The sequence below is a fragment of the Hirundo rustica genome, chromosome 4 (assembly GCF_015227805.2).
Source record: "Hirundo rustica isolate bHirRus1 chromosome 4, bHirRus1.pri.v3, whole genome shotgun sequence".
Taxonomy (NCBI): domain Eukaryota; kingdom Metazoa; phylum Chordata; class Aves; order Passeriformes; family Hirundinidae; genus Hirundo; species Hirundo rustica.
The window spans coordinates 1-269053 of NC_053453.1; the positions used below are offsets into that span (position 1 = coordinate 1).

The 269053-nt window shown below is 54.9% G+C and overlaps 13 protein-coding genes, 2 long non-coding RNA genes and 1 pseudogene across 39 annotated transcripts; 6 read left to right on the plus strand and 10 right to left on the minus strand.

Annotated features, from left to right (window-relative positions):
• Positions 1-21040: 21040 nt before the first annotated feature.
• LOC120752360 (uncharacterized) lies at positions 21041-29706 on the minus strand. Of its 8 annotated transcripts, XR_009207781.1 has the most exons (10): positions 28691-28743; positions 25319-27880; positions 25199-25240; positions 24973-25108; positions 24779-24858; positions 23679-24701; positions 23536-23577; positions 23310-23445; positions 23116-23195; positions 21041-23038 (listed from the first exon to the last, which is right to left on the minus strand). It is a non-coding gene; the product is annotated as an uncharacterized LOC120752360 (long non-coding RNA). The 8 variants fall into 8 exon arrangements; XR_009207780.1 differs by lacking the exon at positions 28691-28743 and adding an exon at positions 29669-29706 and having other exon boundaries at positions 23536-24701; XR_009207783.1 differs by lacking the exon at positions 23536-23577 and having other exon boundaries at positions 23310-23442; positions 23618-24701.
• Positions 29707-36463: 6757 nt separating this feature from the next.
• LOC120752447 (membrane-anchored junction protein-like) lies at positions 36464-45178 on the plus strand. Of its 6 annotated transcripts, none has more exons than XM_040063485.2 (9): positions 36464-36522; positions 37152-37278; positions 37569-37614; positions 38890-38965; positions 40357-40482; positions 41796-41827; positions 43783-43855; positions 43961-44105; positions 44891-45178. In XM_040063485.2, exons 2-9 carry the CDS (start codon positions 37178-37180, stop codon positions 44934-44936), a joined length of 645 nt encoding a protein of 214 aa, XP_039919419.1. In that variant the 5' UTR covers positions 36464-36522; positions 37152-37177; the 3' UTR covers positions 44937-45178. The 6 variants fall into 6 exon arrangements, with proteins under 6 accessions (XP_039919419.1, XP_039919417.1, XP_039919418.1 ...); XM_040063483.2 differs by having other exon boundaries at positions 36474-36565; XM_040063484.2 differs by lacking the exon at positions 36464-36522 and adding an exon at positions 36761-36885.
• Positions 45179-59769: 14591 nt separating this feature from the next.
• Positions 59770-72620, minus strand: LOC120752420 (guanylyl cyclase-activating protein 1-like). Of its 8 annotated transcripts, XM_058420456.1 has the most exons (9): positions 72113-72172; positions 71717-71858; positions 70980-71071; positions 70234-70376; positions 68553-68756; positions 64761-64910; positions 63016-63106; positions 61887-62052; positions 59770-61635 (listed from the first exon to the last, which is right to left on the minus strand). In XM_058420456.1, exons 4-8 carry the CDS (start codon positions 70306-70308, stop codon positions 61925-61927), a joined length of 648 nt encoding a protein of 215 aa, XP_058276439.1. In that variant the 5' UTR covers positions 70309-70376; positions 70980-71071; positions 71717-71858; positions 72113-72172; the 3' UTR covers positions 59770-61635; positions 61887-61924. The 8 variants fall into 8 exon arrangements, with proteins under 8 accessions (XP_058276439.1, XP_039919353.1, XP_058276440.1 ...); XM_040063419.1 differs by lacking the exon at positions 72113-72172 and adding an exon at positions 72505-72620 and having other exon boundaries at positions 70980-71858; XM_058420457.1 differs by lacking the exon at positions 70980-71071.
• Positions 72621-72735: 115 nt separating this feature from the next.
• On the plus strand, positions 72736-113593 carry GOLGB1 (golgin B1). Of its 3 annotated transcripts, none has more exons than XM_040061091.2 (24): positions 72736-72879; positions 75859-75991; positions 78000-78096; positions 78723-78875; positions 79609-79761; positions 83774-83926; positions 84867-84989; positions 85414-85527; positions 87358-87769; positions 88428-88516; positions 88821-88917; positions 92089-92162; positions 93812-93899; positions 94737-94804; positions 95720-100671; positions 101475-103425; positions 104864-105042; positions 106280-106445; positions 107547-107678; positions 108801-108959; positions 109092-109189; positions 109841-109975; positions 111490-111595; positions 111962-113593. In XM_040061091.2, exons 3-24 carry the CDS (start codon positions 78007-78009, stop codon positions 112094-112096), a joined length of 9627 nt encoding a protein of 3208 aa, XP_039917025.1. In that variant the 5' UTR covers positions 72736-72879; positions 75859-75991; positions 78000-78006; the 3' UTR covers positions 112097-113593. The 3 variants fall into 3 exon arrangements, with proteins under 3 accessions (XP_039917025.1, XP_039917028.1, XP_058276096.1); XM_058420113.1 differs by having other exon boundaries at positions 72751-72837; XM_040061094.1 differs by lacking the exon at positions 78000-78096 and having other exon boundaries at positions 72745-72879.
• A 1879-nt stretch (positions 113594-115472) lies between these two features.
• On the plus strand, positions 115473-130843 carry LOC120752311 (hematopoietic lineage cell-specific protein-like). Its single transcript, XM_040063187.2, has 15 exons — positions 115473-115544; positions 117724-117807; positions 118909-118982; positions 119834-119963; positions 121157-121267; positions 121654-121708; positions 123610-123720; positions 124309-124419; positions 125098-125153; positions 127194-127263; positions 127501-127637; positions 128200-128310; positions 128784-129093; positions 129808-129879; positions 130660-130843. Exons 2-15 carry the CDS (start codon positions 117724-117726, stop codon positions 130794-130796), a joined length of 1569 nt encoding a protein of 522 aa, XP_039919121.1. The 5' UTR covers positions 115473-115544; the 3' UTR covers positions 130797-130843.
• A 5259-nt stretch (positions 130844-136102) lies between these two features.
• Positions 136103-137050, minus strand: LOC120752310 (olfactory receptor 5V1-like; annotated as a pseudogene).
• A 13055-nt stretch (positions 137051-150105) lies between these two features.
• NME6 (NME/NM23 nucleoside diphosphate kinase 6) lies at positions 150106-152742 on the minus strand. Of its 3 annotated transcripts, none has more exons than XM_040063449.1 (6): positions 152644-152742; positions 152433-152535; positions 152314-152353; positions 151806-151966; positions 151437-151594; positions 150106-150334 (listed from the first exon to the last, which is right to left on the minus strand). In XM_040063449.1, exons 1-6 carry the CDS (start codon positions 152719-152721, stop codon positions 150209-150211), a joined length of 666 nt encoding a protein of 221 aa, XP_039919383.1. In that variant the 5' UTR covers positions 152722-152742; the 3' UTR covers positions 150106-150208. The 3 variants fall into 3 exon arrangements, with proteins under 3 accessions (XP_039919383.1, XP_039919384.1, XP_039919385.1); XM_040063450.2 differs by having other exon boundaries at positions 151531-151594; positions 152644-152721; XM_040063451.2 differs by having other exon boundaries at positions 150210-150334; positions 151418-151594; positions 152644-152721.
• A 185-nt stretch (positions 152743-152927) lies between these two features.
• Positions 152928-157276, plus strand: LOC120752062 (rab-like protein 2A). The gene is made up of 8 exons (XM_040062716.1): positions 152928-153073; positions 153158-153187; positions 153295-153374; positions 154607-154686; positions 155426-155537; positions 156146-156243; positions 156479-156562; positions 156842-157276. The coding sequence occupies exons 1-8, from the start codon at positions 152934-152936 to the stop codon at positions 156920-156922; spliced, it is 705 nt and encodes a 234-aa protein (XP_039918650.1). The 5' UTR covers positions 152928-152933; the 3' UTR covers positions 156923-157276.
• A 797-nt stretch (positions 157277-158073) lies between these two features.
• On the minus strand, positions 158074-165544 carry LOC120752061 (acrosin-like). The gene is made up of 4 exons (XM_040062715.2): positions 160099-165544; positions 159678-159937; positions 159098-159243; positions 158074-158605 (listed from the first exon to the last, which is right to left on the minus strand). The coding sequence occupies exons 1-4, from the start codon at positions 160164-160166 to the stop codon at positions 158198-158200; spliced, it is 882 nt and encodes a 293-aa protein (XP_039918649.1). The 5' UTR covers positions 160167-165544; the 3' UTR covers positions 158074-158197.
• A 254-nt stretch (positions 165545-165798) lies between these two features.
• On the minus strand, positions 165799-167154 carry ATP6V1F (ATPase H+ transporting V1 subunit F). Its single transcript, XM_040063185.2, has 2 exons — positions 166807-167154; positions 165799-166455 (listed from the first exon to the last, which is right to left on the minus strand). The coding sequence occupies exons 1-2, from the start codon at positions 166962-166964 to the stop codon at positions 166254-166256; spliced, it is 360 nt and encodes a 119-aa protein (XP_039919119.1). The 5' UTR covers positions 166965-167154; the 3' UTR covers positions 165799-166253.
• A 640-nt stretch (positions 167155-167794) lies between these two features.
• FLNC (filamin C) lies at positions 167795-197407 on the minus strand. 2 transcript variants are annotated; one of them, XM_040061314.2, is made up of 47 exons: positions 196282-197407; positions 194426-194674; positions 194098-194195; positions 193114-193264; positions 192388-192506; positions 192185-192262; positions 191468-191630; positions 190664-190864; positions 190139-190276; positions 189683-189809; positions 189023-189159; positions 188303-188496; positions 188039-188152; positions 187511-187654; positions 187020-187143; positions 186518-186678; positions 186285-186375; positions 185449-185618; positions 184809-184926; positions 184042-184304; positions 183141-183738; positions 182309-182482; positions 181690-181852; positions 180852-181012; positions 180016-180183; positions 179393-179516; positions 179143-179299; positions 178740-178929; positions 178220-178243; positions 177876-178123; positions 177510-177597; positions 177284-177424; positions 176952-177080; positions 176649-176822; positions 175945-176106; positions 175417-175620; positions 174663-174815; positions 174437-174559; positions 173448-173708; positions 171894-172163; positions 171340-171477; positions 170817-170932; positions 170096-170225; positions 169496-169672; positions 169017-169235; positions 168370-168579; positions 167795-168040 (listed from the first exon to the last, which is right to left on the minus strand). In XM_040061314.2, exons 1-47 carry the CDS (start codon positions 196616-196618, stop codon positions 167853-167855), a joined length of 8067 nt encoding a protein of 2688 aa, XP_039917248.1. In that variant the 5' UTR covers positions 196619-197407; the 3' UTR covers positions 167795-167852. The 2 variants fall into 2 exon arrangements, with proteins under 2 accessions (XP_039917248.1, XP_039917249.1); XM_040061315.2 differs by lacking the exon at positions 178220-178243.
• A 4759-nt stretch (positions 197408-202166) lies between these two features.
• OPN1SW (opsin 1, short wave sensitive) lies at positions 202167-205231 on the plus strand. Its single transcript, XM_040061407.1, has 5 exons — positions 202167-202510; positions 203147-203315; positions 203509-203674; positions 204262-204501; positions 205013-205231. Exons 1-5 carry the CDS (start codon positions 202168-202170, stop codon positions 205133-205135), a joined length of 1041 nt encoding a protein of 346 aa, XP_039917341.1. The 5' UTR covers position 202167; the 3' UTR covers positions 205136-205231.
• A 1165-nt stretch (positions 205232-206396) lies between these two features.
• On the minus strand, positions 206397-220929 carry CALU (calumenin). Its single transcript, XM_040063044.1, has 7 exons — positions 220899-220929; positions 217065-217295; positions 212567-212760; positions 208510-208676; positions 208348-208408; positions 207876-208075; positions 206397-207781 (listed from the first exon to the last, which is right to left on the minus strand). The coding sequence occupies exons 2-7, from the start codon at positions 217283-217285 to the stop codon at positions 207677-207679; spliced, it is 948 nt and encodes a 315-aa protein (XP_039918978.1). The 5' UTR covers positions 217286-217295; positions 220899-220929; the 3' UTR covers positions 206397-207676.
• Positions 220930-229923: 8994 nt separating this feature from the next.
• On the minus strand, positions 229924-232138 carry LOC120752026 (uncharacterized). The gene is made up of 3 exons (XR_005700576.1): positions 232087-232138; positions 230581-230701; positions 229924-230389 (listed from the first exon to the last, which is right to left on the minus strand). It is a non-coding gene; the product is annotated as an uncharacterized LOC120752026 (long non-coding RNA).
• Positions 232139-232978: 840 nt separating this feature from the next.
• On the plus strand, positions 232979-237626 carry IRF5 (interferon regulatory factor 5). The gene is made up of 8 exons (XM_040061419.2): positions 232979-233798; positions 234130-234316; positions 234603-234655; positions 234749-234779; positions 234861-235136; positions 235775-236164; positions 236412-236530; positions 237016-237626. The coding sequence occupies exons 1-8, from the start codon at positions 233628-233630 to the stop codon at positions 237247-237249; spliced, it is 1461 nt and encodes a 486-aa protein (XP_039917353.1). The 5' UTR covers positions 232979-233627; the 3' UTR covers positions 237250-237626.
• On the minus strand, positions 237616-265607 carry TNPO3 (transportin 3). Its single transcript, XM_040062639.1, has 23 exons — positions 265450-265607; positions 259422-259622; positions 258769-258842; positions 255988-256144; positions 253689-253832; positions 250824-250999; positions 250224-250362; positions 249166-249312; positions 248152-248259; positions 247261-247352; positions 245495-245634; positions 245224-245415; positions 243192-243283; positions 242483-242559; positions 242219-242279; positions 241677-241817; positions 240675-240791; positions 240159-240253; positions 239883-240039; positions 239317-239484; positions 238940-239052; positions 238356-238446; positions 237616-238282 (listed from the first exon to the last, which is right to left on the minus strand). Exons 1-22 carry the CDS (start codon positions 265573-265575, stop codon positions 238386-238388), a joined length of 2778 nt encoding a protein of 925 aa, XP_039918573.1. The 5' UTR covers positions 265576-265607; the 3' UTR covers positions 237616-238282; positions 238356-238385.
• Between the last annotated feature and the right edge of the window lie 3446 nt (positions 265608-269053).

The window sequence follows — 269053 nt, forward strand, 5'->3', positions numbered from 1 at the left end:
AAGAGAAAAAGATCAGAGGCCACATAGCAGTCCTCATTTCAGCTACAAGGAGAGCTGAAAAGGCAGCACTGCCCACTTCTGAGCTGCTCCCTGCATCCACTGGGAAGAGCATGCAGCACCTGCAGACAATCTCCTCCCTTCGCAAGTAGCACAGACGCACGAGCCGCTCGGACGAGCAAACCTGGACAGGAGCGCTGTGGCCTGCAGGATTATCTCCCCTCAAAACCACACCGGGGACTTTTTCACCAAGCTGCTGAAAGTTACAATTTGGAACCGTGCAAAAGAGACCGCTCCTTTGCACTGAAATGGGAACAAAGCCTAAATGCTAACCTAAGATGTTTCTCCTTGGCTTCTTGAGGAACACAGACACCTGGACGTTAGCAACATGAAGGACTTGTGGATCTCGCACTAGGTCCTCTTAAAAATCACCAAATCGCTTCCACGTAGGAAGAAGGTCCTGCGGCTCCCCCCTCCTCTCAGCACAGCATTTCTGTTCAGTGGAGTGCACTCAGGTGCCCATTTGCCTGAATAGAATGCTTCTCCAGCACTCGTTTGTACGCTCTTTCTTAGGTGTACAGCCACCACACCGAGCTGCTTTCCTAAGATAGACAGCAGACACGGCAAGCTACAGACTCCTCCCTTTGCATTTCTCCCAGCAGCAATTCATCTGCTACTGAAGGGACCCCCCCCAAGTGTGGCAGGCGAGGTCTCGCCAGCACTGGCAGCGCTTCCTTCTACCAGCAGACGCCGGGCTGCTGAAGCAGCAAGTGGAATGCATCTGCGGCGGTAGCCGTACCTTTCCAGAACAGGCAAAACAACCTGTAAACATTCAGCCTTCTACTGTCTTCTGCTAAGCTGAATCGCAGCATTGAAGACTGTGACTCTCTCACTCTCCAAACGTTCTCCTTGAACAGGGATGCTCCCCGCAGCACCCTATCTCTTTCACACATCCCTAGGCTCCAGGTTGCTAAGCAGGCCTGCAGCAGAAGGCACTGCTTCATGCCTAGCCTCTGCTTTGGTCCACCGGGGTTCCCAAATGAAACCCGATCCCCTCCGCAACAGAGGCATTTCCTAGAATGCTACGTGGCGGAAAAGATCGCTTGGAACCGCCAAATCCCTTCTTTTCCTATTCAAAGGATAGGTGGTATGGTAAGTAAGTGATGATCAAGTCTTAGAAATGGACAATCCACAAGGCAAGGGGTTACCTATCTGCCTCGTTCAATCCACACTGCCTCTTCTCTTACTTGCAGGCACCTCCGGTTGCCTCCAGAGATGTTGTCACAAAGGCAGAAGTCCATCGGACACCTGCTTTAGCCCCGCCGATCACGCTGTCATGCATCGGCTACGCTTAGGATGCTCTGTGCGTGCGTTAGGAACGCATCCGGTCTAAGCCTCATTGAAGACACGACTGAAAATTCTGAAATGATTTCAAAGTTTATCAAAAAAGACCAAACTCTCCTGCCTCGCTCAGCCCTGAGGAAGCCATAGAGATGAAAGGAAAAAGTCACATGGACCACTGAGATTTCTTTCTTGGAATGCCACGGAGGCATCACGGACGAAATGGAGGGATATGCGGCAGGCTATTGCTTTGAACGGATAAGCCTTTGGGAACAGGGGTCCTTGCTCATGGCTTTGGGCTCAGTAAGGCACCCAGACATGTGTGCCCCTGGTTTTAGAGTCTCCTATTCTCCTAACCCTAAATGTTCCATTTTAGATGCCTGTCATTCTTTTCTTAGAACCATAGTATGAACTATTAAACTATCAACATTTTTAAAGAACGGGCTGGCCTTTTTCACAGGGATCACGAGGGGGCACAGCATTTTAGGGAAGAAACAAGATGCCTGACTCCTCTTTGCTATCAAAAGCAGTAAGAACCGACAGGGCAAAGTCAAACATAAACGGACCACCCCCCCGCCACCGTGCCGAGGCACCCGTCGGTCCCAGCCGTCCGAGTTGCAATGGGTTTCCCGGCTGCCTTACCCGACCCGGCTGCGCTTGGCCGCCGCCGCCGCCGCGCCGAAGACGCCGCCCAGCCGCCGCCGCAGCGCCAGACGAACGAGACGACGCAAAGCGCACGCCGAAGAGCGCCGCGCAGCAGCCGCCGCACGCGCCGCAGCCCAACACCCCGACGCCGCCGCCGCCGCACGCCGACGCCGCGCACCCAACCCGCACGACGCCGCCACCCGCGCCGCCGCTATGCCGCCGCCGCCGCCGCCCCGCCGCCGCCGCCCGCCGCCGCCGCCGCCCCCCCCGCCGCCGCCGCCGACCGCCCCCGCCGCACCGCCCGCCGCCGCTCTGCCCGTGCCGGGACCGGCGGACTCAGCCGCCCATGAGCCGCGTGCGGGCTGGCCGCGCTGCCGGGGAGGATCCCGCGGAACGGCTCACCCCGTCCCGGGACAGGGAGCAAAGGCCGCCTCAGCGGCGCCATTTCAGAAGCGTGCCCCGGCCCATGCCCCGCCCTCCCCCGCCTCCCTGCGCTCAGCTCCGTTCCCTCGGCAACCACGGAAAGGGCAGGGACAAAGCGTTTCTCCCTACAGACACCTGATGGAAACACGACAAATTCCGTTCAAAGACAGCCCTGTGCTGATTCTGCCTCCAAATAGCAGAAAAAGACGATGGAAGATAAAAACCACAAAGGCTAGAAGGAAGCCCGCTTTCCCCCCCGCCCGGCCATTTTGCCGCCCTGGCGTCTTCCCGCCGAAAGTTGGGGCGATTGTCTCCCTCCTCCTGCCCGCTCATGTCCGCTATGTGGAAGTCAAGTAGCCTCTAAGAGCAGCATTCTGTTGCCTAGGAACGAATAGGGGGAAAAACGTCCCAGCCCAAAAGGAACAAAGACCATCGTCCAGAGCACTATAGAAAGCAGGCAGAGGGGCACAGAAGCCTTTTGCTACTTTTGCTTCTCCTCGCCCAGCAGCCCACTAAGTCTGGAAAATCACACAATGACAGCTCCGACAAGCTGCAAAAGTAGTGGATGCCTTGATCACTAGGCAGGGAAAACATGCACCCGAAGAGATGCCTTGTGCTTCCCCAAACAAACAGGACACACTTAGAAAAGCCGAGGCTCTCCTTACAGATAAAACTAGCACTGACACAGAATAGAAACAATGGGAAAGATTCTACAGACTGAGGAATGGAAAAGAGGAGACTGGCCTGTCACTCAAAGTCAGGCTGACGCCGCCTGCTCTTCACATGCCGATGGCCTGCTCCTCGAAGGCGTGACCCCGCCCAATATGCAAATGAGCAGGCTCCCTCCCATGAGCACTAGCGCCAAGAAGACCCCAAATGAGCACGAAAAAGCCCCCCAAAAAACAAAGACAAGATCTCCAAGACAAGATCTCCACTTGGAAATGACAGTATTCATAAGGCACTACACCTGAAGCTACGTTTCAGCATTTTTATTTTCTCACCATAACCTCAGAGGAGTGCAGAGAGGGGAACATCCCAGCAGGCTCCCACAGACTCCATTGTGCTGGAGGCGCGCGCGTGAGGGGGAGCTCCTGGCTGTGCAGCGGCGGCAGCAGCAGCTTCGGCAGAGGGAGCAGCGGCGGCGTGAGCTGCCCCCCGAGATCCCCCCTCCCAAAAAGAGCTGAAAATAAAGGCGATTGAAAAGGAGAAGCTGCACACGCTCTCCTTGCCCATTTTCATGGAGCTGGGGACTCGTGAGAGGTGAGCCGCCCCCAGAAGAGGAACCACGAGGGACGCAGAGGCGGCGGCAGCAGTGAGTCCCCCGAGTCCCCCCCTCACAAAAAGAGCTGATATTAAAGGCGATCCCAAAGGAGATTCTCTCCTTGCCCACCTGGTCCAGCTGGGGACTCGGGGGCAGAAGACACGCCCGGAGCAGAGGACAGCACACCGGAGGAGCACTGGTGAGTGTGCAGTGGCAGGCGTGGAGACGAGCGAATGTGTGTGTGTCTGAGACCGGGACCAGCACAGCTGGATGCCAGAAGCGAGAGGGGACTCTGTAGTACTGCGGTTCCGTGCTCCCGCGGGTGTGGCGGCCGGGAATCAGGGGCAGCAGAAGGTGACTGTGTGCGTGAGGCGTCTCCAGAGGTTGGGGGGCGAGCTGTGAGGGGGAGGCAGCAAAAGGGGGGGGGGGGGGTGGTCAGAAAAAGGCGGGAACAGGGACGACTGTGAGTGAGGCATTTGCGTGAGGGGGGGGGGGCGTGGGTGGCACGTGACGCCGGCCAGCGGCAGGGACCAGTGAAGGAGGGGGGGGTGCGGCAGGGGAGAGGCGTCTGCGGGGGGAGGGGGAGCCAGGTGGCAGTGGCGGGAAACAAAAGGGGGTGGAGTTTGAGCCGTCTCCGGGGGTAGGGTTCGGTGACATTGAAAGGGGGTGGGGGGGGGGGGGTGGCGCGGCTGTGGGAGAGGCACATCCGGGGGTAGGGTGAGCCGGCCGGCGGGGGGGGGAGCGGGGGGAGAAAGGCCTCACTCTAAGTGAGGTGTCTTCAGGCGTACGGTGAGGGGTCCAGGGCCGAGGGGCGAAAGCTGTGTGTGAGACATATCCGGGAGCATGCGCAGGGCGGGGGGAACCTGTGAGGCGGCGAACTGGCAGCTGCAGCAGAACCAGTGGCACTATGGGCTACCATCCAAGATTCCCCCTCCCAAAAAGAGCTGATAATAAAGGCGATTAAAAAGGAGAAGCCGTGCTCTCCTTGCCCATTTCTTGGAGCTGGGGACTTGGAGAGGTGAGCTGTGCCCGTGAGATGACCGTGGACAGGAAGGAAGAACCGTGAGGAGCCAGCAGAACCGGTGGCAGCAAAAGTGGCAGCGGTGTGGGCCACCCTCCGAGATCCCCCCTCCCAAAAAGAGCTGAAAATAAAGGCGATTGAAAAGGAGAAGCCGCGCTCTCCTTGCCCATTTTCATGGAGCTGGGGACTCGTGAGAGGTGAGCTGCGCCCAGAAGACGACCCCCGACGGAAAGGCACCAACCCCGAGGGAGCGGCGGTGGCGGCAGCGCTGAGTCCCCCGAGTCCCCGCCTCACAAAAAGAGCTGCTATTACAGGCAATTCCAAAGGAGATTGTCTCTCCTTGCCCACCTGGTCCAGCTGGGGACTCGGGGGCAGAAGACACGCCCGGAGCAGAGGACAGCACACAGGAGGAGCACTGGCGAGTGTGCGGTGGCAGGCGTGGAGACGAGCGAATGTGTGTGTGCCTGAGACCGGGACCAGCAGAGCTGGATGCCGGAAGCGAGAGCGGACTCTGTAGTACTGCGGTTCCGTGCTCCTGCGAGGGTGGTGGCCGGGAATCAGGGGCAGCAGAAGGTGACTGTGTGCGTGAGCCGTCTCCGGGAATAGGGTTAGGTGACAGTGAAGGGGGGCAGGGGGGGCCCGGCTGTGGGAGAGGCACATCCGGGGGTAGGGCGAGCCGGCCGGCAGGGGGAAAACGGGAAATGCCTCACTGTGAGTGAGGCGTCTTCAGGCGTACGGTGAGGGGTCCGGGGCCGAGGGGGGGGAAGCTGTGTGTGAGACATATCCGTGAGCATGCGCAGGGCGGGGGGAACCTGTGAGGTGGCAAACTGGCAGCTGCAGCAGAATCGGTGGCAGAATGGCCACCCTCCAAGATTCCCCCCTCCCAAAAAGAGCTGATAATAAAGGCGATTAAAAAGGAGAAGCCGTGCTCTCCTTGCCCATTTCTTGGAGCTGGGGACTTGGAGAAGGGAGCTGTGCCCGTGAGATGACCGTGGACAGGAAGGAAGAACCGTGAGGAGCCAGCAGAACCGGTGGCAGCAAAAGTGGCAGCGGTGTGGGCCACCCTCCGAGATCCCCCCTCCCAAAAAGAGCTGAAAATAAAGGCGATTGAAAAGGAGAAGCCGCGCTCTCCTTGCCCATTTTCATGGAGCTGGGGACTCGTGAGAGGTGAGCTGCGCCCAGAAGACGACCCCCGACGGAAAGGCACCAACCCCGAGGGAGCGGCGGTGGCGGCAGCGGTCAGTCCCCCGAGTCCCCGCCTCACAAAAAGAGCTGCTATTACAGGCAATTCCAAAGGAGATTGTCTCTCCTTGCCCACCTGGTCCAGCTGGGGACTCGGGGGCAGAAGACACGCCCGGAGCAGAGGACAGCACACAGGAGGAGCGCTGGCGAGTGTGCGGTGGCAGGCGTGGAGACGAGCGAATGTGTGTGTGTCTGAGACCGGGACCAGCAGAGCTGGATGCCGGAAGCGAGAGCGGACTCTGTAGTACTGCGGTTCCGTGCTCCTGCAAGGGTGGTGGCCGGGAATCAGGGGCAGCAGAAGGTGACTGTGTGCGTGAGCCGTCTCCGGGAATAGGGTTAGGTGACAGTGAAGGGGGGCAGGGGGGGCCCGGCTGTGGGAGAGGCGCCTCCGGGGGTAGGGCGAGCCGGCCGGCAGGGGGGAAACGGGAAATGCCTCACTGTGAGTGAGGCGTCTTCAGGCGTACGGTGAGGGGTCCGGGGCCGAGGGGGGAAAGCTGTGTGTGAGACATATCCGTGAGCATGCGCAGGGCGGGGGGAACCTGTGAGGTGGCAAACTGGCAGCTGCAGCAGAATCGGTGGCAGAATGGCCACCCTCCAAGATTCCCCCCTCCCAAAAAGAGCTGATAATAAAGGCGATTAAAAAGGAGAAGCCGTGCTCTCCTTGCCCATTTCTTGGAGCTGGGGACTTGGAGAAGGGAGCTGTGCCCGTGAGATGACCGTGGACAGGAAGGAAGAACCGTGAGGAGCCAGCAGAACCGGTGGCAGCAAAAGTGGCAGCGGTGTGGGCCACCCTCCGAGATCCCCCCTCCCAAAAAGAGCTGAAAATAAAGGCGATTGAAAAGGAGAAGCCGCGCTCTCCTTGCCCATTTTCATGGAGCTGGGGACTCGTGAGAGGTGAGCTGCGCCCAGAAGACGACCCCCGACGGAAAGGCACCAACCCCGAGGGAGCGGCGGTGGCGGCAGCGCTGAGTCCCCCAAGTCCCCGCCTCACAAAAAGAGCTGCTATTACAGGCAATTCCAAAGGAGATTGTCTCTCCTTGCCCACCTGGTCCAGCTGGGGACTCGGGGGCAGAAGACACGCCCGGAGCAGAGGACAGCACACAGGAGGAGCACTGGCGAGTGTGCGGTGGCAGGCGTGGAGACGAGCGAATGTGTGTGTGTCTGAGACTGGGACCAGCAGAGCTGGATGCCGGAAGCGTGAGCGGACTCTGTAGTACTGCGGTTCCGTGCTCCTGCGAGGGTGGTGGCCGGGAATCAGGGGCAGCAGAAGGTGACTGTGTGCGTGAGCCGTCTCCGGGAATAGGGTTAGGTGACAGTGAAGGGGGGCAGGGGGGGCCCGGCTGTGGGAGAGGCACATCCGGGGGTAGGGCGAGCCGGCCGGCAGGGGGGAAACGGGAAATGCCTCACTGTGAGTGAGGCGTCTTCAGGCGTACGGTGAGGGGTCCGGGGCCGAGGGTGGGAAGCTGTGTGTGAGACATATCCGGGAGCATGTGCAGGGCGGGGGGAACCTGTGAGGTGGCAAACTGGCAGCTGCAGCAGAATCGGTGGCAGAATGGCCACCCTCCAAGATTCCCCCCTCCCAAAAAGAGCTGATAATAAAGGCGATTAAAAAGGAGAAGCCGTGCTCTCCTTGCCCATTTCTTGGAGCTGGGGACTTGGAGAAGGGAGCTGTGCCCGTGAGATGACCGTGAACAGGAAGGAAGAACCGTGAGGAGCCAGCAGAACCGGTGGCAGCGGTGTGGGCCACCCTCCGAGATCCCCCCTCCCAAAAAGAGCTGAAAATAAAGGCGATTGAAAAGGAGAAGCCGCGCTCTCCTTGCCCATTTTCATGGAGCTGGGGACTCGTGAGAGGTGAGCTGCGCCCAGAAGACGACCCCCGACGGAAAGGCACCAACCCCGAGGGAGCGGCGGTGGCGGCAGCGCTGAGTCCCCCGAGTCCCCGCCTCACAAAAAGAGCTGCTATTACAGGCAATTCCAAAGGAGATTGTCTCTCCTTGCCCACCTGGTCCAGCTGGGGACTCGGGGGCAGAAGACACGCCCGGAGCAGAGGACAGCATACAGGAGGAGCACTGGCTAGTGTGCGGTGGCAGGCGTGGAGACGAGCGAATGTGTGTGTGCCTGAGAGCGGGACCAGCAGAGCTGGATGCCGGAAGCAAGAGGGGACTCTGTAGTACCGTGGTTCCGTGCTCCCGCGAGGGTGGTGGCCAGGAATCGGGGGAAGCGAAAGGTGACCGCGTGAGGCATCTCCGGGGATTGGGGGGCCAGCCGTGAGGGGGAGGCAGCAAAACAGGGATGTGGGGGACTGTGTGTGAGGCATCTTCAGTAGTGGGGGGCAACGAAAGGTGGGGACGGAGATGACTCTGAGTGAGGCATTTGCATGGGGGGGGGGGGGGTGTGGCACGTGATGCCAGCAGGCAGCAGGGACCAGTGAAGGGGGGTGTGGGGGTGCCCAGCTGTGGGAAAGGCGCCTCCGGGGGTAGGGCGAGCTGGCCGGCAGTGGGGGGAGCGGGGGGGGGGGGAAATGCCTCACTCTAAGTGAGGCATCTTCAGGCGTACGGTCAGGGGTCCGGGCCCGAGGGGGGAAAGCTGTGTGTGAGACATTTCCGGGAGCAGGCGCGGGGAACCTGTGAGGCGGCAAACTGGCGGCTGCAGCAAAAGTGGTGGCAGAATGGCCACCCTCCAAGATTCCCCCCTCCCAAAAAGAGCTGATAATAAAGGCGATTAAAAAGGAGAAGCCGTGCTCTCCTTGCCCATTTCTTGGAGCTGGGGACTTGGAGAAAGGAGCTGTGCCGAGACAACCGTGGACAGGAAGGAAGGACCGTGAGGAGTCAGCAGAACCGGTGGCAGCAAAAGTGGCAGCGGTGTGGGCCACCCTCCGAGATCCCCCCTCCCAAAAAGAGCTGAAAATAAAGGCGATTGAAAAGGAGAAGCTGTGCTCTCCTTGCCCATTTTCTTGGAGCTGGGGACTCGTGAGAGGTGAGCCGCGCCCAGAAGACGACTAGACAGGAAGGCACCAACCCCGTGGCAGCAGCAGGAGCGAAGCCCCGAGTCCCCCCCGCCGCCTCACAAAAAGAGCTGCATTTTATAAAGGCATTTCCAAAGGAGATTGTCTCTCCTTGCCCACCTGGACCAGCTGGGGACACGGGGGCAGAAGATACACCCAGAGCAGAGGACAGCGCAGAACAGCACAGAGGAACACAGGCAAGTGTGCGGTGGCGCGCATGGAGGCGAGCGAATGTGCGTGTCTGAGACCGGGACCAGCAGCTGGATGCCGGAAGCGAGAGAGGACTCTCTAGTACTGCGTTTCCGGACTTCCGCGAGGGGGCCGGCCAGGACCGAGAGGAAGCGAAAGCTGACTGTGTACATGAGGCGTCTCCAGGGTTCAGGGGCTAGCCGTGAGCCAGGGGGAAGCCAAAGGGGGGGGACACCTTCAGGGCTGCTAGACCAGGGAGGCCAGCCAGGAGCGGTGAAAATCAGAAGGGGGGGGGAGGGCAGCAGGGTAACTATGTGAGCAAGGCATCTGTGGGAGTGACATAGGTTACATACTAGCATAAGCCCCATCAAAGTGGCCACAGTCTGAGAGAGCAGGTTGTAGAAATACTTTGGGGAGTTTGTGGAGAGCAGCTGGGGAAGTGGCAAGGTGCAGGCAAGTGTTGGAGAAGTGAGTGCAGTAGGTGGCCAAACCCTAAGGGTGGGGGGCCAGGCTATCTTCAGGGTGCCCCAAATACAAACGGGGGTCGTGCCTAGAAGCCTAGGGACAGGTGGCCCAGGCTACTTTCAGGATCCTGTGGGTGACAGAGCTGTACTGGCTGATGGGGGTGCAGGCAGTGCAACTTAGGGAGATGGGACAGCACATGAGGCTTTAAAGTAAGGAGGACAGAGACTTCACTGTAGCTGAGGACGGACTGCAGTTGTAGCTGGAATGCTAGGGGGCAGGTGGCCCAGGGCACCCGGAGAATAGAGCGGGCCCCAGAGGTGCAGTGGCTGAGGCGACACACACCAGAGTAACTCACGGGGTGCAGGGGGTGACATTTGGGAAGGTGTGAGAGCACAGGAGGCCTGTAGGGCAGACAGACAAGGATGCGCTGTGGACCCAGACACTGGCTGGGGCAGCGGCCAAAGCTTTAAGAGCGTGCTGATGGGCTGCTTGGAGGCTGCTTGGGGACAGAGGAGCAAGCAAGATTTCACAGACACACCTTTCAAGTTGGAGTAGGACCACATGTAAGACTGGAATTGACAAGGGGCACTTTTGCAGTAGTGTTGCCCTCAGTTAAAAATAGCCTCGAGAAAGGCTCTTTGACACTCAGTAAGAAAGGCAACACGAAGGAGTAAGGAAAATGAAGGGAGAAAGGAAGAGGACAAGGTCAAAAATAGCCCCCACACAATCCACTAGAGCAAATGCTACAAGCACGAGTCACCAAGGAGGCTGCTAGGGAACTAAGCCAAATGGGAAGGATGCAGAACTGGGAAAAGGTTGGGCCCGCTCTACGTGCATATGCACAGTGGCCCTGCTGTGGCACCCAAGACCCCTGGAGGTGCTGAGCATGAAACCACAGTAGTGAAGAAGCCAGGGGGACTGAGACGAGCCGATCCTTTCTGCTGCCTCCTGGCAGGGACGCTAAACAACGGGCAGGGGAACAGCAAAAGCTGGGAAGCTCCAGGACAGAGGAGGAGGAGGGTAGGCACACGTGGGATGCTCTCATCGTGTAGTCCTTCACCTGGTAGAACCGCAACTGGCCACGAAAGGAAGTCCATATGGGGGGGCAGCAGGAGGCTTAGCTTTTGGAAAGGCACCCCTAAGAACATCACAAGTCCACAGTTGTAAGAAAAAGGGAGGGGATCCAGTGCAAGGCCCTGGGGGTGTTGCCAAGCCAATAGATGCATTTCTTGGGGGGGGCCCAAATAGGCAGACAAGAGGGAAATAGAACTGCAGTTGAAATAGACTGTGTCATGCTAAAGAGGGTCAGCTCATCACAGGAGCTGCAAGGTGCCATGGGGAAAGGGAGGAAATGGCATGGGTCCCCCAGGGCACCAGAAGCTACTCGTCACACACCCAGATAGGAACACGGGGGGATGACACTATTATAGTGACAAGGGGGATCCAAGAATAAGTTCCCCACAGGAAGAGCGTACAAGTAGGTGGGGATGGAAGCCAAGGGAATGAAGGAATCCCTGGCACCTTGGTGCAATAGCCTCTGGAGGCATTTCCAGCAGCAATCTCATTTGGATCCAGAGAGCCCAGAAAGCCAGGCATTTTGAAAGGCACTGGGGGGGACCAAATCCTGGCCACAGAAATGGAAGCAATAAGCTGAAATAGCGGATGGGCAGGCAAAGGAGAAAGGACTACTTGCTAAGGGAAGCCCTAGGAGTCTCTTGGAGGGGGCAAGAGGGAAAAACAAAGACAAATGCAAGGAGGATGGTAGCCGTGGGCACAGAAAGCGGAAGGGCCAGGAAGGAGCCACAAAAGGGAGCGAGGGACAAAGCCACCTGTGGGGACAGGGAAAAGGAAAGGCCGTAACACCTTGGCTTACCCCGCCCGAACCAGGAAAGACTGGAACACTGCACTATTAGGGGGAAGTAGGACGTTGGAGGTGAGATGGCCCAAAAATGACTTTGCAGGAGGGAATGACAAGGGATCAGGAAGCTGTAGGAAAACTGAAAAGGAGAGAGCAAGGAACACCAGGGCTTTCATGAGCTCCACACATCAGGGGACCTGACTAAAAAGCTGACAGGAGCCCATCTTAAAAGTCGGAGCTCGGTCTGCATGTTGAACAAGTTGAAATTGTAGTAGACACAGCTGCAGAGAATCAAGTAGAAAGCAACTCCCTGTGGGAGTGGCACATGCAAAAGGAACGGCAGAGTGGCAGAGCACGTAGGGCCATAAGAGAAACCTTGCAAAGCTCCTCGCTTAAGAAAATGAGGAGGTGAAGTCACAGAAGGGTTTGACAGATATCCTAGACAGACCAAAATGAGAGTCTTGGTTGTGACCTTGGGAGGGACATAGAGGTTCAAGAGGGGGTAGGAATTCCTCCTAAAGAGGATAAGGTAAGGGGACAGAGGAGAACGACCACACAGGATGGAAAGGAACTCAAACCACACAGGAGGGCTGAACAGGGGAAATTCAGAAACACAAAGGCCAGGAGGAACATTCCCTAGAAGAGGGAGGCAAGATCCTAGCTCCACACAAAGCAGGAAAGGGATAGCCACCATCGCAACACACCTACTGAAGCAGTGAGGAGGACAACCGTGGAGGTGGCCCTACAAGGTCCCCATGGTGGCAGGAAAGAAAACAATAAATAAATTCAGGCTAGTACAAGACTATAAAACATAGGAGCATCATGGTGCAGGAGACAGTGGGGACCATACCCATACACCCTGTCTGTGAAAAGCCTAGCTAACATGCTTGCTGGGCTGGGATACACCTATAAGATGCATTTTAAGGACAACACGGATGGGTCTGCCTTTGGCACGGAGGGCCCCTAAGAGCAGAGCAAACGGCAGAGAAGAGGGACACCCCATTCTCAAGGCTTTACAGAGCCTCCAAATGAATGGACACAAGCTTGGGAGGAATGATTAGAAGGATTCACCCCTAAAAGGAGTGCACAAATCCTGCAGGAGGTGGAGAACCGTTTTAGATCAAGGCAGGAGCAGGAGGGGAGAGAAGCTGGCATCCATCTCCATTTCTTGGGAGAGAAAAAGGCCTTAAAGCATCTGAAAACCAGTTGCCATTAGGGGAAAAGAGGGACCTGTCTTGGAAACCTCACTGGGGAAGGGGAGAAGAAAATAAGTCCTGAGCAAATGTCAGGCAAACTCCCCATCCCAGCTCCAAGAAGTCAAAGAGAGAAAACAGCTGGGTTTATTTCGATAGGCTAAAGGATGACTAGAAAAAGAGTCACCGTGTGAACTTCCTGTAGAAAAAGGAGCCTTCCCTGAACCCACAAGAGGCACGCTTCAGGGTGAAAAACAAGGGAAAGAGTGAAAAGGCAAAGAATCCTCAGCCCAAGTGTTCAACCTGCCAAATCTCAGAAGCAGGGTTGACTTACGAATACAGAATGGGGAATGGCCTAGGGGGCATGAAGTCAAGAATGGGGAGGACACAGGCGGCCTGGTACTCAATGTGAAAGCTTTTAGAGGCAGTCCAAATGGGATTGACAGCACGTCTCTGAGACGCTGGCCACAGCACTCCTAGACCAGGTACAAAGGGTGACACGAGAAGGAGAAAGGACTGCACACACACCTCATCACCTTAGGGCCACGGGAAGCCAAAAGGCTCAAGAATGCTTAAGGGATTCTGGGATCTTAAAACACTACATGGTACTAGCAAATGGTACCGATCTTGAGTGACCAACATGCAAGAGCTTCAAGCCTGCACGATCCCTCTCGGGAGCCCATCCCAAAGGGATGGAAAGACTCCTTAGAATCCTAGACAAACAAGAAACGAGGGAAGAGCTACAAGGTACCCCTTTGCCATACAGGAGAGTTCTTCACACAGGGATCCTCCAAAGTAGGGGAAGGAAAAAGAAGACAGGGAGATAGTAGAGGGGAAGACATGACATGTATTTGGATCAATTTAGATTTTAAAACAAGACCAAGGTACAACACCCACAGATTCACGGTATGCCTTGGGCATAGGACACACCTTTGGAAAAATGGGGGAGAAAAGGGGGGACCTAAATGCAAAAGGAAAAGCTTTCACACACAAGGAAGGAATCGAGATGCTAGTAAAATCCCTCGTGACACTCCAAGAGATGGCACTAGTGCCTATTGGGGGGCATCCAAAAGGAGACACCTTGCAAAGAAAGGGGAACAAAGAAGCAGATCGTGCTGCCCGATCGGCAGCCCAAACCTCAGGGAAGACGAGAAACATGTCTCAGGAAAGGAATACATGGCCAAAAGGAAAAGAAGCAAGAGAGCAGGAGAAGGAGCAGACAGAAAGGAGGACAGCAAGGAAAGCAAAGGGAATGGGGAACCCCAGAGGCAAGGAAAAGGTTGCAACAAGGACCTACCTGGGAAAAAGAGCAACAGAAATACACCACTTTAATCCCTGGGCCACCTGAGGGTTACGGGATCATTTGCTAAGGCAATAGCTAGGCATTGCACAACACAGTGGGAACACTTCATTTCAATAACGGGGTACAAACAACAGTGAATGCAGTGGTTCTATAGGAAATAAAGGACAGTCTGAGTACTTACTGTGAAACGAGGGAAGGTCCATGTGGAAAAAGAATAATTTTATTAACACCTCCTAAAGGAATGGGAAAAAAAGCTTGGGAAACAAAACAGAAGGAAACTCTCAAAACACACTTGGCTCCTCTTGCATCCTCTGTTCACTCTCCTAGAAAACAGAACAGAAAGACAAAAGTTAGGTTGTTCTTTTCAGTCCATTTCACTATTGCACAATAGTCTCAGATCCATTCTGGAGAACGAGACTTTCTCTTAGAGTCACACATCTTACAGATCACTTAGAACCATTCTTGGGTGGATTTATTTAAAGGTCACAAAAACAGCCACCCAGGGAAACTCTGCCTTGGGTCACCCTCTCCTGAGAAGTTTCCCAAGCGGCTTGTCAATCAGGAGTCATAGACCAGCATACAAGAGGCTCACCTTGTAAACAGGAAGAGCTGCAAAATAAAGGGTTGTTCCTCTCAAGGAACAGAGATTTTTTTCACTTCCTCATGGGCACAGAGGGTTTCTCCTCTGCATCTCTGTTCAAACATCTCATAAGACAAATAGCACATAGTCAACCACAAATAGCCTCCCTCAAAGGCACCCAGAAATGTAAACCAATCCTATCCCCAAATGCACATCTGGCCCGTGACAGAAAGGAATCATGCAAATAGGGCATTTGGAGAAACAAATAAGAATGGAACAACCCACTCATTAACAAATCCTCTGTCTTTATGAATAGTCTCTTGACTCCATAGTGTTTCTTCTGCATGTTCACCCTTTTCTGTCTCAGAGAAAGACTAAGGTGGAAAACCTTCATAAGACCAACAACATGGGAAAGCTGCCTAAAGGTTTTTTCCTCTCCCACAGTAGCTCGTGGCATGAGAGGTTCAAAGCAACACTGAAGGAAAAAAAGTCATGCAGAAATAGCACACATCACACCAACCAAGCAGTCAAAACTCACAAAAACAAGATCATCGAGGCCTCTTTGGCCTACCCCTCCATGTCAAACACGGCAGCTCAGCATGAATAGTACCCTGAGCTGTTAACAGGGGCCAAGCAGAAAAATCTCAATCTCTTTGGAGCAGGGTGAGAAAATAGGTGCTGCAAAGCAGCCACCACTCCTTACCCACCCACCCAAGAGCAGATAGAATCCAGCCCGGCCTCAGGCCAGCATCCCCCCGAGAAGGGGAGGCAGAGACCAGCAGGCCCAACTCAATGTACCTATGTTTCTCTCTGGCCAAAGGAAAAAAAAAAGGCCACCTACAACAAAGGAAAAATCCTTAGAGGGAGACATTACATTGGAACAAATGCGATTTTTAGAAAAGTGAACAGAATAAGTGCTTGAAATAGCTGAAAGTAGATAGGGAAGCTTTGTGCACGCTCAACACAAGCCACGTACGAGATAGCTCAGATTCACTAACTCCTTGCTTGTCAGCTTTATGTTGATGGAGCTAGGCCTGTCACGAAAACCAAAATGGGATCAAGAGCACAGAACATAGATGCAGACTTCCTGCTCAAAGGACCCCCTCAATACACAAAACTCTTAAGTGCTGACATGGGTCACAAATGCATTGAAAAGGCAGAAAGGTCAGGACAAGGAAGATTCATCTTCCTCATTTTGGGGGACACCTTCCCCAAAGAGACCCACTACTCATTTTAGGAAACAAAGTACACATGCTTCGGAACCTTTTTTTCAAAGGAAAATACAAAATGAATAATGGAAGGGACGGGGAGGAAGATGCATTTGCATCTGGGGTGTTCAACAGGTCTGTAAGTACAAGGCTTTGATATAACCTGTGAATGTCAATGTGCATAGGATGGGAATAGTCTGTGTACTGCCTGCCTGGCCATCATAAACGTACACTTGCTAACTTTTCTATAAGGAAAAACTAAAGGAGAGTAACCCCTAACAACTGTCTTGCAAAGCCAGTTAGGGATGGAGGCTTCATAGCCCAAAAACAAAACCAAAAAGCAGTGACAAAAACCCCACACCAGGAGGGAGACAGAGAGTGTGGAGGCCTTTTCAAAACAAAAGAGTGGATTGCACAGAAATGCCTCCGGTGCAAAAGTACAGGCACCTACTGGTGAAAAGTGGATCACTGCACCCATGGGCTACAAACTTTCCCTACAACAAAAGGAACAGCACAAGTAGTAATAAGGATAGGATGACAACACATCACCCCCCAGTACAGGTTCGTAAAAAAGAGGGGTTCACACTGTGGCCCCCATGGCATCACAGAACGACAGCATCTTAGCATAAAAGCTTTAGGGATCCCCTGGCAGTGACGTGCACCCTGGCACACTTAAAGTTCAGGGGGACAGCAGAGGATGAATAAAAACACTCAAATGTGAAAAAAAGGAAGGACAAAAAGAGCAAGGAATGGGCTTCAGGGTCTGCCCCCCCAACCCTATTGACAATCAAGGTGTGACAGAGGTCCAACATAGAGGGCTTCACCATAGGAAATGATGTTGGGACTCCCCTCTTTCCGAAACCCACACAGCACTGGGAATGGAGTGCAAGCACAGGCAGGGACACAACATCAGTACACAAATGCAAAAACAAGAGCAGACCTTAAGACGTTCTCTGACTCAAACCTCACCCTTAGATACACACATCCACCTCAGCCAACCAGGAGACAGCGTTGGACTTCAGGCTTGACGGGTTACCCTATCAACATCTACATTCACAAGTCCGTCCAAGGTCTTGCAAACAACTCACACCACAGTGCGAACTCCACAACAGGGCTGGAGACACAGGACCACACTCAGAGGGCCATGACCACCCCCAGGTCACCTGTCAGGCTCACACACTGCCGCACCCACACACACTTACTCCAAACACATGACCACTCAGGATACAGACACCCTTCAAGGAACTGTCAAAAAGCAACCAAACACACCTCAAGGACACGGAAAAAAAAATACAAAGGGAGGACCACTTTGCTGCTGGGAGGTGAAATACAGATTCATAACAAGTTAAAACCATTTTCAGGAGTTGGACTAGAAGGAAAAGGCACATGGATTGGGTAAAAAGAACGGTCAAGTCGTTGGCACACTTTTGGAATGGGGGGGTTCACTGTATACAAGTGGAGGGAACACAAGGGAGTTGACAAGGACCATGACCTAAAGCAAGAAAGGAGTTGCAGCACTTGTTTGGGCTGGGTGGGTGGGGTACTATACAAAATGGACGGAATATTTTTGATGACAAGACAGTCATGTCGTGGTAGGGACAGCAGGGGGCGGCAAAGCTTTAAAAAAGGAAAGGACAAATGCGGGAATGGCCCATGCTTACCCCTTCTGGACACAGAAAACGAATTTCAACTCCATGCACGTGTTAATCAGAGTCCTTGCCAAGGAATTTTAGTACAACAGCAGGAGGGGAACAAAAAAGGCCTGCTGCTTGTTTTTACAAAGCCTTAGACCCCCATGGGCAGGGGTTGGACCCATGCTCTGCAAAACTCCAGCTGCACCTCTGAAGGAGGCTGAGGCTCAAAAGCCGACAACACAGGGTGATCTGACAAACTTTCATGACACCTGAATACGTTCTGAATAGAAAGAGCCTCTCAATGCCTGACCGGCGCTCCGTTCTTACAAAAGGAACACGGGAACAGGAGCATTTAGAATTAAAAATTTGAAATGGGGAGAGAGTTCAACCTGTTCAAAGTGCCCTGACGAGGAAGGGGGGCAGGCAGGGAGAAACCCAGGCCTGCATTCAGCAACTGCATCTCCACACCTGGGCTGGAAAAGAGGCAACACATACGCCAAGGCCTGAGGGAGAAAAAGGGGTGCATGCACGGGTCTTCAAAGGTGCAGTGGACAGCATCCTGTATCATATAACTCAATTCAAAAACCAAGGGCAGGCAAAGACACAATGCATTGGTAACGCCCAACTGGGCACCGGCAACAGCAATGACCGCATTTGCAACACAAAACAGACAAAAGACTGCCTTCCAACCGACTGGGGCTGGGTGCCCACCGGGGACCGCTCCGGCACCGCCCCGACCACCAGCATCCGATAAGCACTCCAGGACAAAGGGACACGACAAAGCCATATTTTATCTCTGACCACAAACTCTTTCCTCAAGTCCACAGAAATCAAAACTGGCTGCGTCAAAAGCCCCAGGGAGCGAAAAACGAGCCTGACAAGGCACAAAAAAAACCCTACTGCTCCATCCGTCACACCAAGCACAAGAAAATACCACAAAAGCCAAGCGCACGGCTTGCTGCAGCCCGCCCTGGGAAAAACCTGCCTACCCCTACATCTGAAAGACAACAGGGTGCAACAGCCAACACACAAGGGAATAGGGTCTAAAGAAATCTCATAGCTAAAAATATATATATATATATATATATATATATATATATATATATATATATACACACACACACACACACATAAATAAATTCAACACCAAAACTCAATTCAAAACCGAAAACATCGACCTGGAACTTAAGGAACGCAGGATTAAGAAAGAAATAAACCCGATCCCTTAGCACACAACATCGACAAACAAAGCAAAACCACACGTTTCTTCAAAACCACCTGAAAACCGCTCGACACAAAAAAAATTTGGAAAAATTTAAAAAAAAAAAAGGCAGCGAACAAACACCTCAGCCTCCATGACACAGCCAGGCTGCTTCCCGTGAAATCCTAAAGCTCCCCAAAAGATTCCACAACCAGAAAATACACATTGCAATCCAATAAAACGAACAAAGAAACCCCTAGCCTACGAGAAACAAGGATACAATTCCAAAGATCACAAAATCCGAACAAATCAACGACATCGCGCCACCTCAAACCCACAAAAAACAAATGCCACAGACTCACCACCATCACAGCCGCTACTGAATAAAGAAAAACTTCTCCACGTACCTCAAGCGACAGGCACTTACACGGCGGCCAACCTGACAAAACCACCTTGCCGAAACGGCGCCTTTTTCAAAAAATTCAGAACGCCGCTCCTCCACCACCACAGGAGGGACGGGGAGCCCAGGACCTTGCACCCTCGGCCACGACTCGCTCGGCGCTGCCCTTTCAGTCCCGGGGACACCACGCCACCGAACACACGGGCGCTGCCCGGCCGGCCCCGGCTCCCCTGCCCCCCGCAAAGGGACCGCGACTCCCGGGGGCAGAGCCGCCCCGCCTCCCTCCTCCACACAGCGCCGGGGAACCGACGAGCCATGAGTACATACTGAGCATTCAGCGCCGGCTTGCCGCTCTTCCTACGCACCGCGGCAACAGGAAAACCATCCCCCCCCCACACACACACCCTTCCCAGCGCCGGGAAACCCACCCGAAACGAGCCATGGGCACCATGTACCTACGGCGCCAGGCTACCGCACTTCCTTCTCGCCAACACCACACAAACACGAGCCGCCGCACGCACGCCGCTGCCAGTCCCCAAAGGCATCCTCACTGCCGCCGTCAGCCCCGCCCCCCCCTTCCCCGCCCGTGTGCCATGTGGCCGGGGCAACCCGTAGCTCCTGCCGCATATTCACCCCCGCGGCGCCGCGCTTTAGCGCTAGAATGGCAACTGGAAAACCACCCCCCCCCCCCCCCCCTTCCCAGCGCGCGAAAAGCCGCCCGACGCCATGCGGTATGGCCAACCCGTACCTTCACCTTCACCTCTACCGCGGCACCGCCAGCACCGCGGCACCGCCAGCACCGGGCCACCGCAAACACCTACGCTCTCCAGGGCCGAGCTCGCCTCCCGCCGATGAACCCGCTCCTTCCCCAACACCCGCCCCCCCCGCCCCGCGCCTCCACGCTCGGGGAGCCCCGCCGCTGCCCGGCCTCTGTCCCCGGAACGCACACAGCTGCCAGGACACGCACGGACCGCCCCACCTCCGGAAAAACGAAACGAACACACGCCCTCCCCACGAACCCACGCTCACTCACCCGATGCTGCTGCTGCCTCACACGAAGTTCTGGCCCTACGGGCCGCGCCCGCTCCCCGCTCCAGCCCAGCTGCGGAGCCTCTTCGGGTGCTGCGACCATCCGGCAGCGGTCGCCTTGAAAAAGGCGCCCTCTGCTCCGGAGAGACACCGATCACCCTAGTGATGGCTCTTTTAGGAGAGCTGCCGCGGCAACTCAGCCACGAGGCTGTCCGAGCGCCTACAGGCACGGCTGCTCCATCGGCTCGGCTCGGCTGCTTCCTCACGGCGAGGTCTCTTCAGGCGGCGCACGCTCTGGAACCCACGCCCAACTGACCTCCCACAATCACAGGGAACGAGGTGGCTTTGACACTCACACCAATGGGGTGAATGAATTTCAAAACGACCAATCGTAGCAAGGATCCAAAAGGGACCAATGGGGAAACGGGAAAACGACCGACTACACAAAGAACCCACGGTGCCGCACGTTTCCCTTGGCCTCGTGCTTTCCCGTGCCTCATCTCAAAATCACAGGGATGCTGGCCCTTGCTGCTTTTGCAGGGCCCAGGGACACAGGCGCTCTCACGGAAGGTACCAAGGCTTTCCTGCCCTCTCTTCTTACCCCTTCAGCTCTTCTCCAGGGGCCTGGGAAGGCTCTCTGTTTGGGACATCGTTTCAGGGGTGCTGCTGCCCCTGCATCCCTGCCTAGGGGGGAGACGGAGGCACCAGGGGGTTTTTACTTATTTTAGACACCTGCTCAGGGCTGCAACAGACAAACTAAAACTGTGCAGGGAAACTTGGCCCAGCTTTTACACGTGCTTACTTCAAGGACTGTAGGACGGGCCAAAGGAGCTGCACGGCAGAGAGTACTGGAGATTAGACTTCACCTACACCTTAAAAAAAACAGGACGGGCAGAAACACCTCTTGCCCTTTGTGTTCTTCGCTCATGGGTGAACAGATTTCAATCGTAAAATGTCTGGGAGAGTCCCCATCGAGTGGTGAAGAGTTCATGTCTGAAAGAAGACACAGACACAATTGCTCAGCAATGCCCATGATCAATGCTAAATGAAACATTCCTTTTCAAAGCATGCACAAATCCTAAGACCAGGACAGACACATGCTGCAGAAAGGGAAGGGAAGCAGGCTTACAGGGCTGGCAAAGGCTGGCAGAAACAACACTTACATGTCTAACTTGGAGTGCCAAATGCCTCCTACAAAATCACATCAGGAACAGGGGAGGGGGAATTGGCATGCCCATGGAGAAGGGACACTGTTTCTGTCAAAGGCTATGGGCCAGCAAAGGGATGGCAGCCAGCTAAAATTGTCGGAAAACAACGGGAGACAAGCCACATCCGATGATGATCAACAAGTCTCAGCTTTATTTAGATTAATAGCAAATATATAGTGTCAATAATTAGTTCATACATATTACAAAACTATAGCTCATGATTAGCTTATGCTATTTTGACGCATGTTCTTTCTGTAATCAGCCTTGCGGCTACAATTTTCTTTATCTAGCATTTTCAGTTCCTTAGCCTAGCATTTTTCAGCATTTTTGTACTAACAACACCTTTGTTGTTGTATCATTCTAGTGCTCAAGGATATTGTATCCTTGTTAATCATCACGTACACCACACAGACATAGTTACATTCCAACCGACTTAAGAGTATCGTGGCCCTTGCTGGCAGCCATGCATCAGAAAAATTCTCCACAGAAAGATTCTCCACACTAAATTCCAAACAGATACCAGCACCTAGTTCGTGACAGAATGGCGTCATGCAAGCAGACCCCATAAAACACAAAAGGGGATGCTTAGACATGCATGATCAAGTAAGACTTCAGCAATAGCAACTGCTTCTCTCCAACAATCACGGTTCACCTGCTCCACTTCACCTTGAGAGCTGACATCGACCATCACTTCCTGAAAGTAAAGAGAAAAAAAAAAGCTCTTACACAGTCACTATTTGCACTACCCCAGCAAAGACAGTGACTTACACCTTCACAGAGGAACCCCCTCACCCAGGATGAGGCGCTCTACCATGGATTGAATCCATCTGCATCTGAAACAAAGTCAGGAAAATAGTCACACTGCAACAAGGGAATTTGGCAGTGACAGACACGTGCTGCCAACCGAGAATGCCCTCCACACCACAACTCCACCTGACATCACCCACTTCAGGCCCTAGGGGCTTCTTCTATTACCCCTACACCCACCCATGCGGCAGGGCAGAGCAGCTCGGGGACAAAGACACACCAACACCCTTCACATCGGACACCACAAACCAGGGGACACCACAACAACAAAAAGCTCACCGCAAGAAGAACGACCGGGAGGACCGAGAGAACTCAGAATGAGATGACAAACGGAAGAAACAAGGTGAGCTGGCCAGGCTCACAGAACCCTACAAGAAGAGGACGCTAACAAGATGATGCCTTCCGAGAATCACAAAGATGGATGCCTGACACTCCTCCGCTCACAAGCCCAGACCTAGCTTGGACTTTAACAAGTCCTAACCTGCCAAAATGGATCGTGGCGGGGCCCAGCTGTCCGTACAGCTCAGAACAAGACCTCAAAAGACATTGCACTGGATGACTCTGAACAGAGATGAGGTTCAGATCTAAGTCCCAGCTCTCCAGTCAAAGCCACTGGAGCCAGGAAGGCAGACATCAGAAATGCTAACAGTGATCCCAGGGTTCCCCACAGGCGCCTTGAGGGGCTATGGGAAAAGACGTGAAAGATGAGATGCCTGACACACACAGAGTGGACAACAGACACCGTGTGCCCGGGACTGCTCTGCCCTGCCTGTCTCAGCATTACAATCAGAAATGACACTTGCCTTTCATGTGCCCTAAGCACTCACATCCTGCACATCTCCAGATCCATACTGAACTCAATCCCCCCAGCAACTCCCAACCCAGCACCCTGCTCTCATCCCCTCTGTGCCTCGAGCCCTCCACTTAGCTCTGGGAGGTCCGGTGATCACCGTCCACATCAGTGCCAAGGAACGCCGCCTCGCCCTCTGGGAATGTCCTGCCACCACCGGGCTGGTGTCTCTTCCTCAGCTACAACAAACAAAACCAAACATCAAAGCATGCACGTGGCAGCACATGGACCAAAACCTCACCGTTAGGATACTCACCGTCTCCTAAGAATACCCACGTCCTCGCCCCGCACGCCTCGGCCGCGCTCCGAGCCCCCTGCCGTCGTCACGGGGTGGACCTGGCTTAAGAGGACGGCAGGTGATGTGGCACAGCTCAATCCTGACTGCACCCTTGCTCCTCCCCCCTGCCTCCCCGACTCACCTCAGCTCCCAGGCTCTTAACCAAAGCCTACCTGGATGGCACCTTCAAATGGAAAATATCAAGGCTTCATCACACACTCCTCTTCTGCTCCCCACAGGACTCAGGAGACAGGCAAACTGCATCCATCCTCTGCTTGCTGAGGGCAGCTCCGTGGAAAGTGACATCTCCTAAAAAATACAGTAATGGAGGATTAGAGTCACACCAGCAACTGACACTTCAGCAATACCAACTGCTTCTCTCCAACAATCACAGCTCACCTGCTCCGCTTCACCTTGACAGATGACATCCCGCTTCAGTTCCTGAAAGGAAACACAAACAAAAATGCTGTCACATACTCACCATGCACGTGACCCCTGCAAAGCCAAACGGTGACGCAGCTCTTCTGGGGACACCCCCTCACCCGGGATGGGGCTCTCTGCCATCAAGTGAATCCATCCGCATCTGAAACACACACAGGAACAAAGTCACACTGCGGCACGGGAACTTGACAGCGACAGACACGTGCTGCCAACCTCCGCACCACAACTCCACCTGACATCACCCACTTCAGGCCCCAGGGGCTTCTTCTATTACCCCTACACCCACCCATGCAGCAGGGCAGAGCAGCTCCGGGACAAAGACACCACAACATCCATCACACAGGACACCACAAACCAGGGGACACCACAACAACAAAAAGCTCTCCGCAAGAAGAATGACCGGGAGGACCGAGAGAACTCGGAATGAGATGACGAACGGAAGAAACAAGGTGAGCTGGCCAGGCTCACAGAACCCTACAAGAAGAGGACGCTAACAAGATGATGCCTTCCGAGAATCACAAAGATGGATGCCCGACGCTCCTCCGCTCACAAGCCCAGACCTAGCTTGGACTTCTAACAAGTCCTAACCCGCCAAAATGGATCGTGGCGGGGCACAGCTCAGAACAAGACCTCAAAAGACATCGCACTGGATGACTCTGAACAGAGATGAGGTTCAGATCTAAGTCCCAGCTCTCCAGTCAAAGCCACTGGAGCCAGGAAGGCAGACATCAGAAATGCTAACAGTGATCCCAGGGTTCCCCACAGGCACCTTGAGGGGCTATGGGAAAAGACGTGAAAGATGAGATGCCTGACACACACAGAGTGGACAACAGACACCGTGTGCCCGGGACTGCTCTGCCCTGCCTGTCTCAGCATTACAATCAGAAATGACACTTGCCTTTCATGTGCCCTAAGCACTCACATCCTGCACATCTCCAGATCCATACTGAACTCAATCCCCCCAGCAACTCCCAACCCAGCACCCTGCTCTCATCCCCTCTGTGCCTCGAGCCCTCCACTTAGCTCTGGGAGGTCCGGTGATCACCGTCCACATCAGTGCCAAGGAACGCCGCCTCGCCCTCTGGGAATGTCCTGCCACCACCGGGCTGGTGTCTCTTCCTCAGCTACAACAAACAAAACCAAACATCAAAGCATGCACGTGGCAGCACATGGACCAAAACCTCACCGTTAGGATACTCACCGTCTCCTAAGAATACCCACGTCCTCGCCCCGCACGCCTCGGCCGCGCTCCGAGCCCCCTGCCGTCGTCACGGGGTGGACCTGGCTTAAGAGGACGGCAGGTGATGTGGCACAGCTCAATCCTGACTGCACCCTCGCTCCTCCTCCCTGCCTCCTCGACTCACCTCAGCTCCCAGGCTCTTAACCAAAGCCTACCTGGATGGCACCTTCAAATGGAAAATATCAAGGCTTCATCACACACTCCTCTTCTGCTCCCCACAGGACTCAGGAGACAGGCAAACTGCATCCATCCTCTGCTTGCTGAGGGCAGCTCCGTGGAAAGTGACATCTCCTAAAAAACACAGTAATGGAGGATTAGAGTCACACCAGCAACTGACACTTCAGCAATACCAACTGCTTCTCTCCAACAATCACAGCTCACCTGCTCCGCTTCACCTTGACAGATGACATCCCGCTTCAGTTCCTGAAAGGAAACACAAACAAAAATGCTGTCACATACTCATCATGCACATGACCCCTGCAAAGCCAAACGGTGACGCACCTCTTCTGGGGACACCCCCTCACCCGGGATGGGGCTCTCTGCCATCAAGTGAATCCATCCGCATCTGAAACACACACAGGAACAAAGTCACACTGCGGCACGGGAACTTGACAGCGACAGACACGTGCTGCCAACCGACCAATGCCCTCCGCACCACAACTCCACCTGACATCACCCACTTCAGGCCCCAGGGGCTCCTTCTATTACCCCTACACCCACCCATGCGGCAGGGCAGAGCAGCTCCGGGACAAAGACACCACAACATCCATCACACAGGACACCACAAACCAGGGGACACCACAACAACAAAAAGCTCTCCGCAAGAAGAACGACCGGGAGGACCGAGAGAACTCAGAATGAGATGACAAACGGAAGAAATAAGGTGAGCTGGCCAGGCTCACAGAACCCTGCAGGAAGATGATGCTAACAAGATGAATCATTTCAAGAATCACAAAGATGGATGCCTGACACTCCTCCGCTCACAAGCCCAGACCTAGCTTGGACTTCTAACAAGTCCTAACCTGCCAAAATGGATCGTGGCGGGGCACGGCTCTCTGTACAGCTCAGAACAAGACCTCAAAAGACATCGCACTGGATGAGTCTAAAGGGACACAAGATTCAGATCCAAGTCCCAGCTCTCCCGTCAAAGCTGCTGGGGCCACAAAGGCAGACATCAGAAATGCTAACCGTGATGCCGGGGTTCCCCATAGGACCCCTGGGGGACCATGGGAAAAAACATGAAAGATGAGATGCCCGACACACACAGAGTGCGCGACACACAACAGACACCACGTGCCCGGGACTGCTCTGCCCTCCACAGCTCAGCATGGCCAGCAAAAATGACACTTGCCCTTCAGGTGCCCTAAGCGCTCACATGATGCGCATCTCCCTAGCCAAACCAGACTCAATAATCCCCCCCCAGCAACTCCCAACCCAGCACCCTGCTCTCATGCCCTCTGCAGCTTGAGCCCTCCACTTAGCTCTGGGAGGTCCAGGGATCGCCATCCGCATCCGGTGCCAAGGAATGCCGTCTCGCCCTCTGGGAAAGTCCTGCTGTCACCAGCCTGGTGTCTCTTCCTCAGCTATAAAAAAGAAAACCAAACATTAAAGCATGAACTTTGCAGCACATCCGCCAAAAAACACCGATCCTGGGGCTCCCCGTCTCTTAACAATGCCCAGAGTCTTGGGCAGCTTGCTTTGGCTTCGCTCACAGCCTGACACCTGCACGGACAACGTCTTGGTGGCACGATGGATGCTAAGCCCACTCACCCACCCTGGCCTCCACTAGGGCTGTGACATCCCTGATTGCAGCAGGACAGAGATACCAGGGTGGGCATCCCACGCTCAACCCCAACCCAGTCGACTCTGCCCCCCCTCCTCATTTCCTGCCTAGCCCTAGCGCCTGCCCCCTCAGCGCTTCTGCCACTGCCCTGACACAGCCTGGCTGCCTGCACCTGCTCTCAGGGAAACAGGACCCTTCTCAGGGCTCATGCACCTGCACTCAAACTTGCATCCTAGCCTCTACACCTTACATTCATGGTCTGCTCTCTGGCCTGACGCTCCTTCACCTCTCAAGCCCTCCCTCAGCCTCGCTGGGTCTCTCTCAAGTGCCCTGCTTCACCCTACTTCTCTAAGGCCCTATGCTAGCAGTCGAGGATGCTCCTGATCCAGGGTCCCAAGGGTTGTCCTGCGGGCAGGACGAGTCATCCACAGTTTCTCCCTAGCCTAACTAACTTTGGCCCTGAGACAGGGCAGAGGCTGACAGAGCCGCGCTCTTGGCGGTGGCAAAGGCACGAAGCCTTACCAACCGCCGCCTCGAGGAATGGGAGGAGACATCCTCGACTGCGGGGAGACAGGAGATCCCAGGGTGGGCCGGGGCGGGAAACCCCCGGTTAGACCCGGCCCTGCGGACCCTGCTCCCCACTAACGCTTCCTGCCTGCCCCTCTCGGCTCTTCTGCCGCTGGCCTGCCACAGCCTGGCTGCCTGCACCTGCTCTCAGGGAAACAGGACGCTTCTCAGGGCTCATACACCTGTGCTCAAATTTGCACCCTAGCCTCTACGCCTTACTTTCACCTCCTGCTCTCTGGCCTGACACTCCCTCACCTCTCAAGCCCTCCCTCAGCCTCACTGGGTCTCTCTCAAGTGCTCCTGCTCCACCCTACACCTCAAAACTGCAGACGCTCCTGGCACGGGGATCCCGGCGTGGGCTGCCCATCCCCTGCTGCACCCTAACCCTGTGGACTCCAACCGGGCGGATGACGCCCGGCTCCCTAAAAGGCGGACGGGGGATGCCACTGCCCTGCCCGGCAAAAGCTCTGCTGATGCCTGGGACGAACCCTCTACCCTTACTTACCGGGCCTCTGGCCCTCTGCCCTAAGCTAGCTTTGAATTGCCCCCTGCCACTGAAAACCTTTTTCCTCTTCTCCTCACCCCCATCCCTGACACTTAGCTTTCGGAAGATGAGCCCACAAACTCCGGCCTGGACGGAAAACGACGCCTCGGTGCCGTGGGCGTCCCAATGTTCTCTGCCTGTGGCTGCTTCCAGGCTGCCGGATCCAAACCTGAAAGGGAGACCTAAGCGATAACCGCCGCTTCGGTCGGCCGCTCGCCTCCCTCCGTTGACTTTTACTGCAGATACTCGGCTTTACTCCCTCTCGGAACAAACGTACTGCCGCTAAGAAATACAACCTTAAGTCAATAGACCGTATCCCTTACCGTAGGCCGTGGACATACAAAATAAAACGGCACCATCAATTGTTAAAGATCATTAAACAGAAAATAAATCTAAAAAATTGAATTTAAAAAATCACCCCAGTCTCTGCCAGCCAAGTTGCCCTTCTCTTAAAATAACTCAATGGCAAATAAATGGATTCTCCCCTTCCATTTCACCCCCAACAACAACAGAAAAGGAGGGGTTTTTCTCAAATAAAATCCCTCCAAGGAGGGGAAACAAGAAGTTTTTCACCTCTCTGCAAACCCTTTAAAAGGAACAAAAACAGGGCTTCCCTCCCACTTTAAACCTTAGCACAATGAAAATGGGACCTTACCCTCCATTCAAACCCCTAATACAACCCTATTTTCCCCCTTCCATTTAAAATACAACCCAGGGATTCCCTCTCAACACTATACCCTTCACATTCTGGAAAACCCAAGTTTTCCTTCAGTCCAGACCCTAAAAATCCCACCAGAAGGGGAACTTCCCCCACTTGAAACACAGACAAGAACAGAAAAGAAGGTTCTTCCCTCCATTTCAATTTTCTTTTCCCTGACAACCCCCATTTTTTGGATGGGGGGATCAGGGAGGGATGGAGAAGACAAAATGGAAAAGGAAAACGACACAAGTCTCCCCAGACAAACCCACACAGACTCACCTGCTGCTGCTGCCTGGCACAAAGCTCTGTCCCTTAGCACCTCCTTGAACCTGTGCTCTGCATCCAAGTGCATTCAGGAGCTCCCCCAGACTCCATGAGACACCCCACAGAAACCCACCAGCAACCCCCCCCATCTCCACAAGCTCCACACCAGAGTCACCTGACGTTGCCCTCTTAAACCAGCCCTGGCAGGAGCCACCCCCTCCTTGTCCTAACACCTCACACCTGCTTCTGCTCTCACCGAGGCACTCAGCCCTCATCATGAGAACGCCTTACACCTGCTAGCACCTGCCGCCGTTCCCTGGGTGACGGCAGGGGCGCGGGGGACTTGCCGCTCCTTCCCTGGACACATCCTTGCCTGCACCTCACAGCAAGGGCCACCAGCCTTTCCTTCCTAGCCACAAGGACCCCTCCTCTCCTGCCCCAGCCTCAAATCGGGATGCCACGGGCCTCAGGTTCATCACTCCCAAGCAAATCGCACAGCCAGCCTCACCCCTCAGTTACAATGCTTCCTTGGCCATCTTGACTAACTTGTCTTTCTCTGCAACTCTTTCAAACGGGCCTTGACGCTTCACCACCTGGGGGGCCCTCTTTACCGTTTCTCTCACAATCCCAGGCAAAAGGAAAACCCCCGCAATGACAGGGAAAGACAGACACGCTTTACAAACGAGCGGCCCCGCCGGCACCAGCCTCACCACGCGCCCGAGGTCGCCCGGGGCAGCCGCTCCGCCCACCAACCACCGCCCAGCTCCGGCCCCACGCCCCCACACCGACCGCAGCAACACGCAACAGGGGCCCGGCGCCCGCCCCACACCCACCACGGGGGACCGCCCGCCCGCTGGCCCCCGCCCGCCCCACTGACGGGCCCCTCCTCGCTCCCTCCTCTGCGCTGGGGGGGGATGTGGCCACGGCGCCCACAAAACATCCCCAGGCCCGCGCCCACTCGCTGACTTCCTCGGGACCTAGGCGTGCACCCACCAGCCGGGACGCAACCGGCAGCGCGCAGCGGAGGCGCCTCGGACGTGACCGCGCCAGCGCAACGCCGGGCCCCGCTGCTCGTCCCGCCCCGCGCTCGTCTCTTGCCCTCCTGCCGACGCTCGGGGCCGGACAAGGGCGGCTCATGCTCGCCGGGGAGCGCACAACACGAAAAATAGCACCTTTAGTACCAGCCAAGATGCCACCTGCAAAAAATACATCATGTTGCAGCTTGCCGTTTCCAGGGCTGACCTAGCTTTCTCTGACTCTCAAACCCCAAACAAATCACCAACCTAAAAAAAAAAAAAAAAAACCACCCAAAAAAACCAAAAACCCTCCCCAAGAGTCAAGCGCATTTGAAAATGCCAACGAGCTACCTTTCACAGCCATCTCACGGCCTCAAAGACCACGATGGTCCCCCCCTTTTCAAACGATTCAACGCTGGAATGGACACAATCAGGGAGAGGGGGTTTTTCCCCACCATTTACGATCGGCATCTTCTTCACATGCCCTGTCAAAGAAGGGGCTTACCGCTCCCTTGACAGGGAAAACAGTGTTCTCTGCCTCTTACAAATACATCCACAGAACCCTCCCTTTTCTCTTGCCTTCAGGCGCCTACGAAAGACAATGGGCCCACAAAAAGAGCTTGCAAAACCTCTCCCTGACGACCCTTTCATGCTTTTGCCCTCTTCTCGCCTCACCGCTTTCAAGGCCTGACTACGCTTTGGAAATGCCAAAGCTCACACAGCAGGCCTGCACTCACCAACACTCACCCCTAGCAACACAGCTTCAAGGCCTCACACTGCCTACTCAGACATAAGCCTGAACGCACACTTAGTGGCTTTCATTCGCTTTCATGGGGCGCCCTGACCTGCTGCAAGGCCACGCTTTTCAACCTGCCTCCAGGAAAAACAACAGCAGACCCAAAGGTTCCAACTGAATCCCTGCCATAGACGAGATCAAATCGCTCCTGCAAAAACCCCACGCTGCGGCACAGAAAGTCCCACGCCACACCGACTGTGATAACCTCCGTCACTGTACTGACACGGCAATGAAAAAATGGGGACCCAAAGGTGTCATGGGAGAGTGCCAAATGTACAGAGCAGCAGGGCCCATGATGAGAGAGAAGAAAGAGGGAGAGGGAGAGGGAGAGGGAGAGGGAGAGGGAGAGGGAGAGGGAGAGGGAGAGGGAGAGGGAGAGGGAGAGGGAGAGAGGACCAGCTTGGTAATGGGAGTGTACAGGGAAAGCACAAGGCTAGGTAATGGGACAGAGAACCACAGAAAAGAGGGACAAGAAAAAGAAGAAAAGAACAGCAAGGGAGGGGTGGGGGCAGGGGGGGAAGGGAGCAGAACAGAGATAAAGAACCCTAGAATAATTTAGGTTGGGAAAGAACTTTGAGATGATCACAGTCCAAGCATTAACTCAGCATTGCCAAGTCCACCACTAAACCGTGTCGCTTGAAGGCAGCACCACCTGCCCCTTGGGGAATCCCACCTGGAAACACAGGGAAGAGAAAAGAGGCAGAAAGAGGGAGTTGGAGCAGAACAAAAGAAAATAAGGACAGGGGGAGGATGGAGATAAAGAAAATAAAATGGGACGGGCAGCACGGCGGTGCTATTAAAGAGCAATAGGGGCAGGGAACAGGACAGAAAGATACAGTGACAAACAATGGTCCACAGAGCAGGAAAGAGCAACAGAATAAAAAAAGGAAGAGCGATCCTGAGAGAGGCATGGAGGACAGATAGAAGGACAGAAAATAAGAAGCACAAACAGATAAAAGGACAGAGTAACACGGAAGGAATATCAGGGAGGACGCTGGGCCAGAATGAGAAATTGAGGGGCATTGAGCAGGACTGAGCGGTAAACACACATTATTTTTATTTCTTTCATATATATCCTATTTTCTTACATTTTCAAGCCTTTTATTTTTTAATTTATATATAGAAAAGTTACATTTGTTGTTACATCCACCGAGGCGTAGCGACCTGGTTCCAGGAACGACACGGCGGCCACACCCAGGCTGCTCGGACCACCAGCTCACAGACACCAGTGTGGTGGACGGCTAATGGCGTTTATTAACTGGTTACGTGGAGTTATAAAACCTCTGTTTGCTACATCACTTCCGTCTGCTTACCTTACAAGTTAGGTGTTGTTTACCTTATCAAGGACACTAACCAACTAAGAATTGAGGGAGGGGTTCTGTCTGCCCGTACAACGCGATATCTTCCGACCGCCTGTCCCTAATCTCCCACACATTTGTATTTGCAAATCCTGTAAAATTTCTTATATTCTAAAATATTGTCTATAATAGATACATTTTTATTTGAAAATCAAGTTATATACAAATCAATATTATATATACAAAAATGAGAAACTTTACAGTTTTTAATACATAAATGAGCATGAGCAGAAATTATGTATTTATTGTAGGTCTGATGATGTCCACAGTTGCACAAGCATAGTGTGACAGTAATAACATTACTATCTATATTTAATACTAGGATATCTTCAATGACAATATATAACAAACCAAGTATGTCTCATAATCGGCTGTTCAAAGTAAACTAATAATAAGCTGGTAACATGCAGCTTGGGATCTATCTGTAACCACCACACTTCTGGTTAAATTACAGCTCTTGACAATAAAACTCCTGATAAATCACAGTTTTAATCAATTACTCCTCAAAATAAAGAAATTGTCACACATAATGGCATTAACATTAAAAATTATATTCTTGCCTATATAACACAGACCTTTATCAAATACCAAAATGGATTGAAAATTTATTTGGTAATCGCTTTTATGTGTTCTGTGAATACAGCAAATTACAATACCGCACTGTTGCTAAAACAGAACTTTAATGTATCCGGTTTCTAGAGCGTACATAGTACGAGAACAAATATTTGCAAAGGTCCCGTTTCACTTATAACTTCTTCTGAATAGTTGTCTCCTGTCCACTGCATATATTATAGTATTTTGATTGTGGATTAAGACAACAACATAAATCTTGGTCTTTTCAGCTTGTCATGGGTTAGTACAGTTTAGTTTTTTAGTTATAAAAGAATGTAAAATAATTCTCCAGGTCAGGACCTGGGAATTGCTTTGGAAGAGACAGAGACCTATCAGAGAATTAGTTAGAATAGCGACATCTATTCTGACCACTGAAATTGTTGGCTGCAACTTTGGGAAGTACCATATAAAACCCTTTGATTTCCTGTAGGTGGGCCCTTTTCCTTCTTCCTTTGGCCAGAGAGAGAGACAGGTAACATCGAGCTGGGCCTGCTGCTCCCCCCTTTTTGGGGGGGGAAGCTGGCCTGAGGCCTGGCCGGATTCTATCGTGTAGAAATATCATCCTTCCCAACACTATCGGCTCCCGGGTGAAGTGGGGGGAAGGAGAGGTTGTTGTTTTGCATTTGCACCGAGGGGTGAGCTGAGAAGGCATTTGTGATCTCGCCTGGTTTTTTTTTGTGATTCTGGACTGCCTGAGTGCTCCGATCTCTAATGTTTCTGCGTGAGTTTTTCCTCTTTTATCAGCTCGGCCTTGAACATCTAATACCACGAGCTACAGAGAGAGAGAGAGACAAAGACTCCGAGCAGATTTAACTCTTTCCTAGCAACATGAAGCTTCTAGAGCTTAGCCCTTCTCTGAGAGAGTAAGGAAAGACAGAGTAAACATAAAGGACAACAGCATGAAGTCAGTAGCAAGAGTGAAAAGAGTGTTAAGACAGAGGGTTGAAAAGTTGGTTGTTCTATTCTTACTTGAGCCATGGAAATGAACTCTATATTTAGGTCATTCCTGTAAATCATGGGAAAGATATACATTTGGGGAGATGATTGTTTTGCGTGTAGATTTAAGCAAAGGTGTTTGTGATGAACTAAGTAATATCCTATAAGATACTTAAACAAAGATAAAGATGAGAAGCCCCCTGCACCAGTGAAGAGGTAAGACGATATCTCTGTACCTTGAAGTGAAGAATCCTTTGTTTGGAGTTATTCATCTTTAAAAAGTGACACCCCAGGATGCAAAAGTCTAAGACCCATGACCCATAAACAGCTTAAGAAACTGCTCCTGGGAGGGTCACAAAAGCAGGTTTCTCCGGGCGGTTGTTTTTGTGACAGTTTAAAACCCACAAGAGAACTGTTCTAAGTTGTCAGTGGGATCCACGACTCAAAAGGATACTCTTCTCCTAATGAATTGATGAAAGACTATTATCAGATAGTGAAACTGACTGAAAATTACAGGTTTTGTCTCTTTATGTTGTTTTGTAAGAAAGTAAACAGTTTGTAAGGGGAGGGAAAAGTTTTTTGAAGTTTCATTCCATTTCAGGTTTTTTTCAACTTTCTGTTTTTCTATTCTTTTAGTGTATGTTAATAAACTATTTGTTAATTTTAAGGTTAAGCCTGCTTTGTTTTTCTCCTAGTCTCTCTCTCACAAAAAGAGTAAGTACCAAGACCAAAATTTAGTGAACATAAAACCACTACATTAAGTGGTGTTTCTGCCTAGTTTAAAATTAAAACTATGACACAGCTACATACTGAAAAATTACATACACGAGAAATGAAAAGCCTTACCTGAAAGAATTTACCTCTCAGACAGAAATTATAGTAATCATCTGCCTGCCTTTGATACGACAGTACTTTCTGTCTGAGCATTTCTGCCCAGTGTTGAAAGGTTTCTGGTAGATCTTCAAGCATTCCACATCTGAGGCTTTTTTCCTCCATAGAAATCCTGCAGAAAGGAAAGATAAACCAGAAAAAATGTTGGTAACACATTCAAACAAGTCACATCTAGATATATAACAGCAGGAGAAGGAAGCAAAAATTTTGGCTGCTCTGAAAAATATAGAAAAGAAACAAACTCTTTTTCTAATACAGTAGGCCCATGAAAGCAAAACTGACTGAAGAACACAGGGTTTTCTCACCAAGGCAGAGCAAAGTGTTACTACCTGTCTAGAGAAAATTCATAATGATCCCCTAAAAAGTACAAAAAACTAACGATTTTTAAAAATTAAAGATACGATCATGCAATTAGATTATCACATTGGCAATATTCACTGTTTTTCAAGTATTACGTTCAAGATGATGTGATACATTTTTCAGAGCATACAGAAACAAATATTCAGAATGCCTAAGTACCCTCCCCTGCCTTGGCACAGATTCTCCTCAGAAGCAGCCAGGACTCAGAGATATTGTAATGGCTCACCAGAGAGCACTGCCATGTCACTGGCACAAAAAAGCAATCTCAGCCAACCTCCTGTGCCCAAAACTCACCTTAAGAGCTTACTGTGTGTAGTACATAAAACAAAAATATTTGAAATTGTTTACTGGAATTGTTTTGAAACACAACATGGAATAAAATTCCTAAGTGCTTAAACATCTTAGGCATCCATTTGAATAGTTTTGCATGGCACATATGAAATATCTCAGTTCTATATAGTACAGCTGGAAGAAACCATATGATAATTTTCTTAGAGGAGGGGAATGGAACCCATTTTTTTCCTCATTTATTCCTATCAATGGAATACTGAGCACAAGAACATAGTGTATAAAACATATTGGTCTTCTTGGACATGAAAATGTTGGAAACTGGCATACACCATTAAAGGTGGCTATGGATTAGACTTGATGAACTGCGTCTGCCAGCCTTGGCCCTCAGCATTTTCTCTAGTATGGTTAAGAGGGGGAGGTACATACAGCGATCCAGGTATGAACAGAGAATATCAGGAAGCACGGTAGTGCTATGACACTTAATTAAAAAAAAAAAAAAAAATTCCTGTTTTTGAGGTCACTTTATCTGGCAGTAGTGCAGCAGGATTCCTGAGGGTACTGTTCTACTGTAGAACCAACTTTGAGCCTCCCATTTGCTATTGAAGAGCAGCTCAAACATGATATAGCCCTTCTTGGTGAGATGCACCCAGAGTGCTGAGCTCAGCATTGTTAATGAAGGTTAGCGTTGTTAATGAAGCTGTGTTTTCCGCTGTGTTATCTGCTTGCTTGAACATGATTTCCCCGTAGTTACCAATTTCCTGATTGTGCATGAAATCAATGCATCAATTTACTTCCTGACACCCTAATTCTACAGTAATTTAACATTACTGTAAAGTAATGCTATATTTTTTTGCTTTTTATTTAAACCAAAAGAGAGTGAAAATAAATTCAGAATTGTTCTGCAGCTGCTGAATTATTCTCTACATCATGTCTTTACCAATGCTGAGGGGCACCATCATGCAGCTGCTTACAGGAACCGGACTTCCTCACTGACTGGATGGAGAGGGATGCTGGATATTAACGCTGTGAGAAAAGGAAAGATCTTTCAACTCCAGTATTTCTTAGAGAGATGTAGTATATAAAATGTTCCAGTTATATAAAAGACGGACAACAGGGGTTGCAGCAAAAGTGGAGCAGGGAGCCGTGTGGGTCAGAAAGGGAAAAGAAAGAGGTGCCGTAGTGGCTAAGGATCGACCGCTAGTCCCTCCGCGGCAGGTCTAGTGCCTCCTAGAGCCTCTGCCTCATCTGAGATGCCACCTCAGCAGCCCAGCCCCGGCCAACTCGAGCACCTGCCACCCTCAGAGGAAAGTGGCTGCAGAGCTGCGGACCTGCTCTGGGCCATGTCCCCCCCCCCCCCCCCACTTGCAGCTGGGTTCACCTGGGCTCTGCGGGATTAGGCTGGGCTCGGCTGGGCTCGGCTAGGCTCGGCTGGGCTCGGCTAGGCTCGGCTGGGCTCGGCTGGGCTCGGCTGGGCTCGGCTGGGCTCGCCTCGCTCCATTCGGCTCGGTTCGGCTGTGCTCGGCCGAGCGCCACTCGGCTCCTCTCGGTCCGCAGCCCCGGCCCGGCCACGCCGGAGGCGAGGGCTTGGTGGGCGCGGCGGGAGCGGTGGGCGTGGAGCGGAGGGTGGCCGGTAGGCGCCGGAGCTGTCCGGAGGCTTTTCAGGCCGCCCCCGACTCTGGGAAGGCGGCGGCATGTCGCGTTTGGCAGGCCAGACGCTGCGCCGGCGTCCGCAGCGGGGCCCGGCCTGGCTTCACTGGGCCTGGGCTCTCCGCCTCACCCCGGGGTCACCGGGGACGTGCGGTGGGGCTGAGGAGCAGCGAGCTCTGCGCGCCCAGCTCCCGGGGGTTGCCGGGATCCGCCGCGGACGGGGTCTCCCCTCACATGCGGTGCCGGTCGCGGGCCCCACAGGGCTCTGCGGAGGGGAGCTGCCAGACCCGGGACACGAGGCCGGTAAAGCTCCAGGGACCTCGGTAGAGAGTTGTGGGGCAGGGCAGCTGAAGGCGAGGTGGCCGTCTGCTGCGGGTTTGTCCTCGCACCCTGCTCAAAAACACGGCGCCATTGAAACGGACGCTCAGATTAGCCGTTTGCTGACTGGTAGGAGAGTTCTCTCTGCAGATGTCCCCTGGAAGAAAAACGGCATATAATCTTTTCATATGATAGAACGAGATGTGGTGAGGGGTTTTAGGAATTAACCTTTGACTCTCGTGCTTTCCTAGTCTGGCCTTCAGGGAGAGAGAGACAGATGTCGTTGAAACCATTCACTTATCCATTGCCTGAAACAAGATTTCTTCATGCTGGCAGACATGTGTACAAATTTAAAATCCGGTATGGCAACCTCAACAGGTACGTGTGTTAAAGCCAAGAAGTCAGCCTGCTGTTTGTTGACTGCGTGTGGCAGTGAATTAACATATAACATTAAAACACAAAACACAAGTGGACAGAAAGTTCACATGGAACAATCCTTGTGAATTAGGGACACTTTTTAAGAGTAATAGATTAGAAATTAATCTGCCTGCTCAGTATCTCTTCCTGTTCAGTGGGATTTATATTTTGTTGCTGTTTAAGCTCTTACATGAAATGCAGCTTCATTGCATTTTGACTGGCATGATTCCAACTCTCTCTTCATTTCACAGTTCTCCCAGTCTCAGTCTCACTGAAGATGCTGCCAAGGAATCAGAGGTAGGAGCTGAAGCAGGTCCATAGGACCTCTGAAGGGTGCTGGCTGAACTAATCATACGCTTGTTTACGGGATTGAGAATATTTTGTCAAATGCAGTATTTCAAGTGTAAGTAGTGGGGAACTTCCCTGGAGAGTCTGGGAAAAAAAATGCGTAAATGAAAGATGTTCCTCAAGAGGCAAAATTTAGTGCGGAAGAGTAATGCTTTTGTTTGAAATATTCGAAAGAAGCTACTGACTGTTAAAATTGGACAAATGGAAACTCCTGTTTGTTGAGCTAGTTGCCCCCAGTTTCTGTTTGATTCCTCTTCAGAGTCATTCTTGCAGGAGCTCTTTCCCAGGATTTCAGTCTCAACCTCAAAACTGACCACAACTTTCAAGTTGTCAGGCTTGACTAGCTGTTACTCCCTCTGGCTTTTTCAGGAGCTGTGGCAGTACTGGTGAGCTGGCTTGATGGAGGCTAATCTAATGCTAAATTGCACGTGCTTTCCTTGCAACTGTGGAACCAGTGGGTGTTCTTTTAATGGTGCCATTGCTTTGGGTCCAAGCACAAATTGATGGTCACAGTTGATGAGTTGTGTTGTCATCTTCCTGAGACAGAAGAGGGCCCCTGCCGTTACTAAGAAATTGAGACAAATATACTACCTGCTTAAAAATGCTCCTTCCTATTACTTAATTTCTAAAAATCTTCAGAGTACAGTAATAGCATTAAAAACCTTACTGAAGAAAATGTCCTGATTTTAATTGAGATGAAAAATTTCTTTTTTTTTCTTATTTTTTTCTTGTTTTTTCCCCCCACTTTTGAAACTATTGAAAGGTATTACTGGAAAAAAGTTTTGTGTTTGTAGAGGAGGAGTTTGTTGGGGCTTAACTGCAGTTCCCTTGTAACTGATTTGGGTCACTGTTCAGGGAAGAGGAGCAGGTAAATGCTATGTGTGTTTTCCTGGAAAAATAAAATGACCCTCCTTAAATTTAAAACTTCAGAAATTTAAAACTGCGTCTCCATTTTCCATAGTACTTCTTCTCTGTTAATTCAAGATTAAGATACTCATTCCCCTAAATTTCTATGAGTCTGTCAGTGCAGTGCACTCTAAAATGGCAGGAGGGAGTGGGGAGAAGAAGGGAAGGAGGAAAAGCAGAATATGTAGAACCTGGTCTTCTCTGATTCATGCAAACTGTAATGTTAAATTTTCCCTAAGCCTTGAAAGTGCACTTGATGGTGGAATTGTGACTACGTTTTTAATATTTTTCCTTTGTTTATTTTTTTGGTCTCTCCAGGAAGTGATTCGAGTAATCCTTGGAAATCTTGATGATTTACATCCATTTTCTACAGACCACTTCACTGTCTTTCCATGTATCCTTTCTTTCCTGCTCATAAAAGAGAAGATTCAATGACTTGAATCTGTTGGGCATTGCATAAGCCAACATTTATATGTAGGAGTGTGCAGATCTTTAGCTGGAGTAGTACTGCTTTGATCTTTGCCCTTTGACATTGGCTGAAGTTATTGTGGACACCTCAGATGTTGCCTTCACCAAAGAGCTGATGTGACAAGTGTTTTGGAGTGTTTTCATCCAAATGGCCCTGCATTCCAAATTCGGTTTAGCCAGAGCAGTTGAAGGTGTATATAAAGTGCCAGGAAGCTCACCTCATGTGCTTGCAAGTGCAGCTGGTGCATTGTTCCCAAGGTTTGTAGAACATAAAGCACTCCTTATGGGCCCAGCAGTGCCGTCCCACAGGCAGGGATACTCACAGTGCTGTTCTTGTAAGGTCCCTCAAGGTTAAACCACCACGAGCCTTTCGGGATGGAGGATGGGAGCAAGTGTGAGTCTGTGCTCGTGTCTCCGCAGAGATGGCTGAGGGAAGCAAAAAAGCACCTCAGAGTGAGCTTTACAAGGAGCGGTAGTTGAGCTAAGATAATTGGAAGTCCAGACAGGCTTTTGAACTGTGAGCTCAGAGGCCTGGTATGAGGAACTGTCTTACCGTTGGTGTGTCAGGCTCCTCTCTCTAGAGTGACTCTTTGTTTATCACCAGCTATGAGTCCTTCAAGCCAAAACCCAGGCAATTTAAGTCCTTAAAAGAACTGATTGTATCAATATTTCACCATCTTCTGTCCCCGGGATGTTAGTTTCTGCTAGCAAATGTGGACTAACAGTATTCGTTTCATGTGTTTCTCCCTGAGATCAGAGATGTGTGAGGAGACTTGTGTCCAGCACCATTTGTTCTTCCAAGCAGAAGCTCCTGGATGTCAGAACTGCACTCAGATGAAAGAATGGCAGTAACTGGGATGGTTGTCATGTCAGTTACCTTTTTTTACCTCATTTTGAACTGTGAAGTAAATTTAACAATGCTGCTTCTATGAATCCAAATCCTTTTCAATTTTTAAATGATTTTTTTTTTTAATAATTCTTTTTTAATTAGGGTGACTGCTGAGGGGTTTTTCTATTCATAGGTTTGGAAGAGCCTGGCATGTTTTTTTGCAGGAGGGTGTCAGTACTGAAGCCAAACACAGTTAAGGGAACAGAACACTATTAATACAGGTGACTGATGGGGCAGTGTGGATAAGTAAACCTGGATAAGTGTTTCCTGGTGCAGTTTCACAAGTTCATCGTAACGGTTTGTATTTTCTCCCTGGTGCACATGTGCAGCGTGCTGTGACTTTTGAAGGTTTAGAAGACATGGTCTTCAGGACTCACGCTCCTTTGAAATGTTACTGTTGTGTTTTTAAGTCTTACCATTCTTCTCAGATTTGAGTAAATGGGAGCGAGTATCAAAGATGAAATTCAAACATGAAAATGTCCATCTTGTGCCTTATCCCTACATGTGTACGTTGTATCTAGAATTGAACTCGTTTCAGCAAAACGTATCTTGTGGTAAGTCACTGTGATTATGTTTGGGTAATTTCTGGAAACATCTATGATCTGTGTCTTGCTTTTCTCTTTTCCTTTGCCTACTGTATCTGAATCGGCGAGAGGAAATCTGCGTGTGGGGTGATAACCGTGAGTTTGAAATAGTGCATAACAGGATGTTCTTTATTGTCTCATATCGCTTTTCTAAAATTCCCTGGATTTCCCTTTGTCTTTCCAACCACTGCTGACTCTTCAGCTGGTGTTTTTATGTAGCAATGCCTGCTGGCTCCCAACCTTCATTTTTTGTCAGTCATCGGACTGGAGCTAGCACACACATGTATATGAGACACGTGTTTTTCTTCTTTATGCTCGACTACAGTTGTTGACATAGAACATTACACTCTTTGTTGCTATTTTCCTAAAGATACAAGGGATTTTTGTAGAAAAAATGATGATAGTAATCACGGTAATAATGTCTTTTGTATAATAAACAAACATTTTCACCTCAATAGTGTCTCTTTCCAGGTTTTCTGTGAATTCTCTGAACAACCTCAGGCCACAGCTAAGGCTTCTGTGGGACTCTATGTTTAAACTCCCTTGTTTTGAAAATTGAACATTCTTACTATTTCCTGTTCTGATTATCAGGCTCTGAAAAAAAGTTTGGTTTTTTTTATGACTGCTTAGCAGATAATGGGATCTTTGTAAAATGGCCAGTTTGTAATTTTTTAGTCTCGCCTATTTGCATTCCCTGTCAAACATCCCATGTTTGGATGTAAAAACTTCTAACCGTGGAGAGTTCACTCACTTCCTTGTACACCTGCTCCAGTATTTAATTGTCCTATCCAGATAGTTGTACAGCATTGGTGTTCTAAAATTCTAACTGTGTAAGGCAGTTACTTTCAGACTTGATGTCTCAAATTTCTCTTGGTGAAGATTTTTTCCCCAGGGAGATATGTGTGAATCCCATACATCCTACAGCTGGCCAGAGTTCTCTAGAGACTGTGTTCCAGATGTCCTTGCATCGTCCGTCTGGTGCCCAAAGCGCAGCGAGATGCTAACTGTTCTTCAGGCCCGTCTCTTCTGAAGACACCTTTGACTTCTTTAAGACAAGCAATTGTCCCATCCCATTGATATCTGGTGTTCATAACCAGGAATTCTGGTTCAGAAAGAGCTGTATTTGAATGTTTTCTATTTCAGTGTATCATATGCAGGTCCAGACTGTTTCACAGCAGTTTATCTTGCTCCTGGAAGAGGAAGTGTAATACAAAAATATACTTTTCAGTTGGTTAAAGAAACTCCAGTCTAAATATTCACCAAGTTTTATACCTCTGTTGCAGGTAAAGAAGTAAAGAAGGGCAGCGATGAGCGTGTAAGTTGTGCATTTGGTTTTGTTTTGTTGATTAATTTGTGTTCTTGAGAAGCAGAATATATGCCTTTAGGCAATGCTAGAGTTCTCCTACCGCTGGGAGTTAGTCAGTCAGTGTAAAGTGTCACTGAATTCTCCCGCAGAACCATCCAAGGGGGGAGAAGTTCTTCTGGCAGTTCCGCTGAGCTTGGAAAGCAGTCCTGTATCAGGACCTGAGAGCCTGCTGCCTTCTGTTCCCTGGATTTTCTGCAAGCCTGAGTGAGCTGTCCAGTGTTTTCTTCACTGGAAGAGTCTGTGAGGTTGATACTGCTGAGTAATTAAGTAGCTCCCTAGGTATTGTGTCATAAACAGCAAAGTTATGCTTGTAATGAGAGCTCAGGATAGGTTTATTTTCAATATAGGTAAGTGTCTGAAGTGAATTAATGAAGAATAATTCAAATCCAAATTCCCTCAAGGAAGTGTCCAGATTCCCCTAAGGAATTTTTTCTTTATGCATTCCTGCTACTTACATTCCTTGGCAGTCCTCTGAAAATGGCGGAATTAGGATGTCCTAGAAGGAAATAACTTTGTTTAAAACTGTTGAGCATAATGCTCTGGCTGACCTCCCAGTGCTTGTTTTAGTCTTGAATCCTTTTTTGGTGTTCAGTGTTTAAGCAGGAACAACTTTTGCAAAATACAAACGTACATTAACTAGGAATTTTGTTCTAAAATAGAAAAGTACAAATAAATTGTTATCAATACCAAATTTGCAATGTTTTGAAGGTCAGAAGAAGAAATGAAATGTTTAGGTTTCGGATCAAAACATGTCAGTAGCTCCTGTACTTTAACAGAGTTTTTCTAGTCATTCTTCCAAGGCTCTTTCTCAGTTGATCAACACTGCTTGGCTTTGGTTTCAAATCCACCCAGTATTTTATAATGCTTCTCAAGAAGGGAAGGGTCTTGTTAAATAGGAAGGAAATCTGTCTACTTAGTATGTGTGGGATTGACTTTGGGATGTTTGATTCGGAATGAGGAGCAAAGAAGTGCCACAGGCATGACTGTTCAATGGATTGCATTTTCAGCTGTCATCCAAATGACTCCCGGGCCTGTGACATCTGGTCAGGATGAATGGGGTCAAACGTGCATGTCTTTCCACCTACACAGTGCACTAGTGGAAGTCAAAGGAAGAAAGACGTTCAGCCTGTCACTCCAGGGAATTTTCCTAATTTAGTTAATGCTCTCAGACTAAACTGCAAAGATCTCAGGCCATCAGAGGTTTGGAATTTTGTGTTAACCTGAGCTTAGATGTGGCATTTGGGGACATGGTTTAGTGATGGCCTTGGCAGTGCTGGGTTAGCAGTTAGACTCAATCTTACAGGGCTTTTCCAGTCTAAATGGTACTGAGATTAGTACAAGGGAAACACCGTCAGGACCTGGCATTGTTTTAGGGTTTACTCTCTTAGAAGCTTACCCGCTGATTTTGTTGTGCTTTTGTGTGCTTATTTTGTTTTTTGTGGTACTTTGTGTTGCTGATCACCTTCCTAATGGGTATTCCTGGCCCGCCGCTTGCTTATGGCACTTTTCATTTTTGTCCCTTATGAGTTAAGTCTGTGTCGCAGGACTATGTCTTAAGAAGGGCTAATGCCCAAGGGCCTGCACTGTACAGCGGCTGTCGATTCCCATAGCTGTCCTGTTCATGTTTTTTGAAATCTCTGCCTATTCCATAGCTACTATTAGTTTACGGTCTGGTATGCTAAAGTCTTCTAAATGAAGCTTTATGTTATGTCTTGAATGAGGGAGGTGTAAAAATACCTTGGTGAAGAAAGTCCTCATCTTAGCAGAAAAAAATCCCCTAAAGAAACCACACAACAAAGAGTGTAGACCTTGCTTTTTAATACTTTCAGGAAGCAAGTAATAAAAATCTCTGTGCAATAGAATTTAGCATTATGTAACAGTTCTGGGGTTCCTTTTCCTTTTAGAATTCCTCCAAAGCAAACGAGCTTGAGTTTTGTGCAGCATCCCTTACTAAAGACTGTGACCAACTGAGTTTTTGTGAGTAAGGAATTTCTGGATTCCACTGAGTTTCTTTCCCCTGGGTACGCAGGGACCGTGTAGAGAGCGAGGTTCTGGTTTTGTTCTTGCTGCTGTTTCTTACAGGGGAACCTGTGGAATTTGCCCTTGAACAAAAAAGAGCAGTCAGTCAGGCTGAGGGTGCAGTGCAGCTGCTGCAGCAAATGGACCAAACAGGAAAGAAAGGAGACATGAAGTCAGGAGGAGGAGGTCTTTCACAGTTCTGGAGAAGGTACTAATCCTGCACTGATGAGTAGAGGCAGTCCTGGCTCTGTCCAAGCCTGTGTCAGAGGCTGATTCTGGCAGTGGCAGGTTGTTCTCCATCATTTTGAAGAATGGAGACATCTTTTCTGTGGTTAAACCAAAGTCTCCCAAGGCAAAAAGAAGGGATGTCATTTTATTTCATGCTAAGGGGCAGCATTCCCACTAAATGTTCCTCTTCTGAGCTGTCTTTGGGAAAAACTCCTGATGAGAGAGGGTCACTGAACCTCCATCACAGCCCTTATCCAAAGTGGCTTTTCTCAGCTGAGAGGTGCCAGCTGAAAGAGTCTTCCTGGATGGACCTTCAGCCCCATTAAGGTGCATGTGACCTTTATCTGGCCACTGAACAAATCTGGATTTTGTAACTCTTGACTCCCAAAGGCAGCATTCTAAATGGAAATCAGTGTCACCGTGCAGACACCTGCTGGCTGCCCGAAGGAGTTCTCCATGCTGCCGGGGCTGGATCGTGTGAGTTCCGTCCATCACTGCACAGCACCAGCTGGATATTGGCAGCTGCTGTTTTTTGTTAGTTTTTAAAAAAATAAAACTCCTTGTAATGTGTCCCATTCCTTTAATGACTGAGACCAGACCATTAGTGCACAAGTTGTTCATTGTTTCCTCTATATTTTCAGCTTCCCTCTGTACTGTTTTGTACTGGAATTGTGTCTTTCTGTTGGATAGAAATTAACTTTTTCCTAATTTTCGGAGAAGTATTTAAAGTCTAATGTGCTCTTCTTGTTGTTATTGTTTCCCCAGCATCATCTTTTCACCACTACAACATCTTTTTGGTGGAAAAAAATGACCTGGAAGTACTAATTGTTGTGGAAAGGTAGATTTGTAGTATGAATATTGGGTTGCACCGTTTCTTCTGGAATTCAGCTTTTCGCATTGCTTGTCTCAGCTGTTAAATGCTTTAAATTAAATCCTACTTGGCTAGCATTTTCAAAGTAATATTCTGAAGATGTTGGGGTAGAACAACATGTTGGGATTTTCTTCACATCTTAGAAGTTTTGGGATAGAACAATAAACTTTAAGATTTTGATCCTTAAGTGTCATAAATTGTCAATTTCACATTATGTAGTATTCTAATAAAACAAGCATCAACTTGGAACTCTGTGGTTTTTTAATTAGACTTACCCATGCAGAAGACACTCTTTCTCTTCAAGACGAAGCAGCGATTTCTAGTATTAGATGGACTCCAGTACTATGCCTCACAGCATTAAAAAGGTCAAAATGATGGATAAATATTTTGCAGTAGATATTGCTGCTACACTACAACTTCAGCAATTATTTATGCATTCAGTATGTAATGGGATGAGGTTGGAATTGAAGATTTCACATACCAAGGCCACACTCAGGCAGCTTTTTGCTGCCATGCTTATCCTTATTAAATTATCATTCTTGAACCACCCCCTGAGCTGGGCAGCTGGCTGTAGGTGATTCTGCCTGGGCAAGGGCTTGGGCCCAATGGCCTCCAGAGTTCCCTGCCAGCCTTGGCCACAGTGTCATGTGATGAAGTGTTTCCTGAGAGAGTTTCTTTCCCTTGTTAAACTCTGTATCTTGACCCATGAATGTCTTCTCACATTTGCCTTTGTGACTTTCTCCCCTGTCCCCCCGAGGGAGTGGGTGTGGGCAGCAGGATGCGGGGTCACCTGCCAGCCAGGGCCACCCCCTCCTACCCCAGAAGGGGCTGCAATCTGCCGAGAAATCGGGTGGGAGCACAGGCAGAGCAAGAGGCCACACTGTGCACAGAGCCTGTACCCTGCGCTTGGCTAGTGGCATCGAGTGTGACTTGTGGCTGTAATGACCAGGAGGAGAAAAGTCTGAGGGGAAGCTGTGATGTGCGGAGAGAAGACTCTATAACTCACAGAGTGGTTATGAGAGTAGGTATGAATTTATTCAGCGCTGAGGTGCATGGGGATAACTCCTCAAAGACATGCACACCTGGGAGCTTTGTTTCTCCCTTTTTATCTCTACAAATTAGGGTTATATGATACGCCTAATACATATTTATTTCCTAACCCCGCCTGTCCCCGCTTCGTATTAAAATTAGTTCCACGCCTATTTGAGGCTGCGCACTGCTCCTTATTGATCACTCCGGTGGTCGTCGGGGGTCTTTGGGGATGAAGCACATCGTCATCCTCTGAGTTGAACTTTTCAACTTGTCTCCTTGCGCATGCTCTGTTGTTCCTTTGGCCATCTCCTATATCATGTTTCCGTTTTGGGGCCCAAAGAATGCGTAGATAATCGGTACCAGGTGGGCATAACGGTGACCCGAGCCCTAAAGGAGGAATTTAGAGGTCCACTGGGGCCAGAGAGAAGATTGATCTGCTGGGGGACTTGAAACTAATATGTGACAGACTGGTGCTTTTAAAGAAGAGTTCTCTGTTAATATCGTGTGCTCTTGCCAGGCACCCTTGCTTTATTTTCTCTGTCTCAGTCCCCCCTTTTCTAGAAAATCAGTAAATTCTTTTACTTAGCAATACTGATGCTTTTTCCTTTCCCAATCCACTTCCGCAGCCCGCCCGTCTCGATACGTATCCCTCATTGCGTTACCATAGGCTGCTGCTAGGGAAGTCAGTGCCGCTATCCGTTTTAACATTCTCCAATTCCAAACAAGCATTGCAATTGATAGCACCAGGCTTGCACCTACTAATGTCAGTATGACAATGATGGGGTGGCAAAGTGTGTTCAAAATCCCAGTTGCAGTCGGCGACCATCCAAAGAGTGCATCCCACCAGTGGTGATTTGTATCTTGGTTTACCCTTTGTAATACTTTGCTTATCTCTTTTACATCATGATAGACAGTAACCAGAGTCTTTTGCCCCTTTTCTTGAATCTCTTTCAGGATTTCTGTCAGGTCTTGGTGGTTCATTAGTTGTCTTACTAATGTAAGGTTCATTCCAGTGGGTGCTGGTGATAACTGATGGTACATTGTGTAATTGGATCTTATCAACTGGTGGGATGTAACCGGTGCTAAATATGAAAAATCACACCCTACAATCCTAACAAAATTACAAATACAAAAATTGGAATAGTTCCTAGTAGTCAAGGTTACATTGTTATCATCTATTTCTACAGAAACACATGCGGTTCTTAAACATACACAGCCTAGGCCAATATATACAGGCATAGTCTTTTGACTAGTATCTGGATGAATCTCAAAGTGGCAAATGTTTTGCTCAGTGTCTAGGCATATATCTTGTGCATCGATCATGTTAGTGTCACAGATGAACCCCTGTTGTTCCCGGGTAACACACGATTCCAAATTCACAGTTTGCCACTTTTCATTCATTATCCGGGCCCATGCTCTATGTTCTGAGGGGTAGAGCACTGTTTTTTCATGATTTAATCCTAATGCAATAATAGGGTGGATATTATAAATTGTGGCATTGCGTATAGTCAGTACAAAAGTAGTAGCTATTTCGGTGGTAGGGTCATAGGTAAAATTTACCAGAGTCCACCAAGACTGAAGTTTTCTTTCTAGGTTGCTTGCATTGTCCCAGACAATTTTCCGAATTTCAATTGGAAAAGTACCTTCATTTCCCTCTCTTACTACTAGAGCAACAATTGATTGTATCCATAATTGTGCCTGTATGCAGCTGAGGGCTAACGACACATTGTTTTGGGCTATATTTAGTGCGTTTATTATTAGCTTATGGTCCTGGTCCTCAGCTTCTTTCCATTTTGGTAGTATTTTGGAAATTTCCCATTGGCTAGTTCCTAGTGCTAATAAAGAGGATTGCAGGGGTTGTCTTAGTTTTACCAAATCATTTGTGGCAGTGGCTAATTTGTTCATTAATATTTCTGAATCGATTCCATTTAAGACCCCCAATCCTGTTCCTAATATTCCAGTTAAATCTCTTCTCATTCTGCCTCTGAAGTGCACTTGCTTTTGTAACCATGTTGTCCAGCCCTCGGATGATGTTCTTAGAAAAGAGGAACAGGCTGGCTGAATCTCAGAAATGTTTGTTTGCATTAGTACTTCAATACGCTTAAGAGACCACTCTGGATTAAATAACAGTTGTTGTTGCCCCGTATTCCTTATTACATATGGGCCAATTTCATAAATTTTGTGTTCAATTTTAGGTGGTGTGGTCTGAGCTTGGGTTATAGCTGATTTGGTTGTTGCAATAGGCGTAGTTGTTATTTTAAATTTAAATGTGAGCCCTTTGTTACCACGACCCCAAAGGCAGATCACATTCACCGTCTGTACTAACGTAAAATTATACCAACAGTCCGATTTACTTAGACGATCACAAATTTCCCGGTGATAATCTGCAGGAGAAGTCGAGACACTAATTTGAATTGCCTTTTCACAGTTAGTCCCGTTAATCATTCGGCATCCTATTCTGACTACCTCCCCTATAGTCCCTTGAAGGGTCCACAGCTTTTGTTTCTGCCATTCTCGCCTTTCATATATCTGGTTTTCATGCATAACCACGGTTGATAGGTTTAAATCCTTTATGTCGGAATAATTTCCCATGGATCCAGTATACTGAATGAAAGCCTGGGACCAAGGCCATTCAGCATTTTTCTGGTTAGAGACGCTTTCCAATTCTTGGGTTACACTTATAACTACAGGCAAAACAAACAAAACAATTCTACTGATTGGATTCCTGTATGCTAAATTATGGAATATTCTCAACCACAATGTATTCATTATGCCCGAGTAAGTTTTAATTTCAGTTCATTGTCACCCGGGGTTACTTTCCAAGGAGTTTCTGGAGCCTTCTTCACTCGAGAATGGTGAATCCAGGCGCTCTGTTCCTTGATTTTAACTGCAGTGAAGGTGGTGAGAAGCACCTGGAACGGTCCTTCCCACTGTGGCTCCAAAGTTTTTTCTGCAAGAGACTTAACATACACATAATCTCCAGGCTGTATGTCATGCACTGGCCCATCCAGCCCTCTGCTCCGAGTTCCAGCCACATGTTTCTCAATTGCTTTGAGCTGTTTGCTCAAGGCTATCATATAGGCAGTCAGCCTCTCCTCCCCTACCTGGGTGGACAATCCCTTTTGCACGCCATATGGTCTCCCGTAAAGCATTTCAAAGGGACTTAATTTTTCTTTAGCTCTAGGCTTGGTTCGGATCCGCAGCAATGCCAGTGGGAGAGATTGTGGCCGGGGTAAATTAGCTTCTTGTCCCAGCCTAACAATTTGCTGTTTTATTAAATGGTTCATTTTTTCCACTTGGCCACTTGATTGGGGGCGATAAGGGGTATGGAGCTCCCAGTCTATGCCCAGGTGACGACTGATTTGTTGTACTATTTTTGAAATAAAGTGTGGCCCCCTATCTGAAGATATTGTGGCTGGAACTCCAAAGCGTGGTATTACCGCTTGTAGTAATACTTTGGTTACCTCCCGGGCTTTGGCAGTTCTGGTGGGAAAAGCCTCTGGCCACCCTGAAAATGTATCTGTTAAAACCAGCAAGTATCGATACCCCCCTTTTCTTGGGAGTTCTGAAAAGTCAATTTGCCACTGTTGTCCAGGCCCGTGGCCTTTTCCAATTTGACCTAGTTTTGGTTTGGGAGTATTTTTGGGTTTGGTCTGGAGGCAAATATCACACTGCCGGGTTACCTGAATGACAGTAGAATATAAATTCCTGGCAGTAATCTTTTCAATTAGATAGTTATACAGGGCTTCTATTCCCCAGTGTGTTTTCTGATGTTCCTCCCTTACTAGAGACCATAACAAATGAGAAGGGATGACTATTATCCCACCTGCAGTAATAGCCCATCCCTCTTGGTTATACTTTCCTCCTTGATCCTGAATTAATTTTCTATCTTTTCTGGTATATACTGGCTTACCTTCCAGGGAGACCTGTCCATCAGGAATTAAGGCTCCCTCGATCGTTATCTCACCTTTTGCTGCTTCTTTTGCCTCTCTGTCCGCCAGCTCGTTTCCTTCCTCCAATTCAGAGCTCACCTTCTGGTGTGCCTTGATGTGCATAATTGCTACCTGCTCAGGTAGCTGGACTGCTTCCAGTAGCCGCAGTATTTCCTGAGAATGCTTGATGTTTTTCCCTTGTGAGTTTAACAGTCCCCTTTCTTTCCAAATGGCTCCATGTGCGTGTACAACCCCAAATGCATATCTTGAGTCTGTATAAATGTTTACTTTCTTTCCTTTCGCGATCTCTAGAGCACGGGTTAGAGCGATTATCTCAGCCTTTTGTGCAGAGGTATCTGTTGGCAAGGGTCCAGATTCTATTACCTCTCTGCAGGTGGTTACTGCATACCCAGCATGTCGCTTTCCACTGATGACGTAGCTGCTCCCCTCAGTGAACCAGGTTTCTGCATCATCCAAAGGGGCGTCCTTCAGATCCGGGCGGCTGGAGTAGGAGGCTTCGATGGTCTTCAGGCAGTCGTGGTGTACTGGCTCCCCTTGATTCCCACTGAGGAAAGAAGCTGGGTTGATAATGTTAGTTACAACTATCTCTACATCGTCTTGTTCTACCATGATGGCTTGATATTTCAGGAACCTGTGTGGGGAAAGCCAGTGCCCGCCCTTTACTTCCAAGACTGCAGACACTGTGTGAGACACAAATACGGTCATTTTCTGGCCCAGAGTGAATTTGCGTGCCTCTTGAATATTCAGCACCACAGCTGCAACAGCTCTGAGGCATCCCGGCCATCCCTTGGCTGTTGTGTCTAATTGCTTGGAGAAGTAAGCAACTGCTCTCCGGTATGGACCCAGGTCCTGGGCCAGTATCCCCAGGGCAATTCCCTGCTTTTCATGGGAGAACAGAAAAAACGGTTTACTTACATTCGGGAGTCCAAGAGCCGGGGCTGACATTAGAGCATTCTTCAGCTGATGAAAGGCTTGCGTGGCCTCTTTTGTCCACTGGAGGTTTCTGTTCCCATTTGTAATGAGTGCATACAGAGGTTTCACGAGCAACCCATAGCTGTGTATCCAGAGCCTACACCATCCCGTCATTCCTAAGAATGTTCGCAGTTCCTTTACCGTTTGAGGCCTCGGGGTTTGGCATATCGCTTCTTTGCGATCTTGCCCTAGGGTCCGCTGTCCCGCACTGATTTCATAACCCAGGTAGATTACCTTTTGCTTCACAACCTGGGCCTTTTTCTTTGATACCCTGTACCCCTGTAGTCCCAGGAAATTTAGAAGACTTACTGTCCAGGCTACACATGCCTCTTTGTTCCGGGTAGCTATGAGGATGTCGTCCACGTACTGCAGTAACTTTCCCTCTTCCGGGGGAGCTTCCTAGGATTCCAGATCTTTGGCAAGTTGCTCCCCAAACAGGGTGGGAGAGTTCTTGAAACCTTGAGGTAGAACTGACCATGTGAGCTGGGATTTGCGCCCGCTTTTGGGGTTTTCCCATTCAAATGCAAAAATTTTCTGGCTGTCCTCATGGATAGGGAGGCAAAAGAAGGCATCTTTCAAGTCTAAACAGTGAACCAAGTTAACTCAGGTGTCAGGTATGTTAACAGAGTGTATGGATTTGCTACCACAGGATAGAGGTCCTCAGTTATTTTGTTAACAGCCCTTAAATCCTGTACTATCCGGTATGATCCATCATGTTTCCGGACTGGCAAAATGGGAGTGTTGAACTCAGACTGGCACTCCTTTAACAGCCCTAATTGCAAAAAGTTTTCAATTACGGGACTAATTCCTTCCCTATCTTCCTTTTTCAGGGGGTACTGTTTAATTCTAACGGGTTGTTTCCCTTCCTTAAGTTTGATTAATATAGGAAGTGCATTTTTCGCTCTCCCTGGTACATTGGAGGCCCATACTCCAGGAAACACTTGATTTATTATTTCTTCACTAATTTCCCCCTCTGTCTGAACGGTTGTCAACATTAAACTTAATGCCTCTATATATTGTTCATCATTTACCTCCAGAGTGACCTCCCCATTTTTAAATTTAATGGCTACTTGTAATTGTTCTAGCAAGTCTCTCCCCAAAAGGTGTCTTGGGGAGCTGGGCAGATATAGGAATTTATGAATGCCCCATTGCTTTCCAAGCTTATACTTTAATGGTTTACAAAAATATGCTTTTTCGGGTTGGCCAGTTGCTCCTATCACTGTAACATAATTCTTCCCCACAGGTGCCAAAGTCTTATTTAAGGCTGAATATGTTGCTCCTGTGTCAACCAGGAATTCTACTTCTTTCCCTTTTTCCCCCAGTTCCAATTTTATAACCAGTGGATCTTCTGGGGTGAGATCTACCGGTCCTCTTCAGTCTTCTTCCACATATGCAGTCACCTTTCCTTTCTCTCGGTTTCCCTTGTCCCGAAAGCCACTCCGCCTTTGTTCTGGGCATTGATTTTTCCAGTGACCATATTTCTTACAGATCGCACACTGGTCTCTGCCCAGCCGGGACGGGCCTTGTCTAGGTGGTCTCTGCCCACATTTTCCCTTCTCTCTCTCACTTACAACAGCTACAAGCTTCCTCATTCCTTGTTTATATCCTTCTTCCCGGTTACTAAAGACTCTCCACGCCTCATCTAACAAAGTCTCTAAGTTCCTCCCATCTGTTCCTCGAAGCTTTTGAAGTTTACGCCTTACGTCACCTGTAGACTGTCCTAGGAATAGATTAACTAGCTGCTGTATCCCTACTTCAGACCCAGGGTCCAGTGATGTGTGACGACGCATAGCATCTCTTAATTTCTCAAGGAATTCAGATGGCGACTCAGAGGGCCCCTGTTTGATTGCATATAAGGCTGACCAATTTATCGTTTTGGGAATGGCTCTTTCCATCCCTTTTGCGATCCACTCCTGATAGCTTTCCAATTTTTTCAATTCTGCTGTTCTGTTTGGATCCCACTGTGGGTTTTGGAGTGGGAAATAATCTTTCACATCCAGCTGTTGGGTTTTGTAATAATCCTCTGCCAGATCCCCTGCCGTTTTTATGATTAATTGTTTTTCTGTTTCAGTCAGTGCATCCAATAATAATTGCATATCGCTCCAATCTGGATTGTGTTGTTTTATTATGTATCGCAGACGTTTGGCTGTGTTAACTGGATCACTGCGATAGTTTTTAGCAATCTTTTCCCATGCTTCTAAATCAATTGTGGAGAAGGGAACTTTAACTAATACCACTCCTCCCTCTGATCCCACTGCCTCACGCAGAGGTGCCTATAATATGTGTGTCTGTTGTCTAGTCCGGTGTGCAATCGGCAAAGTGTCTGCACCCTCTGAGTCTGCATCCTCCTCCTCATCCCTTTCTTGTCTTATGTGGGGAGGCTTAAGCAAATCATCTACCAGGTCTTGTTCCTGGGCCACAGTTTGGTAAACCTTGTCTGATTTTGTACATCTTTGCCCTATGCTACATGCTGAACAACACCGTTTAAGCCCTCTTCTCTTAGTCTTATTCTCTTTCTCCAGGGCTAACACCAGAGGGTCAGATGGAGCCCTGATCCCACAATCCCTCTGCCACTCGGGGTGATTTCGGAGAGAGAAAAACATATCGGCATAGGACACCTCTGTCCGCTTGCCTTCTCTCCTGAGAAATAGCATAAGTTGCAATAGCGTGTTATAATCCAAACTTCCGCTAGGTGGCCACCTCGCTCCATCATCCAATTTATAGAGTGGCCACCAATCTCTGCAAAATCTGATAAGGTCTCTCTTGTTCTCAGTTCCCCCACGGCCAGCAATATTTTTCCAATGTGCAATAATACAACCTAGCGGACTCGCTTTGGGGATCTCTTTGCTTTGTTCAATACCCATTATCTCCTCCTCCTTGTTCCGTCCCGTTTTCGCCCAAACTTTTCCTCGCACAATTTCAGAGTCACTTCCCAATTATCTTCCCACACACAGCCCCAATTTGCAGGCACACAATGTGATTTTGTATATACAACTTTCAGAGTTTTAGGTTCAACATTAACCTGATTAAGATAATATTTCAGTTTACACAGGGGGCATATGCCCTACTGGTTATTAGAGTAACAATACCAACGTTTTTCACAATCTCTACACTGCAATAATATCCATGCCAGATGCCAATGTCCTGATTCTCTGACAGCTTTAAGTCTCCCACAAGAACAGGCTATCCCATTCACCTCCCCTGGAATACTTAGGGTCTGTACTCCAGGTTATTCCCAGTCCAAGGCCACCAATCTCCCTGCAGAAGTTCTGTATATTCTTCCTAGATAGACCCGTTCATTCCCTCTTTTCTAGCCAATGATTCACTGGATCAATCGATTCCCAGGGATCAAGCCCAAACCACTGCTGAGGAGAGACTCCGTCAATTTGTCTGTCCACGGTTGGAACAAATGTTAACCACTTCACACTCAAACATGACGCCCCTCGTTCACACTCGGGTTTGCCCCACACTGACTCCAGTCGCTTCGCCTTTCTCCGGCCGCCTCAGTCGCCCGAGGTCGGAAACGCGGATAGAGCGCCACAATCGCTCCGCACCTCTGGTGCGTCTCACTCACTCACTCACTCACTCACTCACTGATCATGCTCAATGACTCAACGTGTCCGGACTTAGCATTCACACAAAATAGCAGCAAAACAAGGGTTCACTCGACTCACCCCCAGAGTCGCTAGCGGGCTGCTCTATCAGCTCAGTGAGACCCCTTCTCATCGGCCGCTCTATCGCCCGGGGATCGATCCCTCCCCCTCTGTGTCCGGCTTCTCCCTGGCCGGCTGCTTGCAAGCCCACCGGGACTGTGCTGCGCGTCAGACGTCTCTGCACGACTTATCAGCTGCCCCTTCCCCGATATTTAATTCATACCTTTATCCGCAAGGCCAGCAGGTCGTTGTCTGTCCCCGCGGTGAGCGAGCCGAGGTCCGGGGTCCCTCCCGGGAAGGTCCTGGGGGCGCGCCAGGGAATCCGCTCCTCGGCCGCTCCCACAGCCGGACAGAGATCCTCCTGGCTGGCTCGCCAAAATGATGTGCGGAGAGAAGACTCTATAACTCACAGAGTGGTTATGAGAGTAGGTATGAATTTATTCAGCGCTGAGGTGCATGTCTTTGAGGAGTTATCCCCATGCACCTCAGCGCTGAATAAATTCATACCTACTCTCATAACCACTCTGTGAGTTATAGAGTCTTCTCTCCGCACATCAGCTGAGCCTGGGAAAGGGCAGGAAGGAGGCCAAATTGTTCTACTTCAAATGAGCATGTGTCCTGGTTAAACAGAGATGTTACTGTAGTCCATATCTATCTGTACCCAAAACTGTTACTTGTCTCTTTAAGATCCAGCGCCATGGCTGGAAGTTGACACTAAGGGACAGGGGTTGCTGGGGTTCCTTTTCGAAATCAGGGGTCTCTCAGGCAAGACCCCTCTTGCCTTGTGGTCTTTGATCGAGGCAGCATCCTTGCCTTGGGTTTTTCTGTTGATTTTTCTTTTCCCCCCTCCCTTTTGTTCCTCTTTTGCATCTTGGACTGCCTCGATGCAAGTTCTGGGAGTGCCTGTCAGCAGCGCTGTGCCAGAAAGAAGAGTGGTCTTGCTCCAGTCTGAGTTGCCCATAGCTTGCCAGCAGTGCCCAGCTGAGGCAAGAAGGCACCAAGTCATCCCAGCCCGGCTGCTTTGCTTTGCTTTGCTTTGCTTTGCTTTGCTTTGCCTTGCCTTGCCTTGCCGTTCTCTGCCACAACAAAGGCAAAATCTCTCAATGAGTTCTAGCTGTTGCTGAGTATCACCTGCCGGAATGTGCCAGCTGCCTTTGCTGATGGACGGATAAGCAGGGAGGAAGGCTGACTCTATTTTCCCCTTTATCTCCCTAAACATGGTTGTCCTGTGGCAGATGCCGTCTTGAAAGGGGGGAGTACCCCTCCACTTTGAGTTTGTCTTTGTTCCTGTGGAGCTTGTGGGATTTAGCAATTCTGTATCTAGTGATTATTTCCACCAGTAAGGAGAAAAGAAGTATTAGTAGATACTAAGTTGATTAGGTACACTGGACCTCATCTTGACCTACAGGGGACTGCATGTTGAGTTTTGTCACTTGCACCTTCACAGGACAGAGGACTGCAAATGGCATCTCAGCTGCTCAGCAAGAAGTGACCAGCAGTCATCTCAGGGGAGACCATGGGGATAAGTGATCACCACACAGGATTGCAGAGGCAAAAGCCACCTTGTCTCTTCCCTCCCTGGCTGCCCCATGGCTGCACTTTGTCATCCTGACAGCCAAACACTCTCCTCTGGGTCTAGGACTAGTGGGAGGGATGAAGACCTTGTGGTGGCATAGCTGGACATCCCCTGCGTCATGCTGCTGGGGAAGCTGGTGTCATTTCTAGGCCTACCAGGCCACCACAGCACCCCTACTTCTCTCTGGGACAGCTCCATGGAAAGGAAGGGGTTTGGTGTCCCTTTGTCCCTATGTCTGACTCAGTGTCATGGGATGCTGGAGCTCAGCCTGCAGCAGCCCCATATGGCCCTTCCCCTTGTCCCTATAGCTGGAGACACCAAAAATAGTGACATGGAATGGTGACACCTGGTCCCAGTTGTGCTTGGAAGGGTCACATACCAACATGGATACCTCTGCCCCTGTTGGGTTTGGTTGTTATCAGGGCACCCCACCTCAGACTTGCCCACAGCTGTGGTTTCAGCTCTGCCTTTGCCCTCAACATGGGCACCCCCAGAAAAGGGGGAGAGAAACTGCAGGTGAGGGAGGAGCAGCGGATATGGGATATTGTGCAGCTCTGGTCACCACATTGTCCCTCCAGCACTGGACACTGCTGCCAATTTGAACAGAGCAGGGGGATGGCTCCCACCATTTCTGTTCCCGTGCACAATCGCCATTCCGGCCCCAGTGATTTCACCTTCAGTCCCACAAGCTTTATTTCACTGCCAGCTCTTCTGTTTCACTTCTGTCTCCACATCTTCTCAGCAGTCACACGTAATGCTGCTTCTGGTTGACAGGGTACAATTTTTGTTTTAGCTCTAGCTCTGTGTTGTTTCAGCTTAGCTCTTGAACCCATATTCCAGCACCAACCTGATAATTCTTACTGCAGCAACAGCTCTCCAGTCCCTATCCCAGCCCTGACAGTGATTTCAGATCCAGCCACGCAGTTCACTTCCTTGCTCCAGATTCCCTATCCCAGCCCCACAGGGGTTTTACCCCAAACCCTACCATCCTTGTGTCTCCTCCAGCTCTGCTGTCTCAGCTCCAGCTTCTCAGCTTTCCACTGCCTGCAGCTAAAGGCTGCTACTGCTTCCCACTGCAGCCTGGGGCTGTTGATAAGGCTACAAGTCAGTTATTGTCATCACTTCAATGTCTTTAGGAGCTATAACACCCACCCTGCCGGGTTCCCACCTTTGGGGGCACTTGAAGCCTGAAGCCCAACATCTTACCTTCCCCCCTCCCCCTGGGTATCAGCCCAGCACTTGCCCAAAGGCCCCCTCACCTTCCCCTGGCAGCACCAGGGGCTGAGAAGAACCAGTGGGCCCCTGCTTCCCCATCCCAAAAGGTGCCCTTGGGTTGGTTTTTCAGGCCCTGGAGCCCTCTGAGCCCCCACACCCCCGCCCTCTGCTTGCTACCACAGGGCTGGGGCTGGTAACCCCCTAGGCATTGCCTTCAGACCCTGAGCTGCAGCTCCATCCCCTTCTCCCATGGCATTTATCCAGCTCCAGCCCCAGCATTTCCATTGCTCGGCATTGGCTTGGGTCTGACTCTAGTGCCGAGGTCCTTATTCCACACCCTGGGGCTTTATGTCTCCACTGGCCTCACAACTGGTGTTTCAGCCCCAGCCCTACAACCTTTACTGCATTAACATCAGATATCTAGCAAGAAAACAAAACCAAACCAAAACAATATAATAAAACGAGCAAAATAATGAAGAGGTGTACTAAAGATGAAAATCATAGTTATTTCTAATAAAAGCAAAATAAAATACTGAAACTGCAAAATGCGCAGCTTTATTCCCGGTATTTCAAACGTTACTTTAAACCCGGAAACCACAGAAGCGCTTCTCTCCCACCCCTGGTAGCGGCAGCCGGTCCCACTGCGCCGCCCCAGACCCCGCACCAGCCTTCGGCCACCCGAACCAAAAGAAACTTGGGAAAAGACCTGTCTTCCTCAGTCGAAAGGGACAGCACAGCTCACATCTGCTCAGAGTAATCCTCCGGAGAGTAGAGCAATGTTTGTGTGGAAAGATGACTGGGGGTAAAATCAGAGGAAACTGAGAACTTATATTTATATCCCAACAGGAGTCATAATGGGACAGAAATTTTAGGGTAGAATACGGGTGCTGTTCCCAGAATGGAACTTGGTTGGCGTGCTCCATGATGATTCCCCATACAACCATAAGCACCTGCTAGAGGGTGTGGAGCAGAGTGGAGTCACCAGAACTAGGCTCGGCTGGAAATCCTTGCAGGAGCAGCAACTTGATGGTACTTTGAAGCTGATTAAGTGCATAGCAGCTGTGAGGGATGAGATGTCTTGCTGCCAAGCCAGCAATTGTGGCAAAATTGCTTTCCTCAGATGAACATGGTTCGTTATAGTCTATTTGTAATATTAATGCACACCTCCATCCCAAAGTTATCTGCTTCCAAGGTACGACCCCCTCTCACTGGGCACAAACTTCATACTTTTTTTTCCCTGTTATCTTTAAAAGTGAAGTGAGAGAATTTTACATCAATCAGTAGCAAATACACGCATGACTAGAGTCACTCAAGCTTCACCAAAATGTAAAGAAATAGTATAAAAGTAAGCCAAGAACGGAGAAGAAGTTAGAGAAGGCTCCATCATAACTGCTGGGATCAGTCAATGGGCTGAACCTGTCTTCTCTCCCATAGGAACACCTGTTGGGTTAGAAATGCGCTCTGCCTGCTGAATATTTTTATCGGGGACTACAGCTTGTCTGTATATTGCTTTGAATGAGTTTTTGCAGTCAAATGCTATCGCTGACAGATACCATCATCAACAATCCCTGAACGTTAACCTGTCACAATTTTATATTTGTAAAGAGTGTAATTCCATAAACTGTTAGCATTACTCCCTCATAGGTGCTACCAGTTGCCAGCAGCAGGTAACATACCCAAACTGGAAGCCCCTCTGATGGGTCACGAAGTGGGAAGAACCTTACGGTGGGTCCCCTTATGCTGTTGGCCTGTTTTCCTGAATGTCACTCAAACTTCCCTCCAATCCAGCCGGACTGCTCAGCGAAGGGTCCCTGTAACAATATGCTGACGAACTGGTCAGGCACAAGGGTCTCAGCTTTCCTGCGGCGCTGACAGACGGATCAAATACTAAGGGTCAAGGAAGTCCTCCCTTTTCACGTGACAGTTCTTCAACCACCAGGTTGTGATTCCTTGCAGAAGTTCTAAGACTGCAGACATGCACATGCCAGTAGGGTCTGGAGCATGAGCCCGCCTAGAAGACTGCCGGTGGCTACTCTAAACGTGATCACTCACTCACGCTCCAATGACAGTACTTACTAAATCTCCCTTACTAAATCTTCTCTTCAGTAAAAGCCCAGACATTTTGTTCAGAATACTGCTGCGGTGGGTGGACCCTGGCTGGATGGCAGGTGCCCACCAAAGCCTCTCTATCCATCACTTCCCTCCTCAGCTGGATAAAAGAGAAAAAAAGCTCATGAGAGATAAGGACAGGGAAACATCACTCACTGATTACCATCACAGAGAAAGAAGGGAGAAATTAATTGAATTTATTACCAGTCAAAATCAGAATAGGATAATGAGAAGTAAAACAAATCTTTAAAGCACTTTCCCCCCATCCCTTTCTCCTTCCCAGGATTAACTTTATTCCTGATTCTCTCCCTCCTCCCCACCAGCAGTGCAAGATGAGAACGGAGGTTACGGTCAGCTCATGCCACTGCTTCCCCCCCTCTTGTCCTGCTGCAGCATGAAACCCCTCCTACAGGAGACAGTTCTTCATTAATTTCTCCAATATGGGTCCATCTCATGGGCTGTGTTTCTTCACAAGCTGCTCCAGTGTGAGCTGCCGTCCCCGGGGAGAGCCTTTCAGGAACTGCTCCAGTGTGGGTCCTTCTCTGGGGTCAGGCCTTCAGGAACTGTTCTAAAGTGGGTACCCTGTGGGGTCACAAGTCATACCAGGAAACCTGCTCTTCTCTCCACAGGCCCACAGGTCCTTCCAGGACCTGCTCCAACGTGGGGCTCTTCCACAGCCTGCAGGTGGATTCCTGCTTCCCTCCTGCAGACCTCCGTGCACTCCAGGACAACCTGCTCTGCTATGGGTTGCATCATGGGCTGCAGGAAAATCTCAGCTCCAGTACCAGAAACACCTCCCCTCCTTAGCTGACTTTGGTGTCTGCAGAGCTGTTTCTCACAAATTCTCAATCCTCACTTCTCTGGCTGCAATTGCTTCTGCCCAAAACCTTTTCCTTCTTAAATATGTTATCCCAGATGTGTTACCACCTCAGCTGAAGGTCTCAGGCTTGGCCAGTGTCATCCTGGAGGCAGCTGGCATTGTCTCTGCCAGACAAGGGGGAAGCTCCCAGCAGCTTCTTAAAGAAGCCACTCCTGTAGCCTCCCTGCTACCAAAACCTTGCCATGCAAACCATGAACATCACAGAAGCCTAAATATAAGCAAGAATAAGTCCAATCTAAAGTTTTGTTACAGGTCTGCAAGTTCTTCCTCCTGCACAGGAAAAACATGCCAACTATGGCATAGGCACTCCATGGAACATTTCCTGCATTCTCCTTCCAGATTAAAAGAAGCTTTTGATCATGACCTTATCTAATGAACAGTGAACAAAACACAGTTTGATGGGCTTCTATCCATACTGCATTACTCTTCCCACTGTGTATAAAATCAGAGTCATTTATGGCAGCACTGATCTAGAGTATCAGCTTCACTCCAGCACTCACATGAACAGCACAATTCACAAGTCACCTTGGTGAGTTGTTTCTTTCGATTAGATTGTCTCTTCATGAACGAGAAGAAAGACCAATAAAGGATGTGTGAGGCAATAATATTAGGATCATCTTCAAATACTTCATTTGTCATAGAGTCACAAATTGGTTTGGGTAGGAAGGGACCTCAAAGATTATCTTGTTTCAGCCCCATGCCATGGGGTTAGATCAGGTTACTCCAAGCCTTGTTCAATGTGGCCTTGAACATTCCCAGTGACTCAGTTGTATGAGAGGAGTTGTATGAGTAGGACCATGAGTATATAAAAGATTTGATCTCTCAAGTAATTATTCTGCTTTGGGAAACTGAGTGGCATATTTTCTCTGGTTACAGAAGCTGCTCCAAACTGTTGACTTGTTTGCTAGAGTTCTTTGACCACAGAAAGCTCAAACAGCTGCAGCTGAGGACAGATTCGTCACTATCAGATTGGCTTTTCTTTTAGTTCTTGTGATCTTATGACTAAAGCTGCTTCTGTAGAGACTGCCAAATCCAAGCACATCTAGTATGGACAACCATGCTGGTGTTTATGAACCAATACCGTGACAAGAACTGTGCAGGTTACCTTATTTTGATTGTTCTCTACACTAGTAACAGATTGAAAATCTTCTTTTGTATGTCTGAATATTTCCTCCGCACTCCACCACCCAGTTCTGCTAGTGCTCTTCACAAACTTGATGTTACTTTCAGTCCATTTCAAAGCGATAATCTGGGAAACAGAATAAAAAGGAAATTAATGCCCTGAAATCTGGCCTTTAAATTTTAGAAAGACAAGTTAAATACTGCCACCCAGATTCAGTTTTTCTGAATCTGCCCTGCACTTATGTGGCTAAGCTTCAGTATTTGTACAGAAACATGCACTCAGATACACAAATATAGCAGTGTCTTTCTGTTCTACTTCCATATTCATGTTTATGGAAATTTTGGTTTGAAATTTTGCTTCCTTGTGTTTCTACACACTTCTGTCTTACTGGCACAGCATTTTCTCCCAGCTTGATTTATACACTATGCCGACGGTTGTTTATCATGGCCACGATGTGTGACAGGTCCAAACTCTTCATCATAACCTCCATGAACTCCTCATCTTTCCTTGCTCCCTCCACAAATTCATCCAGAGAAAGTTCACCTGGGTCAAACACAAATAAAAGACATCAGAATCCACATCTGACAGGAAAATGAGTATAATAATCTAACTTTAGAGACCGCATACTATATAGACACTGTTCTAAGGCACTGTTCTAAAGACCTCAGAGCATTCCTAAGCTGTTATGAAACATCCTCAGTATCCAGACAAGACCTGCTTCCTCCTTTTTCCCCATACAAGGGAAGAGGTACATAAGAAAGAACAATAGAAGTGGGTAGCTAAGGAGTGGGATCCTAGCATTCTTTATGGCTCAACCTGTATAGTGCTAACCTGCCCTATACTTGCTGGTTTTCAAGGATAAAGGCTGTGACAGGCAGAAACAATTTTTTCTGTCCTAGGCCAAAAAGCCCTCGTGCATGGGAGCAGCTCAGCGGAGTCGTTTTGGAATAGCAAAAGAGCCTGTCAGAAAGCAATGGACACCCGAGGTAGCAAGGAAAGAGTTATCTCTTGGGGACATACAGGGACCAGAGTGACGCTTGACCAGCTTTTGACTCAGCACTTAATGTTCTTGCTGTACTGCCTGCAGCAGACGCAGTGAAGAAACTCTGAACCTCAGCATTAAATTCCAGTTCTTTCTTTCCATGCCAACGTACATAGGAGCAGCTGGGGACATTTGTTAATATTTCCCACTTCTAACTGGCATGAACGACACAGCAACATACAAAAAGGAAAACAAAACACCACTCCAAAACCCCACTAGCAAATTCATGTGGACAGAACAAAGCTGAGACTCCGCAGAGGGAACAAATCCTGTCACACTGCTTATGTATAATGCCAGGAGAAAACTCTTTTTTGGTCCATGGAGAACACATTACTGGTCGAGAATGGAAATAGAAAGAAAATATGAAGTGAAGAGGCCTAAAGTTCAACCAAGAAAGGAAAAATTGGATGTTACTCTGTAGAAAAGAGACTGTCTGAGCTAGATGACAAAGGCAGAAATCTTACCATCGCCGTTCACATCAATCCTGTTGAAGACTCGGTTGGTGAACTCTTCTGCACTAGTTTCATGGTCACCACCATTAATAGCTCGAATAGCCTAAAATAAAAGAGCGAGAGTAAGAAGCCGCCTGATGAATTCCAGACTGATTCCACACGTCAGCATAGATTCATTATAAGACAGCCATACCTGGTACCTTCCCTATACAAATGAACCAGCGTCATAGGAAAACAAAACAGAAATCATCAGGCCTTATGGATGGCACTGAAGGGTGCAAAGGGAGTGTAGCTCTGGAACAAGGAATGAGCAGCAAAATCCAGAGGGTTGGCCGAATTCTGCTTAGGTACAGTTTAGGTGCTGCAGAAATGGCAGAATCAGAATCCACCTAATTGATCCATTTTGGCCCACTTTGTGACCTTATGGTACACCAAGCCTCAGATACACAAATACCCTCCTCACTTGACATGAAATTCCCTTGTTGTATGCTTGGTAATTTATTTCTATTCTTACTTTCACAATTTCCATTTATATACTGCTTCCTGTGTGCCTGGCTTCTCCCTAAAGCTTGCTGGAAATTCATTTTCATCTTGAGAAACTTTAAGCCTTATCCACTTCTGTTTGCTACAATTCTTCTTATTCATAACTACATAGGGCAGGGTTCTCTTTTCTTTCAATATTTTTTATTCCCTTTGTTTAAGGATGTCCATGAAATATGTGATTTCACAGCTTTTATACTGATTCTAAGACTATTCATTTTCTCATTTTTACCCTTTGATATTTGGTCATTTTCTTCATTCTTTCTCAAATGCTGTTTTACTGAAACTAATATCATCTCCACAATTTCCTAAGTTTACCAAAAAAGACACTGAACTACACCCACAAAATACAAAGGGCAATACATTTCTTCCCACAAGTTGTTGCCCACAGGACTTGTTTTTCAAGAGCTCTGTGTTAACTATTGCTATCTGTTGCTTTGTTGTACTGTCTGAGTATTTCTATTTCAAGCTACTAGCAGGAGCCTGTATGTTACTGCAGCTACTGATTTTGGTCAGGTCTCTTTGATACCCAGCTCTAAAATTCTTATCCAGATGAGAATGCGTTATTATTAACATCTTATTAGTGCTTTATCAAACCAATTTAATGACATTTTATATTCAGAAATGGAATTTATTTGTGGTCATTGAATCTTTCCTGCATCCTGGTAATTTCTCATTATCTGCAAAATAATCTGAATTTGCAGCATAATTACTTCTGAGATATTTATAATGATCTTTATGCCTGTAATTCCAACCCCATCCACAATAGCTATTTGCATACAATCCTTTCCATTCTCAATCATTCTTCAGGCTATTCGCCAGAGTCAGAAATGTTTTATTATGTTGATATTAAGGAGATGATTCTAGAAAGTAAACTGGGAGTAGCTCTCCAACTTCTCATGGGGAAGAGGACACATGAAGGGCACATTGTAGAGGCAGCAACTGACAGTCACAAGGTCTGAAACCTTGGAAAGTGCAAGTTAGGTCACAAGCAGCTAAAACAATTTCATGGTTAGCTGTGCTGTAACATAAGCTGTGGTGATAAAAAGTCTGTCAAGTCTGCTTATTTCATTATACCGTGGTGAGGAATTCTGCTCAGAGAAGGAATGATGTTAAAGGTCTCATCCACGATCATCCATACGGGAAACAGCAAAGGTCTTATTTGTGTGATTTGTCTTTAAGGAAAGAGGCAAGAACACAGACCCCTGGAGATTCACCTTAATGATGTTGAGCAGTTCATGTCGATCAATGCAGCCATTGCCATCTACATCATAGAGCTTGAAATACCACCGCAATTTCTGCTCCATCTTCCCTCGGAGAACGAGGCTGAGGGCAGCCACGTATTCCATGAAATCAATATATCCATCCTGTCAGAAAAAAAACCAAATTATGACAAGAATAAACTGAGGGAGTCACTTCTCTGGAGTTGTTTCACCTTATCGCTCTCTAGATTCACAGCTGAAAGGCCCACAAATGGTACAGAGACTTGGACTTAGGAAAAATCTTTAGTGCACAGACACATGTTATTTCTCTAGCCACTAAATACTTGCGTTCCTAAAGTTATGATCTATTACACAGAGGCTCCTCTCTGCTCACTGCTTGCAGTGAGGGAACCTGCCACTCCTCATCAGCATGAACACAGCCCCCTCTGTGCACCAAAGATGACTGCCTTTGGCCTGCTGGGAGAGAATATTGAGCCCAGCCCATGGGCTGCAAGTTTTCTGTACTAGTCTACTCTGCCTTTGTGGGAAACTATGCTATTCCACTAAGCCATAGATCTCTTCTTCATTCTGTGGAAAATAAAGTGACAGGGGATATTTTGTTAAATACATAAATATTTTGTAAAATACATGTAATTTGACCGCTGGAAAAATGTTCCGTATTTAGGTTTTTAATATTTAATTTCCCGACTCTACAAAGAAACTCAAAAAGCTCTTGTTTCTTCTGCAGTTAGTAAAGGTTCATCAGCCCTAGATTTAAAGCTGACTATAATTTGAAGCAGTTAAAAACAAACAACAAATTAAACACATATCTAGGTCAAAGATTCCTAATAACCACTTCAAGAAATTACAGAGGAAAAAATAGAAACTTCCATTTCCTGAGGTATTTTTTAATCAGTCAAATGCCTTTATGAAATGGATTTAAATAAACATATGGAAAAGGCAAATGTAAATGAACTAGCAGAGAACTGCTGTTTTACAGCAAGGATCACCACATTTCAAGTGTTCATTTGGGGTGGGAAGAAGGGCTGAGTTACGGCTGGTCAGCCTGGAGAACAGAAGGTTCCAGGGAGACTTTGGTGCCCCTTCCAGTACTTAAAGGGGGCTTAGAAAAAGGCTGGAGGGGTACTTTGGACAAGAGCACGTAGTGAGAGGACACAAGAAAAACGGCCTTAAGCTGAAGGTGGGCAGATTTAGATTAGGCGTTAGGAAGGAATTTCTGACTGAGGGTGGGCAGGCCCTGGCACAAGTTGGCCAGAGCAGCTGTGGCTGCCCCTGGATCCCTGACAGTGTCCAAGGTTAGGCTGGACAATGGGGCTTGGAGCAACCTGGAATACTGGAAGGTGTCCCTGCCATGGCAGGGGTGGCACTGGGTGGTCGTTAAAGTCCCGTGCACGCAGACCATTCCATGTCTCTATGACTCTGTGCTGCCCCTCCCTGCCATGCACAGCACACAGAACAGCCCTCTGTGACAGCGGCCCTGGGCCGGGGGCACTGTGAGCACCACCAAGGCTGTGGGTGCTGTGGTGGTGGCCCGCTGGAGGTGACACCTCAGTTCTGGCTGCTGCCACCTGCGCTGGCACCGATGGCTTTGCTGTGGCTGCTCGTCCTGCTGGGCCTGGCCGGGCCCGTGGGGGGCACCTGGGACACCTGCAGGTGAGCGGCCCCACTTAGGGGGTTCCCTGTAGGGGCCCCATGTGTTCCCCACTACAGTGTTCCAGCCTCAGTCCCTGGAGGAGGAACCTGGCCTGTGCCCAGCTACTGGCACAACCTGTCTGTGGGGCTCCAGCAGAACGGGGGGACAGATACACCCCTCGGAGGTCCCTGGTCCTCCTGCCCCTGAGCACAGGGCAGGAAGGGATGACTGGGGGACTTTCAGCCTGAGCAGCAGCAGGCACCAAGCAGGACAGTGATGACTTTGTGTTACAGAAAGACATGCAGGCTCCAGCCCATGGCTTCTGACCTGAGCTCTGTGGCTTCTGCCGTTGACACATTCTGTGTTGTGGGTGGCACCGGGGTCCCTTCGGGGGCCTGGCCCGGCATCGTCAGCATCCAGGCCACCTGGAAGAACGGCACGTGGCACATGTGTGCAGGTGTCCTCCTCAGCTCCCAGTGGGTCCTCACGGTCGCACACTGCTTCGCCAGGGCCGGGTAAGAAACAGCAGGGACAGAGATGTCCCCAGAGCACGGGCAGGTGCCCAGGTCACAGCACCGCGTGCCACCTCCCTCTCCGCCTTGGGAAGGAGAAGGCCGGGAGATGCTGGAGCCCGTGGCTCTGCTCCACGACACCCCTCTCTCCATCTGCTCCCCAAAGTTCTCAAAATCTGAAGGTCCAGAGGGCAGACGATTCCATCCATCATGTCTGTATTGCAACAGGGTGGATTTTCCTCTGGGTGCTCTTGTTCCTTGCCCTCGTTCATGAAAAGATCTTAGATTAAGTGACTAACTGTTAAAAGACTAAGATTGGCTGATGTAGATCCATCACCACTAGTTGCCACACTTTCATTTCATTCCTCCTGAGATCACTATCACTTTATTTAGATGATTGCTTTTAATCTTGTCTGACCAAATTTGAATTTGAGAATCTTCTTGTAACATTGTTTACTGCATAACACAGAACTCACAGGAGAACTCTGGAATGGACAACATCCTTGAATATATTTTAAAGTCCTTAAACATCCCAAGAAGAGAGATGTGAAGTGAAAGAAAGACATGCAAAAGCTGTAAAGGTTTTGCTTTAGCTTATGAAACTGCTTCTCATCACTATTATCATCCTGGGCACAGAGGACTTTGGGATGAGAAAAGGCGTTCTTTGAGGTCTGCAGTAATTTCCAGGCATTACATCCACCACAAAACCTCAGCTACCCCACTGGAGCCTGTCTGCTCCTTTCTTTAAGAATTTTGTAATATTCCTAAGCATTCCTTAACTCCTTATGCTGTCTCACATGTCCAAAACGATATTCTTTGTTGGTCCCTAAACTTTCCTTCTTCAAGACTAACTCTGTGGCTTCCCACCTGGTTCTCATACCTCCGTGGCTGGATCCTCCTTGACTCCATTTCAGAACCTTGGAGCAGGGAGGAAAGGTGAATTTTCCCAGGACGCTATAAACCCAGATTTCTTTGTCATTAAGAATGCAGGCCTGCAAGCATAGGCTGAAATACATATGGATAAAAAGCAAGCCAACTGAGGGCCATTGCATGCTTAAAGGAATTATGGGGGGTTACTGTCTTCTACCAGCAGTCACAGTGAGGAACACTACCCGCTCCCTCACTCCGGCTTCATGCTGCATCTCCCAGCACCAAGGAGAGCCACAGACGTTCTCTGCCCATGCAGTGTTAATTTCAGCTGCCAAATACCTGGAAATTACTCCTCTATGAATGCTATAATGATTTCTATTATGTCTGATTCTTTTGGTCTCCATCATCTCATACAGCTATATTTTTGAATAATAAGAACATGTAAGAAGAATAATGAAATTAGTATTTTGCTAGTTAAACAAGGCCAAGACAAATAATAGGCAATAATGAATTTTCAAAATTCAAAGATGAACTTGCACGAGGTAGTTAGATCATCAGGTGTACCTATGTTTATGTCATCTATGTTATTACCTGTACACATTCATTTGCTCCTTACATTTAGCTACTTTACATTAGCATCCCTTGCCAGCTTTCCACACCAATGTTTGCAAGAGAAAATGTTTTCAAGAGAAAGACAAAGACTCTGAAAGTGCAGGAGTTGGATCACTTCTAAGCAGCACAAGACAGTTAATTCCTTGCCAGAGAACTCACCTTGTTCATATCAAATGTGCGGAACATCTGCTCAATGTATTTATTGGCCTCTGGATCCAGCCCTCGAAGCCCAAAGAACTGCTTAAATTCATGCTCTGTCAGCTGTCCAGAAGGACACTCCGTCATGAATTTCTTGTACCAGTGGTGGATCTCGACAGCCTGTAGATCATCCACTGTGGAGCTGTTGTTGTTTCCCATATGTATCTGTGGTTGGAAGGATGATGCTACAGGAATGATACTCTTCCTCCTGTGGCTCTCACAGCACTACCCGTTTGCTCCTGTCTATGCTCAACACTAATGTCAGTTACATGCGGGATCTAACTTTCCACAAGCCAGTTGTAATTGTTAATCTTCTTAGAGGATGATCCACAAACCATAAAGTTGCAATGATACAAACAGTCTTCTTAGAATGGAAAGGAGATGCAAGATAATCTAGCAAATCGCTGCTATTTTAGGAGCTAAAGCAGAAAGGGTGAGAAGGTTAATCAGACACTGGCATTGGGAGCTATACTGGTTTGGTAGACTACCCTATTTTCAACCTTGATATATTTATACATGAAGATAAGAGGAAATGCCCACAAGATGTGGGTTGTGAGGTTAAGTGAAGATCTGCTCCTCTAAGTGGATTTGAGAGTCTGTTTTCTCAACTAGACATGTTGAATAATGGAGTGATAGGACCAGAAAGTGTTACAGAAGTGGCACAGCACAAGAATGAGGTTATGTGGGCAAAAGCTCACCCCCATGCACACAAAGGAGCACAGAGGAAAAATGGAGGGGTGTGGGGAACCCAAATAATCCCCTAGTTTGGCAAATCCAAGAACCACCATGGAAGTGCTGTCAACCCATGAAAGGCTCAATGGCACAGAAGGGAAGGAGCAAAGAGAGACAACCACAGGCTGAGGAACACAAATTACCCAGTAAGAGAAATAAAGCCCCTGGCCTAGCTCTTTCTAAATCTGTGGCAGGGGAGCCATCAGTCCCATGGGCCTAGAGGTGGCATCCAACATGATGAGTCAGTGGGAGAGGTTGTAGAGTACCCTACAAACTGAGTACTGCCTAGGGGCATGGGAAACACTGTGGTGTCCAAGGGTGAGAGCATTTGGGGAAAAGACTCACAACAGGATGTTTAGGAGAAGAACAGAAGGTGAGGAAAGGGATGGGTCTAAGTGGTTTGGGAATAAACAAGCATGAGGAACTGGAGGCAAGGGGAGTAGAAGGGGCTGGTTGCAAGTAGAATGGTGCTAATCGGTATGAATGTCTATCCATCCTTGTGCCTGGTCATCACAGTCTTTCCTCTCTTCTAACATTTCTACCTTTTTTTTTTTTTTTTTTTTTTTTTTCCCCTGACTGCACAGCACTGTGCTCTGGGCATATGTATGCATGGGGATTTAAGTGCCCACAACTGGATTGAGTGACACCATGTCAGTCTATGATCACTAGTAAATACCGAGCCACACGAGCCAGCAAATAGGCCAAGTGCTTTGTGAAACAGGTGTGTGTGTGTGTCTCTGCTAGTGACACCACTGGAGTGGTGGACTGTTAGACAGAAGGTGTAGGGTTGAGGGTGACCCACCTGTGTTTCTCTGTGCAGGAGACGGCTGCATCCTGAACACCTCATCATGTGTACTGGAGGGGCACGCAGTGTACATGTCTATGCTGTTGTGTGCGATGGAATCCGTACCTGTGACTGTGGCGGGGTTGTACACCTCGGAGGGGCTGGCATGTCCAGGCGCCAGTAGCTGGGGAGAACAGGCATCGAGAGGCAGCTGCAGGGTAGGCTGGATGTCTAAGCCCACACACTCTGTGTGCTTCCCACTGATGGACCTTCATAGAATCACAGGATGATTTTGGTTGCAAGAGTCCTAAAAGATCATGTAATTACACCCCTCGCTGTGCATACAAACACCTTCCCCTACAGCAGCTAACTAGAGGCTAGGCTCCCTTGCTGGCTGTGCTCCTTTTGATGGAACCCAGGCTACAATCAGCTGGCCCATATTCAGTTTTTTATTCCACAAGACCCCCAAGCCCTTCTCCACAGGACTGCTCTCGATTCACTTGTCACCTAGCCTGTCCTCATGTTGGGGATTGCACTTGGCCTTGTTGAACTTCATGAGGTTGGCATGGGCCCCTCTCTGTAGCCTGTCCAGATCCTTCTGGATGCCCTATCCCTTCCCCATAGAGTATCAGTCACACCAGTATATGTACGTATTTAAAGCCACAACTTATTTTTAGTATAATAATAATAATTTTAACAGTCTGATTTGAGAGTTATAATAAATCTACATCTAATTACAGAAAAGAAAAGAAAAATAATGTAGGTCAAGTACTTATATACAAGAAAAAAGCTGCACTAGTAGCAATAATTAAATTAAAATTGCAACACACACACTTTGTTTCTGCACTTTCTCTGGTGTTACACTGACCTACCTACTGCTCGTCTGGATATTAAGATCTCTGGTTCACTCAGATGTTTGCAGAGGAGGAGGGGAGGGTCATGGGAAGTTGTCAGCATCTGGATCCTTCATTGGGAAGAATGTAATGTTCCTGTGAATGGTTTCCTCATCCTCTCTTCTTTTTTTCTTTTTTTCCCTCCCTTTCTTCTCTTTCCTTCCACTTAGACTCACATGGGTATGTATTAGATTTGTAAATACGTAATTCTACCTAGAATAACTGGTTGCTATTACTACCAATATAAGCCCATGGTTGTACCACACAAAGATAAGTGAAATAAATTAGATACCTGAAGAAATTGCTCTCACAGCTAAAGCAAACAAAGTGAACAAAGCTGCAGACAGGGCATGAAAAATTCAGAGCATACCTGGCAAGTCTTGGTCCTGAGGCCCTGTGAACTGGGGAGAGAGCCTGTGGCCATACCAGGACAGCACTACTGGTGCCATCAGAAATAGGAGCACAGCGCATCTGAGTGCACAATGAGGGTGGCCAGGAGGCAAGGAAACTGCGCTGCTCCTGTTTCCTGAAATCTTGCCCTACATCTGGCTGGGGGCAACCTCTGGCACCAGCACAGACTGGGAAGTGAATGGATCAGGAGTTCTGAGAAGGAAAATAAACTGGACAGGGCCTGGCAATATGCACATCCCCAGCAGCATGGGCAGCAGGTGAGGGGGAGAATTCTGTCCCCCTGCCCCACTCAGGTGAGACCTCACTTGCAGAGCTTTCTCCAGTCCTGGAACCCTCAGAGCAAGACACATTTGGAGCTGCCGAAGCGGGTCCAGAGGAGGTCACGGAGCTGCTCCAAGGGCTGGAGCCCCTCTGCACACAGGCTGGGGAGAGCTGAGGGTGTTCAGCCTGGGGGAAGAAAAGGACCCGGAGAGACCTTATTGCAGCCTATCAGCAAGTAGAAGGAGAAGGAAAAGACAGAAAAATATTTTTATGCCAAGAGCTGTAGTGTCAGAACAAGGGACAACACAGCTCACGCGCACGAGCGCAGGCTTAGATCGGACGTCTCCGGAAGCTCTCAAGGGCGGGTTGAACGGGGCTTGGAGCAACCCGCCCTAGTGGGAGGTGCCTATGGCAGGGGGGTGGGAGCGGATCATCCTTACAGGGACGTTCCGGCCAAACCACTGGGCATCACTTCGGCCGCTGCCCGGCGGGGAAGAGGCGGGAGCCTGAGTCTGCCCGGGCCCCGCCGCCCCGCCGCCCCGCCGCCCCGCCGCCCCGCCTCCCCGCGGCCCCGCCTCCCCGCCTCCCCGCGGCCCCGCCTCCCCGCCTCCCCGCGGCCCCGCCTCCCCGCGGCCCCGCCTCCCCGCCGCCCCGCCGCCCCGCCGCCCCGCCGCCCCGCCGCCCCCGCCGCCCCGCCGCCCCGCCTCCCCGCCGCCCCGCGGCCCCGCCTCCCCGCGGCCCCGCCTCCCCGCCTCCCCGCCGCCCCGCCTCCCCGCCGCCCCGCCGCCCCGCCTCCGCACCGCCCCACCGCCCCGCCGCTCCCGTCGCCCACCGCCCAGTCCGAGCCTCCGTCTCAACAACGCCACCGGCCCGCCTCGAAACGCCGCAACTGATTGGTCGCTGCCTTGTTATTGGGCGGGAGCCCAGAGCGTCCTCAGGATTGGTCACTTTGTGCCATGTTGCAGGGCGACCATGACGCAAGGCAGCCGCTCCGTAGCGATTGTCTGGCCGTCACGTCTATCTTTCAATCACAGCAGCTGATTGGTTTTTCTGCCCCGGGGGCGGGGCCTCGCCGGAGGTGGAAGTGGCCGTAGTGCGTTCCGGTGCTGAGGTGGCGCGGTGGGAGCGGTTCGGTAGCAGTGGGGTTGGCGGGGCTCCTCGGCAGGTTAGAGCCGCCCCTCGGTGCTGCCCCCCCCTCCTCCTGCAGGTCAGTTCCTTTCCCCGCCCTTGGTGCTGCCCGTGCGGGCCGCGGACTGTGCCGCCCGGCTCTCGGCGCCGGTCGCCGGCCGGGGTCCTTTCGTAGCCATGCGGGGCCGGAACGGGTTCGCAGCTCCCTGGGGCCTGGGCCGTAAGGAGCAATGGGCCGGGGCAGGCTTCTCCTCTCGCTCCGGGCTTTGCCTCCCGGCCCAGTCCGCCCCACGCCGGTGGGACGCTGCCGGCGGTGCCCCCAGGTACGGGGAGCGCAGCCCGGTTGGGGGAGGTTCGCATTCTGCGGCGCCCGCCGGAGGCGTGCGGTCCGGTAAATCTGCGGGTCTGCTGCGGCCCGTCGGCGCTGCCCGTCGTCCCCGTGGCGGCACGAGCCGCCGCTCCCGGAGCCCAGCACGGCGCTCCAGTGCGCCCCGTCCCGCCTGGTTTCTCTTGGAATCCCTCTGCACAGCGTGAGAAGTTTGGCTCAGGGCTTGTGTACAGCAGCAGTGCTTTTAATGTGTGATTGATTTTAAACGAGGAGAAATGCAAGGAATTAACTTCATTTAAATATAATAAATTTGCGGGAGAATAAATTAGGGAAAAACGTTGTCAAGTCTTTCTTTGCTATGGCTGATACTTAGGGATAGAAATGCCCTGCGTACTGCAGACTGTGCAGACTAGCAGTGGGCTTAGACTGTTTGGGTCAGGGATGTGTATTTCGGAGGAAAGGAGCCTCCTCCAGATCACTGCTGGTAGTTCCAGTGTTCAAAGTAAAGTCTTCCCAGCAAAAGTTCATTAGTCGCAGGAATGCTGCACAAAGGTAGAGGATGTAGAGGATCCTGAGCATAACGAGGGTCCTTGTGTTCTGCTGTTCCTTACAGAGATGGGTATCCATGTGCCAGTGTGAGCCTGGGAGAGCAGCAGTCTTGTCTCTGAGAGCACTGTTTGCTTTACTGGGATGAGGCAGTGGAACACAGAATAACCTCTGTCCTTTCGTGTTTGTGGGGAAACTGGTTTGCATTGTATAACACCAGGATATTCCTGCCACAAGTCCTTGAGGCTAATGCACAGGACAGCTGCCACCCTCTGTGCAGGCTGTTGGCTTTGGGACAGAATTTAAAGCCGTGTTATGCTTGTTTCTGGATTTGTTCTCGGGGAGGATTCAAAGAAAGCAGAGCCAGGCACTTTACAGTGGTGTCTGGTGAAAGGATGAGAGGTTGTGAGCATGAACTGAGACACAGGCAATTACCTCGATCATCAGGAAATACTTCCTCACTCTGTGGCTTACTGAGCACTGGCACAGGTTGTCCAGGGAGGTTGTGAAGCCTCTATCCCTGGAGATAGTCAGAAGCTGTCTGCACAGCTTCTGTTTGAGCAGGGAGCTTAGACCGGATGACCTCCTAACTTCAGCCAGTCTCTGGTTCTTTGATAAGATTCTCCTCGAGCCTTTTATTTGTTGTCCTTCACTGAATTTTCTCCAATAAGTTCCCACCTCTTGTTCTGGGAAGCCCAGAACTGGACACATTACTCCAGATGTGGCTTACCAGTGCCCAGTAGAGAGGAGGGATTACCTTCCTCCTGACAGTGCTCCTAATGCAGCCCAGGATGCTGCTGCCGGCCTTTGTCATGAGGGGGGTGCATTGATGACTTAGGTCGATTGCCCATTGCAATCCCCAGCCTCTCTGTGCAGTGCTGCTTTCCAGGGATGTGTTCCGAGGGATGCAGTACAGAGCAGCAGCCCACCTAGGCCTGTGTTTTCCCTGTTTCCTCTACACAGACACCGAACCTGTTGTTGTTCATATTATGCTAGAATCACCTTTTGTTCCCCATTCACATCCCTTGCCATATTTAGCTGACCTAAGAATATAAATGAAACATTAATTCAAAATATATGAATCTTTAAGACTTGGGTTCAGGTTATTAAAGTCCACATCCGTACAAATAGCTGCAGATGGTTCCTCTGTTTTTAAGGAGGTCAACTGTGAGCAAAACCCAGCAAGGCTTATTAGCTTGAGTGTAGTATCAGGTTAATGTGGCCAACCTGGACAAAGGCCAGGGAATATTTTCTCAATCCAGGTATGCATACTTGAAATTGTAATGCCTGCAGTGTGCAGATATGTGCTGAGGCCCATGCAGATGCCTAGATTCTGCTTCTTTATCGTATCTTTAATACTGCTTCTAATAATTCATCTATTGGTTCTCTTGGTTCCCGCCACATATTTTACCTTTGTGACTTTAAGAAGCTGTGTCCTAATGCTCAGTTGGAAGATCAGGTCCATCCTCTTCAAGTATTGGAGGCAGTTAGAAAGAGGCATTATTGCATTTGGAAGGCTGTTTTCTAAAATGGGCCCCTGCCAAGACAGCAGGTTCAATTCCTCACTGGGGCACCGTGGGAATGATGGTTTACGAAGCGATGAATACTTTATTATTCTTATAATGGATTCTGCACATTCCAGGTCTCTAAATGAGTACCTCATATTACCACCTTGGTGAGCAGTTGATGTTGTCAGAAGAAATCTCCCTAGCAGGAACTGTAAAACTGCTAATTTGGAATTCCATGCCCCAGTCTCGCCCAGGGCCAGCTGAGAAGTGGGCAAAGCACCAGGACTTGTTTCACTGACTGTCTGTTGTGTTGTTGGAGAACGTGAACAGTCCTGGCATTCTGCCTGTGCTTATGGAGGAGTTCCATCCCCTGGAGCTCTTTGTAGGAGCCTCTCGGAGACCTGGCCTCTTGCTGCATGTCTTTTTGCTACACTAACTGCTGCTTGAGCATTTTATTCCATTGGCTAAAGAGCCTAAACTCATACTAGGCAGTGTGAGAAGCCAGGGCATGTCTGTAAATCCATGTTCCCAAACAGAGCAGGCTTGTCACTTTTCATTTTTATTGCAAGTGACTAACAGTCCTGGAGTGTACTGTGTAGGATGGACTTATTTCTTTATTACTGCATAATTTATTTTCTTCTTTTTTGTTCTTTTTTGCCTCTCTCTCCATCGAAAGTCTTGGTTCATGCAACGTGTGAGTACTCAAGAGATAGAAAGGAATGGCAAGAAAGACTTGTGTGTGGCTGCTCTACCTTGGAAACCTTACTACTGAATCAGCAGACCCATGAGCTCCTTAGAGCACACAGCAGGTTAGTATTCACATGCTCTTTTCTGCTGTTGACGCTCTAATGTGTGTTGTCGTGTTTTCTACTGCAAAATCAGGTGATTGCTACAGAAAAGTAATGCATTGCTCCACTCCAGTGTCAATATTTTCACACATTTAAGTGGCAATCTAAGACCAAAGATTTGCTTAGTAAGACAAGGGAGGTCAGGAATGAGTGGATCTGTGTAGTCAGCTTCAGGAGCCTGCTTCTAGTGAGGCAGAGGTATCTTATCACATTAAAATATTCCATTTGATGGAGATAATTTTAATAATGTAAACTTGATCTTATAGCTAATGTGAGTTTGCCTAGTTTCAGCTTGCACTACTGAAGCTTCTGTAATTGTACAAATTATTTTGCCACTTACAGGTATGGACAGTTCTGTGGCCTTTCTGTTCAGAGATGTCAAATGTCACATGTGACCTCTTTTTATGGAACACTGGAATGACGATTATGTGATTCTTAAGGGACTTTGGGAGTTCAGTTGGTTAAATCCTTTGCTCTTAGCGTGTCCAACACAAAAATCAGATCAGATTGCTGTGAGCCTAACACAGTATTTTAACATCTTCCCTGTGCATTTTTTTCTCTGATTAAAATTGCTTACACTGTGACTTGTGTCCTCTGTCTCATGTCCTTCTGATGTGAACGTTGTAGGAGGTGTGTGACTCTGTCTTTGGCTACCTTTTGGGTGGTTGTAGGGAGGACAGCAGTTGTATCCCACTCCTCACCTGCTGTTCTCATGGCTGAGCAACCCCAGCATTCTTATACTCTCCACACGCCTTGTAACGCAAACACCAGTCATCCTGGGGGCTCTCTGTTGTACTTGATTCGCTATTCTGAAAGCGGGCACTCTACTTCAGATGTAGTCTTACAGGTGTGAATAGACACGAATAATAGCTTTCCTCAACCTGCTCCCTGCAGCCCTGCCAGCACGGGTCAGTGTACACCGGACCTTTGCTGCGGGCACATTTGTGGCTTGTGCCAAGCTTGGCCACCAGCACCTCAAGCTTGCCTTCTGCAAGAAGTTGTACAGACAGTTGCTCCTCAGCCTGTACCACTTGTGCTTTTCCCATTCTAGGCATAGGCTTCTGCCTTTCCTGAACTTCACGATGTTTCTATCCATCTGTTTCTCTAGCCTGTTGTTATCCTATATTGGTTGGCAACTCTATACTCCAGTTTATCCAAAGGCTCATTCGAATCTGGTGAATTTAGTGAGATGGAGTGCATCCTATCATCTCAGTTAATAATGGAGAATTTAATTTACTGTTCTCCCCAAAATAACAAGTTATGTGTTACTGGCTGGTACGGCTGCATGGTTTTTGGTTCTTCGCTTCCACTTGCTAGACTAGTTTGCCTCCTGAATTTCAAGGAAAGGAAAGAAGGTGTGTTAAGCGGCAGGCAGGGAATATATGTCCTCTCCAGACTATTCCCCTATGTGGAGGTCCCATCCTGTATGTGACATGCAGAAGTCTCATCATCTCGATAATGTGACACACTTTTATCTGTTTAGCAAACATCAAGGCTCAGTCCATTATTTCCACTACTTATTAGAAAGCTGATTTCATGTTACAGGCCATATTTGGCCTATAGAGAAATTACTTCATTTAGCAATCACACTTCTTTTCAGTAAACTGAACAGATCATGGTTCTGTGATGTCATTTTAAGAACAATCAAGAATGAACTATGAGGATGACTTGGTATCTGGTATAAAAATGTATTATTCAATAATACATGTAGAGCAGTGAAGGAATCTCCATGTGTCTTGACACCAGCGCATCCTTTGCTTTAATGTTCAGAGGGTCTGGCTTCTCATGTTAATGTGACCGTTTCTTTTTTTCCTGAGGTTTTACTTTGGCTTTTCTCTCTTGGCAAAGGCGCTAAATTCCCTATAAGCCTGGTCACCAGCTGCTCTAGCATTAAAGATCAGCATAAGGGAGTTTATTCTTCATAGCAGTTTTGACTCTGGAACTGTATGCTGACTTGGTTTTGTTTTAGGCCCAAGATGCTGAGCCGTTTGTCAGGTTTAGCAAGTACTGTTTTACAAGAGCTGTCTGGGGAGGATGAAGATGCAGTTACTGAACCATCTGTTGCTGTAAGTACAGTGTTATCTGAAGACTTTCAGGTCTTATTGACAACTAATTTGGGGAGCGTGGTTCATTAGACTGCAGTGAGAACTATCTCCTGCTTCTTCCTTGCTGAGCACTAGACTGAGCTGTCATTCCACTCTGCTTTTCTTCTACTCTTCATCTCTTAAGTCAGCATTTCTGTTGGGCAGACCAGAATCTCCTCAGTTTCCACATTTCAAGGAACCCTAACCCTAGGAAACAAACTAGAATCAGGGTAAAGAAATACTTTCAAGAGTACTAGTGGTTGTGTGTACCAGACGGGGAAGCTCTTCATGGTTGGGTGACAATGGGAGACTTAATCTCTTTGCTGCCCTTTGGTACTGAGACAGTGGATAGTGTGTGAGGGTGCCTCATTTCAGATTTGTTCATTTGTGGTGTTCAGCAAGGTACTCTTTGTTTTTGTGCGTTGGCTTACGTGTTCTTTGAGCTTTCCTCCTGGTTTCATCTAACTGTATAGTTCTACAGGCTCCATGAAATGCCTGAAGGGAGCAGACTACAGCATTGAGGACTGGAGCTGAAGATTTCATGTGGATGCTCTGATGCAGGCTGTTTATAGTTTTTTTCCTTCAGAACACTCATTTTGTTGTTTCAGGTAGAAGCTTTGCGGTCAGAAGCAGAAAGCATGGAGGAGGCACCTGAGGAGCTGTTGGAGCGCCTAGCCCAAACGGAAAAGCTAGTTGTTCAGCTGAAGGATTTGATTCGAGAAAAGGATGCCCTGCTCCAGGAAAAAGAAGCTGTATTCAAGGTACCATTTCTTTCTCTGGGGACTGAGAGTAAAATGCTGTTTCATTTTTCTGTGCAAGCCAGTCTCTGGTTTCTTTTGAACATGAGATACCTGCATGACAAATGGCATCAGTTCCATAGAATTATTGGAATTTGAAGAATGGACCCTAACCGAAGAGATGTAGGTTATCGTCTTAGTTTGATTGGGTTAATTTAGTCTAGAGTAGGTAAGTTACACAGCATTTTGTCTCAGAGCTCTTTGAGGCCCATGCAGATTCCCAGTGGCTCTGATAAATACTAATATCTTGTGTGAGGTTGTTCTTTCCCAGCTTCAGTGTTTGACGCAGAGTAGCCTGTGCTGCGCTCATCCACTAGCCCAGTGGTTTTATGGTGCATTCCCAAAGGTACATGTTGCCTACCCTGAGGTGTGGTGGGAATACAGTTACTTGAGATAGTTCTGAGGGACTGCATCTAGCAGGGGAAGTCAAACCAAGTTTGTGTTCATTGCTGGGTGAAGTCCCTCAGTACTCTGTCCCTTGAAAGGAAGTGCTGGGGTAGAAGCTACAATTTTGGTATGTGTAGTGTTTCAGAACAAATTTAATTTGCAGATGTGTTTTAAATGGTGCTGCTACTGAGGAGGCAGGGTTAAACAGAGTATGGCAGACTGACAAGCTGTGTAGCTTTCTCAAAGTGGTGCTTCTTGTGTAACAGCACTGGAGTCTAAGGTGCAGTCAGTTTGTGTTCTTCTCTTACAGAAAGAGCGAGAGGCTGCGGATGCGAAGCTGACGAAACTTAAACTTCAGGCCAAAGCCAAACTGGCCTCTCTGAACAAACGCATCGAGGAGCTGACAGAGAAAGGATCATCACTGCCTACACAGGCCTTAGCAGAAGAGCTGGAGTATCCCAAGGTTGGGGTGACAGGGCTACTTCTGTTGATAACCTGTAGCTTCTATTGATAACCTGGTACTGCCTGATGTTTCAGGTCACAGTGAGCCAGCAGGGCCTATTTGTCTTATTAACAGGATATTCATAGTTTCAACAAGGATGTCTATGCCTGTGCTGTAGGAAGCCTGTCTGTCCAGCTTCCTCATACTGCAGATGCCCTTGGAATGCTCAGCTTGATCTCCTCAAGGGCATGGACTAGTTTCCCTTTGCATAATTTTCCTAATCCATTGTAGCCAAACTCTTTCCTGCAGAAACTGTCTATCTGAGCTATGAGTTTCAAAATGTTACCTGTCATGTCAGTCCAGCAAAAGATTGGCTGGAGTACAAGAACAAACAGATAAGGAGGTCACTGAAACTGGAAGGCAGTAACCTAAATATTAAAAAAAAAAAAAAAGGGGGGGGTTTTAAGTCATGTAGATTCCTGAGCCATCATAAAGTTTATGGCTGACAAACCATAATTGTGTAACGCTAGGTAGAAACTGAGGGGAAAGTGTCCTCTATGAAGACATTAAAGAGGCTGTTAGCTACTAACTAGAAGCTCCCATCGGAACTGGCAATTTTTGAAAACTTGACTATGTGATCAGCAGAACAATGTTTTCTTTAAAAACTTGGTAATATTACAGAAGAGAAATTGGTTTCCAGACATCAGATGATGTTCATTAAACCAGAGAACATAAGGGTTATTTCAGACATTGAAAAAAATACTAAAATATTATAGGAAACAATAAAAGGTGCATGTGAGAGCTGTCAGATGAGAGGTGACTACTGATGAAGATCAGTTCTATGACTTGTGCTATTTTTGATTGAGAGCGTCATAAAATCATAGAAATATGCTTCTGTAATTCCCAGTACCAACTTGAGAATCTTTCTCAATGAGAGCACCATCTAGTTTCATACATGAAGAATTAGATGATCTCAGGGATTGACATAATAGAAAAATAAAGCAAAATTCAACCAATGCATGATCAAGCATTTCTGGTGTCATGACTCTGTATATGGCAAGGCCATGAACAGCGTTCCCTGGCTGCAGAGGCCAGTGGAGACCATGGAGGCTGTTTACCTGTGTCACTTGACATTGCTGTCCTGCTGCTGAGGCTCTTTTTTACCTTATCTACATGCAGCATGTGTGTGTAACATCTGTGTGCCGTTACATGACTTCGTATAGATTTGCTGTTGAGGACTGGTGCGTGTTCTTGCTTCAGAATTCAAATTTATCGGTTGAAGAAGGCAAAATGAGAGAAAGATGATCATCAGTTAATTGGTGCAATACAGGTTTTTAAAAGAGGCCTTAGCTATTTTACTGAGAATGGCAAGGCCTTGTGTGGAGTGTTGTCATGTTCCGCTCACTTGGAATCAGGAAAGATAAATTCTGAGAGGAGCAAGAGACTTTCTGTTCTCCCATCGTGTTAGTAGCTGCGCTTGGGAGACGCTCAAACAGCTTGGTTATTTAGTCAACCAAAGTCAGAGAGGAAACGTCACTTCTTTTTACAGTTGTATGAGGAAGGTGAGCATCAAGAAAGTGGGAAAACTGTTAAAGGATAATGCGGGTGAATGGATGAATGTAAATTAGCCATTAAGAAAAACATACGCATATATGGATATATTCAATAGACACGTATACATATATAAATATTCCGACTAAATATACATTTACTCATATATAGGCATATATGTATATATGCACACACATGTGTATGCAGACGTGTTAATACATGTGTGTATAATAAGGACAACTACAGGTATTCTCAAACTGGGGATGCAGCAAGTGTTGTGGAAGGCAGGAAGATGTGCAGGAAGCTGCTTTTTGTGTGTGTGTGTGTGTGTGCGTGTAGGGGAGGAAGAGGGGGTGAAGGTGTTGATGTTGTGATTTACTACTATACCTAACAAGACTGAAGTTTGGATGAGACTGGGAGTGAGATTCTGTTGATATATATATTTATATTGCAGAGGGAGAAGACGTAGAAAACTATTTGTCTCTAACATAGAGGAAGGAGAATTTACAGTACTTGAGAAACGTGGGCCTTCTAATTAGAGGAATGAGGGCTTGAGACACTCTCCAGTGGCCGTGGTATGGACCACAGCCTTATTTGGTTTGGTTTAGTTAACCCAACAACTCAAACATAGTTTGAGTGAAATTATGTTAGGGCAGTTACCTGCAATATTATGTATTTGACCCAGAAAGCACTAGCTTCTTTCTTGCAAGGTTAGACCTACTGAGAAGATACAGAGTCCTTTGTTTACATTTATTTTTCCAAGAAGATGCTGTCTTGAGTTATGGGGGTGTTTCGTAGAAAGTTACCCTGCCATTTGAAGGTGAAAATTCTAGGCTAGAGTTTCTAAAGTACTGAATATTAGCAAAGGGCTGGTTTTTTTCCTCTCTGTGATGTGGGCCCTGTGGATAGGCTGTATTTTAAATATCTTATTAGTACTACTACTTCCTGGGCTTTTAACAGAGTGCCTTGTTTTGGGAAGAATGGAAATATCAGCTTATCTCTTTCTATCAGATGGCATTTATGTACAGAACAATTGAGGCTCCTCTCCAACTTTTGGAGAGGGTAAAGAAAAAATTATGTTCAGATATAAGAGCTTATACATTTTGGAAAAACATAATATTTAAAAGCTTGAGCCCTGGAACTTTGTGGCTGTGCTACTGTCCTTAATTGTGGCACTCTGTGTAATGGTCAGTGTAAGTGGCTTTTCCAAATCTGACTGTAAATATCAATCCTGAAAGCGAATTACAAATAGGCAAACTAACCCACCCATCTTCCCCCCAGCAACTCCTCTGCCCCAGCCTTATAAGTTATGTATATCCCTGGCTTCTTAGAGCTTCCTGCATTTCTGTTCTTTACTCTTCTGTCCTGTTCTATTTCAAATTTAAAGTGCAATTGAAGCTTCCCTGTCTCTCTGTTCTGCCTCCTGCCAATGACCTCTGTAGGTGAAATATCTTTTGAGGAGCGGTAGCCTCTTATTGCTATTACACTGATTTATAAATACTTTAAACCACCTTCGTAATATTTTCAGAATGGGTTTAAAGACATAAATACTCTGTAGAATTCTTGTGTTATTGCTGGTATTTGACCCAACACCTGCCACAAATAAAATGAAAGAGGTGCATTCTATATATATTCAGTACCAAATACCCAGCACTAAGTGCTCACGGTAGCTGGAAGTGCTGAGATGAGAATGTAGAGCAGGTTTGTCTGCTCAGGGACAGGTGGTGAGGGACGCGAGTGGAGAGACAGAGCGAAGAGTGCGGGTGTAGTGTGCTGGGTTGTCTGAGTAGACACAGCCTAAGCACATTTTATGTGACATGTTGTTTACATTTCTTGGTCATAAGCAGAGGGTTTAAGTGCTTCAGAGTGGAGTAGAACTGATAGTTTTTTTGCCTGTTCCCTTTGCTTGTATCTAATAAGTTCATTGCTATTAATCCTGTAGTCTAAAGAGATTTCCGTGGGCATTTTCTGTAGTCTAAGATGTCTACCCTTTGTTACATTGGGAATATCCTTCTATAGCTAATTTAAAAACGTTTTTATTTCTGGTATTAGAGACATTTGTGATGTTAAAAAGCCTCACAAATCAGGGTAGTCATATAATAAGTAATGTATTTAATAATCTAATTTGCCTTAGTTTATATAGTGAGCAGTCACGGACTGTTAGCCTTTCCAAATGCTTTGACGCTTCTGAATTAAAGGTATCTTGTGCATATCTACACAGAAATAGGGAAAATAGTTATTTAACACAGGACAACTTCAGGTAAAGAAACAAAAGAATTGTAAAGTTAAGAAATAGAGCAATGTAGTAAAAATAACAGTAAACAGTAGTAAAAATAAGCATCTGCTAAGGAGTCAAGAGTGAAGTAGCATTTTAATGTCTTTTTTAAAATTAATTAATTTATTTAATTTATTAACCAGTAATACTGGTAAGTTTACTTTCTTCTATATCTCTTCTTCCCACTTTTTTCTCTTGCAATATCAGAAAAATGAAAATACAGATGAAGGGCACAGAGAAGAAATGGAAGTACTGAAGGAGCAGCTCAGGGAGCAAGAGAAGACTGTTCAGGACCTGAAGAAACAGCTGGCTGTAGCCACAGTAAATCTGAAAGATGCTGAAATCAAGTATACAACACAGGTACAGATTTTTTTTTCTATTCATCAGTCTGCATTTCCCACATCACCGCTTAGACTAGTATGATAGAATAGAACAATGCTTACACAGCTGGTCTTCAATTCCCTTACCTCAATTTTTTCAGTTTTGTTCCTCCTCAAATCTCCTAGGTCTGTCAATTTCACCGCCTTTAGCTTCTCCTCTAAACATTATGTAAGTCTTTCACAATCCCCAAATGATCTTCTCCTGCCCCCCATCCTGTATCCCCAGGCCACCCTTGCTGCAAAAGTTGCTCTGCAGGTAAGAGATGGGGTTTCACCTTCGGAAAAAGGGACTGATGGCTCACTGAGGAGGGAGGAAACAGTCCCTGCAAGGGCCTGGATAGGGTGTCCCTTCCTCTGAGTCAGAAGTTGGGTTCTTCCCTGTCTGTCCTTGCTGTTCTGTGAAGGGCTTTGCAGTAGCTGGGACTGGAGTGTTTTTCCGGTTGCCAGGCCTGCCATCGCCTGTGTTTTGCTGTGGGTGTGCAGGGCAGCTGCTTATCACAAGAATGTAACAGCTTTGCTGTTACATTGTAGTTATTTGTGGAAAGATTTTTTTTGATACTCCAAATTGCAGGTTAGCTTTTGAACTGTGGATTGGGCTGCATCCTATACAATTAAAAGCCCAGAAGTTTTATGAACTTTTAATTACCTAGTAATCATATATTTTACTATTCTGCATATCTGTAGATTAAATTCTACGCTTTTTTCTTTCTGGCATCTGAAATCTTTCATTTGTTATACACATATTAGTAGGATAAAGGCACCAGGTAAAGACACCATTTGACCAAGATGATGTATAGGATTGTCAAGCTGAAAACTCCATCACATACGCAATATGCTGGTGCATGTTGAAAGCAAGCCTGCGTGTTTGTCAGGTTCATAACCCTGTTGGTTTGTTTTTATTTTGTGGCTTATGTTTTCAGCTGAGTTCCCTTCAGGAAATGATTCAGGAGAAGGAAGCTCTCCTGGAAGAACATGTGCACCAGCATCAAGCTGACTTGCTCAAGATGGTGGTCCAGTCAGATATGGAAGTAGAGATGCAACAGGTATACTTGATATAATAATCGTATCAGAGGAGGAGGAAGGAAAAGGGCTTCTACCAGAACACACCTTGAAAGAACAGTTCTCGTTAAAGTAACTCAAAAGGGATAAGAAGAAAGATGCTTTGGTTGTTTGGAGCTTTTTGGAATGCTAGTTGAGACTCTGCATCCTAGCTTCAGACTGCTGGTTTGCTCTCAAAGAGAAATAACAGTTGAAAAAAGTGTTATGTTATTGTGCTCCAGTTCCCTATTCATGAGGCAAAGTAAGCTCATGCTACTGCACCAGGGCTCCAGAATAGGTATCAACAAAATGAATTAATTCAGGCTATCAAAGTAACTGTGTTATGGAAATGAGGCGTATCAATGAAATGTGGGAATCTAAACTTACATTGGTCTCCCCAGTGCTGGAATAGCCTTGTCTCTCTCATAGAACCTGCGCACACTCCAGAGAAAGCTTGAGGAGAAGGAAGCAGCTCTGTTAGGACGAACTCAGGTGGTAGAACTGCTGCAGCAGGAGTTACACGCTGCTGAAAAACAAAATCAGGTATCTGGTCATGCTTTTTATTGCTTTACTCTGTGCATGTGGTGGATGGGGCCTTCGTCAGTATCTCAGAAGTTACCAGATGAGGTGTTTTTTGGCACCAGGTTTCTATCATGAAATCAGCTGGGGCCACCCTCCCTGGGTCAGGCGTTAGAGCTGCAGGTCTGTGTGCACAGCTTACAGCAGCTACTGCCAGGCAATGGGGTTCTGCAGTTGCCAGCTCTAGTGATCCAGGTTCTGGGCAAGTGGACAAGGTCTACATCTATTGAATCCCACGCTGCTGACTGTACTTTCAAAGCCAAATACACAAACCTTTGCCAAACGCAGAAGTGCCTAACACAGTGCTGCTGAAGCATCAGTGTTTCTGGACTGCAGTATCTGAGCAGAAACAGCTATTCTTTGGTATGTCTTGCTGAGAAGTTGCATATATGGTGACCCCACTTGTGGAGTGGGGTTGGTTCTCACTTCATCGGTTTGGAGTGTGAAGAGGATGAGATCAAGTCTGTGCGTATATGACTATATAGACATGTGCTCCTTGAGACAGGATTAAGAACACATCCTCTTAAAAGGTTGGTTTGCAGATAGAGGATGAGTGTATTTTTAGTTTTTTCAATATCTGAACTTCTGAAAATTCTCCATCCCTTTAGAAGACTTACACTGAATCAGTCTCATATAGGCTGCATGATCTTCAGCTAGTCTAATGCCAAACCTCACTTTGATAATTTTTACACACTTGTGCCCCACATATTTTCTTTTGCTCTGTGTCCCAGCTAGGCACAATGGTGGGTCCTCTTACTACTGTGAAGAGGTAAAGAACCTCAGTGAGCTGACTTGTACTCACTGCTGACTGCATTGGTCTTCAGGGTGTGTCATGGGGTGGTGGCACAGATATCTTCATGACATAGTTGTTGGGCTCCCTTGGCTTCTCCTCGGTGTCTTTGACTTCCCTCATACATTCTGTGGTCTGAAGGAGACCTGGTATAGGTACAAACTTGAGGCCATGTGGCTGAAATCTACCTATAAAGTAAAAGGAGCTCCTCATCAGATTCCTCCTGAAATTAGCTATGCTGACCATCCACAGCTCCGGGAGGAGGAAGTTTGACAACAGGAGTTTGGGCAGGTGTAAGGTCTGTTTCTGTCTCTTGGTCACCTTTAATCCCTGGTAGACCAGAGCCTTCTGAGATCTTTTTTAAAGCAGTGGGTACTGTATGGAGCCCTCTGTTATCTCCAGATTCATATTTCAGCATTCCCCTTTCACATACACACTTTTGTTCTGGTGGGTTTTTTGAGGGGTGGGGGCGGGGGGGGTGGGTTTTTTTTTTGGTTGTTTTTTTTTTTTTTTTTTTTTTTTGTTTTTTGGTTGTTGTGGTGGTGGTGGGTTTTTTTGTTTGTTTGTTTTTCGTTGGTTTGTTGTTGTTGTTTTGGTTTTTGGGGGTGTTTGTTTGTTTGTTTAATTCTACTCTGTAATTTTTGGGTTCTTCCTCGTTTGTTGTAGCCCTTCCACCCTTTTTTGGAAAGTTTGCTCTCTTCTAAAAGAGAGCTCCTGGCCGCTGTTCTGTTGCGTCTTTCCTCTACGTTCCCCTCCTCTGCAACAAGACTTACCTTTTCTTTACCACAACTACAAGGAGTTGTTTCTCCCAGCATTGCTTTCTTGCAATTTCCAAATAGTGGGGCAATTTCTTTCTAACAAATAGAAATTTCCAACGTGTTTGTTTCCTCCCTTCTGCTACTCAGGTATTTTAAATGGATTAATGAAAATAAAATTCATGTGTTTTGTTTTGTCAAGGTATTTAACTGGTTGAGAGAGAAATTAATTTCTGTATCATTTTACAGACACTCCTAGATCAGTGCCAGAAGATGGAAGTGGAGTTAAGCTCCATGAGGGATGTGCTAGATGCGGAGAGGCGAGGGTCTCAGGATCTCAGGGAGAAGATGGAGCTGGAACTGGCTGAGAGGAAGCTGTCTTCCCATCGCTTGCAAGAGGAGGTGCAGCATCTCTCAGAACAGCTGGAGGAGGCAAGAAGAGCACAAGCTGAACTAGAAGTGAAGTATAAAGACCTGGAACAGGAACATGGGCTGGAGGTGGAAGAGAAAAACCGGCTGCTCAGTTGTCTTGCAGTGGCTGAACAAGAGCTGCGGTGTGGCCACGCTGTCCTTGGAGCTGACAAGGACCAGCTGAAACAGGACGTTGGCCAGCTCTTGGTGCCATCTGTGGGACATGGAGCTACAGCACACAAACCTCTGGGTGAGCAAGCGTGGCAGTTAGGTGGAGCAGGTTCTTAGGAGCCTGAGTATCACTGGGTTGCCTTCTCTTTGGCTTTGTTTTTATAGCAGCTCATAAGAATGGCTTGATGTAAGAATTCCTAATTGCACAGGGACATAGGAGTGGTGGTGCTGTCTCAAACTAGGTGGGTCTAGTTCATTCTCACCATTCTGTCTTTGGCAGCTGCGAGAGGAGCAGAAGTGTGGGGCAGCATATATGGTGCTTTGCTTGTGTACTGTCCCAGCCTCTTGTCTTTTGGGGCTTACGCATTTCTTGAGAAGGATGTATTTTTCAGTTGATTTTATGGATTTGTTGGATTTTTTCTGTCAACTTATGTAAGTCCTTTTTAGATGTACCACATTCTTCACAGTCTGAATTCCTACTGAAATTATAAGTAAAACAACCAAGAAAAGCAAACTGTACCATTTTCCCCATAGTCCTGTGATAGAAATGATGACAATGATCTGGCCTCGAGCTTTTATTTCAAATTGATCTTCTTCCAGCTTCTTTGTGGCCCAAAGCTGGAGCAGTGACTAAGGGATAAGGGATTTTGTACGTTATTGTGCATGTGTGTAAAATGGACGTAGTTTGGCAAAAAAGACAAGAACAGACCTTAACTCCCCGTTTTCCCCTCTGTCAGATGAGCTACAGAAATCTGAAGAATTTGTCTGCTGTCTGGATGAGCTGAAATCCCAGCCACAAGTTCAGCTCTCTGAACTGGCGCAGCAGGTTTGATATTTTCAAATGATTCTCATAAGTTTTTCTGGTATATTTAGGAACTGAAGCCAAATTATATATCTAAAATTCAAATTTTTTTATCATGCATTGCTTGAGAAAGGCTTTTATTAGTTCTCTCAGCTGATGGGCAGGCATGTTATGACTAGAGAAGCCTGGAAAGAAGTAGAAGTCAATTTGAGTAATTTAAAAGTTGCCAATTGATTTTTTTTAAAAGTTAAGCAAATTATCAAGGGCTAATATGTATTTAGAAGTGGTATTAAAATTTATCTTTCTCCCCTCCATCCTGTTTAAATAGGATGAATCAGCTTCACAGGAAAAAATAGTAGATCAGGAGGACCAGAATGAGACTTCATTCCTACCCACAGAAAACTTGGAAAGACAGAAGACGGAAGGTCGTATGATTACCTTACATATTTTAATATTCTTAATATACTTAAGAATTATTCTAGAATTAGTTTCTACAAAATAAGATGTAGCTGAAGTGGTAACTTTACCCAGTACAAAATGCTGACAGCCTGCAGGTGGGAGGTATTTTTGGTTGCTTTTGCTGAAGCAATAAGGGACCTGTATAGATGCCACGTATAAAAAACCCCAGACAATTACATTAGTTTTGAGTGTCTGGTCATGCAGACTGGTAACAGCAATATCACAGTTCTGTCAGAATTATACTATAAAATAATGGATTCCCTCACATGTTTACTCTGGGGTCTGGTGCGCTATGACAGTAGGCTGTCTTGATTTTTGAGAAATAGATTTGCTTTGCTTCATTCAAAGATAGAATCTCTTCATAAGAATCTTGATGGGGGTACAATCACCAATAAACCAGATTCCTACAGTCCTAGAACATCACCTTTCTCTTTTTTTCTTCCAAGATCTCAGAGATGCAGGTCTTTAATGAAGTTCAAGACATTGTTTAGAATCACAGCATGGTTTTGTGTTGGAAGGAACCCATAAAGATCATCTGGTCCATCCCCCCTGCCCTGAGTAGGGCCATCCTTCTCCAGGTTAGGTTACTCAGAGCCCCATGCAACTTGACCTTGAATGAGCCCAGTGATGGGGCAACTGACAGCTATTCTGGGCAATCCGGAGAAGCAGCCCTCTTGAAAGGCTGCAGTAGGGCCTCCAGATCTGAAGCCTTTCCGCTTAAGGCTGAACACCCACAAGTCTCTCAGCCTTTCTTCATGGGAGATACATTCCAGCCTTCTGATCATTTTTGTGGTTTCTTCTGGACCAGCTCCAGCAGATCTACATCTGTCTTGTACAGGGTAGCCCCAGAACTGGACACAGCGCTCTGAGTGGGGTCTCACAAAAGCAGAGAAGAGGGTGAGAATTGTCTCCCTCAGCCTGCTGCCCATACCTCTTTTGGTGCAGCCCAGGGTATGATTGGCTTTCTGGGCTGCAGGCTCAGGGTGCCAGCTCCTGTCCAATTTTTAGTTTACCAGAATCCCAAAGTCTTCCTCTGCAGCCTATTTTCAATCCATTCACCCCGCAGTCTGTGCTGGTTCTGGGTATTGCCCCAGCTCAAGTGTAGGGCCTTGCACTTGGCCTTACTAAACATTGCTCTGCACAAGGGCTGACGGGTGCGTTCCTCAAGCTTGTCCAGGTCCCTCTGGATGGCATGACATCCCCCCAGCAAAATCAGCTGCTCAGCCAGGTGTCACCTGCAGGTGTGCCATGGGTGCACTGCACCCGACTGTCTGTCAGCAGTTAGGACACTAAATAGTCCCGGTGCCAGGATGGACTTCTGCAGGACCTGAATCCCACTTGGATGTTGAGCCATTGACTGCAACTCTTTGCACACAGCCGTGCAGCCAGTTTCTTGCTCTGCCTAGCAGCCCACCTGTCAAACCCATATCTCAGCAATTTAGTAGCAAGGGTGCTGGAGAGACCATATCAAAGGCCCTACAGAAATCCAGCTTTCAATCTGATAATCATGCCCCAAGGTACAACTGAGTACATCCAAAATGCACCTGGAAAACTTTAGTTAGCTTTCTTAAAAAGCAGCTCCTCCCTCTTCTGAAAGGAGTTCCACCTGAAAAATGCAGTGACTCAGAGCTTCACTGTCACGGTACTTAAAACATCTTTCCCAATGCATGTTTAGCTGCATGTTTACTTCAAAACAAGCTTTTGCTGCTGTTGTTGCAATTCTGTTCCCAGTGGGTGCGTTGAACACTTGATTGCTGACTTTTTTTTGATCTTAAACACTAGGAGATGTAATTTCTTTTTAAAAACTACAAAAATATTAAATGAAACACAAAAAATCATAATCTTTTAAGTCTGCTATGTTGGTTCTAAATACTTTGTTACTCCTTTTTGTGCTGTGAATTTGTCAGTGTTAATTAAAGTGGGATACCTAAAACTGCCCACTGTAATCCATTCCTAACTTGGATAGAATGAAATAAGGATTTATAGATAGTTTTCTTATATTTTGCAATTTCTGATGCTTTTCAAGCAGACCTCAACAAATGCCTTCAAATTTTAAGCTGTTGTTGTTTGAAATATAAAGATTCTTGAAATCCTTGTAGTCTTCATTTCCATGGGTTTAGCAGTACATTAGACCAGAATATCTGTAACTCTCTTTACATCTATATGGATTCCCTAAACTTTTCTTCAGGCAGGTCTTTGAATGATTGAAGGTCTCTCCTCCTGCTCTGTGAGGGAACATTGAATGAAGCTTTCTGTAGTTCACTTGGTGGAAAGACTACAGTACAGTATGAATCAATAAAGAAAAGCCATTATCGTAGAAAACACAGACTGCCTTCCAGTTGTTAGAATTCACAAAGCATTCATTTGAGCTTCCTCAGCTTCCATAATGCTTGGCAAATACAGTTTTTTATAATCAATTGTATGTAGAAAAGTGTTTAAAGGAGTACAGAAGAAAACCTTGTACTGTATATTGATGCTCTGTGTGTCCTCTCTTTATGCTCAGAAGTGAAAAGTACAGAAATTTGTACCCCTAAGAGAACAGTTTAACTTGGTCCTGAATTTTTTAAGATATATTAACGTATTTTTCATACCATCGTTGTTAGTTAACGTGTTCCCAAAAATGGGGCCTGTTTTTTTAATGCTTCTAAGTTGGTATTTCTGGGAAAGACACAGTATTCATTGCTTTACCAGCTCCTATACTAAAAAGTTGAGGCATCGCCTAATACATTAATTAGAACTGAGATGAATTACAGAATGTATTTTTCTTGTATATTTACAACAATTTCTCATATTATTTTTTCCAAATGAAATTTGAAACATTTTGCTACAATAGTTCTTTCTTTGCTCTCCTTTATAAAAATATTTCTTAAAACTTGAATCTCTATTACCTGTCTTTCGGTATGTTGGTATGACAACAATTGTTCTTTTCTAAAAACTGCTTAAAACAGCATGTTGGTTGTGTGGTTGCCTCTAAAAAAACCAAAATCCATATTATCTGGTGACAATGTTAAGTGTCTCCACATAGATGTTATTAACAGCCATGGGTCCTTTCTCGAAAGCTCTTGGAGGAATATCCTGTTACTGTCTAAAGCAAAGTCTTAGGTTTCAAAGAAATTTTTTGTGTTCAAATGTTTCAGAAATACCACATTTGCAACTTGTTCTCCAGGAGTCTCAGCAGGAAGCTGTGATGGTCACAGAAGATGCAGAACAGGTAATGATTAAGCAGCTGAAATAAGCTAAAACTGAAATAGGTCAAGGGCTGACCTTAAAACAGCTAAGCTGCCATGGTCTTTTTTATCAATCCTCTTTGGAAGGTTATTATTAACTAGATTAAAGATGAAAGACAGAAATAGCTTCCAAATACAGCTTGCACTGTGTTTGTAAACAGACTGTTTCCCTTTGCCAGCTGTGTGGATTTCTTGTGTTCTTCATCCACCCAATCCACATATGTGCTATTTTCTACCTGTTGTGAGTCAGTTTTTTCAGCAGAAACAAACAAATAAATAAATAAATGGGCTAATCTGAGACAGGACTCTGGAAATAAAATTCCAAAGGCTCAGCTGTCATTATATAAGATGCCCTTCAAGCCAGCCCTGTCCACCCCACTGCCCTGATGGGCACCTGGCTGACTGACTGTGGGGAGCTGTGTGCTCCTTGAGCTACTCCACCGTGTCCAGCTGCAGGTGCAAGTGCAGTCAGGCTGTTGTTGGGAGGAATGCAGGATTAGGAACCTGCTGCTTGGCTTTGTGCTTAGTATGGGGAGGGAGATGACAGCCTCTGTGTATGTGTACTGAGGATTTGCTGTGAAAGTGATGGTTAGCTTAGATCAAGGTCTGGCTCTTTCTAACCTGCTCTGCTGGCCCATCCTGTCCACAGGGGGAAGGTTAACGCTGTGTTTTATCTAATACATTCCTTTCTATCAAGAGGGTTTGTGTATTACTGTGAATTATTAAGGTAAAAGTTGATATTTGGAGCTGGGGAAACTTTTTGAGTCATTCATCTTGCTTGGCTCAGACCCTTGCCTTCCAGCTGCCTGCAGTCAAGCTGTGAGCTGGTAGCTCCGTGGGAATATGCACACACCCACACACGTAGTCTTTTCAGGGGCAGATATAAGCATTTGAATTATTTTCTACTGCCCCTTTATAGACGATGGAAAAAACAGGTTCGTTAGCATATGACTCACCTGGAACAAAGTGAATGTTGAAAATGGGTCAATGAAAGCAGCCCTGGAATTGTCCATTTCAATGTCTTTATCATAAAAGGAGTTCAGCTAAATAGCTTGTATCTAAGCTTTTACATTTGAACAGCTATCCCTACTATTTGTGCACCTGACCCGTGGCTTTAGGCCAAGTAATGTAGTTACCCAAACCCAGGTTAATCTAGCAGTTAAAAGGTTCTTGTGGGGTTATTAGTTTGTTTGTGTGGTAGAGCCCAGCATAACTTCATTGGGAAGACTCCAGGTTCTTTATCTGCTGGAGCAGTGAGACGTAGACTGACAGACATGTGACTTCTCATGTTCTCTGTTGGGGTGCTCAGTGAAAGGTTATGATAACTGTAGTTAGTCCCTTTGAAGTAGCAAAGACGGAGGAGAAATCATCTCAAGGTGGGAAGGAAGTTATTTAAGTCACTGCATCCATGTTTATGTTAATCTGCTGAGATATGTCGTAGTCTATTGCTTAACATCAAAACCAATCTATCTTTTTTTTTTATTATTTATCTATTTTCATTAGGCTTCAGAGTTGTGTCCAGAGTTGGGATAGGTTTTACTTGAGGCTTGGCAGAGCAGTAGACAGCTAAGAGAGCTGTCTTCTTGTTTCAGGATCCTGGCTCAAAGCTCAGTGTTTTTTCTTCAACCCACAGAATAAGAATATTGGTGCTGAGGCAAAATTGCAAGACTTGTGGACTGTGGAAGCTCCAGCCTCACATGTAGACCGCTCTTCTTCTGCAGGTGGGGACACAGAATAAGGCATGTGACAAGAAAATTGTGGAAATTTGAGAAGCTTCAGGGACAAATCTTAAAATTATTTAGAAAGAGGAGCTCTGAGGTCAGAATCTATAGATGATAATCTACAGAAGGCACAAAATACTTACATGAAGTAGAAGAGAACACTCTAATGTGGGATGGGTAGGATGTACTAGAAGAGAAGAGAAAAGTGGTTGCTAAGATTAGAAAGAGAGAATGGTTTGAAGGAGTGTGTTTGTAGATGCAAAGACTGATGTGTAAGGCAGAGAAGAGAATTAAAATAAAATTAGGATCTCTGTGTTTCTCTGCAAGCCAGTAAATTTCTTTTTGTGTCTGGAATTGGTTATCCCCTGCATCCCACATGAAAAAAAAAATCAAAAACAAAAACAACAAACAAAAAACAAACAAACAAAAAACAAACAAACAAAAAACAAACAAACAAACAAAAAAAAACCAGTCAAACCAATCTATTGCCTGGTTCTCTTGTCTCTTTGGTCTTCATGCTTCTGCAGGGGTCAGAAGTGCTGTGTGCAGGTGACACCAGCATGCAGCAAAAACAGGGAATTGCACAGAGCCGTATTGCAGCTGCAGGGTCTGAATTGCTGGCTGGGGTTAAACTGCAACAGGATGTCTGTGCACTGCATAGACTCAAACTCTGGGTTGTTTTCTTGTGAGCTTGGTTTGCTGCCTTTTTTTTTTTTCTTTTTGTCTTTTCTCGCCTTCTATAGACGCTCTGGTCCCATTTATTGTCCCTTCACTTACCTACTGATTTCACCTACAAGTTGTTACACTGATGGTGATAAGTGTACCTTTTCTCACTAGGTGTTTCAGGAGAGCTGGTGAATTCTGAAACGCAAAAGCCTTTTGGTGACACTTCCGTGCTCTCTGAGGTACAAATGTAGTCCAAAACCCTTTTGGTCTCAGTATTGTATGCATTTGCAGATATGAAAACTTTAATTTAGTTTAGAAGCCTCAAAGAGTTGGCTTTTTTTAACCTCCTGTGACTTAAAGTGGCTGTTTCATTACGACAGCAGACCGTTTTAAGAGCAGCTCTCTTCTAAGGGCTCCCTGTAAATTGTTTCTGCCCTCCAAACTGATGAACAGCCTTTACAGTGCAGTGTGTTGACTTATTGGTGGGCTGTTGATCCAAGCCTTCTGGGGAAGATTTGTGACTGCTTTTCTTTTGTAATCTGTTTTGGGGGATGGGAAGAAACCTTCAGATAATTATTTGGAAAAAGCCAAGCACTTTGTTCCAGTTGCTTTGTCTAGTGCTTTCACTTTGGACATGGACGCAGACTGGAATATGGGCTTCTATTCTGATTCTTTGCCCTGTTAAATAGAGAGGGGACAAAACCATCCTTATCATGACTAGGATGCCATGAAAATGTGGCTGATTAAGTAGACTAGAGGGCTTGTGAGAATCACAGGAGAACTTAAACAGTTCAGAGTTATACTATCTTGTAATCAAGAGAGAAAGGGGGAAAAGGGAATAGGAAGTTGCCCTTATGGTCTGATCCTGAAGCCAGAATCTTTCATGCTGCAGCTTCAGAAATGGAAATTAACAGAAGTGACCTGGGAACTCACAAAATCACAGAATAGTTGGGGTTGGAAGGGCACTTTGGATGTCACCTACTCCACCCGCCACTGCCAAGACAGAGTCCCCCTGTTATTAGCAAGGTTTCTATTTATTGCAGAAGCCAGCTTGAGAAGGCTGCAAAAGCTACAAAATGTGGAAAGCAGATAATTCCAAAAGTTGCGCTTTCACAAGATTCAAAGGAACAATGATACCTGCTATTTTCTTTCAGGCAAGAACAGATGGCTTTACCAATGAAGTCAAGCAGTTTACTGAGGAAAGTTGTCCACCTGAAATTCTAGAATATATTGCTGCAGAGAAACAGAAAGAGCTGTCAGTTTTGCTGCTGGAACTGAAAGAAGCCCAAGAAGAAATAACTTTTCTGAAAAGCCACCTCAAGGGTCCCAGTGGCCAAACTTCTACAGGCAGCCAAACAGAAGCCAGCCAGCTGGAAGAGAATTCACAGATACAGTATCTGGAGCGGGAAGAGCAGGCAGCTTCAGATACAGAGAGTGTCTCCTTACTGAGAGAAACAGAAATGCAGCAAATTGGCTTACTTCGGGAAAACGGAATCAGGCTCCAAGAACAGCCTCAGGGAAGCCCTGGCACCTCTCAATCACAAGAACTGGTAAAGTTACAAAACCAAATTACAGAACTGCAAATAATTCTGCAGAAATCAGAAGAATCCTTTAGGAAAGAACTAGGAGAAAAATGTGCAGAAATAAATAGGCTAAACCGGTTGGCTGAGGAATACAGACAAAAAAAAGAGGATCCTGAAAGTACATTTTGTGTTTTGACCGAAGAACGAGATCAGCTCTTGTGTCAGGCAAAAGAACTTTCTACCATAACAGAACTGAAGGAGCAAGTGAAGCAACTGAAGGAAGAACTGGCTCTTTCAGAAAAGCAGAGACTGTCAGACAGTCAAAGCAGTCTTCTAAGAGAACAAATCCAGAGCCTTAAAAATGAATTTAAATCCAAGGATATAAAAATTGAAGCTTTGCAAAAGGACTTGGATGAAGCACAACTTCAGATTTCTGACCAGGACATGCAACTAAAGGATGTGAGAAGTCAGGTTGAGACAAAGGAATGTGAAGTACTTGATCTAAGACAACTTTTGAGGAAGAATGCAGCAGAGATGGAAGAGCTTTCCCACAAGTTAGCCTTAAAGGGACACGAGGCAGCAAGCCTAGAACAGCTTGTTGCTGAGCACACCAGGTCTATAGAGAGCCTGCAACAAGCCTTGCTAGAAAAGGACCAACAGATGGCAGAGATCAGTGTCAGCATGTCTGAGAAAATGGTCATCCTGAATGAAGAGAAATTTTCTCTAGGAAATGAGCTGAGGAGTCTTAAGGAGCAGACAAATCTGTTATTAAAAGCCCACGAAGAAAAAGAACAGAACACAGGAGCAGAAGATACATGTCTGAAATGTGAGGCATCCGAGCAGCAGAATGAGACAGAAGCAGTGAGTAAAGAAAATGAGGAATTAGGAAATCAAGTTGAACTTCTGAGAAAAGAAAACGAGCAAGTAAAGCGGAAGCTGCAAGCAGCACTTGTGAACAGGAAGGAGCTTCAGAAGAAAGTAGCCAGACTGGAGGATGAATTAGAACAACTGAGTAGAGGACAAAAATCAGAAAACTCAGTGCCTCAGGCAGCTGCAGGGAAAGAAAACATGAGAAGCATGATCAGCAAAGCAATGAGTCTTGCAAACCAGCCCGGTAAGGACTATCTAATTCAGATGCTTTCTGAAAAGGAATCTGAGTTGCAGAGCATCTGGAAGGATAAAGAACCTACTGAAGCATGGCTGCAGGCAGTGATTGAGGAAATGAGACAAAGCTTACAAGGTAAGGCAAACACTGTTTCAATTAAAGATGAAATCATGGAGCGTCAGACAATTCCTGACAAAGTAACTGAAACCACTGAAAGCCCAGAAAATGATGAAGAAAATGAAAAACATAGTTCAGCAAGTACAAATCTGGAAGAAAAACAAAAGTCTGCTCTTAAAGAAAGGATTTCAGTTCTTGAACAAGAAAAAGAACAACTTCAAAAAAAACTTCAAGAAGCTCTGGTATCTCGCAAAGACACTATAAAAAAGGCTCAAGAAAAAGACAGGCATCACAGAGAACAACTGAAACAGCAGAAAGATGATTACAACATACTGCAAGAACAATTTGATCAGCAAACCAAAGAGAAGGACAGCATCCAGGCTCAGCTCAGACAACTTCAAGAATTGAAAGGATCAGCAGGGAGTGTTTTGGGGAGTCGAGACAGGTTGGATTATTCATGCACGGAAGCAGAAGATACAACAAATAACAAGTTTGTACAAGTTGCAGATGTTTCTGAGGAAGAGTTGAAAAAGCACCTTGACAAATTGCAGAAGGAGAAAGAGAAATTGGAATGTAATATCAGCCATATGCAAAAGGAACTTGCTCACAAATCAGAATTAATCTCTGATTTGCAACAGCACATAGCACAGTTGTTTGTAGAGATAGAAGGGCTAAAGAGAGCCTCTGACCAAGCTGAAGCTAAGGGAGTAAGTCTTCAGACAGAATTGGAGGAGAGTCAAGGAAAAATTTCTGGAGTGGCTAGTCTGGAAGACTTGCAAATCCTTGTGCATCAAAAGGATGAAGAAATGGAATTTCTAAACCAGCAGTTAAAGGAGAAAAGTGAAGCTCTCAGTAATGTGCAAGCAAAATTGCTGGAAAAAGAAGACTCGGTCAAAAGACTCTGTAGTCAGTTGGAAGCTCAGGCTCAGGTGCATGAGGAGCAAAGCAAGCGGCTACAAACAGAGATGCTTGAAATTCAAGAAAAGCAAGAGGACAGTGCAGAAGCAGCTAAACAGAAGAATCAAATGCAGAGAAAGTTGCAAGCTGCGCTTATCTCTAGAAAAGAGGCACTAAAGGAGAGCAAATCTCTAAAAGAAGAGCTGGATAATGCTAAAACTACTATTGACAGTCTTTCTGTCAAGCTGACAAATATGGAAAGCCAAATATGTGGATATGTTAAAGAAACAGATACTTTAACAGAAAAGTTAGCATGCCTCACTGGAGAGCGAGAAAAACTTACTGCAGAAATTGATAAACTACTTAGAGAAAATCAGAATCTTGATGGATGCTGTAAAAATCTTACACTTACTCTGGACAGAGTTGTTCTAGAGAAGGAGAAGCTGGAGAAGGACGTGGAATCACTGAAGAACTTTCAAGCCACTGAGAGTTCTGAGTGGCAGGAGAAATACAAGGAGCTTCAGGGAGAATATGAAACTCTGCTGCAGTCATATGAGAATGTGAGTAATGAGGCTGAGCGAATTCAGCGTGTGTTGGAAACTGTTAGGCAGGAAAAGCAGGAAATTTACCTTCAGCTAAAAAGAGCTGAAGCAAAAAAAGAGGAAACAGATAAGCAGCTACAGGAAGCTGGACAGGAAATTGATGAAATGAAGGAAAAAATGAGGAAATTTGCAAAATCAAAGCAGCAAAAGATCCTGGAACTAGAGGAGGAGAATGAGAAGCTTAGAGCAGAGATGCATTTTACAGATGGAGAGCTACACAGGACTGGAGAGCGCTTTACAAACACTAGCCTGAAAGAAGATCTGGACTGCTGTAGGAGGGAGTGCCAGTCTCTTTCTACTCAGCTTGAGACAGTAATGGCTGAAAAGGAGTCTCTTAATCAAGAGATCGTGGACTTGAAGTGCCTTTTGCAGTTAACGGAATCTAAGCTGAAGGAAAGCGGAGAACTTGTAGACAGGTGCGTCACCCAGCCGACAATGGGGGAAGAAACCGATGAGGCAGTTGCCGCACCGTCACCAATGGAAAGGTCTGAAAATCAAGTGGACTTAACTTTTAGACCTGAACCTCCTGCTGCAGAGCTGGAACAAGAGGCATTTGAAAGTGATAGACCTTATGAGGATCCTGGTATCTACAGACAGCAAATAGCTGAGCTCACCAAGCAAATTACAGAGTTGGAAGATAATAGAAGGGCTTCAGAGCAACAGCTGGGTGACATCCGCAGCTGTGTTGAGACTTTAGCAGGTGAGAAAAAGGCTTTAGAGCACCAAATGGAAGAGAAAGTCCATGAAGTGAATGATCTGCAGGCTACAGTAGCAAAGATGGAGCAAACGGTCCAAAACGTCAAAGACGAGTTGGTGAGAATGACAGCGCTGAAGGATGCTCTAGAGGCTGAAAAGGATGACTTGGAAGAAAGGCTCATGAATCAGCTGGCAGAACTTAATGGAAGTATTGGAAACTATCAGCAAGATGCAACAGACTTCCAAATCAAAAATGATCAACTGAAACATGAGCTTCAGAGTTTGCAGAGAATAATGCACAAACTTGAGGAGGAGAAAATTCAGATGGCAAAGGAGAAAAGCAAAGCAAGTTCTGAAAAACAAAAGGAATTTTTAGAAAAGCTAAAATACAATTGGAGAGCAGAAAGCAGCACACATATAAAGGAGCTTCAAGAACTGCTGAAACAGAAACAGCAGGAGATTAAGCAGCTGCAGAAAGACTGTATTAAAAGCCAGGAAAAAAACAGTCGTTTAGAAAGAACTGTTAAAGCTCTGGAATTTCTGCAGAGTGAGACTCAGAAAGAGGTAGAAGCAGCCAAAGAAACTTCAGCTAAAGCAGCTGAAGACACCAAGAAAGCCCAGGCAGAGCTTGCTCTCTGCAGAGTAGTGTTGGATGACACTCAGAGTGAGGCAGCAAGGGTTCTAGCTGAGAGTATCAAAGTGAAAGAAGAGTTGCAAGCAAACAAAGAGAAAATTAAAATTCAAATGAAGAAAAAGGATGAGGACTTTGAGAGAAGACTGCAGCAGGAAAAAGACAAGCACTCAAAGGAGATTAAAAACATGGAGGAAAAGCTGGCAACATTACAGAGGGAGAAAGACCATATGGAAACAACTGTTGATAATCTGCAAGACTCCTTGAAGACAAAGGATCAAGAAGCCAAGCAACTGGAAGGCAGTCTAAACAAAACACTAGCCCAGCTTGCAGCCTTCACCAGGAGCATGTCTTCCCTTCAGGATGATAGGGATAGAGTGATAGATGAATCAAAAACATGGGAGAAGAAATTCACTGAAACTATTCAGAAGAAGGAAGAAGAAATACGTTCAAAAGAGGAAGCTTGTGTTGTGCTAAAGAACCAGATGAAACACATGACCGTGCGTGTGGAAGAACTCCAGACTCATATATCGAGGTAAAAAACCTGCGTCAGGGGAAGTTTATCAGGAAAAAAGTTACTTTGTATTTGTTGTCTGCACAAGGACACAGGGTGATCACTCTAGAATAGTCCTTCTTCACGTCATTAGGATACCTGTGTTAAGTCTGTTCTCTGTGACAAGCGCTCACCATCTGACTGCTATCCAGAGTCTTTGAAATTTCAGATTACAGTTTCCTTTGAATGGAGTTTTTGCACTGAGAGGTCAAGAGAGCATTGGTATACATAATTCCAGTTTAATCCCCAAAAAACTTTAAGGGGAAGATGGAGCTATGGAAACCTATCAAAATGTGTATACATCCGTGTATTTCCAAAATTCAAAACCAAACCGTTCTTACATGAGTAACATTGTTTAATAAAGTTTGTGTGCTGTGTCTTTGCATGCTGAAGCATGAAATGGACATCAGAGGTATCAGATCAGCAATTTCATTGTGGGGGTGGCATGAGGTTGTTTTTGTTGTTAGTTACAATGGATGAGGGAAGTAATGTAATGACAAGGAGTTGTTAACAATCAGTATTTAAGTGGCTCCATTTTTTTCAGTATTGACATGAACAACTTTAAAATTAATATACTCCCCTGGCACCACTCCTTCCAGGCAGTGGTACAGTCAGAAGTTTAAAAGGTATCTTGAATTTTAAATAGAGAGATATTTCCAGCTTGCTTTCTTTAAGTAAAACAAATTCTGTGGCTTTTCTAAATTAGTATAAGAACAGTGTTAGTGTGTGTTTACATACTGAGATACTTTCTGGATTTTTACAAACTTTATCTTTTCTGTTTTCAGGCTGGAATGCAACAAGAAAGACTGGGAAGCTGACTGCAGGAAGGAGATCCAGCATCATCAAAAAACATGTGAAAAGTTGCAGGAGGAAAAAAAAGAGCTTTTGACTCAGCTTGAGGAGTCTCAGAAACTGTACAGCAAGTCTCAGAATGAACAGCAGGAACTGGAGTCAGAAATCAGCAGCCTGAGAGACCAGCTTGCTGACTTAAAGAATTCCTTCAACAAATGTGAGCTGGCCAGGGAAGAGCTGGGGACTGTGGTCAAGCAACAAGAGACCAGTATCCAGAATTTTAAACTCAACTGTGAACAGCTTCAAGCTGATCTGCAGGCTTCCAAGGACCTAACAAATAAGCTGCATGAAGAAACCAGTGACAAAGATCAAAAGATTATGAGTTTGCTGTCTGCTAAAGAGGAAGCAGTGATGGCTGCTCTAGCTGAATTACAGCAGCAACATTCTGAAGAGATGAAAGAGTTGGAGTGTAGGCTAAGTAAGGAGGAAGAAGACAGAAAAGCCTTGGAAAATGAGAAGAATAAATTTCATGACAAACTCAATGTTCTCACTGAAAAGATGAAGATAAGCAGAAAAGAAAGTAAGCAGCAGAAGGCACAACTGGACTCCTTCACCAAGTCCATGTCGTCTCTGCAGGACGACCGAGACCGCATATTGAGGGACTACAAGCAGCTTGAGGAACACCATCTTGTTATGATCTTGGAAAAAGACCAGCTAATTCAAGAGGCGGCTGCTGAAAACAACAAGCTCAAGGAAGAAATGAGAAGTTTCCATAGCCAGATGGATGACCTCAACTCTGAGAATGCCAAGCTGAACGCAGAGTTGGTGCGGTACAGAGAAGATCTTAACCAAGTGATTTCAATAAAGGACTCCCAACAGAAGGAACTTCTCAAAATACAGTTTCAGCGGATCCAGACTCTGGAAAATGAGAAGGCAACCATAGAAGCACAGCTGAAAGAGTCGGAGCATACTCAGGATGATCTCAGGAAGCGCATGGAAGCCTTAAGAGAGGATAAAGTCAGTATGTCTCAAGAGATTGAAACTCTTCTGTCCTCTCTGTCCCAGGTGCAGAGAGAGATGGCAGCATTACATGAGGGGAGTCCCATCATGGAGTGTCAAGCAGAACTTAAGGCTCGGGAAAAAGAGGTACAAGAACTGAGTCATGAGCTTTCCCTCTCCCAGAAAAGAATAACGGAACTTGAGGGGGAGCTAGAATGTGTTCAAAGGGATGCGGCCAAGAGAGTGGGAGAAGCTGAGGACAGGCTTCGGAAGGAATTGAAGCACCTGCATCATGATGCAGGGATAATGAGGAACGAAACCGAGACAGCAGAAGAGAGAGTAGCGGAGTTGGCACGGGACTTGATGGAGATGGAACAGAAATTGCTTGCAGTCACAGATGAAAACAAAGATCTCAGAGCTCAAATTCAGTCTTTTGGGAGGTCCATGAGCTCTCTTCAGGATAGCCGAGACCAAGCCAACGAAGAGCTTCATGTTTTGAAACAGAAATACTCTGCAGACTTAGAGGAACAAAAGAGTCTAGTGCAGAATCTTCAGAAACAGATAGCTCAGCTACAAGAGGAGCAATGTTCCACTGCCAGGAACCGAGATACGCTGAGGTCTGAGCTGACAGAACTGCAGAAGGCTATTGACGGAAGAGGTCTCTTGGCCCAGATTGAGAAACTTAATCAGCAGCTCAGAGCTAAAGATGATGAGCTTCTCCGCTTGTCTTTGGAATTGGAAGGCTCTTCCAACCAAGTCAAATCTTTCTCCAAGGCTATGGCAAGCCTGCAGAATGACCGAGATCGTCTGCTGAATGAATTGGACAAAAAATATAAGATTGAAGAAGTGAAACAACAAGCAGGAGGGAGCGCTTCCACCACTTCTTCAGAAGTGCAGAGTCTGAAGAAGGCACTGGCCTCCTTGCAGAGTGACAGAGACAGAGTAGTAAGTCCATGTTCTCTCTTCCTGCTCTTACTTAAAGCACCCCACAGGAGGTTTGGATCTTCAAGTCTTAAAATTCAGTGCACTTAGATCTGGTAATTGCAATGTGATGCATTAGATCATTGTCCTCACAAAATCACAGAACAGTTGAGATTCAAAGGATCTTCTAGAGATCTTCAAGAGACCTTCTAGTCCAACCCCCCTGCACAAACAAGATTGGCTGGAATAGGTTGCTGTGTACAATGTCCTGTTGGACTTTGAATATCTCCATAAGTAAATATTCCACAGCTCCTCTGGCCAACCTGTTTTTTCATGTATCTAGAACTGGTTTCCAGAATTGTTGCTCCCTCACTTTCCCAGGGATGGAGATGAGGCTGACCAGACTGTAGGTTCACAGTTCTTCTTTCTTGCCCTTCTTGTCGGTAGGGACGACATCTGCTTTCTTCCAGTCTTCAGGAACCTCTTGGGTCACCATGGCCTTTCAAAGGTAATGGAGTTGCCTCCCAGTGACCTTAGCATTTGTGGGCATGCTCCATCAGACCCCATGGATCTGGTATGGGCCATCTGTATTATTTTCTCTGCCATGGAGGCTGTGATTTCCTTGTTAACTTCTCATTCTGTTGGCTTAGTTTAACTATGAAATCATGGAAATAAGGTCCTTGTTAACCTGCTTAGTTCACATTTGTGTCAGCTCATTTGATTTGCCTTAGATTTCTAAAAGAGACTAGAACAAAGGCTTGAGTTTCCTCCTCCTCTCAGCAGCTGATTTTCAAGGCAGGTACAAGACGTTGCAGATTCCTTTTGGCATCCTTGCCTGCACGCTGGATGTGTCTGTGTTTGTATATTCCCTGGCACAGTGCAGCCCAGCAAGTTCCAGAGTTCTCGTTGCTGGTCAGAAAACAGACTTTGTTACATCCCGCTGCCACTCACTAAGCACTGTCCCATCTCCAGAGTCAATCGTGTCTTCTTGTCTTCAAAAACTATTGCAGTGATGCGTGCGTAACAACAACTTATTTCTAATTGCAGCCTCGCTGGAACTGGAGAGCCAAAAGGATTTTGCTTATCAGTTTCCTGATTTATAGTAAATACCAGATTTGGGATTTATTGCTTAACCAGCTCCTTCTGTGTCACTTAGTTTTCCTCTGAGTAAGATAATTAATATTGTAGCTTAGAGTCTTTTTGTTAGTGTATGTCACATCTTCATGGGAGGGCTCAAAACTGACTGCCCTCATTAACAATAGAATTCTCTGAGGGGTTTTTTGCTGAGCAGTTTTCAGTACACTGCTGTATTTGATGATTTAGTTTCTAGTTCCTCTGTCATCTGAATGTCATCTTGTTTCCCTCCAGATGCCACAGTAAGAAATGCTCTTAAACAGTTCTAAGTAATAAACCTGATGCTTGCTCAGCTGTCACACACTGATTTTTTTCTCTTTAACTCCAGATAAAGGAGCTGGAGAATCTGCAGCAGCAGTACATCCTGGTCGGGGTGGAAGCCGCTGAGAATTCTCGCTTAAAGGCACAACTGCAGCAGTGGGAGCAAGAGGCAGACAAACAGCTTCGTCTGCAAGAACAACTGAAGCAAGAAGGAGCTGTGTACCAGCAGGAGCTCCAGCAACTCAGGTGGACTGTCTGTCTTGCTCCCTGCCTTGGCGAGGTTGCAAATGTCTTTGTTTCTCTTAAAGAGCAGTTGTGGGCAGAGGTAGAGGGAATGCTGTGAGACCCTCAGCCTGGACTGTGCCAGGTGACACTGAGGCACTCTGCCCTGGCCAGGAGAGAGCACATGTTTCTCTCCTTCGGCCGCTGCCTCAGAACTACAGCCCAGCAGCTTGGAGGTCAGTGCCTGTATGAAATAGATCAATGACCTTTTAGTTTTTATTTCCTTCATCCAGTGGTCTGTATCACCTGTTGGAGTGGAAACTGAGGCTGTTTCTTGTATTGGAGCTTATATATATGATCACAGTACTCTATTCCAGGCTGCTGCTGAACACCCTTTATTATCCCACTGGCATCGTAGTTTAGAACATACTAATTTTGTGTGGCTGTCTAATCCTTTATTTCACTTGCTCTATATCTTCTAGGTTGTTTTTTGGGTTTTTTTTAAACTGTGTAATTCAAGTCTAGTAAAATTGTCTTCTCCAACTGGACTAAAACTAGTCAGACAAATATGCTCTGTTCTGAAAATGGGGTAAAATGCTTTCAGATAGTTCAGAGATCCATTTAAGAATGCCTGAGGCTGGAATGAAAAGGGTGGGATTTTCTTTGTGGTCTATGGCTTATCTTTGTCCAGAGTGATATAAAAGCTTGTAGCTCTCTCCCTTCCCCCTGCCCCCAGTCTGACCCTCAAATTAACACTTCAGGTCTCATAAAGTTTGAAGCATCTTACACATTTTATTTATCTTGACAAAAAAGCAGGAGGTTTATTTCCTGTGTAGCTTTTACACTGTAGATGAAGTGATAGCTTCAGGTTGGTGTGGTGGGATCAGTACTGGGTCTGGTGCACATATGACCACACAGAGAAATTATTATGGGGACGAGTGGCATTGCCAGTGACTTCCTTGACAAAACTCTGTACAGTGAGATGAAAACAATGTCCGGGAACACAAAAAGTGTGAAAAAGTGACCCTAGGACAGCATGGAACAATCCAAAGGGTTCAACCAAACACAGAAAACTTCCTTAAACCAGCTTTTAAGGTTCCTGTACTTAAGTGGGTTGTTTTAGCTTGGCTCGGTTATTAAACTTCATGTCTAGCATGAGGTGATGATTGAATCACCCTTGGCTCATTCTTAGCTGGATACCTGGACGTCATAAGTAATACTGGTAATTTCCTTCTAATTTCCCTTGTTTTATGCTGGGCAGACAGGAGAAGGCCACCTGGGAAAAGCAGAGCAGCAGCATGAAGGAGCAGTACTTGACGGCCATAGCAGAGAAGGACAAGCAGCTGAGCCATTTACAAAGGATCACACAGGAAATGAGGCTGCCCTTCAACAAGTCTCAAACCACAGAGGAGCAGCATCAAAGCAAGGTGGGTGGAAAGATGCAGATTCTTTACTGGAAATGTGAAGCTTGAAACTCAGCCAGAAGAGCATGTGTTGCCTGTATCCAACTCCTACGGACTGCAGTACTGGATGTGGTTGTGAGGCCTCCGAAGATAATACCAACAGTCTGACCTGCATCACTGAAAGTTGTAGAAATTATGACACACCCTTAAATGCTCTTCCTTAAGTTCCTGGTTTCCAGTGTTTCCAGAAAGAGGGTAAAAGTGACAGGGCTTCCTAGGCACCTTGGGTCTTTTAGAGCGGCATGGAACTTCTCAGGTGTGTATTCTGGCTGTTTCTGAGTTGCCCTCTTGCACTGTCTTTGAATCTAAGATTTTCTGTCCTGGTTCTCATTTCAATGTCACATCTTAAAAATTAAGTTTTCTATTGCAATTTTCTTGCTGTTTTTACTGTAACAGGGATCTACAATCCTGGTTCAAGCTCGTAGAGGCTGAGGCTTGAACACTGCACCTTCTCTCTTATTCTCCTTGTATACCGGCCTAAAAGTGGAGTGGTATAAGCTTGGTATTCTGCTTGTCTAGGGAAGGCTGCACGCACAGCCATCAGAGCCAAGAGAAAATTCTCCCACCCACGTCTGCAATGTTCCAGTGGTTTGTCAGTGGAGGGCGTAGCAGATCTCCCTTATCCCTTTGATACACCCATGCATATATGCAAAGAAAAAGCTTGAACAATGTTCAGGCTTTCCAGGAGGATTCTTCAGTGCTGGCCTTTTGGTTTTTGTTGATCAGAGCGGTGTGGACTTTGCTTTAGGTTTTTGTTTGTTTTTTCTTTTCTCGTTCATGTGCCTTTTTTTTTTTTTTCTTCCTGTATTGTAAACAGCTTTAAGACAACTTCTGAGCAGGATCCATCATATGTGCAACTTTGGTGATCTTTCCTAACGGTTTGTGTTTTCAGATGGCTTTTAGGATATTTCTGTTTATTCCCCATTTGCTCTTTTGCGTGAGCGGATCAAGTTCAAGGTGTAGGAATAACGCTTGGTTTGACCTTGGAATACTGAAAAGAGAGGACTAACACAAGAGAGAGTTGTCACCTGTGCAGTATATTTGTCTTTGTCCTTTCCTTGGCAGATTTCCCCAGAAGTCCTGAAAGGGGACTTTTCAAGTCTAGAAACAGAGATGAAACACCTCCAGGCCCAGCTAAGTGACAGTCTGAAAGAACTGCACCAGAAAGAGCTCAGAATTCAGCAGTTAAACAGCAAGGTACTGATCCATGCCGTATACTTGCTTGCAGGATAAGGAATGTGGGGAGGGCTAGGCTGGAATGGGGCTCAGGAAGCAGGAATGAATCTGTCCTTGCGGGCATTCAGTGAAGTAACACAAAATCAGAAACACATCTCTCAAAAGAGCAGTGTTAGAATCACACCGGTGGATACCGTTGCTGAGCAGGGTTTGCACAGCACCAGAGCCCATCCTCTGTGTCCCACAGTGTCCCACACTGCTCTCCCTCAGTGAGAAACTGGGGTGAGTCAGAGTATTGGAGAGAGAAGCCATGAGTGGGACTCGTACAGCTGTTCTGGATGGAGCAGAAGGATATCCAGGCCCCGTGCAGATCCCATCCAGCAGGCTCGGTGACAGGGTCTGAATCAGCAGCTTTTCTGCCACTGCAATTTAGTACCCTTTCTCCCGGGTGACCAAAGGGACAAGGAGGAGGGAAGAGGGCAGAGGAGGAAAGAAAGTGAGAGAAGGGAAGAGAGGACAGATGGAGGGGATAGCGGGGGAAAGAAGTTGGATGGGGAGAGATGAAGACCAGAGAGTGAGACCGTATGAAGAAAGTTGTTTACAGGTCCCATGCCTATTGTCAGGAGTGCTTTCTAGCCTCCTCTTTCTGGGCTGCTGAAGGAAGTGCCTCCTTGGGAAGGCAAGCTTGTCATCTTCATTTCCGCCAGCCAGCTTGAAACACTTCCTGCATCTCAGTGCAGAATAACAATCGGTCAATTCCCACACTGAAATGGAAGACCCAGAATTTATCCATCTTCAGAAAGAGAGAGTATAAAAGATCATAATTTTAATCGTGATCAAGGAGAGACTATAAAATCATAATTTACTGATGATATTACTGAAAGGTTTAGGTCAATATCAGCACTTTAGAAATCTTGTTCTGGATATGTAGTATTCTGTACATCTCCTTGATGTTTTGAGACTCCTTTTCCAGAAACCTTTGCCACAAGCTGCTCTTGGAGATTGTCATTGGTCTTTGGATGTTAGTGATGGGCAACGTGGCAGTTACACATTCTCGAGAAATTCTTAACCTCAGTTAGACGGAGAGCAATTTTGCTTTCACAAAATCAATTTCTTTGCTTGCCAGTTGTGTTCTCTTCTCAGCTATCTCAGGTCTTTGAAGAGAAAAATGCCCTTGCCCTCCAGCTCCATGGGAGCAGCCGGAGCATTTGTGAGAGCCATCAGCACTACAGCGAGGTCCTGAACCGCTGCCTAGTGCTGGAGAGGCAGCTCCAGGAGCTGCAGGCTGCAGACAAGAGCATGGTAAGGGAGTTGGGCTTGATGCACAATAGGGAAAAGCTCATTTCAAAGGGCTCTGTGAACTGTCCGGCATTGTAGTGGCTGTGTGTCCTCTTCATTCAGTGCAGTCTGCAGGACATTCCTGTCTTCTTTCAGGAGCTGTTTGCGACAGACGCTGCTCCAGGAGCACCCCAAGAAAAGAATGAGCCACAGAGAGGCACTTACACATCTGAACTACAAGAGCTGCAGCTGAGGTAAAGAAAGTCTGAGAAAACAGGGGTGGGGATGTTGGCCCTGTTGGAGGCCTTGAGGCTAGTGATGAGCCTGCTGCTTTTACTCTGTACCAGTGTGTTGGGAAAACTCAATCCCACACTAGGATCTTGTGGACTTGGAGGAACTGTCACATACACTTAGTAGCTGTCATTAGCTCTTTGGATTAGACATTCAAAAAACCATGAGGACAACATGCAGCAGCAATGCCAGCCAAACCGTGTCTTGGATCTGGTGGGCTGTGTTCTCAGTAGCTGCTGAAGTATATCAATGGTCCTGGTCTCAAGGTTGTAGCCTGAGAGTGTGCCTGGAACTGAGATAGTGTACAGGATTCCTTGTAACCTTCTGAAACAAAGATCTAGCCCATGATTCCTCAAACCCTTTCAAAATAATTTTCAGAAGGTGGAGCCATGTTGACAGAGCCAAGGAACTCCTTCCTGATGTGAAATAGAAGCTTCAAGAGATTTATCTTCTGTCATGTTTTCCAAATAGTTTAAATATAATAAAGATGACTAAGTCTCCTGTGCGTACTGGGAGGTAATTTGAGTCTGTTCACACACTGCATCAGTCAATACAATAGAATCACAGTAGTCCATGGTTAGGCCTTTTTTCGCATATGCTTTATTTTCTGACAGGTTGTCTGAAACAGAACATTTACATAGCAGCACAAAGCAGGATATGCAGTATTTAGAGGAGCAGCTGGAGGAAGAACGGGACCGTCGTCTTGCTGCAGAGGAGGCGCTTTTTGTGGCACAGGATCAGATCAGGAGGTGAGGCAGCTTGAGCAAACAAACACTATCACCGTAGAAGTGTGTTTTCACTATCTCTGTTTTTCATTTGCGCTTCATCACATCCTTCTGTCAAATGGCACTGGGGGCACAAAGACAACTACCATGTCTGTCACAGAATCACAGAAAGGCTGAGGTTGGAAGGGGCTTCCAAAGACCATCTGGCCCAACCTCCTGCTCAGCCTAGACCCAGTTGCCCAGGACCATGTCCAGATGGCTGTTGAGTATCTCCAAAGAGGAAGACTTCACAACCTCCCTGGACAACTGGCGTGGTGCTCAGTCACTTTTACTGTAAAAAAAGTGTTTTCCGGAGTTCAGCAAATTCAGTTCCTTCAGTTGTAGGCAGATAGAATGAGACAAATGATTAGACATTCAGACAAGTTCTGTCTAGAAATGAATGCAAACTCTCTCAATTAGTTAAATTTACTGCTGGAAAATATAATTTGGAGACTGAGAATTGGGCACTGGCTGAAGAGGAGTTCTCATGCTTCCTGGGGATTTTTTTCTCAATAAGCATCTGTCTGTCATGCATGAAAGAGTTTTGACCTGAAGAATGTCACTCATTTTTAATGTATTGTCAATTAACATAAACTCTTAGGAGAAAGGACTTTTCTCCATCTTTCCAAGGTTTAGCTTTAGCCTGGACCCGTCTCCAGCCCTGTCCCCTGTATCCAGCACTGGGGTCTGCAGTGCACAGGACTCTGCATATCTCAGGGCACTGCACAGATGCCCTGAGAGTCAGCAGAGCCAAGGCGACTGACCTGGACTAGATGTTGGAATTAGGATGCAGTGAGCAGCAGGATTAAAATGCTTGATTCTCCTCATTGACTACGGAGGAGGTTTTAGCACGTGACATGATTGCAGACACTTGTGCTGTGCATTTCCTGGTAGTTCAGATAACTGGAGTAATGGACTAGTGGGGTCTTTTACATGAAAACAGTGCCTTTCTTTTGACATACCTGCTGATTCAGCCAAAAAATAATGGTCTGGATGGAAGAATTCTGGATGCAGTTCTGTGGTAATTGCTGCACAGTTGGGACAACTGTAGCTCCTTCTGGCATTAAAGTCTGTAAAAGCCTCTTGTGGCTGATGTCGCTCTGAACGGTAGCCCCAGGATGTGACTGCTGCCTCTGCCACTAGAAAATCGGAGGAACTGACATTATTGCAGCCAGAGCTGGCTTCCAAAATAATTTCACAGAATTTAAAACATACAGGTGTATTTTCCGCCCTGTCTTCTTTCAAGTCACACTATAAAATTTCACTTGAAAGGAGGAAGGACTCCTGCTAATTGGGTCACCCTGTTCTTTTGCTCAGTGTGAGCTCAGGAGGCATGACATCTGTACAAATAGAGCCAGCTCTTGGCAAGTGAAGCCAGGGCTTGCTTGCAGGGGTTAATTCCTTTTTTGAGAAACACCTTCTTTCCTATGCTTGATTACAGTGCTTATTTGGGGCATTATAATAAGAAACTGAATTTAATTTCATGTTTGTTGTGGCAGGTTGCAGTCAAGTGAGGGGGCATCTTCCTTAAGTGCCAGCATTGATATGACTCCAGGTCACGAGCAGTCCTTGCTGATCGACTCCATGGATAATAATTCCAGCAGAGTAAGAATTTAACATTCACAGCTGTCAATTAAGTGAGCCCCAGCTGATTCAAGAAACTGTGAACCTACAGCAGTTAAATTCTTCTGTAGACACACATAAATTGGATGGGGACTGTAGTTTTTCTGCTCTTGCCATACTGGAAACAAAATTGGCTGGGGCTGGGTCATGGACAACCTGCAGAGAGTAGGGGAAGGGGAATATTTCATGAGGATTGCCCTAGTGTTAGGATCTGACAGTGGAACGATTTGGGGAAGGTTTATGCTCATTAGCTTAAACAAACATACCTCTATGGTCCAGAGAGCTGGATGAAGGCAGCTGGGGCCACAGCCATTCCTTGTAGTGACTGCTCTCTCTTTATTCTTCCAGACTCGGAGTACTCTTGGACTACGACGCCTGTTACGCTCTCTCTTCCGCTCCCGGACCCACTTGCCTCTGCTAGTGGCCATGTATCTGCTTGCTCTCCATGTCCTGCTCTTCCTGTGCTTTACGGGCCGCCTGTGAACAGGAGTGACAGCCTCTTCTCGAGCCCCAGCCCGGTACACCCTCACAGAAGGGCAGGGCAGCCTTTCCCAAACCAGCCCTGAAGCAGCAGCTGCACCCAGCACCTGGGCGCTGCTGTCAGTGCTGGGGCTGGGGAACTGCTCCCAGGAGATCTGCCCTTCCCTCCGTGTTTCTACACGAGTGGTTTGTTTTCTGAGCCAGGGTTGTGCTGCAAGCCTCAAGGACAGCATCTGTTCCTGTACCTGGAAGTAGTACCACTCATTTTAGATAGTATTGTGCTGCAGCAGGAATAAGAAAAATACTCTTGAGTTGCTGCAGTACTTCAGTACTTCTAAAACTGCACAATCTTCCCCCTCTTAGGCTGAATCCATGAGTGGGGTTGGGGGAGCACTGTAGCTGGAGGGTTCTTCCCTTTCTTCCACCCCTTAGATTTGCTCCATGCCTCAGAGCTGTCTGAAATGCATATCCTAAGGAAGTTATGGGCACTTTAAGGAATGTGGATCTTAAAGTCATGTTTTCCTGCTCAGTTGCATCTCCTGTTGAAGATCTGGCCCTGGTGAGCATTCCATTTAAAAATTAACCTTCATTTAACCTTTAAAGGCTTGTCTGCCCTAACAAGCCTGTAAAATAATGCCAATAATTTAATTATTTGAAAGGAATAGGAAACATGAAAAAATTTAGCTCTTAAGTTAAAACCCCTCCTATTTATAGCATTTGTGCATCTCTCATGATGGAAAGTTCTGCCTTACCTCTAGAAATTAGAGCAGCCCTGCTCCTGCCTCCTCATCCACTCGTCATGAGACTGAACCTGCACAGGCTGTGTTGAAGGGGTCCATAATGTGCTGTGTGGGCCCAAAGCAAAGGCAGGAACTCCAGGAATAAACTCTTTTCCTGTGCTGAGGAAGGAGCCAGAGTTCTGAAACCTTTTGGTATCTCTGGTGTATAAAGCTGGTGCTGGTGTTTGGGCATGTTTGGACCTGAATCAAATGATGCAAATGGACTGGATCTTTTAGGATATATGAAAATACGGATATATTTCCATGTTTTCTAAAAAGTTCCTGAATTTGAGACTGCCCTCTTCCAAAAGGAGAATGTCGAATGCAAAGGAAGTTCCAGTCACATTCGCTGTCAGATCCCGAGTGGTCGTTTTCATTCGGAGTACTGGCCAGGAGAATCGTACCGGCCTCTTAGTAGAGCATTAACAGTCACATTTTTCCCTTGGGAAAGAGGTAGTTCTTTTGATACTGCCGGTAAACTAAGCTGCTCTAGCCAGTGCAGAAGGCCTGTTTGAGGACGGATTGATTTCACTGGTAGCTCAAGCAGCTGGATCTCTGGCAGGTCCAGAGCACTGGCACTATAGATCCTTTCGTGGACTCTCCATGATTATCAGTGTGAACTTCCTCTAACTATGTCAAATGCAATGACCAAATATTTTGTCTATAGCTTCCTGGGGTATGAGCTCCTGTATGTATAATAAAGTTTATTTTTCAGATGGAATTTGTGTAACATTGTCATGTAACTGTCCAAGTGGAGGGTGTAGTGCTGCATAATCACCACACCTTGTGTGGGACACGATGGGGCTGCGGGTCTCTTTTGTGTGCGCTGCCTTGCGTGATGGTTGCAGAAGCTCTGTTTCTTTACACACTGTGAATGCCTAGGTGATGACTTTTTTTCCCTGTCTCACCTCTTGCTCAGCCTTTTTCAGCTGACAGGATAAGGAAATAGAAATAGCATTTGATTAGGCAATGGCTCATGGCAGGGGTGTGTGGAGCTAATAATTTTAAGGTCCCTTCCAACCCAAACCATTTGCACGCATCGTGAAAGCAATTCCAGCAAAACAATATCTTCTCGGGTTTACTTTTCCAGCTTTGCCTGAACACTGCACCCTGTTAGAGTTGTGCAACCCCAGGACAGATACGGAAGTTGGCAACAGTGAGCTGGAACATGCTGGTAATTCAGATGTGACAGTCAAACTGTCCCCTTCCAACTTTCTGTAGCCAAGAACAGGTACCCATGTTCACAGTCACTGTTGTAGTCCCCCACCACCGTCGGAACAAAAGCCAGCGTTGGGGTGTTGTAAGGCTGTAGATAATGTTTCCACTAACAGGAGCAAGGATTGTAAGCAAAGTATGTTTCCTTAAAGCCTGTGCAATTTTTTTCCCTGAACTGAAGAAAGGCACAATTCTGAGGCCTCAGATAAATTTAAATATTTTATAGCTGCAGATGGAACAATTATAGCTTAGATTAAATACAGGAATAAAACCTCAGAAGGAACTCCTTGTCTGCTAAGTGTAGTCTGACTGAACAGCTTTGTGGTTTGACCTGATGAAAGATGGGGCCTTTTAGGTGATGTTTCCTGTCTCAAACATTTCAACATTTTATTTCTTCTCCAATGGACCTGTCCTTCCTTGACTTTTCATCTATCTTCAATAGAGCCTGAGAAGGAGGTCAGCCGAAGAAGCTGTGCTCTGTCATCCCTGGGACCCTCACGCCAATTCGGCACCACCACCGAGGCTGGGACAGGGTCTGGTTTTGTGCCAGGAGGAAAGCAACATCAGGGCTAGGGAGGAGTGCATACAAGTTACTGCATGGGGCTTTAAGGGGAACCCTCCTGATCCTCTCAGCTCCTGTTGCAGAACAGGTGTGAGGATCTGGGAATGGCAGACAAAGCACATGATGAGGTGCAAGGAACCTGTGCAAGTGCCCTCACTGAGGGCAGAATAACCCACCTCTCATAATGAGCATTAAGGCCTGTGCTGAGGAGAAACAACAGAGGGACACAGTCACAGGTGAGTAGTTCCTGAGCACAGTGAAAGCCCCCATGTGCTGGAGTCTTTTCAGGAGTGTTTGCTCTCTCCCAGGAGCCTGAGACAGGGATGTCACCAGACAACCGACTTAAGATCAGTGCAGCTTTGGACTGTGCCCATTCTGGGTTTTTTGTGTGGGTACTGGTGATACTGCAACAAGTTTGATTAAAGGAGTTTTCAGGGTCCTGGGTAAATGGGAAAAGGTTCAGGGGCACAGTTAGTGTTCTCCTTAATCCTCCAAGTAATGGAGAGAGATATTGAAAGTAAAAGGCACACTCAAGACTTGGCTCTAGGATTTGTGCCTCCACCAGAACTCTTTTTTTTTTATACCCATGTGCGAGTCTTCTTTGAAATGGAAGGTGTGCTGGGACCTGATGGGATCCAGTGTGCCGAGGGGGGAACTCTGGATCTGCACTGCATCGGTGTCTCAGGGCAGAGGCAGCCTGCAGGGGAACTGCAGCGCTGGGGCCAGTTCTGGGACTCATGACTTGAGCAGAGCTGGGGGCTGGGGTGCAGGAAGTGAAAAGAGCCGAAGTTAAAACAGGAACTCTGAACAGACACAGGCCCAAAGCTGTCTTTGGCGGCAGGTCCCTGAGCAGAAGGCAGCAAGTTTGTCTGCAGGAACTGGTGAGCCTTTAAAGGTAAGAAAACTTGAGGGGGGGTTGGGAGTGGAAAGTGAGAAATTACTACAAAAGGGTGTTGTGTTTGGTGGGCAAAGATAACTCCTTCCTGACCAAGCATGGTGGGCAATGCTCAGCATTTGCTTCTCAGGCTGTTGTCCTGTCTTCTTTGTGATTCTTGTGTTTGAGGCTCTAAAGAACCACATTTCCAAATCTACCAGCAAGAATGTACTGTGTGGCAACCCTACATTTGTGCTATAGTGGATGTTTTCCCAGGGGAAAATGGGACAAAAAAAAAGGGTTGAAATGCTACCCTGGCTGATATTTCTCATAGAGACAGAGTCCAGAGCCTCGTGATACAATTAGAGCCTCTGGTTTGTCACGGTGCCCACAATACATGGCAGGTGGCTTTGGAGAACGGGTGGTCAAGAACCGTTTACCACAGCATTTAAAACCTTGAGCCATCTTATTTGAGCTCAAATCAGATGCCCTGATAAAGAGCAGCCGTGTGCTAGCTGGTTATTACTGCTGGTTTACGCTTTACAAAAATGAGCAACGGACTTTAAAAATCTTTGGCATGAGAGATGCCAATAAATGAGGGAGGGGAAAAGAAGAATAAAGGTGGTGTTAGATGGGGCTGTGTTGTCCACGTGAACCTTTCTGCTTCCCCTGCCTCTAATTGCAGTTAGCTGTATTCAGTTTGGCCCTGGATTGCTGTTAGTAGGGAATGTCACAGACCGCCTGTGGTCCTGAGGCACCTGGAGAAGACCTAAAACCAGGTCTTCACTGTAGATCTGCCTTAGCCCTTCAACTTCTCCCTTAGCTGACTACCTTCGTTTAACAAAATAATCATCTCTGCTGTGCTCACTTGGTTTCTGTTCTCTTTGCTCCCTGGTCTTACAGTGCTGGTTCTCTGGAAAGGACAGCTTGAAACTGAGCAGAGCACTGTACTAAACCAGAAGGTTATTCACTTAAGCAGCTCTTGACGTGGGACAGTTAACTACTTAGCATAAACACAGAATTACTTAATTACTCAGCATAAACATTTTGCTTTCGCAGAGGGCAACTGCCCCAAGCGCTTGGGGCAGTCTGAGGCTTCCATGCAGCCGTGGGAGTGAGGGGGGAGTGCAGCTGAGCAGCACATGGGTAAAGCTGCTGTTAACTGAAGATCCAGCACACAGGAGGTCTCTTCCTTCCTGTTGATTTGGTCACAGTTTGGTGTGATGGAGAACAGCGCTCAGCTCAGTCTTCCCTGCGCATTCTCTTCAATCTTTCTGTCTGCCCCATGAAAAAGCTGCTTTGGGCAACACAGAGAACTTGTGGTTCCTCAACACCGCAGGCAGTAAAAGGGGTGGGATATGAAGGGAGGGGGCTCTGAAGAGAGTGATTGCTCTGGGGTGTAAGGGGCAGCCAACTCCTCTCTCTCATTTTGTAAAAACTCCATTGTTTGGGGAGGGCTTTTTCATCATGTATTTTTCACGGTCACCTTGAAAATGAAACGTAGGGGTTTTAGATTTCGCATTGCTTTTAACTTCCACTTTCTGGGCCCATCACTTCCTCCAGACCTGCAGGAGTGGTCCCACCACAGCCTCAGCCGGTTTAGCTAGAGTGCTTTTAAGCCCCATTTTCCATTTTCTCCACGTGACAAACGTGAACCCCACACAGCACCAGCTCTGTCACACTGCTGTCCAGCCTTGCTCTGACCCTTCTCTAGGCTACTGTACGGGGATTAAAAGGTTGAAAAGCAGACAAGAGGCTTGAGGAGTCCACCTCAGTTCCAGCCGCACAGCGTCACGGTGCTGGAGCACGCCATAGGGGTGTGTACAACCATGCTAATGGGGGGGTAACACAGGGAACAGCCTCCCACAGCGCAGAAAATTAATGTGTGTTGGAAAAGCAGAATCTGGAAATTGTATGCCAGCGTTTGTTTACACTGTAAGAAGGTGCGTGTTCCTACTGCAGAGTCAGGGTGCACGAAGGCTGTGGTTTACATCCACCACTCCCTGTGTGTTTTGCTCTAAGACATGCTGGGGCTCAGGAGCAGCTGTTTTGGGGTGCCCTGTGCTGTATGAGGGACAGATGTGTGAGGACAGGTGGCCTGTAAGGGCCCCCTCCAGCCCAGGTTCTGCTGTGACTGGGTATAAAGCCTGCTGTCGCCACGTGCGGCCACCCTGGGTGACACCACGTCCTTGTTGTGCAGATGTGGAAAGCAGTTGTGGGACACAACGTGTCGGTAAAAGTGGAGGCTGAGGGAGACGACTGGGACACGGACCCTGATTTTGTGGTGAGTGTCTGGTGTGGCAGCAGTTCTGCTGGTGGTGTGAAGAGCTCCTGGCCCTGGGCACTTGCTGCTCAGCTGGGCTCGGGGCTCAGCTGCTGCACCGCTGGCAGGGCAGGATCAACCCAGTGCCATCAGCCCCTTGCAGGTACTGCCAGGTCACCTGTCTGAGCCGTTTCTGACACAGCTCCAGGTTTAGTCTCCAGAACTTCCTACATCATTGCACACCCCATGTCTGACCACAAGTAATGGCACTTAAAGAGTACAGAATATGCAGGGTTTATTAAACCGACTCTCTGGTCATTTCCCTTGTCCTCTCCACAACATATGTTACAAGACACAGCAAACACATTTTCTCTGTCCCACACTGTTTGTAACTGTACAGGATCCAAGATTTCCCTCATTTATCTTTTTTCCAGATGAAAAATCCTACTCTGTTTACAGTCAACTTGTGCAGGTGCAGCTCTGTGCCTCTTACACTCCTGTTTTCTGTCTAGTTTGACTCTGAGTGAGCTGGTAAAAGAGCAGAAGGGGAACCCTGTGCATTCATACAGGGTCACAATTTTCGTTTTCCATTTGGTTCTCTATTACTTTCCTAATAAGCCTCTCCCGTTGGACAAGAGTCCTGTGTTTTTGAGGTTCAGTCTTGCCTAATTATTTCCAGTAAGAGATTCTAGTTTGGGGCAGAAAATCAAATTCCTTTCTCATAATTTCAAGTTATTAAAGTTTTAGATAAAATCTACACTGTCCAGGTTTTTTTGTTTGTTTACTTAGTTTCTTCAATTTGTGGAAGCATTCAGACTAAGTATGAACAGAATAAGACTTTGTATTAATTTTATCGTTCTATTTCATATATGTGTATTTTCAGCTTTATTGTGTATTAGGAAAGACTCTATCGATGCTTCACTTTATAGAATATATGTTATATGTAGACCTTCCACAAAGCTACAACCCAAGGCCGCGATAGCCGGGCCGGAGGGCTGAGGTCACTGCGGTTTCTCGAGTATTTTCCGGAGCAGCGAATCTCGCTCCTGCCGGGTGTCACCTCGCCCGGCGGGGACGGGGTGCCTGGTCCCACGGGGCTGACGGCCGCGGTTCGTTCCGCAGAACGACATCTCCGAGCGGGAGCAGCGCTGGGGAGCCAAAACCGTCGAGGGCTCCGGCCGCGCCGGGCACATCGAGTGAGTGCGGCGGGGAGGACCGGGACCGGGAGCGGGACCGGGGGCGTGCGGGACCGGGAGCGGGGGCGTGCGGGAGCAGGAGCGGGAGCGGGGGCGTGCGGGAGCAGGAGCGGGAGCGGGGGCGTGCGGGAGCGGGACCGGGAGCGGACCGGGACCGGGGGCGTGCGGGAGCGGGACCGGGACCGGGGGCGTGCGGGAGCGGGACCGGGACCGGGAGCGGGGGCCGTGCGGGACCAGGAGCGGGACCGGGAGCGGGGGCCGTGCGGGACCAGGAGCGGGACCGGGACCGGGGGGCGTGCGGGAGCGGGAGCGGGACCAGGAGCGGGACCGGGAGCGGGGGGCATGCGGGAGCGGGGGCCGTGCGGGACCGGCGCCGCGGGGACAGAGCGAGCCCTGCCGGGGCGGGGACCGGCCCTGCGGAGGAGAGCGGGGCGGTACCGCGGGCACAGCCCCGTTCCGCGGCTCCTCGCTGGGTCCCGCCCCGCAGCTGTGGGGAATGGCGGGGCGAGCGCCCGCACATGGGGCTGTCCGGGACAGCCCTGCGCAGCCCCGCAGGGTGTCCAGTGCGGCACCCGGGAAAAGGAAGGTGTGGGGTCCCGAAAAAGTCGGGGTGTAGCCCTGAACAGGGTTGGATGTCCCCCTGACTCCGCTGGTCCCTTGCCAGTCCCCGGCGTGCCCTCTCAGGCGCAGCGGCTGCGTGTGTGGCTGGCACCCAGGGGAGCCCAGAGCAGGCAGCTGGCCCTGCGTGTGCGTCCTGCTGGGCTCTGACTGGTGCAGGGGCGCAGGGATGCTCCGAATAGCTGCAGGGCTCTGCGAAATCCCACGCTGACCTGCCCTGTCTCTGTCTCCAGCATCCATCAGCTGAGGAGCAAGGTATCAGAGGAACACGAGGTCATCAAGAAGAAGGAGCTGGAGACCGGCCCCAAGGCATCCTATGGCTATGGGGGCAAATTTGGAACAGAGCAAGACCGAATGGATAAGGTAACAGCTGTGGAAGGCTTCCTTGGGCCTCAGTGGAAGAGTGCTTTTCTCGTAAAGGAAGGGGCATCCCTGTTTTCTGGCCTGACCCCGAAGGGAGAGGATGGAGAGTTTGCATGGTTGCACAGACTCACACATGTCCAGCTAGCCCATAATCTGTCTCCAGGATCTGTTTGAATTAATTTGTGTAACTCATCTCTACATCTTCCTTGCAATGCTCTCACTAGCTGTGAAGGGCTTCCTGTGGCTGTTCAGCCTGCGTAACAATTAAATCTGGTGCCTCCCTACTTGTGCTTGGAGAACTAATGTATAGTAATTCCATCCTCATATTCTGCATTACAGACCTCCTATCTGCCCAAGATAAAGCCCTATACATCAGATCTGATCTATGTTTTGTGAGAATCATTATCACACTTCTTCCTGTACCTTTCAGCCTTTAATGCTTCTTTCTCAGAAGTGAGATGATTAGGTCGCAGTGGAGATCCATAGGTGTGGTCACTGGGATTGAACCAGGATGGCAGGGTGAGAAAGACTGTCCTCAAAAATTCCCTGCTCTCCCTGCCAGAGCTGTTGTAGTCAGGAACTGCACACAGTCCTCAGGAGAAGGGGCAGAAGCTGAACACTTGCAACATCCTGGCAAAACCAGACAAAGGCCAAGAGGTTGCTCAACAAAAACATCCTCACTTTGGTCCAGCATAGTCTGAGCCCAGCCACTCCATTTTGGCATAGAGTGTCTGTGGTTCCTGGCCACAGCACCTCCAGCAGGGAGAGCAGGATGATGGCCTGGCCTGTGGCCAGGTTTGCTTGCCCTCGCTGTCAGATACAGAAACAGGGGGTGGGTGCCAGACCTCTGCCTGGAGTTCTCGGCTGTGTGTGCTGTCTGCACCTTTCTCTTGTCTCCCCTGTGATTATCCACCATGCAACTCCACCAGCTCTGGAGAGCGGCTGGCATTTGGCATCCCGTACTTTGCTTGCTGAGCTGGCAGTGGGGACGGTTTGCTGAGCCCTTGAGGCTCCTCCCGGGCCTCAGAGCAGAGCCGCTGCTGGCAAAGGCACGTGGAGGGCGTGGGCACCATTGGCACACTCAGCCTGGGCCTGTTGCTCTGTGGTTGCAAGCGTGTCAGCAGCATGTGGATGCAGCTGTGGTGCCTCTGCCTGTCCACCGTGGATGCTCACGTCCCGCTCTCTCCTCTCAGTGCGCAGTAGGACATGAGTACGTTGCTGATGTTGGGAAGCACTCCTCCCAGACAGATGCAGCCCAGGGCTTTGGCGGCAAGTTTGGAGTCCAGCGGGACCGAGCAGACAAGGTATGCTGGGCAGTGCAGCTGAAATACGTACCTGTGGCCCCTGCTGCCCCCAGAGCCCTGCTGCGTGCCAGACCGTGGCTCAGTTTTCAGAGCGCGGGGCATGCAGGGTGTGCCACGTGCCGCGGTCACGCTGGAGCGCAGCTCACCTGCGCGCAGGGCAGTGGCCGATGGCGCAGCGTGGGGCACCTGTGGAGGTAACTGGTGTGCACTGCTGTGGTGGGCCTGTCCCATCCAGGCAGAACACTGCTTGTCCAGGGGCTGTGGTGTTTGCCCCTGCTTGCTGCAGCACTACACAGGGAGCCAGTAACAGCCTGGCCCCAGGGGAGGGAGGCTGAGACCCACCTCTGCCCTCAGGATGATTGACAGTCCTCCCCTTCTTGTTCCAGTCAGCACTGGGCTTTGAATACAAGGGTGAGGTGGAGAAACACTCGTCCCAGAAAGGCAAGTCCATGGGCACATGTGGCCCTTTGACCCTTTGCCCAGCTTCTCTTCTGCTCGCAGTGTCCCACGCTGCTGGCTGTGGCACAGTCTCCTGCCTCTTGATTCAGATTCCTGTTCCCAGTCCATCACCCTCGTGGGCCCATTCGCTGCTGTCCTGTCACCATCCTCATGCTGTACATCCTGCTTGTTTCTGTGCTTTGCTTTGGTGGAAACCCCGTCCTGGCTGAGCAGAGGAGACACTCCCACCCTGTGATGGATGGCTAGTGCTTCCTCTCCTCTCAAAGCCCTTCGCAGAACTGCTCCAGAGGAAGCCTGACCACTGTAGCACTTGAGAACTGATGGCTGGAAAAGCAGCCCTGTAAGGAAAAGGCACAGCAATGGATATGAAAGCAAAGCGTCCAAACTTCTGCAGAATTCTGCTGATAATTCAACAAACAGTGCAAGAATTGAAACTAAGGGTATTTTAAATATTCTGCACCCAGGAGAAGATGAGAGGGCATGGTCTGTTGCTGTTTTAGGTAAATGTGAGGAATACTGCATTACCAAGGAAAGAACTGAATCAGGTTCATTTAAAAGGAAACTATAAGAGAAGGAAAATGGTTTGAGGCATTCTTGGTTCATCTTAAAATAATGAGTGACATGCAGTTGTGCTCCATTAACATATTCCTATAGACAAAGGAGTTAATCAGGCTATGTGAAACCACAGAAATTGCTCAGGAAATGGGAATGTCTGAAATAGTGTTTGGATTGCTGTTCATAAAAATGTGTCCATACTGGAAGCTCCAGCAGCAAGGTAACAGTCATAAAATCTGTGTTTACTGGAAACAGCTCTCTTAAAGATCCATTTCATAACAGCCTCATAGGCAGATAATAGTTTAGTCACAATAAATTTAAGAATTTTTAGGACTTAGAGATGACTGATCTTCTATGAAACACAGATCCATTCTGGAATACAAAATGTTCTTATGCATATCTCTCTAGATCACAGCCTCCATGGATTGGTACGGCTGAAGTTGTTGGAGAAGCCTCAACCCAGTCCCGTGAAATGCAGATCTGTGAGATTAGCATCAGGGAACAGGGAGAGGTGACTCCCATTTACTCCTGAAGGGCAGGATTTAAAGACTGAGCAGGCAGGTGTCTGAAAAGAGGAGTCTGTACAGCCAGGAGTCAGGATGGAGGCTGAAATGTCTCAGGAATCAGCCAGTAATAACCGTGTGGTCCTTAGAAAACAGCTGAACACAGTCATTAATGGATCACTGGTTCAGAGATGGAAAAAGGAGCGGCACAAGGCAACTGTGCTGGGCTCTCACGCAATGGGCAGTGTGCCAGGGAGAAGAGGGGGAGCAAGTCTGCAGAAAGGGGGGGTTCAGCCTTGGTGGCAGTCCCCAGGGTCAGTGGGTCTTTGTGGAAGCTGAGATTCCACTACAGCAAGCCTGAGCCCTTTTGCCATTCCTGTGCTCCCAAGACTTGGCGTCTTACTCACAGCCCTTTCCTGGGGCTGGCAGACCACAGGCTGAAATGCTGGCTCTGGAGGTGGGTGAGGGACTGATGGCAGTGGGACGAGGGATGGACTGTCAGTGCCCAAGCCGTGCTTGGCTTTGCCTTCATGGGTGACAGAGCTCCCACTGTCCTCGGCATGTCTGTTTTCTTCCTTTCCTCCTGGTGTCTTGTGTCTCCTGGTGCCCTGACCCCCATTTGCCTTGTTCCCCCATTCCTGCAGGCTCTCATCCATGGTGCTCCTTGCCACCCACTCTGTCCCCTCCAACCCTTCATCTTCTGTGGTGTTTCCATAATATCTGCTGCTCTCCCTTCTCCCTGGGGGCCCTTCCCAGTGCTGCTCCCTATCCTCTCCTCACCAGCCCCATGCTGGGGGCAGCATTTGACTCCATACACCACCCCAGATTACTCCAAGGGCTTTGGTGGCCGTTACGGAGTGGAAAGGGACAAGGTGGACAAAGCAGCTGTGGGATTTGACTACAAGAGCCAGGCAGAGAAGCATGACTCTCAGAAAGGTGAGCCACGGCAGCCAGGTGAGCTGGAGAGGCTGGGTGAGGTGGGAGAGACTGAGGGAGCTGGGTGAGCCGGGGGTGCTGGAGGAGGTGAGGGAGCTGGGGGAGCTGAGGAGAGGGAGCAGGCAGTGTCAGGGCTGGAGCTGGAGACTGTGCCCGCTGGGACTATGGGGCACTGTGCAGGGCATTTGCAATCTGCTGCAGGAGTGGTGGAGGAGCTAAAAGGAGCTGCTGGGAATGGGCCAGGCGAGGAAAACCATTGCACATTTCATGGCTGCTGAAAAGAGTTCAGGCTAAAGTAAGAGGAGCAGAAGAGTTCTGTGGGCATAGGGATCTCTTGGAGCATATCAACAAAGGAAAGGTGAAGGGGAAGCCCAGGCAGGTGCTAATAGCAGGTGACATATCCCAGGGAGGAGGGAGGGCTGTTGCTGCAGCACCAGTGGGGATATCTGTCCTTGTTCCATGTCTTTCTCCAAGTCCCGGACATGGAAAACTTGTGAGAACAGCCTGAACTCACATTGCTGCCGCTTGTCTCCTTCCCTCCCTTGTGTGTTCTCTTCCATGCCCTGATCTGGATCTCTGTGGCTGAAGATTATTCTATGGGCTTTGGTGGGAAGTTTGGGGTCCAGCGGGATCGTCAGGACAAGAATGCCCTTGGCTGGGACCATCAGGAAGAAGTGCAACCGCACGCATCTCAAAGAGGTTGGGCAATGTTGCCAGATGTGGTAGCAGTTTCCTTAGAGCACACAGAGACCCTTGTCTGGAGCTTCTGGTTCATAGTAAGAGATCCAGCTGCTGAAAACAGAATGTGTCCGGCACGTTGCAGAGCAGCTGTGAACTCCAAAGCACAAGGGCAGAGTGGGTGGGAGCTTGGACCAGTGGGGGACACGGAACGTGAGCCCCTCAATCAGGACTCCCAGACACTGCTGTGCTTTCTCTGTGAGAGTCATTCCTAACCATAAGCTCATTGTAACCTCCCTGCCCCAGTTCTGTCCAGATTTGCTCTTCGCACACATAGGTCACACACTGAAGTCAGGAGCTCTCAGAGGAATGAGGCAGAGCAGATCCCAGGAATGTCTTGTGTACAGCAGGTTTGACCTCCCTGGACAGGACCATGCTCCACTCAGGTGGGGTGACTGGCCTCGCCCTGGTGCCTTGGGCTCGGGTTTGGCAGCTACAGCCCCGCACACCTATGCCCTCAGCTGGAAGGAGGGTGGGATTAGTGCTAGAAGCTACTATCCAGAGCACTTAGCTTTATCTGTATATCATCACATATGGAACTGACTAGAGATAACACATGCGAACTCATATCACTGGTCACAGCATGCCAAAGTAAGACGTGCATACAAAATACTATAAAATAACATTTTTTCCATACAGACTATGCCAAGGGGTTTGGAGGCCGTTATGGGGTCCAGAAGGATAGAGTGGATAAGGTAAGACTGCTGCAGCCTGCAATTTCTTCCTCCTAATCACTGCTTTTTGCCCATCTGAAAGAGAAGAGATTCCCCCAGTGGAGGCGAGATCCCAATGCACAGCTATGGCAAGAAGGAACTGGCTGAGCGTGAAATACCAGAGGGTGCAGAGGGATGCAGCCTGGAGAGACTGTAATGCAGGAATTCCTCACGACACTCTGTCGCCCCTCACTTTTCTGCTGTTTGTTACCCTCTGCAGGTTTTTCAGTCCTATCAAGGAGTGACTCATGGTCTCTTCAGGTGCTAAATCTTTCTGCACCCCTTGACAAACTCCAGCAGGGATGGGATTGGCATAGATCAGTCTGCTGTGCATGAGAAGAGGTCTCCAAGTTGCTGGTTCAGGTTTTCTGTTTGGGCTGGCACCAGGCAAAGCCTCATGTACAGTCACAACTCAGACTGAGGCACTGGGATCAATTCCGTGCTCAGCTCGTTGCCCTGAAGGCAAGGGGAGTCCCGCCAGTGGGTGGTGACCTGCATGGATGTGGATAGCCAAAAAGATGTGAATCCTGGGGCTTTGGGGCATTTGGAAGAGGCAGTGAGGGTGCCTTCCCTGAAACCTCCTTCCCCTGCTGGGGCCACAGTGCTGTGCCTGGTACAGCACCGACCTTGCTGTCCTCTGGAGCTCGAGGAAGCAGGGGAGGATGCAAACACCCTGAAACAACCCACAGGGTCCTGTCCATGCTGTGGGTGTAGGCTGGGCCAGCAACAGAGAGGGAATGTTGTCCTGCCCTCAGAAGAGATTAACACTATCTGTGAATTTAACAACAGCAAATGGAGGGGCGTTGACAAAAGGCACATCTTGTACGTGATCAAAAAAAACTTGCAAAAGCAGATGAGGACTTGGTAAAAGGGCTGTGGGTCATTTGGGAAGCAGGATGCAGAGAGGAGATAAGCAGTTCTTGTTTGACTCAAAGTGAACATGAACTTGTGCATTTTGAGAATACTGAAGCATAAACATGGTAAAAATAAGGATTATTTGGGCAAGTAACTAAGTTTCAGATTGCCTGGTCCTGAGGAATGGAGAAATGCTGAATTCATGGCACCAGAGCAGAGCATAACAGACCCTCAGGCAGCCTGAACTCCCCTTTGGTAAAGTTGTGGACACTCGCTATCAGACTAAGGCTCACACAAAATACAAGTGCTGTCATCTACACAGCATGTCCAGGCCTCTGCTGTGACCTGTAGACACCTGGTTCTGAGCCTGCAGGCTGGTTTGCCTGCTCAGGTGTGTTTTCTGCAGGAAGAGCAGAGCTACTGTCGGGGCTCCATGGCTGCAGCCAGCCACCAGCCTATTGTGACACCTGGTGTAAAACGTCAAGCTGAAAAGTGGATCCTACCTGTTCGTTTCTTTTTGCATGAAGTAGTTTTCTCATGAAAGCAGATAAACCCTTAAGCCTTCTCTATCTCACTTTGGTTTTCCTGCACCCTCTCCACCAATACAATTCCCGGTTCAGGCTGTCTCCATACCTGCTGAAGCCGGTGATGCCGCGGGCGTTCACGCTCTGGTGCTGGTTTCCAGCCTGCACACACACGACAGGTGAGGCAGCCGTGCATCCAGCAGGGAAGTGCTTTCAGCCCTCGTCCACGGAGAGTGCAGGGATGGATGCACAGTGTCCCTGGGCCTGGGGAAGAGGCAGATGGCCAGGAATCCTTCCAGGCATCCTCCCAGCTCCCTGCCATGGTACAGGGAGTGCCCCCAGCCCTGCTGTCCTGTGCCACTGCTCAACCTCCCCCGCTGGGCTCCACAGCACCTTTGCAGCTCTCAGTGCCACCTCTTGGGCAGGGACACCTGTGTCCTTGGCTGGGGGGCGACAGGTTCGTCCCCAGGACAGGGAGGTATCAGAAGCAGGGACTACAGCCAACAAACAGCCTCTCCTGGGCCAGGGCAAGTGTACAGGTGCGGACAAACACACCTGGGAACAAAGCTTGCCATCACCAGTACCCAAAGCCAGCACTAGCACTGCCCAACAAGCTGAACAATTCTTTCACTTCCTCTTGCAGAGTGCTGCTGGCTTTGATGAGATGGCAGCTCCTACCTCCTCCTATGAGAAAACGAGACCCCTGGAAGCAGGTGAGACATGAGTACCAGCTCTGGGCTTAGGAAGCTGTGGGCCTCACAGTCCCTCTGTGGCAGCATGCTGGCGGGTGTGTGCTGTGGTGGGATTGGGGTTTAACCTGTGCTGGAGGGCAGGAGAAGGTGGCTGAAGTGCAAGTTTCTCTAGAAGAGGCAGAGGTCTGGGTTTCTCCTGAATGCTTGGGGTGGTGGAAGGAAGATGTAGGGCTGGGTCAATCAGTGGTCTCCTCACAGGAGCTTCCAGTGGCACCAGCAGCCTGCGGTCGCGGTTTGAACACATGGCCAAATCGGCGGAGGAGGAGAGCAGAAGGCAGGCAGAGGAGGAGCGGGTGAGGCGGCAGGCCCGGGAGCACCGCGCAGCTCGGCAGCAGGTGAGCCGGGGCTGTCTTGCCCTGTCCTCCCAGACTCATGACACAGACTTTTCCTCAAAGCCTTGCAGCTCCATGTCCTTCTATCTGGCTTCTTGAGGGTAACTTCCTGCCTAAACTGTTTCCCTGCCGCTGCCAAGAATGGCCACTGAGCTTCACATTTGTCACAGGAGTTTCCTTTTCAGCACACCAAACACTCATATAAGGACATATCTGCACCCAACCATGGCACCTGTGCTCTGGCCTCAGCTTGTTTTGCCTCTGGTGCCTGGCAAACAGTCTGGTAACTTCTTCCCAGCACTGCTACCCCAGGAGTCTGTACGTGGGATGCATCTCAGAAAGCTGGTGCTGTTCCTACACTCGGAGGACACAGGGGTGTTAACAGTGAAGCTGTCCCCCCCCTCAAAATGCTCCTCTTTGGGGCTGCCCCGCTCTTGTCACCAGCCTGTGAGTGCCCAGGCCCAGAGCAGGTTTATAGGCAGAGGAAAATGTTCTGAGTTGTTCTGTTGGGAATGTGAACAACCATTGTTCCAAGGGACTGAGCGGTCTGATGGCTTTTCTCCAGCAGGAAATCCCTCCAAGAGAGAAGGAGCACACTGGGGCAGTCCCTCCAGCCACGACAGCGAGGGTCCCCAGGAGCACTGCTGGGGACCAGCCCGTGTCACCAGGAGAGCAGGTGCCAAGGCCACCTGGGAGAGCTGGGGAGGGGAGCAGGCGGAGGGGATTGCACCTGGGAGGGGCTGTGCTTTACGGGCAGCCCTGCAGGAAGATGTGGAACACAGCCACAGGGTGTGAGAGGCTTTGGAAGGATAAGGGGAAGCATTGGGATGGGACATGACTGCACAGCACCTGACCCCACGGGACAAGCTCTGGGAGTGGGTCAGTGCAGTGGCACTGCCATGGCCTGTAGTGAAGTTTGAACAGAGTTCAAGCAGGTGAGTCCTGAGGGTCTCCAGAGCAATCCCAGCTGTGGTTCAGCACGGCCCCAGTAGCTCAGCTGTTTCCCTGGTGTGCAGGGGACAATGCTCCAGTTGTGCCCTGGCAGCAGGAAAGGGGCTGCCTTGTGTCAGGGGCTGGGAGTAAGGGAAGAGCTGCGTGTGGTGGGTGCTCTGCAGGTGACTTTCCTGTCACTTTCCCACCACATGGCAGGAGGCCAAAAGGGAGGATGAGGAAGTACCACCCACTTTGCCACCAAGGCCAGCAGATCTGGATGCAGAGCTGTGCAAGGTCCCCAGCGAGGACCAGCACACCTACAGTACAAGTTTGGATGTTGGTGGAGAATATGAGGAGCTGCCAGAGCCCTCTGACTACTGTGACATTACCAGTGGAGGTGCTGACTATGAGGAGCTGCCAGCTCCGCTGGGAAAGCTGGATACCACCTATGACTTTGGAGGAGATGAAGGTGAAGACTATGAGGTGATCCTTCCTCAGGAGCCCAGACAGAGCCAGCCCCACCTGGGTGAGTACTGATGGAAGAGCCCATGTCTTGGGGAGCTTGTACCTGTTCACTAGCCTCACTGGGGGTATGAGACAAACTCCAGAGGGAATTTTTATCCTGGAGTCTGCTGTGGTCAGGATAGCAGTTTCTGATGATGGAGACTTGGTTGTGTCCCAGTTCCCTGCCCAGCTCTATGGTGCAGATGAACTGCATGGGATGCTGGACCAGGCAGCAGGACTTTGCTGGATCAGGGTCTGGGCAGGAGGCTGCCACAGGCCCGGCAGAAGCTGGATGTGGACTAATTCTCCTGCTACAGTTTCCTGGCAGTGCTGCACTGGGGTCTGGGGGTGCCCCTGGTTCAGCCCATTCCCCACAAGGTTGGTGTTCCTGAGACCTGGTCTGGTGGAGTCTCCTGGTGTGAGGAGTGCAGGTAGCCTTTATTCAAGCGCAGGAGCAAACTGCATGGGCTGCTGCCGGTACTTCCATCGCAGCTTTGCTGGTACTGGAGATGGCACGTGAAGAGGTTGGAGTTATTCCCAGCCTTTTTCTTAGGAGAAGACCCAGCCGTCTCCTTGAAGAAGGGAAGGGAGCTCACACCTTGCTTTGGGCTGTGGTGCACCTCTCCTTGCTGACAGGGCTTGGATGTGCTTCCCCAGAGCTGGGCTGGAGGGTGGCGCTGACCAGGACTGTGTGGCTGCTCCAGCCCCTGTCTCATGTCTGACCTGTGTTCTGCAGGGAGCATGGACAGTGCTTTCGAGGAGCAGAGCCCCGGGATCTGTGCAGTGGCTCTCTACGATTACCAAGGAGGTGGGTCTGCCCTCAGGGCTTCGGGGAAGGCGCTGTGCCCCGCCAGGGCTGTGCAACGGCCACATGGGGGTACACCCTGTCAGCAGTGGGGAAGAGACTGTGGCTTGGTGGTTTAAACTTCTTCCACCTGGGAAGCAGAATGAGACTTGGCTTGGGAACTGTCATGGTGCAGGAACAGTGTTCTCCAATTTAGTACTCCCAGTAAAAAAACATGCAACGCCTCTCCAATTGGAGGCACAAAAAGACAAAGATCACAGGCTGAGATAAGAACAATTTACCGGAAACAGCAATAAGAAAGTGAACAGTAACAGCAACAATGTTAATAACAGCAGGTATAAGAAAAGAAATTATTCACACAGAAAAACACCTACCAATAGACAATATTGGACTGCCCCCTCCACCACATTTTCTCAAGCAGAAGAAACCTTGTCTTCCTTGGAATCCAGAGTCCCTTTCCCCCACCCCTGGCAATGACACGAAGTGGTATAGAATAACCTCTGTATCTTGGTCATGGCCCCTCCCAGCTACTGCAAAAAATTCACCTTGTCCTGGCCCGAAGCAGGATAGGAACAGAAAAACTTTGTCTTTCATCTGTGAGGTCTTGCTCTTTCTCTGCTTTATCTGTGCAGTTGGATGAGGGCTGGGTGAGGTAAACTCTTGGAGGTTACCAGGGCACTTGTTCTGTCTCCTGCCTGGGGGAAGGTGGGAGGAGGAACGTGCACCAGCTCTCTCCGGGGTTCTCTTTGCATTGTGACTGTCTTTTCTTGACAATTTTTGCAGATGGAGATGATGAGATTTCTTTTGATCCCGATGACAGAATCACGCACATTGAGATGGTGGATGAAGGCTGGTGGCGGGGACAGTGCCACGGCAGAGTCGGCCTCTTCCCAGCAAATTATGTGAAGCTTCTGCAATGAAGCGTGCACACTGCAAGCTGCTTCCTTCCAAACTTTTGCCTCTCTTGTGGTTTGACGCCGGCCAAATGCCAGGCACCCACAAAAGTCACTCACTCACCCTCCCCTGCCACAGCTGGGCAGAGGAGAGAAAAATTTAACGAAGACTCCATGAGTTGAGATAAGGACAGGGAGAAAAGGCTCCCAAGGGCAAAAAGGCTCAACTTAGAGGTACAAAGTTAATTTATTACCAACAGAGTCAGATAATGAGAGATAAAATAAGCCCTTAAAACACCTTTTTTACTCCTTGCCCCTCCCTCCTTCCATCAGCAGTGCAGGGAGACAGGGCATGGGGGTTTTGGTCAGTTATCGCTGAGATTTTCCTCTGCTGCTCTGGGAGGGGAGTCCTTCCCCTGTGAGGCTGTGGGGTCCCTCCCACAGGAGACAGCTCCCTGTGAACTTCTCCAGAGTGGGTCCACTCTCACGAGCAGCAATCCCCCCAAAACTGCCACGGCCTAGGTCACTCTTCCACGGGGTGCAGTCCTGCAAGGACAGGTTGCTCCAGCCTGGAAGCAGGGCCCTCTCTCCACTGGGTCTTCCACAGGATCACAGCCTCCTCCAGGCATCCAACCTGCTCCAGGATGCCTGCATCCCCTGTGGATCCCAGGGGCTGTGGGTGGATCTCTGCATCCCTTTGGATCCCATGGGCTGTGGGTGGATCTCTGTATAGCTGTGGATCCCATGGGCTGTGGGTGGATCTCTGAATCCCCTGTGGATCCCACGGGCTGTGGGTGGATCTCTGAATCCCCGTGGATCCCCACGGGCTGTGGGTGGATCTCTGCATCCCCTGTGGATCCCAAGGGCTGTGGGTGGATCTCTGCATCCCCATGGATCCCATGGGCTGTGGGTGGATCTCTGCATCCCTGTGGATCCCCACAGGCTGTAGGTGGATCTCTGCATCCCCATGGATCCCATGGGCTGTGGGTGGATCTCTGTATAGCTGTGGATCCCATGGGCTGTGGGTGGATCTCTGCATCCCCTGTGGATCCCATGGGCTGTGGGTGGATCTCTGCATCCCCTGTGGATCCCCACGGGCTGTGGGTGGATCTCTGCATCCCCTGTGGATCCCAGGGGCTGTGGGTGGATCTCTGCATCCCCATGGATCCCATGGGCTGTGGGTGGATATCTGCATCCCTGTGAATCCCATGGGCTGTGGGTGGATCTCTGCATCCCTGTGGATCCCAGGGGCTGTGGGTGGATCTCTGCATCCCTTTGGATCCCATGGGCTGTGGGTGGATCTCTGCATCCCCTGTGGATCCCACGGGCTATGGGTGGATCTCTGAATCCCCGTGGATCCCAAGGGCTGTGGGTGGATCCCCGTGGGCTGCAGGGGCACAGCTGCCTCACCATGGTCTCACCACAGCCTGCAGAGGAACCTCGACTCTGAGTGCCTCTTCCCCTCCTTCTCCACTGCCCTTGGTGTCCCCTGTTGTTTCCCTCACATGTTCTCTATTCCTCCTATTCTCTAGCTGGAATTCAAATTCTCCTCACTTTGTTTTGATTTTCTTCTTAAATCTCTTATCACAGAGGTGTTTCCATCTCCTCTAACTGGCCCAGCTTTGGCCAGCAGTGTGTCCATCTGCAGAGCCATCAGGGACTGGTGCTGCCAGACACGGTGGAAGCTCCCAGCAGCTTCTCACAGGAGCCACCTCTGTGGCCCCCCAAAAACCAGGCCATGCAAAACTCACACATCCCACCTCTTGCCTCTGTGAATCACATAACAAAGAATAAAATCAAAACAAAGTGAGCACACTTTGTTCGGGTTTATTTCCTAGTCAGAGAAGAGGAGGAGGAGAGAACATGTGAGGGAAACAACAGGGAGACACCCAGGTCAGTGGAGAAGGAGGGGCAGGGGGTGCTCCAGGTGCCAGAGCTGAGATTCCTCTGCAGGCCCTGGTGAAGACCATGGTGTGAAGTGTTTTCGCTCAGTCCTTATCTCAACTCATGGACCCTTCATTTAATTTTTTCCGTCCTCTGCCCAGCTGTAGCAGGGGAAGGTGAGTGACTTTTGTGGGTGCCTGGTGTTTGGCCAGTGTCAAATCACGGCAGCCTGTCTCTGCTTCAGCCTTTCCCATGTTATCAGCTTCGTTTGGCTCAGCTTGGTACATCCAGTTCAGAGAAATATCAAGGAGCAGACTGGCAGTGCCAGAGGGAATGTTTTGTCTTATGCCCAAAAAGATTTTCATTCCCATCCACTTCCAGGTGGGAAAGGTGGGATGGTTTAAGAGCATGAGTGCAATATAAGGCCTTTTCTATCTAGGCTGCCCCACCCGTCAGCCATCAAGCCTGCAGGAGTGTGTCCTGTTCCCAGGGGGGCAATTCCCAGAGCAGAAATGCCAAATCTAGCCCGGGCAAGGCAGAAGGGATGTGAGCTGTGGCACCTTTGTCAGCTGCTGTGGCCCTGGATGGCTTCCTAGTCAGGGGTCAGGGTAAAGAGCACTGGGAAAGCCAAATTTGTGTTTATTCCAAGGAAGGGTTTCCATTTTTAGGATGAGCCATGTTTGCAGCATGAACATGGTCTGTGTGCCCCTTCTGGGCACAGGTGTCCCCAGGGGCCGTGCCCTCCCTCACAGCTTCTGCTCTGGCGTGGCTCAAATTGTGTCCCAGTCATCCTGTGACAGCTCATGTCCCCTCTGCCTGCTGGAGGCTCCTGAAAAGGCCCCCTGACTCTTCATCCCAAATGTGGGGAAAAGGCTGGGCTGGTGGGAAGCAGGGCAGGAAGAAACATTTTATTGCTAATGTCTGAAACCGTTTTTGGAAATGCAAAGCAAAGCCCTCCCTCAAGCCAGTACCTCTCAGGTGGATGCTCAGCTGTCGGAATTGATCATCTGCGGGATGCAGGCACCCTCACAGCAGGAATAAACTGGGGACAGCTGAGTAGAGCAGCACCTGAGGGGCTGTGGGAGCACACCCCTGTCACCGCCACTGCCAGTCGTGTGTGCAGGGGGTCCCACTGTGACATTAAATCTTTAGAGTTCAGTGGGTTCGCAGGTGAGGTCTGGACCACCCAGCAGTTGACCGAGCCCGTACTGCCTGGGCAGGAGCGTGGCATTCCTGCTCAGAGTCTGATCCCGGGAAAACCCAAAGGCTGTGTCTGCCTGTCACAGGAAAGGTGCATTGGGATTCAGGTTAAAAATTATCAATTTTCATGGAACTTTTCCAGAGGTTTGGGTTTCTGGTTGGTTGGCTTTGGGGTTTCTGTTTGGAGTGCTTTGGGGTGTCCTGGTTTGGGACAAATTTGGGAGAAAACCCCTGTAGAAGATCCCTCTAAGGAAGCAAGCCCAAGTGGCCCTTCCCTCCAACCGTTCCAGTAAAAAAAACCTCTTTGGAGAAAGGTGGAAAAAACTATTTTACTAAATAAATGAAGTGCATACAAGTATAAAGAATGAATAATATGAAACAATAAAACCTCTCCTTCTGAAGTGAGATGGCAAATTGAGAAAGTCCTTGCCGTGGGTGTAGCTTGGCTCTCTCTCAGTGCCTCTCCTCAGTCCCAGTCCCTCTGGCACTGCTGGAAAATGCCGAGGTCCAGGCTCCAGTGGGCTGCAGGTGCAGCCCCCAGTGCTCCCCTGGGTTTTCAGTCCAGAGCAGGTTTAAACAGTTCCAAGAAAAAGGAAAAAAAAAACAGTCCAGGGAACTTCTCTGCCCTAGCTAGCTGAAACTAACTAAAAGCAAAAAAAAAAAAAAAAAAACCCAAAAAAAACCCTCCGTCCTGCAGTCTCTCCAAGCCTCCGCCGAACACACTGTCCGCAGAAGAATGTGGAGGAGTCAGGCAGTTTTCTCAAAACAAACTCCGTGCTTCTCCTTGCTCTTAGAACCAGTCTTAAAGGCACAGGACTCAATATACAGCACAAACAGAGCAGACGATTGGGGATACAAGCATCATAAAGTTACCCTAGGACATGGGGGTTTTGTTTCTCTGAGGTACCCTCCCCAGTCTTTTTCCTTGTGTGGTTTCTGCTGTGTTTCCTGCTGTCCCTTTCCAAGGGCTCTTCAGAAAGTGGTTCATTGGTCAGTGACACTGGACTGAGGGTGTTTCAAGGGCTTTATAGAATCCAGAAGGGCAAATAGCAAGGCAGGCTCAGGGGCTCACATCCTGCTTGGATAGGAGCCACAGCCCAACACAGCAGGTGGGTTACAGAAATATTTTTTTCCCTGAAGAGTAAAATCAGCATGTGTTGTTGCACTAAGAAAGGGCAAGCTGCTCCCAACAAGGCTGTGTGCCTCCTAGGCCCAGTCCTGACTCTCCAGTGGGTTTTCTTGGGAACAGATTAGATATTGTTGGGTATCTCTTAGGTATTAGGTTATCTCTTAGGTCAATTAGGTATTGTTGGTAACTGAGGTACGGATGAGCGCGTGTGGGTCTAGCTGACATCCAGCTGATGTAGGTTGTGTTATCTCCCTTGCCCCAGTGAGCTCCTGCTCCTGGCTCTGCCACAGTGCTGGGCACTGCTCTGCCTCATGCACACCCCTGCAGATTTGGCCACTGCCTCCACACCCATGGAATCATTTGAGCTTGGACCCCGGTAGGAAGAGGAGACTGAGGCAGCCCCACACCCCCTGCCAGTCCTCAGCCACCGTCGCCCAGAGCCACACCACACACAGCAGCTGCACAGGGAAAATTTTCTGGCCATAAAGCAAAGCATTTCTGGTGAGTTCAGTGCCTCCAGGTCTCAGTGCTGAGACCTCTGTGTCTGGCTGCAGCACTGAGGCCATGGGTGGCCTGTGCAAACCACCGAGCTCATGTATAAAGTGCTGCAGAGCCTCCCTGGCAGCCTGGGGAAACCCAGCAGGCATCAGATTTAAAGCCAAGGCGTGTGGGAATGGTGGATGGTGGGACAGCCCCTCTTGCCCTGGCCAGGTTTTGCAGTCCAAGGCGCTGCCCTTGTTCTGCACAGGGCTTGACTCGAGACTTTGGGCAGCCCTGAGGCAGAGCTCGTGGCCATGCTCAGGGCCAGCGCATGTCTGGCACCACATGAATTTGCCTTTGGCAGGGTTCTCTGGCAGTAGCACAGCTGCAGCAAGTCCTGTGCCAAGCTCAGTACATGGCACCTGGAAAATAAAGACAGAATTGTGGATCTGTAGCCTTGTTCCTCACTTTATTTTGCCCTTCTGCTATCAGTGATGTGCTGAGGGTGGGATGAGGGATTGCCAGTATGCCATGTGCTTGGGCTGGGAGCCCCAGGCTCGCTGTGCTGTCACGAGCGTCCCACGGATGGACATTGCAGTGCCAGCTCTGTGTTGGCAGCCTGTGGCAGCCCTGGCATTGCTCAGGCGTTGCTTCCTGGAGAGCCTGGTGTGCCACTCACCCGCACAACCTTCCGCAGGGCCCCCAACACCTCCTGGTTGCGAAGGCTGTAGATGAGGGGGTTGAGCATGGGGGTGATGATGCAGTACAGCACGGAGACCAGTATGTTGGCTGCTGGGGAGTAGCCCGAGCTGGGACGGTTGTACTTCAGGCTGGCCGTCACGAAGTACAGGGTGACCACGAGCAGGTGTGCAAAGCAAGTGGAGAAGGCCTTGCGCCGGCTGGTGGCCAGTGGCATCCCCGGGATGGTGGCCAGGATACAAAGGTAGGAGACTACGACAAGCAGGAAGGGACCGAGTCCCACAAAGATGCTGGCGACATGGAGGGCCAGCTCATTGGGGCGCGTGTTGCTGCGGGCGGCCCCCAGCAGCGGCGGCACGTCGCAGAAGATGTGCTAGAGCTGCGCAGCCCCGCAGAACGAGAGCCGGGCCGCCAGGAGGGTGTGCACAGCCGAGTCCAGCAGCCCCCAGAGCCAGCAGCCGGCAGCAGCCGTGGCACAGGCGCCGCGGCTCAGGGCCTGGGCGTAGTGCAGGGGCTGGCACACGGCAGCGCAGCGGTCGTAGGCCATGACGGCCAGCAGCGCGCACTCGGCCCCCGCGCACCACATCAGCAAGAACACCTGCGCTAGGCACCCGCCGTAGGAAATGGTCGCCTGTGGGCGCAGAGTGTTCACCAGGATCTTGGGCACCGTCGCTGAGGAGTAGCAAAGGTCTAGGCAGGACAGGTGACTAAGGAAGAAGTACATGGGGCTGTGGAGATGGGGATCCAGGGACACGAGGGAGAGTATTGCAGAGTTCCCCAGCAGCGTGGCCAGGTAAACGGCCAGGAAAAGAGCAAAGAGGAAGGGCCGGCTGTGGGAAAAGCCCAGGAGCACAAACTCCGTCACTTGTGTCTGGTTCATACCTGCCATGGGGCAAGCTGGGTCAATCTTTGGGCAGAAGTGAGTGCTGAGGAGGCGGGGGGACTGTGAGCCAGGGACCTGGAGCACAGCCCCCGCCATGAGGCAAGGGGGTCACTGGTGGTGTGGCTCTGATCCCACCTCCGCAGCGGTTGGAAGTTTCCCGAGTTCAGATTTCACAGACACTGGGATTGTGGAGCCGAAGAGCCGCCGTGCAGCGTTGGGTACCTGAGTGCAGAAGAAGCACACAGAAAAACCTGAGAGCAGGGGGCATCCACCCACACCTCTTGGAGTTCTTTTCCTACCCAGCCCCCAGTCCTGATGGCCATTTCAAGCACGTGTCTCTCCCCTTCCTGGATGTATTTATGGTGGGTAAATATTTCCCTGCCCCTGGACAGGTTGCAGCATTCCCTAGATGCCACAGCTACTAAGCTTGCTCTTCCCCAGCCTTGGACTGGGGATATGGCATCACCCTGCACCAGATAAAAAATGTTTTTTTCTTTATCGTGTTTCCTGCTCTGTAATAACCAGCTCTCACAAAACAGGGATTCCAGTTACGAAAGCACAGGTTCTGACAAAGAGTGACTCATCACCTGAGCCACAGGAAAATTTAAACCATCAGGGATCTCCTGGCCTGGAACTCCCAACTTTTTTCCATCATCCTATTTCAATTTTCACCCTGACACAAGAGGTTTGCTCAATGTCACATAGAGCTGTGATCATCATGTCCAAGAGATGGAGGAGGCACGAGGAAGCATTTACAGTTCAAAGCTTCAGCCAAGGGTTGATGGAGGTGGCGTGTGCTGGGCGCTTACGGCCAGGGCTGCTGCTGCCCACCCTGCCCATGCCATGGACTCCATGGGTGGGGCCAAGGCGCTTCGGTGGGCAAATACAAATACATTCGGGCAAAGACCCAAAAAAGAAGAAAGAAAGAAAAAATAGAGCGTCCCCTTCCTCCTTATAAAAGTACTTTTCTCAACATAAGTCAATTGTCATGTCTGTTCAGGAGATTAAACTATGATTTAATTTCAGGTTGGTTCCCTTGCTTTAGACCCATTAATCTGGTTTTAATTTCTCTGCCCAAAGCCTGTATCTGTGCATCAGTCATGCATTTGTAACATTAAGTGCTGGAGAATTCACTGCTTCTGGTAGGAGTTTGCTTCTTACAGCTGCTTATCACAGGAAACTGTCAAGACACTGTTAAAATTGTGCGCTTTTCCCTGTTGGAATTGCTCCAGTGTCAGTTCTGTCTCATTCATACCCTTCACGTCCTCCATCTGAAGGCTATCCTGTTCTGAGGGTATTTTCTCCCTGTGCACTGGGAGCAATACCAGTGTTTGCTAAGCAGAAACAGAATTACATTCTGATTAATTTCTCTTTTACTTGCTAGTTTTTCAACGTTAAAAAAAAAACAAAAACAAAAACAAAACCAAACCAACAAACAAAAACACTTTGAGAGGAAAATATTCAGTCAGAGGATGAAGTCTCCTTTGCCTGGCACAGTGATATCCTAACTTGTCACTCCATGTGCCAGGCTAGGAAACCTCTGCCTGGGCAAGCTCTCAAGTAGTTGCACAGATCAACATATTCTTTAACTACTTATTCTGCACACTTAGGGGGTTCTTAAATTACTAATTCTGCACATATCAGAGGACTGTACACAAGGACTGTGTCATCCAATGGTCTGGAAATCTCAGAGCGTTGCTCTTCCTCCAGCTCCAGTCTGAGCCAAGAACATTCTGATGAAGGAGTAGCCCAGCCTGCCTGTCCCAGTGCTGCTGGGAGAGGGTCCTGGGGGGGGGAACGCTGGGGGAGCCCAGGGAGCGACTCCCCGGGAATTGCTTCCTGCCTCCCTGCTGCAGTGCCACACAGCGCGCATGTGGATCTGTGTTCGCTGGAAATTCAGACCGTGTGAGCTGTCACAGCACTCAGGCATCTGGTTTGTGAGGGCGATGAGAGGGGAAGGCTCTGTCCAGGACCTGCCTGCATGCTTCTCCTACTGACCTGTTCATCAGAGACAGGAGGCTGCTGACCGGTGAACCTGGCACTGCCAAAGGTGGGGACTGTCTGTTGCACAGGAGGAATAGGGGACTTCAGGGACCAGAGTGATAAAAATATGAATAAAATTCAATTGTAGGAGATTGGGCATATAAGGGTTAGTCACCTGTTCATGTTCCAAACTGAGGCTCAACACCTGGGAAAAGAGCAGGTGAGCAAGAGGGATGTGAGCCCATCACACCGGGAAACGAACCTTGAGCCCTGCAGGGACTTTGGGTGTGCAGCAGTGACCCTGCGTGTCACAGAATGCAGGGAATGGTTAATGTCACTGCAGGAGGGACAGCAAGGGCTGGAGAGCTCAGCTGATGCCCTCCCCGTGCTGACAAATCCAGACTGGATTGGACATCGAACTCCAGGGCTATGGAGCAGCTACAGAAATGTGCGAAGGGATGACCCTGACTTTCACCCTGGTGTGGAGTGAGGCGGCAGTCAGCAAACACAGCCACGCTTCAGAGATGCCAGATTTAATCCATTTGTCTTCCGACATCCTGTGCGCCAAGGAATTGGAAGACATGGGAGGAGAATCTCCCTGGCCCCCTTGGACAGCACAGGAATGAGCCCAGAAGGAGCGTCCACCTTGCTGGGCCCTTTTCCTCCCTCTCTCACTTGCATTGAAAGTGATTTCTCATGGTAACTACAGACTGAGCAGGCGTTACCCTATGCAGGTAGCAGAGCAGGCACACACACCTCTTCCCGGGCAGACAAGGTCAGGAAGGCTGGATGGGGAGCAGAGAGGGAGCACAGACACCACCAGTGCCAGTCCAGTTCCTGTCCTTCCCTCGGGAGACGGCAGGGACCCTTATCTGAGCCAGCCAGAGACCCAGCTCGGCTCGTGCAGGAGCACGTAGGCACCCACCCAGGGAAGCTGCTCCTGCAGGAGGATGTGGTTCTCCTCTCCAAGCCGCTGCATCCGTACTCACTCAGGTGAGCAGAGCAGCCAGCCTGGAGCATTCAGCCCTGCACCGTGGGGTCCTGAGCCTTGGGCACAGCCAAGGCTCAGTGTGAGGGGACGGCTGAACTCATGGAACAGATGACAACACGGGATTCAGTTCTCTTGGAAAGGGCTGGGTGCCTCTACTAGGGGCAGCAGCAGCAGCCACAGCCTGCCCAGATCACCCAGGAGCCCTGGGGGCCAGCGCCAGGTTCCCCCCGCATGACAGGGACCTGGTGGAGCCCTGCCCTCTCACTCCTCCTCATCTCCACAGCCAAGAGCAGAGACTGGATGGCACCTAGTCCTTAGTAAGCTGTGCCCAGGCGCTGTCTGGTTTGTCTTACCTGCATGACGAGAAGCCCATGAATCCTCGATGCTGTAAGCGCAGCAGAAGCTTTTAACCCTGCAGGGACCCTGGGGAGAGGATTTCAGAGGTGGCTCCTGTTCAGTGACAGGAGCAAGGAGCAGAGCAGCCACCAGCCTGCACCAGTGGGATCTGAGCCCATGGGACCAAGCCCTTCTGACACAGGACCCACGTTGATCTCCTGCCTTGCTGCGGGCTGTGCCAGGGGCAGAGCAGTGCCAGACTCTGCTCCAGCCTTGCAGCTCTTAAGCACCTTGGCTGCAGCACCTGGGCATGGGAGGAGGCTGCTGGAGGGGCTGGGACCTGCAGTTCCTGGGCCCCCAAGTCCTTCCTACAGCCCCGTTTTACCTGTTGCAGGGAAGTGAGGTGCCTGAACCTGCCATTGTCAGCAGAGGGGAGCAGTGGTGGCGGCTGGCCAAGCTGGTAGCACCACAGCTGCGGAGGCACAGCATGAGGCGACTGCATGGCACCTACACCCCCTGTGCTCTCACCACCTATGCTAACCGTGCCCACTGAGCCCAGTGCACAGCTCTCTGGAGGGGATGATGTGGTCCAGAGGCCTGGGAGAGGACTTGGACAGGTGGGACTGAGCCCTGGCAGTGGCACCGACCAGACACAGAGAGCACCAAGCAGTGCCCAGTGAGTTTGAAGGGCTGAGCAGTGAAACAGCTCTGGCTCAAGCTGGGTGAGCACTGCCTGCTCGGAGCCTGGAGCTGTTCCTGATAGGGATAAGTTCAGCTGGAGTTCACCACGTAGTGCCACAGAAATGTAAAGTGGGAACCCTGGGAAGTGAGGATTGCCACAGGGAGGGAATCAGGTCGAGAGGTTGAGACAGCACGGTGGTGTTTCTGCAGCAGGGAAGCAGTGTGGCTTCACTGGGGTGTCCTTGCAGCTTCGGTTCTTGATGATGGGGCAGTAGGAGATGGTCCAAGCATGAGCTCTGGATCTGGAATGTCAAGAGATGAGAGGCTGAACAGTAACACCTTCTAGGAAGTAGGGAAAGTGTAGGCTACAACCCTAGATGAGGATAAACACCCTGTGTGGAAATCCAGCACAGATGCCAAGGGAGTGGCAGCCTCAGTGAGGGGAAATGCGGGTCAGAGGGTGTCGGGCTGGAAATGATAAGCTGTGAGTAGTAAAAAAGGAGCAGCTGTGACTGTGGTCCTGTGTGTGTGTAGCTGTAAATCTGTGTCCTGTGTGTACATGGAACAGTGACTCTGGGCTCTGCCTTTTTTGGGCAGCTCTCAGGCAGAGCAGCTGAGCTGGCAGGGTAGAGGAGCCACAATAATGGGACTTTTTCACTCATTTGCATTGAGTTTATAAAATGACATCTTTTTCTTGTGGCAATGATTAATGTTTCCTTGGCATGGCATTCCAATACAACCTGGCCACTCTCCCAAGATTTTAGAGAAGCCACATGCTGGCAGCACTTGGAGAACCCTTCTCCCACTTTGATATTTGAAAAGGGACTTTTCTGAGAGAACCAATACTTGGCACAAATATTAAAATATGCTGAAATCTCCCTGGATGTCAGAAACTTCAGTTCTGGTAGTCCACATCTTCAGAATAGCCTTTAGGATGAGAAATATCACTGTTTGTGTCTCTCTCCCAATGGATATCAAACCTGGCCAGTGGTGTCCAGCAGTAAATCAAATCTCCATGAACTTGTGAAATGTTGAGGGAGTTGTTTTTTAAACCAAATACCTCGAAATGGAGGTGCAGCCTTCAGGATTGGGCCCAGATCCTGTAAATACTTGTCACTTCTGAAAATCAGACTCTTAATTTACCTTCTCCAAGCATGTGTTCCCCAAACCTAGTGCACTGTAGTAACACCAGGAACTTCTCCCAGTCCTGTTTCCCTGCTTGTTTTGAGGGATGCACCTTCCTACTCAAGAATTCTTTCTCCAGCAGAAACCACCATCACTTGTGTCACAGCTCCCTGCAGCAGCACTGCCAGCTGGTCCTGGTCTGCACATGGGCACAAACGCTTCCTTTGAGGATGGGGACAAGAAAATGGTGGATTTTGTCTGGATTTTGCCTGCCACCCCTCCTCCTCCCTCCATGTCCCACTGTGATGCGTGTGGCACTGGTTTGGGGATAACTTCCCTATAGGGACTGGCAGACAAACAGCTGCTTGGTGTCCCCAAAGCCATTCCTCCTGTGGGCAGAATCCACTCAGCACTTCCAGCCCCTGCTCTCAGCGTGAGGCCCCAGCTCTAGCCTTTTGGGGGGTCTTCACTGACATCTCCTGAGATTGTTGGTGTGGTTTCCTTCAGGGAGCACTGGATGCAGGACCTGGCATTTGTCTTTGTTGAATTTTACCAGTTCCTTCTGGCTCCATTTCCCAGTCTGTCCATGTCCTTCTGGCCCTGCCCTGGAGCACTGGTGCCTTTGACTCGTGTCACCCACAACCCTGACAGGAGAACACTTAGCTCTTTCCGACAGCTGATGAGGATGTTCTGCAGGACATGTGCCAAGACACATCCTGGTGACACTCCGCTTGTCCCTGCCCTCTAGGTAGAGCCTCTTCACACCACCCTCTGAACCCAGTGGCCTGGGCAGGTGTTTTCCCTGCCAGGAAAGGCGGCAGGTGCTGCTTTCCCTGACATTGCTGCTGGTCTGACGTTTGCCCACTGAGTGCCCTCCTTGCCCTCACCTCTGCTCTCCCTGCTGCTGCCCAGGCAGCCCCTGGGCCCAGGATCTCTGCAGCCACACCTGGCCCAGGAGCTCAGTGGGTTGAGCCATGATTCTCCCTGAGGCTGCAACACTTCCATGCTCAGGTTTTTCCCCTCAGTGGTTTTGGCTGCTTCAGATGCAGTTCTGAGGGCACTAAAACTGTCCTGTCCTGCAAGTGTCACCCAGCAGTTCCAACAGATTTCATACAGCCTAGAGTCTGGGCTTTTGTGCTCTTTTCTTCTCAGGCTGGGCTTCCCCGTCCCTGGAAGTGTCCAAGACCAGGCTGGATGGGGCTTGAAGCAACCTGGTCTAGTGGCAGGTGTCCCTGCCCATGGCAGGGGGTGGAACTGGATGAGCTTTGAGTTCCCCTCCAACCCAAATCAATCTGTGAGTCTGTGATTCTAGCACCCACTTTTAAAAGTCTCCACGGGCATTCTTCTGCAGGATTTTCTCATAAGTGCCACTGTTGTTGGAGCGAGGAAAAAGGAGCCCTGACCACGGTCTGCAGTTGCCTCGTGTTATGGGGGAGAGGCGATGGGTCCAGACTCTCCTCACAACTGCATGGTGACCAGAGAGGCAACTTGGACAAACTGGAACACTAAACATCCTCACTGGATCTCAGGGAAAAACCCCTTGGGCACTGGATAAAGGGCCTGAGAGGCCCTAGACTCTGACCTCGGAGATTCTCAGCACTCACCTGGCCACAGATGAGCACACTCACAGCCTGAGCCACCTCTGCTACCAGAGCCTGCTCAAAGTGTGGCTTGGACCAGCAGCTCCTGCCCACCAGCACAAGTCTGATGCTGGAATGAGGCTCTCACCAGCTTTTCCAAGAATAGTATTTCAGGGGGTTCTCCCAATGATTTCCTCAGGAAAAGCACTTCCTTCAGGATTTTTCAAATTATTTTTAGCTAAATTGTCAGGGCCACCTGTCAGAGCCAGGCAAGGAGTAAGCTAAATTTGGCATTTCCACTTTGGTCTGTCCAAGACAGGATGACAGCCTCACCCTATGTCTTGTGGGAGAGGTCGGAGATTCCTGCCAGACTCCCCTCCCAACACTTGACAAGGAGATTTTTGTCTGAAGAAAATTGTACTGTTTCAAGCTTTTGTCCAGTGTAATTTACACTTGTGTTTAAGAAGACTGGGCAAGAAGGGTTGCAGTTTTATGGTCTAACCATAAACTGGCCAAAGCTGACCAGATTTACGTGCGTTTGTAGTGTGCTGATGTTTGCAGACGCCCAAGCGCTGCACTCAAAAAACATGAAGTGAGCGGCCTCTTACCCTGGGCATCACCCCAACGTATATCCAACGTAAACAGAACAGACCTCTGGGGATACAAGCATCATAAAGTCAGCCCAGGACACCCTTGCACAGCAGGGTCTGGGGACGTCCAACACCTGCAGTGGCCTGGAAAGCGTGGTCCCGGCACCAGCCCTGGTGTCGCTGGCTCCTCCTGTGCAGCGTGTGCTCAGAAAGCACCAAGGAAAGTCTCTCCTGCCACCCCCGAGCAGCACTTCTGCCTCGTGGTTGCTCGTGGTCGTTCTTGGGTATTGGAGTCCAGGGCATTCCTTTGGCTGCCCTGGAGGGTCAGGGACCTGGGCAGGGGGTCTGGGACCCCAGCCCAGAGCCCAGAGCTCAGAGAGACACTGGACTTGATTGCAGTCCATGGGAGAGGCCCAAGTGATTTTGCCCACTCAGGGACGGCTGTTGTCGGGGGCTCCTTTTCAGGAGTTTAAATTCCCCGGCATTCAGGTGGTTTTAGAGTCCTGGCCCTCTGCAAAGCTCTGTGCCAAACGCAGGAAAAGACAGAGTCTTCAAGGTTACATGCTTCGTTTATTAGTTCTTATCTTACAATTTTCTCAGTGTCCCATCTCTGATTTGTGGGTACAGACCAAGCTGAAACCAGAGGCCAGGGCCTTGCCTCAGGCTTATTCTTCTCTGCCACAAAGATTTTCAGTTGCTTTATTTGACCTCCAAACTTTGTATTGCAAAATAACTAAGTCCATTATCTGTTCAGCTTAGTTTTGTGATGGATGATGCTGCCACAATCTCACACGTAGTTTTTCTGTTGTTCTCCTTCTGTCCAATGCTTAAACTTCTCCTGCCTGTTGTCCCTGTGCAGGGAGCCAGCGCCCAGGGATCTGACTGGGAAATACTGAACCATGGCTGCTGCTTCATGCAGGAACTGCTCCAGGATTGCACAGACACTCCAACAGTGCTGTTAACATAACTCACCCCTCCCACTGCTTCCAGAACTCTCTTTGCACTCAGAGAAGGGATGGATTTCTAAAGAGTTTCCATAGGACATCTGTTCTCTGGAAAGGACCAGCACAGCTCCAGAGTAAATTTAAATACTCAGCTCCAGCAGCAGCAGCTGTGCACAGCTTAGGGCTTTTAATTTTCCCTGAGTGCTGTGGGAGATACAGACCCATGTTTTGTTTATCTGGAACATTTGTGAAGGTAGGGGAGCATTAATGAGGAAATCTGGCTAATAATGACTCAACAGTCATGCGTGAATGGAGTGGCCAATCAAGTCCTGGACATGTTGATAACTGGGACCTGACAGAGAGATGAAAACTGGCTCTTCCCGGAGTCTGCCAGGGCTTTGGACAGTGTATCACGCAGATGTGGCTGTCTGGACGCAGGTGAGGAGGAGCCAGTGTGGATGGCTTGGAGTAAGGTCTGTCATGGGCTTTTCCTGGTCTGTGTCACCGCATCAAGCTCAAAGCTACATCTGGTCAGTGTCCAGATCCAGCCCATGCTTGCTCTGTCTGGGGCATGAGGTGGGAAGTGTTTATTTTCGGTGCTAGGGAGAAAATAGTCCCTCCCTATGATGATTTTTTTCTGCAGTTTGGTGTTTCTCTCACTCCTTGTTCCTCCTGCTTTGTACAGCAGCTCTGTGGGAAAACTGTGGACAACAGGGTTGTGACCCCCACATCTGAGATGTTTGCTAATTCCTCGGTGCTTTCAGTATGGGGATGGATTGGATCTCTCTGGCACAGCCTTCCCTGAATGCCATCACTTCTGTTTGCCTGGGATTTGATTCTGTGGCTGCTTTCCCAGGCTCCTTGTCTTTTCCATATGAAAATCTGTGGATTTTCTGATACTGATACAGGATCAAATTCACAAAATCTTTGGCCACCTACAACACCCTTGTCTCTAGCTCTGTACAGTGAGATGCAGCTTTAGCAGAGACAAGTGCAGTCAGCACGGAAGAGGTAAATTTGTCTTTATTTCCATTGTATCCATTTTTCCTCATCCCTAGACCTGGAAAAAACAGGACACAGACTGTTGGGAAAAGGGCAGATCAGCTCCAGAGGGAAATATTGTACCAGGTGGGGCTGGTACAAATTACGGCCCTGCTGGAGGAAGGAGAGGCCTGACCTGCTGCCCAGGTGCCCACGTGGCCCCTGTGCATCCCCTGCCGCTGCAGCAACACCCATGGGTCCACACCTGTGGCGCAGGAGCACAGAAAGGATCTCTGGAGAGTGTTGAGCCCAAAGCTCTGTCTTGGCAAAAGGGCTCCTGACCTTATTTTATCACTCTTGGAGTATAAAAATAATAAAAGAGGATTTTTTATGTCTCAGTGAAATTGTATTTCAGGTTGTTTCCACTGCCTTGTGTCCATTCCTGGGACACCTGAGGTTCCCCTCACTGCTCACACCTGGCATGTCCACCCATCCAAAAACCCCACTGAGCTCCTGTCTGAGGAGTCCCAGCCCTCAGCCTCTCCTTACCTGTCAGGTCCTCAGATGTCCTAATCTATCCATGTTGGAGTCCCGTTCTGACCAGGCTGTCTCACGCTGGGGAGCCTGGAACTGGTGCTGCTGCTCCTCTTATGGCGTTACCTGTGCCCCTGGGAGGGGATGGGGTCTCCCTCACCTGTGGGCAGGTGCTCTGGCTCCCGCACCTGAGGACGTTCTCAGAGCATGGAGATGCATTGCTGACTCAGGGTGACTCACGGCCGGTCAGGACAGCCAGGTACTCCTCTGGTCCCTCACATGAGCATTGGCAAATGGAAGCATCCCTGCCCAGGTGCAGGACATGGCGCTTTCCTCTACACACTTAATGAAATTCCCATTGGCCCATTTCTCCCTGAAGGGACAGCCAGGGAGGGACCGTGGCAGAGCAGGTACACACCTGAGGGACTGAAGCCTATGGGTGTGCCATGAGTGAGTAAACAAGAAGGAAAGAGGAAGAAACAACAAGTAGAAAAGCAAAACCCAGCCCAGCCCCTTGTGCTGTGTCACCTCCCCCAGGGACTGGGAAAGACTGGGAAAGACCTGCAGGGAAAGAAGGGACAAAAGACGCTGGACTGAACCTAGGAAAGTAGAGGAAAGGTATTTCCCCAGATGTTTCTTTAATCATTATCTTGGGTTTTCATCAGTATCTGAATCAGTAATGTCATGGCTTAGTACAGTTTGGTTTTTTAGTTATAGAAAAATGTAAAATAATTCTCCAGGTCAGGACCTGGGAATTGCTTTAGAAGAGACAGAGACATCAGAAAGTTAGTTGGAATATTGACATCTATTCTGACCACTGAAATTGTTGGCTGCGACTTTGGGAAGTTCCATATAAAACCCCATGAATTTCCTGTAGGTGGGTCTTTTTTTCTTCTTCTTTTGGCCAGAGAAAGACAGAGTGAACATAAAGAACAACAGCATGAAGTCAGTAGAGCAAGAGTAAAAAGCCTATTAGGACAGAGGGTTGAAGAGTTGGTTGTTCTATTCTTACTTAAGCCATAGAAATGAACTCTATATTTAGGTCATTCCTTTAAATCATAGGAAAGACATGCATTTAAGGAGATGATTGTTTTAATTTGTGTGTAGATTTAAGCAAAAGTGTTTGTGATGAACTAAGTAATATCCTATAAGATGCTTGAACAGAGATAAAGATGAGAAGCCCCCTGCACCAGTGAAGAAGTGAGAAGATATCTCTGTACCTTGAGGTGAAGAATCCTTTGCTTTAGAGTTATTCATCTTTAAAAAGTGACACCCCAGCATGCAAAAGTCTAAGACCCATGATCCATAAGCAGCTTAAGAAACTGCTCCTGGGAGGGTCACAAAGGCAGGTTTCTCCGGGCAGTTGTTTTTGTGACAGTTTAAAACCCACAAGAGAACTGTTCTAAGTTGTCAGTGGGATCCATGACTCAAAAGGATACTCTTCTCCTAATGAATTGATGAAAGACTATTATCAGATAGTGAAACTGACTGAAAATTACAAGTTTTGTCTCTTTATGTTGTTTTGTAAGAAAGTGAACACTTTGTAAGGGGAGGGAAGAGTGTTTTTAAAGTTTCATTCTGTTTTAAGGTTTTTTTTCCCAACTTTTTTTTTCTAGTCTTCTAGTGTATGTTAATAAACTATTTGTTCATTTTAAAGTTGAGCCTGCTTTGTTTTTCTCCTAGTCTCTCTCCCACAGAAAGAGTAAGTACCAAGACCAAAATTTTGTGAATGTGAAACCACTACAAGTAACTAAAAGTTTGTGTTACAGCAATAAATCACGTGAAATTCCTCAAGCTGAGAGGGCTCTGCCCGTGGCGGCAGGGACTGAGGCCAGGCCTGAGCTGGGATCTGCACTGATTTCCCTCTGAATCCTTTCCTTCCCTTCTTCCCAGGCCAAGCCGTGTCACCCCCTCCAGTGCTGGCACAAACCTGTCGGAAAACAACGGGAGACAAGCCACATCCGATGATGATCAACAAGTCTCAGCTTTATTTAGATTAATAGCAAATTTATAGTGTCAATAATTAGTTTATACATATTACAAAACTACAGCTCATGATTGGCTTATGATATTTTGACGCATGTTCTTTCTGTAATCAGCCTTGCGGTTACAATTTTCTTAATCTAGCATTTACAGTTCCTTAGCCTAGCATTTTTCAGCATTTTTGTACTAACAACACCCTTGTTGTTGTATCATTCTAGTGCTCAAGGATATTATATCCTTGTTAATCATCACGTACACCACATAGACACAGTTACATTCCAACCAACTTAACAGTATCATGGCCCTTGCTATACAGCCATGCATCAGAAAAATTCTCCACAAAAAGATTCTCCACACAAACCTGCTCAATTCTGCCTCAGGCAGTGCTTTTGCAGCAGCACCCGGGGCAGAACTGCTGCAGACACTCGGCTGTGACCGGCCCTGTGCACAGAGCCCTGCTCCCCCGCGCACCCACCCCACAGGTGGGACAGGCACCTGCAGCTTCCAGGACAAACCAGGGACCTCAAACTGCCCTTCACAGCCGTACGGAGGTGCCACATTGTCTCGGTCTGAGACAAACTGGGAGGCCGATTTATTGCTGTAACACACACCTATCAGCATGGAATGGCTTGGGCTGGGACGGACCATAAAGCTCCTCCAGCTCCACGCCCCCGCCGTGAACAGGGATGTCACCCACTACACCAGGCTGCTCCAGGCCCATCCAGCTCTGCCCAGGAAACTGCCAGGGATGGGGCAAGCATCACTGGAAAAGCAAAAAATCACTTACTGGGTATTTACAAGGAAGAGAAAAAGAAAATGGGGAAAAAAAAAAAACCAAAACACACAAAGCAAACCCACTTTGACAAGAGCCCTCAAAGCAGAGTTACCTGTGACATTCCGTAAGACTTCCTTGGAGACCAAAAATCAGTTTTGACACTGTCTCCTGCATCAAACACCAAGTGTTTCAACCTCAGGTCTCTCATAAAGTTTGCTGGACAGCTTAGATTTGCACAACAAATCCTCTGTCTGGGGCAATAGACTGCCTGGTCTGAGCACCTGTGCTCAGGTACAGCCTCAGGGCCAGGGCAGTGTCAAGGTGACACGCAGCAGGTACCTGAATCAGGGTGGCTGTGAGGTGGAGTCACTGTGACAATCCCGCTGTCAGAGTTCTCTGAACTGGCAATGTTCAAATGGGCCCTTTTCCCAAATGTAACCATTGCAAGCGAGTAGGAAAAACCACCAAAACTTCAAAAATGGCAAGTGCGAGCCAGGAATTACCAGTTAATGACATTCCCAAGGAATATCCAAAAAGGAAAATGCAACATAAAAGAAGAAAGGTGAGAAACAGTAAAGTTTAATAGTTACAAGGAAAACACACAGATCTGAGCAAAATTTACAAGAATCAATAAAACAACTGACAAAATATCAATAAAGTATCAACAGCACTGGGGACAGCAGCGCTCAGAGCTGTGTGAAGACACACAGGATCCTGAGCAGATCCACTCTGGACACTGCTGAGGACAGGCACAGCAGTGATGTCCCGCAGATCCCTGGATCTGTACCTGGAACAGAACAACGGCCATTTGATCCCGGACAGGAGGAGGAGGAGGGGACACAAACACGGATGAGTTTAACCACGGCAGCTCTGGGCAGTGCTTTGAGCACTGTCAGTCACTACCCAACACCTCACGGAGTTCTGGAAGCACCTGGAGAGTCCCTGCCTTGGCTCTGTGATGTGCCAGGGCACCGGTGAATATCGGCTCAGCTTTCCTGCCCCAAGCACAGCACAGCACACCTTCCCCAGCCTGAGCATTTGGGACTGCCCAAAGGAAATTCCCTCAGTACAAGGCACTGCAACTAAAATGGCAGCACTGTAAGGAGCCCCTAGGGAGACAGCATAAATGGACTGAAACCCTGTCCAGGAATGCACCTCACATGGCACCACAGAGAGAAACACAAACCAGCCTGCCAGGTCCTAGCTCTGTATCTCCCAACCAAGCTCTCCTGCACCACCCTGTCACCATTCCATCTCACATCTGTAATTCAATGGTCTTGTCCAACCCATTTCTCAAGGACACGGAACTGACCCGGCACCCAGTCAGGCCAAGGACACTGAGGGCTCCAAGTGGTCTCACATGAAGAGCTATTGGCAAAGCTCCTCACTTCCCAGTCCAGTTGCAGGTGAGCAAGGACAGGACAGTTCATGCTGCCCTGCTGACGCCTTTCTTCATGCTCTTTTTCCTTCTTTTCTCCCTAAGGCACTGTGGGAACAGCCAGCAGACTGAACCTGAGGCTTCCCGTCAGCAAACCCAGGCCAATCCCATCTGGAACAAGCAACCCATCCCTCACCTGGCCCTTGATCAACTCGCCTGTCCTGTTCACATCCAAACAAATTCAGAGGGCCAGTGATCTGCACGGCCTGACTCCGTCAGCATGAGCACTGCTGGGGGAATTCTTCCTACAGTACCCCAGCATCTGCCTGTTACACCAATAACCTGAACCCAGGTGGCACAAGCTAATCTCAGGCAGCACAATGTGCGTGAGGCTTTCCCTCTGCCACGCTCCCTGAAACACGGCACAACTCTGTGCCTGGTGTCCCAAGAGAGTGCTCACAGGTGCTGCCGGGTGAGCCAACCAAACCCTACCATGGGTAACTCAGGTCACCTCTGCCTCCTCTGCCCTGAGCACGCGGTGCACGCGCTCCTCGGCGCTGTAGTACAGCTGCCCGCGGCGGAGCTGGGGCTCCTCCTGCTCGTACCAGCGCTCCTCATCGAACTCGGGGAAGAAAAAGGCAATTTCTCTGCTGGCTGAGGCAGGTGAGTCTGTCAAAAGAGAGGGAAAGGCAATGAGAGATGCCAGTGTGCCACCACAAACACGTGCTGGACTCCAGAGGCACCTGGCTTGGCTGGCCCCGGCCAGGTGTGCGTGGGGTCTGCAGAGGGGAACAAATCGTTCACTTGGAGCCCCAGAAGTAAAGCAAAGGCAGACAAAGCACCATCATTCCTGCCTCCCCAAGAACAATGCCAGGCCTACCTGAACCATGGGTCGTGTTCCTGGTGTCTGTGAGGCCATAGGCACCTCTGATGGAGTCTGGGTCGCTGTGTCGGGCTCGGAACACTTTAGTGGGTCCCATCACGGATCTCCAGAGAGGGACGGCGTTCTCGTGGGCCAGGATGTAAGCCCACATGGGGCCACTGCGGCAACGGCCCAGAAACAGCACGACACAAGATTATGAAGAGCTCGTTACAAGCCGCTTATTCGTCTGTACAAAACCGTACAATACAGCTGCCGTAGGCTGCCACGCTGGGTCCTGGCCCACCCTGCCAGGCCATGGAGAGGGGCACGGTCCTACCACGGCACCGAGGCCACGGCGTTGGCGCTGGTGACCCACTCCAAAGGAAGATCTCCAGCACCTTCGGGGGTGCCACCCACCAGGCACCACTGCTGTCACAGTGGGCTACGATCCCGACACTCCTCCCACCTCCGCACATCCCAGCGAACCCCTCCACACACGGGCCTCCTGCAGCGCCGCGGCAGGTACCTGGCCATGAACTCCACCAGCCGCTGGTAGAAGAAACGCCCTGCGGAGAGACACGCACCGAGTCGGCACCGGCCGGGGGCACCGGCCCGAGTCAGCATCCCGCTCCGCCCCGCTCGTACCTGCGTGCTCCCGGTAGAAGCGGCGGCTCTGCTCCGGGCCGCACCGCAGCTCCTTGGCGCGGACAATGAGGAACCGGTGACGGAGGATGGCGGCGTGCACGGCCTGCGGGAAGAGGCGGCGATGGAGGGACGGGCCGTGGCGAGGCCGGCTGTGCAGTGCCCGGCCCGGCCTGGTCTGGTCCGGTCCGGTCCGGCCTCGCCGGGCCCTCACCTCGCGCACGAGCGGATGGGCCACCGCGTCCGGCTTGAGCAGCGCCAGCGTCAGCTGCAGCCGGCGGGGAGCCGCCATGGCCGGGGCAGGGACGGCGGGGACAGGGGGCGGGGATGGGCGGGGCCGGGATGGGCCGGGCCGGGATGGGCCGGAACGGGCCGGGATGGGCGGGGCCGGGATGGGCCGGGCCGGGATGGGCGGGGCCGGGATGGGCCGGGCCGGGATGGGCGGGGCCGGGATGGGCGGGGCCCGGACGCGTCGCGCGGCAGCCGGGACGCGCAGGCGCTGCCATGGCGACGGCGGCGGAGGAGCGCGGCCTGGACGGGGCCCCGGGGGAAGCCCCGGATGGGGCCCGGGATGAGGCCGCGGCCGGCGCTGAGGAAACGGTGAAGATCATCTGCCTGGGCGACAGCGCCGTGGGCAAGTCCAAGTGCGTGGGGCGCGGGGGTCCCGCGGGTTGGGCGGGGCAGCGGCGGGCCCCGCGGGCTCACGGCGGTACGTGCTCTCTCCGCAGGCTGCTGGAGCGGTTCCTGCTCGATGGCTTGTATCCTTGGGAGCGGGGGAGCGGTGCGGGCGCGACGGGAGGCGGTGTCGGGCGGGCCCGGCGGAGCGGGGTCTGCGCCTCTCCGCCGGCTCCTTAACGCTCCGCAGCCGCCCCCAGCAGGTCTCCACGTTCGCCCTGACGCTGTACCAGCACCGCGCCCGGGTGGGCGGACAGGAGGTCCGCGTGGGTGAGTGGCCCAGCCCGGAGGGCGTGGGGTGTTCCCGGGGACGGCCCGTGCCATGGCAGAGGGAACGGCTGGCGGCGGGAGATGCCCTCGGTCTGGGGCTGGGTTACGTGTTTTGATAGACGACAAGGTCGTGACAAGTCTGGTGCCCTTCTGTGACGGGGCTGCAGCATTGGTGGATGGGGCAAGGTGACTTCCGTCTTCCCCCTGGGCTTGGCAGAGTGTAGGGCACGGTCCCCACGATGCCCTGGGCTCTGAGCTGGAGAGGCGGGGATTGGACGGATGGGTGGATAGTTGGAGGATAAAGAATGGTTTGGATGACCACATGGAGTCGCTGGTCATAGTTCGTTGGGGCTGGGGCCGACACAGTTCCCCCATCTTCAACAGTTCAACATCTTCATGACATGGACAGTGAATGCAAATGTGGTCTGATAGGGACATGTCTGTATTTGGGCAGTTTAAGAAAGTCACTGTCCAGTCAGGCACAGTATTGGTGCAAAGGAATCCCTAAGGAAACTGGCTCCTCTGGCTTTGAGTACAGCGCCACACTTGGGTCCATCTGAGAAGAGGTGTGAGTACATTGAGGTGCTCAACTGAAGCCATGCCAATTTATGCAGCAAACCAGACTCAGATGTGAGCCTACAAACACAGTGAGAGGTGGGGGATCTCCACCTGAGCTGCACCAACAGCAAAAGGCACGGTGGTGCCCCAGGTTTGCCCCATGATATCTGATGTACACAGAACTTTGTGGACTGGGACCTCTGGCTGACTTACCTTCAGCACTTCTCTGCCCCTGGGAGAACAGAGTCAGGTGTCTGCGAGAGGAGCTGGAGCATTTCCCACGGCAGGGCCCCGGCTGACCATCACTGGGTCAGAAATCAGCAGTGTTCAGCAGTTTCTGGAGTTTTAGGTAGTTTCCCGTTGTCATCCCTAGTGACAGAGTGCCAGACATTGCTACTGCTCTTTGCACTTCTACCTGTCTTGGTCTACTGTCCCATACAACTCGTGTCACTGGTGGCTTCTCCTTTGTTGATGGCCAGTGCCAGCACAGCCTACAGCTGAAGGAAAGGTCCCAGTTTGGTACAATTTCTTAACCCTGGAGTGTTTCAGATTGGTGAGGTGGAACTCAGTTTGTGTCCTTGAGCAGGTGGGCTGGGCTTTGCCTCCTGGGTGTAAGTTGAGAGAAGAACAGAGCTCAGTGAGTTGTGTCATTCTGAGCTGGTTTTGTGTTACAGACTTCTGGGACACGGCGGGCCAGGAACGGTTCCGGAGCATGCACGCCTCCTACTACCACCAGGCCCACGCCTGCATCATGGTGAGGGGGTCTCAGATGGGACCCGTGGGGTTTGGCTTCAGAATGGTCTCAGTCACACTTGGCCTTTGTGCTACTTTTATGGTTCCTTGTCTCTTCCAGTGCTTTAAAAAACTTTCCTAGATTGTTCTTTCTTCTCTCACCAGATAAAACCCCTGTAGATGGACCTGGTTAGCTCTGGTCTGTCTCTCCTGGTAACAGGTTTCTCTATTCCCTAGCTCAGCTGTCTTCTCAATGTCCTCATGTTTGCCCATGTTCCCTGTTTTGTTGGCTCCTCACCTGGTTTGCCCTGTTGCTCTCACTTTGCACTGTTCCTCACCACCTGGGAGCCCCAGTAATTTTCATTGATGGTTTAGTTGTCAGAACAGAGGAGGCCACATCTGATCCTGCTTGGCACAAACTGTTTCCAGTGCCAGTTCCCTGTGTGGGTGGCAGGGACTTGCACAGGACACCATGACAGTGTGAAGGACATCAAGGGGCTGTTTCCTGCTGGCTGGGGATACTGTCCCTTTCTCTTTCACCAGTTAGTACCCAGTTCCCTTTGTCTTGTCTTCCTGGGAACATTCTGGGTTCTGTCCGTGTGTTGGTCAGAGCTGTCCTGGGCTGGCCCCACAGGTTGGTCAGAGCTGTCCTGGGTCAGTCAGAGCTGTCCTAGGTTGGCCCCACAGGTTGGTCAGAGCTGTCCTGGGTCAGTCAGAGCTGTTCTGGGCTGGCCCCAGGATAGGTGGTTCTTTCTTGGAAGGTGTTTGATGTGCAGCGGAAGGTCACCTACAAGAACCTAAACAGCTGGTACAAGGAGCTGAGGGAATTCCGCCCAGAGATTCCATGCATTGTAGTGGCCAACAAGATTGATGGTGAGTGTACCTTCTGCTCCCAGCTTGCCAGGGTCATGGTGGGATTTGCTCCTGTCCTACTGAGAACGAATGTCCCTTGTCTGTTGGTTCCAGAGGATTTCCTCAATCTGCCAGGGCTGAGTCCTGTGCTCACCTCAGCTGCTGTTTTACAGGAGCTTGTCCTGTGTCACCAGCAATTAAAAGTGCACATTTGATCCATTTTAGTTTTATTCAAGTGTTGTTCTTCCAGTTCTGTCCTTACCACACTGCTTATTCTATCCATCAAAAACCCAAAAGTGATTGGAGTAGCACTTGGTCAAAAATAGCAGCAAAAGGAGGCAAAAGCTTCCCTGGACCAGTCAGGGATGGCCTTGGTGCTGCTCCTTCAGCCTGCACAGAATTCTCTGTGCTCAAGTGTCTCAATGTACCAGGTGACAACACTGTTCACCTGGCTCTGCAGGAGGCTGGAAGGTTCCCTCTCATGGGGACTGCCAGCCAGCCGTTCGTGATTGCTGTCACTGGGCTGTGGCTTGTCTGGGTCAGCAGGGGCTGACGTGTCACACAGAAGATACCCACCTTCTGGACCTCCTGTCACGTCTGACTGACCATGTCTTCTTTGTCTGCCTCAGCGGATATGAAGGTGACCCAGAAAAGCTTCAATTTTGCCCGGAAGTTCAGTTTGCCCTTTTACTTCGTCTCTGCTGCCGATGGCACCAACGTGGTGAAGGTGAGATCGGGGTTTGACTGCTGGACTTGGTGTCCGTGAGGCCTCTTGGCAGCCCAGGGACACAGGGGCTGCTGTGGGCACGGAGAGCAGGAAACGATCCATCATTTCAGCTCCATGGGAGAGGCTGGTAGCTATGGGGAGCTGCAGAGAGGTTTTTCTCCCTTGGGATGTGGGAGCAATCTCCATCTGCCCATGTGCCCCATCCTGTGAGTGACAGCCTTGTCCTTCCCACCAGCTCTTCAATGACGCCATCAGACTGGCTGTGTCTTACAAACAGCACTCGGGAGACTTCATGGACCAGGTCCTGCGGGAGCTGGAGGTAGGGAAGGCTCTGTCCCTGCCCCATCCTGAGTCCTGTCAGATGAGTTCTGCCCTTTTTTCCCTGTGGCAAAGGGGGGAAACTGCAGCACAGGAAGCTTTGCCCTTTGCTGGTGATCCTGGGGGCGTTGTGTGCTGCTCACGTCTGGGCTGGGAAGGGGAAATGGGAACCATCACAAGAGTTCTCACTGCCCTAGGCGGAGTCTAAAAGAGCCACAGCAGATACAGTTGTTGCAGTCACTGTCATTTCTCAGCAGTTCCTTGTCCTGCTCCTTTCCAGAGCTTTGACCTGCAGAAGACAAGCAAGGATTTGTCGGATACAGGGAAAAGCTGCACTGAAGAGGAGCCCTCATCTGCCTAGACCCCGAGCCTGGTTTTCCCTTGGCTCTGGAGTTCTGGGGCCTGCACAGAGGACAGTGATGTTTCTCGTGCCCTGGAGCTGTGGTGATGGGCAGCTGGGCCTCTTCCCTTCTCATGGGCGCCTACCTGGGCAGGATCTTCGTTGGCTCGTCCCTCACTGCTGCACACTTCGCTCAGGGGAGGGATGGGAGAATCCACACGATCCCACACGGACGGTCACTCACTCCTACCGCTGCTTTAGGACAGAGCTGGCTAGAAGTGAGCCACCTTGGACCTGCAGGAAGGATCCTGCTCAGATGCTGTAGTGGTACCTGCTGCAGAAAGCAAACACTAAAAGATATTTTTTACGAAGCTATGAGATGGCATCCTCCCTGCACTGCTGCTCTAAGGAGGCAGGTCCCAGGTGGTAAAAGGCCATGGGCCAGCCCAGCCTGCTCCCAGCTGAGCCGGTGCTCAGTCCACCCATGACCTCTGCTGCAACATCCCTGGGCTCCCATGCCTGTTCTGCCCCAGAACAGCCAGATCCTGTGGGCTGCTGAGCACAGGAGGTTTCTCCTTCCAGGTCTGTCTAGCTGACACAGGGGGGCTCACACCCGGAGGCTGGTTCTGTCCCAACTTGTTGGATGTGGCCATTGCTCTTGGCTGCGTGTGTGTTGTGTACATGTGTGCACACGATGCTGCATTCCAGAGAGCTGAATACACACACATACTGAGACAGTCATGGAATCATGGGGTGGTTTGGTTTGAAAGAGACCTTAAAGGTCACCTCATTCCAGCCTTGCCATGGGCAGGGGCACCTTCCACTATCTCAGGTTGCTCCAGGGCCTCCCCACCCCGAGTAACAACTCCTTCCCAACACCACATCCAAATCTCCCCTCCTCTAGATTTAAACCATTCCTCTTTGTCCTATCATGACCTGCCCATGCAAAGCATGCAAGCTGCTCTCCCCCATTATAACCTGCTTCAGGCACTGGAAGGGGCACCGAGGTTTCCCTGAAGCCCTCTCCAGGCTGAAGAATGAATGTGAACAGCACAGCAGATGGACAGACAGAGCAGGGACTCTCTGAGCCTGCAGGTGCACTGAGCAGGGCTGAAAACACAGTTAATAGTGAACACAGAAACTTTACTTCAACACCACAGTCACATCAGCATTGGTGTGGCCGCAGCAGAGCAGCGTGGGCAGGACAGAGAAGCTTCTGGCCCCAAGGCTACCTTTGGCCCAGCAGGAAATGCCATGGTCCACTGTAGCCTCGGATCCTGCTCATGCCGCTGCTGCTCAAGCTTTTTTGTCCTTCAGAAACTGCAGGAACTCCTGCAGCAGATTCCAGAATTGCACCAGGATCTGGTGTGGGAATGCCATGGGCAGTGATGTGCCCGAGGATGTCACCGCTGGTCTCTGGCTGAACTCAGGGTTCAAGTTGATGTCTTCCTCTGGTTCCTCTGGTTCCTCTGGTTTCACATGCCGCTCAGGGGCCAAGGTGACAACTGGCTCTGGGGCTGGACCAGCTCTTTCTGCTGGGCTCAGGCCCGTCTGCAGCAGGATCCAGTTGTAGAAGTGCTGAGTGGATGTATAGATCCCGGGGTGCCTGGCTCTGTCACAGCCTCTTCCCCAGCTGTTCAATCCCACCAGCCAGTAGTAGTCAGCTCTGTTGTCCTTGCAGACGAGGGGGCTCCCGCTGTCCCCCTGTGCCAGGAGAGAGGGTTCAGGGACTGTGGGGGCCTGCTGCGAGCCCCAGACCTGGCTCCTCTCTCCCATCCCAGCGCTGGCTCCTCTCTCCCATCCCAGCACTGGCTCCTCTCTCCCATCCCAGCACTGGCTCCTCTCTCCAGCCCAGCGCTGGCTCCTCTCTCCCAGCCCTTGCCAGGTCCACATTCCCAGCCCAGGAGGGTTCTGCTCAGGGGCCGGAGCCTCCAGGCCCTGGGTTTGGAGCAGGTCGGGAGCTCTCCCATCTCTGCACATGGGTCCTAGATGTGCAGAGGACAGATGTTCTGGGGTCACATCCACACTTTGGGTCTGCTGGGGGCACTGGATGGGCTTTGTGGGCAGGACCAGGCCTTGGGGACAAGGGGACATAGGACAGGGACCTGTGGGGGACACGGGATGGGCTGGGCTGTGTGTGGGGGATGAGGGGTCCCTGTGCTGCCGGGTGCTGAGGGACTCATCACACACTCGTACCTGGCAGGTGTCGATGGTGCCCTGTGGGTACCCAGCACAGAGGTTGTCAGCATGAACGGCCCCCGCGTACCACGGGCTGCTGTTGCAGAGCTCCGTGTCCATGAGGTGGACCTTGGCCTCCTGCAGCACCATGCCTGTTCCCTGAGCTGTGGGCACAGGGGGGAATGAGCCCCCAGCAGGTGCCCATCCCCTCCCCTCGCTGGGGCTGAGCCCCTTCCCCACAGAGCGATATTGTCCAGCTGTGTCGCTGCTGTTGGCCTGGAGGAGGAGCCAGACCCATCTCTGCAGAGCCTTCCCAGGGCCAGCAGGAATTGTTTGGGTGGGAAGGGACCTTCCAGCTCGTCCCGTTCCGCGCCCCGTCTTGGCGGGGGCTCCTTCCCCCGGCCCGGGCTGCTCCGAGCCCCGGCCCCGCTGACGTCCTGCAGCCGACTCTGTCTGCGGCCGGTGCGCGTCCCCGGGGTGCCCAGCTCGCCCTCGGAGCGCACACCCCGTTCTGGAGCTCACACCCCGTTCTGGAGCTCACACCCCGTTCTGGAGCTCACACCCCGTTCTGGAGCTCACATCCCGTTCGGGAGCTCACCTCGGGCAAAGTTCCAGCCGGCGATGTAGCAGGATTTCAGCTCTGAGACCCGGAGCGAGGCGTCGGGCACACAGCCCAGCTGGATGTAGTCGCTGCACTCCACGGGCCGCTCCAGCTCCACCAGGGCGATGTCGTTCCTCGCCGTGGCAGGCACGTAGTGCTGGTGCACCAGCAGCCTCTGGATGTGTCTCACCTCAACGTCAGGGCCCGGCTGGCTCAGATCCGTGGCCCCCATCACCACCTCCCACTTGGAGTAGTCCCTGGGGAGCAGATGGAGAGAGGGGTATCGTGGAGCAGAGCCACGGGCTCCAGCATCTCCCGGCCTTCTCCTTCCCAAGGCGGAGAGGGAGGTGGCACGCGGTGCTGTGACCTGGGCACCTGCCCGTGCTCTGGGGACATCTCTGTCCCTGCTGTTTCTTACCCGCCCCTGGCGAAGCAGTGTGCGACCGTGAGGACCCACTGGGAGCTGAGGAGGACACCTGCACACATGTGCCACGTGCCGTTCTTCCAGGTGGCCTGGATGCTGACGATGCCGGGCCAGGCCCCTGGCTGGACACCGGTGCCACCCACAACACGGGACGTGTCAACAGCAGGAGCCAGGGAGTTGTAGTCAAGAACTGCAGAGCTGTGGTCAGAAGCCAGGGGCCGGAGCCCACAGGTCCCTCTGGAAGCACAAATCCATCACTGCCCCGCTTGGTGGCTGCTGCTGCTCTGCTGCTGCTCAGGCTGAGGGTCCCACCTGGTGCTGAGAGGCAGCAGGGCCAGAGACCCCTGAGGGACAACTGTCCCCCCGGTCCTGCCAGTCAGGTCCCCAAGTGTTCCTCCAGCTCCCTCGAGCCCCTGGGGACGCTCACCTGCAGGTGTCCCAGGTGCCCCCCACGGGCCCGGCCAGGCCCAGCAGGACGAGCAGCCACAGCAAAGCCATCGGTGCCAGCGCGGGTGGCAGCAGCCAGAACTGAGGTGTCACCTCCAGCGGGCCACCACCACAGCACCCACAGCCTTGGTGGTGCTCACAGTGCCCCCGGCCCAGGGCCGCTGTCACAGAGGGCTGTTCTGTGTGCTGGGCATGGCAGGGAGGGGCAGCACAGAGTCATAGAGACATGGAATGGTCTGTGTGCAAGGGACTTTAACGACCACCCAGTGCCACCCCTGCCATGGCAGGGACACCTTCCAGTATTCCAGGTTGCTCCAAGCCCCAGTGTCCAGCCTGGCCTTGGACACTGCCAGGGATCCAGGGGCAGCCACAGCTGCTCTGGCCAACTTGTACCAGGGCCTGCCCACCCTCAGTCAGAAATTCCTTCCTAACGCCTAATCTAAATCTGCCCACCTTCAGCTTAAGGCCGTTTTTCTTGTGTCCTCTCACTACGTGCTCTTGTCCAAAGTACCCCTCCAGCCTTTTTCTAAGCCCCCTTTAAGTACTGGAAGGGGCACCAAAGTCTCCCTGGAACCTTCTGTTCTCCAGGCTGACCAGCCGTAACTCAGCCCTTCTTCCCACCCCAAATGAACACTTTAAATGTGGTGATCCTTGCTGTAAAACAGCAGTTCTCTGCTAGTTCACTTACATTTGCCTTTTACATATGTTTATTTAAATCCATTTTATAAAGGCATCTGACTTTGATTAAATACCTCAAGAAATGGAAGCTTCTATTTTTTCCTCTGTAATTTCTTGAAGGATTTTGTGGGAGGATGGCTGAGGGCAAAACAATAACAGAATTAAATTATAGGGGAAAATACAGTTGCTGCTCTCTGGATGGAAGGCAGTCAACACACCTGATCTCCCTCACACAACACCATCCAAGAGAATGCCCTGCTGCTCATGCTGTGGGATGAGCCCTGGACACAGGATTTGAGGTGTGGTCTCACCAATGCCAAGTTCAGGGAGACAATCGCTTCTTCCTCACCAGCTCATTTTTATGCACACAGGGACAGGCTGCTCCTGCACCTTAAAGGTTTCCTTCTCAGTGTATGCCCAGCCTTTGTTTTTAAGGGCTGCTTCCCAAGGGACTTTTCAAAACAGTGTCCCAAACTGGCTGAAATTCACAAACTGACAGTCCAGTGTAGAGGTTTTGTTGACACACTTTGTTACCTCACCAAGGATCGAAAACTCCATTTCATGGTCACTGTGGCCAAGATGGTTCCAACCACCACATCTTCCAGCAGCCCCTCTCAGTCTGCAAAGAGCAGGTCCAGCGGAGCCCCACCTTTGGTCAGCTGCTCACCTACGGAGTCAGTTCTCTTCCACACATTCCAGGAACTGTTCAGACTTTCTCCTCTCCATCCTGTTGTTTCCAGCAGACATCCGGCAGGTTAAAGATTCCCACAAGAACAAGGGCTGGCAACCATGAAACATCAGCCAGCACTTTATAGAATAACTCATCCTGGTTGGGTGATCTAGAACAGACTCCCACCAGGATATCTGCCTTGCTGGCCTTCCCTTTGATTCTCACCCATGACCAGACGACCTTATCATCACTGCCACTAAGCTCAAGACAGTCAAAGCACTCCCTAAAGTACAGGGTCATCACACCACCTCTCCTTCCTCAGCTGTCCCTTCAGAGGAGCTTGGAGCCATCCATGGCAGCATTCCAGCCATGGAGTCATCCCACCACTGCAACTACAGCAGAGCTTTGCTGCTGCACGACAACCTCCAGCTCCTCCTGTGTGTTGCCCACACTGCTGCATTGGTGTATGTCTTGGTTTGAAAGACAGGTGTCTGCTAGGGAGAGGCAGGGCCTCCCTGAAAACAGAGAATTCAAATCCCCTCCCTCCAAGTTATTATAATTTAGAAAATTAAAGGGGCTTTCAGGCAGAGGTATGGGGACAGGACTAGCAGTTCTTTACTAGTAAGTATAACAAGGCAAACAAACAACAACAACTACAGCATTAATAACAAACAGAACGAGGAACCTCGAGGGGCTTTGTTTCACAAAGCCTGGGGCAGTCTGATCTCGGTGCCCCTTCAGGACCCTGAGAGCACCAAGCTGGGACGGTGGGAAATCCCGGGCTGGTGGCTGAGGTATATCAGAAGCTCTGCGGTGGTAGCTGGGATGTCCCAGCAGGGATGTCCTTGGCAGGGCAGGGCAGGGCAGTGCAGGGACACAGAGTAGCAAAAAGCCTCAAAGCAGTGCCGAAAAAACAGCGACGGGCCAGGGCCAGCCCAGCAGGGCAGGTGGAGGCGAGCTCAGAGTTCCGGGGCACACGAGCCCATCACGAGATGATGGTAGATTTCTCAGGACTGGACTTGGTAGTGACAGCGAACCCCTCCCGAGCAAACAGCAGCCTGGCCATCCTCCCTCCGATGCCAAAACCAAGAGAGGGTGCCTGCCTCCAGCCCCATCCTTTACTTGCCCCAAAAACTCGTGTGATCTTCCCCCTCCCGACTTTTGGCCACCTCTTTGTTTTGGTCAAGTACCCATAATATCCAGTAGTCTCCTAGCAACTTATGGGAGAAAATTCTGTAAGTAAAAAAGAAACAAATCTAACTCCCAATAGTGTAGATGCACTTCAGCTAGGCTATCGATCTCTCCCCAACACCGGCCTGCTGCCCCCAGCTTCATCTCTAGTAAGCGTGGTCTCATCCTCTTCTCCCCGCAAACCTAGCTGAAAGCCCTCTCAATCAGCCCTCCCAATTCACAGGTTGGACCCCTTTTGCCTCTTCTAGAGAGGTGAACCCCATCTGTCTCCAGCCTGGTGTCATACAAAACACCTCATGTTCAAAAAACCCCAAACTCCACCAAATGGCATCATCTTTACGCTACTTTTTGATCTCATGGTTTTTCCTTTGGCATTCATCCTTACTACCAAAGGAATCTAGACCACCACCTCTTGTCCCTCCTTGTGCTCTTGTCCCTTCAACCGGGACAACGAGCAGTGGGCAGCAATCGTTGGGCTGAATTAGTCCAGGGGGTCTCTCAGCAATATCCCTTGCCTGGGCCTCAGGGAGGCAGCAGACTCCGCTGTGGGATGGGTCGAGTTGGCACACAGGGTCCTCAGTTCCCCTCAGAAGTGAGTCACCCACTACAACCGCCCTTCTTTTTTTCTTAGTAACTGTAGCTGGGATCTGTCTGATCGACTGCACTGATCTGGGAGACCCACCAGGTAGATCTTCTCCACACTCATCTTCCTGACCCTCAAAATCCAGGACCTCATATCTCTTCTGTAAGAGCGTCTGGGAAGGTGAGGGAAGCCAGGAAGGGATTCTTCTGCCTCCCCAGGCAAGGACATATTTCCATTCCCCAGCTTTTAGGTCTCCTCCTGCCTGATGGCAAGAGGGTCAGGGCTACTCTGATTCTTGCTGAGCTTTCATGCACTGCATTTCTCTCCTGGACGGAAGGGTGCAGCTCCACCGGTCTATTTATTTCTCCTTTGCACTCCCTGAAAATCCTCAGCCTCTCCACCTCCTCTTTGAGATCCACACCACGTGCAATGTTGCTTCCACTGACCTCCAGTAGTAACAGCAGGCTCAGACACTCCCTGCAGCCAGAGACCCGGACAGCTGCATGTTTCTTGGGGAGCTGTCTGGGTCTCCATGCTCCTGCCAGCAGTGGCTTTTGTCAGCGTGTAAACTACTGCTGGGTCTAATCAAGTTGGACAAGTGAAAAAAACAACTCCCACCTGAGGTGAGCTCACCTCAAGAGTCAGGAGGGTGGCTGTGCCCTGCTACACGCCCTGCCACTTGAACTGCCACGCCATGCCCTGCTGCTGCTCCAGCAGTCCTGTTTGCCTGCCCCGGTCACCACGCTCTGGGTCACCTGCACTGCCTGGAGCCATTTCCATCTCCTGCTGCTCCTGGCAGTGCCCCCTCTGTGCCTGACTGGCTGCCAGAGCTCCTGAGTCCACACAAATCTCACCCGAGGGGACTGCACCAATTCATACAAACATCTGAGGGGGGATCCCACGATCCCACCAATCCCCACAATCTCCCACCAATCCCCACAATCTCCCCAGGGTCTGAGGATGGTGCCAGACACAGCCCGGTGGTGCCCAGCGACAGGACAAGGAGTCAGGCCCTGAGCACCAACACTCCCAGCTCAGCATGGGGCAGAACTTCCCTCCATCACGCAAGGGCCAAGCACTGGGACAGCTCCTTCCATGGAGACATCCCAATGCACCTGGATAAGCGTCACCTGCTCCAGGTGACCCTGCCTGGGCAGGGGCTGGGCTGGATCATCACCACACTGTTCTGGGATTCTGTGTGTGTGTGTGTGTGTAACACCTGTGTGTGAGACACCTCTGTGGCCTGTGTGTGACACTTCCGTGTGTGTGGCATCTGTGACAACTGTGTCCGTGTCCACCTGTGCCCACCCAGCACTGCGTGTCCCCAGCATGGCCACCACACAGGTCCCCAGAGATGCGGGTTCCCTCTCAAACCGCCCCAAGCCTCGGGGCCCCCTCTGTGTGTCACCTCTGTCCGCAGGGGCTGCTGAGGGGTGTGGGGGCATGGGGACATGGAGGGTGGGAACCATAGGGGCAGGGCTGGGTGGATGGGGCCCCCAGACCAGCACCCCTCAGGCCCTGGGGGATCACTGTGGGGTGCAGGCGCTCATCCCTGCTGGCCCCTCGAGGTTGGGGGGCTATGGAGGGATCTCAGGGTGCTCCTGTGCCCTCCACATCTCTGTCACCTCATGCCCCATTGCATGTCCCTGTGCCACATCCCCAAGTGCCCCCCATCCCTGTCCCCCCATGCCTCCATCCCCCACAGCACCCCACAGAGCAGAGCAGACAATGAGTGGTGTCAGCACATGTTGGGGACACTGTCAGGGAGACACACGGGGGACACAAGTGACACTTAGCACCAGGGAAGGACAATAAATAACCTTCCCCCCAGGTTCTGCTGGGGCTGAGCAGGCTGGGGAGGAGCTGGGGGAACGGTGACAAGGTCACGGTGACAACTCCCAGTGTCCTTGGGGTGTTCCTTTGCCCCCCCCAGGTGTCCCTCCCTGCCCACAAGCAGGATCTGGCAGGATTCAGCAGGATACAGTGGTGGCACTTCCCCATCACGGGACACGGCTGAGACATCGTCATGGGTCACCCACAAGGCCCCCGTGGCTGCCCCAGGCTCCCTCAGAGACACCCCAGGTTCCCTGTGTCAGCCCCCAGACCCACGGGGCAACCACAGCCCCCCAGCACCTGAAGGACACCCCAGGGACCCCCAGCAGCACCCTGGGATGGGCTGGGGACTTCTTGGGGTGGGGATTCCCAGGCATGAAGCACAACTGCCCCAGGTGGGCTGGGGGACCCTGGGTGGGTTTCCCTGGGGTGGAGACCCCCAGGCCGTGGGGTGCTGGGGGCTGTTTTGGGGTACCAGGGAGGGCTATCACAAGCTGTCAAGCACAAAGAATTTGGGGGAGTGGTGGGGGACTGTTTGGGGGCGCTGGGAAGGTACCAGGGACTGTCTGGGAGCGCCTGGGGGTGCCCGTCACCCGTGGCTGGGCGCAAAGAGGCCACGGGCGCAGGGGACAGTTTGAGGGTGCCACGGAGGGTTGCACATACTGGAGGTATCGGGGAACCTCTTTGAGGGAGTTCAGAGGGGGATTTGGGGGAGTGTCGGGAGGGGCTGAGGGGTCCTGGGGGGCTCTATCGCAGCTCATCGGGTGCGAAGAGCCCCCGGGCGCGGCGCAGCACCGAGTCCCGGGCCGGGTCGTAGGGGTGGTCCTTGGAGGGGATCTCGAGCACCGCGGGCAGCGCCCGGGCATGGGCCGCGACTGCCGGCCGGATCTGCTCCGCCAGGGCCTGCGAGATGAGGATCATGCCCACGTCCTCCCGCGCCAGGAAACCCCTGCGAACGGGGAAAAAGGGGAGAGTGAGGGGGTACAGAGGGCCCACCATGGGTGCCCCAGTGAGGTGGGACGCGTTTCTCGGAACCCCTTGGACCCCCTGGTCCCCTAAACACTCCTGGCCCGAGACTCCTGCGAGCCCTCTCTCTCCCCTCCAGGAACTCTGTGACCCCCCAGACCCCAAAACCTGCCCGGATCCTCTTCTGAGACCCCACTAGGGACTCACCAGAGCACCACCGGGACCCCTCAGACACCCCCCAAACCTTACGGACCCTCCTGACACTTCTAAGACCCCCAGACCCCTCCTCAGGCCCCTCGGTGTCCTCCCAGGCCGCCTTCCCCCCCACACACACCGAAAGGCCTCCTCGATCTCGGCCAGGCTCGTTTCCTTCTCCACCACCAGGAAGTTGGGCCGCCGGTGCTTGTCCAACTCCCCGATGCCGCCCAGCAGAAACCCGGTCACCGTGTCCTCGTCGCCCATCACCGCGATCAGCTTCCCGCGGCCCGCCATGCCCGGGGCCCGCTGGGTACGGAATCCCGACCCAGGGATCGGGACCCTGGGAAAGCCGCTGCCGGGACCCGGCGGGATGGGGACGCGCCGGCGGCAGCGGCTGTCGGGACCAGGAGCGACCGGGAACGACCGGGAACGACCGGGAACGACCGGGCGCCGCCGCCGCTTCGGGTCCCGCCGCTTCCGGGTCCCGGCGCCGCCGCGCTCGCGGATCGCCCCGCCCACTGCTGCCCCGGCAACACCGCCCGGGCCCCGCCCACCGCCGTGGGGGAGCCACGCCCGGCACCGGCCCCGCCCCGCGGCCATACGCATGCGCAGCGCGCCGTGCCCTTGAGAGGACGCGGGGCGCTCCCCTGCACAGCGCCCCCTACTGGAAGGCGCGGGCCCTTAGGGCGCCCCGGGGCGCAGCGCCCGGGACCCCCCGAAGCCCCCCGGGCCCCCCAGGCCGCCGCTGTTCTGCCACGGAATCGCCCTACGGCCCCCTCAGGACTCGGGCATTCTGCCTCAGACCCTGCCAGGCCACCTCCAGGGTCCTGTTCCACACCCCACGATCCCACACCAGGACCTCATAATCCCATCCTGCAGCCCACAGGATCCTCTGCTCCCCAGGATCAGGATGACCTGCTCTGGACCCCCTCGGGCCGCATCATCCTGCCCCGGACCCCCAGGACCGCCCCCAAACCCTTCTGTGCTGTTCCGGACACCCCAGAATTCTCACGTCCAGCTCAGAACACCCCTACATCTGGTGTCCTTCCCCAGAGTCCCCCAGGACCCCGGCACCCTCCCAGCCCCACTCCGCGTTGTATCCCCTGTCATCACTCGGACCACTCTTCTTCTCCCAGTGCTTTATTGACAGGCCCGGGACCCTCTGGGATCCCCAGGGGGGTCTCAGGCCGCGGTGACACGGAAGGGGCTCCCCGGGACGTCGCGGTCGCCCCAGCGCAGCAGCAGCACGTACTCGCCGCGCTCCCGCACGCTGTAGGTCACCGTGTACACGCGGTTCCCCTCGTGCTTCACGTGCACCTCCTCGCACGGGGCCTTGGGGCCGTGCACCCCCACCAGCAGCATGTTTGTTCCTGGGGGGGGGACACGGGTAGGGTGAACCCTGAGCTTGAGACCCCAGGGTCAGCCCAAACTCCCCCGCCCTGCATCGTCCACCAAACTCCCCCCCTTACCCACCCCATCGCCTCCCAGGACCCCCAGGCCCCCCTTTAACATACCCCATCCTTTCTCAAGACGCTCTAGAATTCCCTGAACACCCCACAGACCCACCACCGCCTCTCCCCCAAGCCCTCACAGGACTCCCCTAGGAGCCCTGGACCGCCCTGCTGAGCCCCCATCTGCCCTTCCAAGCCCATGCCCCTCCCTGCCACCCCAAGCCCCCAGGACCCCCAGTGCCCCTCACCGGCCTTGCTGCAGTCCACGGTGAAGTGGTTCTTGTGGCCCAGGCGGGCGGCTGCCAGCCCTGGCCCCCGGGCCACCACCTGCCCGGCGTCTGACGGGGCCTTGGTGACCCCCCCAAAGGCAGAGGGGCCCCGCGACCCCGCCCTCACCACCGGCTCCACCAGCACTGTCGAGGTCTCGTGCAGACTGTGCCCGCCTGACAGCCGTGGGCCTGGGGAGTACAGGGGGGACACGGTCAACCCCCACCGTGGCGACAGCCCCCATCACACTGTGCTGGGGAACATGAGGACATCTTTTGGGGACAACTCCCCCCCCCCGCCCCGGGACCCCCACCATGTCATCCTGGGGCTCCTACACCACGTCACCCGCAGGATCCCTCCAGGGTGGCCCTCCTGCAGCCCTCCATCACGTCCATCATTGACCCCTTGTCACCCCACACGAGGGACCCCCATATTCTCCTCCCTCAATCTCCCTTATCCGTGCCCCCCATCCCCGTGTCTACCCCCACCCCATCTGTACCAGTGACCTTGGCCTTGAAGGGGCTGCCCTGATGCGGTGGGGGCTCTGGTATCCCCACGTCCCCCTAAGTTCCCGTGTCCCCATTAGTTCCCATCTCCCTCCCCATCTCCAGGTCCCCCCCATTCATACCAGTGACCTTGGCCTTGAAGGGGCTCCCCACGATGTGGTGGGGGCCACCATACTTGATGGAGATGAGGTAGTTGCCAGGGGCCATCGGGGTGTAGGTGACACGGTGGCCCTCAGGGACCTCAGTACAGTCCAGCTCCACCTTGGAGGGGCCATCAATGGTGACAGCCAGTGCTCCTGCCCCTGCATTGGCTGTCTGCACCAGGAACTCTGAGGGCACCCCTGGGACACGGACATGGGGATGGCACCACGAGTGGGACACCAGGACACAGTTGTGGTCACCACCCATGGCCACGTTCCCAACATGGCAACTCCCACGGCCACATCCCCACTGCCACCCCCATGGCCACGTCTCCATCGTGGCTCTGTCCCCATCACCATTCACGGCCATATCTCTCCTGCCACCACCACTCCAGTTGTGTCTCCGTGCCCACCCCGCTCCCACAGCCGTGTCCCTGCCCCTGTCTCCACGGCAGTGTCACCTGTGCGGCCACCCTCGAGGCCCGGCCCAAAGGCAGTGACGAGCCCGGGGTCCCCGGCCTGGCTCTGCTCGCCCACGCGGATGTTGAAGGGGCTCCCGGGCACGTGGCGCCCGTTGAAGCGCAGGTCGATGGAGTGGACTCCGTTCTCACGTGGCAGGAACCCCAGTGCGTACCGGTCTGGGGGACACAGACATGTCACGGGGTCCTCGTGTCCCCACACCCCCGTGTCCCCACACCCCCATGTCCCCACACCCCTGCTCTTGCGCAGCAGGAGCCCCAGTGCATATCAGGGGGACACAGCTATGTCCCCATATCCCTGTGTCCTGTGTCCCCATGTCCCACACCCCCACATCCCTGTGTCCTCACACCCCATGCAAGAACCCGTGTGTACCAGTCGGGGGGATGCCATCACATCACCGTGGCCCGTGTCCCCGTGTCCCTGTGTCACTCAGTCCCCATACCCCACGTCCCCACATTCACAAGCCCCATGTCCTCACACCACCCATGTCCTGTGCCCTGTGCCCACAACCCCACGTCCGCAGACCCGGTGTCCCCGCGGTGTCCCCGCAGTGTCCCCGCGGTGTCCCCGTGTCCCCTCACCGCTGTCCAGCTCGGACACGTAGCACTCCTCCACCACCCCTGCAGGCGTGTGCACTTTGGCGTCGATGACGCCACGCGCCCCGTTCAGCTGCACTGCGAACGACGCTGGCTGGTTCACTGCCACCGTCTCCTGTGGGGACACCACGGTGGCATCAGGGACGTGGGGGGACGGAGGCGCATCATGAACGATGCCAGCCGGTACACCCCAGGGAATGGGGGGACGTGACAGGGGTGCAGGACACGGCAGGGGGGCAGGGGGAGCACCATGGGGCCCAAGGGTGACACGGGAGTGCAAGGTGGCCCAGGATCAACGTGAAGGACACAGGGGTGGCACCAGGGACATGTGGGAGAGAGAGGTGGCTCCAGGGAGTCCCAAGAGTGACAAAGGGGCGACACAGTGGTCCCAAAGGTGACACAGGGGTGCAATGTGACACAAGGGACGTGAGGCTGGCACCAGACAAGGTCCCAAGGCTGGCATGGAGTGGCATAAAGGTGGTCTAGGGGTGACATGAGGGAGAGAGAGATGGTTCCAAGAATGACATGAGGGAGGGAGAGGTGGCCCAAGAGAGTCCAAGAGTGCCACAGGAGACCCAAACGGGCACACAACTGGCATCCCAAGAGTGCAAAAGAGGCTCCGGGTGGCCCAGAAGTGACCTGGGGACCCGGGGGGCATCCTGAGCCCAGGGGTGCCCCAGAGTTTCACACGCCGTGCCCCCAGTACCTGCAGGCTGGTGACAGTGAGGCGTCGGGCATCATCAGAGTGGGAGGCGACAGGGACAATAAAGGGGCTGTCAGGGATGTGCTCCTCGTTGAACTTGATGGACACCTCGTAGTCACCTGGGGACATGGGACAATCAGGCAGGGAGCCCCCACACGGGGACACCTTCCTTTGGGAACACCCTCACGGGGGGACACCCATGCACAGAGACACCTTTATCTGGGGACGCCCTCCCTCGGGGACACCTGTGCAGAGTGACACCTTTGTCTGGGGACATCCTCCCTCGGGGACACCTGTGCAGAGTGACACCTTTGTCTGGGGACATCCTCCCTCGGGGACACCTGTGCAGGGAGACACCTTTATCTGGGGACACCCTCCCTCGGGGACACCCTTAACTGGGGATACCTTTGCATGTGGGTCTCTCCTCACATGAGAGCCCTGTGGCCCCAGCCTCAGGCTGAGCACCCTGGGGGACATTAGGGGTGGTTGGGAGGGTTGGGGGTGTTGGGGTACAGCCCCCCCTTACCTGGCTCCTGCACCAGGTAGGAGACACCACAGGAGCCGTCCTTGCGGTCCTCAAAAGAGATCTCAGCCTTGCTGGGCCCCTCGACAGCGATGGAGAGTCCCCCCGCGCCCGCCTCACGCGTCCAGATGCTGAACTCAGCTGGGGAGGATCACCGGGGTCACCCTGGCCCTCAGTGGCACCCCAGGATGGTGACACCCAGCACAGACCTGCACCCGCCTCTCCACAGCACCCAGACCCCCCCAATAGCACCCATGTCCCACCCATGGCACACAGACCACCCATAACACCCCCTCCCCATAGCCCCCACACCCAGCTGTACCCAAATCCCCCATCACAGCACCCAGAGCCCCCAAATTTCACCAACACCCCACGCACACGTGGCACCAACCCCCCCACTGCCGCCCACACCCCCGATAGCACCCAGACCCCCACAGACATCCCCCCAAGAGCACCCACCCCTCATTGCCCCCACATGCCCATCACTCCCACACCCCATATCCCCCCAGAGCCCCCAGGCCCCCATCATCCCCCGCACCTGGCAGAGCCCCCCGTACCTGGCGTGCCGGCCACAGCGCGCTGCAGGCCGGTGCCCCCCGCGCGCACCTTGTGGGCGCCGCCCTCGCCCAGGGGCCCCACGGTGAACTGGAAGGGGCTCCCGGGCACGTGCTGCCCCCGGAACTTGACGCTGACAGTGTGGGCGCCCGTCTCCTGGGGCACGAAGCGCACGCTGTACACCCCCGCGCCCCCCGGCACCACCTCGGCCTCGCGCCGCTGCCCCGACGGGCTCAGCACCTGCGCCGACAGCTCCTGAGCTGACGCCTCGCCTGCAGGCACACCCCATGTCACCGTGGGCGCCCCAACACCCCATCGGCACCCCAGTGTCACCCCAACACCGTATCGCTATGGCAGCCCAGCTCCTGCACCCCCACCTCGCCTGCAGGCACACACCGTGTCACCCCGCAGGCACCTGGGCACCCCAACATCACCCCATTGTCACCCCACCACTGCGCTGCCGTGGCACCCCAGCTGTCACCCATCACTATATGGCCACCGTCATCCTGTCGCCAGGGCACCTTGTCACCACATCACTCCATCATCCTGTAACCCCCACACTCCGGCCCCTCTGCACCCCATTTCCTTATCACCAAATCACTGTGGCACCCCAGCACCTGTCACCCCATCAAGCCATCACCCTGGCACCACAGCACCCGTGCATCCTGTCACCAGGGCGCTGTGTCATCCTGTCACTCTGATACCAGGGCACTGGGGTCCCATCACCTCCTCACCATCGTCCCAAGGGCTCCCTGGCACACTAGCACCCTGCTACCCCACCACCAAGGCACCCTTGTCACCCTCATCCCACCACCCTGCCGCCAGTGTGCCCTGATGCCCCAACACCCACCAGAGCCCACGTGCACCCCCGAGCTGGGTGCACCCCCCGCCGCGAGCGTGCCCCTCGTGCACAGGGCACATGCACTCGCCAGCATGCACACGCAGACATTCACACACACGCGCATACCCTTGTGAGACTGCACACTCGTGCCGAGGGCACCCACAGCCCTCTGGGCTGAGCACGCACACCCCGTAAGCAGGTGTGCACCCGCCTGTGCCAAGAGCCAGCGTTGCCCCCCACCTGCACACACATCCTCGTGTGAAGGGCACCCCCCCTGTCAGCACAGCAGCCCCCACACGTGTGCCAGGGAGTCTGTCCCACTGCGCCCTGGGCACACGCAGGTGGGGACACACAGCCCTGTCCAAGGGCATTTCTGTGGCAGGCATGCCCAGCTCTCATACAGGCTCACTTCCCTGCACACCCAGCCCTTGTGCCAACACAGCCCCAGGCCTCATGCACACCCAGCCCTTGTGCCAGCACAGTGCCCTGCCCGCACAGCCCCATGCACACCCAGCCCTTGTGCCAGCACAGCTCTGCACAAACACGCTGGGGCTCCAGCACACCCAGTCCTTGTGCAAACACACTTCCCTGCACTCGCACTCCCCTCATGCACACCCAGCCCTCGTGCCAGCACAGCACCCTGCCCGCACAGCCTCATGCACACCCAGCCCTCGTGCAATCCCACTTTGCTGCACGCCCCCCGTGCAGGACGCACCCTCGTGTGCGCGCGCAGGGGCTGCGAAGGCGCCGATGCCCTCGCGGCTCCCGAAGGCCCCGAAGGCCCCGAAGGGCTCCGGGGGGGCCCGGGGGAAGGCGCCGCCCACGCGGGTCGATTCCTCCACGTGCACCTCGCGCGTGGTCTCGCCGCCGCGCGTCTTGCTGATCTCTGTGCGCTCCGTGCGCGTGTACGTGTGGCTGCTGCGCGTGAACGTGCGCGTCAGCCGCTCCTGCGCCGACACCATCTGGAACCAGTTCCCTGGGGAACACCCCGCAGACACAGAGGGACAGTGCGGACACATGGGGACGACAGGATGTGGGCACGGGTGGGAGAACAGAAGGATGCACAGAAGGGTGATGGGGACACAGGAGGACATGGATCAACAAGGGGATGAATGGACACAGGGGTGGATGTAGTGATGGGAGAAGATGTGGATGGGTGGAGACGTGGAGGGATGGAGACCAGGGTGGACACAGGGAAGATGGAATCGTGATGGGTGGAGACACGGGTGGTCACAGGGTAGGGAGCAGAGGATGGTGCAGGGAGGGGTGGACACAGGGGTGGAGGTAGGGATGGATGGAGCCAAGGGTGGATGAAGACAGAGATGGACACACGGACAGATGTGTGAATGGACACACAGACGTGGATGGAGGTATCAGTGAGTGGTGGCATGCACAGAGGGATGCATGGACGCAGGCACAGACACACAGGACACAGACATGGACACAGACGCATGGACAGGAGACAAAGAAGGAAGGAGAAATCAGAGCTGGAGTGGCTGAGATGCATCTCCATCCCCACAGCCCACAGAGCAGGAGGAGGAAGAGGATTAGGATGGAGAAGGGGGAAGAAGAGGAGGAAGAGCGGAGGATAAAAAGGAGGAAGAGAGGAGGACAAGAGATGGAGAAGGAAGAGGAGAAAAAGAGGAGAAGGAGAAGAAGGAGGGAGGCTGGGAGGAGGAGAAGAAGGAGGAAGGCCAACCCTACCTGGGATCTTAAGGTTGAGGTCGCAGGTGCTGCCAACAGTGGCGATGGAGGGTGCCTGCCGCCGGCGCGTGATGCTCTCCTTCATGCGGCCCTCACCGGTCACCTTCACCGTGAAGGGGCTCCCTGTGGGTGACAACAGTTACCTCAAGGACCCGTCACCCCCTGGAGGTCCTGGCACCCCTCCCCACCACAACCCTCTGTCCCCCCATGTTTCCCCCAGCCCCACCTGGAACGTGTTTGTCAGCAAACTTGATGTTGATGATGTAGTTGCCGGGTTCGGTGGGGCAGTAGGTGACTTTGCAGGTGCCATCCTCCATGTCCTCACAGTTAATGTCCACCTTGCTGGGACCCTCAATGGACAGGCCCAGCCCACCGTAACCTGGGTGGCCACGGGGACACGATCAGAGGTGTCCCATGAAGGCTGTCCCTGTCCTGGCCACGGTCACATCAAGGCCACAAGCCCAGACTGTCCATGGTCACCACCCAATCCCAGTCATCACCCCCAACCTGGCCATGGCCATGCCATTCCCATAATCATGGCCACCACCCCATCCTGTGCTGGCCACAGCCATGGCATGGCCTTTAGCCACTTTTCACCTGGCCGTGCCACCACCATGGTCACCATCCCATTCAGATGAAGGTCACACCATAGGCACCACCTCATCCCGTGCTGGCCTCAGCTGTAGCACAGCCGTGGTCCTCAAATCATCCTGGCTACGGCCACACCAGCACCACAGCCACCATCCAACCCCAGCCACAGGGACCATCCTGCCTTGGCCATGACCACTGCCACCATCCCTTCCTGGCCACGTACAGCCTTGGCCACCATCACACGTGGCCATAGAACACCACAGCAATAACCACGGCCACCACCTCATCCTTGAGTGGCCACAACCAACACGTGGTCACGGCCATCACCCCATCCTGCCCTTAGCCATGGCTACCACCTCCCCCATGGCCGTCCCCCACCATGGCCTCACCAGCGCTGCGTGTGTCCACGATGAACTCAGCCACCTCAAAGGTGTGGCCCTCCAGGAGCCCCTGGCCCCACACCTTGACCCGGCCGGCATCACCAATCTCTGACTGTCCCACCAGGATCTTGAAGGGGCTGTTGGTGACGTGCTGCCCACTCTTCCGCACACTCACCACGTGCTCGCCCACCTCCTTGGGTGTGAATGAGATGCCTGGGGAGGACACAGCGGTCACACACCACCACCAGACTTGGCCACCACCCATGTACCATCCCCATCCCCTAGCCACCACCACCAGCCCCTGGCCACCTCCACCAGCCCCTAGTCACCAACCAAGTCCCCTGACCATGGCCACCAATCCCCTGCTAACCCAATGCCACCAGGCCACCCGTCCCTGTCACCCCATAGTTCCACTGTTCCCTGTCACAACAACTCCCCAGGTCCCACATCCTCCTCTCTTGTGCCCTTGTGCCAGTTCTCCTGCGCCCACATCTGCATGTCCCCGTGCCCCTGTGGCATCCCCATGTCCCTGCACACCGATGTGGCGGTTGGGCAGCCGCTTGAGCAGGCACGGCTCCTCATTGCCCGAGGGCGCGCGGATGGTAGCCGCCAGCAGGCTCAGGTCTGTCTCTGCGATCTTCAGTGACACATCAGTCGAGGTGCCCACGTTGAGCTGGGACGTGCGCATGGAGTCGTCCCCTGCAGAGATGCCATCGGCAGGGACATCAACCCAAGGCGGACGACAAGATTGACAGGATCCCAGTGGTGATGGAATGATATTCCCAAAGCCCCACAGGGTCCCAATGGACACATGGAGAGGGTCCCCAGAATCAGGGGTCGCTCAAAGATGTGTGAATAGCGTCCTCAAGGCCATGGATAGAGCCCCCACAAGGTCTACATGGCCTTGTGACGGGGTCCTCAAAGCTCCATGACATCCCCATGGCCACAGGTTGGGGTCTCCAAGGCTTCACAGGCCATAGGAGGTGGGGGTCCCGGTGGCCAGGGATGACACCACAGCTGTCCCAATGGCCATGGCGCTAGTGTGCCCATTACAGGTGTCCCCATGCCCATGCCATGGTGACCATGACCCACAGGTGCCCCCATGGTCATACAAGTGCCCCCACAGGTGCCCTCATGGTCATGAATCCGTAGATGTCTCCATGGCCGACCAGGTGCCCCATGGCCAAGCAAGAGCCCCCAGAACTCCCCCAGACCCCACTGTGCCCCCCAGCCTGTCTCACCAGTGATCTTGGCAGTGAAGGGGCTGCCTGGGATGTGTTTGTCGTCAAAGCGCACAATGATGCTATAGTCGCCAGGGGCTGTGGGCAGGTAGGACACAGTGCATGTCCCGTCCTTGTTGTCCTGGCAGGTGATCTCCGCCTTGGAGGGACCTTCAACCGCTAGCGACAGCCCACCTGGGGGCACAGGGGTTGTCAGAAGGCACCAGACAACGGGTGCCAGGAGGCACCAGTGGTCTTCAGCCCCTTCTGGTGGCCCTGGGGGGGGTCTTCATGACCTCCCAGCCCCCCTGGGCCATTGCTCACCCTCGCCAGCATCCTTGGTGACAATGGTGAATGTGCACGGCTTGTTGACCATCCCATGGCTCAGGCCAGGCCCATAGGCACTGACATGGCGTGGGTTGATGGCATCCACGTAGAACTGGAGAGGACTCCCTGGGGACACAAGGGACAATGGTCAGAGACCCATGGAGACACCCCACCATAAGGGTGACCAACCGTGGACCCCACAGAGACACTCCACAGGGACATTCCACACCATGGTGCATGCCTGACCCACAGGAGTCCAGCCAGGGCACAGTTGTACCAACCCTCCTCAGCCACCTCCCAGTGTCCCCCAGTGTCCCCCAGTGGCTCACCGGGGATGTGGTTGCCATCATAGCGAATGTCCATCTCGTGCAGCCCCTTCTCAGAGGGGGCATAGTGCACTGTCACCGTCCCGTCCTTGTTGTCGGTGATGCTGGGCCGCGCTGTCTTCCCCGACGGCATCCGCACCTCACCTGGGGGTATTTTGTCAGTGGGGGCACCGAGAGGGGGGCTGGTGCCTGAAGGGGTGTTCCCTGTCCCCACAACCCTGCGCTGTACCTGTGATCTCACCCTTCTGCACCGTGAAGGGGATGACGAGGTTAAAGGGCCGGAGGTTCTCGGTGGTGGCTGGGGGCTCCTCTGTGGCCTGATCGTGGGGCAGAGAAGGAGGATGAGAATCCCCGTGGTGGGCTCACAGCCCTGTGATGATCCTCATGACCTCCAAACCCCAAGGTGTTCACCGTGATCCCAACCCCCAGCACTATGGCTCTGGCCCCATGGTTCCCACCGTGGTCATCCAGCCCCACAGTGCCCACCATGGTCTCCCAATTCCGTGCTGCCCACACCATGGTCTCCCAAAGTCTGACCCGTGGTGCTCATCACAGCCCTCCCAGACTCACAGTGCCCCCCAGGTGCCCCACCCACCATGACGTGGAAGGGGCTGTTAGGGACGTGCTCCCCGCCAAAGCGGATGGTGATGACGTATTTGCCGGGCTCAGGCGCGGTGTAGAAGATGTCAAAAGTGCCGTCGTGGTTTTCCACCACGTCCACGTCCAGCTCAGCACCATCAGGCGTTGACACCTTGCAGGTGACCTTGCCCTGTCCCGCCGCCTTTGCATCCACCGTGATCACCGTCTCCTCCCCGATCTGGATCGTGGGGCCCAGGCAGGCACCTGCGGGGGAGGGTGGGGTCAGTGCCACAGGGGGACTCCAAACCTATCCCCCAACTGCCTCCTCCCAGCCCCCCAACTGCCCCCGGCACCACTTACCCAGTCCATGGCCCCCAATGGATACTGCAAGAAAGACCAGGGAGAGCGGTGAGAAGGGGTTGGGGGGCTGGTTGGGGGGCCGGGGGTGCCGAGGGGGCCGGGGGGCTCCGGGGGGGGCCGGCACATCCTGTCCTGGGGGCACCCGCTCACCCCCACTGCGCCGCGGGGCGGGTCTGGGGGCGGTGGGAGGGGTGCGGAGGGGCAGCAGTGGGGCGGTGGGTGTGCTGGGGGGCAGCCATGGGGCGGTGGGGGGTAAGGCAGGGGTGTCCGGGGTGGGTGCTGTGGGACAGCAAGGGCACACTGTGGGTCAGCATATGGATGTTGTAGGGCAGGAGGGATGCCGTGGGGCAGGAGGGGATGCCATGGGGCAGGAGGGATGCTGCGGGGCAGGGAGGGGTGCGGTGGGGCAGCGAGGGGACATCGTGGGGCAGTGAGGGGATGCTGTGGGTCAGCAAGGGGATGCCATGGCCAGCAAGGGGATGACTTAGGTCAGCATAAGGACACTGGGGGGCAGCCCCACCTGTGACGAGGCACTTGCTGGCATCGCCAGAGGGCACGGCGAGGACACGGAAGGGCGACGCAGGGATCTCATCGCCCCCATACTTGACAGTGCTGGTGTAGCGCCCCGGCACGTCGGGCACGTAGGACACTGTGTAGGTGCCATCCCCGTTGTCCCGGATTGATGCCTTCTTGGGCTGCCCCTCGGGGTCCTGCAGACAACCCCCATCAGTGCCCTGCGCTGGGGGCACCCTGTGGGGCTCAGCACCCCGAGATGTGGGGGAAAGGGCACAGTGCGGGGCTCAGCACCCCATGACTCCCCCCTGCACTGACCAGGATCTGGAGCGTGAGCAGCCCTTCACCCCTCCTCAGTGTGTCCCCCCACAACCCTCACACTCCCCCACGTTTCCCCCTCACACACTGACCAGGATCTGCACCGTGAGCAGCCCCTCGCCGGCGTCACGGGCGTCAATGGTGAATTCGACGGGGAGGCTGGCAGGGATCCCTCCCGCGCTCAGCCCGGGGCCACTCGCCCGCACCTTGCTGGCGTCATGGGTGGGCAGCGCCGTCACCTTGAAGGGGCTGGGGGAAGCAGGGAGTCAGGGGGCTGCCGGGCTCTCCCGGTCGTGTAGAGGTCCCGTGTGCCCCCTCTGCCCGCCCAAGGCGGGGTCTCACCTGCGTGGCACCTCCTGCCCCCCGTACTTGACAGACACGGTGTAGGGCCCGTCGGTGGCTGGGGTATAGGTGACCTTGTGGGTGCCATCACCATTGTCTCGGATCTCCACTGGCTCCGGCAGTCCTGTGGGGCAGTGGGACGTGTGGGGTGGGGACATGTGAGGCACGGGGACGTGTGGGACAGGAGGACATGGAGGGTGTAGAGCAGCAGTAAGGTCACAACCTCCCTGGGCAGGGAACTCCATGGAGCAGGACACTCTGTGGGTCTGAGTACCCACGGGAAGGGCACCCTGTGGACTTGGACACCCTGTGAAGAAGGGGATCCATGGGGTGGACATGCTATGGGGTAGGACACCCTATGGAGCAGGACATCCATAGGTAGGACACCCTGTATAACAGGGGACACCATGAGGCAGGACACCCTATGGAACAGGGCATCCACGGTGCTGGACAATCCATGAGACAGGACAACCCAGGGGGCAGGACTCTCTATAGACTCTCTATGCATCTCTCTATGGGATCCAAGGAGCAGGACATCCTATGGAGTAGGACATTTATGAGGCAGGACTCCCCAGCGGTCAGGACACCCCACGAGACACAGGCCTCGCCATGTCCCCACGTACCGGTGGGCCCCAGCAGCGTCACCTCAAGGGCTGCATGTCCCGCGGCACTGACGTCCACGGTGAAGCTCTGGGGCAGCCGAGCACGGACACTGGGGCCCAGCCCTGGCCCCGAGCACGTCACCTTTGAGGCGTCCACAGCATCCCGCACTCGCACCCGGAATGGGCTCCCTGTGAGGAGAAGGGGTCAGTGCACGAGGGAGGCAGCATGGGGCAGGTGGGATGGGGGCAGTGGGGCCACTGCCAGTGTGAGCGTGGGGTCAGCGTGGGAATGGGGCCAGCGTGAGGACAAGGTCCACGTGGCCACGAGAGCAACAGGGGCACAGGGACAGCCTGGCCATAGAGTTGGTGTGTCCATCGTGTGCATGGGCACTCTGTGGGGCCAGCGTGCTCATAAGGTCAATGTGGCACGGGGACAACATGGCAATGAGGTCAAAGTGAGCCACGAGGACAACACAACCACCGGTCAGTGTGCGCCCAGTGAATGCATGACCAAGGGGTCAGTGTGGGGAAGGGCTCAGTATGGGCACGAGCACAGTGTGGGGTCACCATTGTCACGGGGTCAACACGTCCATACAGTCAGCATGGGAACAAGGACAGCGTGGTCATGGAAATAGTTTGGGCAGAGGCTCCTTATGGGGTCAATGTGGCCGTGGGTCAGCGTGACTGTGGGGTCAGTGTGGCCATGGGGGTACCAAAGCCACAGCCATGGGGACAGCACAGGCAGGGGACAGCTTGGCTGTGGGGCCACCATGGGTGGCGTCACCACAGCGAAGCCCTGTGACCACGGATGACAATCAGGACACCGCCCCCACCCCTGTCCCCGCGTCCCTCCGCACCGGGTATGGGGTGGCCACCGAAGGTGATGTTGACGTCGTAGTCACCAGCCGTGAAGGGGACGTACTCCACTGCGCAGCTCCCGTCCTTGTTGTCCTTGCAGGACATCTTCGCCTCCGAGGGACCCTCGATGGCCAGGCCCAGCCCCCCGGTGCCCGCACCCCTGGGGACATGCCACCACTCAGAGAGGTGACACACGCATGGTGGGGCCAGGGGGAACAACAGCTGTGGTGGGGAGATGGAGGTGCCACCTCCATGGCGGGGGGAGGGAAGGGCCACCTCCCCAGCAAGGGGACAGAGATGCCATCCTGGTGACATGGGATGGAGATGGCACTTTCACGGCAGGGGGTGGAGATGCCTCTCTGGTGGCGTGGGATGGAGGTGGTACATCCATGGGAAAGCACACAGGAGGTAGAGGATGCAAGAAGTTGGACATGGGACCTCCGTGGCAGAACATGGAGATGCCAGAGTGGTGGCACAGGGTGGAGGCGGTGGGTTGGTGACATGGGATAGAGGTGGGACACGCACATGAAGGGCTCAGGTGCAAGAGGATAGTGGTGGCACTTGCACGACAGGGCATGGAGATGGTGGCTTGGTGGCTTGGGATAGAGGTGACATCTCTGAGGGGGAATCCATGGGTGTGGGAAAGGAGGGACTCAGGACTGGTGCCCACCCGGTCTCCACACTGAAGCAGGGAGCCATGCCCACCCCAAACCCCCCAACAAGGACAGCACGAGGGGTTGGTGGGTGCGGAATAGCGCGAGGGCAGGGGATTTGGAAGGCAGGGGCTGGGGGGCTTTGGGGAGCAGGGTTGGATTGGGGTTGGGGGTCGGTGCCCACCTGGTCTCCACAGTGAAGTGGTTGGCCGTGCCCACCAGGCCGCCCTCCAGGCCGGGCCCGTGCGCCCGAACGCGTGTGGGGTCACAGCCCTCGGCCACCCCCACACGGAACGGGCTCTTGGGGACCGCCACGTCGTCATATGTCACCTCCACCAGGTGCAGCCCTGCGACAGGGACACCATCACACTCTGCCCATGGAGGGGGCACAGGGGTTCTCCGGGGTGGGGGTTCTCAGGGGATTTTGGGGGGTCCCTGGGTGGGGTTTTGGGGGGAGACTGGGAATCCATGGTTTGGGATTTGGGAATGACTCAGGGGCCTTGGGGGTTCCTGGTTCTGGGGATCCAGGGGGAATTGAAGGGGGCCCCACTTGGTATGGGAAGGTCCCTCTCCGAGGGTCCCTCAATGGGAATGGAGGATGCCTGGCCAGGAGCTGGGGGCCCGGGGGGCGTGTTGGAGTGCAAGGGGGGAGCTCACAGTCCCCGGAGGTTCCCAAGGTGTGTTGGAGTTCCCTGAGTGTTGGGGGTCCCTTGGAAGTCCCCTGGGGATGTCTGTGTTCTCCAGGAGGGCCTGGGGGTCCGCAGGGGTGTTGGGGTTCCCAGGGGGGTCGTGGGGTCCCTCACCCTCCTCGAAGGGTGTGTACTCCACGCGGTAGGTGCCGTCGCCAAGGTCAGTGACGAAGGTGTCGATGGGGGTCCCTGAGGGGTTCAGCACCCGTGCCCGGACGTGGGGTCCCCCGGCGGGGGCCAGCGCCCGCGCATCCACCGTGAACTCAGTGGCCACCTCCCGCAGCACCCCTGAGGGGTACACAGGGGTCAGGGGGGCCCAGAGCTCACCTGGGGGTCCCTTACAGCACCCTCTGTGCGCCCATGGCCCCCTGGGCACACACAGGGGCTTCAAGGGGGAGCTGGCACACCCTTGGGGTCCCACCCCACACCCCCTGCACCCCCAGAACTTCCTCCCAGGAGTGAGAGGAAAACCACAGGGACCCCTGAGCAGTGGTGGGGGCAAGGGGGCAAGGGGGCAAGGGGAGGAGAGATGTCTGTGGGGTGCCCCCTTTAGAGGGGATGTCCCTGGGGAGGAGGTGTTGGTGACCACGGGAGTGTCCACGGCCATGGGGTTGTCCATGCAAGGGGGAGGTGCCCATGGAGGGGTGTCCATAGGGTACCCAGAGACCCCCACATGAGAAGGGCTGTCCGTGGGGTGCCCGCAGGGAGGGGACGCCCACGGGGTTGGAATGCCTGTGAGCACATGGATGTCCCCAGAGAGGGGGTACCCACAGGGATGGGGTGCCCGTGGGGATGCTCATGGAGGGGAGATGCCTGTGGTGGTGTCCACAGCGGCACCCAGAAGGAAGTGACACCCACAGGGACGGGATGCCCCTGGGGAGAAGGAGATCCCCACCCAAGGGAAGGAGGCGCCAGGGCGAGCGGCCGCTGCGTGGCCCTCACTCACCTCGCGGCTCCACGCCTTTGCCATAGACCTTGATGCTGCTGGTGTCGACGGCTGGGTCGACGGTGACGCGCACGGGGCAGTTGGGGACCGGGAGGCCGCCGTAGTTGATGGTGATGGTGTAGGCGCCGGCGCAGGCCGGAGTGTAGGTGATGGCGTAGGTGCCGTCGCGGTTGTTCTGCACCAGCACCTCGGCCTTGACGCCGGCCTCGGAGCGGATCTCGATGGTGAGCTCGGCCTCGCCGGCCTGCGAGCAGTCCACGGAGAAGACGGCCGCCTCGCCGGCGCGGCCGCGCTCCAGCCCTGGCCCCGACGCCGTCACTTTGGCGGGGTCGAAGGGCGCCGTGATGGCGGCCGTGAAGGGGCTGCCCGGGATGTGGCGCCCAGCAAAGAGGATGTTGATGTGGTACTCTCCGGGCGCCGTGGGCAGGTAGGACACAGCGCAGGAGCCGTCCCCGTTGTCCTGGCACTCGATCTTGGCCTCGCAGGGCCCCTCCACCGTCAGCCCCAGCCCCCCGCTGCCCGCGCCCTGCGTGGCGATGGAGAAGGGCGCCGGGACCCCAACACGGCCGCCCTTCAGCCCTGGCCCCGAGGCCACCACCTGCAGGCACAAGGACACGGGGGGTCAGGGGGAACACGGGGACAGGTGGAGGTCCAAAGGGACCCAGGGACAGGTGGGGGTCAGGGGGACAGGTGGGGGTCAGCGTCCCCCATGTGACTGCCCTGCAGCCCCAGCCCCGAGGCTGCCGCCTGCTCACACAGGAACACGCTGGGGCAGGGGGGACATGCAGGGGTTTGGGGGCGTAGGTACATGTGGGGCGTGTGAGCGGCCCGTGGGGGTCAGGAGGGCAGAGGGACACACAGACACACACATCCCTTGGGCGCACACGTGTGCCACGCTCACCTTGGAGGGGTCAGGGGGCAGCAGAGCCTCCACAGGGAAGGGGCTCCCTGGAACCGGGTGTCCGTCGTAGGTGACCTCGACACGGTGGGGCCCCTCCTCGGGGGGCGTGAAGGTGACGGGGTGGGGGCCCCCGGGGGGCGCAGGCCCCACTGTGCAGGGCACGGGGCGCCGCGAGGGGCCCGTCACCTTCACCTCCACTTGCCCCTGGCCTCCGGCACCCTGTGCCTCCACCTGGAACTCCTGCACCTGACCCACCTCCGCCTCTGCAGGGGAGTGAGGGGTCAGAGGGGCACCCCGCACCCTGGGGTGCCCTGACCGATGGAGAACCCTACACCCAGGTGTGTCCCCCAGATTGCAGGGTGAGGGGTGTCTCCCGGGGTGTGTCCCTCCACCCAAGGGTGTCCCCCATATCCAAGGTATTGTTTCCCCACAGAGCGTGTGTCCCCCCATGCCCCCACCAATGTCTGTCCCCCATATGCTGGTTGTTCCCACACACAGGTGGTCCCAAACCTCTCCTACGAGGGTGCCCCCCAACCCAAGCCTGGGCCCCCCAAGCTGCACTCCATAACCAGGGTGTGTGTCCCCCACCCGGGTACCCCTACAGGCAGCGTTGGTGCCCTCATGTGCCCTCACCCCATGCTGAACCCCACACTCCGAGTGCCCCCCAGGCTGATCCCCTCACCCAGGGCCCGCCCCCCACTGTACAGCTCATGCAGAGTGCTCCCCTCCCTCACTGTCCCCCCAACATTCCCCCAGGGTTCACTCACTGCTGTTGAGCCCCTGCACCTTGACCTTGCCCAGCTGCAGGGGAGGAGCCACAGTGACGGGGAAGGGGCTCTTGGGGATGGGGTCCCCTCCGTAGGTGACCACCACAGACAGGGGGCCCTGCAAGAACAACTCCACTTCAGGGTGCTGCCAGGGGGCCCCCACACAGCACCCACTCGTGGCAGAGGGCAGAGACCCACGGGACCGTGCTGGGGGATGCCAAGGGGGTACCAGGGACACGCAGCCATACAGCTGGGGGAGGGCAAAGTCACAGGGATGGGGGGAACCCGTGGATCTGGGGGTGCCCTGTGTTGACGGGTACACGTGTGGGGTTGCAGCTGCCCCAAGGGGGTGCCCACAGAGGTGGGGTCTCCGTGGCGATGGGGGATGCTCATAGGGGTGGGCTGCCCAGGAGCTGGGGGTGCTCATTGGGGTGCCCCTGTACCCCGGGCAGAATGGGTGGATGCCCTTGGGGGAGCCCACGGTGTCAACGAGGGGGCCCCTCTTGGGTACTCCATGGGCTGGGGAGCCCCTATATGTTGGGAATGGCCCCATGGGGTGACCCCATGGCTTGGGGTGCCCCGACTGGTTGAGGTGCCTCCGCGGGATGTCCCCATGGGTCAGGGTGCCCCCAGCACGCACCTGCTGCAGCGGGGTGTACTTGACAGTGTAGGAATAGTCGTGATTGTCGATGACCTCGAAGTCGGCGACGGCTGGGCCAGGCCCCGACCCCACGAACCGCACGTCCAGGGGGGCCTTCCCCGCCCCCCGCGTCTGCACGCGGAAGTGGGTGGGGGTCCCCACCTCCACCCCTGCACCACATCATCGGGTCACTGCAGGGCCCACGGCACCCACGGCACCCACAGCACCCACTGCACCCATAGCACCCACGGGACTCCTGCCCCACAGCACCCATAATTGGGTGGGGGTCCCCACCTCCACCCCTGCACCACATCATCGGGTCACTGCAGGGCCCATGGCACCCACAGCACCCACAGCACCCACAGGACCCACAGGACCCACAGGACCCACAGCACCCACAGCACCCACAGGACACACAGGACCCCTGCCCCACAGCACCCAGAATCGGGTGGGGGTCCCCACCTCCACCCCTGCACTACATCATTGGGTCACTGCAGGGCCCACGGCACCCATGGCACCCACAGCACCCACAGCACCCACAGCACCCCACAGCACCCCACAGCACCCACAGGACCCACAGGACCCACAGGACCCCTGCCCCACAGCACCCAGAATCGGGTGGGGGTCCCCACCTCCACCCCTGCACTACATGGTCAAGTCACTGCAGAGCCCACGGCACCCACAGCACCCACAACACCCAGAAGTGGGTGGGGGTCCCACCTCCACCCCTGCCCCGCCGTGTCAGCCGCTGCGGGACCCAGGGCACTCACAGAACCTGCCAGGGCACCCATCACCCCCAGCCCATGCCCCCCATGCCCACCCTGCCGGTCCCTCACCCGTCCGGCTGAGCCCCGGTCCCTCGGCTTTGACCTTGGTGGCGTCGTGGGATGGATCCACCTTGATGCGGAAGGGGCTGGACGGGATCTCCTGGGGACCGAGACCAGGACGCGGTGACACGGGGGCACCATGGGGTCCAAGCCCCAGCCCCACCTGGCCCCTGCGGGCTGGGGGCACCCCACAGAGAGGGGGATGGACCCTCGGGGGTGCGGGGCAGTCCCAGAACCCTGACCTGGTTGGCAAAGAGCACCATGATGGTGTAGAGCCCCGCGCCCGGCGCTGTGTACTTGACCGTGAAGGTGTCGTTGTCATTCTTGATGATGTCAAAGTCGATGTCAGCCTCGAGAGGCCCCACCACTCCCGGGGCGCACTTGATGCCGATGCTGACGTCACCTGTGGGGATGGCCGGGTCAGTGGCCCAGGGGGACACTGAGGAGTGGAACCAGGCACGTGGGGCAGGGGGCTGGATCAGGACAGGAGACGATGGACAGGATCAGGGCTGATGGACCAGGATCAGAGAGAAAGGAACAGGGATGCAGGCCCAGGAATCCTGGACCAGGAGCAGGGATGCAGGACCAGGACCAGAACTGACGGGCCCAGAATGAAGGACCCTTGATCCTGGGATGATGGAGGAGGACTGGGGGTAATGGTCCAGGACCTGGGGTGCAGGACCAGGCTCACAGGCCTCAAGCCCACAGAGGAGTTCCCAGGGCGCTCCCCACCAGGGCACTCACCCTGTCCCGCCTCGCTGCAGTCCACGGTGAAGTAGGTGGGCTCGTTGGCCTTCAGCCCCGTCTTCTCCACACCTGGCCCGTGCACCTTCACCCTGCTGGGGTGGCTGCCCTCACCCACGCTCACCTGTGGGCACACACTGTCAGGTGGGGCAGGGGCACAGACCCCCCTTTCCCTGGCACCCCGTAGGACTGGGGACCTCCAACCCCACCACCGGCACCCTGCCTCCATCCAACCGCTCCACAGACCCCCATGCCCAGCACTTCATGGGACCCCCAACCCTACCCCAGCATCCTATAGGTCTGGGACCTCCATCCCCACATCCAGCACCCCACGGGACCCCCATCTCCATCCACATCACCCCTTGGGCCCCCAGCCCCACCCTGGCCCCCCATCCCCACAGGACCAAATCTGCCACCTCAACACCCCTCCCTACACCTCCTGGGACCCCCCACAGCCACCCCAGCACCCACGGGCCCCCTAAGACACCCACACGGAAGGGGCTGTTGGGGGTGTTGACGCCCCCCCAGGCGACGATGACGGTGTGCTTCATGGCCTTGGTGGGGACGTAGACGCAGTGGAAGGTGCCGTCACCATTGTCCTTCACCTTGATGTCAATGGGGAAGCCCTCGGCATCCTGTGAGCAGCAGGGGGGAGGTGAGGGAGCCCAGCGGCGCTCAGTGCTGGCCAGGGGCACCCAAGGGTGCCCAATGGCACTCAGTGCTGGCCAGGGGCACCCAAGGGTGATCAACGGCACTCAGTGCTGGCCAGGGGCACCCAAGGGTGATCAACGGCACTCAGTGCTGGCCAGGGGCACCCAAGGGTGCCCAACGGCACTCAGTGCTGGCCAGGGGCACCCAAGGGTGATCAACGGCACTCAGTGCTGGCCGGTGGCACCCGAGGGTGCCCATCGGCACTAAATGGAATCCAGCAGTGTTCAACAGCACTCAAAGGTGCTCAACACCACCCAGTGCCACTCAGAAGCACCCAGCACCAGCCTGCAGCCCCCTAGGGCGCCCACCTGTGCATAGAGCTTGAGAGGCCCCTTGCCGGCACCGCGGGCATCGATGGTGAACTCGGCCGGGCGATCCACGATGCAGCCGGTGGGCTCCAGCCCCGGCCCGAAGGCCTTCACCTGTGGAGAGGGGGGGTTAGAAGGACACAGTGGGGTGCTGGCACCCCCAGCACCCACAGGTGAGGCACAGTGGGGTGCAGCGGGGCACAGCAGGGCACTGTGGAGCACAAGGGCGCAACAGGATCTGCGGGCTGCAGTGGGTAGCAGCACCTTGTCGGGCCAGGAGTCCGGGGGAGCGGGGCGGATATCAGCCATGAAGGGGCTGTCCCGGATGTCCTCGTCGTCACACACCACGTGCACAGCGTAGAGCCCCGGCTCCGTGGGCCAGTACCGCACGTCGCACGAGCCATCGCCCTTGTCGTCGCACTCGATGCGTGCCTGGGACGGGCCCTCGATGGAGAACCCTGGGGGCACCGCAGCCGCCATTACCCTGTGCCCGTGCCAGGACCCCCAGACCTCGCCCTTGTCCCCCCTCTGTGCCCATGCCCCAGCAGGGTGGCACCTAACATGTCTTTATGTCCCCCCAGTGGGGACCCGCAGGCCATTGTCCCCTCTCTGTGACCATGTCCCAAGAGCGGCATCACCCATGTCCCTCCGACCCCACTGGGGCCACCTCCAGCCTGTCCCCATGTCCCCAGTGGGGTTTCGCACACCCCGTGCCCTAGTCCCCACCACAATGACACCCCTCACAGTGCCACGGTGCCCCACAGTGCCCCCCATTCCATCCCCATGTCCCCAACAGGGTGTCACCCACTCATGCCCTTGTCCCCAGCACAGAGCTCCCCACCGTGTTCCCACCACACGACCCCCAGCCCTGTCCCCATGTCCCCACCACGGTGCCCCTGCCCCTGTCCCTGTGTCCCCCCGCCCAGGGCTCACCCAGGGTCCCCACCACGGTGCCCTGCACCTCCCTGTGTCCCCCCCGCTCACCAAGGGTCCCCACTTCGGTGCCGACGGCCTCAACCACGAAGTCTGCAGGGCGCCCCACGACCCCGCCCTCGAGCCCCGGCCCCCAGGCCCGGACCTTCTGTGCCCCCGGCTGGGGGGACACCTGCACCTCGAAGGGGCTGGGGGGACAGGCAGGTGTGAGGGGGGGCTGCAGCACACCTGACCACCCCAACCCCTCACACACCTGCACCTCGAAGGGGCTGGGGGGACAGGCAGGTGTGAGGGGGGGCTGCAACACACCTGACCACCCCCAGCCCCTCACACACCTGCACCTCGAAGGGGCTGGGGGGACAGGCAGGTGTGAGGGGGGGCTGCAGCACACCTGACCACCCCCAGCCCCTCACACACCTGGGGGGAACGGGGGGCAGGGGGCTCTGCCACACCTGCACACAGCTGCCACCCCCAGTCCCCACAAACATCTCCCACCCCTGGGGGGACACCTGCACCTCAAACTGGCTGGGGGGATGAGGGAGGGCTTGTACCCCCCCCACACCTCCCACATTCCCCAAAAGCCCCAGCCCCAGGGGCACATCTGGATCTCAGGTGGGCTGGGGAGGGTGGAGGGCGGTGGGGGGCAGGGATCGTACACCATCCCCCCGCCCCCCTCGCCTCCCCGCCGGGACCCCCGCGCTCGGCACTGACCTGCGGGGGATGGCGTAGCCGCCCCAGGTGATGGACACCTGGTAGGTGCCGGGCACCCGGGGCACGTACTCGCACTCGTAGACGCCGTCCCCGACATCCCGCACCGTCACCGGCTCCTCCGTGCCCCCTGTGGGAGGGGGACAGATGGGGCGCCCACCCCGGGGTGCCCCCCAGCCACGCACCTCCCATGGTGCCCCCCGAGCCGTGGTCAACCCCAGGACGCCCCCCACCCATCCAACCCCCACAGACGACCTCACAGGACCCCCGCCCGGGCACCCACCTCCCCACGGCCACCCCCATGGTGTCCCCCAGCCCTAGACCCCCCCATGGGTCCCCCGTCTATATCCATCCCTCCATGGGGATCCCCGACCCACACTCACCCCGTGGGCCCCCCACGGATCTCCAGTGGCCAACCCCACGGTGCCCCGAACCGTCGCAGCCCGCAGTGGCACGTACCTGGTCCCCGCAGCGTCACCCGCAGGTCCCCGCTGCCCGCGCCCCGTGTCAGGACCTTGAAGTCGGCCACGTCCTGCACTCGGACCCCCCGTGGCTGCAGCCCCCGGCCCGTGGCCCGGACCGCCGAGGGCGTGCAGGCTGCAAACTCCCATTAGCACCCCCCAGCAGCCACCAGGCACCAGGGGGATGCCCTGGGGAGCCCCCAGGGAGGGAGGGGCGTCCCAGGGCTGGAGGGGCCCACGGAGATGCCTTGGGGATGCCCTGGGGACAGGGGAGTGCCACGGCATCCTCGGGGGCACAAGGAACCAACCCCAGGGGATACCCTGGGGGCAGGGGTGCCAGAGGGACACCCTGGGGAGAGTGAGGGGAGCAGGGGTTCACTTGTGGTCACGGACCATCACGGTCACCACTGGGTGCCTTGGGGCCACCGTGGTCACAGCTGGGTGACACGGGGCCGCTGGTGTCATTAGCTACAGCGGTCACGAATGTTGTGGGGCCACGTGGGGACGCGGCAGGGAGCCTCACCTTCAGCCACATTGACAGTGAAGGGGCTCCTGGGGACCTGGGCGCCAGCGTAGGTGACACAGATGGTGTGCGGCCCTTCGAGGACGGGCCGGTAGGTGCAGCGGAACACGTTGTCCCCCTTGTCCTCCAGCATCACCTCCACTGTGTCCCGCCGGCCCTGGGGGTCCGTGATCACCACGCCCACATCGCCCGGGCCAGCCCCTGTCATCGCCAGGACACGGGCTCAGTGCCATGGCCAGGCCCCCATGAGGACACGTCCCCAGAGTCACCCAGCCATGCCGTGGCCCCGTCACCTTGGACACAACGTGGCCCCACAGCCACCAGACCATCCCATGGCCACGGCACAGGAAGGACACAGTCCTGGTGCCACTCGCCACGTCACGGCCCTGCCACCCTAAGACCACCCCATGGCCGCGTCACCATGAAGGTGTGGCCCCAGAGCCACCAGGTCATGCGACATCGAGGCCACCTTGAGGACACGTCCCCAGAGCCGCCTGGCCATGCCACGGCCCTGGAACGAGAAGGACGTGTCCCCAAGCCCCATGAGGTCACGCCACGCTCGTGCCATGGCCCCACCACTCCAAGGACACATCCCCAGAGCCACCAGGCCACCCCACGTCATCATGAGGATGTGACTTCAGTGCCACCAAATCATGTCACAGCCACACCACCGCAAGGTGGTGGCTCTGGCTCATGCCACGGTCGTGCCACCACGAAGGCACGTCCCCGGTCACCCGGCCATGCCACGGTGACACCACCACAAGGACGTGTCCCCAGAGACCCCCAGCCCCGCCGTGCCCCCACCTGCAGTGTAGATGTCGAAGTAGGTGGCCTTGTTGGCCACGTTGCCCACGGGCTCCAGGCCGGGGCCGCGTGCCGTCACCTTGCTGGCGTCGCCCAGGGCCATGCCCACGGTCACCCCAAAGGGGCTCCCGTCGATGTTCTGCCCCGCGAACAGCACCGTCACCTGCAGGGCACAGGGACATCGAGGGTGTCCAGGGACCACGGCCCCCACGGCCGCACCACACCTCAGGGACAACACCCCACGGGCCCCCGGAGACCGCCCGTGAGACATCCCAGGGTCCCCCCCCAGGTGACAGCCCCAAGAGGATCCCTCCCAGCAGTGGCCACCCCAGAGACTCGCTATTGTCCCCTCCAGGGACCCTAAAGCACAGGACACCCAGGAATCCCAACAGGACACTCCAGGGTCCCCCCATTGCAACTCCTCCCCCCACAGACTTCAGCGTGGCACCCCAGGGACCCTACAGGACACCCCGGGGACCCCAAGGGGAGCCCCCCAGGCATCCTTAGGGACCCCCTGGGAGCCCCCCAACCCCACTGTGCCAGGTGTCCCCCAGTCCCCTTGTGGGGAGGCATGGGAGGGGCAGCCACCACCCCGAGGCGCGGGGGTGGCACCAGGGACATCAGAGTGGGGGGTACTGCGGGAGGTGACGCAGGGACGGCAGCGAGGGGATGTCACAGGAGGGTTTCCTTGGGGGGTCACCAAGGAGAGGAGCTCACCTTGTGCAGCCCCCCGACCTTGGGGACGTAGGTGACGCTGTACGTTCGCTTCTTGTCGTTGTTGGGGACCACCTTGGCCTGGGGTGGGAAGAGACCCCAAAACCGGGGAAAGGGCATGACGCAGAGCTGGGGCGCTGTGGGGGGGTCTCCCGGAGAGGGAGACTGGGGGGATCCCCAGAGGGGGGGGCCAGGGCCTCCTGTACCTCCTCAGTGTGTCCCTCGGGGTCCTCAACGTAGACAAGGACCTCGCCCATCCCCGCCTCGAGGGTCTCCACTGTGAACTGGGCAGGGCGCAGCACCACATTGCCCTGGGGCTCAATGCCTGCAGGGTGGGGGCAGTCAGGGGGGCCCGGGCACCCCACAACACCCCGGCACCCCACAACACCCCGGCACCCCACTGCCCCCCGGGACCTGGGACCTCCAGGTTGTCCTTGGCGGTGGCAGGGGCACCCAGAGTGTCAGTGGTGCTTTCCTGAGTGTGGGCAGGAGAGCTTGATAGGACTTTGAGGGGTCCCTGTGCATAGGGGGACTCTGGGGGAGCCCTGGGTGGGGAGTGGAGACCCTGGGTTTCCCTCAGGTGTCCCTGGGCACAGGTGACGCCCCAGGATTGGAGACGAGTCCCTTGTGGGGCTTGTGGGGGGCCATGGTTTAGTCTCATGCCCTGACAGCCAGAGCCCCCGGGTGCTCTCTCGCGCCATGGGGGTTCCAAAGCCCCCCATGTCCCCCACCCAGTGCCCCTCCCCGTGTGCCCCCTGTGCCAGTCCCCACGTGTCCCTGAGCTCCCACTGCGTGGGGTCCGTGCCCCTCGTGTCCCACGTCCCACCTGTGCCAGGTGCCCAGCCCCCTGGTGCCCCCACAAACCTCCACTCCCCCTCATGTCCCCCTGTGCAGGGACCCCCGAGCCCCCCGAGCCCCCCGAGCCCCCGTACCGGGCCCGTAGGCGCGTGCACGGCCGGGCTGGGGGGGACGGGGGCGCACGGGGGCCCCCGGCCGCAGCTTGGCCTTGGGGAACTGGGACAGGTACGTCATCACCGAGTGCTCATCCACGTTGGGGTCCACGATCTCCTCGGGGGCGATCACCTGGGGGGGAATCCCAACACCTGTCAGACCCTCCTGGCACCCCCCACCCAGGGGGACCCTGCTGGGAACACCCCCACCATGCCTGACCCTCCTGAGAGCCCCAACACCCATTGGACCCTCCCCGCCCCCACAGCCCACCACACCCCCAGGTGTGCAGGGGTAATCCAAATGCCCAGGGACCCCTGTGGGTCCCCAAGGACACCCCCAGACACTCCCAGTGCCCCCCGTTCCCACCCTGCTCCCTGTACCTGGGCGAGGGCCAGTGCCCCCCATACCCTACACCTGTGACACCGGCTGTGCCCCCACTGTGCCCCTACCTGTGACACCGGCAGTGTCCCCACCGTGCCCATACCTGTGACACCCACAGTGCCCCCCATACCCTGCACCTGTGACACCGGCAGTGTCCCCCAACATCCTGTACCTGTGACACTGGCAGTGCCCCCCATACCCTACACCTGTAACACCCACAGTGCCCCCACTGTGCCCCTACCTGTGACACCGGCAGTGTCCCCACCGTGCCCATACCTGTGACACCCACAGTGCCCCCCATACCCTGCACCTGTGACACCCACAGTGCCCCCCATACCCTGCACCTGTGACACCGGCAGTGCCCCCAACATCCTGCACTTGGCACACCCACAGTGCCCCCAATGCCCTACACCTGGGACACCCACAGTGCCCCCCATGTCCTGTACCTGGCACACCCGCAGTGACCCCCACGTCCTGCACCTGTGACACCGGCAGTGTAACCACTGTGCCCCTACCTGTGACACTGGCAGTGCCCCCCATACCCTGCACCTGTGACACCGGCAGTGTCCCCACCGTGCCCGTACCTGCGGCACTCCCAGCCAGTCGTCTGCCTGCTGCATGGCCTCCCGAGCATTCTGCACTGGCTTGTTGGGGTCCCACTTCTCCCAGTCTGGGCACAGACCTGGGGGGGCCAGAAGGGTCAGGGGCGCACCTGAGCCCCGCCCTGGCCCCATCCCGCTGCACCCAGTGCACCCCGGCATCTCCATCGTTGCCCCCTGCTCCAGCCCGGACCCCGCGGCTCCCCGTACCGCTGCCAGCTGCCCCCCGTGCCCCCCGTGCCCCCCGTGCCCCCAGCCCCCCCCGGGCGCAGTTCCCCCCCCGTTTGTCCCTCCAGGCCCCCGCGCTCCTCACCCGGGGCACAGTTGTCCACCAGCGCTCCCAGCGCTTTCCCGTCGCGCCAGTCGCGATTGAAGTTGGTGATGGGCAGCTGCGGCACCTTGTTCTGGATCCAGCCCAGCAGCCGCTGCTTGGGGGTCTGGTGGCGGCCTTCGTCGTCCTCCTCCTCCTCCCACATGGGCATCGAGATGGAATAGTGCAGGATGAGGGTCCAGATCAGCCCCAGGATCAGCTTCAGGTTCCCGTCCACGATCGCTTTGCTGTCTGTGAGGGAGAAACGCGGCGGCTGAACCCCCAGATCCCTCGGGACTCCCCCTGGGGCACCCCGACATCCTGTGGGACCCGCCAGAGGGATCCCCGCACCCCGGGATCAGCTTCAGTGTCCCGTCCCGGCTCTCTGCGGGAGGGGGGGTAATGGGAGGACCCACCCGAGGCACCCCGACACCCCACGGCGCCACCGCAGGGACCCCTGACACCCCAACACCTGCCTGGGGACATCCCGGGGCACAGAAATGAGGGCTGAACCCCACGACGCTGCCCCTGTCCACCCCGAGCCCCCACCCCCTGCAGAGCACCTCCTGGGGGGCACAACCCTGGCAGCGCCCGGGGGTCCCCGAGTGAGCGCCCGGGTTCGACACCCCCCTGACCTTCCCAAGGGATTCCTGGAGCGCCAGAATGGGGAAACTGAGGCACAACGGGGGACGGCTCGGGGGGAGGGGGGCCCGAGGCATCCCGCTCCCTCCCCCCCGGCCCTGCGGCGCGGACCCTCCCCCGCTCCCTCCCCCCGCCACTTCCCCCCACGAGCGATCGCGTTTCAGGAGGAAACGGGGGAGATGCGGGAGCGGGCGGGACAAACCCCTCCCCGCCGGGGGGGGGGGGGGGGGCACACCTGGGAGGTCCCCAAAACTTGGGGTCACATCTGGGGAGGGGCGGGGGGTCGGACACTGGCGGGGAGCGGGAGGTGACACTGCGGGAGGGGTCTCGCAGCCCCCGGGTCCGGGCGTGCCGGGGGGGCCGCGCACGAACGCGTGTGCGGGGGGGCCGCAAAGCCTCCCCGGTGCCGGGGGGGTCACCCTGCAGCTGTCGGGTGGGGGTGGGCGCTGGGGCCCCGCCAGGGGTGGGGGAGCCCGCGAGGGCCGGCGCCCCCCCGCGCGTGAGCTCAGCGCCCCGGCCCCGAGCCAAGCGTGAGCTCAGCCCCCCCCGCACGGCCCCCGCAGCCGGGCCGGACCCCCCCCGCCCCGCACGGCCCGCGGGGTCAGGCCCACAGACCGCACAGCCCCCGCACGCCCGCCCCTTGCACACTCGCCCGCGGCCCCACCGCTGCCTCCAGCCTCGCACGCTCACCCCCGTTCCCATTCCTCTCGCACACTCATCCCGCTCCTCTGCCACCCCTCGCCTCGCACATTCACCCCCATTCCCATCTGTCCGTCGGCCCCCACCCTTGCACGCTCATCCTCCATTCCCATTCATCCATCACCCCACTCTTGCACACTCACCTACGGGCCCATCCCCATCACTCCATCATGCCCCTGGCACACTCATCCCACTCCTCTGTCCCCCACCCTTGCACTCTCACCCTCCTCACACTCATCCAGCACCTGCCTTTACACACTCATCCACATCCTCACCTGTCCAGCCCTGCCCTCGTACGCTCACCCTCGATTTCCCATCCCTCCCTCGTGCCCACCCTTGCACACTCATTCCTCGTCCTCGTTTGTCCATTGGCCTCGCCCTTGCACGCTCATCGCCAGCCCCATCCTCGCTCCTCTGCGCTCGCAGTCACCCTGTTCCCCGCCAGCACCGCTGCCCCTGCCCTCGCACGCTCGCCATTCCCGTTCCTCTCCCCCCTCACACGCCCTTTGCACACCCACCGATGGACACGAGCTTGATGTGCTCCCGCTCCAGGAACTCGAGGGCCACCGAGACGTTCTCCAGCTTCATCTGGCGGAAGTTGGGGCGCGGGTGGTGCTTGCGCCCCATCTTCTTCTGGCTGAGCACCTCGAGCAGCGCGATGAGGCGCAGCCCGTCGCTCAGGTCGCGCTGCAGGTCCACGATGCGCTTCTGCACACACTTGAGGTGCTCGTTGCACCAGCGCGTGAACGTGTTCTGCTGGATCTTCTTCCAGGGCGCGTCCTCTGCAAGGTCCTTCTCGGTGGCCGGGAGCTCCTCGGGGTCCTCGCCCGGCGCCGCCTCGTACGTAGAGTTCATCCTGGACGGGTTGGGGGGCCTCGATGGGCAGGGGATTGCTGGGTGGTGCGGAGGGTCCTGAGTGCGTGGGGAGGGGGAGTCCTGGGTCACCTCTGGTGCTGGCTGGGGGTCCTGGGTCAGTCCCAGCGTCCTGAAGGGATCCTGGCACCGGGGGTGGAGGTCCCAAATCAGTGCCGGTGTCCTGCGAGGCTCCGGGGTCGGGGTTCTGGGTCCCGGCGGCAAAGCTGGCGCTGGGGCCCGGTGTCCTGGGTCGGGCCGGTGTCCTGGGTCAGAGCTGGTGTCCCGGGCGGGGGCCCCGGGTGGGTGCTGGTGCCCGCTATGAGGTCCCGGTGCTGAGGGGTGGCGTCCTGGGTCAGTCCCGGTTCCTGGGCGGGGGTCCGGGTGGGTGTCTGTGTCCTGGGTGGGGTCCCAGTTCCCGGCGGTGGGGGACGGTGTCCTCGGTCAGTCCCGGCGCTCAGGGAGGGTCCCGGTTCCCGGCGTCACTACGGGTGCCTGGGAACGGGGTCCCGTCTCAGTCCCGGTGTTCCGGAAGGGGTTCGCTGCTCGGTCCCGGTGTCCTGGGTAGGGGTCCCTATTCCCGTGGCGAGGCTGATGTCCTGGGTCTGTCCCGGCGCAAGTTCCCGGTGGTGGGGCTGGTTCCCGGTGGGTTCCCGGAGCGGAGCGGAGGGTCCCGGAGGGCTGGGGGATCCGGCGGGTTCTCGGGTCGGTTTCCGATGAGTTCCCGGAGCGGCGGTTCGCGGTGGGGTCCGGTGTGTTCGCGATGCGTCCCAGGAGCGCTCCTGGGCCGGGGGCGACGGCGGCAAGTGGCGGGGCCGGGGACGGCGGCGGCTTTAAGCGCTGCCCCGGCCCGGCCCGCCCCGTCCCGGGGAGGGACCGACCGGGAGGGGCGGAAAGACCGCCCGACCGGCCGGGGGGTGGGGGGCCCGGCCGTCGCTATTTAGGGCCCCGGCCTCACACCCGGACCCCCGGACTCCGGCAGCCCTCAAATCTCGCGCTCCGGCGCCCTCAACCCCGAAATCCGGCACCTCCCGAAAGCCCGGATCCCAGCACAGCCCGGACCCCCCGGTTTCGGCACTCCCGATCCAAGGCTCTCCCAAATCCCGGCAGTTCCGAAAACGTACAGACAATCAACACCCCTAAATCTCCGAGATCCCTAAAACCTCTGTAACTTCAAACACCGGCACACCCAAACACCGACACTCACAAACACAAACACCCCAAAATGCCGACCCACAAACTCCCAAAAACTGGCACCCCAACACCCCAAAACCCCGTAAATTCCCTGAAGTCCAGTGCCACAAACTCCTAAACTCCAGCACTTCAGAACCCCCTGCCCCCAGACATTGGCACCCCAACCTCTGCCTGCTGAACCACTGGCACCCCTAAACTTGGGCACCCTCGAACCTCAGCCCCACCAAACCTCGGCCCCCCAGTACCCCAGCCTCCCTACACCGAAACACTGGTACCCCAAATCCTGGCACCCAGACACCCCCGAAACTCTGGCACCCCAAAATCCAGGCACCCCCGAACTCCAGAATCCACCCCAAATAACCCCAAATACCTGCAACCTCGACACCCCAAAACCTCAGCACCCTACAGCCTGGGCACACCAACACCCTGTTATCCTGGTACCGCTGTACCCTGGTACCCCAACACCGCAGCCCCCCAGCAGCACAACGCACCCCAACCCCCCCCCCCACAAAGACGCCCCCCACACTTACTTAGAACCCTCTCACTCGTCCCTTCCCTTCCGGAACCCCCGAAAATCTCACATAAAAACTCTCCCCAGCCCTGAGGGGCACGACTGAGATCCCACAAACCCTCTCAGGATCCCCCTCTGGGGAAACCCACCGGGACCCCCCCAAAACCACCCCCATGGTGGGACCCCCACTCAGCCCCCCCCCGCTGCGCCCCTCTCCCCCTCCCGCGGTGACTCCAGCCGTGGGTCCCCCTGCCCGTGCCTCAGTTTCCCCATCTCAGTGGCACATGCCTGGGAGGGGAGGGGGTTCGGTCATATTTGGGGGTGAGCCCTGAACCCCGCTGCCCCCCGAATCTCTGTTGTGTCTCCCCCCCACCCCAGACACCCTTGGGGGGGCGGGGGGGACGCTTGGGTGACCCACATCCGGGTGCTTTGGGGGCTGATTTGGGGGTATCATGTTCCCCCTGTTCCGGTGCCTGTCCTGGAAGCTTCCAACGCGGGGGGGGCGGTGCGGGTGCACCCCGAGGTGACAACGGGTGACAGGGGGTGACGTGGGGGGGTGACGTGGGGGGGGGTGACGTGGTGGCGCCTGCGCCAACACCTAAAAATAACCTGCCGAGTCAGAGCCACGCACCGGCACCCAAAATACCCGGGGGGGGGCAGGCGGGGGGGGCACCCCCAGACACCATCACCCAAAACACCCAGGGCAGGGGGCGGGGGGGGCACGCACGGCAGGGCGGGGGCGAAACACGACAGGGACCCCCAGCAGGACCCCAAACCCACGGCGGCTTCCCACGAAGGGGAGCGAGTGGACAGTTTGGGGGAGTCAGGGTGGTCTGGGAGGTGGGGGTCAGGATCTTTTGGGGGGTCAGGGTGGTCTGGAAGGTGGGGGGGTCAGGATCTTGGGGGGTCAGGGTGGTCTGGGAGGTGGGGGTCAGGGTCTTTGGGGGGGATCAGGGTGGTCGGGGAGGTGTGGGTCAGGATCTTTGGGGGCAGATCAAGGTGGTCTGAGAGGTGGGGGTCAGGGATCCTTGGGGGGGTCAGGGTGGTCTGGGAGGTGGGGGTCAGGGTCTTTGGGGGCAGATCAAGGTGGTCTGAGAGGTGGGGGTCAGGATCTTTGGGGGGATCAGGGTGGTCGGGGAGGTGTGGGTCAGGATCTTTGTGGAGGTCCACGGTGGTCCCAGAGGTGGGGGTCAGGATCTTTGGGGGGTTCCAGGGCGGGTCCAGGGGAGTCTGAGCAGTCAGGGCACTCCAGGGGGGTCAGTGTAGTCCGGGATGGGGGTTCAGGATGCTGCTGGGGCAGGTCAGGGGGTGCCCGGGGGGCCGGGGTGCTTCACAGGGGGTCCCAGTGCCCTCCGGAGTCGCGGCTCTGCAGCAGCCGGGGCAGAGGAAGATGACGGTGGAGGCACGATGAAGGGACGGAGGACCTGACCCCGCCAGTCCCTCCTGGGGAGGGGCCATAGGGCAGAGGCGCTGCCCCTGTGGTGGCACCTGGAGTCCAGTGTCCCCCAGCCTGTCGCTGGCTCTGGGTCTCCTCTGGGCTCTGGGGCTGGAAGCGCTCAGTGGGGTGACACGAGGAGGGGACCATCGGCAGCGCGGGGGCACAGAGAGAGGAACAGGGGGACACTGGGGACGTGGCCGTGGGGGACGAGGAGGCCGAGGCTGGAGGACATAAGGGACAGCGGAACAAGGGGTGAGTGCACAGTGGGGCACAGGGAACGTGGCCGTGGGGACAGCAGGGACGCGTGTGGGGCCACATCCAGGAGGGCACCAGAGCAGCGACTTGGAGGCCCCGGGAGTCCCGGGGGTTGTAGACAGAGCGCTGGGGGGCCCGGGGGGCCGTGGCTCCCATGTGGAGGTGGTGCTGCCGGTACCCGTGGGTGCTGGGGGCTTGGTGCTGCCTGTGCTGGTGGGTGCTGGGTGTCCTGGCAGGGCTGGCGGTGCTGCAGCCCTGGAGCTCCAGGCTCTGCACCTCCTGCTGCCCGCGGCGGGGCGGCTGCTCCTGAGCAGCAGCAGCCCCCCAGCAGCCCCCCAGCAGCAGCCCCCCAGCAGCAGCCCCCTGCGCCCCCAGTCCCTCCCCACTCCACAGCCACCATCCCAGAACCACAGAACCACGGAATCCCCGAGGCTGGAAAAGCCCTCCAAGGCCACCGAGTCCAAGGTGAGCCTGACCCCCAGCTTGTCCCAGAGCCCTGAGTGCCACATCCAGGAATTCCTGGGACACCTCCAGGGATGGGCGCTCCAAAGCTCCCCGGGCAGCCCCTGCCAGGGCCTGACTGTTCCCCACCGTGCCCCAGTGACCGCAGCTGCACAGGGGACACGGGGAGCACACGGGGAGGGACATGGGGGACCCTTTGTGGGGTGTCTGTCCCCTGGGGACAGATGTCACCCGTTTGGGGGTGCCCCTCCATGGGCATGCCCAGGACGGCCCCAGCAGAGCTGACCTGATCCAGTGCAGCCCAGTACAGTCCACTACGGCCCCGTTCAGCCCAGTCCATCCCGGCGCAGAATGACGGGCCCCAGTACAACCCCACAGGACACAGTACACTCCCGTACAGTGCACTGCAACCCGGTGTAGTCCAGTAATCCCAGTACAAACCCGTACAGGCCAGCACAAACCAGAACAGGCCAGGCCAGTATGACCTAGTACAGCCCAGTGCTGCCTGGTACAACATGGGCTGGGGGTTCAGCCCACCCAGCCCCCCGTTCCTCTCCTTACCCCACCCCTGGCCCCATCTCTGCCCCAGAGCTGGACAGAACCCCAGGGGTGCCCCAGGTCACCCCCAGGGTGGGCACCCCCCACACCCTCCCCAGGGGCACAGCTTCCCCTGGAGGTGTCCCCCCACGAGCTCCCCCTTCCCTGGGGGTCCCAGGGTGCCACAGCTCGGTCCCTGCACCGGCCTTTATAGGCGCCCCCAGCCCGGGGGGGCCCAGCACCTGTAATCCCCCCCTAAGCAGCTTCTGCACATCCTTCCTGTCCCCCGGGGGTGCCACAGCCTGGGGGAGGGAAACAGGGGGAGGGAGGGCAGGAAACGCTGGGAATCTTCTGGAACGTGAGTCCCGGCAGCGCACCCCCAAAGTGACCCCCCCTCAATGACCCCCCGGCACTGCGCCCCCAAAATGAACAGCCCCTCTCAGACACCCCACCTCAAGCAGTGCCCCCCCAGTCTTCCCCCCACCCCGTGGTACCCCCAGACTCCCCCCACCTCACTTGGGATCTCCCCAGCACCGGGATCCCCCAGTGCAGAACTGGGGACAATTGCTTGAGGGGGGACACACCTGGGGGGGCACCCTGGGGTGCCAGGGTGGGGGACGGCGAGTGACCTCATGAGGGAAACTCCCAAGTTCTTCCCAAGGCATCCAGGGCTGGGCCATCCTGGGGGAGCAGGATCAAGGCTGGAGACACCTGGGGACCCTGGGGATAGCTGGGGACACCTGGCCATACTGGGGGGACCAGGACGGAGCTTGGGGTCTCCTGGGGCACACCGAGGACGCTGGCGGGACCGGCACTAAGGTTGGGCACCTCTGGCCGTCATGGTGGGACCGAGACTGGGCTTGGGAACACCTGGGGACACCTGAACATCCCAGGAGGAGCGGGATGAAGCTTGGAGACCCTTGGGGACCCTCCCCATACCCAGGCGTTGTGGGGAGCCCCTCTGCCCCCCCTCCCCAAATCCCCCAGAGCACCGGTAATCGGCTCGACCCGGCTCAGGGGGCCGATTAGGCGCTGAGCCCGGTTTAGCCCACCCTAATCCCCAAGTTTGGCCGGGCTGAGCCCTGATCCCCCCTAAGCAGCTTTGGGGGCGCAGGGTATATCAGGGGGGCGCGCGCCCCCCCCACCACCGCCACCATGGACGAGGAAGAGTTCTACCTGTTCAAGAACGTGTCGTCGGTGGGGCCCTGGGATGGGCCCCAGTACCACATCGCGCCCATGTGGACCTTCTACCTGCAGACCATCTTCATGGGCTTGGTGTTCGTGGCGGGCACCCCCCTGAACGCCATCGTCCTCATCGTCACCGTCAAGTACAAGAAGCTGCGGCAGCCGCTCAACTACATCCTGGTGAACATCTCCGTCAGCGGCCTCATGATGTGCATCTTCTGCATCTTCACCGTCTTCGTCTCCAGTTCCCAGGGATACTTCGTCTTCGGGAAGCACATGTGTGCCTTTGAGGGCTTTGCAGGGGCCACCGGAGGTACGAGGGCACAGCGGGGGCTGCTGGGGCCAGAGACGAGGGGGTGACCGCTGGGGCCAGAGGTGGCCACAGAGATCTCCTGGGGCTGGGGGAGCCGGGGTGACCACCGTGGTCTGGAAGGCTCGAGGTATTGCTGACCGCCACATCCTGCTAAGGCGTTAGGAGTTGGGGTGAGCTCCACGGGCTGCTGCGGTGTGGCACTGCAGTGACCTTCTGGACCTTTAGGAGCTGACCACTGTAGTCTGGTGGGACTGTAGGAGTTGGGGTGACCACTGGGGTCTGGTGCAGCTGGAAGTGGGGGTGACAGTCATGTTCTTCTGGGGCTGGGAGAGTTGGGGTGATCACTGTGCTCTGGTGGGGCTGAAGGTGGCAAAACGGGCAAGGGCCATGGGTAGGGTTGAGCCCTGTGATCTGCTGGGGCTGGAGGAGCCGGGGTGACCAGTGGGGCCTGAAGGTTGGGGTGATTTTTACATTCTACTGGGGTTGTGAGACCTGGGGTGACCCTGTGGCCTGGGGGAGCTATGGGAACTGGGGTGACCCCGTGGCCTGGGGGGCTATGGGAACTGGGGTGACCCCGTGGCCTGGGGGGCTATGGGAACTGGGGTGACCTGCAGCCCTGGTGGCCTCGTTCCCCAGGGATGGTGACAGGGTGGTCCTTGGCCTTCCTGGCCTTCGAGCGCTACATCGTCATCTGCAAACCCTTCGGCAACTTCCGCTTCAACTCCCGCCACGCGCTGCTGGTGGTGGCGGCCACCTGGATCATCGGCATCGGCGTCGCCATCCCCCCCTTCTTCGGCTGGAGCAGGTGGGGACACAGCGGGCACGGGGGCAGGGGGCGGGCAGGGGGTGCAGCGGCTCCAGGAGCGGCAAGTGGGGGGTCAGGGGGTGCCACGGGGGTGCCAGGTGAGCGCTCGAGGCACCCGAAGTGCCATGGGGCGCTGTGGGGGCACCGGCGGTGCCACGGGGTGCGGAGCAGAGGCTGAGCGCAGGCGCCGCAGGTACGTCGCCGAGGGGCTGCAGTGCTCCTGCGGCCCTGACTGGTACACGGTGGGCACCAAGTACAAGAGCGAGTACTACACCTGGTTCCTCTTCGTCTTCTGCTTCATCATCCCCCTCTCCCTCATCATCTTCTCCTACTCCCAGCTGCTCAGCGCCCTGCGGGCCGTGAGTCCCGGGGGCACGGGGGGCACGGGGGGCACGGGGGGCATTGGTGTCAGGCACACCTGTGGCTGAGAGCGAGGGATGGAGAGTGGAGAGGGGCTGGGGGCAGGAGGGAGGGAGGGAGAACTGACTGGGAGCAGGGAGAGAGGGATGGGGAGCAGGAGGGAGGGAGAGAGGGAGAACTGACTGGGAGCAGGGAGAGAGGGATGGGGAGCAGGAGGGAGGGAAGGAGAACTGACTGGGAGCAGGGAAAGAGGGATGGGGAGCAGGAGGGAGGGAGAGGGAGAATGACTGGGAGCAGGGAGAGAGGGATGGGGAGAAGGAGGGAGGGAAGGAGAACTGACTGGGAGCAGGGAAAGAGGGATGGGGAGCAGGAGGGAGGGAGAGAGGGAGAACTGACTTGGGAGCAGGGAGAGAGGGCGGGATGGAGAGCAGGAGGGAGAGGTGACTGGAGGGATGAAGGGAGGCAGGAAGGGAGAGGAGGGTGCTTGGACAGCAGGTTGGGCTGGGGCACAGGCAGGAGGACGGGCAGGGGCTGGGCAGGGGGCAGGGGCCCGGGCTGGGCCAAGGTGTGCCTGTCCCTGGCGCAGGTGGCAGCGCAGCAGCAGGAGTCGGCCACGACGCAGAAGGCAGAGCGGGAGGTGTCACGCATGGTGGTGGTCATGGTCGGGTCCTTCTGCCTGTGCTACGTGCCCTACGCGGCGCTGGCCATGTACATGGTGAACAACCGCGAGCACGGCATCGACCTGCGCCTCGTCACCGTCCCTGCCTTCTTCTCCAAGAGCTCCTGCGTCTACAACCCCATCATCTACTGCTTCATGAACAAACAGGTGACACCAGCGACACCAGTGACACGCAGAGACACAAAGAGGGGGACAGCCCAGACACGTGGGAGGGGACACCCGGGACACATGGGCGAAGGGGACGCCCAGGGACACCCGGTGATGGGGACATCCAGAGGTGCCCAAGGGTATCTGAGGACCAGGGACACTCAGCAATACCCGAGTCAGGGGACACCCCAGGACACTCGGATGAGGGGAATGCACTGGCAAGGGGGACACAGGGAAGATGGGGACGCCCCAGGACATTGGGGCAGCGGGGACATGCAGGGGTGCCCAAGGACATCGAGAGACTAAGGGCACCCAAGGGTGGCACATGCGGGGTATAAGGGGCATCCAGGGACGCCTGCGTGGTTGGGGGTACCCAGGGACTGGAGATGGGGCCAATGAGGCACTTGAGGGCCTGAGGACAGCGCCAGGGCTGGACACGGGACCAGAGGGACCCCCGGGCTGAGCCGTCCCCTCTCCCGTGACGCCGTGTCACCCGCCCGTGCCCCCGCAGTTCCGCGCCTGCATCATGGAGACGGTCTGCGGCCGGCCCATGACAGACGACTCCGAAGTGTCCAGCTCGGCCCAGCGCACCGAGGTCTCCTCCGTGTCCTCCAGCCAGGTCGGCCCCAGCTGAGGGGCTCTGACACCGCCCCGGCCCCCAGGACCCCCGGCTGCCCCCCGCTGTCCCCCCACCGTGGGGCCGGCGCTGCCCTGGGGGCGCGGGGGCCGCGGCCAGCCTAGGATGTAGCGCGGGTGGGACAATAAACCACGGCCGCGGTATGAGCGCAAAGGGGACACCCTGAGCTCCGGGCACCCGCGGCACGGGCGTCCTCGGGGCAGCTGTGCCCGCAGCAGGGTGGGAATGGGGGAGCCTGGGGCTGGCTGTGCCCCACGGCGGGACGGGACGGGGGTCTCGGTGGTGGCTGTGCCCCATGGCAGGGAGAGAGGGCGTGGGGAAAACTGTGCCCCACAGTGGGGTCCCAGAGGCGGCTGTGCTCCACGGTGATGCCACGATGGGACTCTGCTCCCTTGTCCCCCTCACACGCAGGGAGGGCAGGGCGGGATGCTCTACCCATCTCCATCTGTGGGGCTGGGGTGGGGCCTAAGGCCCCCCATCCACAGGGCTGAGCTCCTCATCCATGGGGCTGAGACCCCCATCCATGGGGCTGAGCTCCTCATCCACGGGGCTGAGACCCCCATCCACGGGGCTGAGACCCCCATCCATGGGGCTGAGACCCCCATCCACAGGGCTGAGCTCCTCATCCACGGGGCTGAGACCCCCATCCACGGGGCTGAGACCCCCACCCATAGGGCTGAGCTCCCCATCCATAGGGCTGAGCTCTCCATCCATGGGGCTGAGACCCCCATCCATGGAGCTGAGCTCCCCATCCATGGGGCTGAGACCCCCATCCACGGGGCTGAGCTCTCCATCCACGGGGCTGAGCTCCTCATCCACGGGGCTGAGCTCTCCATCCATGGGGCTGAGCTCCCCATCCATGGGGCTGAGACCCCCACCCATAGGGCTGAGCTCCCCATCCATGGGGCTGAGACCCCCACCCATAGGGCTGAGCTCCCCATCCATGGGGCTGAGACCCCCATCCACAGGGCTGAGCTCCCCATCCATGGGGCTGAGACCCCCACCCATAGGGCTGAGCTCCCCATCCATGGGGCTGAGCTCCCCATCCATGGGGCTGGGCCCCCCATCTGTGGGGTGGGGGTGGGACTGAGCCCCTCCATCCATGGGGCTGGATTCTCTCTGTGGGGCTGAGCCCCACAGGCCCCCGGGGTGGGACTCCCACGGGCCCCACGTGCCCCCACCCAGTTCCCCCCACCGCCTGAACCCCTCCGGCTCAAGCCAAGCTGATCCCAGTTTAGGGGCAAACAGGGAATTGGGGTCCGTCCCCCTGGGCCCATCGGGGGGTGAACAGGTTTATTGAGTTCCAACCGATCCGGATCCCTTCAATCAGCCCGAGGAGAAAACCGAGGAATAAACCCGGAGGAGGCGAAAAATCCGCGTCCGGAGCTGTCCCAGGGCCCCAGATCCCCATGGACGGGAGTGGGGGGATGTTGGGAGAGGGGCTGCTGCTGGCCTGGGTCCAGGCTGCACCAGAGGCTGTCCCGGGGTTCCAAGAATCACTTCCACCGTCCCAAATCATCCCTGGTGTCCCAAACCAACCCCGGCATTCCCAGATTCCCAAGCCCTGCATGGGGCCATATTCCCAACCCACCTGCCACTGGATTTAGGGAGGGGAGGAAAAGGAGGAGTAGAAAGAGGAGGAGATGGGAGGATCCGGTCAGCCCTTGGAAACCTTTGGGAAAGGATTTAAGGGAAACCCTGGGAATTTGGAGGTGGCCGGGCCCGATTCCACGCGGCTCTGGCGGCTGCAGGGGGACAAACAACACAGAAGAGAGAAAAGCTTGGGAATTGTCCCAGAGCGGGGTGGGATGGTGGGATGAGGCCCTCCCCCAGAGGTTTGGGGGGTTCAAGGCACTTGGAGCAGGGCTGGGGGGAAGAGTCTTGCCCAGATCCCACGGGGCAGCGACAGCGGAGGAGGGTCCAGCGTCCCTGGGGTCACCTCCAGGCCACCCCCCGGGTCCTGCTGCTGCTCTGACGGTTTTTGGGCTTTCCTTGAGTTTGAATTTTCATTTCAATGGTCACTTTTTATTCCAATTTCACACCAATGTTTCCATTTAATTCAATTTGACTTCTTTGGGTCCAATTCCATTTCAATTTCACTTTTCAATTTCGATTTCAACGTTTAATTCCAATTCCATTTTAAATTCAAATTTCAATCCAATTCAAATTTTAATTTCTATTTCAACTTTAATTCCAATTCCAATCCTAATTTTTATTCCAACTGCAATCCCAATCCCAATCCCAATCCCTCTGTGAATTTCCCACTCCCCCCCCAGGCCCCCGGGCCCCGCAGCCCCGGGCAGCCCCATCGCTGCCCCTGCGCCAGGGGAGCCGTTTCCACACGTGGTAAAACCAAAACATACAAAAATAACCCAAAAGTCATTAAAATCCGGGGAAAACCCACAACGAGACGAGCCCCGAGTGCCTGGGGAGCGTGGCTTTCCCGGGCCCCGTCCCCGGGAGCCGGGATGGGGTTTCTCCGCGGCAGGAACGGCCTCGGCGAGGGACGGAGCCCATAAATAGGTGTCGGCGTCGAGCCTAGAACTCGTCGTGCCGCACCAGCGCCTCCCCGAAGTCCGTGGCCTGGCTGCCCACGAACAGGTCTGACTTGTCCACGATCTCCTCCCGCGTCAGCTTCCCGTCCTGCAGGGAACGCCACATCCCGCTATTCCCTGTCCCGCTCTCTCCCCACTCCTCCCGTCCCACTCCCAAAATCCCCCCAGAGCAGCCGGCCCACCTTGTCCTGGTCGGACTCATAGACGAGGTGCCGGGCCTCAGCCTCGGCGTGGTCGTAGTCCGAGGGCAGGATCCAGTCCTTGGTCTCCTCCTTGTCCATCTTCCCGTCCCGGTTCTTGTCCCGGAATTCCACAAACTGTTCCCGCTCCGTCTTCACCCACTCGGGCTCATCGGCGTCACCGTCCTGGCTGTACATGTCCCCTGGCGGGAGGGACGGCCGGGATCAGCCCCGCCGCCCCGTCCCCACCCCGAGGGCCGACCCCAAACCTAGAGCTCCCTAAAGCCATCCCAAAATCCCGAAGCACCGCATGGGTCACGACTTCACCCGAAAACCCTCGACGGAGGCGTGGGGCAGGAGGAAGTTTGAGAGAGAGAACGCTCTGAGGGGCAGGGCTGGGAAGGACACAGCGGCAGTGGGACGGGGACACCGAGGGGATACGGACGGGACACGGAGAGCAGCGCCAGCGCCTCACCGATGTACTCCTCCAGGTCAATGAAGCCATCGCCGTTCTTGTCAATGTCCTCCATGGTTTCCTGCAAGGAGATGCCGGCGTCAGCCGGGCCCGGAGCAATTCCTGCCCCTCAGTGACCACCCGCCCCCAGCGCTTCCCAAAACGGCTCTGCGCCGGCCCCACCTGCACCACAATGTCCTTCATGTAGTCATACTCCTCGGGGTGCAGGAAGGCCGTGAACTCCTCCTTGGTGGCTGCCAGGTCCCCGTCCTTGTCGGCCATCTTGAAGCGCCGCTCGTCCCGCACCATCATCTGCTTGTAGTTGAAGCCGTCGTCAGGGTCCGGATCGTCTGCGAGGGAGCACAGGGAGCACTCGGGTCAGCTCGGGCAGGACGAGGACCGTGGCAACCACCAACACAACCTCAACCCGACTCAGCATTCTCCATTCAACCTCAGCTCAAACTCTGAACCTCAACTTCCTCTCCACCTCAACCTCAAGCCAAGCTCAACCTCCTCCGCTGACCCTCCTGAGCATTACCTCCTCATCCTCAACTTCCTCAACGCAACCTCAGCATCCTCCACCCAACCTCAAACTCCTCGACTCAACTTCCTCCCTCTCAGCAGAGCCTCCCAAGGCTTTGCCAACAGAAGCTCAGTTGCAGCCACCGCTTCTCTCCTGCGCTCACTCCCAGGAGGAGGAGGAGCTGCAGAAGCCCCGGGATCATGACGTTCCCAGGGAGAGGCCCCCCAAAGACAGTGCTCGGGGGGTTTGGCCGGCACGGCCAGAGGCTCAGCGGAACTATTTTGGGAGGGGAATGTGTAAGGGGATCTCGCTCGCTGCCGGGTGGGACCGCGGGCACGCGTGGCCGCCTGGCACGGCCCCGCCAGCAGCAGGACAGCGAGTCCAGCAGCCCGTGGAGAGCCGGGATCCTGGGGGACGCTGCCACGCCCCGGCGACGTTAAACCAGAGCCAGGCCCGATCTCATCAGAGGGTCCAGAAGTCCCCGTGTCCCTGCTTTGTTACCTGGGATAAAAGTCAGGCATTGGGGAGCCCTGGATTAAGGGGTTTGGGTTCAAGGAGGTCTGGAGCATCCATTAAATATCCAAAGATTTTAAGGCAGCTCTAGGGCAGAATGAACCCCAAATTCCCCATTCTACTCCCAAGGCTTTGCCTTGAGAAGCAGCATAGCCCCAAATAAGGAAACCTTTGGGACCAGCACCATTAACAGACAACTCCTTAATTGCTGTTGGGCTAATTAATGGGTTTGATGGGGGAGGGGGGGAAAAAAGGGGTTAACTCTCCCAAAGCCCCCAAAATCACTTCCTGTCTTGGTCCCTGGGCTGGGAGAGGTTTGGGGGAGCACAGGGAGGGGAGGGAGACAGAGCCGGGCTGTTCCTCAGAGTATGGCAGCAAAGCCACAAACTCAACCCAACATCTTGTCTCCTGGGACAACCATTCCTGGCTTTGGATCCCACCGTGGGATTGAGGAATTAACAAAAATAGGAGTGATGATGATGATGGTACTCTGATTTTGAAGGGAGTTTCAAAGGCATTTCAAACCTCAGACGAAGCTCTCGGACATTTATCACTGGATATTCCCTGTCTTCCAGGACTCCCCCCAGCAGAACCCCACACTGCTCCGTGACACTTCAGGGGCCACCCGGTGACTCATCCTGGTGTGTAATTAATTGATTAAAGCACTCCCAGCACCTTGTTTTGCTGACAAAACACCTCATTCTGGACCCTCCAGAGCCTGGCCAGGGGTCAGCACTCAGGAGGCACTTCCAGGGGCATTCCAGCCCCACTCTGGCCAGGGAGGGGAGCGAGGAGAAGACGGGGGAACATTTCAGCGGCAAAGAGCCGTGGAAAAGTAATTCCTGCTGAGAGGAGCCAGAGCCAGAGCGTGAGGCAGGATCCTCCCGGCACTCCGTAAGGATACAAGTATGTGGGAGCAGCACGAGCCGAGGCTCCGTCGGGGCCTGCCAAGGGCACTCGGCCTCCAGCGCCGCTCCAGCTTTGGGATCGGCCGTGCCGGGGGCTGGGCACTCCCCACACGCTGCTCCCACTGCAGGAAGGAACTTCTCCTCGCGCTCATTAAGGGCGTTCCATTAATCCAGGGTCTGCTCATTAAGGCTCTGCCTCGGGAACGTTCGTATTTTTCCCTATCCAACACCTGCAGGTCCTAAATGCCACCCCAGACTCCTCAAAGAGTGCTCAAACCCTTCCCAGGACCTCTCTGCCCCCTTCCAGGCTGGATGCACAGAGGCAGATTAGCCCAAACCCCAGAAATCCACGGCAAGGGGAGGTTTGGGAAGTGCTGCCCCAGCCCGGGGGTGTCACGGGGACTTCCCTGGCCACCAGCACAGCAAATCCAGATCCACCCCGATCCCAAGGGAGATGGATGAGCCTCCTGTGCAGCAGCTCCCCCTCTGCACATCCCGCGGAGCAGTTTGACTATTTTTGGCAATATTTAGGAAATTAAGAGTGGATTTGACACTCCAGAGCTGCAGCTCCTCCACCCGGGCCAGTCTACAGTGCTGGAGGCCAGAGCCAGCACAGGGCTCGAGGGTTTGAGGTTTTAACCCCAAAATCGCTGCTGCTCCCCTCACTCCCAGGGATGTCTGAAGCTGAGCCACGCTGCTGGCCCAGCACGTGTCCCCAGATCCCCAAGTTCTGGGGTCTAACACTGCTCCCAGGACAAGGGAAAGTGACTGAAATCTCTACCAGTGGTTTTTGTGGGTTTAGGGACATAATGGACACGCCACAGTGGTTCCACAGCAGCAGATCAGTGGGTTCCACCTGCAGGTCCCAAATTCCCCCACACGCCAGGAATTCCAAAGGGCCAGAAAGCCCCATTCCCACATGCCATTAATCCCCAAATCACCCGGATTCAGCCCAGAGCTGCATTTGTCACCAGGGACATTAATAATGCCCAAGTGTGGCTGCAGGTGTGTGTAAACATCCCCTTGGGGAGATTTCCATGTACTTTGGTTCTTTTCCTTGGATTTCTCTTTGTTAATGCCGCCAGGAGGTCAATTTGGAGAGTTTCTGAGGTTTTAAAGTGCAACATCATGGGGACACCTGCTCCAGCTGGCCCCACACATACCAAGGCCATGCCCTACATCCTACTCCCGTGCTTATCCCAGGGGACAAATCCTTCTCGGGCCAGCCAAACGCCAGCCCACCACGGCTCCACTCTCTCAACCACGGACATCTCTGGGCCTCCCTAATGCAGGCCTCAAACTCCCCCTCCTGCACAACCCCGTCCGGACCCGCGTCCATCCCGCTGACCATTGCTCCGCAAGCCTGTCCCGATCCATGAACACCCAGTGACCGCTGTGCCATGAGCACCCAGTGACGGCTGTGCCATGAGCACCCAGTGACCGCTGTGCCACGAGCACCCAGTGACCGCTGCGCCACGAGCCCATCCCGATCCACGAGCCCATCCCGATCCATGAGCCTGTCCCGATCCATGAGCACCCAGTGACCGCTGTGCCACGAGCCCATCCCGATCCATGAGCCCATCCCGATCCATGAGCACCCAGTGACCGCTGCGCCACGAGCCCATCCCAATCCATGAGCCTGTCCCGATCCATGAGCACCCAGTGACCACTGCGCCATGAGCAGCCAGTGACCGCTGTGCCATGAGCACCCAGTGACCGCTGTGCCATGAGCATCCACTGACCGCTGTGCCACGAGCCCATCCCGATCCATGAGCCCATCCCGATCCATGAGCCCATCCTGATCCACGAGCACCCAGTGACCGCTGTGCCATGAGCATTCACTGACCGCTGCACCACGAGCCCATCCCAATCCATGAGCCTGTCCCGATCCATGAGCACCCAGTGACCACTGTGCCATGAGCCCATCCCGATCCACGAGCCCACCCCGGATCCACGAGTCCATCCCAATCCGCAAGCACCCAGTGACCGCTGTGCCATGAGCCCATCCTGATCCATGAGCCCATCCCGATCCACGAGCCCAACCCGGATCCACGAGCCCATCCCAATCCACGAGCCCATCCCGATCCACGAGCCCATCCCGATCCATGACCCCGTCCCAATCCACGAGCCCATCCCGATCCACGAGCCCATCCCAATCCACGAGCACCCACTGACCACCGTGCCACAAGCCCATCCCGCTCCGCCTCCACCCCACCGACCCTCGGCGACCCAAAGCAGAGCAGGATTTCCCAGCTGCTGGCTCCAGGAAAGGCTCATCCCGAGAGCCAGGACCTACCCAGGATATATCCATAGGTGGCATTTTTATACTCCTCCCAGGAAACAAGCCCGTCCTCATTGAGGTCATGGCCCTTCCACTGGCGCTCCACATCCTCGTAAATCCAGCGCTTTTGGGCAAACTTGATCCAGGCCTTGAGCTCCTCCACTGTCACGAACCCGTCTCCATCCGCATCTATCTTCCCTACAATCTTCCTGTGAGAAACGCAGAGAAATCCAGCAAAAGTTTAAAAAAATGAGGGGTTAGCAGGGAGGGAATGGGAAGGGGCAGGGGGGGCAAGTCAAGGTCATTACAGAATTTGGGAATTCAACCATTTGGAGAGTTTATCCTTAAAAACAACCTATGGTTCAGCTGCCAAAACTTCAGATATGAAAATCACTGGCTTGGCCACTTTTGGGCCACTCAGGTTTTGGTTTCTTCAGAAATTATGAGTTTTAGGGGAAAATCTTCCTTTTAAGCAGCTGGGAAAAATCCATCCATGCATCCTTTGACAAAGACGGCACCAGGTGACGAGCATGGACCCATATTTATATTAAAAATGGGAATATCAGCTCTGCCTCTCCTGGTGACGCCAGAAGAAAGCTGAGGTGGTTATGGAATGAGCAAATTCAACTCTTTGAAGAGTTTATCTTTAAAACCAACACTTGGGTTAGCTGACGAAAAGCGACGTCAGCTGCCAAAACTCTGTCTCGGACACAGAAAACACTGGCTCAGACATGGAAGCCACCAGCTTGGCCACTCTTTAACCACTCAGGCTTTGGTTCCTCCAGGAATTATGAATTTTAGGGGAGAATCCTCCCCGTTAAATCTTAGGAAAGCTCCATCCGTGTGTCCTCCCGCCTCGATGGCGCCGGGCGAGGAGCACGGACGCACATTTCTGCTAAAGCCGGCAAGTTTGGCTCTGCAGGAGGAATCGGAGCTGCCCAAGCCCAGCGGAGCAGAGCAGCCCCAGAGCGGCTGAGCAGCCCTGGAGCAGCCCTGGAGCGGCTGAGCTGCCTTTGAGCAGCCCTGGAGCAGCCCTGGAGCAGCCCTGGAGCAGCCCTGGAGAAGCCCTGGAGCGGCCCTGGAGCGGCAGAGTTGCCCTGGAGCAGCCCTGGAGCGGCCCTGGAGCGGCCCTGGAGCGGCAGAGTTGCCCTGGAGCGGCCCTGGAGCGGCAGAGTTGCCCTGGAGCAGCCCTGGAGCAGCCCTGGAGCAGCCCTGGAGCGGCAGAGTTGCCCTGGAGCGGCCCTGGAGCAGCCCTGGAGCGGCCCTGGAGCGGCCCTGGAGCAGCAGAGTTGCCCTGGAGCGGCCCTGGAGCAGCAGAGTTGCCCTGGAGCGGCCCTGGAGCGGCCCTGGAGCGGCAGAGTTGCCCTGGAGCGGCCCTGGAGCGGCCCTGGAGCGGCGGTGCCGGTTCCTCCCGCTGCCCTGCCCGGGGGAGCAACCGGAGCCGCAGCCCCAGCGCCGAGCGCCGCGTGCCTCTGTTATTTTTAGCAGCAGCTGTAGGAAAGGCCGGCAGGAATGCGGGATCCAGGGGCAGATGGAGCCGGGGGGTGGGGGCTGTTTGATCCGGAGCGCACGCAGCTCCGTGCTGGGAAAGTCTTGGGCTCCTCGGATGAAAATCAGGGATAACAGTCACAAAATCCTTTGCCTGGTGAAGGAGGATCCTGTTTTTTTCCTTTAACATGAAGGTTTAATGGAAAACCTTCCAGGAATCCTGAGTTCCAGCCCAGGTATTTGAGGAATTTTAGAAGACAGGTGGAAAACACGGAATTTTTAAATTTTAGATCACCACTAGGACTATTCATTCTAAAAATATCAACGCAAAACCCTGACGCCGCCCGTGCTCACGCCTAGGTTTCTGTGTTTCAGAATTGCCTTGCTCAAGGAAAATCAGGAATTCCTCTGTGGCACAAAGCATGTTCCTGGCAATGAGAAGCTGGAGAGAGACTGGAAGAAAAAGGGGGAAAAATGTGGAATTTAGTTCTGACAGTGAGGTGCCAGTGGGCAGGGCTTGGAGACCTGAGTGATTTTATAGAGAAATATATAAAATAAATGTGTAAATATTTTAAAAAGCTCATCAATAGTGCCCAAGGTTATGCAAAAATATGTAAAATGTAACAGGAATATTTCAGAATTTTATATATCAACATGCAAAGTGTCCCTTCCAATATTCCTGATCGAACACAGAAATATGCAGAATGCCACTCAAATATTCAGAATTTTCCACATAAATATATAACAATCAATCATTACTATAAATTCTGCAAAGAACTATGTAAAGTACCACGAGAATATTAAACATTTGTCCATGTAAATAGATAAACCACAAATAAATCCGTCAAACCCTTCCTATTTCAGGGAAAAAAATTCCACGCTTCCTTCTCCCAAGAAGGTACACCACCGGCAAAGGGATTTACTCGGGAAAATCCCTGGAATGGAGGACCGGAGCCGGCAGGGGCTGATGGGCAGGGCAGTTTTTCCAGGGCGGTTTCTAAGGGGTTAATTAGGGAGCAGCTTCCCAGGGAAGTCAAACCCTCTCCAGCCCAGCGCCGGGCACTCGGGAAGCTCCCAAACCTCCTCCCCACCGCGGTGCCGAGCCCGGGCCGGCACCAGCTGCTCCCGGCTGCTTTCCCAGGGCAGGAGCCACCAAACCCTTACGTCTTCCCAAAGCCCCGTTCCGCGCCCCCGCCGGGGCAGATGCCGGGAAGCGCCGGCAGCTGCTCCCGTTCCCACTCGCCGCTCCAAGGGCACCGGCGGCGCGGCCCGGGCAGCCCCAGGCGGAGCTCCCGCAGGACACGGGGCTCTTCCTGCGGCACGGCCGCCCCAAAGCACCGCGTTCGCAGAGCCGCACGGCCATCGGCAGCTCGCCGAAGCGATCCCGGCTGCGCTCGGCAGCAACCGGCCGCTGCGGATAAAGCGGAGGCTGCTCCGTGCGGAGCGCGTTCAGCGCCCGTGGAAAGGCGGCGCTGCCCGCGTTCCGGCGATAACGCGGCAGAACAATGGGATTGAGCCGTGACCGAGCTCTGGGATCCCAGCCCTGGGATCCGCACGGAGGCCGGGGCCCAGCTTCCCTCGGAATCTGACGCTGCTCCAGGGGCATCGGGGCGTTTCGCTCTCATTTTGCCAGGCGGCAAAAAGCCTCCTGGATCCTGTGTTTTGGAGCGACCGGAGCGACCGGAGCCAGGCTCCAAGGGATCATGGGTTTTCCAGTTTAAATTGTCCTTGGATGGAGGAAATTCCCTCCGGCCCACGAAGTGCTGGGGGAGAGGCCAGCACCCCTTCCCACTGGGGGTCTGGATGATCCATAGGGATGGATGGAACCTCGCATCCCCTGCCCATCCTGCTCTGTCTGGGGGAATTGGCTCACTCTGGAAGCTTCCCCAGCACACACATGTGGTTGAGCTTTTCTTTCCCAAAAAACAGCCCAAAATTCACCGTGGGCTGTGGTAGGTGCTGCTCCAGCAGCAGCAAGGTTGGGAGGCTCAGCTGAAAAAATCGAGTCCAACTTAAGAAGGAGAGATTCGGGTGGGATCTTGGGAAGGAATTCCTGGCTGGGAGGGTGGGCAGGCCCTGGCACAGGGTGCCCAGAGCAGCTGTGGCTGCCCCTGGATCCCTGGCAGTGCCCCAGGCCAGGCTGGACACTGGGGCTGGCTTGGGGACAGTGGGAGGTGTCCCTGCCATGGCACGGGTGGCACTGGGGGGCTCTGGGGTCCCTTCCCACCCAAACTGTTGCATGAAAACCCAGCCAAAGGTACCCATTTCCATGGTGACTGGAGCCCAGCACCCTGAGAAGTGTCCCGAGCTCCCCAGGGAGGCTCCATCCCACAGCCCCCCGGCCCTGCTGGAGGCTGCAGTTCCCGGCTTGGAGCCACCCGGAGCTCCAGAACAACTGCGGCAGCAGCTGCAGCGGGGGCACCCGGGAACCATCCCAGGGACACACCAGGAGGGACAGAAACATCCCAGGAACACACCAGGAGGGACAGAAACATCCCAGGGACACGCCGGGAGGGACAGAAACATCCCAGGGACACGCTGGGAGGGACAGCCACATCCCAGGGGAAGCACAGCCACATCCCAGGGACATGCTGGGAGGCACAGCCACATCCCAGGGGAAGCACAGCCAAATCCCAGGGAAAGCACAGCCATCCTGGATCTGAGGGGAGGCACAGCACATCCTGGGTCCCAGTGGAGACGCTGGAAGGGGAATCTTCACACCAGCTCTGTTTTCCCAACTCCCAAACAACCCCTTCCAGCTAAGAAATACCAGTGATCCCAGGGGCTCCAGTGGCACCCAGAGAACACGGAGCGAGCACGGCACCCTGCAGACCCCCGCTGTCTGCTCTGGAGTTTTGGGGAATGCCCGGCACTGGAACCGGCTCTGGGTGACTTTCTGGGGAATGCCCGGTGCTGGGCAGTGAATTCCTGGGCTGGGAGCGGGGCCTCCCGCAGGGGGAACGGCGCACACGCCGGGGGCGGTCACCGCACTCCCGCTCCGGGAAGGGTGGGACGCTGTCCTTACCCCAGGCGCTCCTTGCTCTCCTCCGGAGTGAGCTGGTCGAAGCTCTTGGCCTCGTCGGCGCCCAGGAAGGCGTCGTGGTCGTAGTCGAAGCTCTGGGCGTCGTCGTGCTCGCGGGTGCTGAGCGGGGCCTCGCGCACCACGCGCTCCTTGCGCTCCGTGGGCTTCGCGGAGCCGCACAGCGCCCACACCCCCAGGCACAGCAGGAGCCGCGGGAAGCGCATCGTGCCGGGCCTGCGGGGACAGGGACACTGCCGTGGGACAGGGGCACTGGGACAGGGACACTGCTGTGGGACTGGGACACAGGGACAGGGGCACCGGGACAGGGACACTGGGACAGGGACACTGGGACAGGGACACTGCTGCGGGACAGGGGCACTGGGACAGGGACACTGCTGTGGGACAGGGGCACTGCCGTGGGACAGGGACACTGGGACAGGGACACTGGGACAGGGACACTGCCGTGGGACAGCAACACCAGGATAGGGACACCAGAACAGGGACACCAGGATAGGGACACTGCCGTGGGACAGGACTAGGGCACGTTGTCAAAGAAAAATGGGGATTTGGGCCAGATATCTGGGAAAGATGTGGATTAGAGGAGGTTGTCCTGGAAAAGCGGGGGATTAGTGCAGGTTGTTTGGGAAGAACAGGGTTTAGGGCCAGTTATCTAGGAAAAATTGGGGATTAGGGCAAATCATCTGGGAAAAATGGGGATTAGGGCATGTTATTGGGAAAAACCAGACTAATAATAATATAGATTATGAGAGAAAAATGATGAATTAATCCAGATGATCTGGAAAAAATTATAAATATGGATTGTCTGGTCAAAGATGATGAACTAATGCAGATTATCTGGGAAAAATGGGGAATTACTGCACATTGCCTGGGAAAATGGAGACTTAGTGCAGATCATGTGGGTACAAATTACTAATAAGTGCGAATTATCTGGGAAAATGATTAATTCCTGCATATTCTCAGGGCCAACTGATTAAGTGATCCCATTATCAGGGCACTGGAATGAACTGATATGGGTTATCTGGGCAAAAGTGATTCACTGACATGGACTATCAAGGCACAGGGATGAATTAACACAGATTATCAGGGCGCAGTGATTAGTTAACACAGATTACCCAGGCACAGGGATTAATTAACACAGATTATCAGGGGATGAATGAACACAGATTATCAGGGCACAGGGGATTTCAAGCCGCGGTGCGCGTGGGACACGTCCCGTTTGCCCCAGAGCCGCTCCCAACCCCACCCCAGAGCCCCCAGAGCGGCAGCTGGGGCTGGGCAGGGATCCGGGGGTGGGGAAAGGGATGCTGGCGGAAGGAAGGAAGTGGATCCAGATGGGAGGAATGTGAAGGACGTGCAGCACACTCCCCCTCTGCTCTCCCTGCTCCAGACCCCCGGGATTCCAGAGGCTGATCCCTTTAAATCCCAACAGAAACTCAGGTGTTCCCCACGCTTGTCACTGAGATCCCAACCGAGATCCCATCACAGATCCAGGTGTTCCCCACCCTGATCTCTTTAAACTTCAGCCCAGGTACTCATCATCCTGATGCATTTAGCCTCAAATTTTAATCAAGATTTGTAACTCTTTCACTCTAAATTTAATCCAGATATTCACCATCCAGAGCTCTTCAAGGCAAATTTAGTTCAATATATTCTCTATCCTTATTGCTTTAACCTAAATTTAAACCCAAGACATTCCCCATCCTTACCCCTTTAAATTTACATCCAGGTCCTCCCTATCCAGAGCTCTTAAATACAAATGTAAGCCCAGGTATTCCCATTCCTTAGCTCTTTAAATCTGTGGTTTAAAATCCAGGTACTTCCCTTTAACCTGAACTCACACCAAGGAATTCTGTCCTGGGAGCGACCCAGCAATGACCAGGAGTGACCTGGGACTGTTTCCACATCAAACCAAGACAGTGCTGGCAGGACATGGGGGAAAGGACATGCAAAAGCCTTTTCCTTCCTTTTTTTTTTTTTTTTTTTGAATGAGGATTTATCAGACCATTCAGAAAATCCACAAATTTCAATTCCTTGGAAGAGGGGGAGGAGGGGGCGTGGAGAGGGGATTTGGGTTATACACAGTAAAAGTCACTTTTTTAGTGTTTCTGGGGAGGAAAAGCATTCCAGGAGGGAAAGCCAGTTCCAGGTGCAAGTGGAGCTCTGGATATCCCTGTCCTGAGGAGCTGACTCCTGCTCCTCTGGGCACATCCCATGGCCAGGACCTGCCCAGCCTCACGCTGATCCCAGGATCGGCCCAGCCTGGAGCACAGAGTGACCTGGAACGGGTCAAACACCCCGATTTTATCTCCCGGTGTCCACACGGCGCCCGGGAGGCACGTGGAAGTGATTTAAGAGGGACAATCCAACCTCCAGCCGTGTCGGGGCCGTGCCGGGTGCCAGGAACTGCTGCGGGAAAGGTGCTCAGAAACCAAACGCCACAAACCGACCGTTATCCACAAACCATTACCCACAAAAAACTGGCAGCACCAGCAGCTCCTGCTGAGCCTGGATTTTCACTGGAGATCCTGAGGGAAAGGCAGAGCCCCTCTCCTCCCCACACGAGCCACTGGCAGCGGATCCCTTTTCTCCCAAATAAAGGGGTCTCGTGGGTGAACTTTGGGGAAGTCGGGAACGGGAACCAGGGGTGGGAAGATGTGGAGGTCAGAATGGGGTCCAGACCCTCAGCTGGGGAGGAACTCAGGATTCCAGCAGGGCTCAGTGGGATACTGATAGAGGACCCTGAGATTCCAGGGATACTGATGGAGGAACTTGGGATTCCAGGTGGCTTTGCTGTAATATTGGTGGAGAAATCCAGAATTCCCATTGGGTTTGCTAGGATACTGACAGAGGAACTCGGAATCCTGCACTGGGCTTGGAACCGTGGTGACATTTAGAGGAAATTGATGGGAAGAAGCCCCTCTGGACACACATTCCCCATGTGGGGGGCCAACGGGATCCCATAAAACCCCCGATAGGCAACACAATTTGTTCAGGTTTGGGAATCAGCCTCTGTTTCAGGTTTTTGCGGGATTGATCCCACTGGTGCAGCCAGGGAACAACTAACTGGGACCTCCCGGTGCCACCACAGGGGAGCAGCGAGGGTTTGGGGAATTCTGGCCTTGAGAAAGATGTAGGGACGCAGGGGAGACCTCGGGAGCCAAAACCAATCGGGGTAGAACCGGGCAGGTCCTGCCCCAAGCCGGCCCCAGAGTTCTGGGGTCCCTGATAGCTGCGGGAGAGGAACACGGGTTTGGGGTGACACGTCCTCGGCAGGGCAGCACCGGGGGTCTCACAGCCCGTTATCCTGGTGTCCCGGGGGTCCCACAGCCCGTTATCCTGGTGTCCCGGGGGTCTTACATCCCTTTATCCCGGGGGTCCCACAGCCCGTTATCCTGGTGTCCCGGGGGTCCCACATCCCCTTATCCCCAGGGTCCCACAGCCCGTTATCCCGGCGGACGCCCCGGGGGAGTCGATGGATTCCCGCGGGCCGGTCCCGCCCGCGTTGCGAGGTGCGGACGGGGCTCCATCCGCGGCGGTCCCCGCGGGCCCAGCCCACCCGCCCTGGGCCCGGTGCTCGGGCGGTCCCGGGACTCAGCACCGCTCGAGCCGCGCAGCGGGACGGGCCGCAGGGCTCGCGGACGCGGCGGCGCCGCCGCTCCCGCCCGTTCCCATGGAGACCGGGCCCGGCGCCGCCGCCGACGCGTTACGGCCGCACCGCAGCGGCCCCGCAGAGCCGCTCCCACCGCTTCTCCGGGCCCCAAGCCCCGGCCCCCGACCCCGCCGCCCATCCCGGTCCCGTCCCGTCCCGTCCCTCACCGTTCCCACCGCCGCCGCCGCCGCCGCTCCGCGCACCGGAAGTCGGCGCCGCGCCACGCCGCACGGCCCCCCGCGCGCCCTCCCCGCCCACCAATCACGGGCAAGCCGCGCCTCCCCCTCCGCGCCGCTCCGCGTTCTGATTGGCTTCTTCTGCCGCCACTCCGCCCCTCTGCCCGCCCCCGCCTCGCGCCCCGCCTCCCGCGCCCTCCTCCGGCCCCTCTCCCCCGGCCCCGCCTACCCTGCCCGGGACGCGGGCGCTGATTGGCTGGAAAGCGCCACGTCCTCATGCGCGCGCCGGCCGCCGGCCCCTCCCACCGGGGCTCCCCGCGCCGCACTGCGCACGCGCCTGCTGGGCGGGCTGAGTCACGTGCGTGGAAAAGGCGGGAAAGCCGAGGCGGGGTTGGGGCAGTGGAGCTGTGTGTCCACTTCCGGTCACCTCTGGCCACCCCCTGGTCACCCCTGGTCACACCCTGGTTACCCTCAGTCACACCCTGGTCACTCCCGGTCACACCCTAGTCACTCCCTGCTCACTTTAAGTCACCCCTGGTCACACCCTGGTCACCCCTGGTCACTCCCTGATCACACCCAGTCATGCCCTGGTCACACCCCGGTCACACCCAGTCACACCCTGGCCAGTCCCGGTCACTCCCTAGTTGCTCCTGGTCACTCATGGTCACTCGCAGTCACTCCCTGGTCACTCGGTCACACCCTGGTCACCCTCTGGTCGCTCTAAATTACTCCTGGTCACTCCCTGGTCACCCCTGGTCACTCCCTGGTCACCCCCAGTCACGCCTTGGCCAGTCCCGGTCACTCCCTGGTTGCTCTCCGGTCACACCCTGGCCAGTCCCGGTCACTCACGGTCACTCTCGGTCACTCCTGGTCACTCTTGGTCACTCCCTGCCATTTGGAGTGGCCCAGCCGAGGGGCCGGGCTGCCATGGAGCCCCACAATCACTTACCCGTGCCCACTGACAGAGTCCCCTGCATTGGACCCACAGGGATTGCAGCTGCTGGCCCTACACAGACCCCACAGTGCACGGGAAATCCCACTGTGAAAGCACTGTCCACAAAGGAGACGGAGGAGCCCTGCATCTTTAATCAGACAAAGGAACAACACCAACCACGGCACAGCCCACAAAGTTTCCTCTCCAGGGGTTTCAGAGGGCACAGCCCCCTTTTATCCCAAACTCCCTCCTTTCCCATTGTCTGGGGTACTGGGAAGGTGGAGCCCTCCCAGCCACCGACCACGTACTCCCCCCAAGGTCAGAAGTCCGTGCTTGTGCAGACCCTGTGTGCCTGTCCCAGCACTCGGAGCTGTCCGGGCTCAGTCACAACCCTGCTGCCTGAAGCTGGTACAGACATTAGAACCCATTTCAACGATGTTAACTCCCAGACCCTCACCCACAGAATTGTTTGTAGAGACAACAGCACGCATCTTTCCTATCACCAACCACCTGTCCAAACCCTCCTGGAGCTCTGGCAGCCTCGGGGCCGTGCCCATTCCCTGGGGAGCCTGGGCAGTGCTGGCACCCTCTGGGGGAAGAACCTTTCCCTGATCTCCAGCCTGACCCTCCCTGGCACAGCTCCAGCCATTCCCACTGTCCTGAGGTGTTTATCTGACTGGGCTGGGCAGTTTGTCCAGAAAGATCTGGAGAGAGACAGAATTGAAATATCTCAAAATTCAAGAAAGATGTTAAGGGAATGGAGCCCCAGGAGGGGCTGAGGGAGATGGGAAGGGAATGGAGCCCCAGGAGAGGCTGAGGGAGCTGGGAAGGGAATGGAGCCCCAGGAGGGGCTGAGGGAGCTGGGAAAGGGAATGGAGCCCCAGCAGAGGCTGAGGGAGCTGGGAAGGGAATGGAGCCCCAGGAGGGGCTGAGGGAGATGGGAAGGGGCTGAGCCTGGAGAAAAGGGGGATCAGGAGGAACCTTGTGGCTCTGCACAAGTCCCTGACAGGAGGGGACAGCCGGGGGGGTCGGGCTGTGCTCGCAGGGAACAGGGACAGGAGCAGAGGGAACGGCCTCAGCCTGGGCCAGGGGAGCTCAGGGGGACAGCAGCAGGAATTTCCCCATGGAAAGGGAGCTCAGGCACTGGAACTGCGGAGGGAGGTTTGCAGTGCCCATCCCTGGAGCTGCCCAAGGAACTCCTGGCGGTGGCACTCAGGGCTCTGGGCTGGGGACAATGTGGGGATCAATCATAGCTTGGACTCGGTGGTCTCAGGAGTCTTTTCCAAGCTCAGTGATTCTGAGATTCTGGAATAACTTTACTGAGATCCAAAATGATTTTTTCCGGCTTCCCTAGATCAGCTCAGGAGGATCTTGTGGTACAAGGTAAAGAGCTTTGGCAACCAGGATGTTCTCTGGTGACCCCATGGCTGCAGCCTTCTCAATACCTCATGGAGGAATCTACTCCAAGATTGTACAGGGCACCAAAGGGATACCAACAGGCCTGGGGCGTGCAGGTTGTGCCTCTGGCCCATCTTGAAAACTGGGATAATTTTTACCCACTTCCAGTTGATTTTGGTTGGAAAAGCCTCCACAACCATCAAGTTTCCCCAGCACTGCTGAGGCCACTGCTGACCCTGTCCCCAAGTGTCACATCCACAAAGTTTGAAATCCCTGCAGGGATGGGGACCCCACCCCTGTGCCAGGGTTGCACAGCCCTTTCCAGGAGGGAATTCCCCAAAATCCACCCTGAGCCTCCCTGAGGCCATTCCCTCTGCTCCTGTCCCTGTTCCCTGGGAGCACAGCCCGACCCCCCCGGCTGTCCCCTCCTGTCAGGGACTTGTGCAGAGCCACAAGGTTCCTCCTGATCCCCCTTTTCTCCAGGCTCAGCCCCTTCCCAGCTCCCTCAGCCCCTCCTGGGGCTCCATTCCCTTCCCTCCCAGCTCCCTCAGCCTCTCCTGGGGCTCCATTCCCTTCCCAGCTCCCTCAGCCCCTCCTGGGGCTCCATTCCCTTCCCAGCTCCCTCAGCCCCTCCTGGGGCTCCATTCCCTTCCCTCCCAGCTCCCTCAGCCTCTCCTGGGGCTCCATTCCCTTTCCCAGCTCCCTCAGCCCCTCCTGGGGCTCCATTCCCTTCCCAGCTCCCTCAGCCTCTCCTGGGGCTCCATTCCCTTCCCAGCTCCCTCAGCCTCTCCTGGGGCTCCATTCCCTTCCCAGCTCCATTCCCTGGACACGCTCCAGCCCCTCTCTCCATGCAGGTCCCAGCCACACTCCAGACGTGCCCCAAGCCATGACCACATCGATCCCAAAATATCCCCGGGGCTCCGCGTCCCAAGTGACGGCCCGGCTATAAATACACCTCGCCCTGGTGTGCAAGGCTCCCTTGCACAAGGCGTGATCCCATCGGCAGGGAATGTCTCCCAGGACCCAAATCCCGGTTTACGGGCTCCCAGCAGCGTCAGGTTCTATTTAACCCGCGCTGCCCCTGGCCCGTGACGCAGCGGCCGGCGCCGCGGGCTGAGGTCAGCGCCCATCCCGCTGGACGAGCCGCTCTGTCCATGTCCACCCAGCTCCCCGCGGAGTCACCGCGGAGAAACCAGCGCTTCCAGGGCCGTGATTCATCCCGTCCTGCAGAAATGCCTAAATTAGGGCAGCGGGAGCATCCCGGGGCTGCAGCTCTCCCGCTCCGAGGGAGCTGTGCCGGGGCAGAGGCTCCCGGCAGATATTTACAGTCAGTGAGATAATTCCCACCCTCGGCCTCGCCGGGAGCCGTGCCAGGGCTGACACTCGGACATGGCCCCACGGTGAAGTCACAGGCTGAAAAAGCTCGGCCCAAAATTCCTTGGAAAACCTCCCATTGTGTTTTTCCCCTCGTTAAATCCCCCCTGATGCTGGAATCGCATGGTCTTGAGGGAAAAATGATCCCAGATATGGGGAACAGGCACTGAAAGCATGAGGTTTTTATCTTATTAATAAAATATGTCTCGGTGGTTGAGATGGTTTTTTGAACAAAAGGTGCTTCAGGAAGGTTGAAATGTTTAATTTTTTATTAAAATGTAAGTTAAGGAGGTTTAGATGGGTATTTAAACTAAAAAGAAAACGGTTCAAGGGTGATGTTGGTTTTTAAAATAAAAATGCCTTAGGAGGTTGAAATGTGAAGATTTTTTTTTAATAAAATACAGTTTGGAGTTGAGCATCGGGAGGCTCTGGGGGGGACACTCCCGCCCAGTCCCACGGACACGGAGCAGCTCCCGGCTCCTGGCCGTGGTCCAGCAATGCCCACCAAAACCAGGAGGACGGAGGGGAATTTGAGGCCCTTTCTGTGCTCTTTCCCCATGGCAGGGGATGGTTCACCTCCTCCCCCACAGCCTGCTCTGACCACTCCTAGGGAAGCAAATCCCATTTGATCCATCCCCTTTTTACTCCAGGGCTGCCTTTTCTCATGTTCACTGAGCCCAGACGCTCTCCGCTGCTCTGGGAGTGATTTATTGCATTTCCTTACGGAAGTGCTCGTGGAAATCCCTTTTCCTGCCCTTTCAGAGGAGCTGAAGGACCTCCGGAGCTCCAAGTCGCTCACAAATCCCTTTTCCCATTCCTCAGACCATTCCCATTGTTTCTTTTTTCAGTTCTGCCAGTTTCGCCGTCTTTTAAAGCCACTGACGTGTTGCAGCTGGACCTTCTTCTCTCTCAGTATTTAGCATAAGGCAAAACCCACTCCCAATCCCTGTTTTCCTCTCTTGACCTCCCCATTCCCTCAGTCCCGCTGGTTTTGCCCCAACTGTGGATATTCAGGGGTTTCTCTGCTCACACAGCACTGACAGACATTTCCCTTCCCCGGCGGTCTCGTCCCACTCCCAACTGTCAGTGAGAGCAGCTCCCAAATTGGGTAAAAATTATGATTTTCACACACTTCCCAGTTGGATATTTATTAACGGGACCTTCAGACATTTCCAAATCCCAGAATTTAGGAAAGCATGTTGTTAATTAACCAGCTCTTTGGCTGCAGCCAGGTTTGCCTCACTGTCACACAGCAAAGCTGTGCCCGGCCAGCAAAGCTCCAGGGAGAATGGCCTCGGATTTGGGCAAAGGAGAGGGAATTTTATGGGTCTGTGGGCGTTATCAATCCCCTCCCACGGACCACAGCCACCACGGGGCCTGGACACAGGTTGCACGCTGGCTTTGCCTCTGTGAATTCCCTGAGGAACCCCTGGAGGAAGAGCTGGGGTGGTCTGGGAAGAGACAAAGCACAAGGAAAATGAGAACAGCCCCCAGAGGTCCTGGACTGCCGTATGTGAGGAGAGGATGGGAAACCTGCACCTGAAATGTGGGGAAAAGGGGATATATGGAAATGTTTCAGCAATCCAGGAGCGAGGCAGAGCCATCTGGGCAGGTCTGGGTGGAGGATGAGTGTTACCCTGGTTTTTCTGAGTTTTTCTAAGCCTTTTGATTTTCTTAAATGGAGTCAGATCTTTTTAGTTATTGTACAATATTAAGAGCAGTTTTCTACCTTTCTCACAGATGTAACATAAACAAATCCTTTGTTTTTCATTCTCTGTCCTTTGTTTGCATATTTCTAACCTGAAAACAAGTGTAACTGACAATTGGTCTGGCCATTGAGGCTGAGGGGTGGAAACCCCAAAAAGCCAATCTTCTGCTAGACCAACAAATGTATAAAAGGTAAAAAATAAACAAAAGGGCCTCTTCTTCTCTCTGCTCTCTTGGCTGGGAGCTGGATCAGAAGGACCTCTGCGAAAATTTCTTGTCTGTGTGTGATTGCTTTGTGTGTCTCGGTGACAGATGAGGGTGTGGATAGGATGAGGGTGAGTGTCCAGCACACGGACCTACGGTGGGAGAATCTGGATGGAAGAGTCAGAGAACGAGGGATGGAGAACCTGGGATGCAGAACCTCCATCAGGTGTATCCCGATGGGAAAGGCTGCGTCAGGCTCTGCTTCAGCTTCCCTCAGCCCATGGGAAGGAAGTTGGTGTCAGGAAACCAAACCACTGAGCTGTTCCCAGCTTCTTCCAGTGCCTCATTCCACATTATCCCAATGCTCTTGAGCTTTGTTGTGACCGTCTGTGGGACCCGCCGGGGGCATGGGCAGGATTCCCTCACAGCCTCAGTCCCACACTCCAGAGCAGAGCTCCACAGCTGGGCTTGGCTCAATCCCATGGACCCAGAGCTGGGCTCAGCCCTATCCCACAGAACTTGGCCCAATCCCACAAAAACCAGAGCTGGACTCAATCCCATGGACCCACAGCTGAGCTTGGCTCAATACCATGGGCCAGAGCTGGGCTTGGCCCAATCCCACAGAACACTGAGCTGAGCTCAATCCCACAAAACCCAGAGCTGGGCTCAATCCCATGGACCCAGAGCTGGGCTCAGCCCAATTCCACAGAACCAGAGCTGTGCCCTATCCCACAGAACCCAGAGCTGGGCTCAATCCCACAAAACCCAGAGCTGGGCTCAATCCCATGGATCCAGAGCTGGGCTCAGCCCAATTCCACAGAACCCAGAGCTGGGCTTGGTCCAATCCCACAGAACCAGAGCTGGGTTCAGCCCTATCCCACAGAACACTGAGCTGGGCTCAATCCCACAGAACCAGAGCCAGGTTCAATCCCACAGAACCAGAGCTGGGTTCAGCCCTATCCCACAGAACCAGAGCCAGGCTCTATCCCACAGAACCAGGGCCAGGTTCAATCCCACAGAACACTGAGCCATGCCCTGTCCCACAGAACCAGAGCCGGGCTCAATCCCACAGAACCAGAGCCGGGCTCAATCCCACAGGGTGCCGGCTGTGCCCTGTCCCACAGAACCAGAGCCAGGCTCTATCCCACAGAGCCAGAGCCGTGCCCTGTCCCACAGAACCAGAGCCGGGCCCTGTCCCACACGGTGCCGGCCGTGCTCTGTCCCACAGAACCAGAGCCGTGCCCCGTTCCCGGGCCGGCACCGCCGTGACCCCTCGGGACGGGCAGAGGCCCTGAGCGCCTCACGCTCCCCGCCGGGGCCGCGGTGTCACCGGGAAAAGCCCAAACGAACCCGGCCGGGCCGGGGCGGCTGCGGGCGCCCCCGCGGTGGTTCGGAAGGGCGGCCCGAGGGAGGGCGAGGAGGAATCCCAGGGCCGGGGCGGCGGTGGGAGGACGGACGGGCCGAGGAATGCCCCGGCTAATCCTCCCGCCCGCCGCCGGCTATTTAGGGAAGAACCAAGGAGAGACCGCGCTCAGCGCCTGGCTCCCCTCCCGCTCCAGCTGGATGAACCCGGCCCCACGTCCCCTCCCGGCTCCGCTGCGGGCCGGCCCTCGGCCGAGCGGCCCCGGGGCGCTCCCGGCCCCGCCGCAGCGGCACCGAGCCCCGCAGAGGCCGCCCGGCCTGTGCCGAGCCGGGCCGAGCGCCGGAGCCCGCATGAGCGCGGGGAGCCGTGATCTCAGGGAGCAGCAATGCGGGGCCGCTGCCAGCCCGGCTGCCGGCAGCACCGGCCCAGAAATGTCCTTGTCCCGGCACGGCGCAGTCCCCGGCCCAGCCCCGGGACACCGCCGCTGTCCCCCGGCGCCCATCGCTCCCGGGGGTACCCGGGCGGCGGCCGCGGGCGGAGCGGCTCCGGGCACGCTCGGGCGTGTTTTGAGGAAGAAAAGAGGGTTTTGTTCCTCTTTGTTTGTTGCTGAGTCGGCGGCTCGGACCTGCCGCTCCCCCCCCCCTTTGCACCCCAAAATTCCGTGGGTTTCTCTGGGCCACGCACTCCCGTTGGATGTACGAGCCGAATTCCAAGCGGCTGCGCCGCCGCCTTTGGAACTGCCGGGATCCCGCGGCGGGATGGGGCTGCGGGGGAGGCGGCAGCTCCCAGCCCCGGGGCTTTCCCCGCTCTCTCCATCTACTGGGCCTTTGACTGGGAGAGCTTGAGCCAAAACCGAGAAACTCTACCGGGGAATTCCCGGTTCCGGAGCAGCAGAATTTAATTAAAACCACTTCAATCATTAAAGTGATTCGCCAACTAAATCAACGCAATGAGAAACCTCCCATCGATTCCGCCCCTCCCTCCTCGGGTTTGTTTCCTCAGAGAAAGGTCATGGGAGCAGTGGTCAGGCCTGGCCGCACCCCAGCAAGGGTGGAAGTACCCAGGGACAGTCAGCGGTGTGTCCCCGGTGTCCTGCGGGGCACCGCACCCCGTGTGTGGCTGTCCTGGCCCGGTGCCTTTGCTGCAGGACGTCCTGGATCCGATCCCTGTGCCCGGGTCCTGTTTGTGTCCACGTGCGGCTCTGCCTGTCCCAGAGAGCCGGGCTGCTCCCCGCTGCCCAGGAGCTTCCAGCGCTCATTCCCACGCTGCCCTTGGTCACCCGAGCCCGGAGAACTCCTCTGTGCTGGCTCCCAGCTCCCGGCCCCTCGCAGCGCCCGAGGGAACATCCCGTCACGGCCCCGTGAACTCAGCACCCCCCAAATAGCCCGGCGAGCCTGGCCCCCAGCAGGAGCGCTCCGGCCCCAGCGCTGGCCTGCAGATGATCTTACAGCCTGGGAAGCTCCAAACATGCTGCTCCTGCCCATAAAAAGCAAAGGGCTTTGGGCATGGAATCATCGGGAACACAGGGATTGCGCCAGCCGGGGAGACGCTCCCGGGAGGCAGCGTTATTGGAAGGGCGAAAGGGCAGAAGGAGCTGAGGCTGGGGGCAGGGGGAGCCCCAAAACACAGCTCAGTCCTGGCCCCGACCCCTCCAAGGGTTTGTAAAGCACACCCAGAGCTTTGCTGCCGCCGTTTGGCTCCTTGGCCACCTCCTCCCCATGGGAATGCGTGATCCAAACCATGCACCAGAACCAGTTGTTAGGAACACAGAAGTGGTGATTCCGTTATATGGCGGTCCCTATTTTTTCGACTGCCCCCAAATCCCAGTCTACCCCATGGCTCTGGAGACCATTCCAGAGTGCTGCGGAGCTGGCAGAGGCTGTCCCCTCCCGGCAGCGCTGGAGGCACGGGCCCTGGGCACCACCACAGCAGTGGAGTCCATCTGGCTGCAAGAGACTGCACAGGGAAGTCCTTCTCAGTGAGAAGCTGAGCTTTCTAGGCAGGAAGAAGAAAAACACCTCACCAGAGCAACGGTCCAATGGATAAAATTGGAATTTAATTAAGTTAAAGCGATATTTGCAAAACTAGAAGACCCAAGCCCCCTCCCAGCACACCTTGTGCCGCTCCCTGCTCCCTGGACACACGTGGAGACAGCGGTCCCTCCGGAGCCTCCTGGGCCTCAGCAGGCCCCACTCTTCCGCAATTCCCAGGAATTCACTTTCCTTATCTTATCTGGCCCCCCGCAGCCCGTCCTCATCCGTCGGCGGCGCGCGGGTCCGGGCGCAGGCGGATCTCCACCAGCCGCACGGCGCGGAGCAGCACGGCCAGCTGGGAGCACACCCGGGCCACCACGTCCAGCACGGGCTCCGTCAGGTCCCGCACGCCGCCCAGCACCTTCAGCAGGAAGAGCAGGAGCGGCTGCAGCAGGCTGTGAAACGCTGCCGCCAGCAAGGGCTTCAGGACGTGGTCGCCGACGGCTGTCAGGACACCGACCACCAGCGCCTGGATTTGGGATGAAATCCTGTGTTTGAGGGATGTGTGCCAGCAGGAGTCACCAAAAATGGGCTCAGACACACAGATTCTGCCATGGGAGCGGAAATGCGCTACAGTGGGAAATGGAAGTTCCCTCTCCCAGCACTGAAGGACTCTGACATCCCCGGCAGCCGTGGCTCTGCGGGAACAGGGCGGCTCACCTGGACCACGGCCTCGCCGAGGAAGCGGATCAGCTCCACGAGGAAGAGGCTGAACACGCTGACCAGGCACCGTGGGATGGCAAACAACTCCCGCAGCTTCCGCTGAATCGTCCACTCGGAGCTGCCACGGACAAAAGGGAACGTCAGAGCCAGGGAGCCGAGCCGACCCGCTGAGGGCATGGATCTCCATCCCGGAGCGGATCCGGCACCTCAGGCAGCTTCTTGGCAGCACATCCCAGCTCCACAGCCACCAAGTCAGGGGTGAGAAAGCGCTGTAGCAGCCTTTCCACAGGCTCTCCCTATACGGCCCAAACCCGCCTGAAGTAGCCCCAAAACCCGGTCCGTCGGGATAGTACCGGGAGCAGCGGCTGGCCCGGAGCCCCGCAAGCGCCAGCTCCCGGGGATCCCGTCCAACACCACCCGGGAGCGGCTCCGGTGTGCGCAGTGCTGAGGCTCCCTCTCATGGCCACCGCCACGAGGTGACCCGGGGGATTTGTTCCGGCTCCTCTTTCCAGAAAAATACCGAGAGGAGACGGGGGATTGTGCCAGGCTGGGAGGAAACCCCAACCCACCGGAGCACCAGCGTGCCCGGGAATGCAACGGCAGCAGCAGCGGTTCGGCGGGGAGGGAAGGAGCGACCGCGGGGGATGACCAAAACCCTGAGGTTTTCACCCATTTTGTCCCCGTGACCAAATCTCCCATTTCCCCGAATCCCAGCCGAGATGCTCGATGGTGGCGCTCACCCACCCAGGATCCCACTCTGGAGGAACCCCCAGTGAGGCCTGAGCAGCACCAGCGTGGGATCCTTGGGGAAATACCCTTCAGCATCTGGGGTGAGCTGGTGGCTTTGGTGCCTTTCCCCGTCTGGGATCGGGCCCTGGCCTGCGGCCAGGCTCACACGGGCTGCAGCTGTCCCTCGGGATCAACTGGGATCCCGGGAAAAGCACGGACAGGGCAAGAACAGGCACAGTGGTGGGATAGGCAGCAGAGCAGCCAGTGATCCAGCTGGGAATCCACCTGCTCCTCTCCCCCGGGATCCACCGGGCTCTGCTCCTACTCCCTATTCACAGGGACCCGAGCCTCTTTCCCTGGAATCCACCGGGATCTGATCTGCTCTTCTCCCAGGAACCCACTGGGCTCAATTCCCCCACCACCTGAACACGGAGGGACCCGAATACAGAGGGATCCGAACACAGAGGGATCCGAATACAGGATCTGAACACAGAGCTCCTCTCTCTTAACAATCCCCCGGGATCTGCGCTCCCCGCGAGAAAGCCCCAGTCCCGTTCCCAGCGGTCGCACCGGCATCGGGGCGAAAAACAACACGAAACTCCTGAAATCTGAGAGTTAAACAGGGCGAGACTGGCCCAAACCCGTCGGTACCCCCGAATCCCCTCCGTCCCCCCGGCGAGATCCCGACACCGGCAACGCCGGGGACACATCCGCACCCCCCGCCCCCGCGTGGCAGCGTTAAGGCGGGCCCCAGGGCACGGGGAGTCCCGATACCTCCTTCGGTTCTTCCTCCCGGGGCGGGGCGGGGGCACCGGGGGCACCGGGGGGGCGCGGGGGGCACCGGGGGGTCCCGGCGTGCGGCGGGGGGCGCCCGGCGCCATGGGACAGCCCCGCCCCCGGGACAGGCCCCGCCCCCTGTTGGGCCCCGCCCCTTCCCGCCGTCACTCCTCCGCCGGCCACGCCCACCCCTTGACTGACAGGCGCCTTGGGGCGGGAGCTCACAGATGAGTGACAGCGAGTGCGACCAATCAAAGGCCGCGGAGGCCCCCCGGCGTTCCCGCCCACCGCGGAGATCCCCGCGCGTCACGTGGAGCGGGAAATGGGCGCGGCGTATGCAAATATATGCAAAGCGTATGTTAATGAGGGTCCGCCAGCAGCGCGGGGTGACAGCCGGGGAGGGGGACACGAGAGTGGGGACAGGGGGACGACACAGCGGAACAAGGGGGGGCCCGTGGGGAGAAACACGTGGGGGGCCACGGGGGCCACGGGGGGAGGGAGGGCACGGGAGGGGTGACGCGAGGTGCGGGGGTCCTGCGGGGACACCGAGGGCCCCGCTCCACGCCCCAGGCGCGGCGGTCCCGGGGCGGTCCCGGCCGGTCTCGCCCCACGCCCACGCCCGGCCCCGCGTGCGGAAGCTCCGGGCGGCGGCGTCGGGACCGGCCCCGAGCGCAGGTGAGAGCCGGGGCCGCTCCCGATGGGCGCCCGTGGGGAGGGACCCGTGGGGAGGGGGCCGCAGGAGTGCGGGGCGATGCTGAGGTGGCCGCGAAAAGCCGCGGGGACACGCGGGGACAGTGCCCCGTCCGTGAACGGGGTCGGCAGCCCGGGGCACCCGCTGGACTCCCGGACACGCCGTGCCCGAGGACGGGGCCCGTCCGTGCGACACGCGTGAGGGGACAGGCGGGGACACCCGGCTCGAAGGACCACGATCAGGACTTTTCCTGTCCCCGCGTCACCCATGTGTTCTCCGTGTCCCCCCATCCCACGCGTGTCACCCGCTGTGTTCTGCCCCGTCTCCGTGTCCCCGTCCCCCCTCATCCTATGACCGTGTCCTCCCCATCCCATGTCCCTGTCTCCTCGTGTCACCCCCGTGTCCCTCCACGTCCTCGTGTCCTCGCTGTGTCCCCCCATGTCGCTACGTGTGTCCCCCATCCCTCGTGTGTCCCCTGTCCCCTGTGTACTCCCCCTGTCCCTCCGTGTCCCCGTGACCTCCCCTCGTCCCTCATGTCCCTTGTCCCACGTCCCCCTCACGTCCCGCACTCCCTGTGTCCCACTGTCCCCCCTGTCCCTCGTGTCCCTCCGGTCCCCTCCCTTCTCATCTCTTTTCTTTCCCCGAAGCCACCGCAGCTTCTGCTTTCGGGCCGTGGGTGACGCCCCGCAGCACCCACGGGGGAGACGGAGCTGGGGGGGGCTCGCCCGCCCTCCTGGCCCTGAAAGCGGAACCGGGGCCCCGCACGGCTCCTCGGGGGGGCCCGTTCCTCTTTCCGGACCCGGGGCGACACGCGGGGTGAGGAGGTGGCCGCCGGTGTCCCCAGGCCATGGACCCCCCCCGGCGGGTGCGCCTCAAGCCCTGGCTGGTGGCCCAGGTCAGCAGCCGGCGCTTCCCGGGGCTCCACTGGCTCGACCCCGAGCGCCGCCGCTTCGTCATCCCCTGGGGACACGCCACCAGAAACCCCCCGGGGCCGCAGGACCACGACACCATCTTCAAGGTGACCGCGGGGGACGCGGGGTGGGGACGGTGCGGGCATGGGGGACACGGGACGGGGCCGATGTGTGACAGGGTGACGGGGGGGGACACGGCGTGGGGACAGGAGGGATGTGGGAGAAATGGAATGGGGGTGACACCGGGACACGGGATGGGTGACAGCGGGGATACGGGGGACAAGGGACAGGAGTGACGGTGATGGGTGATCGGGGACGCAGGGTGGGGGTGACAAGGGTGATGGGGACTCGGCGTGGGTGGTGTCAGTGGCGTGGGGACCCGGGGCGTGGGGACGGCGGGACACAGGCCGGGGGTGCCGGGCGCTGACCGCCCCCCAGGCGTGGGCGCAGGAGACGGGCCGGTACCGGGCCGGGGACCCTCCGGACCCCCCGCGCTGGAAAGCCACCCTGCGCTGCGCCCTCAACAAGAGCCGCGAGTTCCGGCTGCTGCTGGACGGGCCCCGCGCATCCCCGGCCCGGCCCTTCCGCGTGTACGAGCTCTGCGAGGAGCCCCCCGGGGCTGCAGGTACGGGGGCTTTGGGGGGCTTTGAGCAGCCCCGGAGTTCCAGCACCCCACAAGGATCTGACGTCCCACAAATCCCCCACACCCACAAACCCCCAGCACCCCAAAATCCCGGCCCCCCAGCAGCCCCCCACGCCCCACAAGGAGCCGGCGCCCCCGGAGACCTGGGCCCCCACAAGGGAGCCACCCCCCTGTGAACCTCAGTGCCCCACGAGTCCCCGGAACCCCTCAATATCCCCCCAGCACCCCCCAGTCCCCCGGCATTTCCCAGCCCCTCTCTCCCTTGCAGACGGCGGGGACGAGGATGACTATGGCTGCAGCGGGGAGGAAGACGTCAGCCAGGTGTCTGGGGGGGCTCAGGGTGGGGGGATCCCCAAACCGGGGACACCTCAGGGGGCCGGGGGGGGTCCCTGTAACGCCCACTCTGCCCTGCAGCTCCATAAGATGACATCCCTGAGCATCGATGGTGAGTGGGGGGCGTCGGCCGGGCCGGGGGGGTCGGGGGGGTTTGGGTTGGACCCTCTGACCCCCCCCCTCTGTGCTCCAGACACGCAGCACGGGGGGGACGCGCTGCCCCCCTACTCCTGGCCCAAGGAGGAGCCCCCCCCCTTTGCCAGCTGCTGCCCCCCGGGGCCCTTTGGGCCTCTGGCACTGCTCCAGGGGGAGGCGGGGGGCAGCGCCCACGGGACCCCGGAGCTGCTCCCCGGAGCCCTCGCTGAGACGGGGCCCCCCCTGGACCCCCCGGGGCCCTCGTCCAGCTGCCCGGTGGCACCGACAGAGCACCTGGTCCCGGACCTGCTCGTCAGCCCCCACATGCTGCCACGTGAGCGGGGCCCTGGGGCTGCAGGGACCAGGCGCTCGCGCTCGTGGTGGCTGGAAGGGTTGGGGTGGCTGTGGGGTGGTGGGACAGAGGTGGCCAGGGGTGTGGGGTGGCCGTGGGATGGAGGGGAGTGACCGCGGCCATGGGATGGAGGGGAGTGACCGCTGGGTGTGGGGTGGCCATGGGATGGAGGGGAGTGACCACGGCCATGGGATGGAGGGGAGTGACCGCTGGATGTGGGGTGGCCATGGGATGGAGGGGAGTGACCACTGAGTGTGGGTGACCATGGGATGGAGGGGAGTGACCGCTGGGTGAGGGTGGCCATGGGATGGAGGGGAGTGACCGCTGGGTGAGGGTGGCCATGGGATGGAGGGGAGTGACCACTGAGTGTGGGTGACCATGGGATGGAGGGGAGTGACCGCTGGGTGTGGGTGACCATGGGATGGAGGGGAGTGACCACTGAGTGTGGGTGGCCATGGGATGGATGGATTGGGGTGACCGTGGGTACAGAGCGGCTGTGGGGTGGCCGGGGGGTGGCCGGGGGGTGGATGGGGGTGGCCGGGGGGTACGTGGGGGTACGTGGGGGTGCCCAGCTGCAGCGGCCCCGGGGTGCCCCCGCTGACCCCGTGGCCCCCCGGCAGTGACTGACCTGGAGCTGAAGTTCCAGTACCGGGGCCGCCAGGTCTGTGCCCTGACTGTCAGCAACCCCCACGGCTGCCGGCTGTTCCACAGCAGCCTGGAGCCCACGCGGGAGCAGGAGGAGCTCTTCGGGCCCCTGACGCTGGAGCAGGTGCCCTTCCCTGCTCCCGACGCCATTCCCAACGAGAAGCAGCGCTTCTACACCCACCAGCTGCTGGACGTGCTGGACCGAGGGCTCATCCTGGAGCTCCAGGGCCAGGATCTCTTTGCCCTCCGGCTGTGCCAGTGCAAGGTCTTCTGGACGGGGCCCTGCGCCGCTCCCCGGCCTGGCCCCAACCCCATCCAGAGGGAGAGGAGGACCAAGCTCTTCAGCCTCGAGGGCTTCCTCAATGGTCAGAGGGGAAGGGGGGTGGCCCTGTGTCCCTTGGGGGCAACGGATTGGGAGGGAGGGCGGGGTGGCACCGGGGGGACAAAGGTGTAAGTGGGGACACCAGCTGGAATGGTGGGAACACCAGGTGGGATGGGGAGCATGGGAACCTGGTGGGACAGAGGTCACCAGCCGGCTCTCGGGGCTGTCCTCAGCTGGGCTGGAGGACTCGAGGCCCCGTCCTGTTCCTCACCTGGGGTCGGGACCCGCAGGCCTCATCCAGTTCCAGAAGGGGCAGACCCCCACGCCGCCCCCCTTTGAGATCTTCCTGTGCTTCGGCGAGGAGTGGCCGGACCAGAAGCCCAAGGAGAAGAAGCTGATCACGGTGCAGGTGAGGGGCTGGGGCCCGCAGCTGTCCCGGGGGCACGGGGGGCACGGGGGGCTGGCATGGGGGCTGTCCCGGGGGGCACGGGGGGCTGTCCTGGGGGGGCACGGAGGGCTGTCCCGGGGGGCACGGGGGGCTGTCCCGGGGGGCAACGGGGGGCTGTCCTGGGGGGGCCCGGAGGGCTGTCCCGGGGGCACGGAGGGCTGTCCCGGGGGGCACGGGGCCTGTCCCGGGGGCACGGAGGGCTGTCCCGGGGGGCACGGGGGGCTGTCCCGGGGGGCACGGAGGGCTGTCCCGGGGGCACGGAGGGCTGTCCCGGGGGGCACGGATGGCTGTCCCGGGGGCACGGACGGCTGTCCCGGGGGGCACGGGGGGCTGTCCCGGGGGCACGGGGGGCTGTCCCGGGGGGCACGGGGGGCTGTCCCGGGCGGCACGGACGGCTGTCCCGGGCGGCTGTCCCTGCCCGCGGTGACGCCCCGGGGCTCCTGCAGGTGGTGCCGGTGGCGGCGCGGCTGCTGCTGGAGATGTTCTCCGGGGAGCTGTCCTGGTCGGCCGACAGCATCCCGCTGCAGATCTCGCACCCCGACCTCAAGGACAGGATGGTGGAGCAGTTCAAGGAGCTGCACCAGCTCTGGCAGAGCCACCAGCGGCTGCCGCCGGCGCAGCCCCTGCCCGGCCCCTCCGCAGGGCCCTGGGCGCTGCCGCCCGGGCCCCTGCGCCCCTGACAGGGACAGCGACAGCGACAGGGACGGGGACAGCGACAGCCGTGGCAGCGCCAGCCGGGCTGAGTCACTCCGTGGCCGCCTGGGCTGGTGGGGCCGGGGCCGCCCAGCACCATCCTCATCCTCATCCCTGTCCCCAGAGCTGCCAGCGACCAGCGCCCGGGGGATCGGAGGGGAAGGGGACGGTGACCACGGGTGCTCCACCGGACCCCCCTCCCTGCATTCCCTGAGGATATTCCCTGAGGATAATCCCCCTGGGGTTTTGGGGAAAATGGCGAGAAAATGGGGGCTGGAGCCACCTTGGACCTGAATCCCCCAGGGATGGGGGATAACCAGCCCTGGGAGAGGAACCAGAGGGAGCTCGGGAAGTTTTAATTTATTTTTTCATTTTTTTGATGTTTTTTATTGTCTCGAGATGGCTACACACCCCCGGAGGGAACCGCATGCGCCCGCCCTGCCCGCACTCGAGCCACCGCCTCCGACCCCAAAATCAAACCAAAGAAAACCCCGAAAAAGGGAAAAAAAAAAAAAAAAAGAAGAAAAAAAACAAACAAGAAAACAAACTAAAAAAAGCAGAACAAAATAAAATATAAATCTCTATTTGCAGAGTCCGTCCCGCCTGTGTCGTCTCTGGGAGTCAGCACCAGGCAGGCCACGGTGGGCTCAGGGGGGGCCGCGCCCCAGAACCCCCAGACTGACCCCCCCCATCTTCCTAAACAATTTGTACTGTTAGTTTTTTGTTTGTTTTCCTTCTTTTTTGTCTCCGTTTCGCAGAAAGTTTTTCTACTTCTTTTGCTGCCGGGCGGATCCGGGGGGATCCGCTGACGGCGGCGCCTGGCGGGGTTGCAGTGGGGCTGGAGGCTGCTGGAGGCTGCTCCCGGTGGGGCTCTGCTCCGGGCCGTGGGGCCGCCGGGATCCCCGAGCCGTCCTCCCGCGGCTCCGGACTCTGGGACGCGCTGGAGCGGGCGAGAGCCCTCGGCTGATTGTGGGACACATTCTTGGGTTGCCGTTTCCTGTCTTCTCCTTAAAGACATTCCTGGCGGGACGAAGGGAGCGTCAGCCCTCGGTCCCGGGTGTGCTGCGGGGCGGGGCCCGAGCCAGGCCCTTACCTGGGAGACAGGGGCCGCGTGGAGCCGGAGCTATCGGAACAGGCGGGTGAAGTCCCTCAGAGCCCAGCACACTTGTTTACATTCCTCGGCACTGCAAAACAAGGGGCGACATCAGGGGGCGACCCCAGGGGACGTTTGGGACCCAGGGAAGGGGTCCTGCCCCGGGGTGGGAGCTGGGAGCGATGAAGGGACCATCGGCAGGGCAGAAGGAGGCGGGCAGCCCCCAGGACAGTCCCTGGAGGGGACCCGTGTGCCACCACGGGGGTGGCCGGGTGGAAGGAAGCAGCTGCCCCCGGGCACTCGGAGCTGGGATTTGTCCAGGGCCGGGATGGAGCCAGGCGGAGGCAGTCGATGTTCCCACACAGCCCCGGGAAGGGACAGGCCCGGGCAGGGCCTGGCAGCTGGCACCCGTGACTCACGGGGATGAGGAGGCGGCTCGGGAAGGGCCGGGCAGAAAAACCCGTCGGGTGATGGCAAAGGCGCCGCGGCCCCGGGGCTCCGTGTGCGGGCAGCGGGGACGTCCCGGCAGCACCAACAGCGCAGGGCTGGGGCTGGGGGCAGCTGCGGACCCCGGCGCCTCTCACCTGGTGACCTGCTTGTGGAAGTCGGTGAGCTGTTTGTGTGTCACCTGGATGGCTCCGCCCGTGGTTTCCTTTGGCAACCCCTTCAGCGAGCTCTCCAGCCAGCGGCAGAACGTCTGTGCGAGGGAAAGGGAGGAGCTCGGAAGTGCAGCCCAGCTTGGCTCCAGGGCCCTGCCTCGGCACAGCTTCGGGGTCCCAGGGATCCCTCCCGTTCCTCTGGGGGTCCCTCCCATCCCTCTGGGGATCCCTCCCGTCCCCCTGGGGTCTCTCCCATCCCCCTGGGGGTCCCTCCCAATCCTCTGGGGATCCCTTCTGTCCCCCTGGGGGTCCCTCCCGATCCTCTGGGGGTCCCTCCTGTCCCCCTGGGGGTCCCCCCTCACCGGGCGGTCGATCTGCATGATCTCCCAGAGCACCTCGGCGACGTCGGGCAGGGTGTAGGGCGGCAGGCAGAAGCAGCAGGTCTGCAGGAGCTGGTTCACGAGCTGCTGCCCCAGCTGGGTCATCACCTGGTTGATGAGCTCCTTCCGCACCTCAAAGTCCTCCTCGTGCTGTGGGAGAAAGCAGAAGGGGGTGGGCAGGGCCTGGGGATGGGGACACATCGACCCTGGGGACAGGGACACATTGACCCTGGGGACAGGGACACATTGATCCTGGGGACGGGGACACACAGGTCCTGGACACGGGGATAAATCCTCACTCTGCAGGCGACTCCCAGAGCTTCTCTGCCAGCAGCGGTGGAGAAACCAGGGTGGCTTGTGGGGACAACAGGCCGGGGCTGATGAGGTTTGATGGGACTGATGGGGCCTGGAGCAGCCTGGGACAGCGGGAGGTGTCCCTGCCCATGGCAGCGGTGGAACTGGACGGGCTTTGAGGTCCCTTCCCACCCAACCCATTCCATGATTCCATGGGGACGTCCCCTCCCGAGGAACGTCCGTGCGTCACTCACGTCGTTGGCCACCCCAGTGTGGATCAGATCCCGCAGGAATTTCATGACGCTGCAGTTGGCGTCCCGGTGGTCCAGGGTGGTGGCAGCGATGGCCCACTGCAGGATGGGGATCATCACCTGGCTGCGCAGCAGCGTGACGGGGCTGCGCTGGATAAACCTGCCCGGGGACACACGGACACATGTCAGGGGCGGGTCCTGCCTCCTCCGCTCCCAGGGGTGCTCCCAGGGGACCCTGCACCAGGGGAGAGGGGCCGGGTGTCCTGCCGGAGGTGGCACCTGGCTGCCAGGCGGAAGAGGTCATCCACGGTGTCCGGGTGGTTCTGGAGGCCGTTGGGTTGCTCCAGGAGCTGGAAGGTGGGGATGCAGAGAGCCTGGGGAGAACAGGGATCCATCAGCACCTACCTGGGGTCACTCCTCTAACTGCCCTTCCCTGCACGGAACAGGAGGGGGCTGCCCCACCCCGGGAAGTGCCCAAGGACAGGCTGGAGGGGGCTTGGGACAACCTGGGAGAGCGGAAGGTGTCCCTGCCCCTTCTCACCAAAAGCAGTTTGGGATTGGATAAATGGGATGTAAGGGACAATTCCTCCTGCAAAGGGCCGTGCAGCCCTAGCACAGCTGCCCAGGACAGCGGCGGAGGCCCCACACCCGGAGGGATTTAAAACCCATGCGGATGTGGCACTTGGGGACGGGGTCAGCGGTGGCCTCGGCAGGGCTGGGGACGCGTGGCCCCGATGGGCTCCCAGGGGTTTGGCAGGCCCGGCAGCGGTGCCGAGGTCCGGGCAGGGGTCCCACCTGCAGCATGTCGAGCAGGCCCTGCCGGCAGCCCTCCTCCATGCCGTACTCATCCACCAGGATGCTGCCCAGGTAGAGGAAACAGGAGTGCTGGTGTTCCCGGTACACATTCACCATCTGCGGAGACACGGACGCTGCCGGATGTGCCCGGGCCCCGCAGCCCCCCCCAGCCTGCCCCACGTGGGCAGGGACAGCCCGACGGACTCGCTCAGGCCCTGGGAGCATCTCCAGCCCAATGGACTCGCTCAGGCCCTGGGAGCATCTCCAGCCCGACAGACTCGCTCAGGCCCTGAGCATCTCCGTGCTGAGGCTCCCCGAGCCAGCACCGCCTCTCCAGGGAAGCTTCCCCTTGGAGCCCGGCAGGAGCAGAGCAGGAACACCCAGCTCTGGGATTCACGGATCCTCCCCTCAGGCTGGGTTACCACCCCAAGGGTTTCACAAATCACACACACACACACGGGGCTCCCGGCATCCTCCACCCCTTCCAAAGCCTCTCCCCTCCCCAGGGTTTATGCTGGAATTCCCAATGGTGCCAGGATTCACTGCGGCACTTCCCACTGCCCCTGCGACACTCATGGCAGCCACAGGGACCCCAGTGAGCTCCCCGAGCCAGCTGTGTCCCCCTGGGCCAGCTGTGTCCCCTGGAGCACCCCAGTGACCAGCAGTGTCCCCTGTAGAGCCCCAGTGACAGCAGTATCCCCTGACCAGCCCCGGTGTCCCCATGGCAGCCCCAGTGTCCCCAGTGTCCCACGGCAGCCCCGGTGACAGCAGTGTACCCTGGTCAGCCCCGGTGTCCCCTGGCCAGCCCCGGTGTCCCCTGACCAGCCCCAGTGTCCCCTGGCCAGCCCCGGTGTCCCCATGCCAGCCCCTATGTCCCCTGGCCAGCCCCGGTGTCCCCTGGCCAGCCCCAGTGTCCCATGGCAGCCCCGGTGTCCCCACGGCAGCCCCGGTGTCCCCTGGCCAGCGCCGGTGTCCCACACCAGCCCCAGTGGCCGTCCCCACCTGTGTGACGAGCGGCTGCAGCAGCGCGGCCGAGCCCTTGCCCACGCAGCGCACGGCGAAGCGCAGGCAGCGGCAGCACCGCTCCACGATCCGGTTGTCGGCACTGTGCTTGTTCAGGGTCTCCGACAGCACCGGCCAGATCTGGGCACGGATGGGGGCAAGGGTCACACCCGACCCGGGACAGCCCCCAGCCCCTGCCGGTGCCCAGAGCAGCCAGAGCCCGGCGGGCGACAGGGAAAAGCTTTCGGGAGCAGCCCGGAGCAGCTGATCCCCTCCAGGACAGCGTGGCAAACGGGAAATCAAACCCCTGGGACAGCCCCAGAGCCAAGGCCCCTTCCAGAGGGTTGAACCCTCAAATTTGTCCCTCCACACCCCAATCCCAGCTCCCAGGAGGGGCAGGAGGTGCCCTGGGCAGACACGTGGATCCGCTGGCACCAGGGACTGGGACCCCGTACAACACCCCGGGTACCCCCACCCCACAAACCCCCACCCCACAACCCCCAGCTGAACCCTCTCCCAGACCCCAGCCCTCTCCCACGCACCTCCTGAATGACTTTTTGGCACGGGTGGACCTGGCCGTTCTCGACAATGGGGTTGGTGTGTCTGCGGGAACAGCCAAGGGTTAAGGGGGTTTGGGATTAGAGCCAAGGAAAAGGGTCGGAGCCGTGGGAATGGACCAGGAACCGGCCTGGGGGTGCCCAGGGAGCTGGGGAAGCAGAGACCTCCAGCCCGTTCCCCAGGGGCTGGGGAGGAGGGGTGCAGGTTCGGGCTCTGGGGGAGCAGCCCTGCCCCAGCTCCCTCCTCACCTGAAGATGACGGCGAGTCGATCCAGGGGCACTGTAGGGTCTGAGGAGAGGCCATTGCTTGGCTCCTGGGAGAGCAGCTGGAAAACGAGGGACAAGGGGAGGATTTCAGGAGCACAAGGAGGACGCTGCCTGGACACCGACCCCACCAGCAGCACCTCCTCAGGTGCGACTGAGGGAAGGGCTCAGCCCTGGACGTGTTCCGTGTGGGAGCTGGGCTCTGCCCCATGGAACAAGAGACAGGAGGAGAGGGGACGGCCTCAGGCCGTGCCAGGGGAGGCTCAGGGTGGACACGGGGGAAATTCTTCCTGGCACAGGCAGGGGTGGACCCCCATCCCTGAAGGGGTTTAAAGGCTCTCTCTGGATGTGGCACCTGGGGACATGGGCAGTGGTGGCCTTGGCAGCGATGGGAACAGTCGAGCTCCAGGGGCTTCTCCAACCCAAACAATTCCATTACTCTAGGATACACCTCTGGCTCTGAGGACGCAGTTGCTGTAGCAGGGCCGGGGCCTGGCCACTGTTCCCAGTGTCCCCATGGTACCCAGTGTGCCCATTGTCCCCACTGTCCCCAGTGTCTCCCCACTGTTCCCAGTGTCCCCACTGTCCCCATTGTCCCCAGTGTTCTCACTGTCCCCATTGTCCTCATTGTCCCCACTGTCCCCAGTGTCCCCATTGTCCCCACTGTCCCCAGTGTCCCCCCATCCAGACACACCTTCTTGAGCGCCAGCACCTGCACGGCGCAGAGCTCGCTCAGGCACTCCGAGATCTTGTCCAGGGGCAGCCGGGCCAGCACCAGCGCTGTCCCTGCAAGGACACACAGGGCTCAGGGGCAGGGATGCGGCACGGGAGGGCACAGCGGTGGCGGCACTCCCAGATGGAACGGCTGTGGGACGAGGGCGGCACCTGGGAGCTGAACCTGGCTTTGGCTGAACCCGACACCGAAACCCTTCGGTGCCAGCAGGGAGCCGTGCTGCCATGAGGGACGGGGACAGCCCAGGGGATGCCACGAGCGTGTCTGGGCCCCCCGCGTGTCCCCAGCGTCCCTGCCCCCGTCCAGCAGCACCGTGAGATTCTGGGAAGCTCCAGTGAAGGCGCTTCAGGGCTCCCAGCCGTGGAGCACGAGGAGCGTCGAGCTGCTCCCACTCCCACCGGCAGCAGCGGCACGGCACAGCCCGGCACAGCCCGGCACAGGTCTGGCATAGCCCGGCACAGGTCTGGCACAGGTCTGGCACGGCCCAGCTTGGCACAGCCCAGCTCTGGCTGCACCGTGCTGCCAACCATCCCGGGGGAAAACCTCCCTGGCTCGAGAATTCCTGGCTTGCTCTAAAGGAGGTGTTACCCTGGTTTTTCTGAGTTTCTTTATTAGCCTTTTGATTTTCATAAATGGAGTCAGATCTTTTAGTTACTGTAGAATATTAGAGCAATTTTCTACCTTTCCCACAGAAGTAATATAAACAAATCCTTTGTTTTTCATTCTCTGTCCTTTGTTTGCATATTTCTAACCTGAAAACAATTGTAACTGACAATTGGTCTGGCCACTGAGGCTGAGGGGTGGAAACCCCAAAAAGCCAATCTTCTGCTAGACCCACAAATGCATAAAAAGTAAAAAAATAAACAAAGGGGGCTTCTTCTCTCCGCTCTCTTAGCTGTGAGCTGGATCGAAAGGACCTCTGTGAAAATCTCTTGTCTGCGTGTGACTGCTTTGCGTGTCTCGGTGACAAGGAGGGGCAGAAAACCCCTTGGCAGGGAGGGGAGCAGCTCGGCCGGTGCTGGGGCATCCCGTGGAACGAGGGGAGCTGTGCCTCCCACGGCAGCACAGGACTGCAGGGAAGGCTCCCTGGCTCTGGGGAAAAGGCTCCTGCAGCACTGGAATTCATTGGAAATCTTGAGGAACATCCCCAAATCAGCCCTGGCTGAAGAGGCTCACGGTGCCCCAACAGCCCAACAAGACACCAACACTGAGTGTAAACTGGAGTTAAAAATCTCCATTCTTGAGCCCAAACTCTCTAAAATTACCAACACTCCCAAATTCCCACCCTCTGTGTCCAGCAGGTAATTCCCAGAGTTTGGATGGAGCGGTGACCCACCGCCAGCCTGGCTCTCAGCATTTCCCACGTGTTCTCCCCACATATCCAGCCCAGGACAGTCCCTGAGCTCTGCCTCAGGGATGGGGGCAGTTCAGTCCAATCCAGGATTGATTTCTGCCTCCAGCCCCAAGGGGACTCCTGAGCACACTCCGCATGTGGAATGGGACGAGCTGCACACCAGGACAAACCCTGAGGATGGGGCTCAGCACCCTGGGGAGCAACTCCCACGGTACCGCAGCATTCCTGTGGGTACCCCAGCGGTTTCCATGGATACCCTGGCAGATTCCAGGGATAACTCCCCAGATCCCAGGGATACCCTTCCACAGATCCCACGGATAACCTTACGGATCCTACAGATAACCCCCAGAGTCCAGGGATAATTCCCCATATCCCAGGGATACCCTGGCAGATCCCATGGGTACCCCTGCAGATCTCACAGATAACCCCAGCAGATCCCACAGATAACCTCAGCAGATCCCACAGATAACCCCCAGAGTCCAGGGATGACTCCCCATATCCCAGAGATAACTCCCCATATCCCAGGGATACCCTGGCAGATCCCATGGGTACCCCTGCAGATCCCACAGATAACCCCAGCGGATCCCACAGATAACCCCAGATCCCAGAGATAACTCCCCAGATCCCAGGGACACCCACCCTTGAGCAGCCCCACGGCGGCCTCGGGCGACAGCGCGAAGGAGTCGAGGGCGCGGGCGATCTCCAGCAGCCCCGAGAAGTGCTGGGCCATGTGGTCGCGGCACACGGAGCAGATGTTGTGGATGGCCTTGGCCGCGGCCGACGCCAGGCGCCGGTCACACAGCCCCTTCATCAGGTATCCCAGCACGGGGTCTGTGGAGACGGGGGGTGTCACGGGGGGTCAGGGGGGGTCAGGGGAGGGTCAGGGGGGGTCAGGGGCCGCGGGGCTCACCCAGGAACTGCGGGTTCCTGTCCACCACCTCGCTCATCTCGCCCACCAGCTCGATGCTGGTGTAGCGCACGGCCGTGTGCACCGACTCGGGCAGGCGCACCACGCCCTCCAGCACCTCCACCAGCGTCGGGTTGTTCTCCCTGCGGGACGGGACAGGCTGGGCTCAGCGCCACGCGCGGAACGCGGAACCAGGCCGGCGGGGACAAACCCTGCGAGGATGGGGCTGGGCCCCAGGGATAGCGGGGACCAGGCAGGGAGCACCGAGCACCTCCAGGGAGAGCCCCAACACTGCCGGGGGACACGAGGACATGGGGTCACTGTCTGTCCCACCACTGCTGGAGGACACGAGGAGCAGGGGTCACTGTCTGTGCCACCACTGCCGGGGGACACGAGGAGCAGGGGTCACTGAATGTCCCACCACTGCCAGGGGACACGAGGAGCAGGGGTCACTGAATGTCCCACCACTGCCAGGGGACACAAGGAGCAGGGGTCACTGTCCCACCACTGCCAGGGGACACGAGGAGCAGGGGTCACTGTCTGTCCCACCACTACCCAGGGACACGAGGAGCAGGGGTCACTGTCCCACCACTGCTGGAGGACACGAGGAGCAGGGGTCACTGAATGTCCCACCACTGCCAGGGGACACGAGGAGCAGGGGTCACTGTCTGTCCCACCACTGCCAGGGGACACGAGGACAAGGGGTCACTGTCTGTCCCACCACTACCCAGGGACACGAGGAGCAGGGGTCACTGTCTGTGCCACCACTGCTGGAGGACACGAGGAGCAGGGGTCACTGTCTGTCCCACCACTGCCAGGGGACACGAGGACCAGGGGTCACTGTCTGTCCCACCACTGCCGGGGGACACGAGGAGCAGGGGTCACTGTCTGTCCCACCACTGCCAGGGGACACGAGGAGCAGGGGTCACTGTCTGTCCCACCACTGCCAGGGGACACAAGGACCAGGGGTCACTGTCTGTCCCACCACTGCCAGGGGACACGAGGACATGGGGTCACTGTCTGTCCCACCACTGCCGGGGGACACGAGGACCAGGGGGTCACTGTCTGTCCCACCACTGCCCGCCCCGCTGTGGAGCCTCGTGGGACTCTGATGGGGACAGAGCTCCCAGCGCTCCTGGGACCAGCACACCGGGAAACAGGAGCAGCCTCCACACAGGTAACAGCAGCTGGTGGAGTGAAGGGACTGAGGTGACCCCTGCAGGCCCTGGGGAGCAGCAGGATAGGATTGCCAGCCTCACAAGGAAGGGAGGGATGGCGTCACCAGGCTCCTTGGGAAAAGGAGTGACGGCAGTCACAGCCTCCCAGGGAGCAGAGGGATGGGGATCACAGGGTCCCGGGGTGGGAGGGACAGCGTTCCAAGCCCAGGGAAGGTCAGCTGGGCTGTCCCACTGCTGGCAGTGCACAGGACTCGCCGTGGGCTCACCACCCTGGGTGTCACCTGTCCATGCTTCCACTGTCACTAACACAGCAGGAAACACACTTTCAGTGACTTAACCTTCCCTACAGATACCTAGGGAAACTCCACCTGGATGTGGAAGGATTCCTAATGAATGGTTTGGGTTAAAGGGACCCCAGAGCCCCCCAGTGCCACCCGTGCCATGGCAGGGACACCTCCCACTGTCCCCAAGCCAGCCCCAGTGCCCAGCCTGGCCTGGGGCACTGCCAGGGGTGGGAATGTCCTTGGGATATTTGTGGTGCCTGTGTCACACGGGGGCAGCCCTGGACCCCTGGACACGGGCAGGACTCACTGGTCGACGCTCTTGGCGATGGAGGCCATGATGAAGAGCACGGCCTCTGTCACCTCCCAGGGCGGGTTCCCGTCCTTGAGCGTCGCATAGAGCTGCAGGAGGGGACAGGGACGGTCACCGAGGGGCCACCCAGCCCACCGCCAACCCCGCCCCAAGGCTGCTCTGAGCCCTCCCACCCCCAAATCCCACCCCTCACCCATTCTACCCCCAAATTCCTGCCCCAGCTGTGGGCCTGCAGGAACCCCACATTCCACAGGCCAGCCTGACATTGTGGGACCACAGCGGCTTTCCCCAAAATGTCAGAAACCTCCTGCTGCTCCCAACATCTCCTGCTGCTGCTGCTGCTCCCACACCTCCTCCTGCTGCTGCTGCTCCCACACCTCCTGCTGCTGCTGCTGCTCCCACACCTCCTCCTGCTGCTGCTCCCAAACCTCCTCCTGCTGCTGCTCCCACACCTTCTCCTGCTGCTGCTCCAACACCTCCTGCTGCTGCTGCTGCTCCCACACCTCCTGCTGCTGCTGCTCCAACACCTCCTGCTCCTGCTGCTCCCACACCTCCTGCTGCTGCTGCTCCAACACCTCCTGCTCCTGCTGCTCCCACACCTCCTGCTGCTGCTGCTGCTGCTCCCACATCTCCTACTGCTGCTGCTCCAACACCTCCTCCTGCTGCTCCTCCCAACATCTCCTGCTGCTGCTCCCAACATCTCCTGCTGCTGCTCCTCCCAACATCTCCTGCTGCTGCTCCCAACATCTCCTGCTGCTGCTCCCACATCTCCTGCTGCTCCCAGCACAGCTCCCACCACACTTTGTGCATGGGGTGTGTGTGATCTCCTCCAGTCCCAAAGGCCACCAGGGTTCGGTCACCTCCCTTGGCATCTGCCTGCAAACCCACCTGAGCAAAACACTCCACTGAGCCCACCAGGAAGATCAGGTCTTTCACCAGGTCCGAGACACGCATCCGGAACTCCCCAAAGTCATCAGTCTCCTCCGGGACCCCCTCCTGAGGGAGAGCACAAGGGCAGCTCAGGGGAATTCCGGTTCCCACCGGGCCACAGCCAGGGGAACACCGTGATCCTGTCTCCAGGAGATCCAGCATTCCTGCCCTCCTGCCCCAGACCAGGCTGCTGGAGGGACTGCAGAGCTGAGCCAAGGAAAACAGGACCAGCCTGAGCACGCACTGGGGATTCCTGCTCCAAGGAGAGGAAGGGATGGGATCAAGAGGATGGGAGAATAAACCATCCCAGACTGCAGGGGAGAAACAACAAAACTGCCTCCAGCAGGGACAACACTGCTCTCCATGGGGACACACACATCCCACCAGCCCAGCTGATCCTCAGGAAACACACATCCCACAGTCCAGAGGACACACACATCCCACAGGACACACAGATCCCACCAGCCCAGCTGATCCTCAGGACACACACATCCCACAGTCCACAGCACACACACATCCCACCAGCCCAGCTGATCCACAGGACACACACATCCCACTGCTCCATAGGTAAACACACATCCCACAGGACTCACAGATCCCACTGCTCCACAGGGACACACACATCCCACAGGACACACACATCCCACAGTCCACAGGACACACACATCCCACTGCTCCATAAGGACACACACATCCCACATCCCACAGGACTCACAGATCCCACTGCTCCACAGGGACACACATATCCCACAGGACACACACATCCCACAGTCCACAGGACACACACATCCCACTGCTCCATAAGGACACACACATCCCACATCCCACAGGACACACACATCCCACTGCTCCATAGGGACACACACATACCACAGGACACACATACCCCACAGTCCCACAGGGACACCCAGATCCCACATCCCACTGGACACACCCAGATCCCACCGCCCCGGCTGCCCCACAGGCCCTCACGTGGTCGGAGTCGAGCTGGCAGTGCCGGGCCAGCGCGTGGAGCAGGCGCTGGATGTAGGCTTTGAAGATGCTGTGGATCACCGCATCGTCTGTTTTGTACAGGTGCTCCCCCAGTCGGTACCAGAAGTTAAAGGAAATTTCTACCACCTGTTGGGAAAGAAAAATCCAGCATTTTGTTGCCAGCAGAACATCCTTTCCCCACCCTGTCAGGGGTCCCAGCGGAGAAGCAGAAACCCTCCCTGGGTGCCAGCAGTGGTGGCACCACAGATCTGTGTCGGAGCTGCTGTGTCACACAGTGGTGACTCCCAGATCCACCCATTTCCCTGCCTGTCACCTAATAAAGGGTCGGGACCCCCCAGTGACCCTGAAGAGCTGCCCCAGCCCCTGGCAGCCAGAGCATCTCTGGCCCAGACCGGCCCCAGAGTGGGGCCAGGGGCTCTGGGAGCAGCTCGGGCTGGAGGTGCACGCAGCCCCTCTGCGGGTTCTTTCACTCGTTGTGCGGTTACTGCGCAAAAACCACGACTGTGGATTTGGTCAGGAGCAGCTGCAGAGCTCCGCGTCCCCCTCAGCACCGACGGCACAGGACGAGGTCATGGCCAAGGAAAACTGAGCTTAACAAACTTGGGAAGGGAGAAAGAGGGTGCCAGGGAGCCCAGGGAGCACGTGGGGCCTGCTGGAGCTCTGCAGCAAACCAGCCAGGCAGCAGCTTCCATACACTGAGCGCAGGCAGGGATCAGCTACTGGCACTTCATTAACGGTTTGGGAAGGACAAAAGGATAAAAAATTAAATAAAGGATAAGAAGAGACCGAAACAATGACAAGTTTTGCTCCTAAGGCAGGTGTGAGCCAGCACTTTGGTCACTGACAGGGCAGAATTCCCAGGAACCACAACAAATCCCCACTGAGCTCGACTCTGACTTAGTGGGAAAGCACGAACGGGGCTTTCGGAGCCGCCCCGGCGATCCCAGACGTCCGGGACACCGCGAAGGAAACGCCACGAGAGCAGAGCGGGCGTTGCAGAGCCGGCAGCCGGCGGGGGAAGCCCGTGCAGCGCTCACCTCGTACTGCGGGTGCCCCGCGCAGATGAGCAGCAGCTCCAGCGTGCGCAGGTCGCCCAGGCCCTGGCCCGGCGTGCACACGATCTTGTCCAGGAAGGTCTCGCACAGCTCGGTGAACACACGGCAGTAGTTGAGCACCCTGCGGAGGGAGCAGGCTCGGATCAGCCCCGCGGGCTTTACCCCAGTGAGCGTGGGGCTGGGCTGTGCCCAGAGCCTCGGGCAGAGCCAGAAACCCCAGTGCTGCTTTGTCAGGGGAAGGGGGTGCAAACACTGGGGTCCAACAGGCAAATCTGCTGAAATACCCATCTCAAACTTCTCCAAAAGCCCGGTGCCAGGTGTGAGGGCAGGGCTCCAGCCCAGCCCAGCCCCTGGCCCCTCCGTGTCCCTCTCCCAGTGAGGGGCCCAGACCTGCCCCAGGTTTGGGTGTGACCCCAGGAGTGCCCAGCACAGGGACGGGCACCGCCCAGCCCCAGTGCCCCCAGCACTGCTGATGCTCCAGCACTGGTGTCCCCATTTGGAGGCTGACACGGCGCCAGCGGGGTCAGCGCTGTCCCGACCGTGCCCCCCGGCACGGCACCGGTCCCCGTGTGTGTCCCTCACTTGTCCAGGTCCTCCCGTGCCACAGCCATGTGGTAGGCACTCTCGAGGGTGAGCACGCCCTGGAAGAGCTGCAGGGCCAGCGGCAGGTTGGTCTCCACGTTCTCGATGGCGTAGAGGGCCGAGCACACGCAGTCCGACGCGGCCTCGTGCAGGTTGGACGAGGTCTTGTCCTGTTGCTGCAAGGCACGGAAGCCCAGCAATTACCAGAGAATCGTGGCATCTCCTGAGCTGCAAGGGCCCCACAGGGATGGTGGATCCAGCTGCTGGCCCTGCACAGAACCCCCAGCAATCCCAGCCTGGCATCCCTGGGAGCTCCTGCAGCTCTGGCAGCCTCGGGGCCGTGCCTGGCACCCTCTGGGGAAGAACCTTTCCCAAAATCCAACCTGAGCCTCCCTGGCACAGCTCCAGCCCTTCCCTGGGTCTGTAACTGCTCACCACAGCAGAGGTGGGAGCTGCAATCAGACAGTAATGAAACCATCAGGCTTTTGCTCTTGTTCCCACAACGGCTGGATTTGATCTCTGAGATCTAGTCCAACCCAAAGAATTCTGTGGAAACGCTCTGTAGAGGTCCTGCACAGCCACAGCCCCCACTACACCCCACTGGCCTCACAAACTGCTTCCCCGGACACTCCAGGCCAAAGTGACCCTTCCCCGAGGGACCCTGGGCAAACACAGGAGGGAAAACACCAGCTGGAATCCAGAAATCCAGGAAGGAATCCAGGAAGGAAGGAATCCAGGAAGGAAGGAAGGAATCCAGGAAGGAATCCAGGAAGGAATCCAGGAAGGAATCTAGGAAGGAAGGAATCCAGGAAGGAAGGAAGGAATCCAGAAAGGAACCCAGGAAGGAAGGAATCCAGGAAGGAAGGAACTCAGGAAGGAAGAAATCCAGGAAGGAAGGAAGGAATCCAGGAATCCAGGAAGGAATCCAGGAAGGAAGGAAGGAATCCAGGAAGGAAGGAATCCAGGAATCCAGGAAGGAAGGAAGGAATCCAGGAAGGAAGGAAGGAAGGAAGGAATCCAGGAATCCAGGAAGGAAGGAAGGAATCCAGGAAGGAAGGAAGGAATCCAGGAAGGAATCCAGGAAGGAAGGAATCCAGGAAGGAAGGAAGGAATCCAGGAAGGAATCCAGGAAGGAAGGAAGGAATCCAGGAAGGAAGGAATCCAGGAATCCAGGAAGGAAAGCACCCTGCCGCTCATCACCTGGCTGGGCAGAGCCACCGCTCCCACGGGGAGGAGAGGTGGGAGCTGGGGAGGCCTTGGTGGGGATGGAGACGAGGTTTCTCACAAGTGCGTGTGGAACGCTGACCAGTGAATTCCATGGGGGGTGAGCGAGGGAGCGGGACTGACAGGGATGGACACGGGACACACAGAGAACCAGCAGAGAGCAAACGGGGAGGAAACAAAGGAGCAAAGACGCCGTGAGTCCTACTGACAGAGATCTCAATGGATTTGGGAAAGGATTCCTGCTGCCACTGGAGGGAGAGAGGGAGGAAGGGAACACATCTCATTTAAAGTGCCATGAACACTGAACAGGCTGGTGAGCCCCACGGCCCCTCCTGGGAGCAGCTCCACTCCAAGCAGGACCCCACAGGGATATTCAGGATCCTGCAGGGGTTTCCTTCCTTGGGAGCCCTCACCTGCATTTGTCATTGATTGAATCATGCAGATGAGGTGGGACAGACAATCCCTGCAGCAGAAACCTCCATCCTCCAGGAATTCCTCCCTCTGGCTGCACTCCCTGCCTGCCCTGGCCCAGAGGCAGGGGATTCTCCACACCTCTGGCTCTCCCACACTCAGCTGGACAAACACCCCACACCCCCGGGGGTTATTTCACAAGGAGAAAGTGTCAGACAAGGAATACTGCTTTATGGGCAACCTGGGAAGGAACCAGAACAACCTCAGCTCCCTGATTTGACTGTCAAACCCCAAGAGAGGCTTCTGATGCCCAGCCAGGTGTGACAAACCTCACCTGGCACCCCCAGGTGTGTGTGACAAACCTCACCTGGCACCTCCAGGTGTGACAAACCTCACCTGGCACCCCCAGGTGTGACAAACCTCACCTGGCACCCCCGGGTGTGACAAACCTCACCTGCCACACCCTGGTTGTGACAAACCTCACCTGGCACCCCCTGGGTGTCACAAACCTCACCTGGCATCTCTGTGTGTGACAAACCTCACCTGGCACCTCTGGTGTGACAAACCTCACCTGGCACCCCCAAGTGTGACAAACCTCACCTGGCACCTCTGTGTGTGTGACAAACCTCACCTGGCACCCCCAGGTGTGGCAAACCTCACCTGGCACCCCCTGGGTGTCACAAACCTCAACTGGCACCTCTGGTGTGACAAACCTCACCTGGCACCTCTGTGTGTGACAAACCTCACCTGGCACCCTCAGGTGTGACAAACCTCACCTGGCACCCCCAGGTGTGACAAACCTCACCTGGCACCCCCTGGGTGCCACAAACCTCACCTGGCACCCCCTGGGTGTCACAAACCTCACCTGGCACCTCAGGTGTGACAAACCTCACCTGACACCCCTGGGTGTGACAAACCTCACCTGACACCTCTGGTGTGACAAACCTCACCTGGCACCTCCAGGTGTCACAAACCTCACCTGGCACCCCCTGGGTGTCACAAACCTCACCTGGCACCTCTGGTGTGACAAACCTCACCTGACACCTCTGGGTGTAACAAACCTCACCTGGCACCCCCAGGTGTGACAAACCTCACCTGGCACCTGGTGGGCAGAGGCACTGCCCTGCCCGCTGCGTGGAGCTGATCCCAGCCCAGAGGGAAGCAGGGAGTCCCTGCCTGACACAGGAGGGATGAGCCCCTGCCCCACCCTGCTGCCTGGGGAGCACTCACCAGCACCTCGAAGAGGAGGGACAGCAGCTTGCTGTTGGCCATGAAGGTGCTGTCCAGGACGCCCAGGTTGAACCAGCTGCCCAGGCACCGGAAGATTTTGATGAGCATCTTCTCCTCGTTGCCCGCCTTCTCCACACACGTCACCTGCGGGGACACGGGAGAGCCGGGCAGGATCCGACTCCAGAGGGTGATCCACGAGAAATAACCAACAGCGTCCTCTGGAGCGCACGTGAGAACATTCCAGAAGCCCCCAACAGCCCAGGACGCAGGGAGAGGGAGGGCAGAGCGCAGACCCCCTCTGTCAGCCCCAGCTGCTGCCATGGGAGCAGGGAGAGCAGCAGGAGCGTCTCCCCTGTTCCCACTCCTGCAGGATCCCGTCTCGGCCTCGGGGGTGTTCACACCTGACAAACCCCTCTTGAACCCTTCTTGCCACAAACCACCCTGCAGAGAGCAGCTGGTGCCGAGAGCCAGACCTGAACCCAGGGACACTCCAGAACGCCATCCCGGCGTCCAAGCCAGGAGGCACCGATACCCAGCAGAGCCCGGCCCAGAGCCGCAGCCTCGACAGGCACAGGGGGAACAGGCGGACAGGCAGGACATGGAGAAAGATCCCAGACCCCCTGCACGGCCCAGGAATCCTTGCACGAGAGCTTCCAGAGATCCTCTCTCCTCACTGGGCACTTCAGTCCTAAAGGCAGTGCTGGACCTCACCGCAGCCCCTGGAATGCTGCTTTAACCCCCCGGGTTGTAACTGAAAACGGGAATTTGGCATTTAAATCCCACACAGAAAATACAAATTTGGCTCTTCAGGGAGGGGGTGGAAATGCCCATGCTGGCACCAACAGGGAAAGCTCAGGAAAGCTCCAGGCAGGTGCAGAGGGAGCAGGAATGCGCAGGGACAGGGCCAGCCCTTGGTGATCCTGTGTCAGCCCCGAGCACCAGAGCGAGGTGACATTGCCTGTGTCCCCAGCGTGCCAGGTGGGATCTCCCAGGGGTTCCAGGAAAAACTGGGGCTGGAGAGGACGGCACAGCGTGGGGACTCCTGATACACCAGCTAGGATCTCCCAGGTGTCCCTGGAAATGCTGGGGCTGGAGAGGACTGTTAACCTGTTTTTTCTGAGCCTTTTGATTTTCTTAAATGGAGTCAGATCTTTTTTTATTGTACAATATTAGAGCAGCTTTCTACCTTTCCCACAGATGTAACATAAACAAATCCTTTGTTTTTCGTTCTCTGTCCTTTGTTTGCATATTTCTAACCTGAAAACAACTGTAACTGACAATTGGTCTGGCCACTGAGGCTGAGGGGTGGAAACCCCAAAAAGCCAATCTTCTGCTAGACCCACAAATGTATAAAAAGTAAAAAAATAAGCAAAGGGGTCTCTTCTTCTCTCCGCTCTTTCAGCTGGGAGCAAGATCAGGACCTCTGCAAAAATCTCTTGTCTGCGTGTGACTGCGTCGTGTGTCTCAGTGACATCTGCTAGACCCACAAATGTATAAAAAGTAAGAAACAAAGGGGCTCTCTTCTCTCCGCTCTCTCAGCTGGGAGCTGGATCGGAAGGACCTCTGCGAAAATCTCTTGTCTGCGTCTGACTGCGTCGTGTGTCTCGGTGACAGAGGACAGCACAGCGTGGGGACTCCCGATACACCAGCCAGCATCTCCCAGGTGTCCCTGGACAAGCTGGGGCTGGGTGGCGCTGGACGGGACTCAAGGAAGGTGAAGGAATTTCAGAGTGAGCAAGGACTTGCTCAGACAACTTAACCCAGGAACAGGAGGAGCTGGGCTGCCCTGAGAGCGGCGGTGGCACTGGCAGGAACTCTGCTAGGATAAACACGGAATGGATTGGAATGGAATGGAATGGAATGGAAAGGAAAGGAAAGGAAAGGAAAGGAAAGGAAAGGAAAGGAAAGGAAAGGAAAGGAAAGGAAAGGAAAGGAAAGGCAAGGCGGAAGAGGCTTCTCCCGCAACACCTGAGCTGCTGAGCAGAGGACACAGCCCAGCTCCACGTCCTGCTACCGGGCAAGGTAAAACAGCCTCGAGTTGTGCCAGGGGAGGCTCATGTTGGATACTGCAGGAATTCCTTCCTGTTAAGGGCTGTCCACCCCTGGCACAGGTTTGGAGTCCCCGTCCCTGCTGGGATTTCAGAGCCCTGTGGATGTGGCACTCAGGGACGCGGTCAGTGCTCCTCGGCGGTGCCGGGGGGTGGCTGGACACGCGGGCTCAGGGCTTTCCCAAACCATTCCCTGATCCCAGGGCCGGGCTGGGCGCTGTGGGGCAGAGGCAGCAGCAGCTGCAGCTCACCAGCAGCGACACCACGGTGCTGGAGTAGTAGGCCAGGTCCTCGATGATCTCGGTGCGGCGGTTGGCGCCGATGCGCAGCGAGCGGCTGTGCACCTCCTCGGGCAGCACCGTCAGGATCTCCAGCAGGAAGGGCAGCGACGTCACGTCATTGCTGTACCTGCGGGGGACACGGGACACCTCAGCACGGGGGACACCTCAGCACGGGGACACCTCAGCACGGGGACACAGGGACACCTCAGCACGGGGCACACGGGGGACACCTCAGTACAGGGACACCTCAGCACGGGGACACCTCAGCATGGGGACACCTCAGCATGGGGACACAGGGACACCTCAGTACAGGGACACCTCAGCACAGGGACACCTCAGCACGGGGACACCTCAGCACGGGGACACCTCAGCACGGGGACACCTCAGCACAGGGACACCTCAGCACGGGGACACCTCAGCACGGGGACACCTCAGCACAGGGACACCTCAGCACGGGGACAAAGGGACACCTCAGCATGGGGACACAGGGACACCTCAGTACAGGGACATGGGGACACCTCAGCATGGGGACACCTCAGCATGGGGACACCTCAGTACAGGGACACAGGGACACCTCAGTACAGGGACACCTCAGCACGGGGACAAAGGGACACCTCAGCACGGGGACACAGGGACACCTCAGTACAGGGACATGGGGACACCTCAGCATGGGGACACCTCAGCACGGGGACACAGGGACACCTCAGTACAGGGACATGGGGACACCTCAGCATGGGGACACCTCAGCACGGGGACAAAGGGACACCTCAGCACGGGGACACAGGGACACCTCAGTACAGGGACATGGGGACACCTCAGCATGGGGACACCTCAGCACAGGGACACAGGGACACCTCAGTACAGGGACATGGGGACACCTCAGCACAGGGACACAGGGACACCTCAGTACAGGGACATGGGGACACCTCAGCACAGGGACACCTCAGCACGGGGACACCTCAGCACGGGGACAAAGGGACACCTCAGCACGGGGACACAGGGACACCTCAGTACAGGGACATGGGGACACCTCAGCATGGGGACACCTCAGCACGGGGACACCTCAGCACAGGGACATGGGGACACCTCAGCACGGGGCACACGGGGGACACCTCAGTACAGGGACACCTCAGCACGGGGACACCTCAGCACAGGGACACCTCAGCACAGGGACACCTCAGCACGGGGACACCTCAGCACGGGGACACCTCAGCACAGGGACACCTCAGCACGGGGACAAAGGGACACCTCAGCATGGGGACACAGGGACACCTCAGTACAGGGACATGGGGACACCTCAGCATGGGGACACCTCAGCACGGGGACACCTCAGTACAGGGACACAGGGACACCTCAGTACAGGGACACCTCAGCACGGGGACAAAGGGACACCTCAGCACGGGGACACAGGGACACCTCAGTACAGGGACATGGGGACACCTCAGCATGGGGACACCTCAGCACAGGGACACAGGGACACCTCAGTACAGGGACACCTCAGCACAGGGACACCTCAGCACGGGGACACCTCAGCACGGGGACAAAGGGACACCTCAGCATGGGGACACAGGGACACCTCAGTACAGGGACATGGGGACACCTCAGCATGGGGACACCTCAGCACGGGGACACCTCAGTACAGGGACACAGGGACACCTCAGTACAGGGACACCTCAGCACGGGGACAAAGGGACACCTCAGCACGGGGACACAGGGACACCTCAGTACAGGGACATGGGGACACCTCAGCATGGGGACACCTCAGCACAGGGACACAGGGACACCTCAGTACAGGGACATGGGGACACCTCAGCACAGGGACACAGGGACACCTCAGTACAGGGACATGGGGACACCTCAGCACAGGGACACAGGGACACCTCAGCACGGGGACACCTCAGCACGGGGACAAAGGGACACCTCAGCACGGGGACACAGGGACACCTCAGTACAGGGACATGGGGACACCTCAGCATGGGGACACCTCAGCACGGGGACACCTCAGCACAGGGACATGGGGACACCTCAGCACGGGGCACACGGGGGACACCTCAGCACGGGGACACCTCAGCACGGTGACATGGTGACACCTCAGCATGGGGACACGGGATGGCAAGAGCTGCAGGGGCAGCCCAGAGCATGGCACGGCCTGTTCCCAGCCCAAGCAGCCCACACCATTCCATGTTCCACGGGTTCAGCAGCAGTCCTGCCCCAAGGGCAGGCAGTGCCCAGCCCCAGCCCTGCCAGGAGGAGCTCCAGGATGGCTCAGCCCAGGGATTTCCAGCGGAGCAGCGACAGCAGCTTTCCCGGCCCGTGAGCTCTGGGAGCCCGGGTGCCTCTGCCCGGGCAGATCCCATCGTCTCCCGCTGCCAACGGACGCCTCAGCGTGGTGGCAGCCCCGGGGCCGTCACTGTCACTGCCACTGTCACTGTGCAGCGGCGCGTGGCAGCCCCTGGGGACATCTGGGGACACACGGCAGCGAGGGGCTCCAGCCTCGCTGCTCCATTCCGCAGCACAGCTCCAGCTGCGGGAAGAGGGATCATCCCAAACAAAAGAGGGATGAGGAAAAGCGCTGAGTGCTGGGCTGTGAGCAGGGAAGCGTGCAGGGCAGACAGCCCCTCCTGCCGCCACCCAGGGCGCCTGAACTCGGCGACCACAGGAGAAAAACCCCCCTTTCCTGCACAGCACGGGACCACCCGGCTGACACAGCCCATGGAGCGTCCCCAGGGAGAGACAGGAACAGGCACTCACTTCTCCACCAGGGTCTGCACACAGCCCTTCCACGAAGCCATCTGCAGGGCGAGGTCAGCTATTGCCAGAGCGAGCTGGAAGGGAATGGGAGAACACAGGGATCAGCGCAGGGAGCGCTGGGATGCGCCCAGGAGACAGGGCTGGCAGGCAGCTCTGGAATCCACCCCTGCCAGCAGGTAACTCCGGGAGCACTCCCAGCACTGCCCACGGGCAGGGAACTCCGGGATCCATCTCCACCATCCCCGTGGTGAACTGTGGAACTCCGGCTCCGAGGGGTGATGTGCCTTGCCAGAACATCCAGGGGCGGGAGGAGCACCCTGGCCTCAGCCTGGGCCTGTCAGACCCCCAGCGCCACAGGAACCTGTGGATAACGGGAATGAAGGGAGCAGAGAAACCCCCTGAACACCCAGGGCACTGCTAGGCTTGGTGTCCATGGCAGAGCACGGGGAAAACCCCTGCTCCTCCTCTCCAAGCGAGCGTGAAGCAATGGATGTAACGAAAGGAACCGAGCAATGAAGGAGGGAAAACAATCCTGTGCCAGGCCGGGAGCAGGGATCAGCCTTCCCTGTTTTCCAGCCCAGGCAGAGCGGTCCCGGAGTGCCACGAGTGGGACATGGAGGGAGCAGCTCCACGCCTGCCCTGCCGTCACCCACCTGTGTGACGATGACCGGGGACAGGTCCTTCAAGTTCTGGATGTGTGACAGCAAGGAGTCCCGGAGTGAGGCGTGGGAATCCGTGGGGAGCTCATAGAACGAAGTTTGGATCTTCATCTTCATGGTCTGCGCAGCAAAGTAGCAGGACTCCACATCCTGGTGGATCTGCAGCAGCTGGTCCGAGATCTCCCAGGCGTGGACCTGTGGGAAAACCCGGCTGTGGTCAGTGGGCAGGGCCGGGGGCTCAGGGACTGCAGACACTCCAAATTCCTCACTGGAAACACAGCCCGGGCCTGCCAGAGCCAGCTCCAGGGCTGGAGCCCCTCAGCTCCCAGGGAGCCAGGCTGGGAGAGCTGGGGGTGTTCATCTGGAGAAGGGAAGGATCCAGGGAGAGCTTCCAGAACATTCCAGGGCCTGAAGGGGCTCCAGGAGAGCTGCAGAGGGGCTGGGGACAAGGCCTGGAGGGACAGGACACAGGGAATGGCTCCCAGTGCCAGAGGGCAGCGCTGGATGGGATCTTGGGAATCAGGAATTGCTGCCTGGGCTGGGATTGCCAGAGCAGCTGTGGATCATCCCCTGGATCCCTGGCAGTGCCCCAGGCCAGGCTGGACACTGGGGCTGGGGTGGGGACAGTGGGAGGTGTCCCTGCCATGGCACGGGTGGCACTGGGGGGCTCTGGGGTCCCTTTAACCCAAACCATTCCCCAAAGAGCCCTGAGTGCAGAGCCCACAGCGCGCTGCCGTCCCAGCTCAGGCTGGGGCTGGAAGGGGCTGGCACTGGGACAGGCACCCCGGGAGCCAGAGCAGCTTCACAAGAGACCCGACACGGGCACAGACCCCACAGCCCCCTCGGGAGAAACCCCGGGGTTTTCTCACGTGGAAACAAACACAGAGAGCCCAGCAAGGGACAGGCGGCAGGAGGGGTTGGATAAAGCTCCCCCCAGACTAAAATCACGATATGGAATCCCAGGATTGAGGGCACCAGGCCCGTCTGAGGGCTCACACCAGAACTGCAGAGCAGAACACGGATGTGGTCTGAGCCCAAAGGGATCATCGGGGCACTGCTGAGCCAGGGAAACAGCAGGCAGAGCCCAGAGCCCCTGGCTGGGCTGGGGCACGGGGACAGACCGTCACTGCCACTGAACGCCAGAGTCACTGAGGCTGGAAAACGCCTTCAAGGCCATGGAGTGCAAGCCGTGACCCATCCCCGCCCTGTCCCCAGCCCTGAGCACCGAGTGCCGCATCCAGGCCTTCCTTGGACACCTCCAGGGATGGGAACTCCAAACCTCCCTGGGCAGCCTGGTTAAAAATCCTAAATCCAGATGATGGGGAAACCTGGGAGCAGAACCTGAGCCAACCCCATGAGCTCGGCAGCCCTTGTCCCTGACAGCCTTTGGGCCACAAGACTTCCCTGAGCTCAATCCGGAGTGAAATCAAACCTCTGCATCCCTAAAACCCATCTCTGGTCCTCATTCCAGCCTCACTAATGAAGGCAATTCCATCACAACCTCTGGCCAGTCGCTCCAACAGCAAACAGCTCTTTGTAATAAACCACTGCCTGCCCAGCCTCGCTCCCAGCCGCATTCCAGCCTGGAAGAAAAAATAATCCCACTCCCAGATCTCTCCCCCAGGCAGGACAGCGGTGCCCAGGGGCTCCACTCCCACCAATGCTCCAGACCCAAATCCTGGGCCAGGGCTCCCCAGGCTCCCAGCATCGCACAGGGAACAAGAGGATCAGCAGGATCCAGGCCGATTCCCAGGAAAACCCAGTCTCCTGAAGACAGCAAAGGGAAACGTTACAGCTGGCGACAGCACGGGGCCTAGCTCCTGATCCCACTCCCAGAATTTCTGCTGGGAGCTCTTTCCATGGCCACTGTAGCCTGGAATGCAGCTGGAGCCGACTGCAGAAGGAGCCCAGACAAGCTGGGGAGGGCTGGGACCCTCGGCACCCCGCGTGCTCTCCTGTGCTCTCCTCTCCCTTCCTCCTTCCCGCAGAACCCCCGGAGCCCATCGAGTCCAGCAGCTCCCCGCACTGCCAAGGCCACCACTGCCCCGTGTCCCCATGTCCCCGTGTCCCCAGGTGCCACATCCCCACGGCTGCTGGGATCCGTCCCTGCCACGTCCAGGGGGAAGCTCCCTGCAGCTTCCCACGGGACACAGCACGTGTTCCCCAGGGAATGCTCCACAAGCACGGCATGGCCAAGGACAGCCCTTCCAGAGCTTCCAGACGAGCTCCTCTGCTGATTCCAGGCGCTGATCATCCTCTTCCCGCTGCCTCCACAGCAGGTGCTGCTCCACGGTCGGTATCTCCAGGTGTAAAACTCTCCTGGAGTGCCTCTAACCCAGAGGCGTCGCTGTCACAAACGGCCCCCCTGGATTTACTTATCCTCACAGGAAATTCCCAAGCTGGGAATTAACAAAAAGTTAAATTCAACACCCACAACAGCCAGAATCCCACCAAACCCGCCCATTAAACTCTTTCTCCCCTCAATTAACGGGCTGGTAATTCCCAGATGGACATGGGAGATCCTCCCAAACTCACCAAGCCCAGGGCACACGGATAATCTGTCTGGGAGCCTGATTCAGCACGGTTATTAACAGGCTGTGAGCACCAATGGCTACAAGAAGCTGTTTCTATGCCTGAAACTCCCCACGGCACACTCAGGAATTCTGTAACCAGAGGATTTCCTTCCCGGGAAGCGCTTCCTGAACCCCCCCCAAAACCCAACCCAACCTCCCCTGAATGCACAGCCAGCCCCAGCACTGAGCCACAGCCACGGATCCACAGGGAACATTCTCCCGTGGCTCTGCTCCACACACCACGGATGTGCGCAGAGGAACTCCAGCCACGGGGCTGGGAAAGCCGGGATGAGGCCAATCCCACACTGGGTACAGCTCCCCTGCCTCAGGGAGCCCCAGCTGCCTGGAACCGGCCTCCACACAGCTCCCAGCACACGATCCTGGCTGAAGGATCCTCACAGTCTGGGATTGAGGTCAACTTGCACCTCCAGCCGAGCTCTCCTGTGCAGTGCAAGCTCAGAGCTGCTCCATCTCCAGCCCCATTTCCCAGGAATATCCAGCAGAAAAGGAGAGAACGAGGCTGCCGGGGGAGCTGCCGGACAAACCTGAGCTCCAGACCCAAACATGAGATCCCACGCCCCACCAGAGATCCCAGGGATGGAGCTGTGGGGGTCTCACTCAGGTTTGGGGGTCCCCAGTGCCAAACCTGGACCCCCCAGAGTGACCCAGGCACCCAAACTCAGCTTTAGGCTTTGCCTGCTCATCCCCATGACGGCTCTGAGCAAACACTGGGATCTCAGCACAACATCCCTGGCAGCGCCCCAGGCCAGGCTGGACACGGGCTGGAGCAGCCTGGGACAGTGGGAGGTGTCCCTGCCATGGCAGGGCTGGCACTGGGGTCCCTTTAACCCAAACCATTCCAGGATTCCGGGATTACAACTCCAGAAAGGCAGAAAACAATGGGAGCCCAACCCTGAGAGCTCGTCCCAGCAGAGGCAAACGGGACAGAACTGCCCAGGGATGCCAGGAAAGAGCCTGTGACAGGTGGCACTGCAGGGACACGGGGTGGCACACAGGGGATCCAAGCAGACATCCCCTGGGGGCTGAGCCCAGCCTTGACCCTGACCAGGGCACGGCCGAGGGACAAACAAACACCCGGTGCCACCAGTGCCACAGTGCCACCAGTGCCACTCCCACGCCGTGACCTGTCCCACCAGTGCCACAGTGACTCCCAAACCATGGCCTGTCCCACCAGTGTCACCAACACCACGGTGACTCCCAAGCCGCGGCCTGTCCCACCAGTGCCACCAGTGTCACCAGTGCCACGGTGACTCCCAAGCTGTGGCCTGTCCCACCAGTGCCACCAGTGTCACCAGTGTCACGGTGACTCCCAAGCTGTGGCCTGTCCCACCAGTGTCACCAGTGTCACCAACACCACGGTGACTCCCAAGCTGTGGCCTGTCCCACCAGTGTCACCATGGCCTGTCCCACCAGTGTCACCAGTGTCACGGTGACTCCCAAGCCGTGGCCTGTCCCACCAGTATCACCAGTGTCACAGTGACTCCGAAGCCATGCCCTGTCCCACCAGTGTCACCAGTGTCACGGTGACTCCCAAGCTGTGGCCTGTCCCACCAGTGTCACCATGGCCTGTCCCACCAGTGTCACCAGTGTCACGGTGACTCCCAAGCCATGCCCTGTCCCACCAGTGTCACCAACGCCATGGTGACTCCCAAGCCATGGCCTGTCCCACCAGTGTCACCGCGGCCTGTCCCACCAGTATCACCAGTGCCACGGTGACTCCCAAGCCATGCCCTGTCCCACCAGTGTCACCAACGCCATGGTGACTCCCAAGCTGCGGCCTGTCCCAGTGTCACCGCAGCCTGTCCCACCAGTGTCACCGTGGCCCCCAGGCTGGGAGAGGCCCCACAGGAGCACCCCAAGCCTCCCAGCCCAGGGAGGGTCACCTCACTGCCCCACGGCAGGGCTGGAATAACTCGGCAGCTCCGAGGGCAGGAGGATGCTGGATGGAACCAGGCTGGGCCTGGAACACCTGGAAAACAACTGGGAATCCTTCTGAGGCCAGCACATAAACCTCGGAGAGCAGCAGGGAGAGCAAGCACAGTAAAAGGGGAGAAGCAGGAACGCTGCTGCCCTGGGGCTGAGCTGTTAATGCGAATAATAACACCGTTACTGCTGGGCTTGTTACTGTTATTATTATTGCTCTTATTACTTATATCCTATATATTAATTATATTACTTATGAATTCTACCGAAAACAAGCCCGGGAAAAGCCTAGAGAAACTGGAGCAGAGATCCCGGCCCTGCAGGGGCTCAGGGCGCTCGGGAACACAAATCAGGCCCCAAAGTCTCCTGGGGACGGGGCAGCCTGACCCGAGGACAGCCCTCCATCCCACGGGACTCCTGGGGGGAGCCTGGGTCAGGAGCCGTCCCTGGAAGGGATCTCCCCCTCCCAGGGGGAAGATCTGCTGAGGTCTCAGCTCTGGCCCAGCCCCTCCCCAGGGGGAAATGGGGGCAGCAGCTGCCAGAGCCCCCAGACCCAGCCGTGGGCATTCCCTTGGGAACTCTGAAGGGAACTGGGACGTGGCTGCAGCACCGAGGGGAATTCAGGGGGAAAACGTGGGGAAAACGTGAGTTTGTGGGAACAAAGAGCGGCAAGATTGGCCAAAGGGGGGAAGGGGACGGAGCAGAGCAGGAGCTGGGACAGACAGAGCAGGAAGGGACAGGGACACAGCTCCTGCCCAGCGCCGTGTGAGGGAATCCTGCCCCAGGCTCCTGCGGGGGGAGCACGAGGAGCCCCAGGGACAATCCCCAGCTCCGGGGAGGGGAAACATCTGTCCCTGAGGGAGGAGGCCACAAAACACTGAACAACACCCCAAAGGCAGGGGAAGGAGCCGGGGGTGTGTCCCAAGGGCTCCGGGGAGGGGAGCGAGGCCTTGGCTCCATCCCCTCACAGATGCTGGCAGGAGCAGCCCGGAGGGAGCCCAGATTTCCCTCAGGGTGCCAATTTATTCTTCCCTGCTCCCTCAGGACCGTGCCAAACGTCCCAGCCCCTTGTTCCTGGTGTTAATCATGGAATCCTGGAATGGTTTGGGTTAAAGGGAGCCCAGAGCCCCCCAGTGCCACCCGTGCCATGGCAGGGACACCTCCCACTGTCCCCAAGCCAGCCCCAGTGTCCAGCCTGGCCTGGGGCACTGCCAGGGATCCAGGGAATGATCCACAGCTGCTCTGGCAATCCCAGCCCAGGCAGCAATTCCTGATTCCCAAGCTCCCATCCAGCGCTGCCCTCTGGCACTGGGAGCCATTCCCTGTGTCCTGTCCCTCCAGGCCTTGTCCAAAGCCTCTCGCCAGAGCACTCCCAGGGACTAGCAGCGGGAAGCCGCAGGGTAGAGGCTGCGCGGGGCCGCCGTTCCCTGCCCGGCCCCACCCCGGATGGGGCCCGAGGCCTCCCCGCGAGCCGGGGCCCGGTACCCGCCGCCCGCGGCTCTCACCGAGCGCTGCAGTTCGCCCAGCCAGCAGCTGGCCCGCTCCTTGCCGCTGGGGTCGGGGTCGTGGTAGAGCGCCTGCACGGCCTGCTGGACGAGCTGCAGGCTGGGCCGGCCCGGCCCGCGCTCCATGGCCGGTCCCTCAGCGCCGCCCGCCCGCCGCCATCGCCGCTCCGCCGCACCGGGCCGCCCCCGGAAACGCGCCCGCGCGCCTTCCGTTCCGCGTCCTTCCGTTCCGCCGGCCTCCCTCGCCGCTGCCCCCTCCGCACGGTTCCGCCCCGTTCCTCCTCTCCCGTCTCATCTCATCCCATCCCGACCCGTCCCGTCCCATTCCATCGCGTCCCGTCCCATTCCATCCCCCCCCGGTTTGTCCCACCGCGCCCCCCACGCCCCGCCCGGACGGGTTTCCGGCGGTGGGGCGGTGAAATGTGTCCGGGCGCACGCGGCGGGAAGGGTCTGTGTCCCCCCCCCATTCGGTCCCGGTGCCCCCCAGGGCCCCGGCCCGCCCCGAGCACTCCGGGGACCCCCGGCCCCCACGGGGGTCCCGCTTCCCCACCCTCAGCGAACTGTCCCTGAGGGCTCCCACAGACCCGCCCGCGTCGGGCCCGGGGGTCCCGGCCCCCCCCGCCCCGCTGAACCGGCCTGAGGGGCTCCGCGCCCCCAGACCCATGATCCCACTCCTGTCTCTCCCAGGCCCGCACCGCAGCCCGGCCCGGTGTCCTCATCGCTCCCGCGGGTCCCAGCAGCCCAGCCCTGTTCTTTCGGGGGGTCTTTGGGGGGGTCTCTTGTGGGAGCAGCGCTGGGCCCAGCTCCCCGTGCCAGGACGCACGCGCGTTGTTATGGAATAAAAACCATTAATGATGGAGGCAATCCAGTCCCAGTGCACGGGGGGGCTCAGGTTCCAGAGCCCGAGGAGCAGAGGGGTCCCTACCCACGGGTGCCTCGGGAGGGACAGGGACCGCTCCGTCCCAACTGCACGATGACACGGGATTGTCACCACAGCCAGCCCCGCGTGTGCCGGTCCCGCGTGTTCCTCTCCTGCGTGTTCCACCCCGAGTGTCCCGGTCCCGCGTGTTCTCCCCCGCGTGTTCCCCTCCCGCGTGTTCCACCCCGAATGTCCTGGTCCCGCGTGTTTCCCCCCCGCGTGTTCCCCCACGCGTGTTCCCCACGCGTGTTCCCCCACGCGTGTTTCCGGCAGCAGGGCCCCTGGCGATGGGTCACATCCAGCGGCTCCAGCTGGTCACCGAGGGGGCTCTCCCGGCTCCTCAACGTCCGACCGAGAAAACTCCGGCTGCAGCCGCGAGGTAACTTTGGGATGGGAGGCGTTTCCCTGGAGCCTTCATCCCACCTCGCTCCTCATCTCCATCGCGTGTTTGCCGAAGAGCCTGGACTCAAACCCCGCGTGTCGTGTCGGCAGACGGGGCACTGGGTTGGGAAGGATTTGGGGGGGAAACTCCTTTAATTTCCTCTCCCTCGTAATCATTGTTAAATGATGATGAGGCGGCTTCTGAGGCCAGGGGTGCTCGCGCCCCCTGCCCAGGGCTGGGACAGCCACCGTGTCACCCACGGCGGGTGGGTGGCACAAGCTCACCCCGTGGTCTCTTCCAGCTCACAGCAGTCTGGGATTCCGCGGTTCCATGGCCATCCACAGCTGTGATTTTGTGGTGGGTGACAGGTCAGGTCACTGGGTGGCTTCACCCCTGCTGGGTGCTGAATTTGGGTGGTCAGCAGAGCAAACCCTTGGAGCCTGCTGCTGTCACCCTCGCTTGGGGTGACTGCTGCTCATCTCCCCAGATTATGGACCTTGGGAAGCGTTCGGACACCCCGGGGCACAGGTTCGACCAGGCGGGGAAGGAGCCCTGGTAATTAACGCCGGCCTCGTAATCACACCCAGTTCACCCGGCGCAAACAGATAATTAAACCCCAATCAGAATTGGGAATGATGTTTTTGATGGCCTGGAGCTCTGGCTCCTAATAGAGTGTCAGTGACAGGAATTGCCAAGGGGCAGGGATGGAATTGGTCTTTATCCCAGTGCAGGGGAGGGTGGTCAGGCCGCACCGTCCAGGCAGTGCAGATTCTCCCCCTTTGGGTCAATCCAATTAAGCCATTAACGAGATTTGGTTGCTCTCCCAACCCACAGCCCCCACTGGGCCAGCACCGTGATGGCTACGAGCAAAGCTGGTGCCCAACCTCCCCAAAGGCAGGTGGTGCTGCCTTGGTGGCACCAAGGGCCCCAGGACCCCCAGCCGTGGTGAGCAGGGCCCACGCCGTGTCCTGGGACCCCTGTCCCATCCTGAACCCTCAGCTCCCTGCAGGTGATGGGCACGGGGACTCTGCTGGCCGGGAGGTGTCTGTGACCTGGTCAGAGTGTCCTGGTCAGTGCGTCCTGGTCACTGTGTCCCAGTCACTGTGTCCTGCTCAGGATGACCTGAGTGATGTGTCCCAGTCAGTGTGTCCCAGTCACTGTGTCCTGCTCAGGATGACCTGAGTGATGTGTCCCAGTCAGTGTGTCCCAGTCACTGTGTCCTGCTCAGGATGACCTGAGTGATGTGTCCCAGTCAGTGTGTCCTGATCAGTGTGTCCTGGTCACTGTGTCCTGGTCAGAGTGTCCTGCTCAGGGTGACCTGAGTGATGTGTCCCGGTCAGTGTGTCCTGGTTGTTATGTCCTGATTGTAGTGTCCTGGTCACTGTTTCCTGGTCACTGTGTCCTGCTCATCATGTCCTGGTCAATGTGTCCCGGTCACTGTGACCTGCTCAGCGTGTCCTGGTCACTGTGTCCTGGTCACTGTGTCCCGGTCACTGTGTCCTGGTCACTGTGTCCCAGTCACTGTGACCTGCTCAGCGTGTCCTGGTCACTGTCTCCCGGTCACTGTGACCTGCTCAGCGTGTCCGTATGTCCGTGCTCAATGCCTCCTGTTGGTTTCCCACTAACGAACCCAAACAAACGAGGGCTGGGTCTGTGCCCGGCTCAGGCCAAGTGCAGGAGCTGTCCCCAGGCCTGGGCAGTGCCAGCACAGGGCCAGGAATGGGGGAACAGCTCTGGGACGGGGCCTCAGCACCCCGAGCCTACTCCGGGTGGGATTGCTCCCAACTCCTCCAGCACCGGAGCCAGACGTCCCCCTGGTGCCCGAGGAGGAGCCGGTGCCAGCACCAGAACCGACCCCGGAGCGATTTCTGCTCATCTCGGTGCCGTACCAGAGCCTGGTGAAGTTCTGCAACCTGCTCAGGGACTTCCTGCACTTTCTGAAGGAGCAGCTGGGCTGAGCCGGAGGAGGAGCGGATGCAGCCCCGGCCCCGGAGCGTTCCCTGCCGCGGTCGCTGCCCGGGGCCCGGGGCCGCGCTGTCCCTGCCCGCCCTCCCCTGCGCCCACCCCGCGCCGCAGCCCAGTTTGTTGTTCAATAACAACCGGCGCTTTGTTGGCGCTCCCCAGGAACGGCCCCAGCGCGATTCAGCCGCCCGGGCAGGGCAGGGAGGGCCGGGCCGGGCCGGGCCGGGCCGGGAGAACGAGCGGGGCCGGCCCGGGTCCGGAGGAGACGAGGGCGGAGCCGGGGAGGAGGGAAAAGCGGTTTAATAACGGAGCGGGACGGGAGCGGCTCGAGCGGGAGCCCC

Bases quoted from the DNA above. Each gene is read 5' to 3' on its own strand.
- LOC120752447 (XM_058420441.1), top strand. From the start codon at position 38,707: ATGGCAGGAGGGAGTGGGGAGAAGAAGGGAAGGAGGAAAAGCAGAATA. The intron at 38,966-40,356 runs GTATCCTTTCTT...CATTCTTCTCAG, and splicing joins CCACTTCACTGTCTTTCCAT to ATTTGAGTAAATGGGAGCGA. The intron at 43,856-43,960 runs GTGAGTAAGGAA...TGTTTCTTACAG, and splicing joins CTGTGACCAACTGAGTTTTT to GGGAACCTGTGGAATTTGCC.
- LOC120752420 (XM_040063419.1), bottom strand. From the start codon at position 70,308: ATGCCTGTTCTCCCCAGCTACTGGCGCCTGGACATGCCAGCCCCTCCG. The intron at 68,757-70,233 runs GTACGGATTCCA...TTCCAACCACAG, and splicing joins CAACCCCGCCACAGTCACAG to ATACATATGGGAAACAACAA. The intron at 62,053-63,015 runs GTAAGATTTCTG...TGTTTGACCCAG, and splicing joins GATTGATGTGAACGGCGATG to GTGAACTTTCTCTGGATGAA.
- GOLGB1 (XM_040061091.2), top strand. From the start codon at position 78,007: ATGCTGAGCCGTTTGTCAGGTTTAGCAAGTACTGTTTTACAAGAGCTG. The intron at 78,097-78,722 runs GTAAGTACAGTG...TTGTTGTTTCAG, and splicing joins TTACTGAACCATCTGTTGCT to GTAGAAGCTTTGCGGTCAGA. The intron at 109,190-109,840 runs GTAAAGAAAGTC...ATTTTCTGACAG, and splicing joins CTACAAGAGCTGCAGCTGAG to GTTGTCTGAAACAGAACATT.
- LOC120752311 (XM_040063187.2), top strand. From the start codon at position 117,724: ATGTGGAAAGCAGTTGTGGGACACAACGTGTCGGTAAAAGTGGAGGCT. The intron at 117,808-118,908 runs GTGAGTGTCTGG...TTCGTTCCGCAG, and splicing joins ACACGGACCCTGATTTTGTG to AACGACATCTCCGAGCGGGA. The intron at 127,638-128,199 runs GTGAGCCGGGGC...GCTTTTCTCCAG, and splicing joins ACCGCGCAGCTCGGCAGCAG to CAGGAAATCCCTCCAAGAGA.
- NME6 (XM_040063449.1), bottom strand. From the start codon at position 152,721: ATGGCGGCTCCCCGCCGGCTGCAGCTGACGCTGGCGCTGCTCAAGCCG. The intron at 151,595-151,805 runs GTAGGCCTGGCA...CTCTTTTGACAG, and splicing joins GAACACGACCCATGGTTCAG to ACTCACCTGCCTCAGCCAGC. The intron at 150,335-151,436 runs GTGACCTGAGTT...GTTCTGTTCCAG, and splicing joins TCAGGGCAGAGGAGGCAGAG to GTACAGATCCAGGGATCTGC.
- LOC120752062 (XM_040062716.1), top strand. From the start codon at position 152,934: ATGGCGACGGCGGCGGAGGAGCGCGGCCTGGACGGGGCCCCGGGGGAA. The intron at 154,687-155,425 runs GTGAGGGGGTCT...CTTTCTTGGAAG, and splicing joins AGGCCCACGCCTGCATCATG to GTGTTTGATGTGCAGCGGAA. The intron at 155,538-156,145 runs GTGAGTGTACCT...TGTCTGCCTCAG, and splicing joins AGTGGCCAACAAGATTGATG to CGGATATGAAGGTGACCCAG.
- LOC120752061 (XM_040062715.2), bottom strand. From the start codon at position 160,166: ATGTGTGCAGGTGTCCTCCTCAGCTCCCAGTGGGTCCTCACGGTCGCA. The intron at 159,938-160,098 runs GTAAGAAACAGC...TCTGCTCCCCAG, and splicing joins CACTGCTTCGCCAGGGGCGG to GGACTACTCCAAGTGGGAGG. The intron at 158,606-159,097 runs GTACGAGTGTGT...CTCCTGGCACAG, and splicing joins GCACCATCGACACCTGCCAG to GGGGACAGCGGGAGCCCCCT.
- ATP6V1F (XM_040063185.2), bottom strand. From the start codon at position 166,964: ATGGCGGGCCGCGGGAAGCTGATCGCGGTGATGGGCGACGAGGACACG. The intron at 166,456-166,806 runs GTGTGTGTGGGG...CCCCGTTCGCAG, and splicing joins GAGATCGAGGAGGCCTTTCG to GGGTTTCCTGGCGCGGGAGG.
- FLNC (XM_040061314.2), bottom strand. From the start codon at position 196,618: ATGAACTCTACGTACGAGGCGGCGCCGGGCGAGGACCCCGAGGAGCTC. The intron at 176,107-176,648 runs GTGAGACAGGCT...GCATCTCTGCAG, and splicing joins CTTCACTGCCAAGATCACTG to GGGACGACTCCATGCGCACG. The intron at 171,478-171,893 runs GTACGGGGGGCT...GATCCTCCCCAG, and splicing joins CGCTGTGGCCGGCACGCCAG to CTGAGTTCAGCATCTGGACG.
- OPN1SW (XM_040061407.1), top strand. From the start codon at position 202,168: ATGGACGAGGAAGAGTTCTACCTGTTCAAGAACGTGTCGTCGGTGGGG. The intron at 203,675-204,261 runs GTGAGTCCCGGG...TCCCTGGCGCAG, and splicing joins TGCTCAGCGCCCTGCGGGCC to GTGGCAGCGCAGCAGCAGGA. The intron at 204,502-205,012 runs GTGACACCAGCG...GTGCCCCCGCAG, and splicing joins ACTGCTTCATGAACAAACAG to TTCCGCGCCTGCATCATGGA.
- CALU (XM_040063044.1), bottom strand. From the start codon at position 217,285: ATGCGCTTCCCGCGGCTCCTGCTGTGCCTGGGGGTGTGGGCGCTGTGC. The intron at 208,076-208,347 runs GTGAGGCGCTGG...CCCTCCCGCCAG, and splicing joins TGACCTGGAGGAGTACATCG to GGGACATGTACAGCCAGGAC. The intron at 207,782-207,875 runs GTGGGCCGGCTG...CGTTCCCTGCAG, and splicing joins ATGAGTCCGACCAGGACAAG to GACGGGAAGCTGACGCGGGA.
- IRF5 (XM_040061419.2), top strand. From the start codon at position 233,628: ATGGACCCCCCCCGGCGGGTGCGCCTCAAGCCCTGGCTGGTGGCCCAG. The intron at 236,165-236,411 runs GTCAGAGGGGAA...CGGGACCCGCAG, and splicing joins CCTCGAGGGCTTCCTCAATG to GCCTCATCCAGTTCCAGAAG. The intron at 236,531-237,015 runs GTGAGGGGCTGG...GGGCTCCTGCAG, and splicing joins AGAAGCTGATCACGGTGCAG to GTGGTGCCGGTGGCGGCGCG.
- TNPO3 (XM_040062639.1), bottom strand. From the start codon at position 265,575: ATGGAGCGCGGGCCGGGCCGGCCCAGCCTGCAGCTCGTCCAGCAGGCC. The intron at 256,145-258,768 runs GTGAGTGCCTGT...TGTCCCCCGCAG, and splicing joins GTGCAGACCCTGGTGGAGAA to GTACAGCAATGACGTGACGT. The intron at 250,363-250,823 runs GTGAGGGACACA...CTCCCTCCGCAG, and splicing joins GCACGGGAGGACCTGGACAA to GGTGCTCAACTACTGCCGTG.